This window comes from Gambusia affinis, linkage group LG06, assembly GCF_019740435.1.
Source record: "Gambusia affinis linkage group LG06, SWU_Gaff_1.0, whole genome shotgun sequence".
NCBI classification, from domain to species: domain Eukaryota; kingdom Metazoa; phylum Chordata; class Actinopteri; order Cyprinodontiformes; family Poeciliidae; genus Gambusia; species Gambusia affinis.
In genome coordinates this window covers 25081127-25369484 of record NC_057873.1, presented here as the reverse complement: position 1 = coordinate 25369484, position 288358 = coordinate 25081127, and the positions used below count along the sequence as shown (strand labels likewise).

The 288358-nt window shown below is 39.5% G+C and overlaps 9 protein-coding genes across 34 annotated transcripts in view; 4 read left to right on the top strand and 5 right to left on the bottom strand.

The window, feature by feature from the left end:
• The window catches only part of acad8 (acyl-CoA dehydrogenase family, member 8), a 7660-nt gene extending 126 nt beyond the window's left edge, over positions 1-7534 (top strand). Inside the window, exons 1-11 of the mRNA XM_044119169.1 lie at positions 1-244; positions 659-759; positions 1304-1473; positions 1639-1748; positions 1885-1961; positions 2578-2715; positions 2807-2942; positions 3804-3901; positions 4021-4173; positions 5224-5326; positions 5405-7534. The exon at positions 1-244 is cut by the window's left edge and continues 126 nt beyond it. Coding sequence (XP_043975104.1) covers positions 127-244; positions 659-759; positions 1304-1473; positions 1639-1748; positions 1885-1961; positions 2578-2715; positions 2807-2942; positions 3804-3901; positions 4021-4173; positions 5224-5326; positions 5405-5460 — 1260 coding nt within the window. The 5' untranslated portion in view covers positions 1-126 and the 3' untranslated portion in view covers positions 5461-7534. The remainder of the gene's footprint in view (positions 245-658; positions 760-1303; positions 1474-1638; positions 1749-1884; positions 1962-2577; positions 2716-2806; positions 2943-3803; positions 3902-4020; positions 4174-5223; positions 5327-5404) is intronic.
• Positions 7535-7638: 104 nt separating this feature from the next.
• On the bottom strand, positions 7639-68823 carry esamb (endothelial cell adhesion molecule b). 3 transcript variants are annotated; one of them, XM_044119166.1, is made up of 7 exons: positions 68432-68823; positions 19863-20008; positions 17714-17915; positions 17166-17321; positions 10265-10387; positions 10004-10133; positions 7639-9511 (listed from the first exon to the last, which is right to left on the bottom strand). In XM_044119166.1, the coding sequence occupies exons 1-7, from the start codon at positions 68484-68486 to the stop codon at positions 9034-9036; spliced, it is 1290 nt and encodes a 429-aa protein (XP_043975101.1). In that variant the 5' UTR covers positions 68487-68823; the 3' UTR covers positions 7639-9033. The 3 variants fall into 3 exon arrangements, with proteins under 3 accessions (XP_043975101.1, XP_043975102.1, XP_043975103.1); XM_044119167.1 differs by lacking the exon at positions 68432-68823 and adding an exon at positions 39577-39750; XM_044119168.1 differs by lacking the exon at positions 68432-68823 and adding an exon at positions 20696-20902.
• Positions 68824-72196: 3373 nt separating this feature from the next.
• On the bottom strand, positions 72197-92247 carry LOC122832380 (X-linked retinitis pigmentosa GTPase regulator-like). 4 transcript variants are annotated; one of them, XM_044119089.1, is made up of 16 exons: positions 92119-92247; positions 82937-83062; positions 82765-82857; positions 82624-82686; positions 82389-82547; positions 81492-81641; positions 81269-81427; positions 80566-80724; positions 80368-80492; positions 80127-80282; positions 79875-80049; positions 79051-79133; positions 78911-78970; positions 74758-74841; positions 73954-74163; positions 72197-73883 (listed from the first exon to the last, which is right to left on the bottom strand). In XM_044119089.1, exons 2-16 carry the CDS (start codon positions 83013-83015, stop codon positions 73803-73805), a joined length of 1836 nt encoding a protein of 611 aa, XP_043975024.1. In that variant the 5' UTR covers positions 83016-83062; positions 92119-92247; the 3' UTR covers positions 72197-73802. The 4 variants fall into 4 exon arrangements, with proteins under 4 accessions (XP_043975024.1, XP_043975021.1, XP_043975022.1 ...); XM_044119086.1 differs by lacking the exon at positions 92119-92247 and adding an exon at positions 83691-83821; XM_044119087.1 differs by lacking the exon at positions 92119-92247 and adding an exon at positions 83691-83821 and having other exon boundaries at positions 73954-74148.
• Positions 92248-111449: 19202 nt separating this feature from the next.
• zgc:77784 (uncharacterized protein LOC402947 homolog) lies at positions 111450-201957 on the top strand. Of its 5 annotated transcripts, none has more exons than XM_044119085.1 (27): positions 111450-112035; positions 127007-127333; positions 144792-144949; positions 146789-146909; positions 148123-148261; positions 149181-149308; positions 156138-156262; positions 160006-160177; positions 161249-161454; positions 166649-166730; positions 166878-167046; positions 174702-174868; positions 177022-177143; positions 177327-177543; positions 177681-177799; positions 180922-181093; positions 187229-187435; positions 188242-188284; positions 188380-188513; positions 188627-188914; positions 191952-192090; positions 194992-195094; positions 195185-195305; positions 195504-195623; positions 197107-197286; positions 197479-197603; positions 201241-201957. In XM_044119085.1, the coding sequence occupies exons 1-27, from the start codon at positions 111981-111983 to the stop codon at positions 201250-201252; spliced, it is 3951 nt and encodes a 1316-aa protein (XP_043975020.1). In that variant the 5' UTR covers positions 111450-111980; the 3' UTR covers positions 201253-201957. The 5 variants fall into 5 exon arrangements, with proteins under 5 accessions (XP_043975020.1, XP_043975019.1, XP_043975017.1 ...); XM_044119084.1 differs by having other exon boundaries at positions 195182-195305; XM_044119081.1 differs by having other exon boundaries at positions 111458-111806; positions 111897-112035; positions 194992-195305; positions 201241-201954.
• A 4077-nt stretch (positions 201958-206034) lies between these two features.
• lim2.3 (lens intrinsic membrane protein 2.3) lies at positions 206035-212741 on the top strand. Of its 3 annotated transcripts, XM_044119157.1 has the most exons (7): positions 206035-207886; positions 209553-209734; positions 210224-210412; positions 211987-212136; positions 212228-212362; positions 212452-212528; positions 212693-212741. In XM_044119157.1, exons 3-6 carry the CDS (start codon positions 210238-210240, stop codon positions 212511-212513), a joined length of 522 nt encoding a protein of 173 aa, XP_043975092.1. In that variant the 5' UTR covers positions 206035-207886; positions 209553-209734; positions 210224-210237; the 3' UTR covers positions 212514-212528; positions 212693-212741. The 3 variants fall into 3 exon arrangements, with proteins under 3 accessions (XP_043975092.1, XP_043975091.1, XP_043975093.1); XM_044119156.1 differs by lacking the exon at positions 212693-212741 and having other exon boundaries at positions 212452-212655; XM_044119158.1 differs by lacking the exons at positions 209553-209734; positions 212693-212741 and having other exon boundaries at positions 212452-212655.
• Positions 212742-213401: 660 nt separating this feature from the next.
• Positions 213402-221115, bottom strand: hspa8b (heat shock protein family A (Hsp70) member 8b). 2 transcript variants are annotated; one of them, XM_044119720.1, is made up of 10 exons: positions 220960-221107; positions 220060-220092; positions 219139-219348; positions 218825-219030; positions 218329-218481; positions 216646-217201; positions 216372-216574; positions 216090-216288; positions 215750-215982; positions 213402-213843 (listed from the first exon to the last, which is right to left on the bottom strand). In XM_044119720.1, the coding sequence occupies exons 3-10, from the start codon at positions 219341-219343 to the stop codon at positions 213685-213687; spliced, it is 1914 nt and encodes a 637-aa protein (XP_043975655.1). In that variant the 5' UTR covers positions 219344-219348; positions 220060-220092; positions 220960-221107; the 3' UTR covers positions 213402-213684. The 2 variants fall into 2 exon arrangements, with proteins under 2 accessions (XP_043975655.1, XP_043975654.1); XM_044119719.1 differs by lacking the exon at positions 220060-220092 and having other exon boundaries at positions 220960-221115.
• A 5269-nt stretch (positions 221116-226384) lies between these two features.
• Positions 226385-231146, top strand: si:dkey-4p15.5 (zona pellucida-like domain-containing protein 1). The gene is made up of 11 exons (XM_044119152.1): positions 226385-226517; positions 226679-226785; positions 226892-227118; positions 227374-227558; positions 228599-228671; positions 228884-228981; positions 229073-229153; positions 229257-229428; positions 229511-229610; positions 230580-230606; positions 230709-231146. Exons 1-11 carry the CDS (start codon positions 226462-226464, stop codon positions 230792-230794), a joined length of 1212 nt encoding a protein of 403 aa, XP_043975087.1. The 5' UTR covers positions 226385-226461; the 3' UTR covers positions 230795-231146.
• A 614-nt stretch (positions 231147-231760) lies between these two features.
• sytl2b (synaptotagmin-like 2b) lies at positions 231761-252292 on the bottom strand. Of its 6 annotated transcripts, XM_044118581.1 has the most exons (20): positions 252115-252250; positions 249934-250106; positions 247761-247924; positions 247517-247628; positions 246011-246059; positions 245793-245895; positions 245291-245702; positions 245017-245219; positions 240278-242683; positions 238778-238891; positions 238645-238695; positions 238476-238570; positions 238311-238388; positions 236322-236485; positions 235861-235963; positions 235590-235751; positions 235359-235443; positions 234488-234590; positions 234188-234393; positions 231761-232437 (listed from the first exon to the last, which is right to left on the bottom strand). In XM_044118581.1, exons 2-20 carry the CDS (start codon positions 250032-250034, stop codon positions 232289-232291), a joined length of 4860 nt encoding a protein of 1619 aa, XP_043974516.1. In that variant the 5' UTR covers positions 250035-250106; positions 252115-252250; the 3' UTR covers positions 231761-232288. The 6 variants fall into 6 exon arrangements, with proteins under 6 accessions (XP_043974516.1, XP_043974514.1, XP_043974512.1 ...); XM_044118579.1 differs by having other exon boundaries at positions 238311-238570; positions 252214-252292; XM_044118577.1 differs by having other exon boundaries at positions 238311-238570.
• A 1683-nt stretch (positions 252293-253975) lies between these two features.
• Positions 253976-282491, bottom strand: picalmb (phosphatidylinositol binding clathrin assembly protein b). Of its 9 annotated transcripts, XM_044118584.1 has the most exons (24): positions 281566-282353; positions 271324-271466; positions 271171-271246; positions 270954-271056; positions 269050-269143; positions 268791-268902; positions 268592-268698; positions 268456-268497; positions 266080-266091; positions 265406-265491; positions 265194-265317; positions 264974-265107; positions 264077-264177; positions 263709-263861; positions 261678-261761; positions 259921-260013; positions 259682-259792; positions 259428-259544; positions 259274-259304; positions 259083-259182; positions 258500-258559; positions 257523-257627; positions 257033-257138; positions 253976-255603 (listed from the first exon to the last, which is right to left on the bottom strand). In XM_044118584.1, the coding sequence occupies exons 1-23, from the start codon at positions 281693-281695 to the stop codon at positions 257046-257048; spliced, it is 2211 nt and encodes a 736-aa protein (XP_043974519.1). In that variant the 5' UTR covers positions 281696-282353; the 3' UTR covers positions 253976-255603; positions 257033-257045. The 9 variants fall into 9 exon arrangements, with proteins under 9 accessions (XP_043974519.1, XP_043974521.1, XP_043974522.1 ...); XM_044118586.1 differs by lacking the exon at positions 257033-257138 and having other exon boundaries at positions 281566-282352; XM_044118587.1 differs by lacking the exon at positions 261678-261761 and having other exon boundaries at positions 281566-282352.
• Positions 282492-288358: the final 5867 nt, after the last annotated feature.

Sequence of the window (288358 nt, the reverse complement as noted above, 5' to 3'; positions counted from 1 at the left end):
AGTTATAGAATAACGTTTTGACATCCATTTAAAAGGAAAACTCCCCCCTTGTTAACCGATAACCTCAGCTGATTCCCCGGCTGACTGTCAAGGAGCGCACCCAGTGTTGTAACTGTGGAGGTAAACATGGCCGCCCTCGGACCTCTGTCAAGAATAACCCGGTTTGGATGCAACCTCTGTCGGAACCACCGTTTGATGTTTAACAGAAACTCTCAGAAACGAGGAATAGCTTCGTGTATTGACCGTAAGTTTATAAATAATGGCAGCTGTGATAGTTTATTTATACTGTAGCTCTTGGGAAATAAAACCTGTAATACTAGTATGTTAGCTAACAAGCTAATGCCACTTCTTCCTAACATTTAAGCCAATGTTTAGTAACCAGTTTAACCAAAGAGAATGCATTTCGCACACTGTCATCTCTCAGCTGGCTGTCATTGGTTAGTTTAGTCTCTGTGGGCCTCCAGTGGCGAAGCAGAAGAGGCTACACGCCCCTCTTTAAAGCCGCTCCCCCTCTTGAGTACCATCAGATTTAAAACATCATTTGCAACAATTTGGCTTTTTGAGTTCAACAAACTCACGTGAAGTCAGGTTTTATTTACAAAGCTATAGAAAACCACAGTTCACCTTATTTCTGACCCCTGTGTCTCTCCGTGGACAGCTTCATATGGACTCACAGACGAGCAGAAAGAGTTTCAGAAAGTGGCCTTTGACTTTGCAGCCAATGAAATGGCTCCACACATGGCGGAGTGGGACCAAAAGGTACGTTGCAGTGTTTCCCTTGGTGTTCAGGTAGTTCACAACCTGGAAAACTACATGTTCTGTCTAGTGAAATCTATTATGTGTGCCAAAATGACTTCCGTTAAATGTTCAAGCCCATTTAAAATATAACAAAGGCAGACCCTGGGCTACATTTAAATTGTTAAGTTAGTAGTAAATAGTATTAGTACAAGTGGTGTGTTGTATAATCATTCCACTATGACAAAAAACAGTTCAAGCTTATTGCCAATTAAAACCATTTCAACTGTTACGAAGACAATTGTTTTATAAAAAAAGAAATGGCATACCATCTAAAATAAGCTGATTTTTATATTTCCACTATGGCATATGATACAGTTTCCTTTCAAATCTTGAGAATATGAACGTTTTTTGGATTTTAAATGTTTTTGCTTGGAACAATTAAATTAGTAATAAGTTACATTCCTGTATCTGTTTTCAGCTTTAGAAAAATATCACAGTATCTGCCTTCTGAAAATGTTTTCTGTTCTGTAAACTGATTATTTTTTATTTTTTTTTCTCCCCGCAGGAAGTCTTCCCAGTGGAGACGATGCGGAAAGCGGCCCAGTTAGGGTTCGGTGGGATCTACACTCGGCCGGAGGTCGGGGGGTCAGGCCTCTCTCGTCTGGACACGTCCATCATTTTTGAGGCCCTGTCCACAGGATGTGTTAGCACCACAGCTTACATTAGCATCCACAAGTATGGCCGTGTCAAATATCTGACATTATTGTTTTGTAACTAGTTAAATGTTCTATAGATTTAGATTTATATATGCATTCATATATATATATATATCTATAGATATAAAAGAAATGTAAAACTAAGTCGTTTGAACTGATATGGATGAACTTGCTTATCTTGCAGCATGTGTGCCTGGATGATTGACACCTTTGGGAATGACCAGCAGAGGGAGAGGTTCTGTCCTGACCTCTGCTCCATGGAAAAGTTTGCATCCTACTGTCTGACTGAACCAGGTCAGCCTCCACGCACCGCGTCGAGAATGACAAAGATGTTAGGGAAATTGTGTGGATAAAGTTTGTGAACGAACCCTGAATTGTTGCGTTGGACGTTCAGGGTCTTAGAGAATAAAAGTGAGACATGTTGTTTCAGGCAGTGGCAGTGACGCCGCTTCACTCCTCACATCCGCCCAGCGGAAAGGGGACCATTATGTCTTAAATGGCTCCAAGGTAAGTGACCTTTTCAGCATTTTGTCACATTGTACCCACAGACTTAAATACATTTTATTAGGATTTTATTTAATAGGCCGTCACAAAAAAGTAGTGAGTAACTTAGACGTGGAAGGAAAAGGATGAATAGGATAAAATATGATCCTTTATTGGTTTTATTTCCTTTTTATTTATTGTTTTTGATTGTTGTTGTGTTTCATTTTGGATATTTAAAATATCTTCCAGTTCCAGTGTTGAGTGTTCTGTTCAAAATTAAAGCTTATTGGTCTTTCAGAGGGCCAACTTGCATTATTATGCTGTTGATAACATATTGGTTGAAAATGGTCTCAAAACAACAATATTATCGTTTATCACAATAAGTCCTGGGACAATTTATAGTCCAGCAAATTTACTATTACAGGCTGACATATTCGCCACGTATCTTTAAACTTCATGATTATTTTCTCCTTTGTGTTCGTCTATCACATCAACTAACTGCTGGGATTTTAAGTTGTGGTTGTAAAGTGATAAAATTTCAGCATAAAAGCTCAAATCAGAGCAGCCTTGCAATGTAATTTTTGTCGTTTGTAAGGCTTTGGTGCGACTGAAACTCTTATTTTTTTTCTCTCTCTCTCAGGCGTTTATCAGTGGTGGAGGAGACACCGACGTGTATGTTGTGATGTGCAGAACGGGAGGCAAGGGGCCTAAAGGAATCTCATGTTTGGTGGTGGAGAAGGGAACACCAGGCCTCAGTTTTGGCAAGAAGGAGAAAAAGGTACCCTTGAAATGTACTGAATGTTGCAGTGCCCCAGTCAGCCGCTAGATGGCAGATTTGATCCGGCCGGTCTGATTGCGCTCCTCTCCAGGTGGGCTGGAACTCTCAGCCAACCAGGGCCGTGATATTCGAGGACTGTGCCGTCCCGGCGACCAACCGGCTGGGCGAGGAAGGACAGGGCTTCAACATCGCAATGAAGGGCCTGAATGGAGGCAGGATTAATATCGGTGAGGAGGAAGTCACACCAGTTTAGAATATCCAAATGTGTAGCTCAAAAAAGAAAAAATTGAATACTGAGCAAAATTCAATACAATAATCAGAGAGTAGAGTCAGAATTTCTTAGTGTGCATATACCTGCTGAAACAGAAAAAATAAAAGTAAATGCAACTATTTTATTCTGTTACTTTTTGTGCATTTAAAGGAAAACCCCTCATCACATTCAATTCAATTCAGTTTAGTCATGTAGCTTTAATTCACAACAACTGTCATTTGAAGGCACTTTACAGAAAATGACGCACCCCTAAACTTGTTGCAGTAAGCAATAAATTAATTGATAAATGAGAACCTGCATAATTTGCATAATTTGCTGTTTTTTCTCCCTTTTTTTTCTACCAAAATCTGGATGACAAAAGTATTACTTGAAAATGGTCTCAAAACAACATTGTTGTTTATCGCAATAAATTTTTGGGACAATTTATCATCCAGCAAAATGTGCTCATATGACAGGCTTACACATTAATGGCCTTTGGGTTTTATTTTTCTTTTGATTTACAAACAAAGTAACATTGTGACATTCTAAATGTATCTGCAGCTCTAAAGTTAGTATAGATAAAGAGTCTCCTCTTCAGCTCAGAAGGAGGATAATGCAGGCAGGTTTTTGCATCAATAATGTGCATATGGTAGTGAAGTCATGAGGTGGCGAAAGCATGAGTAATGGTTTGTTTTCTCCGGATTAGCATATACTTGATTTTGTAGATGTAAGAAAAGAAAAAGAAAAATTCAGGATTAGTGACAAAAAAATCTTTAGTCAGTGAAGCTGTTTTTCATTTAATTTAATTAATTTTTTACTCTGTGTTCTACATCTTCAGCTTCCTGTTCTCTGGGAGCAGCGCACGCCTCCGTGCTGCTTGCGAAGGATCACCTGTTGGTGCGGAAGCAGTTTGGCGAAACGCTTGCCAACAACCAAGTAAGCAGCTTCGGTTTTCGCACTCGCGTAGGAACCCCAAAAATAACAGTAAGATGCAACATTTATTTTTTTATTTATTTTTTTTTTTTCACATGTCCGTTTCTCCACCGCTCGTGTAGTTTCTGCAGTTCAAACTGGCAGAAATGGCCACCAAGCTGGTGGCGTCTCGCCTGCTGGTGCGCGAGGCCGCCACGGCGCTACAGGAGAACCGAGCCGACGCCGTTTCGCTCTGCTCCATGGCCAAGCTTTTCGTTACGGACGAGTGCTTCGACGTGAGTCGGAATGAAATAACTCCCACAGCATGGTGCTGCCACCACCATGTTGTAATGTTGGGATGGTGTCTTTAGGGTGATTTTCCATTTGTTCACAGAGCAGCTGTTTTTATATTGAGATCAGGTCGCACAAAGACCGACTGTTTGCTAGTTTTATTCACAGGGATCCAAGGTAAGGGGTTTGAATACAAGTCCATGGTGGAAAAAGTAATAAATGCCACGATGATAAATTTTGCTGGGTGATAAATTGTCCCTGCAATTATCACAATAAACGATAATATTGTCATCTTGAGACGATTTTCAAGTAAAAACATTGATTTTGGCATAATAATGCCTGTTTTCCCTCTCGAAGGCCTTTAAACTTTAACTTTGTACATAACACTTTATTTTGGATATTTAGACAAGACAACCAAAAACGATAAATAAAAACCACGCGGAATGGAAAGAATAAATAAAATGAATTATAGTATCTCTGTAAACAAAATTGCCCTTCAAAAAATATTTATTATTACGATGGAAATTAAGGAGCTCATTTGAATTTATAATTGGATTGATTAATTGCTTATTGTGAAATGTTTAATCATGTACAAGTTTTGTGTTTATCGACTAGAAATTAAAATCTCAGTAATAAAAAATAAAAATTGGTGGTAAAATAACTAAGTGCTAAGAGAAACTTTTGAGTGGAAACTCACTAGAAATTGGTAGTGCTGGGTTTTTTCTGGTGGTTAAACTACTTTTTTCATTATGGAAACCTTTCTACATCTGGGTCAGTAGGACCTTTTCTAAAAAAACAAAAAAAGTCCCCCCCCCACAACATACACAAACTCCTCTTATTTGAGTTAAACAGCTTATATTTTGTGGGACAACAGACAAAAAACAAATTTAATATCAGGAGTGGATTCTGAATCCCCTCCTGCTGTTGGTAAACCTCTTACTCCGAAACTCTCCCATCGACAGATGAAACGTCACTGATAGGCGATTATCCCACCGGTTTAGTTTTGTGAACGCACCCCAAAAAGCTTTCTCCAAACTATTCTTCTTATTCCGCAGGTCTGCAACCAGGCTCTCCAGATGCACGGTGGCTACGGCTACCTGAAGGATTACGCAGTGCAGCAGTTTGTGCGGGACATCCGAGTCCATCAGATTCTTGAGGGTGGGTTCCTGTTCTCCTTTTGGCCGCAGCAGATCTCCGTTTTATTTATGGGCTAACATCTTTCATTGTCTCCTGCAGGAACCAACGAGGTGATGAGGATGATTATTTCTCGAAACCTACTCACAGAGTCGTGATAAATCTGTTCCTCCCCACCTCCAGACGAACGGCGTAGTTGTGGTCTTGATTTATTGCGACGGCGTGGCCGGTCCTGATCACACTTCTTCCAGTTTTGACAGAAATTATCAGAGAGGTTGGTGTAAATGAGATCGTATTTTTGCGGTAAAGCATCAGATTATTTGCCGAGTTAGGAGCTGTGACAGGGCTCTTAAAGTGGAAATCAAGATTATCCTCTAGTGCAAAGTGCCGCACCTTATCAGTAGCTGCACAGTTTTTCATGTAAAAAGGTCTACAATCATAGCTCATTAAAACTAAAATATTGGCCACATAAATGTTTTTCTGATTTATCTGCCTAAGTAACAAAAAAACCAAAAACTGGTCTCCTGCTCAGATTTTGCAAAGCAACAGACAGATGTAGTGGTAGTTTAAGGTCAAGGTTTCACTTCCAGAACATTCCTCTTACACTGCAAAAACACAGTGTAAGTCCTACCAAGTAGTTTTGTCTTGGACATATCTTCGTACAATTAAAAATCCAAAACTAACTTACAAGTAACTTTTCTTTGAGATTTAAGAGCTTCTTCTAAGTCAACAATCCCTTAAAATGGATAAGAACAAGGGCTAGTTTCACTGGCAGATTATTTAATTTATAACAAGACAGAAGTAAAAAATCCACCAGTGGAACTGGTGGATTTTAAAAAAACCAAAGTTAATAAATTCTTCACTTAAAACAAGTTACAATAACTTGCAGAGAAGTTACTTGTAAGTTAGCTTTGTCTCACTTCAGGTGTGTTAAGATATTTGCACTTAAAAACTAAACAAAAGTACTTGGTAAGATTGTTTTAATTTTGCAGTGTAAGGGATTTTTTTGTTTTCTGCACTCAAATGCTAAAGTTACCATAATAGCTCCATTCTACACAAACAGCCCATCTTTACCTCTTGAAATGCTCAGTGGAAACATATTTAAGACCCGGAGAGAGAGAAACATGTTTAACGATAGTTTTGCAGGTGTACTACGTTTTCATCTTTTTATATCAGATGTAACAGTGCATACACTTCACAAAAACGTCCACTTCTGCCACATCACTTCATTGATGAGGCAGAAAAGTCTTGGGACCCAGTAAATCCACCTTTGTGACCTCCTGGATGAGTCGATTAACTTTGGCAGGCAGAGTAGTTTGGTTATGCTGGACGCTCCTCTGTTTCGTCCTCCATTTGCGGACGAGGCGGCTCACTGAAATTATATATATATATATATATATATATATATATATATATATATATATATATATATATATATATATATATATATATAATAGAACTTCTTTAGATTGAAGAATGCTTTTGAGTACTTTTTTATTTTTATTTTTTTTGTTGGCCTTGTTCATATCGGTTTCTGGCAGTACTCATGCCTGAGCGATGGAAATGAAATTGAACTCGGGTTTCCAAAACGCAGTGGACCTCTTTTGACGATTTAAAAATGAGGCAGAAATGACTTTAGCATGTAGGGCGTGGTCGGTTTGGAGGCGTTTGTCTCTGATTACATCATTGCTACATTTCTCTGATATTAAAATTAGTCTGATATGAAATATTTAACAAATACACCAAAACAAAAAAACTTTATGTCGGTAAATATTTCTTCACATGCTGAAAATCATGACTTAATGCTTATTTTATTATTATTTTTTTTTACAATGTGAAGCTGAGGTTTGGGCTGAGAAAAACAAACTCGAAACAGCCCAGATGGTAGATGGAAGTTTAAGGCTAATTAAAGTGAGGCATAAAGTTTTGAAGACAACATCACCGTCACAGTTTATGAGCTTAGAATGCAAAGTTACATTCATTAGTTACGGAGAAAATGTAAATTCTATGCCACTACAAATGACTTTATAAAATTAGATGTCTTTAAAATGTTAGTTTGTAAAGAGTCAAAAGTTGGTGTCAATAACACATTTTTGCTTCAAGTGGCCTTCCATGTCCCGTCTGTCATTGTAAGTGCATTTTGAGTTTGTTTTAATCCAGATTTCTAGTCGGGTCAGCGGAAAGGTTGTGTTTACACTCCATAATAAAACATCTATTCTTCCTCAAAACAAATATATCGTGCCTGATTCACACTTTGGTCTTTTTTTGTGTTTTGTTTTTTTGTATTGTTCAAAATATAAAACTCACATTAGTGGTCAAACAATCCAGAATATTTTATTTAAAAACAAAAAAATAAATGTGAGAAATGACAACTGCATTCAAAAATAACACGTGAAACCTTTTAAAGCTGCAGCAGGTAACTCTCTTTAAGAAACTGTTTTTACATATTTGTTAAAATTGTCACCGGGTCATGACAGTTTGGTCATAATTCTTCTTCAGAAGAATTATGATTAAGATAATTATGGGAAAAAAAATGCACCTCTTGGACTCCTCCCTGTGGTTTCACTGCTTGGTCAGAAACATCCAATCAGAGCCAGGAGGATGGCGTTAGCACTTAGCGCAGATGCTAACTGTAAATGCTAAGGGTAGTTAGCATAGCCACAGATGACGGTGAATAGATAGCTTTCCTGTAACTGTAAGTAGTTTCTGCACATTTGGCAGCAAGTACATCAGCATGATTGACAGGTTTCTAGTAACTGATTGATTGTTTCAGACCGGGATCGCTCGCATGAACTATTTCTTTTTGTTTTTACTTTTTTTTTTTTTGTTTTTTTTTTTTACAGATAAATGGTCATGTATAATACTGTTATGACAAGGTGACAGTTTTAACAAATATATAAAAACAACATACCTTTTAATAAATAAAAGTTACATATTGCAGCTTTCACAGCATCAGCCACATTATTTCCAGCATTTGCAAAAAAACCCAGAACCGACTGAACCCGCCGAGCTGTTTTCTTTGTTAAAACCCAAACGGCCTAAACGTCTGCGGTGGCTGATGAAAAATCAAGCACCGTAATTATAAACCATCAACGTTACACTCAACACTTAGTTTACACTCAAGCTACCGTAACAGGTAAAGTACTCTTTAAAAATGAACGCTCAGTACCACACCATGGAATCAGTCTGATATTTCTGCAACAGCTTAACACATTTTGATCAAACACAACGGGAGCAAGTAGAGGAAAGTAAAATACTTGCACCTGAACTTTTGAGTTTTTCTTTTCTCTTTGTTTTGCTCAGAACTAACACCTGGTAAACTGCAGACTAATCCCTACACAGGCAGGGAGAAAGGGACATAAAAATGTCCTTTATTATACAAAGCTTAGAAATGTAGTCAAAACATTGTAATTTCCCATTAGCTGCAAAACCCTTTAGGATACTTTTCAGTGTTTTTATATCGAGACAAAATGCTAACCAGCCTAAATCAACGGTTGGATTCTACTGTGAGGCGTGTAAAAATAAATATATATTTCTCTGTATTGAGTGTGAATGCCGCATCCGGAACAAATGCTGTAGAGAGACGAGGAACGCTGCACTGAGTTTGATTCCTCCAACAACCTGAAGGTAAAGTTTTTGCAAATAAAATCCCTCGTCGGACATTTGGTCCTCGGACGACGTGAGGAAACGTTCTGCACCCCGAGGCGTTCTCTCCATCTGTCCTCTGCCGGCTACACCAGGGAGCCCGCTTGGCTCTGGGCGGGCACCATGACGGCGACGGCCCCCATGCGCGTCAGAGTGGAGGAGCTGATGTGCGGCGACGCGGCGACCGGGCCGGGAACCTGAGGCTGAGGCCCCTCAGTTCTTTTTAGCGGGGTGCCAACCACGGGGCCCCTGGCGATCTGCGGGGGCCCTCCGTTTGCGCTGGGCGGCCTCTTGTATTTGCGCACCGGGGTCCCGCCTCCCATGTTGTACCCGGGGAGCCCCTGCAGGCTGCAGGCCGTCCCAGGTCGCAGCTGGTAGGCGTTGATCACCGAGCCCGTGTCCGACGCCGAAATGGGGGAGTACGGGTACGGGAATTTGGGCTGGTGGAGGTCCTGCGAGCGGGGGCTGGTGGCTATGGAGGACAGGGTGCCGTTTTTCGACACGATGTCTGAGCCGGTGTTGCTCTTGGCCCACGAAACTCGCTTCGGTGCCTGAGCGTCCTCTCTGTGTTAGAGAAAGACAGGAAGACATTCAAGAGGCGGAGGTTTTTATTGTTTTTTTTTTTTTTTTTGCGTTCCTGCAGTTCTCAACGGTTTCCAAGCCAGCAGGTCCTGCACCCACCTGCTCTCACACAGAGAGAGGAACCAGATTTTTTTTTTTTCACAGATTATCTGTCTCACATTATACTGTCAGGACTAACCCTAACTCAACTATATGGTCTTAAAAAATGCAAACATTTTAAAAAGTCTTAAAAAAAAAGAAGCAATTCTTAGCCTGGTGGGGGCACAAATAAAGCCTGGTGGCCCGCCTGGCTTATAATACACTGAGGGAAACCCTGATATTACTGTTTTGCTGCCTTGTATGAGAATAAATAAAAATACATCCAACATACAGTCTCCCTTTAGGCTATACCTTCGGTTTATGATTCTATTTAACAAATCTGCTGCAATTTTGATTCCCTAGTGGACAACAAAGCGATCACAGTCAAACCCTCACTTGATCTCGTTGGCCATCTCCTCCTCCGTGTCCTGCCTCCTCTTCAGTATGAATATGAGGATAAGCACCATGGCGACCAGCCCCACCACGGACCCCAGAGTCGCTGCAGCGATCATTCCACCATTGGAAGCTGTGGCAGGGGAATAAAAAAACAAAACAAAAAAACCCCACAAGCAGCATTTAGATTCAGCGTCACATCTGTGCTGTGTGATGGAGTACCAGCAGATTCTCTGAGGGGGGAGGAAGAGCGAGGGTACGTACAGGTGATGACCTCCAGGTTAATGGAGCAGCTGTCAGAGCCGGCCGTGTTGCTGGCTCGGCAGATGTACTTCCCCGACATGCCTTTGGTGAGGTTGCTCAGCCTGAGGGTGCCGTGTCTCTCATCTGCAACACAACCGCATGGTTAGAGACAGACACATATGCAGGAACATCACTGTGAACGTTAAGACAAGTCAGGGGACTTTGGAGGAGAGCAGTGAGTGAAAACCACACAAGCTAATTTGAGGCTGTAGCAAACAGTCAGCTTTTTATAAACAGTGTTTACTTTCAAGTCAAGTACAGCTTCTCTGTAAATCCACAGATGTTTGTGATGAGCCGATGTTATCTATTTTTCAGACACATAGGGCCATTTTATCGCACAATCAAGTAACTCTGTTACCTTTAGTTGTTATGGCTCTATATATGAAATAGAATTTTAAAAGAAATTCGACTGCGTAGTTTGAAACTTTGAGATTGGCTCTCTGTCTCTTTAAGAAGCTCCTGCTCTTTCCGACACTTCCTTCAGCACGTCATCACGATGTTTGTCATTATGCAGTTTCCAACCGCTCTTAGGAATGTTGGATCAAGAAGTAGTTTGCATTTTATGCCCAGAAGATACGCAGTTCAATTAGGTGTTTGCTAATTGCAGCTGCCACTAGTCTGGGGGAACCAGGGTTAGGATTTAATTTGTGAGAGCAATGGCTCCCGCGGGAGATTCAAGGATTCTTCAAACATGCATGAAAGAATCAAAGCAACACTCCAGGTGTGGTCTTGATGAGGGAATAACAGCGTAACATGATACAAAGCTCAAAGAAGTCAATTTCACATAACAATACATTTTTTAAGGAACATTTTATAAAAAAGAAGTCAACTCTGTAGGAGCTGCAGAGGTCGACAGTCGTACGCCGACACAAAGGAACATTTCAGGATTCTTTAACAAAAATCTTAAAAGTGTGGCATGCATTTGCATTCACCATCTCTTCTTGTTACCCTCCTGCATAAAATTGAGTCCATAAAACTGAGCATTGTAAATTGTTTCCCCTGTTGCTCATTAGGGACTTACACTTTGCATATTGTTAATATATATTCAGTAAATAAAAAGGACTCCAACTGTCCAATCCAATGCTCACAGTGGCTGTCTGTGTTTAGTGACTGATGAGTTGTGTTATGATGAAGACTGTAAAATTTAGGTAAATCATACTCAATATTCTCATAGCAAATTTCAGCGATATTACAAATGATTTCATTTTTCCCTGACATCGTGCAGCCCAGCCAATGACAGTAGCTGTCATTATTAAAGAATTTGTCCCGTTTGTTTCCTGCTGCCCTTGCTTGGTCAACACCACGTTTGCATTTACATCAGATCAGCGGCAGATCTGCAACTCCAGGCATTTTAATAATTTCTCACACAGAAGTCATGACATATGGCTGAGTATGTTTGCATCTGTTACACAATCTGTTCCCCTTTGCACATCTGGTTTTAAAATTGTAAGCTACAAACACGGGCTGCAGAAGAAAAAAAAAATCCAAACGAGCCTCACAAGGGACTTTCCACTTCAAATCCCCTGAAATCCAATCTTGCACGTCGTACTGCAGCATGTCTTCATCCAATGTGTTTTTTTTTTTTGTAGCAATATGAAAGAGATGACGTGTTATTGAGTAAAAATTGCCCCTGAAGGCCGTTCAGAGCTTCTTCTTTTACGTTCCCTCGCACTGAAGTTGCAAATGCACCCTTGTCTATATTGTATACGCAGTCACAGAAATGTTAATGCAAAACTGCACATATGTACACATTTAAAGCCACGTTTGTTGTTTATAGGTTCTTCAATTTTGGTAAAAAAAAAAAAGAAAACTGGCTAAAAATTGATCCGTCAGTTGCATGTCTGCGTTTGTTATGTTCTGTCAACTTTAAAAGTTATGTGAATGTAAAAACATGTAAAAACGCGTTTGTTTGTTTTTTTAACTTGAAATCACAAATTTCTTTTATGCTCACGTTTAAGCTGTGAAAGACACAACGCAGTTTTGCTGTGCGTTGAATGACACAGCAAAACGAGGAAAGAAAACTCCTATTGCCTTTCAGGTCTACACTCTTAACGTTAAACAAAACTAACAAATAAGAAACTGCGCTTGCAGCTTTTGATATCAGATTATAGTTCACCATAACAATCTTAAAATGACATAAAAGTGTTCTTCGTCTAAGCCAAAAGATCCGCCCTGTCAGTGTCTCATTCACGGAGCAAACGGATAATCTTTTCACCGTTTCCTGCCTCTCTTGTCAAGGACATGACAGAATCCAAGTGAATCCCAAATAGAAACAGCTGTGCTTGTGTCCCCTGCATCAGCCTCGGTCGGCTTATCTCATGCCTCCATCTTGAAAATCAGCTGCGAAGAAGCGAACCCGATGCTGCCAGATTAGCAAGACGACAGCTGACTCAGAGCCTGGAGCGAGTTCAAGACCATCGGATCCCCTCGCACACGCGGGGAGGGCGATCTGCTTCACATTGAGACCAGAATCCCCGCCATCACTGCGATTTCACGACGACGGCTAATGGCAGCGCGTGCGCTTACTGTGTAACTCTTGATATACCTGGAAACAACTGGAGCACACTAGTGGGGATTGCCCAGCACAACATGAAAACACAAGATGGATTTGCATGTTTGGTAATTTGCGGCTTAATCCTTTCCAGTGTTTGGGGATTGTGGGATTTTTCAACTCTGCAACTTATGGGAGAATCATAATTTTGGTGGCTTATATCAGGTGACAAAATCTAGATATCTTTTGAGAAGAGAGGAAGTTCTTTTAAACAGTGGCAAGCAGTTCAGGTCCGGCTGGAGAAAATCAGTCCCAAACAGTGGCCAGTCCGCCTCCATGCTGAACTGTATGGTTACGGCTCTTCTCCAGGAATGCTGCATTGCTCTTTTATTTTCATTTTCTTCCTAAGTGAACAATGGCTTTCTTCTGCACAATCTGATCAAATCTGCACAATTTAGGGATTTTGGAGACTTCTTTTATCGTCTTGAGGTCTGCTGTTGGGGGAGGTGTTGCCTGAACAACCAGACCGGGGCCCGTTGGCAGCTGTTTTGAATGGAGTTTCTCAAACCTGGGCCTTGATTAATTAGACATTGAAAATCCTGTTCCCCCTCCTCGCCTGCGGTGGCACTGCAACAGTAACTATGACACAAACACCTCTGAAGAAGACAAAAAGCGCAACTGGCTTCTTCATGAAATGTAAAAAAAAAAGAGAGAGAGAAAAAAAAGAAGTGCCGTCAGATTTTTGTGGTTGTAGGATTTCTCTTTTGCCTTCTGTAAAAGACAACTAACCATTTTTCCTGCTAGACTCTTGCGTTTTTGTTTAGGCTGTATACCCACCGTTACATTTTTAAATTCACTGGATAAAGCACTTATTCTCTACTTTCCCAAGCTTTACGGTCAAAAGCAGAACCTGACAAAAATGTCCCATCATACGTCCAACTTCAGATAATCAAAATACATCTGCATTACTTCTATTTATACATATAAAGACCATTTTAACCGAGAACACAGAAGACAGTAAAAGAGTACAAGAAACCACTCAAACACATATGTTCAGTAAATGCAACAACAACAAAAACAAAAGGTGTGCAGACAGTTTTAAGAGTTAACAGTGAACCTAAACTGGCCTGTCACGGCTCAAAAGCTAACATGTCAGGAAAACAATACAAGAGACAGACTCTGAGGCAACTTATTGGTGGCATTCTGTGTCAGATTGGGAAGAAATGGAGCTTGTAATGCAACTGGATCCATACAGAACTCTGACTGAAGAGTGAGGTGATGGTTACTAGAGCACATGCAGCTCAAATCAAACTGAGAATCTTTTGGATTCTGTCAGTATTTGAGTATTTTGTGTGAAAACACAAAATATAATATACACTCTACATGTAAATGTGCTCTACTTGAATAAATGACAGCAAAAGCAACAGAATCTCACAACACATGCATGGTGTAAAGATTTAAAGGACTATTGTCACCCTTTTTAAGCAAATAAGAAAAACTGCACATCTTCAAATTTGGATATTTTCAAGTCAATTGGGGAAAAAAATAAAAATAAATCAATGCCCTAATTTTTTGATTTTATGGGTTGTTCCTTCCCTTTAAATCTTTTTCTGACGTTCCAACAAATGGCAGGTACAGAATGGTGAGGATTATTTTTTTTTATTTATTTACTTTTTAGGTGGACGGTGGGAGGGAGAATGTATGATTGAAAAGCCTTACCCATGAACCCAAGGACAAGCATGGGCTGGGGGCAGGCTCTCCACTCTGGGATTTTATGCAAGAGGAGAGATGATAAACACAAAGAGAGAAAGAGCGAGCGTGAATGAGACGATGACGATGAGGAAGAAGTGGAGCAAAATGGTAGGAAGGAGGGAGGGAGCGATCAAGCAACCTATAGATCTCAGGAGGAAATCATGAATATGAGAGAATCAACAGACAGAGAAAGAGAGAGAGAATGCTGGGGGAAAAAAAAGAGCAGATACGGAAGAGCAATTTCAGACTCAGACAAGTTAGCATCAGCACAGATAAAGTTGAGCGTTGACAATGCGATGCGTCTGTGTGTGCAGCCTGCTAAAACCTGGGTTAATGGACAATCAGAGGGAGTAGTTTCCCTCTTACGAGTCTGGGGACTTTTCAGCAATAAAGAGATGAAGGCCAAGGGATCAAAGCGGTTAAGTCAATGCGCAATCAATCAGCCTGAGTCCCGTTGTTCGGAAACAGATGGCGTTTGTCTCTGCGGCATCGTCTGAAAACAAGCATCCGTAAAACCTGTGAAATAATGCACGTGGCATGCATTATTTCCGTGCACTTCCATCCTCAAAAAGAAAAAAAAAGAGGATTTCATGCCGCAGCGCACCGTGGAAAATCGAGAAAGTGTCCCTGAGGTATATTTTATCTCTACAGGAGTTGAGTCCTTTGTGTAAAACGTGAGATGATTTTTAGCATTTAAGCTCACGCTTTGATTAAGCATCAGTAAAACTTTAACAAACTGTTTTTAAGAAAGAGAAAGTGAGTTTTCGAGGTAAAGGAAAGGACTGTTTCCAAGGTAACTGGCTCAACAGAACAGCGCCCCTTTTGGTGTTTCTGTAATTTGATCAGACATCCAGTACAGAGAGAAGAAAAAGTAACATCCTGCTTCCATATGTCTGCTGGGAGAGACATGAGCTTTTAATTATTTTTGCAGCTGATTCTGTACATGATTTATGAAAAATAGCAATGCCTGACACAAATGGCACATTATTAATATTTCAGAGACCTCAGAGAATTTCTCCAATCATTTTCCCCCGGTCTGCTTACATCTTGTTAACTTGAGGCAACCTTCCTTCACTGAACTAAGACTGAAAAGACGTTGAAATAACTTCCATCGTGCCAAAAAAAAGGAACTGGTAATAGTAAGAATGTGACAAATTGGCAAAATACTATCTTTATTAGTCTGTATGTGCAGTGTGAAATTGTCTTTTGAACGTAATTATGTTAAAACTAACTCAGTTCCTTGTAAAAACGTAAGATATGTCAGTGAAAGACTGCACACAACAGCGTGGCTGTGAAATTACTTTTTCGGAATAGATACATTTTTTTAAACTGTGCAACATGCTGAGTAAAACCTAAATAGGAACCCAGTAATTTCAAATCAGCACAAACAAAAGCTCTCAAACAAAACCACTTGTGACCGGAATGTGCCAATGTTTAGGCTTAACTGGCCAGAAAAATCCAACGTTTTCCTGGGTCAGTGAACACCGCGTTACCTAAACGTTAACTTTTGGGGCCTATTCTATTTTTATCTAAGTGAAAAGCATAAAAATGATGTTTTGTTCCATGGTTTTCATTGTGTAATTTATTCTTCAGTGTTTATTTATTCTTTAAGACTTTCACAGAACAGCTTTATTTACACTGACTGGTGGTCTCTGTTTAAAAATGACTCAAAACTGGAGTTGATTTAGGAGTTTTGAAATAAAGCAGGTTGAATATGCATTCCACATTTTTCTTTGTCATATCAAATCCCACTGAAACACATTAATGTTTGTGGTTGTGTGAAACAAACAATATCTAAGGGGTATTACTACTACTTATAGAGAAACTGTATAGCACAAGTCGCTAGTTGAATTTGCAAAATGTACAAATTCCTCCAGGAGCTACTTATAATTAGAAATACAGTAACAGGCATTTTGCAACTAAAGAGGTCAGCTATGCTAGCTTGACTTTGACAACCTTAGAATGTACATGTGCTGCAGAATTCAGTGTGTTTTGGCTCAGTTTACTAAAAAAAAAAAAGAAAAAAAAGGCGACCCACACGCTCTCTGACAAATCATCAGTGGAGCAGGTGTTTAAATTAGCTAATCAACCTCTCACTTATTAATAAACATCAAGTCTGAAAACATAAAACTGTAACAGACTGAATGTTTTGTTCTTTGTGTGGGAAATGTCTGCGTGTTATTTTTCAGGTGTTGTCCAACCAATACACTGGTGGAGCTGTTGTCAGTCAGTTGCTATGGCTGCAGGTCCGTGTGTAGCATAGCTGACACGGAGAGCGAGAAACAGGAAAAACACGAGCAGTTTTGGGCTGTTCTTCAATTGTTTTTCTGTGTTACTTTCTCCTTGCTGCGGCACTAAATTAATAATAGCGACGTCTCCAGGTTTCATTTTGCTAACGGAGTTGTTGGACTGGATTTGGATGGAAAGTGCCCTCCAAAATTTCCTGATGTAAACACTAACATGCAGGGTGTCTACATGGCCTGGCCTGAGCTACAGAAAGTCGGAAAACTGGAGTCAACGGGATCCTTTTAAGAAAGACAATTTGTACACTTTAGTCCTGGTCATTTTACATGCAGGTGCACAGAGTGTTTGAGTAGACTTCCATTCAGACGTACTCACTTTGCATTGGAGAGAAGAAGACCTCGGATGTGGGCGCGGCCTTGGCCCACTTGTAGTGAGGGGCGGGTTTTCCCTGGCTGGACTTGCAGCTCAGAGTCACGTTGCCCTTCACCACTGGGTTCCCCGTCATGCTGCACAGGGGCGGCGAGGGCGGCACTGGACACAGACATATGCGCTTGTTACGGCATATTGACACATGTTAGATGAGAAAATACATCCGTGACCCTTTCCTGAACATGCACATTTGTTTTAATCCACTGCGGGTGATGTAGAGATTTCTTAGGGCAGTGGCCAGATTGCATAAAAATAAGTAGATATTAGATCCCCCCCCCTTCTCCCGCCTCCGTCTCTCGCTCTTGTTTCTATCTGCTTCTGGAGGATGACATAATTCTCTCAGAGCTTACCGAATCCCTTAACAGCAGATGAGTTTGGTTTCTTATGTTTTCCTTTAGCGGACTGCCTCAGTCCAAAATCCCTCCAAATGTGGCTACTTGACCTGAAGTTATAAAGATTCTACGTATTCCGAGCGTTGTCAAAGGTTTCGTTACCTTTGACGTTAAGCCGCAGCTCTCCGGAAATGCCGCGCCCTCCGGGGACGATGACGTGGCAGAAGTAGAGGCCCGAGTCGCTCTCCTGCGTGTTGTTGATGTAGATGGAGAGGTTGGCGGAGGGCATGGTCACGCTGAAGCCCACTCTCTTGGTGAACTCGTTTTGTCCATGTCCAACTTTACCTGAACTAAAGTTAATCACCTGCGCAGAGAGAGCAGATTGGTCTCGGGATGATAATCGTTGGAAAAAAGGAAACACTTGTTCACGTGGAAGAGCAGTCTTTTCCGCTTTTCGCAGCTGTTCTGCTCCAATCGTTTTCTGGATTTCAGCATCGGATTCACAAAGCAGATTGCACAATAGGCACGAAGGAGCAATGCTTCATCTCAAGTCCAACAGTGGGCAGCAATTTGCACCTGTTTTTGTATCTGGTTGCAGTAAATGCAGAAGTGACAAAAAAAAAAAAAAAAAACACGTCTCACAAAGTTACAAAGTTGTTTCTAAACAAATAAGTGACATTGCAGATCTTTTATGTTGGGAACAAAAGACTGAAGAAATCAATCCAATGCTAGAACATTGCATATTCTTTATACAAATATACAACAACGGTGATACATTTTGTGGAATCTCAGAAAAAGTGGGTTAATAAATCCAGCAGAGTGTTAGGTTTAATCATTTAGAACATGTTTACTGACCTAGCAGTGTAAATATTACATTACAATCTATACGTTCTTTAAAAGTGGTATTTATATATCTATTCTGAAGCTAAATGATTCTAAAGATGATTTAGACTATTTATTTGAACGTAGAAACTGGAGGATATGAAACAGCTCTAGTCTTAGTAAATGCCACGCAGCTTGCTCTGGATGTGATTTACACAGATATACATAAACAAGGCTGCCTATTTCCCTGAAAGTAGGAACAGACATGTACAAACTCAGGTTTGTAACAAAACAAAAAAAAGCAGTTAAATGTTTTGCTACAATTGCACAGTTTTGTAATACCTTACAAAATTATTCATGCTCTTTGAACTCTTCCACCTGATGCTGCCGTTTTGTGTTGCTCTATTATATAGAATCCTCAATAAATAAACTAAAAACTGGCAAAATTTCAAAGGACATGAACTTTATGTATTCCTGTAAAGCGCACCGCCGGCGGCAGCCTCGTAAAGCAGTGCAGATTAACAACAGGAGTGGACATCCTGACATGAAGATAATCCTGATGTCTGCAGATGGAGGATGTTGAAATTTAGGCTGATTTTCCGTCTGAGATAAGCTCACAGGCATCACACGCTGAAATTGTTTAGATTATGTTAATCGCGTGCGCAGCTATGCATCTGCAGGATGGAAGTGCACAGCAGAAAGAGAGTAGGTGTTGTTGTTGACATTTATCCAAAGTTCCTGCCGTTAACTGTGAATTATCGTTAGCTGTAAAGGTAGATATTATCCCGAGTTCTGCAGATCAGGGACAAAAGTGGCATCCTGCAACATACAAATAATCCATGTTTTGTTAGCCTTTGATTTAAAGGTGAGCGGACCTCAGGCGCTAAAAAAAATAGCACATTTCCATCTGATCCATGATGATAACTGTATCCTAACAAATCTATTAGGTTGTATTTTCATCCCGGGATTTTAAGTTCAATGAACTCTGCCATGGTACTCAAGAGGATCAGCCAGAAAAATGCATCAGTTTGTGGTAATTCTTTAATAGTGACTGTTCATTTTGTACCAATAAAGGTTTGACCAGGGTCATGGGACAGATGAGGGCGGCAGTTTTACAAATCCAGGACACACCCAGAGGGTAAAAGGCCACACTGGAATTTATTGATGCAAAAAACTCAGACGCTAACGTTGGAGATTAAACTCTACAGTTTACAAGGACTGATTTACATCTAAACAAGTTTGTTGTCAAAATCTTTTGGAATGCAAATTTGAAATAAAGTAAATGTTTCCACCCAAATATTTGACTTAAATTTCTGAGGAAATTTAAAATATTTTCCTCAAATTTGATCCTTTAAAGCCAAGTTTCAAATTCCAAGCACTAGATCTAAGTCAGCTACAACTGTGTACTTCTGAACAAAATGTGTTTTTTGTAGTTAAGGCATTTGATAACTAGTAGATGCTTCCACTTTCCCAGCATTATGCTTCTTACCTGCTTGGAATCATTCCCTGTAAAGTGCCAAATGACGGTGTTTTGGGAGATGTCGGAGCTGGGGCTGTACCAGGCCTGTAACACCACCATCTGGCCCTTCACCACCTCCATCTCTCTGCTGGGCATCTCCACCTTTCGGGTGTCACCTGGGTAAATAACACAGGATCGTACACGGGGTTAATAAGGTGCTAATTGTGCAGGTCTAAGAGACAAAAATGATCTTAACCACTGAGTTGTGCTCTGTAACGTCACAATAGTAAGTCTAATTCTTTTCTGCAATATTTGACATAGTTTTCCTGTGACTTGAAAGTAGAAATAAGTAAATAAATAAATGCCTGGTTTGGTTTTTCAAACACAAAACCTTTGAACATGAAGATAAATAATAATAAACTCCACTGGACAATTCTTTGTTTTTCTTTCCACATCTGCGAAGAGAAAACCAGTTCACGTTTTAGTATTTTTCTTTATTTTTAGTCTCATAGTTTTTAGAATTCTTATATTTCCATTAATTTCCTTCTTATTGATATTGTTTTGGAAACCTGTGATAACTGGCATGACTTACTCACAAGAAAACTGTTTGGATGATTTTAGAATCTACAACATTTATTCAGTAATTCAACATGATAGTAACTAAAGCATTTTAACAAAAACAACAACTTTGTACTACCTTCAGGAACATGAATACTCAGGTATCACAACTAAAGTAAGTCAATCAAGGAACACACTAATCATAGTAAATAAAACACACTGAAAATTGTATGTATTTTATGCTTAAACATAAGTAATTAGCGCTACCTAGCTGCAGCTAGCATTAAGTCACTATAACTGCTCACCCCCACTTGTTGCTATGCGCTGCTGGCAAGCTAGCTGAATGAAGGCCAGTTAACTTTTGCTTCACTGACAAAAAAACAGACAAATAAAGTTGTTTGGAATATAATAAAAACACCAAAATTCTGAATGTGAAAACTAAGAAGGCTCCACTTTCCCCTCGTATTAAGCTAAAGCTGTCAACAGACATTGACATGCTAACATTGACATGCTAGGAGCAGCACGTCTGTTGAGCCGCAGGCAGGCTACTTACAGATAATTAAACCTTTTAATCAACTAATATCAGCTTGTTCTTAAGCGCATTTAGGCTACTTGAAAACTGCTTTTAAACAGATAATCTATATACATATTTACACTCATGAAAAAAAGATAATTATGTAAAATTTAATAAAGGGAATCTGTACCAGTGTCTCCACAGCTTTGAATAGTATAGGCCGTAATAATTTATTGTGACTTCAACAAGTATTTATGATTTCACCTTAGTCTAGGTATTGACATGAAAATAACAATTATGCTATAACCATAGGTATTATACTTGTCATGTTATTTTAGTCGAAATGGGAGTAATTGTTGCATTTCTGCATTAATTAAAATCAATAAGATTCCCTCTATGTTCTTCCTCTTCATTTTTTATCATTTTATGTAATGATTGTAAAACTATGGTAAAGTCATAGATAAAGTTGCATCCAGACAAAATGTCATGAAATAATTTTACATAACATTGATGCGTATGTTGTCTTGTGTGTAAAATGAATCTTAAACCAACTTTATTTTTTGATTAGTATGGGTAAAAAGCGCATACAAACAATGGAAGAATAAAAGAAAAAGTTTGATTGAGGAAATGATTTAATTAGTGAATAAGTTTGTAAAATCTTCAACACGTGTAAAGTTTTACAAAACAGTACGTATATCTCAGATGAACAGATGTTTTAAAAAAGCTCATTTACTCAATTTAAATCTGAAAAAGACAATCTTACATGAAAAAGGAACCTGCTACCAAAAGTAGAAAACATGTGTCAATAAGTTTATGCGGCTGGCAAAACTGAGTGAAAACAAAACTGACAAAATAATGCTGAAAGTTTGAAAGATAAAAAGACGTGAGGAAACTTTCAGACTCACAAGGTGCCCAGTCACCAGAACCCGACAGCTGAAGCTGGATCAGCTGATCCCAGCAGCCGATTTCTATCTGTGTCTCCAGTTTGAAGCTTGAGTCAGAAACTACAACGAAAAAGTGAAAGCAGAGCTCCAGCTGCCCCTCAAAGTCCTCCGGCTGCCGAGAGGAAAACGGAGAAATGTGTGCCTCATGTGCTCAGACGGGATCATGGGCGAACAAGAGATGAAAAGAGAGCGAGCGGACCAGACCGCCTGCTGAGATGGACACATCTGGCCAGCTGGACACGCCTTCTTTCTTTTTCAGAATGAGAAGAGATGGGAGAACTGTGGGCATAGGCTTGCAGGTGGAAAATATAGATATTCTTTGGGTAACAAAACGTAAGAACAAAAAACCAGGTTGAACCATTTTCTAATATAGTTTTGCGGGAGTTTTCGTATTTTGCATCTCGCCTAACTCGTACCAAAACGAAAAGATTATTTCAGAAACTCAAAATAAACCACTGACATTGAAAGAGGGAAAGGGTCCACATATCAAAGACAGTTTGGTTGAAGAATGTTGAACTAAAAACAGGGGGGGGATTATGTTCGTCTCTCATAGGAAATCTGACAGAAATTCTTCAAAATTAAAGCCTCAATGTTTCATAGATAACATCACAACAAAATCGGCTTCAATATGCTAATGGAGCTTGATAAGGGGATTATTTTGGCCTTTCAAAATAAGGCTTATACTGCTTAGCAAAATAAAAGCCTACCTATTTCATTACTATATTATAAAAAAGTAGACTCAACATCACTAATGGGACTTGACCAGTCAGGAAAAAGGGATTAAAAATGCTGTTGCGAAATAAAGCTTAAAAAAGAAAAAGTCTCAAAATTTGATAGACAACATTATTGCAGATGGAGACACTGTATTGCTAATGGGATTTTAGAAACGGGTTTAAGGACAAAGGTTCAAAATAAATCTTTCCAAATATTTTTTTCATAGTTTAAATTACTTTGTAAGGTGTATTCGCATCATTAAGTTAACTAAAGAAAACAAAATTGAATTCTCTTCACATTGCAAAGTAAAAATAAAACCTACTCTTTAGCAAGCATTTAGGCACCCCTGGATGGTTGTCACGGGAGACTCAAGGATTTTGCAAACATTCATGACAGAATTAAGCAACACTACAGATATGTTTTTAATGAGGGACTAACATTATGACATGACATAAAGCTTAAAAAGTTGATTTTAGATAATACCAAGCAATCGTAAAATGAGGGTAATCTCAATTCTAATAATGCATCCTTTAGTTAACCGAGGAAACAACTTTATTAATTTTAAAACAACTTTTCCAAGAGTTCCTACAGGCCAAGCCAGCAGCATAAAACACACAACAAATCCAAAATATACGAACGGACACACACAGCACATAACCATGAGACATCACGTTCTAAAACATAAGGGCAGAGATGGAAGCCAAGTAAGCTGATGTCTCTTGTCCTTTAAAATTGATTTGAATTTCCACAAGGTAATAAGAGATGATAACTTTAAATCCTTTTGCGTATTACTGCAGGTGACAGGGGCAGAAAATTTGAAAGCCTTTTTACCCACTGCAGTTCTGACCTTTGGGACCTGCATCAAAATAAGAGCGCAGACTATAATGCGCTCTTATTCTGGTTCCACACAGAAGTGAGCAGAAATATGTAGGAAGATGAACAAGAATGCAATTAGAAATTTAGAAAAATACAGAATTGCGTGGGAAGCCAGACTAGTCTCTCCTCGAAACATCAATAACCACTCACTACATATCTGCACTATGTATGTGCTGTTTTCACTTAATACGCAATTTCTTTTGTGTCATCAGTATTTTGTATTGCAGTAATCTGTTTCACCTGCGTCTTTGTTACCTGATAAGTGTCTATGTTTCCATGTTGAAAATACTTTGAAATGAACTTTAAATTCAAATAACTTATCAAGTCAGTCTCACAGCTGACATGAAAAATACAGATCTTTCTTAAAGTTCTTATAAAAAGTTTTAAGAACTTTTTTTAGTCTTAAAAGTTCTTTTAAAAACTTTTAAGACGAAACAATTTTTGTCTTAAAAGTACTAAAAAACTTTTATATCCCTCTTCACCTTCCAACAAGACAACGACCTTCAACGAACAGCCAGAGCTACAAACAGTTTAGACTGACATCCATTCTGACTGAGCTTGAGCTATTTTGCAAAAAAAAAAAAAAGAAAAGAAAGAAAGGCCACAATATTTGGTGTCTAAATGTGTAAAACTGATAGAGAGAATTTGCAAAAGACCAAAACTTTTTATTCGACTTCCCAATGATGGGCTACTTTGGGTTAGTCTATCACGCTGTGTTTTGTAGTTGCAAGTATCAAGTGATACTGTTTTACATCTTTTCAAGGTGTTTGTTTTTTTTTTATTGCCAAGCAGCTCTTTGAAACTTAAATGGAACCCTATTGAAAACAAAGAAGGGCATTAACAATTGCCTGTGGCACTTTCATTATCAATCTAAACAGGGAGATCCAAATGCAAACATCTTCCCCTTGTCTGGTCTCAAGGCTTCATTTTCAGTTTGCTTTCAGTGTCGGAGCTGTCGAGAAATGAAGCCATCGACAAGTCATGTATGCACAAGATTAACATCTTTATCATGGCGCTGTTGTCAGCCTGATGTTGATTGATAATGTACAGCCGCCTGGGGTGCAGAGCAATCATCTATTTTCAGGGTTTTTTTCCCCGACACAAATCCTGACTGTGCTCTGATTTGTCTTTCCCCTCCGACTGACCTTCCCGCTGAACCAAAAACGCAAACTGACGGGCTGTCACGGCAACCCAGAGGAAGTCATCACATTTCGGATGCGACGCGTGGTGATCAATATGTATTTCGCAGGCGACGCTCAATCGTTGGGGGTCAGATTATTATCTTTGCGTCAATGTAGAAGGCGCGGCACGCGTACCTACAGCCGGAAACCAGCAGGATGCGCACACGTACACTCCTGATGAAGCAGGATAATGCCCTGCGGTGGCCTCGTTCCACACCGTTCTTGTGAATCTTTGAGGTTTATCCCCACAACTGTGTCACCCAATTGTTTATTAAATGAAGAAAAATCTTCACTAATCCGGAGCGCTCTCTTTCTCTCTCTCTCTCTTTCTCTTTTTCTCTCTATCTGGGTTGCAAATGTGAGGTGTGCTGAGTGTGTGTGCAGAAACTGGAGTTAAAGATGCGGATATGGAATTAAAGTGAACTTAAATCCTTCAAAGGTAAAATTGAAATAAAAAATTCAGACATGGTAATAGAGAGGATGATGATGATGTGATACTATGCAGCCTCGTTCAGCTCTGGCCTAATTATTCTTAGCTGCGGGCTGCAATTTAGTCTAGCCACGCTTTACATGTGCTAATAGGATTCCTTTCTTCAGAATAAACATTTTTTTTCTTACTTTTGCTGCAGGAGATTCTGTACTGCAGAAGTATTTTGGTCAACAGGGACAAAACTTGACAGAATAATCAAAAGTTAAGCGCGTTACGCATGTCAACTCACAAACCCAATGTGGATTTGCTGCAGTACCCCGTGTTACCTGCAGGGGGAGGCAGATTACCATGATAAGCGTTTCATCTGGTTATGGAATAGAAAGAAAAATAACATCAGCTAAAGAGTAAATGTCAGGAATTAAGAGTCACAAACGAATGGATGACATTTATGGGAGTCCTATAAAAAAAATTATAATAATTTCAAACGCAAAATTGTGTCTAGTTTCCAAAAGAAATCCACACAATTCACATCCAAGCTAAACGCTGCTGCACTGTTCTGATCAAATGAAGAAGAAGAATAATTAAAAAGAATAATAATAATTTAAAAAAAAGTCAGCCTCTCTCTCAAAGCCCTCAGGGAGTCATGTAGGCCTCAGTGAAGATAAACTGATCCTCTTTAACCAGCCGCACTCTATCTCCCACAGTAATCTCTGCTTCCACCCGTGTCTTTCCCTCATGTGAGTCGCTCTGTGAAGCTAAAGCTTTGGCTGAGGTTCAGACCGACTCTCTATTTGCACCCGTACTGGTCCGTTCTCCCATTGACACGAACAGCTGTCTCCCTGGATATGAACTGACAACACTAATTAAGAACGGCAATAAGAGACGCTGATTACTCATCGGTTTTCATACACCTACATCGCTTTCCAGGAATAATCAACCTGCATGCGTGATTTTGTTTTGAATGTTTTAGCGGCTGCCGTATTTGACTGTGGGTGAAGATATACAAAAAGCTAGAAAAATGTTCATAGTTCATTCACTCAGTTTCTTGTTGCAAGTTCCAATATATTTTTTGTTAGTTATGTATCACATTCTATTACCTTTAACTGTGTTTTCTTGTATTAACTGGATGAAACTTATTAATTTGGTTTCATTGTGTCTATTGATAAAACTGACTTTGAATGGATGAGTTGTACAACAGAACTGAAGGTGAAATGTGAGCAAAATCCCATTTCAGTTTTATTTCATAAGTAAATGACATTTTCCTTAGGTCAGGGTTTTGTTTAGAGGACCAGAGAGCTGAGAAGTGAAACTGAATCCACAAGCCTGAAAAGCTTGGCGAGCCATTGCCCATTTGAACCAAACCTACTCTCACAAGTTGTCACTTTTGCAGAAATTAAGTTTTAAAAGGCAAAAAAAAAAAAAATGCATAAAACTTAAGAGAAATTTGCTTCTATTTCCTCTTGGGTGTTTACCTAATTGGCTTTGTAAGGCAAGACATGTTTTGATATGAATGAAACCACTGCAGATTTTTTTCTTCTTCTTTTTTTTTCTTTTGAAAATGTGCATGCAAACCAGCCTGTTATGAAAGGATCACCCAAAAGCTTTGTTGAATTTAGAGTGAAAACAGCACTGTTGTGCCTCATGAATTGTGCATAAACTCTGTTATCTGCAGTCATGTTTTCTCAGCAGAGCAAACAGCTGTTCTGTTCATGGTGGGAATAATTTTACTGCTCATTGTTTGTTACCGCTGTGACTTTTATTTATTTATTTATTTTTTAGATTTTACAGAAATCTTTAATTAGTGATTCACAAACGTCTAAGTGCCTGTACTTTCCTCTCTGGACGGATTAAATCTCTGGTTGCCACCATTTTTTGTTGCACACAAAATAGTTGGGGATGTCTTGAATTGACATATTTGTTGTCCGTGATACCGATCGAATTCATGCAGGGACAGGCATTTTCTGGTTCCCCCGTCTGATGCCTTAATTAACATTAATACAAAGTGACACTAACACCATCATAAACAAAATTAAAGATTTTAATTTTTTTAAAACAATAAATTGCCTTGTTTTAGCTTATATTATAGGAGATGCTGCTAAGCAACTGGGATATTCACATAAAACGGCTAAGTCTAAAATGTATTACAGCTTTTAGAGTAAAGTAGTTGTTTTTCATGATACTATACTCCAAATTTACATTTTATCTAACAACTGAGGAAAAAAAGAGATGCGACTAGAAAAGGTTCTAGAAAGATGCCGGAGGAAGACACACGCAGATTTGGTACCTTCCTTCTCAGAGACACTCTGCACTGCATGCTCTTACCTTCTGCACATATTGCTTTGTATTCATCGCGGTTGATGTTTTACACAAGCTTTGCATTTTTCAATCCTTTATTTTGGAGTCTATTTTGTGCTGAGGTCAAGGACAAACTTAGAGAGTATTTCTCTGCAGGGCTCATGGATGGGAGCTTTGCATGTCACGTATCTTGTACCAAGCTGCTGAGTGTAGAGGACCCATATGTTGTCTTAGTCCTATTGTAGACTACAATTGATTGCTGACCTCCTTCTCTTCAGATTTCTTCTCAACAAGCTAATTCTTCCCAAGCCAAATCCCACACGCTCATGTTACGGAGCGCTGCCAAAACTGGTTCGCTCTTGTTCATTCTTCAAGCATCTAAAAAAAAACTTCACACAAACACACACAACTGTATGTAAAGCCTACCGTACCATTTTCAGGTCCATATTTTTTATATGGTCAGTGACACTAGTGAAATATATGTCCACTTGTTATTGTTAATTATTCAATCAATAAACTAAATCAGTTAAAAATGATCCCTGCAAATGGTTGTTACCTCCTTATGCAACTTTTTATTTTGGCTAATTGTGCTCACAACCAGTAAATGTTGTATTTAAATGCACCCCAAATGACGGCGCTAGTCACCCCATCTCAAGCTGTGAGTCCGGACACCGAGAACAGGAAACTCATTCCAGTCACTTGTATTTACAGTCGCAATCATTTCAGTCATTAAACATTTCTTATGACCACAGTTGAGAGTCAGCGTGGAAGAAATGGTGAAAGGAGAACTTCAGTTTTTGGCACAGCTTCTTCTTCTTCACCGCAACAGACCAGAGCATTACAGCAGACAAGGCCCAAACCATAACCCACAAAACAACACAACACTTCAACTCTTGAACTTGAGGCAAAGACAGATCTCCATAACCAGAAGGGAGGAGTCCACCTTCTTCAGTTGAGTCATGGGTTCAGAGAATAAAATGCTCACTCTCAACCTTGTCTCTTCACCCTCGGCTGCAAACCTTTCCCTCTGAAGGATTGTTCACGGAACCACATCCTCCACAAAAAACACAAAGATGAAATCCAGACATTCCAAAATTAGGCACATTTCTCCCCCTGACAACGCCTTTCAATCCTGTCGATGAACACCACAAACGGGATCTAACCTAAATAAAGACCTAAAAGAGCCCAACTTGCACTGGAAATGAGCTAAACTTTGGTATACGAGGACTGAATAGTTCTCACAAACGTAAGCCAGATCCACAAAACACATCTGGAATGAAGAACCAAACACCCACAGCCCCCTAAGTAATGCTACAAGGCTGAAGACCTGGTCAAGTGTTCCTGCACTTCCTAAATTCAAAGTTCAGTAATCAGTCAAAGCCTCCTTTCCAACAATATGCTTATTGCAATATAACAACATTTAAACTCTTGAGTTTGAGGCAAAGACATTCGGCTCGGCTGTGAGGGGGCATAATTTTGACACATAAACAGATCGATTGAAAAAAACTACATTTCGGAAATTAACCTGTCTTCGAAATTAATTTGGTCTTCAAAATTATTCACTCTGCATTTAAAAGAAACCATAGAAGTTTTATTTAGTCACATTCAAATGAAGCAAATACTACACCTTGTGTTGGTTATATTTCAATACATTTCTTTTCAAATCTAAGTGAGCAAAGAACAAAAGTAGGCAACAATACGTTACTTTTCAGTACGTCCTGTAAATATTCATGTTTCTCGGTATAATCAACATCTTATCACTTTGTGCAGCTTACGGATTTATACGATCTGTTTTCCTCCAACCCGATTCTGCATCACTGATTAGAAAGGAGATCATTTCTGCTGTGGATGAAAGTGTTCGTTTGTGCTCCACTCTGCATGTTTTATGTACACTGAGCTGGGATTTGTGTCAGAGTGGCGCTAACAAAGTCTTAAAATGACCCCATAAACGCCTCGGAAAGAAAGAAAGAACAACACAGTCATGAAATATTTAAGCATAAAAATCCTTTGGCTCATTAAATACTCTCATTAGTCAAACTGGTCTGGATTTCAGGATGACCTTCAGCAGACTTCAAAAAGGAATTTAAGTCAGAAAGTCCTTTTCCCAGATGTTAAACGAGGGTAAACATAAACAAGCCAGAAAGAAAATGGGTTATTTGTTGAGTTTCAGACAGGGCAGACAGAAATGTAGGGCGACAAAATTGCCTTGTTGGTGCAGAACTGCACATTGGACTGACCCGGCAGCCTTTAAACAGATGGTGCTTGAATAATAAATATTTGGGGAAGGCGCCTTTAAATTGGATTACATTAGTGTAATCTCTCCAGCTATTTTAAATCATTTGCGGAGCGTTATCTCATTACAGTTTTTAATCCCTTTAAACTTTTGATGGCTCTCTGATTATTTGCAAACTCTCAAACACCTTCTGGTGCTCACTGTAAAAATAACACAATGTTACCTTGAGCTTTACTGCAGTTGTACATTTACATTAAATACCAAATGGGAAATTATTTAAGATACGTATCTAGTAAAAGAAATGCCAAGGGCTCATTGTTTCTTTTTTTTTTTTCTTTTTTTTTTTTTACTAAAGCAGTTCTAGAGCTAGAACAGAGTGATACTGGAGTGGCTTCTTATCTTATTCTACAAGAAAAAACCAACCAAGAAAGACAGGTCATTTGATTTTAGCAGCTAGACAACATCTTTTTTTATATATAAATACATACTAAAATAATATAAAAACAAATAGGGATGAATAGAAGCAGGGGCACCACAGAAAACTCTGTAGTAGGTATTGTAGCATTCCCACAGAACAACATTAAATCTACCATTTCTATATGTGAAAGTCAGGGGCGTGGAGCTATATCATCATTTTATGAAAGATGTGGCTCACATGGACACACAGAAAAATTAAACCGGAGTTCAGAAATATTTCCACTTTGGAATCCAGTTTCAAAAATGGTCGTTTTTGAAATTGGATGCACAGCGTAGACAACCTGTGTGGACACACCTAGTCCTGTCTCTGTGTGGACGGGGCCTTGATGTTACGTCAACGCTTCACTTTTGGTGTCGCATCAATGTATTTGCCTCTCAAGGATTTGTCTTTTCATTTAGAGCTCAGCAAGTTTTTAAATTGATTACTGGGATCAGTTTGCCCACTGACACAGAAAGTGAATAGCATCCATAGAGGTTAGGATACATTTGGCAGCAGGTGAATAATTTGTCCTCAAAGTAAATATGGTACAAGCAGAAAAAAATGAGAGTTTTATGAGCGGAGCGAATCTGAAAAGAGGAAAACTGCGATGGTTACAATACTGGGTCACAATATTATCAAAACTGACGCTCCAGTGAGGTGTTCCTGGTCCGCACATGTCAGTAGATATAAAAAGTGAACATATTAATGCCCGATCGAAGTTTATTGATGTACTTGGTATCAAGGCTTTCCTATATAGCATCATCCGACCAAGTACTGATATGTAAACGATGGTTCTGAAAGGTGTCAGAATACACAATGCGTTGTACTTTGTTGTGTTTATGTTTTTTGCAGGCCGTGTATATTCCATCCTTCAACTGGGTTGATTAACACACCAGTTAGGCTGTGGTGTTGCCTTGTCCTCCACAGACCTCAGCTCCATCAGGCATTTGAACATACAAGTTTCATACCTTTATGCACCTCTTCATACCACGTCTTACCCGCAGGAGTCAACCAAAGTCCATACGTTGACGGATCACAGCCCGCACTATTACATTAGCCCTGATCATAATGTTATGATTTGATCAGTGTGCCCAATCACTGAATATTTGTATTACTGCTGTCATGATCATTTTACAAACTGTCTTTATTCTGTGCTAAAACTGTTTGGGTGAACATGTAAATCATATTTAGGGTTGTTCCACCGTTTGATTGCGGTGACGCCACTTTGATTACATTACTTTACTCTCATGGCTGTTCAGTAGTCTCCAAATGGAAATGTACAGCGGCCACTTGTCTACCTTGGATTCTTTCAATTATAATACTCAACAGTCTGCAGTCTAATGCTGCGTATCAATTTAATATCCTCCAAATCATCCCAAAGAATCGGTTTGATGCTGAAACTTGCCTGGCTAAAACCTTTTCTCCACCTTCACAGTATATCGGAGCATCATAGGCTTTGGAATTGGTTGCATGGCAACAAATAGGGTAGCATGCTGTAGTTTTTTCCAAGAAAATGTTAAAACATGCCTGAAAAGTCCACAGAGTGACCTTCTCAGATTTTCAGCGCTCAAATAAAGCTTCAGTACTATCCCTACTTAAAAACTGAGCCATCTAGTTGTTTCTAGTTGAAAGCTGAGCTCAGCTAATTACACATTTCTACCACCAACACACAGAAATTCACTGTAAACCCTTACCTTTCTTTAACCCTCTACAAAACCACTTGATAAATCCACACTCCAGTCACTTTTTTCCTGATTTGCCCTTGAGTCAAAGCTTTATTTTACAAAGCAAGAAAGATTCATTTGATTTTATTTACTATGACAGCCTGGCACTTGTCAAATTTGTTTTATAAAAGTGTGAATTAAATAAAATATTGTCCTTCTCAAGACAAGCACTTTGAAAAGCAAGGAAACCCTCACTTCCCGCTGACACTTCGGTTATGATAAAACTAGCTGTTTTCAGAGGGGTTGCGGACAAAAGTCTGTATCGTTGTTTCAGATGTTAATGCCTGAGGCAAACGATGCTCAATACATCCCAACAACCAAGCAAATACAAACATAAGAAGTTATCTAATTGCTCTCAGTCAGATCTGTTTATATCTTTAATTTCTAAATCAAATCGAATCAAACTTTATTTGTATAGCACATTTCAGCATCAAGCATTTCAAAGTGCTTTACATCAAATCAAACACAAAAACACAATGCAACATAGAATCAACAATAAAAACACGACATCAAGTCAGATTCCTTCAATAAGTTTGCAATTGATTACTTTTCAAATACAACTCTAAACAAGTGGGTTTTTAGTTGAGATTTAAAGGAAGTCAGTGTTTCAGCTGTTTTACAGTTTTCTGGAAGTTTGTTCCAGATTTTTGGTGCATAGATGCTAAATGCTGCTTCTTCTTGTTTGGTTCTGGTTCTGGGGATGCAGAGCAGAACCAGAACCAGAACCTGAGAGTTCTGGAAGTTTAATACAACAACAGCAGATCTTTAATGTATTGTGGTGCTAAACCATTCAGTGATTTATAAACTAACAACAGTATTTTAAAGTCTATTCTTTGAGCTACAGGGAGCCAATGGAGGGACTTTAAAACTGGCGTTATGTGCTCTATCTTCCTGGTTTTAGTGAGAACACGAGCAGCAGCATTCTGGATCAGCTGCAGCTGTTTGATTGATTTGTTGGACAGACCTGTGAAGACGCCGTTACAATAATCAATACGACTGAAGATAAACGCATGGATGAGTTTCTCTAGATCTGGCTGATACATTAGTCCTTTAATTTTAAATGATTTAATCACAAGGACTAGACATCTTGGGTCATGACCCCTGATCACTCTTTCCCTTTCTGTATAACATGGGCTTACAAGAGTTCTCAAACCTTTAAGCCTTTTTACATCCCATTTGGTTGGTGCTCTGTACTCTCCTTACAGTTTTTATTGTAAAGCGTGATTAAGCACTTAAACATGAAGGGTTGGTTGGCTTCTACGGCTTCCTGACATCTGATATGTTCAAACACAATGATCTCTGACGGAAACGCACCAAAGACTTTAACAGAACAGCGGAGAAAGGAGGATGCTATGGGAGGAGGATTTGACTCGATGCAGACAGACAAAAGAATTTGTCCTAATCTGTTGACTTGCAGTTTTGTCTGTGTTGTGAGTTATTTATTTTGTTTGTGTTAGTTCTTTGGTGCCAACTTATATTTCGTGATCTTCTGTTTTTCTGCCTACTCGACGTCCCTCCGTTGCCTCAGTTTATGTTCCCCACAGCAGCAGCAGCAGCAGCACATTCAGGTAATTGCACTTACCTGTTCCTCACTCTAATTGTTGTCCTGGTATTGAAGCTCTCTATTTTTAACCACATCTCTGGATTCTCCCTCTGTTATTGCCAGGCTCTTGTGTCCTCGGTCCTCCTAATGTCTTTCTCTTGTTCTGACTCATTGCTTATGGAAATTCTTTTCATAAGACTAGATTTTTATCTGTCACTTTGTTACTAGAATATAGCAAAATTGCAATATTCCCAGTGATAAATAATTAATATAAATATGTGCTATGACTGCAATCCGGAACATCCACCTTGTTGCCTTCAAACCATTTTCGAGTTATTGTCTTGCCGTAAAGAGCTGAAGTATTTATTTTAGTATTTAGTATTATTCAGTGTCTGCCTTTTTTTGAAGACTGTCTTCCAATAATACATAATTACCTGGTGATATTTTCCAGTCTCCTGTCAACTTTTAACAGTTCTTAAAGACAGAAACAGCATAGGCTGCTGGTGGACTGCCCAAGCACCTCTACCACTGGGCTTAGCAAGTTTTCTGGGGGAAACACTCTTGATTAATTATTTATATAAGCAGAGGCAACATTACACAGCATGCAAAACAGGAGGCCCTTCCTAGTCTGTCTTTAACATGCTATTTTAGCAACTTTACAACATTCAGAGGTGCTAATGTTAACTCAAAAAGACATTTCAATTATGTTCTGTTCTGTGACAGAGGTTGGAAGTTGAAGGATAAAACACAACACCTTGCGGAACTCCGTTCAGACTTCCTGTCATCTGCTGAACATCGAGCTCTTGCAGCCTGAATTAACACCAGGCACGTCTAGACATTTCATAGGAATTACATTTTTTTTTTTTTTATTTCTTCTTCAGATACTTCCAAAATCACCTTGTTGACACTGAAAAAGCAAACATTAATTCGCTCACTATCAACGTCCACACTAAACACTGTTGTCAGGGTGGCGCAATAGGACTTACAGAACGTTCCCTGACTCGTTAGCAGTTTTGAGGCTGTTCCAGCTGAAATGCTACAATTTCTTGCTGCATTTCTACAAAATAGGCCCTGATCTTAATAACCCGGCAATGGAAAAGGACATTCCAGCATATCTATCACCAAGGGAGTGGAGACACAAAATTACAGTAAACCAACAACAATTACTGGGAGCTGAAAAAAGTGGTCAACTAAGGTATTTAGATCTAAAAACGTAGCTGTAAGGAACTACGTCTGATTCTCTGGACTGAATCAGGGCATCTCCAGAACTAACACCGATGGAAACAATTGGAAATATTTTGTAATATTAACAAAAGTTGCGTTGTGCTGTAACACCAAGTGGAGAATACAAAAACAAAGTAAGGCTCAAATTATGCAACGGTATGTCCAGGCAGAGTTAGAAAGTGCCTGGGCATGACTGCAGTCGTGATTTCTTCTGGTAGTTTGATAAGTTGGCCCGTCTGAGTCAGACTAGTAATCCAGGAGCTGTCGGTCACAAGTCCCATCGAGACGTTTCCATCCGCTCTTCCAGCTGGCTCCGGGGTCGTAGCAGTTCAAAATGAAAAGCCAACTGAGGTCTTAAATGGGTCTGCCATGCTACACCACAACAGAGCCCAAAAGCACAGCGCATTCCTCCCATCATCTTGGCTCTTTGAAGGAGATATTTATCAGTGTGGCAGGCGGGATGGACACAGCTTTGTTATCTTCCGGATCTGTCTTGTGTTCCCAAAACGAGGCAAGCTGCGCTGACGAGAGTGACAGAGCGAGTGGTCAGAGCCCGTCCGGACACCGTCTTCTACTTCGGTGCCTTCTGGGACGCGGGGAGGGTTTAATGTAGAGACTGTAATTAAGAAGCTGAGTGATCTGATTTCAGACTACCACTGAGCCATCGCTGGAGAGGAATTACAGGTCGCAGCTAATGATCTGTAAACATCCACCGGCGCCTTCCGAGTTAATCGCGAGAGTCGCAGGATGAGAATGTAATTTGAATTCAGATTTTGATTTAAAAAGAGTCAAAGACTAATTAGGCATCATTTTACAACCCAATAGGCAGGTCCTGTTTTAATCATGTTAGTTTTATTTAATTTAGCTGATAATGTTATGCAAGAAAAAAAAATAGCTGAATTTACTGGTTTCCAAACAGATATTTTATTTGTATAGTTCATTAATTATGTCAAATGAAAATGCTGTAGGGATGACGGACTGATTTTAATAGCTTTGATAAAGTTACAATGTGTGTTTGTAGCAGAAGCAAAATTAAAGAATACACTCTAAATTTAGTAGTAGGTTCAAAAATGGACCTTAACTATGTTCTTCTTTTTATAGAGCAATAACAGCATCATGCTCATTAACGCACGTTCCATGTCATTGCATTTCATATCTTTAATATCTCTAGTTTGCCTGATCTCTGTGGCTGATGGTTGATGTATGGATATTTGACCTGATGCACGCTGTTGAGAAACTCTATAATATTTTTAGTCAGCTTGCAAAATAGTTTCCAAAACCAAATTTATGCAAGGCTGCAAAGAAGAATTCCCAGTTATTAACACCATCAAAAGCATCCTCTGCATTTAGATACGGTATCGCAGGTTCAACGCTTTTGCTGTAAGAATATTAAATTAAACAATCAGAGTGAATTTGTGGATGAATACCTCCCTTTTATAAAACCAGTTGTCTTCTTGCTTGTGCCCAAAAGCCTTCATTTGGCACCTTTTATTACTAGCCACCCTATGTTAATAGTATCTAGCCTACATATGTGGCACTCTTGTAATCTCTCTCTGCATTATTTTGTGCAGAAAAATAATGAGTAATACTCCTGAAATGTGCCGGTTTCGAAAAGAATAAAGCTTAAGAACTGCAGCATTTTAAAGAGCAACTGAGCAGTCATTCAATTGTTTTGAGAAAAGCTGTAATCAGTGAGCACCAAACTTTTTACTGTGTAAATAAATCTAAGATGTTGATAGTCCCCTTAGGTTAGACCTCAATGTTCAAATTCACCTTAAGCAGAGAAATGAGATGATAAATTATTAAAATCTCCAGGTGCACAAGCCATTACAGAATCAATATTTTAGAAAAGGTCTAATAATAGCTGGCCATGTTACCATGCGTTCAGCGCATGGCAGGTGCAAAACACTTCAAATGCACATAGGATAAGAATCGGAGCAAACTAGCAAAAAGAATAAAACTGTGTTGCGTGTGTAGAGGAATAAATTACCTTTGAAAAGCTGGCTGAGCGTCTCATGGAGGCAAGTTCTGAAAAACCTGGCTGCATCCGAGCTGCTGGACGTGGCAGCCTCAGATGATTAGTAGTGATGTTTCTGTTGGCCTTCATCCTACTATTCATTATCTCCAGCTGTCTGACAGATACAGATGAACCCCGCTGACCCCTGGGCCCACCCACCCACATGTCCACCTACAGCACAGCTGGCGGGACTGAGCCAAAGATGAAACGGAGGCAACTGAGTGCAACCTGAAGACAGTCTGAGATCCTCAGTAAGGAAATACATTTAGTAACAAATAATGTTACAGCAGTTTTTGTGCCCCCTCAAGAAAGGGTTTGGTTAAATAGGAGGAAACTTTTTCTGAAAGAGAAGCTTCTTGACTTTGGTTTTTACGACGGAGTATGAGGACCACACTGAGAAAAATGAGCAAATTACGAGAACAGTTATCGTAACGTCGCACGAGAATAAAGTCAAAATAACACAAATAAAGGCGTAAATATAAGAATCGTCAACATTTTGAGATTACAATGAAGTCGAGCCTGAATAAAATGCAAACAAAAACTAATCAATTATTCACACTGAATGTAAAGAAGACCCATCGCCTCCTATAATTTTCCCCAACCTTCAAAATAATCCACTGCTGTGTGTGGATATCGCACATAAAAACTCAGTCAAATGTGTTGCAGTGTGTAGACTTTGTGACAAAATGTGAAAAAGTTCAGAGTGCTAAAGTTTTTGCCAGGCACCGTAAGATTTTAGCTTCACTGCAGGAACACATTCATACATGGCTGCTGATACATCTTTAGAAACGGCTGATCCACCATGTTTCAGGCGCCGGGCTGTCAGGACTTTAAAGTAACTCCCTCAGGATATTTAACCCCGCGTTGGAGCAAACTTTGACGCTGACCTGCAGACACTTATTGGGTTAAATTGCTGTCAAAGAAGCCACAGCAGAGAAACTGATGAATGTCATTGTTATCTTGACACTCATGTAGATAAAGAAGCTTACCGCCATGTGTGTTATTTCACTGCATTTAGGCCGGTCACAATACACAATAAATCAATCGCTTGATGAATTAAAAGAAATTCAATAATTTTCATTTGCTTGATTTATCATTTTTCTCTTTTCTCTCTTTTCACCAAAAACTGACAAAAGTCTTCAGTCTGGTGCAACTGTCCTTTTCTTTTTTGAGAGAGGTAATTTTATTTACACAGATTTCATAATTCATTTCATTTGTTGTTTCTGTTGTTTATTTATTTTGGATATTTCAAATGTCTTCCAGCTCCAGTGTTTAGATGTTCATGTTTAAAGTTTACTGATCCTTGAAAATCCTTGCATTACGATGCCGTTATTACTATTATATTACTTGAAAATTGTCTCAAAACAATAATATTATTGGTTATTGCAATAAGTTCTGGGACAATTTATTGTCCAGCAAAATTTGTTATGGTGACAGGCTAACCTACATATATTCTACATTGATTCTGATGTAGAATAAGACTGGCTCTTTTCTTATAATAATAACAGTAATAAATCAATCAATTAAAGATGATTTCCATTCTGATGATGAGTGTGTTTTGAACTTTGTTTAGAGACTTCATCATCCATTTTATTTATGGTTTTGTGCAGTTTTTCTACCCTTTTGGCATTTTGATGTTTTATTTTGGGTCTTTAGAATATCTTCCATTTTTCGTGTGGAGTCTTCTGTACAAAGTTAAAGTTTATTCATCTTTGAGAGGGCAAACTTACATTGCTGTGCCATTATCAACGTATTGCTTGAAGGTGGTCTCAAAACAACAATATTGTTGTTTATTGCAATAATTACCGCGTCAATTTATCGTCCAGCAAAACATATCGTGACGAAATTCTGCTACAGTCAATCTTCTGAAGACATTCTTGATTTCGATTTGGCCCAGAATGATAATAAGTTTGACACTCACGGTAAACGAGATGAAAATCCTGGGGATATCCTTGTCAAGAGCCTCCAACATTCAGTCTACTTTTCAAGATTGATCAAGCTCATAAAACTCCTCATTAACACGTTTGAGTTGCAGCTGGACTACACAGTTTCGCTCCACAGCGAGCTGCAGCTCCGTACGTCAGCAGCTGCAGTCGGCAGTGATCACACCGAGAAGACCCGCCCGCAAATCACAGCGTGACTGATGCGGCGCGGTGATTTGCGGAGGTAATTTCTGTCTCGCTTCTCTCCCTCGCCCGTGCATTACTGTGCTAATGTGACACGTTATTGATCCCTGTGGGGAAATTTTCTCTTCACAGCCAGGTGTAAGTGCAGGGTCAGTAATAGGAGAGCAGCCCCGCAGCTAGTAAAGGTTCAATGTGGTGTTGAAGGATGTGTTGTGGACACGAGGTGTTCGGGCTCGTGGCCTTGGAGTTGAAGGACGACCGGTCAACTCATTGTGTTGCCGGAAGACTGTAGTTGCCTCCTGCTACATTTCCCAATTAGTTGAGACGGGAGACCTTCTAATTAGGCTGCTTTGTAATGAGACTTTTTAACCTTTACATCTACTGGGAAAACTGGCAAAAATATGTAATGGTTTTACTTTTTTTTTTTCTGTTACAACCTAGGGCAGATTTCCATAAGGTATACCTTTATTATTGCTTTTACAAATCATAATCAATAAAATATGAGGGTTTTTTTAAACAAAATAATTGAATAATTGTGAAAACCAATTTCTACAACATGACAAATAAAAAAAAAAACAAGGGTCATGTTTTTCAGGTTTTTCTATTATTTTCCTTTTCCTTATGCAGTGCAGTCTAAAAAAAAAGCCATAATTGAACTTGATTTGTATTGTATATTTTGTAAATTATAGTTGGTTTTTTTAAGTTACTTGCAGCACTTTCTAGCACTGTTAAATTCACTTTGTTTCTAGAGCGTCAATTTACAACAAATGTAATCTTATTACACCTGTCAGGTCCATCCACCCAATAATCACACATGCAGAAATACAGCGTTAATTAAAACCCATCATATTAAATTTCAGTGACACATGTTCCAATTCAGCCCTAGAAATAAATGTCTAGTTTCTTACGTCAATTGAGAAAAGGGTTGTTGTTTTTTAATCCAAGGAATCCCAGTCAACTGCTCTGACTCACTGGAGCAATCACTCGTCCAGGAAGAGCACGCGGTTACAGCGGGAAGCTGACTGCATGGAGTCGATGATTTTGCAGCAATCCATCACGCTGAGGATGCTTGTGGCAACAGCGGAGAGGGAAACTCCCCTATTAACAGAAAAAAAAAAAAGCTCAAGCAGTTATGAGTCGTGACCGTCTGATTTTCCGTAGCACAAATTTTCTCATGTTGGAATCGAAGCTGTTATAGATATGTGTTTGTTTTTTATTTACTTTACTTTTCAGCTTATTGTGAAGAACCTGATCATTTCCTAAGAGAACAAGCCTACCTTTGATAAAGAAAGAAAAGAACGAGGTACAGTTTGTACAATTACCAAAACATGAATACATTTTTTGTAAAATCTCACAACAAAAACAACGTATTAAAGTTCTGAATGTGTTTGCACTGTGGCAGCTGAAACCGTTCAGTTCCTTTAAGTTGACAACGCAGAGCAGCGCCCCACCGCTCCCGGCCGCTGGTCGCTTGTGAGAGCGAGACGAGGACTGATTGGGTGATTAAGAGGAAAGTGATGAAAAATGCCTTTTCCCCACCATCGCAGGACGACACGGAGTAAGAAATAGATCCGAAAACCCAACAGAGAGAAACTGCGACTCTCAACAAAGCCTGTAGGACAGCTTTTAACTCGCCGTTTCTAATCTTCAACAAGTGTGAGTATTACAGAAACAAATGGATTACACAACACAAATAGAACATTTCTGTCTCTGTTATGACACATACGAGGTGAGAGGACCGTAATCAACATGGATTATATCGACGTGTAAAAGGATTGGAAGGCCCCCACAAGCCCTGACAGGGCAGATTCAGGGTTGGGGAGAGGCTTATAAGACCTCTTGAGAGTCCACAAATTATGATCAAACTAAAATCTGTGGCTTTTTTTTTTCTTTCATACCTCAGTTCTGGGATTAGATGGAGAACAGTTGCTCCCTTGAGATTGGCTGTGTGATGGTAAGAGGCATATGAAAGAGATTTATGTGTAATCCTCTTTAGCCACTTCACCATTCTCTAATGCAAAGCTAAATGATAAAAAGCTTCTTCGCTAATAGGTAGCAGGTTTGCTAATTGCCTTCGATTTGTCTGAGTCCGGAGGAAAGGGGCGGAGCATGTTCGAAGTGATTCAGGTTGAACAATATGGTACATTTACAGTTATTTTGGCTGTGAATTTGCATAAGTTACACAATAATTGTTGCATATTGCAAAGAAATGAGCAAAAATACCAGAAAGATGAAATTATATTGATTGCAGAAACATGTGGACAAATAAGTGGCTGTTTTGCTTTAATTTAAAGTGACTTGCTTGACTCTGATACTCAATTTTGAAGTATCTCGCACCACAAAATACAAAAACACCACATACCGTTTATTGTTATATAATGTAATATGTAATATACATTTTTGTCAACTTTGGGACTGCCAATAAATATTAAGATATTCAGAGTAAAAAGAAAATGTCTATGTAGCTGGAAAGCTTTTTTTCCCTGGCATTTCTTAATCAGCACACGAATATGTTAGGAGGCGACTCACCAAAGAGTCATATCACAACAGAGAATATGTTAGTCTGGCACTTTATCAAAGTGAGTTTACTGAAGACTGTTGCAATATGTGTTAGGTCAGATATAATTTTAGAGAGAAACAGTAAACTAAGGCAGGTTTCTGGTTGTATATTGTCGGAAAATAATCCCACAATTAAAGATTTAATTAAACCATATACTCATTTTGCAGAACCATATTGAGTCAATCCTACGCAATCTAGACAAAATATGGGTGTTTCTGTCAAAAAAAATAAAATCAGAAACTCCAGGAAATTCCCCTCGATCAACTCTGTTCTTTAAATGCCACTATTTTCTGTTCATACCTTTCATTTTGCCACAAGTTTAGTAATAAAAAGGTTCTAAACAAACGTTCCAGGACAGATGAGGAAATGTTGGATTCAAAACTGACTTAATCAAGTGTCTTGATTAAGTGAGTAATCGTCAGTAGTTATCATGTTTAATTAATTAAAATAAATTCTACATGATTGAGTTCACAAGTGTTTTAGTCGCCAGAAAGGAAATTAGAAAAGCCAAAATTCTGAATTAAGGTCAAAAGCAGTCGATACTGAAGTCTGAACAGTCATGGTTAAGATTTCCTGAAAAGCTTTGTAGAGGTTACAGGTCACAAAAAGAACATATGGATACCAGAACCCTGAAATTGACTCCTTTCCTTTAAAAATCACAACAATTCACTAAATACCTGATTGACAGCGTCAATACCAAAATCCTGGTACAACAAATGTAAAACCTTATGCTTCACAATGAGTATTAAATCACCTCCTGTGGATTTTTGTGGACATTTGGCAGCAAAGTTAAGCCTTTAATTCTGCCACAGCTCAGAGCATTGATTAGTTCAGATGAATGAGGCCGCTAATGGAGGTGAAAGCCGCAGACGGTGTGACGAAGACGTAAACAAATCATTTGTTTCATGTGAAGGTTTTTTTCTGTGTCGTTTAGCTGGAAATGCTTGCGTGACGGGGCTTTGGTGAACTAATCCCACTCCCGTTGTAGTTTTTAGCTCTTAGATCCACAAACTGATTTGTTTAGATGCATTTCGTAGTGTGACTTGATTGGCTCCTCCTGCCCTCCGACCCCGGCGGCCTCACACCCGCTCTCCGCTCTCGGACCTCCTAACCGGTCGTGTCAATCTGCAACAGCTTTGCAGATAAATGATCACTGTTTCTTAGGCCAGGTCGCTAAGCTGCCTCTCCACGCTCCAAATCCTATTATCAGCCCAGGCTGGCTTTAGCAGGGAGGTAGAATAGGGGTGGACAAACGGCTTGCGTATGATGACATCATAATACGACCACTGTCATTCGAATCAAGAGACAATCGCATTACGGCGGCCAGACAGAGCGGACACTGAGAACCGAGACGATCTGCCGACGTGTTCCGATCCGGGGGCACCAACGTATCGATTATTATCAAGTTTGACACAGAGCACAACTAAATTCATGTTTATTTAAACAAAACATTAAAGAAATGCCAACTTGGAGATCCAGTCATCATGTAGGTGAAGGTCAATAAATGTTGAAATCTGAAACCATATCAATTCACTGAAAACAGCCGTATAACGCGAGCATTTATTCCTATAAACTTCTTTTTTCTACCTCTCCAGGGAGTCCTTTATTTTGTGGGCTCTAGTTGTCCCCTATATGAAAGTAGGCTGACAGGAAGGGGTGAGGGGAAGACACGCGGCAAACGCCGCCGGGTCCGGGAGTCGAGCCAGCACCGGCCGCGTCGAGGACCCAAGGCCTCCAAACACGGGTCACGCTGTCCCCTACGCCACCACGGCACGCCCCATTCCTACAAACGTTAAAGATCATAACCTGCAGCTAAGATTGAAATGATTAATTGGATCTATTGCGGTTAATCAAATCTTGAAATGATCGTAGATGAATTTAGTAATCAATTAATCGATAACTGGAATATGCAGACTTGTAAAAACTAGATTTTTTTGAGGAAAGCAAACATTCAGATCTATAATTAAATCAAAACAGTGCAAAATATGTATATACATTTAATTCCAGATAAAAACACCTTTGCCTGTTTTAGTCAAAATTCACCAAGTGGCATAGTTTTAGCTTCAGACTTATTAAAGAAATGCTATTTTATTTATCGGCGCCGCTTTTCTTCATTTTGGGAAATAGGTGATCGGCTGATATGTACATGGGAAGCCGATCATATCTACCTCAGCAAAAGTCTAAAAATCAACAACTGTCCTCTTTTGTTCTCCCGTGAAAGATGTTTGACTGATAGACCGGCCCACCAGGTCATTTCTGTACGTTTGCAGATAACAACAGACTCCACACTTTTACCAACTCAGCAACTTTCTTGCTGTTTATTGCAACATTTCAGACAAAAGAAATTGGTATCAGCCAAAATCAGAATCAGCAATCAGCCAGAAAACTACAATAGGTGCACACCTAGTTTATACATATATATATGTATATGTATATTTACCCAGAAATCTCGATTTTAAAACTTTATTTCCTCTCTCGCCAAAATGTTAAGTAGTTGTTTTTTTTTTGTTTTTTTTTAAAGAAATACTGAAGTTCCAGTGTTTTTTGTTGGCTAGCATGTCCACAAAAAGTACAAAAATATCTGCGTAACTTTCTATTTCTGCACCATACCAAGAAAACGCCTCTGGTTTTAGACTGGTACAAACTCTCAAGGTCAAAACCGGCTGTCCTGACCCTCACCCTAAACCAATTAGGTTCCGGACAATGGCTGTAAAACCCTCGACTCTGAATAGCCGACACAAAAGACGCAAAAATAGACTTGGAGCAAGAATAGAAGCAACTTGACGTAGAAATCCCGCCAGATTTCAATCCAATCGAGCATCCGTGTTTACAGCTGAACAATCCTCTTCCCAACACTCAAATGATCCGTAAAGTCCATTGTCATTGTCCTTGTGCCAAACGCCGCGGGACATGCAGCGAGAAGCCCTGCGTCTATGACTCAACAGGTCATTGCGGATTTGGAGGCACAAAAAGACCTCAGCACCATTGTAAACCTACCAACCCAGCAAGATTTCTCTGTTGATATCTCATACTTTGAATCATCCATCAGTCTCAGATGGCTTTGAACTAAAATGTGCACTGTAAACAAGAATGAAATGTAAATATTAAGGGAAAAAAAAAATCAAAAGAAACTAAATCTAACCTGGGAATTGCACAGTGTCTTGGCTCAGAAGAATTACAAGCAAACACTTACAGAAATATGAAGAAGTTTCAGCTGTCTGAGACTTAAGGTTAAAAATAATCTAATTATTCCGGACAACATCTTTATCTTGACTTACAGCCACGAGTCTCATAAAGAGCACTGTTGTGCCGTTGAGTGCTTTTCTCCTTGAGGCTTAATACAAATGAGTAAAATGTATAATGTCTCTGACTTCTTTATAAATTTGTTGAACTTTGTACAGATGTATATGCTTTTACTGAAACATTCTGCTCTGTTTTGTTGTAGTGTGAAATACCTTGTGTCTGATTTAGTTAAAATTATACATACAAGACTTGAATAAACATAAAACCCACCTGGCCCTATGTGAAAAAGGGACATTTATACAAATATGAGTGCAAGTTCACATTTGAACATTACAGGTAAAACTGATAATCAACAAACTATTAACTTATTGACTTTGTGATTTATTTTTAAAACGTTCATCAGTTGGGTAATAATTTAAGTCTATATTAGAGCATGAAATAATGCTTAAAATAAAGCTCTATGATTGAAAGATGTGTATTTATGAGATCCGAAAAGCTGTATTTGTTTTTGCGACACTGTTCTTTATTTGGTGTTAATTACATTAATTGCTGTGACATAATAGAGTTACAAGCTGGTAATTTTTTCGCTTTGCTGTAAGTCAACACTGTTACGCCAAATGGAGACAAAGGCTGTTTACATTTGTAATTGCTGGAAGCGAAGGAGCTAAAATAAAAAAAACACAAAGAAAATGATATACTTCTATCTTTAGTTAGCAAGCAAATTTTTATAAACCAACGGAGAAACAAAACCATGTCATCTATAAATACAGAGCAACATTTTCAACTGAAAATTAATCAAAACCTTAAAACACAAATATGTGTAACAAATGACACAAGTACTATGCTTTAGGAAGTAACACAATGTTGTTTTTACCATTTTAAGACAAAAATATGCTTAATATAATTTATAATTTAACATTTTTCTCATATTTCCTAATTTGCAGTCCTCTGTTTCTAGACTAAACTGTTTAGCCTGAGTGTGTATCCTGCTGGATGTTGTTCTAATCCATTTAAACTAAAACATGTTTATACTTTTTAAATAGAGTAGCACACATTTCTGTATGCACTGTATTTGACTTTGTATCAGATTTATATTTTTATTCTCATACAGGTATGTATCTGATGCATATTTGGTCTGTAGTCCTGCTGGTTTACCCTGAACAATGGTTAGGAGTCTCAGTGAGATCCAATCATTTGCTTTCTAAAGCTTTGCTAGGTTATAATACTCTGTCCACATGTCAACAAGTGAGAAACCACTCCTCCAATGTTAGCATAGCATTAGCATGACTTAGGATCATCTAATATGCCGTATTGACCACATTTGTGTGTATGACATTAGATTACCATTGCCACAGACTCCCATTCCTGTTTGAAATAACCTTAAAATCAACTAATGCTACATGTAGCTTATCTAATAAACTTTTTTGTTTAAAAAAAATAACAAAATAAAAACTAGAACGTGTGCATTTCCTGTGAAAATGCAAGTGTGAATGTTTAGTGTTTTTGTTGAAGATGCCAAAACGTTTGAAGTCAACTGCTGAAGACTTGCAGAAATGCAAGAAATAGGCAGACGCACCAGAACAAATTATAATCCTGCAAAGTGCCTGAATGGGATTATTATAACAGAAAAACTGGTGAAAAGGAGTAAAAGCTTTTGAATAATGGAAAAATTTCACCTAAACAGTATTAGAAATTGCTGGAGAACAGCGTTTCCTAACCTAAACCGTAGGGTCACCGCAGTTTCTAAGGTAAAATTATATAAAAGGCTAAAAGTAGCTAAAATGCTAATGGTTGCTTCTAGGCTTCCACTTGCATGTTGAGTTACAGTAATATATTCTATGCAATGTAAAACAAGCCAAACTCGTGTAAAACCTAACATTTGAAAAACGTTCCCTCTGATAAAACAGTGGGTGAATGAAATCCATACCTTTTATGGTTCCTGAGATGTCAACATCACAAAAAAAAAAAAAACAGTGTCAAAAGCTCAAATTATTCCCAGGTGTTAAACAGCAAAACCTGTTAAACTGTCCAACTTCAAAATGGCCACTTCCTTGTGTCCTCTATGACAGCTCCAAAACTGGATGGTTGATTGCCATTAATAGGCAGGACCTAAATCATCTACTGTGAAATTTGTTATTTTTTTTAGTTCTGTTTGACATCATTAGAAAGCCCAGAGTCCACCCTTCTAGAATCCGTAAATAACTCAAAACGCCCCCAGGGACATTTGTTCCTGGTTTTATCATGGCTGGTCACATAGACTCATCCACTGCTCTGCTGTCAAATCTCAACCACACGATTTTATTTTATTTTTTTTGTATTTCAAATGAAAACAAAGCATCATTTCCTACTTTCTGCTTTACTTATTTACATGGAAACATTCTGACTTCTGCTTTGATGACACGGATGAGTCAACTCAGATGACTCTGTTCGCTGTTTGCCCAAAGTAAATAACTGGAAAAGCATGTCAACCTGTCAAAATGTCTGAGGCAACAGGGGGAGGTGGGCTCGCCACATGTTTTCTCCTGAAGAAATAGTCGACGCAGCAGGGGGGCACAGAGTCACTCCGAAGAGAGCCAGACGTCTATTTATGGGGGGAAAACAGATATTTAAGCCGAAGACGTTCCATTAGTTTTTGAAGGTTTTCACCGGCAGGCATAAATCAAGTTGTTCTAAGTGATGTTGTTGTTTTGGGTCAAATGATCTAAGTGGGAAATGATCCAGGATGTGCAGCTTATAAGGGAAGTAAGTTTTCCCTTTTTGATCCAGCACAATAACGTGAGACGTGTCTAAAGGAACGACGCGTCAGGAAATTTAGATGCGAGTAAAACGTCGCCAAACATGTCGGTGAATGTCTCAATGCAGCCGGAGCCTCTGTCCATAGTGAAGTGCGCTTCTCCAGGCTGAATCCTTTCTCCTGCGTGTCGGAATAATTTCGCCATTTTTTTATTTTTTTATTTTTTTTCGGGGTCAGATTTGCTACCTGAGGAAGTTGTGTGACTTCTCGTGTGAAATGGAGCATATTTGATGTCTGAGCCTCGCAGGTGAAGGTGCCGGAGCTTATCGGGTCTGAGCAGGTCTCTTAGAAGCCGCTGTGCTCACCAGATCAATTTAAGGGACCGACCAGCCCCTCGGGCTTGAAATGGGAATGAGCAAATTCCCCCTAAAAAAATAAAAAATAAAAAGAGGGGAAAAGGAAATCATATAGGTGAGGTTCTATAGGTCGTAATATATGCAATTTCATGCTTGAATCCCTTTTGCTGCTTTGGTGTCAGAGATATGAGAGAGTGAGGACAGAACGGGTTACGTTCTTTTTAATTTCTTCAAGTAATATCAAAAACAAAGCACACTGTGAGTATAACTGTGAGTATAACTGTGAGTATAACTGTGAGTATAAGGGCTTTTCAGCACTGCTATTCTGTATGAATTTCTTCAAGCCAGGAGTTGGAAAACCGTTTTATGTATTTGTTAAAAAACAAACAAAAAACCCAGCAATAAGGTAGTTTTAGGATTCAGACCTTTGATGAAGGCTTTGTTTTTTTTAAATCTTGAAGATCAATAGCAATTCTCAAACATCCAGAATGCAAAATCTTTCTCCTATTAAAGTAAAAAAAAAAAAAAAGTAAAATTAACTTGGGTTGTGTCAGAATTCAAACCCACTATATTTGACCATCCATGTGTTATAGGCCTGTCACAATAAGCAATAAATTAATTAATCACACAGTAAATGAAAACAAACTCAACCATTTCCATTGGCATGATTTATCATTTGTCCCTTGTTTTCTCTCTTTCGTCCAAAAACTATTTGATAAAAGTCTTCAGTTTGCCGCTTTGGTCTCAACTAGACCTTCTTTTTGAAGGACAATTTGGTTTACAGAGAGTTCATAATTGATTTTATTTGTCGTTTTGTTTATTTAGTTGGGATATTTAAAATGTCTTCCAGTTCCAATGATAAATGTTCATTAGAATTTAAAGTTTGCTCATCTCTGAGGATGTGCTCTTGCATTATTATCTTTGAAAATGGCCTCAAAACAACAATATTATCGTTCATCACAATGTATCACCCAGTAAAACCCAGGTTTAGTGTTAGTTCACAGAACACAAAGCCAAGTTTAAACTTTTGAACGCAAACAAAAAGAGAAAGCAGAGTTTTACTGGAAAAAAACTTCTCTGTCTATATTCAAATTTGCGTCCCTGTCATAGTTATATCTAAAGCAAAGCATGAAATATGCCTAACTTAAAGGTTTAAAGACCTACGAGGTATTAATATTAAACCTTAAGCAGTTACTGAAAATAAAACTGTTCCTGCTGGCTCATATACATGATTGAAATGTGCACTGATATACAAAAAAACCCAAAAACTAGCAGCATTCTCATTATGGTTTCTTACAGGAAACAATTTGTAAATAAGCCAAAAATGATGGTTGTCCCAAAACAGGCCTGAAAGATAATTAATATCCTCAACTGAACAACAGAAGATAACTGACTCGGAAACTAATCCTGTGGCGCTCTGCGAAAGCTGACATTTAAAAAATTGGTTCAGTTAAAATATTCGTCGCCAGGGGAATGAACTCCGTCTCCACCAGCATAAATCCAGACACCAGCGCCGGCTGCAAGTGAACAAATATTGAGGCACAGTAACGTTTCAGAGTCGGAGTCAACTTTTCTCATCATATGAAGCAAACCGGAGAAAATTCATCTGATGAAAATCTATTTTCATTCAGTCTGAATGCGTCTTGTTTGAACTGCTATTTGACTCAATATGATTTGCATATTAATATTGTATATTCGGAGGGAAATGGTAAGGAGGAGGGGGAATGTCACACGGCTCTGCAAATAGCAGTGTTCTGAATTTGTTCATTTGCAGAGTGATCTCTTAACTTGTTCTGCAGTTGAAACCGCCATGCAGGGTCATAAGAAAACAGCACAGTCTCTGTCATTATGTCCACACAGTTTTCTTTTCAGTTGTCTTCAGGTTTGTAGTTTGCAGTGGAGAAAAGGTGAGCACAAAGCAGCTGTGAGAGCATGAAACCTTCAGGCATTTTGGACAATGTGGAACCTGTCCAACAGGCTAAACATGGACATACAGTGAACAAAGTGCAAGTTCAAAACAATTGGAGTATTGTAGCAAACAATTACTGCAGCTTCTGCAATAGGAACATTGCACACACTAATATATTAATAATATAATTGATGACTGCAACTAATAAATATTTTAGTAATTGATTACTCTGGCGATTAATCGGATAAACAGAATAGCACATTCTGCTGATTTTTTGTTTAACCACTTAAATCTATTTTATTTAATAATAGAAATAGACTAAAGGATGAAAACAACTCGATCCCCTTTTCAATAAGAAAACATTTTATTACCTAACATGCAATAACGTACCATTTCTTCAGTGGTTGATCACTTGAAGCAAAGGATGGACCTGCAGCTAAAACGTACTTATAACATAAACGGGAAAAGTTCAGCCCATTCTGCTTGACTTAACGTCCAGACAGCGTAGGACGAATATGTCGATTCATTTTTGGATCAATTGTTTAATAATTGGATGGCAAAAAGGTGCTTAAAACTATACGTTTTTATTTATTTATGTATTTATTTTACAGAATTTGAACCAGGTGAAGCTAAAAAAAAAAACGCCACTTGAGGAGTTCTGGGCAGATCATATTTATGTACTAATCAGATTTTTCACCTCAACCATCGAAATGTTTATAATCTTTTGTACAGGTTTTGCTTGATTTCCATTCTCGTTCTTTCACCAACTGGTCTTTTTTTCAGTTACAAATTAATCGATGACTAAATTGGTTTATTTCAATAATCGATTCATCACGATTAATCCGGTTAATCGTTTCAGTCCTGGTTTACCAAATCACGGTTGTGGGCGAGAAGGCAGGCGGCCTCGGTGTGTCGCCGATTAATCACACAGTCGCGACGCTCTTGTCGTCATCCGTATGCGTCTCTCTCATCCTGTTTTTAAGAAAGGAGTAGCACAAAGCACTTTAATGTTCGAAAAAGACTTAAAAAAAAATTTCACACTTGACTTTTTTTCATTCTAGACCAACAGCACAGGTGATCAGCCTCAGAGGTGACAATAATGTAATTATTCTGGCTGAGTTCAAGCCTCAGTCATTCCAAAGAGTCGGTCATTGCAGCCTCCACCGGCCCGCTGAGATTACAGTCAACATGCTCAACAATTTATTCTGCTTGGCATTGTTTCTATTTTTAGCCTCGCCAATATAAAGGGGTTATTTCCAATGGAAACGGACTCGGCAGCACTGGAAGAACCAATGAAAATTTGATCCGCAGACTAAGTTGATGTTACAGCTGCAGTGAACACCTGGGGGAGGGGGGGAGGGGGTAGGAAGAGAGCGACATCGAGGGGATTAAGGAAACGGCAAAGCTAGTTTCAGGAGGATTTGCTGTAATGGAGACAATAGAAAAACGGGGTAAAACAAAGAGAACAGTTTCTACCCAGTTAAATTGTTCTCTGAATGTTTTTGTTTGCATGAGTCCAGTCTGTATGGATTGTCCTATGCAAAGCATTTCAAGCCGGTTTAAAGTCACCTTTCGCAATACAATGACACATAAAACTGTGTTCTGTCTAGTCGTGACTATATTCTTGAAAATCACTCCCATTTGAAGCAGTCTCTTTCGAGACACCAGCTACTTTTTAAAAAGGTCTGATTTCTAGCAACTGCATTTAATCTTATTTTTGAATTTGCTGATATTTATTGAAGCTCTTGTGGAACAAACTTGGAGAAAACAGCAAAAATAACGTTTCTGACATTGTCAGTTTTGTTTCTCTATTTACTATCAGTGATTGAAAGTTATTGTGACAACAATAAATCACAATTCTCATAAGAAAGAATTATAAGAAGCCAGATGGATATTTTATTAAATGATCAACAATGTAACTGCCCTAAAAAAAAAAAGAAAAAAAAAGGTTTTTACCCTTTTAACTCCAAACGGCTAACAAGATTAAAACAATAAACTTAAGTCGTCGTGCCAATTCACTTCTAACTGGAGTCCAGCCGAGACAATCATGAGACGTTGCTGAAGGGTGAAATTACTGTCTTTTCAGGTTCAGACTCAGCTTCTTCCTCTCTTAAGAGTGAAAAGTTCATTAATCGGTAAGAGGCTCTGAGCAAACCCCGCTGGTGTTCTCCTGATAAGGACGTCTCCTGGAGCCCTTTTAGAGGTTAAACCGCCTGACCAGCTGAGGCCCCGCGGTCAACCGAGGTTTTGTTTGAGGGATTACTTCCTCCACCTGGCCTAGAAACGGCTCTCCATCCCTGGGAAGGAGCCGGTGGACGTCGCCAAAGGAATCCGAGGAATGTTTGTGTAAAAGAGTCTCAGCAACTACGATTTTAATGCAAAACGATGCTGCTAGTTGATACGAGCCAATAGTTTTTTTTTTTCATTGAGTTGTTCTATGGTTGTAAGTCTAAATCAGTCCATGTCAAAAGAAAAGCAACACGGTTTATGTAGTTGCTGCATGGAAGAACTACAGCGTACAACAAATCTACTCTTCATGCTCTTTCTCTGAATTTTGGCCTTCAGATATAAACTCTAGGAAACATCCACTACATCCATCGAGTTCATTCATGGCTACTAACAGGTGATGTTTATGTTTTCTTTGCAAAACATAAACATTTTTGTACATGTTCTACATGCACAAAGAAATACATTTTAGCCAACACCGCATGTACTTGCCAATCAAAAACAGTAACGAAGTGGAAAAAAATATTAAATAAGAAATATTTATTTCACAAAAAAGCCATTTGATACTTCAATCTGGAGACTCAAAGAAAAGTGAAATATAAAAAAAAGCAGTGTTCACTGGTGCCTCAATTTAAGTTTGACATTTTAAAAGTTCATGTAAAATGTTTCTTTTCCCATCTGTTTTCACACTTTAAAAAAAGATTTCATAGACTTCAAACTTGAGACTAAAAGTGATGTTTGAATTTTAGTTTTAAACAATAAAATGGTATTTTATGAAAAAAAAAGCTGAATTTGTTTTCAACTAGCGTTATTTTCAATTAATCATTAGAATAATCCACGGATCACTCAGTTACAACAAACACAGTAATAGTGATACACTAAATAAATTTTGATCACAAAAGATGTCACATTACCACAGCTGTCTTAAAAATAAAAGTAGAGCCAGATGGATAAATGTACTTTATACCTTTACTTTATTACTTTAGGTTTTGCAAATTCTGCATTTTCATCAATCTTTTTCCAAATGCAAACTTCAAAGAATCCGTCAAATAGCATTAACCCATTTTACTGGCTCTAGTTAAGTCGGTGGGACTGAACACTCAGTCTGTTGGACTAAAACGAAGTCAGTGACGTTCATTCAACGACCCGCTAAGACGTGACACACTGAACCACAAACCTCGCGCTGCCGAAGTCGCCTAAGCGTCTTTTATGTTTTCCGTGCAACGTTGCCCCGCAGTTTGAGCCAGGTGAGATACGGCGACTCGCAGCACAACGTAGTTTTAATCTAAGATTGAATGTCAGCGGTATTTGTGTCCAAGTTCCCAGTTCACGGCGGGATTGACCTGAGGCACCTTCTTTAGCCTCGCACAACAGCGCCTGAAGCCTGCAAGAGCTACACCTCGGCCAGATGACAGCATTAATCTGCCTATAATAACCCTCCCCTCCATCTGGCGAGACATTCAACCATCAGGAGAAAGGAGCAGGGACGGCTCTGACTCCTCAATGAATACTAATCTCTCCCCACCGCGCGGACGACAATCGCCCTGCTTCCTAGATGCATCATTTCCGTCTTTGCTCCTCCAGTTTTCCAAAGCTGTCATTCAACTTTTTTTCCTTTTTAAGAAAACCAACCTATCACAAATCCAAGAAAGCCCATCCAACAAAACAGGGAGGGAAAAAAAACCCCAACAGAACTGTAATCTTCAAGCGTCTTAGTGGGAAAACTCATCTGCTGCCACCAATTTCCTACTTGCACCACAACGTTGCAAGAATAAAACTATTTTATTCCCCCCTTTCATGAGGGAGCAGTTTTGTACTTTTTATTTTTTTGCCTTTTCACTACTGAAAACTAATCGTGCTCTTTGGATAAAAGCAAACATTTCAAAACGCTGATGAAACAACTGTAGGCAGTCGTCGAGAGAGAGAAAGAGAGAAGATCTAATTACGGTTTCCTCCGTTTGAAGAATTTCGACGCGTTGCAGAAACTGTGTGAAAGTTAATTTCGGTTATTCAGCTCCGATTTCCTTGAGCCACGAACGCCGGCATTAGTGGCGTCTGAAAGCGCCACGAACAGTAAAAGCCTGGAGGCAAATCAATTGTTTTAGTGGATGATAATTAGTGTGTGTGTGTTTGTGTGTGTTTGTACACCTGGTTCAGAAGCTGCTTTCCACCCAGAGGAAAAAGCTCCCATTTAAAGAGATAGAATGCGCCTCATTAGAGTGCACCTGTTCTAAACCGCGGTGACCCTCACCCACGGCCGGCGTGTTAATGACACACTCCTCTGAGACGAGTCATTTATCGGCTGCAGTCAGCAGGACACCGTCAACCGCTGCGCGTATGCAGCTTGCCACGTTAGGATTGTTTTATTTTCCCACCAGAGCACTGTGTTTTGCAAAGGTATCGCGTCCAAAGGAAGATGGAGGAGTGAAGATGTAATTGTTAAAATATGTCTGGAATGTGTAATGTCCCCCCCGATGGAGGAACCAGACTGTACGGCAGAGGCCACATCATTAGTCGACCCAGACACCGAGGTGATGGTAAAACACCACCTGTTCGGCTTCTCCACACACTCGTCAGTCTGTGCTTCTTTATGACTCACTGCACTGAAAATCTACTTTTTTTTTTTTTGCAGTTTCACGTTTCAACAAAGTCGGACCCAAAGAGTGCTTGATATTGACACGTGGCAGTGAGGCGTGGGAGTTAATGAGGTGAGACTCACTCACTGAGGAAAAGTAAAGTGTGGACATTGCTAGCCAAGCAAAGGGTTTCCTAATGAACCACACAGAAAAGATCTCTCTCTCTCTCTCGTTTTTTTTTTTTTTACCACTGATGTGTGGATGCCTTAATGATCTTTCAACATGTATAAGGAGGAGATCAGCAATTAGACAAAGGTCAGCAGGAGAGTCGCACAACAAAAAGGAAACATGTTCATACATTTGTTTAAATAGAAAAAGGAAATACTGTCTTTTATTTACATGTTATTAAAAAAATGCTTTTTAAATGTTATGTATAATCTTCTTAGTACGGACGTAAGTTTTCGATTAACGTTGACTGAATGACAGGCTATTGATGAGTGGCCATTTTCTTAAAAACTTGAATTTTCTCGTCTGAAGAGGGACGACCACCTCTCCCAAATTTAAATGGCCTTTTTTTTTTCAGAATATGCTGAAGTTTTTTAAAAAATCATTACATTTTAACATTTTGTATCGGCAAAATATCGTCCGAATAAACAGAAAATTGTAGTTTACTCACTTAGACTTTTATAAGACGTAACAAAACCGGAACCTGTTCTGTTGCTGAATAAAACAATAAAAGAATAAATTGCATGAAAAACTTAATTTCCCATGGACAGAGGTGCAGAAGTACAGTTTGCGGTTGAACTTGAAGGAACGTTAAAACGTTTCTTCGTGAAGTGCATTAACTTAAATTAAACCGTTTTTATTGCCATCATGTTTTTGTGCATTATGTTGCGATTTTTCTCTGTCATCTCCTCTGCTTTTCACTATTTGTAGCACACCAATAATTTCTGAATGAGAAATTCAATTTTGAGTGTTTATATTTCTAAACAAACTGCATAAAGACTTTGTTTGGACCATTTCTCTGTCCCGTTCTCGTACGGCCCTGCCATCTTTGTTTCTGTGTCAACTGGCTCCACTTATGGGTCTCTGGTAAGGAGCTCCATGGAAAAATGATCAATCAAATCCAATTTGAGGCTCTGAGTCACTTTAAAATATAAACATTACATCGGGTCAAAAGAAACATTTTGGTCAAATCAGAAGTTTTACTTTACACTCAAATCCGGCAGGAGTGTGAATTTTATTTAAGCTTAAATACTGTTTGTTGATCTATTTTGAGTTGGATAAAAATCAGATTCATTGAGATTTAGGCTACACAATGTATAAAACCTTTTAACACATTGATACAGCAATGAAGACTGGAATGTACTGTGAAGTTCTTTTAATGGGTTTTGGTGAAAAGGTGGAAATAACCTTGTTATTTTGGGGAATAAAAAGAATCTGCAGCCGATGTTTTTTCTCTCTTCTGAGTTAAGAACTTGGGGAGAAAAATTAAAGTGAGAATTTGCAGATCTGTCCTCAAAAATGAGCAGAAAGCAGCATTTACAGGAATAAACCTGCTCTAATTCCAACTCCAAAAACATCCATTCCTACTGCTCGTAAAATGATTTAACATATTGATTGTTACTTATTATTTTATCTACATAAATTACTTAAATTCTCATTCCAGTCCATAAAAATGAAGAGGACAGCTACTTTAACCTCCAGGTCTGTTCTTGCTGTCAGAAATATTTTCTTTAACAATGTTTTTATGTTTTTCTACAATAAACAGTTTTTATACCACCATCGTCTTAAACCCACTGAGGCGCACGAGGAACGAAAATCGAACTAAAATCCTGCATTCATTTATTTATACTTTATTTATCGTCTGCCCTCTTTTTGCTTCTTTGTTGCATTATTTCCCATGTTAAATTTAGAGTAAACTCTTCTTCCTGTATCAAAAAAGCTAATGTGCCAAAATGCCCTGAAGCGTCATTTAAATTTAAAGTCAGAAGTGTTTTCACTTGGCCCACAAAAATATGGAAACTGAGCTAAAGGAAAGCTGCAATATATCATTTAGAGTTTATATACCCAAGCCGAAATACAGAAGCAGCTAATTAAAAAATAAACCCTTCCTGCTTCTACAGGAATAAGTAGAAGAAAGAGACTGTCAATTCTGTTTACTTATTTAAAGGGTGATCAGTGAGTATCAACTATAGTATGTCACAAAAATAAGTACGATGTGCAATGCTGGACTGTTGGCTGGGCTATCCCACTGTCACAGCATTGCGCTAACAATGCTATGACAGTGCAACTTCAAGTGCTAACGTGTCGATTTCAATCCCACAAGGGGTCAAAAGTTAAAACATGGGCTACAAAGTAAGTAAAGCAGGATTGCTTTGTCATAAAAGTAAATATTGCTACGAGATTTTCAGATATTATAACTTGAACAAATCTATGTTTTTTTAAACAGCATAAGTTGAACAAAAACACTTTATGCGGATTCACCAGACAGACATGCTTGGTGTTCATTTCCAAGCAGTCTTTGGTTGTGAGAGCTGAACAACCACTTTAAGCTTACACTGACTTTAACTTTAGTCATTCAGACATCCACTTACGGTGTACACAACAAAACTACGTTTTGTTTTGACTCAAGGACGTAAGGAGACTTGAAGTGCTGAATTTACAGACTGAATTTAAAAATCTCCATAAATTAGCATTTAATAATCTACATAAATGTGCACAAACATCTGACAGAGTGAGCCTAACATATATATACAAAACATACACATGGTGGCAAAATGCGCAGATGTAAACAGACTATCTTCACCACTAGTGGTGGTTTTCTCTGGAATCTTTCCCTTGTATCTCAATAAACAGAAAATCGCTGCTGTTCTGAAACTGCAACTTTTTCATCCATCTCAGTCTTTCATAATTCAAACATCATTAACCTATATTATTTTAGGTGACTTTACACCTGACTTTGTATTTTCAGCTGACTGGCAGTGTGCAGCAACAGAAGTGAGATGGGAGTTTGGCCTTGTTCAGACATATTCCCTTGGATTTTAGGGAAAAGACGTCAAATTGTATCCAATTTACAGATGAAAGGTTTTCTGGGTATTCTTGGATTCTGTAAAGCGGCCGATGCACATTGGGAAGCCGCCTTTGCAATGTGCAAGGAAACATCTAATGCTGCTGGTAAAAGCACGTATTGTATAGCAGGGTCATGACTGCCTTCACATTTGGGCTGCATGACCTCAGGGAAACATTTAAAATTCATCTTTTGCTGAATGTTGGGTGAATATTGATTTTATTTTACCCACATTTCCCAGACTTGTTTATTTCTTTTCCTTCATCACATTGTCCACATTACTATTTGTGAGTGACATCACCGCAGTCCCTAAGGATATGCATCGACTGTAGGCATGGAGGACAGTGAAAGTCTACTGCAAAGGCCAAACATATCACTGGTATGCAGAATGCAGATGCTAGCCACAACATTAGGTTATTAATTTTCTAAATAACTGGCACTCAATAGTAAGGGTGGACAATATGGCTGAAAAACATATTATATATGCCTGTCATATTAGTCAATATATAGATAATTGTTGATTCATTTTCTTTTGTTTTAAATACCCAAAATACTGCCAAACTGGTGGCATTTCGTCTTTTAACCACAGTTTCTTCTTAAGTTGTTGTATTCATCTTCTCCCTTCATTCCACTCTGTTGTTTTGTTATGTTAAAGCAGTCATGAGGAACGTTGTTGGCGAAATGTGAAACCTCTCCTACGTACTGATGCGTACTGTGTGTATTCTGTGAATACTGTCAGTGGAAACGTCACAGTCGAGTGTACCGATTGTCTACATTTCATGTGATAAACTCTTTCATTTCCAGATCTGAATATCTGGATACTAGCTAGTTTGATGGTCTAGCTAGCTGCTAGCGCGGCACAGAGAGTAGCAGTCACGCTACATATCCTTGTGACCAGTTGCGCTGACTCCACGTTTTCAGCTCAGCGTTGCACACCAAACCGTTTCTTGTGCGAGTCAGTACGTCACTGGGTATGTGTCCGCCTGGAGTACGGGCAGACCAATGAGAAGTGATGTCTGCCTGAGTATGTCGGGGGCTACTGTTCAACAAGTTTCTAATCTACCAGGTGGTTGTTAGCTTAGCAACAACAACCTGAGCAAGTAAGTTTAGCTAATTAACTTTCTTCTGAATGCTGTGTGGTTCTGGATGAAAGTACAGTGAAATTATCAACATTCTATTGGATATAGTTTCTGTTGATATTAACCTCATGTCTATCACAACAGCTACAGTTATTGTGACATCATCTAACCCAACACAATAGAGTAAGTTGGTGACTTTTTCTTTTGTCCTATTTCGTTTTTAATGAACATGTAATCGGTTTTTAATAGTTTTCAGCTTTGGCGCTCGCGTGTTCTGACCTGAAGTTCAAAACGTTTTTCAGTTTTACAGCTGACCATATAGCAGAATGCTAAAGGATCTGTCAACGCTAACATATTTCCACACCCATCAGCAATCACCTGTCTCAAGTCACGTCAGCTCGGCGAGCCGGGACGCAAAGATCCAATCAACACCTGTCAGCTTCCTCCGCCGCAGCTGTCCTCACTGATAACTCCATGTTCGGATCCATCCACGTCAGGATGAATTCAAACAAGCAGCAGCTGCTGGAGCATGTGTCTGTTCTCCACTGTCATCTTTGCTGTGAGCATAAGCCAATTAATTTGCCCCAGTTTTACATGACAGAGCTCTTTGCGTAGCTCCGGCTCCGCTCTCTCTGCGCAGCTCCACAGGGGTCTTCACCGAGTTCACGACACACGGAGAAGACGGCGGTCAATTAGGCCCCGCCATCAGAACACACACACACACACACACACGCACAGCGAGGTGTGTGTTGGCATCACATACGCAACCATGCCTGAAACCAGTGGTGACTTAACCGTTTGCAACAGAAGTGTAGAAATTCAGCTGAACGACGGGATTCAGAAGAGGTGCAGCATCAGGGGAAGAGTGATAATAGGATGTTTTCAGCTTATTTCCCTGCAGGAGTGGAGAAAGCCAAAGCACTTTGTCAGGTAAACAGAACTTAAATAATGAATTTATCAGTAAAGTGAGTGCTTTCCCCTCCTCCCCCCCCCCAAATCGGAGTAAATCAGTTCATTTCTTGAAAGAAACATAGACCTAAAATACCAAATCATCATATCTTCCAGGCCTTTGAATGTATTTTTTTTCCCAGACGTGTTTATGCTGCTTCACAGAAAACAACCGGGTTTTTAAAAAAATGTTGGGAAATGTGGTAGTTGAAACCAAATAATGTATAAAATAATTTATAAAAAGACACATAACCTTATTTTTTCAACTGTCTCAAAATTAAATCACGTTTCCTGCTTTAGATCAGTTAAGATAACACAGATATACCAAGACTACGTTAGCTTTGAGCAATATGGGAAGATATTATTGGGACTACAGCAGAAAGTTGCACCAGTTTCTTAAAGATGTTCCTCCTTCATTCCAAAATACCAGCAAGCAATTCTGTTTTAAAAGGAAAGTAATACATAAGAGGAAAAAATATGTACCAGGTTGATGAAAATGAAGGAACTACAATGCTGTCCCCATTTTATGAATACAAGCATTGTCAGATTTGTTTAAATGTATACATTTGTATAAGCTAAGAATAAATGTCTTAGTTTTGATTCAGGTAATGTAGAAAAAAAAAATATTTTGACCAGCTTATTACAGCTTCACAGATGCATCTGTAACAGTGTGTGTATAGAAATTAAGTATTTATTCTTGTTTTAATACATTTTTCAACACTATGAGCTGAAATATCAACCATTAATTTTTCCTGACATTTTCAAAATGTTAGTAAAACAAAACAAAAATTGTGTTTTCTAAAAAAAAAAAAAAAAAAAAAAAAAAAACCTCTGTCAGAGAATGATCCCACTGGAAAAAAAGAAGAAGCCTGACCTCACATTAAAAGTTATCTGGTGATCGCTGAACACAGCGATCGTTCAAACTCCCTTTAAGGACGGTAATGGCGCACTGTGTTATTGTGCTATCCCCCAATTAAACATAAGTACCTTAAAGAGTCCCATGGGGTTAACACCTGATTTACAACCCCGCACGCTGCTGAGGCAGAGTGGCGTTGCTGATACGAGTTGACAGAAGAAAATCCTTACCATAAACAGACATTTTCTCCCATTTATGACTGATTACATTCAGAATTCTTATTGATGGGAACTTTAAAATACCCAAATATGAGAGAAAGCATCTCTACATGTAGCACACTCCTGTCACCCTTACACATTTGTCCATTACAAGTTATGAAGTGGAAGCTTAAGAGGTGGCGCCCAAGTTGTCACATTCCAGATACTACAAGTGAACAAATATGTATCTAATATTTCATATCATATCAAAGAATAATGCTTACTTTGTCTATCATAAATGACTAGAAGTAAAGTTTCACAACAACAAATAAGAAAAATGCCAACAAAGACCACACTGCTGTAGGCTTGAAGGTTGCACCTATTCGTCTGCTGTACAAACAGGTGAATTATGAAACGCACATATTATTCTTTCAATTTCCGTCTTGGTTTCAATAGACTTTCAGCTTATCATGCGTTTGAAAATTAGGAGGCAGCTGCCTAAATCCAACTCTCACTATATCCCCTGTATCTGAAACAGTTGTCCAATTCTCCACTTATCTGGAAATCCTAATCTGAACCGCAAGTATGCCTAATCCTATTAAATGGAAGAGAAAGAGGGTTTTTTGGGAGGGGGTTGTTGTTGTTTGTTTGTGTTTTTAATAAAGTTAGGATAATGGATTTGGTTGGTACAAATCAGTTTTAAGCTTATCCTTTTCCTTTATCATCATGATGTCCATAAAGTTCATGCGATGATTAGTGAATGCACCCTACTTGGGCAGTAACAGGCTGTGCTAACAGCACTCCGAATATGAAAGTTGCGCCAAAGTAAGCTAGCTTTTTCAGTAACCGTCAAATATTTTTTATTAAGTCAGAAGTAGACACAACTGTGTTAAACTGCAGAGCTCTGTAACACAACAACTTGACTCAACCTTTCATGACAGACAGACCCTTTTCAAAGATTCAAAATGTATCTGTTTATGTTATAGTTTCTTTCCATAACAACATTTCTTGTTTGCTGCCAACAAGAATACCAGTTGATAACTTGTATAATGATAGAAAACTATTAAAACAAATACAAATAACAATACCATAAGAATACCATAAAGAATACCATAAATTGAAGTAGTTGTCCAAACAGTGCAAATTGGGCTACCCAATGAGCGATGCTAATACATAGGAGTCCAAACGTGTGAGAACTGTTTCATAGGATAGAAGTGTATGATTATCAAATATAAAGCGACTGAGGAGTCTGAGGAACAAAAGGGTTCTCCAGCTTTGAGATCCTTCATGTCTGCACCTATAGTTTAAGGGTTGAAGTCTGAGGAGTCTCTGTTGGGGGAGAGTGGCACCATTCAGAATGGAGGCAGTTCTCCTAAAATCTCCATGGTAGCAGATGTTTGGCAGATAGGACAATAGAGTACTTATTGAGTGACGATAGTAGAAGTTCGTCATGCTCAGAGGACCCAGCGGCACCAGTGCAAGGCAACCTTGCTTCTGTCAGACTACCCCAGGGCAGTTGTGGCTACAATCCAGAAACCCATCATCGTCAGCGGGTGAATGTGTGCGTGAGCAGGTGAATGACTGAATGTAGTGTGAAACACTTTGGTGTCCCTTGGACTTGATAAAGCGTTGTACAAGTACTAGCCTTGTTTTATGCCATTTGCTTCATCCAGAGGGTCTGGACTCTTGGCTGTTGAGAAACGATCGCTTCCTGGAAGTGTGGACTCTGTTGAAGTTTTAAATTTTACCCAATCGCTGATGTTTGCCCGTGGCAATTTTGAAGCCTTCCCAAAATTGTCCGCGCTGTAAACAACCAGCCCACACTGCAAAGAGACAAGTGGCAAGCCAAGCAAAATGGCTGCTAATGTTAACTCCCTTGGAAGCGTGACTAGCACAGCTTTGTTTTGCTTCCTCTGCTGCCATTCCTAAAACTACAGACACACTACAATTCCAAAACAGTGCAGAAAATCGACATCTTCTCCCTTTGTTTGCTGATTTTGCTACCAGAGGAATCCATTTCAATGGGAAAAAGCCCAGACGGAGCTGTGGAGCAATGTTTCGATCAAGTGGAATTGCATAGGCAATGGCCAGGCTATTTCAGTACAGCCCATCAACCATTCTTACCATTTTTACAATCTTCCCCACAGTCTACATCGCTTTTTGGAGATATTTACAGTCTGCTACATTCTTGCTGCCATATCATCCGGTGATCCAATTAGAATGGGTGGATGGAAGGATGCATTCATAACTTATTGAAACTTTGGTAGAAACATAAAAACGCTGATGCTGATAACCCTTTCCTGTCTAAATGCTACACGAAAAGCAGTTGTAGGTGATGCATTTTAACTTGTCTAGAATTTATGGTTTCAGACTGAAGGAGTTAACAGGTGCCGGAGAGATAAAGCGTTAAAACCCAACACAGTCATAGCAATACTCTCTCTCTCATGCCTTCATTAGAGAGACAAGCCACTGAAATCTTGCCAATAAGGAAGATTTAGAAAGCACACAAACACTGTCTTCTGAACTCTGGCTGAGCTTTCACATTGCAATCTCATCACGGCAGTGGAGAGGAAGGACTATCTCCTCCTAGAATTGGTGTGTGGTTGGTATAAAAAGCAATTTAAGGGAGAAGGGATTTCATGATAGAAATCAGTTACGCCTTGTAAACTCCAAAATTGACATCATTGTGTTCAGTAAAGCGTAGGAGACTTTCAGATGCATGCAAGTTCAAGCCCAGAAAACTACACAGTAATGTCCAAGAATATTTTCTCCCCAAATATTGGAGCAGCATATTGAATGTATTAGTTTTTTTTCTGTCTATGCAAAATATAATAATAATAATAATAATAATCCCCACAAAGCAATATAAAGAGAAATGTACATCATCAAGTCTCTGCCAACAACTCAAACTGTTTAACCACAAATATCCTTTCACAGGTCAATGTCAACCAGAAACTGTTTATTTCCATGGGAGTAAAGAGATTTAGGGCTGAAATTCTGATTTCCGTCCTCTGGTAGTTGCTGAGGCCTGCCAAAGCCTTGCGCTGATAGTTAATTTTCATGCAGCAGCCTACAGGGAACGCCGTTTGTTCAACGTCTGGAGCATGACAGACTAATTTCTTGTTTAGCTAATCATAATCAGAATTACCCTAAGCTCTGAGAGTTACTCTCTGGAAGGGGGCGGGGGGATACAGCTGGCTCGCAAACATCAACTTACGCCACGGCCAAGTGGCTCATCACGAACCAGCACAATCAGCTGAGGACGGGGCGGTACTTTTAATAGCCGGGCCAAGCAAAACGTTATCTTTTCACCTTGTCAATGACCTCATGTCGCTCCAAGCCGTCAGGTGGGCGGCTGTCTTTCGGCATCAGCAAACGCTTCTGAATTTAACTGTTCTGCAGTTAATGGGAACATGAGCAGTCCTAATGAGCAACTCAAATTTATTTCACTTGGTGATTATATAACGTAAAGCCAACAGGTTGCCAGGTTTCATCGATACAAGCCGGGTTGCCTTTCCTCCGTTAGATCCTTTTTCAGACAGGCATGTTTCTGACAGGCTTGCACACGGCAAAAACAACAACATCCATCGTCCCAATTAAGAAGGCCATTTGATCATCAGAAACAGTTACTCTCCAGTGAGCTGCAAGCTGAGTTTATTCATTTCATTCCACTTAGCACAAATCAAAGCAAGTCAGATGTAATGCCACGCCACAGCAAGTTCAATGCAGACGCCCGCTATTAATAAAGCCACAACCTCCAACTATGGCTTTTCTAGCTTGAGGAAAAAGCTAAAATTTCTTAGAAGTTACGGAGTATTACAAAAGTATTGATACACCTAAAACCTTCCCACGTCATTTTTAATACAGTTGGCAACACAATCATTTCCCATCAGTAAGCTAAATAGTAGGGCAGGTTTGGAAATAGCTTCACTTTCCAGCAGGAAGAAAATGAGTTTTTACACAGTGAACTACTTTTTGCAAAAAAGAAAAGGTCAAAAGCTTTTGGCTCTAGATGTGCCTGTTCACAAGACGTGACGCTATAATTAACATGAAGTGTTTCTGTACGGCATAAACGTAGGGACAGCTGAATCCATACGCATACCACTCTTTTGAGACTGCGGATCATTTTTAAGCTACTTCACAATTACGTACTGCTTAGTGTTGTTGTCTGTCATGGAAAATATCAATATAATACATTGGAGTTTGTGGTTGTAAGGTGATAAAATATGAAAAAGATCCGTGGGCATAAAAAACCAAACATTTGCAGGGCGTTGTATGAAAGTGACCTGAAAAGGGTTTAAATGTTCTTCCTTTAAGCGTGTTCCGGTGCTGCTCTTTGGTTGGACGGTCACCGTGAACCAAGCAACTCCTGAAACAGTCAAGAAAAGAGTTTGATTTCTGCTCTGAGAGGAAGGCCACATCTGTTAGGAAACTGTGCAGCCGCACAGCTGACAGGAACAAGACTGTCCAAGTCAGAGGAGCTTTTAAGAGCAGAGCTTAGATGATTCTGGAAGCTTAAAAAAAAGAAAAAGAGAGAAGAGGGGGGTGGGGGGAACCTGTGGTTCTTATTGTCTGGTTATTCCCTAAGATTAGTCTTATTTTTTAAACTCATTGCTATTCATGCGCACAAGCCACAGTACTCATAAACCAATGCTTTATGCAGGATTTATGACCAATACCATTAAGTAAGCCTCCTTAATTTGACAGCTGGGACTTCCTATCCAGACGTTTTTAATGACTTCTTGCTCCTTAAGGACCACACTGCAGATTTTACGTTCTTTTTCACCCTCACAGGGGACATTAACCCTCAAAAGAGAGCACAAAAGCTAACAATGTTGGACTTCTTTGAAATTCAGTCGAGCATTCAACCGTGCAACAACATTATGCCCTCTTAAAATGAAGCACTCCGCTGCAAGCTTAAAAGGGAACCTCTGGTAAAACACACACAGAAACAAGCAGGCTGTGCCACAGTGGAATTCATAGCGATAAAAATTACATAGACCTTATTTCATGAATTGTCAGCCAGCTCGTTTCCCTGCATTTGACTTCAGATATGTTCCTAGAGGGAGCAGGAGAAAGGAAACAAACCACTAATAAAAGTCAGCTGTGAATCACTAAATTGAGTGCTAAAGTTATTTGCCACCCCACTCTGTAAAAACATTCAAACTCACTTTAGATGCATCTGGAATCATTATAGAACATAAAAATGTCTGTTTTTTTGTTGTTTTTTTCTATTTTTGTTACTCATTTTAAATTGTTTAATCAAGGGAAAATTTATGAAAATCAAGTTTCCAAACGCACATGAATCTGGTGAGAGGTGTGATCAACTTCTTCTTTCATTTCTGTACTCATGTACTCTAAATTACTGCAAAAAATAAATAAATAAATAAAAAATAAAAAATGCCTCAGATGTAAAAGCGCTGCATGAATTTATGGAAACTTTGGCAATTTTTTTTGAGTTGGACCCCTGGAGTTTGTAATTCAACCCAGAGGTTTTTTTTGTTTTGGCAGAGAACGCAAGCTTTTGATAACTTTTAATCTCCAAAGTCTTAAGAGTATATTGACCAAGTATGTAGTTGATGGCTCAAAATCCCCGAAGGAGTTTGTTATAGTTTGTCAACAACCCCCACAAAATGACCAATTGTGACCAAGAGATGTTTTTTTGTTTGTTTGTTTTCGTTTTGGAGGATTATAAGTACCAAATTTCAGCTTTGTACAGTTTACCAGTTGGCCTATCTCACATAAGGGGGCGCTGTAGAGCCATTTAGCCAAGACCATTTTTAATTTCAGTAAAGAAAAATAAAAAAGTCCTGCAATTTCACGGGGAGGGTAATTTTGGGTAAAAATTGGTGAGCTTTCATATATGTTTAGGCCTTCAAAAGGGTGCTTCTGTTTGGCAGAGAATTATAATAAACATTTCAATTACAATAGGCCTTTTGCTGGGGCTGCACAGTGGCGCAGTTGGTAGAGCTGTTGCCTTGCAGCAAGGAGGTCCTGGGTTCGATTCCCGGCCGGGGATCTTTCTGCATGGAGTTTGCATGTTCTCCCTGTGCATGCGTGGGTTCTCTCCGGGTTCTCCGGCTTCCTCCCACAGTCCAAAAACATGACTGTCAGGTTAATTGGGCTCTCTAAATTCTCCCTAGGTGTGAGTGTGTGTGTGTGAATGGTTGTGTGTCCTGTATGTCTCTGTGTTGCCCTGAAACAGACTGGCGACCTGTCCAGGGTGAACCACGCCTCTCGCCCGGGACGCAGCTGGAGATAGACACCAGCAACCCTCCTGACCCCATTAGGGAAGAAGGGTGTAAAGAAAATGGATGGATGGATGGATAGGCCTTTCGCTACTTGGGTCTAATTACATTTCTATTGCTTTGTTTTAGAGCAAAAATATTGATTCATTCCTGAATCAATTTTGTTTAGTTATTAAAAGTCAACAGTGGAATGGCTTCAAAGCTAGATATGGCTCTGCAAAAAATTAAAAATAAAAATAAAATAAAAAATGCCATTGCTCAGTAGTCAGAAAACGAAGATAAGCTGAAGGAGAGCGGGTTCAGACTGCATGCTGAGCAGCTGCACTCTCATAACTATGTAAAGTGATACAAACCCCCCCCCACCCCCCCCCCCCCCCCCCAATCAGATGGAGACATTTAAAAAGAGAGAAACGGAGAAACACTGTGTGAATGCTGTGAGGTGAGCGGATTAACTTGATTTAGATACCAGGGGTGAGGCGGAAATCCTGTCAGGATTTGACTGGAAGAATTTGGCACAAGCATTAAAAATTGGGTAGAATTTGACTGAAAATCAGCAGTAACAATACTCCAAACTGCTGCGTTAAACCTGGGCATGGAAGACTGTGAAGTTGATAAAGATCTACATGGGCAGAGTTTAAGAGTTATTTATATGTCACACTGTGTGAATAACAATTTTTTTTTCTACATAAGTTGCCGATTAAAGCTTTGGCAGTCTGCTTTTAACAGAATGGGAACGTGTAGGATCTCAGCGGAGCAGCAGAGTGGGTCGAGTCATCACCTTTGGATGGGGGAGGAGGGGAAGGCAACGATTTACCACTTTATAAACGACAAATTGTGATCCAACAAAAACAGCAAACGATGTCGAAACGATTAATCAAACGTGCCACCAATCAATCGTATTAAAAGAGTTCTTCTTCGAAAGGAAAAATAAGCCAAATATAATTTTTTACATCTACAGCTGAGACATCACGAGTCAGCGCGTTTGTCTGCTTAATTGTCGAAATAGCACAAGGCATCTAGAAGGCGTAAATAAATAAATAAATACAAAAACGATCACAAGAGTGTTAATGTTTCACACAAATAAACACATTTCAAACTCCGAAGGCAATCGCTAACACTGTCACCGCTTGATTAAACTTCAAGCCGTATCCTTCGTGGCTTAAGGGTCATCAGAGTCAAACTCTAACTCGAAGCCAAGGAGAGGCTGATAACCCCTTGCAGCTCATATGCAACACCAGTGCTTTAGAATCGATGTCAACATCCATCATAAGTCCCGATCGCCCACTGCGGTGCATGCTAATGCCAGCACTAGTGCCTCTTGTGACGTCATCGTCATAAATACAAATGAGGCAAAATGTGCCTTTTCTCTCTCCTCTGGAGTGCTTTATCAAAACGTAGTTTTTCGTCTCGCGGTTAAGCTCCACATTGTGTCACTCGGCTGTTACTGTCAACATGCGCGTGTCAGCTAAAATGACACATCGCCGTATGGTGCCTTTAAATCCGCCGAAAACTGTAGCGAGGAGTTCCGGTTGTGGAGGCGCATCTTAACTAACTTTAATCTTTTTACAAGTAAACATTAAAACTTATTTGTTGTGAGGGGTTAAAAGAATTTGAAAAAACAGCGTAGTTTTTTTCTATGAAGCTTTTCAAGAAGTTTTTTTTTTTTTTTTTTTTTTTTACTTTCTCACTTAAGTTATCTCACTTTCAAAAAATTTATAATAATACACGCTTCAGGGGAGCCAGATGAATTAATTGGCCTACCTGGGAAGATCCAGAGAAGCATCAGCATGGCTCGAAGTTTCCTCTTCATCTCCATGGTGCAACATCCACCAGCTGCTCCTGCGGCTTCTCTGAAAACTGACTCCAGAAAGCCGCCGCGCTGCCCCGAACTGCCGCTTATAGCTGCCTCCAGGTGACAATTAACTCTCCGTTGAGCGAACCAGCAGGGCGACGTCTGCAAGTAAAGCTCCGGCTCCTCCTGCCATCCCGCCTGCAGACAGCGGCTGGCATGGCAGAGTGCTCCGTTCGCCGCTTTTAACAAGGTGTGCGGTGTTTTTGAGTTGGCTCGTCCTCCCCCGCCGCTCCCGGCTCGGATCGAAACAGCTTTACTTCCAGGCTCTTTCCCTGGAGTGAGTCCGGCTCCTTCTTGTCCTGCTCCAACTGTAAACTGTGCGAGCTTATTCACTCCCCCCCGCCCCATTCCCTAAGCTGCTCAGTGTCGCCCCCTGGCAGCGGGAAATTTCCCCTCTGCCTGTTGGTTTTTAAAACTTACTTTTATTTCTTACCTTTTATTTTTTTAGGTTTAATGTTTTGAAAGAAGTAACCTCTCAAGGACAATTTGGACTTTACAAATGCCACCGATTTCTCCATTTTACGCAACAATATAACATAAAACGTCTTAAACTTTCTATGGAAATACTTTTCAGTTTGATACCTAAACATACTGAAGCACCTGAAAATGGTGTTTAGGCTGAAGTAAGCCACTTTCTTCCTTCTGAATATAATTAACTACGTAATGTTATTAATTTGAGTACACAAAGCTGCTCCTTCTATTAGAATTTTGCAATACTGCATATTATGGTATCGATCCGACACCATAATATGTAAATACTGGGCCAGTATCGCCACTGTGATACTTTTATTTAAGCTCCATATATCGTCACACTGACCTTTAGCTATTTTTATTTTTTCCCTTATTCTTTATTTTGTTCAAAACTAGAACCGTATTTAGACATTTTATACTTGTACTAAAATAAAAAAAGAATACTTTGAGAACATATTTACATGGTTTTTGTGCATTTTTCTTAAATTGGCAAAAAGCTAAACATTACCATTTTAGAGCAAAATAAGCACAAAGAAAATAATTTATTTTTATTCTTTTGGAGGCGTAGTTGAGAAACTACAATGCAAACATACAATTTCAAAATGGAATCTGAAACTGAAGTATCAACAGTATTATTATGCTGGTATCAATTCGATACTGATATCAACTTGGTATTGATGTTATTGATATTTTGGGTCACCTCTAGCTTCTCTATCAGAAAGTGTACACAGCTTGCTCCAAACGTGTCTCGAAGCACCGAACAGGACTATTGTTGTTGGAGGTTTGAACAAAGCAAACGAGAGCAAAACGACCTTTTGTCAAAATTACTTACCAAATGCTTGGATAATGGTTAGAAGAAAAAAAAAAAAAAAGCAAAATGCGAAGAAAACTGAAGTAAGGAATGCAATAACACATATAACGCTCTAACAATTTGGCATTAAAACAGAATAGCTGAAACATCTTCTGTAGACATGAATATTAAAAATTGCATTAAACTCATTAGAAATTGTTAGAAAGCATTTTCCTACCACCTGTAGTCACCTGTTTATAAATCTGAGCTCAAAATCGTGGTGACAATGATGGTCAATCACTAAATCAGGCAGTGCAACGTGCTTAACTGTATGCAGAGCAGGCAGGCGATTCTGTTTTGCTTCTTGAGGTAAAGTCTTCTTTGTCTGTGTGCAGATGCAAATCTCTTAAAAGTATTATTTTTTTCTCTGTTCTTTATTTTTTGCTACTCCTGTCATATTTCTACTTAATTGAAACCATAAAATGTTTTGTAGCTGATGCAGTGCCCTGAGCTCTACTAGCCTGGAATAAGGTGGTTCGAATGGCTCTCTGTGTTCAATACAGGCTGAGGACGTGGAATCAATGGTGTAAGAGCAAAGTCCCACATTAAACATAGGGGCTTCTGTTTTTAAGGTTTGTGATATTTCTAATTATTTAGAGAAAATAAAGTCTGTTTCCTGTTTTGTTTAGCCTTACAAATGCTAGCATGAAGAGCAAACCACTGGAAACAATTAGCTTCTTATTCATCTTCACTACTAACTCAATTCACAGATCCTCTCTACTTTTATCAATCTGCTTCTTATTTCATGTAAACCACATTTCATTTTTAAGGCCCTTATTTCCTGTAGTTGGGGCAGTTGTTGGCTCACAGCAAGAAGGTTCTAAGTTTGAATCCCAGATTAGACATTTTTGTGTGACGTTTGCATGTTCTCACTGTGTGGATTCTCACCAGGTACAACAACATTCTCCCATGTTCTCAAAATCCGGCATGGTGGGTTAATTACTGACAGACTGTCCTCAGTTGGGAGTGGCTCATTTTCCGTCTCCGTGTTGTACTGTGACGGGCTGCAGCGTACCCTGGATCTAGAGAAATTACACCTCCAGATGGGCATTAGCAACCCTCCGTCCCCTAAACCCCCTTCAAACCAGCAGGGTTAAAGCAGGTATAGAAACTGATGGATGGCTTTACATCAAAGTGATCCCTCATGCATTAAATATAACCTAAGTGCTACCTCAAAGTTTAATCTTGTTCAGAAGTGTCCGTGGATCAGTATGATGACTAATTAGGTCACCTTCTACATTCAGTTCAATACACTGGCTACAGACGCATGGATACATGGGAAACAGAAACACAAACCCATGCTCAGTGGCACAACAGCCCAGGCTGTGGGCTTAATAGCTGGACTAAACTCTCTAAAAGACAGCCCAATGATAAACGATGGGAGCACAGTTAGCCACACCGCCACTAACCTGAGCCCACATGTTGGTCTGGAAGATGTTCCTGAACTTACACACACTACAACAACACTGGCAGGCAGATATACAATAAAGATCAACCGTGAAGCAAAACCAGTGGTACGACCTGTGCGCCGACAACCAGTACCTCTCAGAGCAAAGTTATTAAATAAGCTCAATGCGATGGTAAATGATGGCTACATTACTAAAGTCAGCCAACCAACCGAGTTCTATGGTTGTTGTCTCAAAGACAAAGTCAGAATATGCATAACTAAAAAGCGATTAAAAAAAGATGATTGAATTCCCCCCCCCCCAAAAAAAAAGAATATTTATAGTTTTTAATGTATATACATTGATTGTTTAGAGCCACCTACTGGTATGATAACATACTGCATGTTTCCCCCACCAGAATACTGATGGATGCTGATGGAGACCCATTGTTTCCCCAAGGGTATTATAAGTCTGGCGGGTCACCAGGCTTTATTTGTGCCCCCACCAGGCTAAGCATTGCTAATTTATTTAAGTCTTTTTAAAATGTTTGCATTTTTTAAGTCTTTGTAGTTGGTGTTCAGGTATTAACCTTCCAATCTTTTAATAACACGTAATTATCAAGTGATATTTTCAAATTTCCTGTCATCTTTAAACATTACTCATTAACCAAAGGGACCTGAACCATGCCATCAAACGGGAACATTACCCAAGGCGCACAATTGAAGAAGTTGTACCCACTATACCCAATGCAAACGTGTTCCCTGTGTTTGACGTAAAGTCAGGCTTCCTGCAGATGGAGTTGGATGAATAATCGTCTTTCCTGTCAACATTCAACACCCCTATTGGGAGGTTCAGATGGCAACCCTTTGGCATGAAGCGTTCACCAGAAATACCCCCAACGCATCATGGAGCAGATAGGCAGGAAAGTATTGATGTTGTTCTGAGGAGTAAAAACAAACGCATTCAGCTTCATATCAAAACCTTTTACTGTCAATAAAACATCTGATTTATATATAAAAAAAATAGATTAAAACATGTCAGGGTATAAAACTGGGTCCAGAGAAAGTGCAAAATGTGCTTCAAGATTGGGTAATTAAATAATCACACACACAGCTGCTGAGAGGAGAGCATCACACATTTCAGTTGAACAGTGAAGGAAAGACCTGCTCCATCTGATTTCCAGGTTTAAAGGAATATTCCACATTTTACCCGGTTGATAGATGCTGATGCAGCGTTTAAAAATCATGTGAAGAAGCCTTGACATTCAGCTTAGCTAACCTAAAGCATATATGTTTCTTTATCTTGTATGACTCACTGGTCTCAGGCAAGCTCACAGTTTTAAAACCTGTTGACTCATGAGTTAGAGATTCATGACATCTAGACGATATCACTGTCATATTCTCCCCAAATATAATAAATCAGATATTTTATGCAAACATTTGTTCAGTTTATCAAATTCTTCATGACGATGCTGTAAGATAAACTAGAGTCGCTAAGGCGCCCCCTGGAGGTGAGTGCAGCTTCCCTAAACATACGACTGCTTTTAATACAATGCTTCCTCTTTTGTGCAACCAATTACTGGGATAGTTTGTGTAATAACAAGCTCCAGTTATAAAATGTTCGCATATATGATAAATATATTGCTGCTGTTAAATGAATTCATTATTAATGAGAGTACAGAAGTGTTGAACAGTCTGTTCTATAGTTTGGTTTGCTTGGTTTTAGTGAGATAGTGAATGAATAAAGACTTTATTTGTAATTAATAACTAAACTGGCTTTGCACCAAGTCATGATCTGTTAAATCATCCTGATTTAATCTCTCTGTCTCTGTACTAATAAATAAACAGGACATAATAAAATTACACATTATTTTGTTGTATTCTTGTCCGTATCCCCCCCCCTTATTTTTGCGTACTTGTGTTATTTTATTTTTCACTTGTTTTTGCCCATTTCCTTTTATTTTAATAAAGTTCCCCAGCATTTGGAACTATTTAGTAATAATTTGTTTTTGGGATTTTTCTCTTATTTTGTTTTGAACGTTATAATGTTTGACTCTGGTCAGGATGTTTTTCTGCTTTAGGGGGAACATTCCTTTAAACAGTGAGTTGAAGGCTGATTTAATCCTAATCTGAACAGTTATTAGAGGCTGAAACGATCCTGAGATTAGCAGAAACGTTTCCTACAGAGAGAGGAGCAGCAGGTCCGGTTCAACAGAACAGGGTCAGAGCCTTCCACAGAACAGAATCCTGTCAGAGTGTGGAACTAACTGTCAGAACATTGGTCCTGGGGGTTCTGTAAGGTTCTGGATGTTCTGTAAGGGTCTGGATGTTCTGTAAGGTTCTGGATGTTCTGTAAGGTTCTGGTTGTTCTGCAAGGGTCGGGATGTTCTGTAAGGTTCTGGTTGTTCTGTAAGGTTCTGGATGTTCTGTAAGGGTCTGGATGTTCTGTAAGGGTCTAGTGGTTCTTCAAGGTTCTGATGGTTCTGGAATGTCAGGAAGTCACCAAGCTGAGCTGCAGTTCTGCTCCTGTCCAGCAGGTGGCGCCGCTGACCTGGCCCAGATGTTTGATGGTTTCCTACAGCAGGCTGCAGGCTCCAGAACGCGTCGTGTCCACCTGCCTGGACCTGGACGAGGACAGCCGTCTGAAAACGGCCAGCTGGGGACAGGCACAGGGACAGTCAGTCCACCGCTCTGCAGGTCACAATGATGATGTCATACCATCTCACCTTCCTGCTGGAGCCTGATCGACTGTCGGAGAGGAGCTCCGCTTCCCCATTGGGTGCTTTGACTTCACTTCCTGACTGCTCTGCTGCGGGGCTGTGACCTCTGACCTCGGCTCCTCCAGGTAAAGGGCATTCAGGGGGCGTGGCTCCTCCAGGCTCGCTGCTGATTGGATGTGAAGCTGGCTCTGCGTTCAGCTTCTGGGACCACAGGAGCTATGGGTTAGAGGTCGGAATCGCTCGCTGGTCACACACTGACACACAGCGCCATATTCAGCTCAGTTCATACACATGCTCTTTTCTGATGAGGAAGACCCAACAAAGACTATTCTCCATCAGGAAACTAAAAAGGGCTGGACTCCCTGCTCAGCTGCTCAAGAACTTCTACAGAGCTGAGATTGAGAGCCTCCTCTGCTACAGTATGACTGTGTGGAGTAGCAACTGCATAGTCCAGGACACAGAAGACATGGCCGGAGTGGTGAAAACTGCCCAGTGGATTGTTGGGAGTGAGTTACCAAACCTGGAGTTAATATGTACTGGCAGACGGCAAAGGAAGGCCAGTTGTACTGCCACTGACCCAACCCATCCAGGGCACAAACTGCTTGTACCGCTGCCGTCTGGGAAACGTTACAGATACATGAAGAGCACAACCATCTGTCCATCTTCCATCCTCTCCCTGCAGACACTCTCACCCATTTGCTGCACTCTAAACACCGATTAAAACTTTATCTATTTCTGAGGGTACCACTCCAATTTCATTATGTTCTAGAAACATCATGACAAATAAAAACATTTATGTCTTATATTTACTGGACTCTCTGCTGACGAAGATGTCCCAGTCTGCTCTTCATCACCAGTTCTGTCGTCCTCTTCCTCGAGGGCCTCCACCGCATCCTGACAACCATAAAACACAAATTACACATTTGATTTAATTAGTTTTTTAAAAAGAGCTGCTGGGAATCGCTAGCGCTCTGCTGGCAGAGGGAATTAGGAAACTCAACCTACAGCTACACAAGCAGAGGAAACACACAGCTGGGGGTAAAGGTGGGGTAACCAGCACACAAACTGGGTCGCTGGAGGAAGAAAAGTGGTCCAACCTGATTGTGAATCCTCTCCTGTGGCAGAGAAAATATTAGGAGCTCTACAGCGCCTCCCTGTGGTGCTTCAACTCAATAATAATGGCTTTCTGATAGGGAAAACTCTGGCATCAGGAGAATATCTGGTGAAACTGGTTTGTTTCTGGGTTGATCCGACAGCCTGGAGTCTCTTTACGTCATCAGAACAAAGAGTCTGACTTTTCATAAACTTATCTAAAACTTGCATTTAATCAAAGCTTGAACTAATTGGTTTTAGTCTCGGTTCACCAGAAGGATCCCGTTCTGGCTCACTTGCTTCTTCAGTCAAAACCCCAAACCTTTTACACATCAGAAGGTTTTGTTTTGTAGCCTTCATGGGGCACCACAGGGAGACTGTTTAGAACCACTAATATTATCACTAAGTGAATTTACTGTGAGCCAAAAACAGAAACAAAGTGTGCATGATAACAGAAGTCATCCCTAATACTGTTAAAGCATTATCATATTACATGATGTAGGAACTTTTAATAAGCGATTCGTTTTTTCCCCTGGGGCATAAATATGACGTGACCCACATCCTGATTTTGTTCAGCCTCTAGAAAACTTTGTGTCCGTCTTAGTCAGCTGAACGCCTGATCCAATCAAGAGTGGTGCTGCAAGCACACCCGGTTTCCATGGCAACCACTAGCCATCAACATGCTAACCGGTTGCTACGGAGGCTTTTCTGTCCTGCCTTCACCATCATGAACATGAACGGAGCTGTCGATCAGTCCTGCTCACAGCTTTGATTTATTAATCATGAAAACATGTTAAAAACATGAGAACGCAGCAATTTAATCCAAACAAAAACAGAGAAGAACAAGAAGTCGGACATCATGATTCCAGATACAAGAAAAGTGTAAAGCAAAGCGGGAATAATAAAAGATAAAAAAAAAACAAACAAAAGAGCAAAGCAGCATGCCTTAAACGCTGAACTGAACAGAACGACATTATGAGAGAAACAGGAGCATGAAAGCAAAAGGCACAGCGAGTAAAGTCAAAGCTAATTATTAAAAAGCAGGAAACTCAATAAAAAAACAAGAGCATATGGAAGTCAAATAAGGTCACAAAAAAACACATAAAAAGAAAAGCAAAACAACTTATGTCCCAACTTAAACATCGAGTTGTGAAATATGACCTTAAAGATCAAAAACACAGAAATCACAGACATGTTTATGAAAAAGAATCCAGTTTTCTTTAACTGGTACACCATCGAGATGAAAACTTGAAATAAAGCTGCCTTGAATTTAAAAGCTACCAAAACAGGTGACTCACACCCAGAAAGTTCTAGAAAATATACTGAAGATTTTGTGAAATATCCTGAAGGACTTACAAAATATACTTAAAGTTTGGCCAAGCAATGTGTGTAACTTCTAGGAAGTAACTATAAAGTTCTAGAAATACGTATGTAATGTACAAAAGACCGTAAACTGAATTTAAGAGTAAAAATGATGGACCCATGTACGGAAAACAAAAATGTTTTTAAGAATCTTCCTAGGTTTTTAGCAAACAGAACTTTCCATTCAACCAGAGCTAAAATTCAAACACAAGCAGATAGATATTAAAAAACAAAAATCCTGCTGGTTTTAATAGTCGCAGGTTTTGGCTGCTTCTACCTGAATTTACCCTAAAAGGGACAATAGAGCCTGTTTCTACTCCCCTACTCTATCAGTCCTCTGTTATACCCTACTCAGGGTTGAACCTGAGAGGAAACGGGTTCTGACACCGCGGAGCTCCAGAGGAGGAGCAAACCCTCAGGTTTCCGTGGAGACCAGGTTCTGATTGATGTTATTGCAGGTAAAACTTCATCCCAGAACTCCTCTCGCTCGTCTTCCTCCAGATGCAGATTTGCTGCTTTGCTGCTTCCTCACTGAAGCTTTCCTCTTCTTCATGACATCCTCCTCTTCACTTTCATTCTCGTCTTCATCACCATCACTTTTCTCCTCCTCCTCACTTTCTTCCTGTTCCTCCTCCTCATTTTCCTCACTTTCTTCCTGTTCTTCCTCTTCATTTTCCTCACTTTCTTCCTCCTCATTTTCCTCACTTTCTTCCCGTTCTTCCTCCTCATTTTCCTCACTTTCTTCCTGTTCTTCCTCCTCATTTTCCTCACTTTCTTCCTGTTCTTCCTCCTCATTTTCCTCACTTTCTTCCTGTTCTTCCTCCTCATTTTCCTCACTTTCTTCCTGTTCTTCCTCCTCATTTTCCTCACTTTCTTCCTGTTCTTCCTCCTCATTTTCCTCACTTTCTTCCTGTTCTGCTCCTTCACTTTCTTCCTCATGATTCTCTTCAGTTTCTGTCTCTTCCTCTGTCTCCTCATCCTCATCACCTCTCTTATTTCTTGTATCCCCCTCTTCCTCACTCCCCCCTGTTTTCTGTGATGACTTCAAAGTGTCGCTGTCATCCTCCTCTTCCTCACTTTTTAAACTGCTTTGCTCCTCTTCATCAGTCACTGCTCCTTTGTCCTGAGTCTCCTGACTCGAGCCTTCCTCTTCCTGCTCCTCCATACCTCCTCCTTTGCTTCCTTTTTCTTCTGTCTCATTTTCACTCTCTGTGGCTCCACTGGTTTCCTCCTCTTCTTCCCCCTCCTCTTCCTCAGCAGCACTCTCATCTTCCTCAGTCTGATCTCCTGGTTGAGGAGTCTTACTGTCTGTATCCTCCTCCTCTTGTCCGGATGCAGCAGATCCAGTCTCCTCTTCCTCTTCTGAGCTGGTTCTCCACCTTTCCTCCTCCTGTTTCTCCTTCTCCTCGTCTTCCTCCTGCTGTGGACTTTCTGATGCAGGAATGACGTTGATGCTGACGGCCGACTTGCGGCTGACCCCAGCAGACCGAGATTCAGGCTCTTCCAGGTCACTTCCTGGTTTTGGAGCACTGCCCCGCCTCCTGGAGGCCAGCTGCTGGACTAGAACAGCGCCCCCTGCTGCCAGGGTGGCAGCACCAGCCAGCGCACCCCCACCTGAGCGCTTCCTCTGGGCTGTAGCTTCCTTCCTGTTTCGCTCGTTTTTGGATCTTTTGGATGAATCTGGGTTTTGTTTGGAGCGGGAAACATTTCTCTCGTCACTGATTGGCTGACAGCTCTCTATGGTCAGCCAACCAGCTTTGGACTCTGGTCTGGCTGAACCGGACTTCGAACCGTTCCTTCTGGGTTCTGGATGCTTGTCCCAGTCAGCAGCTGGTTTTGTCCCAGTCAGCTGGGTTTTGGACCCGGCCTGTCTGACTGCTTTGTTCTTATGAGCCAACCTGCTCTGATTCAGTGACAAGAGGTTCTGTTGGTTCTGACTGGTGTTCCCCTGGTCCTGTAACGCCTGGCTAACCAAGGACTTCCTGTCCTTTCTCTGCTCTCTGATTGGCTGAGCACGCTTACCCTTCCTCTGTCCAGCCCAGACAGCATGAAGATGGAAAGAGGTGAACGTTAGAGGAGAACATGCAGGAAACAGAACCAAACTGGGCTAGCATGGTCAAGGTTTGCCCCCAGAAAACTAGCTAAGCCCGGTGGTTGGGCGCTAGGGGAGCCATTCATCCAGCGGCCCGTTGTGTTTTTGAGTTAAAAAATGTTTAAAGGAATTTTGAAAATATCACTTAATAATTATGTGTTATTAAAAGATTGGAAGGTTAATACCTGAACACAAACTATAAAGTCCTAAAAAATGCAAACATTTTAAAAAGACTAAAACAACAATCAATGCTTAGCCTGGTGGGGGCACAAATAAAGCCTGGTGATCTGCCAGACTTATAACACATTGAGGGAAACCCTGATGATGGAAACCAGTCAAGCTAGCTTAGCTTTAGCAGCTAGCTTACTTTAGTCATCTCACTTTCTGAAGCAAATGTGTTTTCTGCAGCTAGCTTACCTTCAACAGTGGAGATAGGCTGAGTGTTTTGTCGCTGGGATCCATCTTCATCACATGAGTCTGACAGTAAAAACAGACATGAGGATGAGGATGATGAAGGTGACGTTGCTCCACATCTGGAGAATCCAGAGTTTTCTCACCAGGTTCAGGAAGTCAGTGGTTTCTCCCAGTCCTCTCACGCTGTCGCATTCTGTCAGGGTCTCCACATCGCCCCCTGTCTGCCCTGAGGAGCAGCACACCATCCAACACAATGAGCCTCATTTAATGTACATTACTACTGAAATAATTAAAATGAAAAACTAAAATAGAAAAAGATGATCTATAATTGAATAATATATAAATTATTAACATTGACTATTGTTTTTTAAAAATGTTTAGATACGCTAGAACTTTGTTTTTAGAAATTATAACTGTTAAGAGAAAAAAATTAAATGAATAACTTCACAGAGGTTCTAAATTCATTCAAATATATGCAAACTAGCTAAAATACTTCACTGAAAAACGGGAGATAAAAATAGAGAAATGTAATTTATATTTTAGGTGAATGACAAAAAATTTTAAAAAGAAAGACATCAAATTTAATTAAAAAAACTGAATAAAACATGTACAGTTACAAGAAACACAAAAGCATAAAAATTAAAAACATAAAAAAATTGATTGAAGAATACCAATGTGACTTTTATTTTAAACTTTGTGAAACACATTTAGAAAAATTTTTACTTTTATTTATTAAAATAAATGCAAAGAAAGTTAAAACACTGAAATGAGTTGGACAAAAATAAACCAAAAAAGGGGTAAAAAATGTAATTCTCTTTTTAAAGTTGGTGAGTCAGTTTGTTCATAAAACTAAAATTAAAAAGGATGAAATGGTTTTTAAAAAGAAAATCTGATTCCACTGAACCAATCACTAAATGTACCGATAAAGGATATTAATGATAATATATTGATTGACTGAAGTCGGTACCCTGATGGACGCCGTCTGGGCCGTAGTGCTGGGTCCCGTTAAGAACCGGCCCGTGGTTCTTGTCCAGTTGGTTCTGGTCCGGTTGGCCCAAGGCAGGAAGTGCCGTCTGTAGGACGCCCGAAGGTCTGGCAGGCAGAGAGTGGGCCGCGGGTCCAAACTGCTCCGGAGATTGCTCCTGCAGGACATGGGAAGGTTCCATCAGCCCACGCTAGTTCTGGAGCTGTTTGGACCTGCCCCAGCACCAGAACCGACCCTTTCCCTGCGGCGAACCCGGGCGGAGAGGCTGCGCTGCAGTGTGGCGGTCGGTTCCCCCAGGAAGTCGAATGCGCCGTCCTCCAACGTGATGGCGGAGCAGCCGGGTCCTCTGGGCCGGGCCAGAACCACCATATGGCAACCTCCGCATGCCGCCTGGACAGGAAGGAGCAGATGGGTCAGGGCTGACGGCCTGATGGCGGTCTGACAGCAGCCTAATGGCCTGAGGGCAGCGACTCACGGCCTGGACGGCGAGCGGCAGGAAGCGGGGAACCACGGCTGGATGGAACCGGTTGGTGAAGTTCTGGTCGCCCAGGCCCAGTTTCCCGTGCCGGCCGTCGCCAAACGAGTACAGCAGCCCCGTGTCTGGGGAGAGAGCCGTGGGGTCAGAGCGGGTTTGGAAACCCGACCCAGTCAGAGGTTGAAGGTCGGACGTCACCTGTGAGGACGGCAGTGTGGCTCTCCCCGCAGGTCACCCGGGTTGGCCGGCCCGCCTGAACTCGCTGGACGGGGCGCGGCAGCTGCGACTCGAACACAAACGTCCCGAGGCCCAGCTGGCCGAACTGACCTAGGCCAAACGAGTAGACGCTGCCGCTGTCTGGGGTCAAAGGTCACACACTCTGCTGGTTACTACACAGCAGTAAAACATGCTGAAAAGCTCCAACATAAAATAATACTCTGATTTTTAACTGAAAAGAAAAATAATTAAGATTGTAATAAAGTAAGGTTAAATATATATATATATATATATATATATATATATATATATATATATATATATATATATATATATATATATACCTTATATTTTATTAACAGATGATAAAATAAATAAATAGGTACTTTAATAAAAAAAATCTGTTAATCCATTTTCTAGTGGGTCTGGAGGTGCTGGTGTCTATCTCCAGCGAATGTTTCGGGCGAGATCCGGGGTCACCTTCGACAGGTCGCCAGGATACATTTTATATTAAACAATAGAATTTAAAGGTTATTAATAATAAAAACAAAATGCATTACTTAACAGAAAAGCTATACAATAAAATAAAATGATTATTTCTAGTTTTTGCTCATTTTCTTTGTGTTTTCGTGCAGGTGCGTCTCTAAAGCTCTTATTTTTCACCAGTCGGTGTGTGATGGCTAACCTGTTAGCGCCACCGTGTGGCTGCCGCCACAGGCCACCTGCAGCACCGACTCCGTGATGCTCTGCACCCGCTGCGGGACCCGGTGTCTGGCCAGCCGCTCCGGCCGCAGCCCCAGCTTCCCGCTGTCCCGCTCCCCGAAGGTGAACAGCGCTCCGTCCGCTGCCAAACACGCACACATTAGCCGGTCTCCCCCAGCTGAGACCAGTCACCAGGTGACTCTCACCTGTCACCAGAGCGGAGTGGTAGTACCCGCAGGACACCCAGCTGACCGGCCGGCCCACGCTGACCTCCATCGGCCGGGTCGCCTGGCTCCGCTTCCCCAGTCCAATCTGACCCTCAGAGTTCTCGCCCCACATGAACAGCTTCCCGCCCTCTGTAAACAACATCGGGGGGGGGGGGTCATGTCGTCACCATGGCGACGTCGCTATAGGACAGCCAATGAACAACCATCTTCACGCGGCAAACACGAGCTAGCTTAATTCATAGAGAAATTGTTCAAAAATAAGGAATTAATGAACATTTTGAATCATGAAATATTTACTCTAAGTGTAATAAAAAAGTAAATATTAACAAGATGAATGTTGAAAAGAAACTCAAAATTTTCCCACTAATTTTGAAAATGTTAATTTTGGTTAAATTGTGTTTCAATTATAAAAAAAAATAAATATATCATAAATATGTGAAACAAAATTATTAAAATATATATTTAAAAAAATTGTTCAAGGTATATTTTAAAATTTTTTTAAATCTACTGTTTCTAAATTTTATCACTAAAATTAGATTTAATGTTAAAATTTAGAAATGGGGCATTTAAAATATATTATTATTGTATTATCAAACTTTTTAAAAGAACAGGCTTCAGTTTTAAAGTTAATTTAAACCTTTTAAATATGCAATATCTCTTGATTAAAAATAAGAAATCCAACATACAGTCAAAAAAATTTTTCAATTTAATTTAAAAATACAATTTTTAAATATTGTAGGTGTTTTCTAATTAAAACATATCAGGAAATATGTGAGCTGAGTACATTTATAACAAACTTTAAAGAATTAGTAAAATGCTGACTATGGAAGATGAGGTACTGAGGAAACCCACCCATCACCTGTCATGTTGTCTCACCTGTCAGGGCGGCGGAGGTGTTGGACCCGGCAGCCAGCATCTTGATTGGTCCGTGCGCCTGGAAGAAGCCGATCTTCTGGAAGGCGGTCCGCTCCTCGCAGTCGCCGAGTCCCAGCTGGCCTTCGCCGTTCCCGCCGCAGGCAAACACGTGTCCCTGCTCTGCAGACACACACCCAAAGTGAAGAGTCTGAACTCTGACCCCAGATCAGGGATGTGGTTGGGGTCAGGAACCAACCGGTGCTGATCAACGTGTGGTTCCGTCCGCACGCCACCAGCTGGACCTTCTCACCCTTCAGAGCTGGAAAAAATTAGGAGAGAGCAGGTCATTTCCTGTCTCACTTCCTGTCAGAGGCCTTCCCCTGGAGACCCCGCCTACCTTTGACACAGGTGGGCTTCTGTACTGTCTGCTTGGAGCCCAGCCCCAGCTGGCCCCAGTTGTTGCTGCCGAACATGAAGAGCTTGCCGTTTCCTGAGAAGGAAGCAGCAGCAGCAGCAGCTCAGGATCAACCAGCAGCAATTCTACAAGAAGCAAAAAGAAAAGTGTCTACCTGTGACCAAGGCACTGTGCTCATCTCCACAGGCGATCCTCTCAGGAACGTCGTTCTTCAGCCAGAACACACTGGGCATGTCGTCAGCAAACTTACTCTTTCCAAACGTGAAAACTGCACCAGACTCTGCAGAAAACACAGAGACATGGAGAAAAAAAAAAAAAACCCAAACAACAGAAAACCAGATCAAATCAAGAAGAATGAAACAAGAAAAACTACCAGGAAGGAGATTCATCTGCTCTTCACACTTCATCTCGACAGATGGATGGATGGATGACATTTGAGTAAAATACAGAAACTCCCCAGTGTTTGCATTAGGGAAACTTTCCAGCTCTTGTTTTCAGCATTTAAACTGGTTACAAACTGGTGGAGTTTAACTAATAGCTTTTACATTAATTCCAAAATTCTTAAGAGTTCCAACAACATTCAATTTTCCTTTTAGAATCAGTAAATGATTTTGTATTTAAATTGATCTCCTAGCTCAGGACCATCACCAAGAACCCCAAGTTTTCATATTTTAAGACTGAGCTGTAAATGAACCGGATAAGAACAAAACCCGAAGCAGAAAAAGTTACTGACGGAGAAATTACGAACTTTAATGTCTGCCTTCTTTAGCCTATGGGCTAATATAGAAACTGGTGTGGGGTTTTAACACAGCTAATTACCCGGATGTTACCAGCTAACAGCGTGCTAGGCTAATATTCCAGAAACACGCCGTTCTGCCTCCGTAACTGCACTGCTTATATGCACTTACCGGGTATTTCGTCTTCTGCCTCCTCTGCCATCTCTGCAGGACTTTAATCCGCTTTGCTGGGTGTTCAGGGCGTTGGTGTTCTCCTCAGCGACAACCCGGAAGTAAACAAAACTTCTCCTAGGATACGAAGCGCTGGCTTTGATCTCTTAAAGGAGCAGCGCACATTTAAAAAAAGTTCTAAATTGCTGTCCAATTTGTTCCATTGGTACAAGTCAGTAAATCACAACATCATTTAATAGACCATATATTTTAGTAATCTGGTTTAAAAAGCAAAACGTGTAGATAATATAGATCCATTTCAATAATTTATTTTGGTTAATTCTGATAATTTTGGCTTGCGGTGTTTGAAAAACTGAAACTCTGTCACTTAGAAAATTTCTGCTGTTTATAAGAAATAGAAGTGTCTCGTTAATATATCCTGGTCATGTCATTACTTATTGGTTTGTGCACCCATTTTTACCATAATTCTCCTTTCCACTCAGCTTAAGTTACAAAAATCTGAATGAACAGAACACTCCTGCTGATAGACAGAAAAAGGAGGCTCCAGTTATCAAACCGTGTCCTGTTGAACATTTACATTCTTGACCTAAAAAAAAAAACAGAGTTTCTTTAAAAATGATCTTTTTTTAATAAAAAAATAAAATAAAATAAAAAAAAAGAAAGAAAACAAACAAATAAAAATGTTTAATTTGTGCCTCACAGGGAAGACACAGTAGATACCCCAGTGGTCGCTGCTGGTGAACAGGCCAGGCAATACCTGAGCTTCTCCAGGCCGATCAGCGCCATGCTGTAGGGCTCCAGCAAGGGGATGCCATCCTGGGCTGCCCGTCAGTGGGACACACTGTCGAAGCGGAACCGGGCCTTGAACGGTATGTTGAGAATTTGTCTTGGGTTTAACCAGGATTTATTATTTGGGATATTAGAATTTAATATAACTAACTATTTGAGTTGCAATTGTTATTTAATAGATTTAGTTACCAATTGTTTGTTAGTATCTGGTTCAAAAAGGATTATTTGTGGACCTTTAGCAGAATGGACTATGCATCCCATGATGCTTTAGAACTAGTAGAAGAAGAAACAGAAGTTAGACAAAGAAGAAAATTTCGAGTGTTTTACCCAGAAAGAGCTATGTTAGCTGAATTCCTACACTCTGTTGTATACCATATTATGTATGAATCGTTCATCCTTTTTATTCACTAAGGTTCATCTGAATAATCCATCTGAGTCCTTTTCGTCTTTGAATTAGTCGAATACATTACACGTCATTTTCTTGTTGGTGATTGCACCAGTATCCTCAGACTGGACGCGTCTCTGCAAATGCGTGTGAACGTTTCACGCTACTCTGATGCAACTTTTCCACATACACAAAACATAAGATATGTTTACGTGTGGAATACAAATCAAAATGTGTTTATGATTTTAACTGTTTTAAAATGCACTGGTTGATTACATAATTTGGATTTAACAGAAGTCCAAAAATGTATAATTATTTTAATTGTATTTTTTGTTGTCATTTTTAAGGCTAGGTGTGTTTCAGTATTGTCAACAATAAACATATAACTACCCAGGAATATTTTAAAATTTCCTGTCAAATCAGTTCAGAGTCATTATTAGACCGAGGGGAGCCAGACTAATTTATTTAGCTAAGTTGTTATATTTAGCTAAATACTATTGTTGAGGAGCACAAGCAGACCTCCTGACATACAGATAAAAACATTTTTAAAAAATGTAAGAAAAAAAAAAAAGCTCAAAAAAGAGCACTTGGGGCATCAAGGATAAAAGGGGCAGAGGCTCAAGCCCAGGATTATTGAGGGTGAATTAGTCATGACATCTTGCATAAATTATTCTGTGGATGGAATATGCCAGAATATCTAAATAAGAGACAGCATGTTCTCATGAAGAAATTAATGTTTAGTGAATCCAGTGTGCAAAAAAAATAATTGTACAGAGAGTATGACGGAAGACTTCTGGCACAAAAAAAGTGCAAGTGTTGAAAACTTTACCTTCTTTTCATGCGTGACTGTCAGCCTTAGATCAGTTTTTAAATGGGCCTTTTTTTCAAAGTTGTTTCCATTAGTTTTGAGATAATTTCTATTTCTAGTTAGATTTTTTTTTTTAATCTTTCATGTCATCTTTTTACTCACTTAGGGAATCATGCTATTGCAGTGCATTTTGAACTTAATACCAAACTCTTGATATGGTACAGAATAACATTCCATTTTCTCTGAGAACATTTTTTATGTGTTGTATACCAAATGCTAGATTATTGTAAAGCAACCTGAACACACTATCCACTAAATCCTCTGATTATTAAAAAAAATTAAAAAGTACATGTTTATGGTTGTAACGGGACAAAAAGTAAAAAGTCGACAGACTGTGAATACTTTTGCAATATGATGTGTAAGTTGTCGTCCTGGTGGGATTCCCAGAACAAGAGACGATTTAAGAAGAGTGATATGATGGCAGTAATGTTGGACTTTTGGTCAGAATGCTTTATGCTCATCTGTTTCTAAAAGTGACATTAATGCATATATATGTATAATTTTTGTAAACCTATGGAAAAGTCATGAATAAATGCGCGTTGCGGAATACACTTCGGAGCTGTATTTCAATAATTGATTACTTAAGTGTGAAGGAGGCGCACATATAAAAACTGCACAGCTTGCATGTGCAGCCATTCCATCTCAGTCCTGCCTGAGAAAAAGCTGGAGGTCTCCTCAGGTCAGGGACATTTCAGGAGTGAACGCAGCAGCAGATTGCTACAGTACGAGCTTTAACGCAGCGCTCACTTGCATAAAAAGATGCGAGATAAGACGCAGACATGACAGAATCTAATCTTAGCTGGCATTTAAAAATGTTTCATGTCTGGCAGACTCACTCAATATCTAACAGATGTGTGTCACTTTCAGGAGATATCTGAGCGAGCAGGATGTCTCCCCTAGGTTTTCCTGTATATATCCATTGTTAAAAGTCTGAACGGATGATTTTTTTTTCACCCCAAAGTCAGGTGGAGAAAGGTAGCTCTGCCTGGCCAGTAAAATCTTAGATAGTGGAACAATACCGCCTTGTTGCACCATTTCTGCACTCATGTTATTTTTTTATTTTTACTCAGAATAAACGGAACAGAATGATGGTTTGCTTTGTTCTTCTTTGCAAATATTTCTTGGTTCTTTTCTGCCACCTAGTGGCGAATGTATAAGATACGGTTTTTTTCCAAGCATGTTCCACTGTAGAGATTTATTTATTTCTTGAAAGGTTTGACAGGTCAACAGTCCCCTACAGGAAGGATTTTACAATCAGTCACAGTCATGATTTTACCCACAGGGAGGTTTAGGTTTTCTGGCCGGAGTAGAGAAAATAACATCTAGAGGAAATCTCTCAGTTGGAGCTTTCTCTCAGTCGTGGTGGGCAAGGAGAACATTTAACAGTGATGTTTTGAACAGGTAACATTCTTGCAGTTTTCATAGCAACTCAACTTTAGTTTCTCAGATTGCAAAGGATGTCGCTTGATGACACCGGACTGTTTCCATTGTTAGACTTATGTTGTCTAACAATGGAATCAATGGCGAGTTTAAACAGAAATTAGTTACCAGAAGTTGACCGTTTAACTGCAGAAAATGTCAAATTATCTGAAGATTTATAAGTACTAGCTTCAAAAATGAATGATTGGATGTAAAGTGTAAAATAATACTACACAATGTGATGCAACGCTTCAACAGCAATATTTAAACTAAAGTATTATGATTAACTACAAAATAAGATAAGAACAAGTGAATAAACGCAATCATAATGACTTTGTCACACATGGTTGTAGTTTAACAAAATAACAATAACAATAACAATAATAATAATAATAATAACAATAACAATAATAATAATAATAATAATAATAATAATAATAATAATAATAATAATAATAATAATAATAATAATGATAATAATGAACAATTCATGAGTTACGTAACAAAAAAAAAATATAAAAAAACTAAAATCAGACAATTTAGACATTTGGATACTTCGTAGTATCTCTGATCACTTTTATGCTGATGACAATCATCTTAACGCTCCTTCAAAGATTCTTAGTTCTTCAAACTCTGACTTACAAGGAAAAACTGGTTCAACAATAACTTCAGCTTGTACAACTGATGTCTGTGAAAACCATGTTTCATCTTTACCCCAGAGAGCGCTGTTTCTCTGATCAAGCAACAAATTGAACTTTTGAATTCGAAGCGTAGCCTCATTTAAAGAGGCTTGGTTTTGTTTTTGTCCAGAATTATTCTTTTTTTCTCCATAGACACTTGAATTCACTTTTCATGCGTCAACAAAAAACCTTCAGTTGATCTGGGGGAAGAAAAAAAGAGATCCAAAATGTATCTTTTATTTCAGATTTAACGTAATCATGTTTTATTATTGTGAAGGGTGCTATTTAAATATACTTTTCTTACTTTCTAACTTAACTAAAAAAGAATATTCCGAGCTCTTTTCACTCTTTACAATGTTCAACAATCACTGCATTTGAACGTGAAGGGAATCTTCCAGGACAAATGTGCTTCTTCACAGATAAGAGAGTGAGAAGCGTCGCTCCCTCAAGGACAGGAAGTGTGTGTCTGCTGTGTTTATAGCTTATCAAGTCTGTGGAGAGGCAGGCAGGCTCACTTGCACTGGTGTTTTACACGCGTGTTTGTGTGTGTGTGTACTCCTGTCTGCTGCGGCAACCCGAGCAAAAAGCACTTCTGACTTTATCATCAAAGCTCAAAACCTTAAACTTGAGTTATGCCTGCAACATCAACACACTGGACCTGTGCTCGGATCTAAAACCTGCCCCGAACGTTTTCAATATTTTTAGGTGATTTTAAACTGTAAGCATATGAAGTATGAAGGCAAGACCACGTGTAGGTATGAGGCTCTTCAAACTGGAGCTTGACATAAAGAATGAGAAACTTTAAAACACAGTCTTAAACTTGTTTTGCCATCAAAAGAATGTAAAAGAAAGGAAGGAATTTTGACCCGTTTTCAGTTTCAGTGTCTTTTCTTCTTGTTTGTTGTTTTGACAAATATGCTAAGTTATTTATTTTCAGCTTTCTAGAGACCAGAAGTGAGTCAAAACTCACCTTATTTAAATCTGTTCATAACTCCCAATTCTTAGCAGTAGCCTTAGTTCTATTGGAAAAAAAGTAACCCCAGAATATGATGCTGCAATGTTTCACTCTGGATGTGGTGTTCATTCAGTCAACATATGTACGCCAAACATCCTTTTGGGAATAGTTGCTTGAATCTTCAAATGTGGTTTAATCAGATCAGCACACATCCTCCCACTTTTTTGTGAGATTGTAGCAGGGCTTGGATGTTGTTTCAGGAAGAAAATAACTTTTATTCCCCCCACGACTTTATTCCTTAACCTGAACCCAAGGACAATACCGATCTCAGTCAGTGTTGGAAATTCCCGCTCCTACTTCAGGGTTGCCCTTGGCGATGTATCGGCTTTGCAATACTTTTTTGAGGCATATCCATTTTGACCATGTCTTGGTTGTCCCAAATTTTGCCCTCTTGTGGTGACTGTCTGCAGTCAATCTTTTCATACCCATCTCCTGATTGATACCTTCATATGTCAAAATGACTAAGCTCTCTGTAAACTACATCTTTAGCTAGAGGATATGAATGAATAAATATGAGAAAAATCTGTGTGCCACTTAGCTGTTTATCAAGTCAATATGTTTGTTTTTCTAGCCAATTGTATTCAACATCATATTAGTTTTAAAAAGAACAACAGATTTTTGCATCTTTTTCCTTACTCGTATTCCCCAAACATGTTTATTGTTCTATATGTTGAACTGTACAGTTGTCAGCGTATATATATGTGGAAAAAACAGTTTGAAATTATTTGAGAAAAGCCACGTTTTTTACACTTCAAAAACGTTTGCACTTTCCAAAGCCACAGACAATCAAATATTAATCGTTTTCCATGTCTATTGAGGTTCAGCACCAATCTGTCTTTTATGCATGATTTTTAAATCAAACTCCAGAATGATGCAACTTTAGTTCATTTTGACTGACTCATACTTATATAGCTCAGCCCCTACAGCATGCTGTGACTGAATCTATTACATTTCTGCCAATAAAGAAGTTGCTGTTCATTTCAGTCCCCTTGCTGTTTTATTTTCTAAAGCCAGTAATAATAACTGTTTGAGAAATGACATTCTGATGCATAAAAGGAAAATCTAAGTGCAAATGACCTTTAAAAAACCCCATACCTGTCTGCTAAAATACAGCAGCCTTTAAATACGGCAGCGACAAATTAAATCTGAGCAACTCTATCCCTGTAATAAACAATCAGACATGTGGCAGGGAAACTCTACTTTGCAATGTTATGAATCATATCCGAAGACTTGAATTGGAAAAAGTAATTTCCATAAACGACAAACAAATAAAGGGACTCGTTCTCCGCTTGAGTGAGTCTGAATTAAAATTTAATTTTACCTGCATATCTGCCTGCGGAGTGACTGGGTTCTTGTTCATTTAACCTGACTTCCTTCCACGTGTTGTGACGGGAGTTTGAGAAATTCTGTGAAATTGGAGACATTAGCTTGCTTTGGACGTCGGCTGCTTCCTTCCCTCCTGAATTTCTATTAAAAAAATTTAAAAGTCAAGCTGACACGTTCCTATTACGCAGCCTGGACACAGCGCAATGACAGCCTAAATTATAAGTGTGTGAGGTCGGATGTCACCCACACTGAGCGATGTGAGCACTGGGTAATGGGCCTGTGGTCATTTATCACTCTCATCTGTCATTACAGAGGATATTAGATTTGGTCCAGAATAAAGAATGTGCTGGTGACCTCATCTGAGCCAGAGACTATGGTTGTTTGATTTTGCGGGAGGAGATAAATCCAATCATTCATTTCCATCCTCTTAATGTATGTTCTAATTTGCTTCTTCTTTTTTTTTTGACAATGTACGTAGAATTTTGTGACTCAGAAAAGATTTTAGCCTTTTGTTGATGTTTCATTTTGGCAGACTTGTTGCTCATGCTTGACTGTAATTTATGACAATCCACTTTCTTTCATGCTTCCTAATTTCCCCATTTCTTTGGCAACAGGGTTTTTACATATCATTCCTCCTCAGTAATCAGACACAGCAAGAACTCTTCCAGCGTGCATAATATTTACTCTGTATTCCACGTTCTGATTTTTATCTTATTTGCCTTGTTTGAATCTCACCAGCAGTGCATTTGCTTTGTGTTCTCCACATGACGCTGAGCAGGAGTGCCATTCCAGCATAAGAGCATTCCTAAAATAAAACCTGAGCAACTGCATGAGAATTTGTGACTGAAACTAAGCAAGTTTGTACAAAAATTTCTCATGCTAATAAATAAAAAAAGTATATTCAGACATACAAGTGGCGAAAATACAATTTCACACAGATTTTGTTTGCTTTTGTAACTCTAATATGTTTCAAGACTTCAAGCTAATTCTGGTACTAAAGATAATAAATTATGGGAAGGTTCCTCACTATCACGTTTTCTCTGTTTATGAATAATGGCTTATGCTGTGGATCGCAGCATCCCAAAGATTTCAAAATGGATTTGTAGCCCTTACATAGGGTGATCAGACGTCCTCTTTTTCCCGGACATGTCCTACTTTTCAGACCTAAAAAAATGTCCGGGGGGAATTTAAAAATTGTCCGGGATTTTGGTCAACTGCCTCAAAACACATTACATAGTGTTACCTCCCCCCGTTGGCGCATGTTTGTCCGCCGATTCTACCCCCCAGCCAACAAATAAAGAAGTGTCCTCCTTGTCAGAAACCCAAATCTGGTCACCCTACCCTTACAGGACTGATAGATTTTCTCATCAGGGCTTGAATTTTTATTTTTTTTATTTATTTTTTTGCTTTTTGTGTTGATAGCCTGGCTCTTGTTATCAGACAGGTCCGGTTAAAGTGACTTCTTCCTACTACTGATCAGACAGTGTAATTAGGCCACCTTCTGACGGGTGAAGGTAAGCTAAAAACTGTTGGGGATTTTATTTTCACATAGCTAGGCAGGTCGTATTGGACCGTTCTCTTTCTTCTTTTTAAACTATTGTAAACAAAACCAAACAAAAAAAGCTCGATGAACTGTGTGGTTGGATCTTGGAAGTGAGCCCCAGAAGGGTTTCTGTACTCTGTTTAGCCGGCTAGCTAGCCGTCTAGCCGGCTAACTAGCCGTTATAAGTTGCTTTCAACTGATAATTTTAATTCACAAGAAAATAAAAGAACATTGTTTATAAGCACAAATGTAACTTTTCAACGTGACTTTGTGTATCTTGAAAAAGTTGACTGTACATTAGCTAGCATCAATAACTGGTATCATTAAATTATTTTCTCATTTATAATCAACATAATTAATCATGTGTTCTGTAAAAGCCCAGGAAGTGGTGCCTTGGACTCACCTTTCCTAATTCCAAACGTGATGACTCTCTGAGGCTTGAATTGTCCAACGCTGACACACAAATGGTGTCGTGCAAAAGTATTTACTAGCCTTGAACCTTCTCACAGTTTCTCGCATTAAAACTACAAGTTTCGATTTGTCTGAACACATTTAGAGGAGGAGATAATCTCACACAAAAGTTGCACAGTTATAATGTGGAAGAAGCAGTTTTGAATAGTTTTTTCCCAAAATAAGGATCTGAGAACTGAGATTTTCTCACTCAACACCCAGCACATCTGAGTGCCTTAAGAAGTCAACCCCAGGATGACTGTTTGTCACGATATCTATAAATTAAACCTGAGTAGCAATAACAGCAATGCTGTTGAGAGAAGCCATAAGAATTCCCATTTGCGGTTTTCTACAAAACATTAAAACCTGAAAATTTGTTGCTTATCAGTACTTTCCATCTAACCAGACTGATAATTACAAATGTGACAAATGATCAAAAATTTCCATTTCTAAATGCACAAAGCCAGCAGAAATATATCTTTATGAAAAGACAAAGCATTGTATTTATATAAAATGTTTGAATGTTTGAAGTTGGTAGAAACTTTCTTTGATTTACTCTTGCAACACATTTGGAGAATGTTCAACAATTTGCACTTAATTATTAGCATGTTCAGAGCCTGTAAAGGGAAGCACAATGAATTTCTTCCCCTTTGTAAATTGAGCCAAATACAGCGTCTTCCCTTTTCTTTAAATCTAATCCTGATTTGCCATGCAGTCCTCGTCTGCCTCTTCTGTTCTTCCCATTGCATTAAAATTCTCACCCAAAGTGTCAGCCACCTGCTAAGTCTGCTCATCCACCACCAGCCGTGTTTACACTCCAGGTGGGGTCTTTTTCATCTTCTTTGATCGTTTGCACCTTTTTTTTTTTTTTGATCCCCTGTGAGGATCTGATGGAGTTTCCGTTCCAACTATATTTCTTATATTAGTCTGTTGTGCTTTTCAAAAAAGATGGCAAACTTTTCCACTCGATTTTTCTCTCTGAGTTTAAATGGCTTCACTATCGTATTTGCGATCTCCTATTTCGTAGGATCTTCACAAATAGTTGGAATATATTAGCCATTTTTGTACCAAAGGTGAATATGTGCACCCTATATCTTAGTGAGATTTCCTTTGTTTTTTGTTTTTTCATCTTCAGATGTTTTGTATAAAAGCCATTTGTGATATGGTTGTAGATGAATTTATGCTTTTGTTTCTTTCCAAAGCATTTATTATACAGCACACTTTTGTGTGTTTTTTTGTTTGTTTTCTGCAGATAAGATCTGAAAGTTTGATTTACCTTTCAGAAAGCCGAGTTCCCTTTCAAACACTGTCTTCACCCCATTCCCATTTCTTAATGACACTTTAGATATGGAGCCCTTTGTTAGTTTGGAGGACTTTGATGGTTGTTTGTATCCCTCAGTGCTTTGTTGGTGTAAATTAGCTTCATTTTCAGATCCCCAGTTGGCTGCTGAGTGCTACAGTGAGCTTTGAAGAGCAAGAGTCTTTTTCAAGGTACGGAAATGTCATCACCAGACTGGTAATAACAATTCCTGCTGTTCCTGACGAGTTCCAGAAAGTTTTTTGAAGGTCCAAAGAAGTGCTAAAGAAATGAATTGGCTCTCATTCTTTGGCATGCCATCTTTTGTTGGCGGTTTGAACTTCATGACATTTACAGAATGGTTTACTCAGAAAAATATCAAATTTATTGAGAATTGCTCAAACTTTCCATAAAACCGCAGCTTACACAAAGGAATAATATTGGCATATGAAAGAAGAAGAAAGTAAGATCAATATGGCAAATTTGTAATCAGCCTCCATTACTCTGATATTCCTAAATAAATCCAGTGCCATCAGCAGACCGCTAATTATCAAATTCAATTCACTTGTGTAAAGTTTGCTCACCAGATCTTTGAACGCCCTACTTTAATACACAGGATGATGGATGTAGTCCAATCCTGGAAGAAAACCAGTTTGGAGCAAAGGTTCATCTTGAAGGACAACAACCCATCATGGTGAATTTGAGCTCTAACCATTTGGGAATAGAGTCTGAGACAGGCCAAATCAAGTAAAGTAAGTAAGTAAAGTCTATTTATAAAGTGCTTTTCACAGACATAAAGTCACAAAGCGATGTACAATAGAAATCAACCTTAAAACCAGACAAAACATAAAACCAACATTGTAGCACAATAAAATCGAGATAAAAGCCTGGGAAAATAAAAATGTTTCCAGCTGCTTTTTAAAAAGCTCCACAGAGTTAACAAAACGGAGCTGAAAGATCAAGCTGTGGGCCACCGACTGGAAAGCCCAGTCCCCTTTAGTTTTTAACCGTGTTCGTGGAACAACCAAACGATTCAGAGTCTGAGAACGAAGACCACAAGCAGCAGAATATTTAGTTAAAATCTGACAAAGATAATCAGGAGCCAGGCTTTAAAACAAAATGCTAAAATCAACTGGGAGCCAGTGTAGTGAATGACAGCTAGGACAGAATTCACTGGATTTGGTGAGAAGTCTGGCTGCTGCGTTCTGTATTGCCTGCAAATGTGAAATTGAGGATTTATCCAAGCAGTTATTACAGTTGTCCAGACGAGATGACCCAAAAGCATGAATGATTTCGTCTAGGTCAACTCTGGAGACCATTTGACTAATCTTAGAAATATTTCTTAATTGAAAGAAACAAGAACAAGAAACACCCTTAATGTGTGAGATGAAGCCTAATGATGAATCAAATGTGGCACCTAGACTTTCTACCTTTGATTTTACTAACGGGCAGAAGGATGCAATTGTCTGGCTGATATCTTGATGAAAGTGACTGGGAGCAATAGTCATAGTTTCTGTCTTACTGGTATTTAGAACCAGAAAGTTACTGGAGAGCCAATCACCGATATGGGACAAACATTGTACGAGGATGGTCAACCTGTCCAGTTGATGCGATCTAAACAAAAAATACAATTGAATGTCATCCGCGTAAATGTGATAGGTGATATCTGAAAAGGACTGAATAAAAAACCAGCAGCTGGAATAATATATGGAGAAAACAAAAGTGGACCCAAAGCTGAGCCTTGTGGCACCCCACAAGTTAAGGGGGCTTAGAGGAAAACCTGTTTGTCTTAATGCAGACCAACAGCTGAAAAAACTCCTATTAGCCAGACCATTATTTAGATACATTTCAAATGTAATTGAGAATTATTGTTCTTGTCATTTAGTCAGTTTTAATGATATTTTTTTACTGGTATTTCAAAGACATTTTTGATGTTGTGTGATTTTTTATTTTATTGATCTCAATTTCAAGGCTTGAGCCAATTCTGACCAAGAATTTAGCGCAGTATAAAGTGGAGTCCTGCTGTATTCACCAGTATACTGAAAAAAAAGACACTTTCATAAAAATTTGATACAGGTCAAATCTTAGTTTAAATATTTAAGATGTCTGTTTCCTCCCAAATTGTGGAGGAAAGCTACAACCTGTGACCTTGTTGAAAACTTTACAAGCTGCAACTTACACGAGTTGATTGAATAATAATAATAATAATTATTATTATTATTAATAATAATGATAATAATAATAATAATAATAATAATAATAATAATAATAATAATAATCTTGCATGTAACATTGACATTTTTACTAAATCTGCTGCTCAGCAGATCTATAGTGTAATGCTTGCTACAATCAGGTTACTTTAGTTCATTTGAAAGTATTAGATGTTTTATCTCAAATCAGTCTGAGATACATTTTATTGGAGTATTTGTGCAGTTTTTGGAACTTCTGATCTAACATCTTATGAACATTTCATTGTTTTGTGAGGTTTCTATTTCATCATGGCTTCGTTGAGAAATGTTTTGAGTGGCTGTCAAAAGCAAAAGTCTCAGCCAATGCTTTAATGTAATTGTTCAAATGTTGAAGGTTATAAGAGACTTTCAGGTCATTGGTTTATATAAGTATAATTTTAAGGACATAAAATTTGAGAGGGCAGTTTCGGGGTAAGGTGCAACCATGGTGGCCTAGTCAAAGTCTAGATATAAATAAAATTGGATAGTTGGGAAAAAAAACTTTAAAGAGGCTGTTCACGCCCAGAAGTACTTGAATAAAACATTTGTGCAAAGAACAGTGATATAGAAGAGGCATTGCCATTTTGTAAAAAAAAAATAAATAAATTATAGAAGAGATTGTGTCTAGTGGTTTATTACGCAATTATCATTTTAAAATCTCCTTTGTGTATCACTACATGTCTCTTATCGTGATAAAATACTTTTTTTTCAGATAAATAGAAAAAAACCCTGATTTATTCTTGAGACGTGTGCTACATCCACCTAAATCTGAAATAAGTCTGAATTTGTCCAACATGTGTACATATTTCTCTGTACAATATTGACCCAAGTGGAAGAGAAAATAGTTGGCAACTGTGACCTACTTGTAGTTTCGTGTCAATTTGAACAAAACCGCCTATGTTGAACGTTCGTTTGTGTTCACGTCAAACTGGCGTTTGGTTTGACGCCAGCAGAGGGCGCACGAGGGCTGCTGCCCTCAGCGCCGTGCTTTCCGTCCAATCCCACTTTTTTCTTCTTCTTCTTTATTTATCGGAGCAGACGTCACACCCTTTTGATCAACGGGCAGAACCTCCAGTTAAAGCTGCGCATAAATAAGCTGAATGGTGAAAAAAAAAAAAAAAAAAGGGCTCGGGGTGAAAAGAAACACAGCAAAAGAAAACAAGGACATGACATGGCCATGAATGAACAAGAGATGAGTTATTTAAGCAAGACTGAAATATTTTCACCAGAAAGAAGCAAATGCTCGAGGCTGGTGATGCAATGTGGCAGAACAGATAAATGGGCCTCTCAAGCATAAGTGGCAATTACATGAGATCTAGTTGTGCCGAGCAATCAGTGACTGAATACGTAGAATCTGTGCATATATCAGAATCAGTGGGTGATTTTTACTAAGAGGAGCTCATCTCATCTCAGACTAGGTATCTTAATCTGACAAAAATTAGCTTTATTATGCTTCCACAAATGTAATTCTGCTCCTCCAAAAAATTCACAGCACCAATTGAAAGACATGTACTTTTTAGAAGTTATACTTTCAGTGCATTTAGTTGAAGGTCTTTGCTACTTGAGGCTTGAAAACTCGTTACGTTTGGACTCGTTGCACAAAAGGGAAGTTGATTAAAAGCTCTTATCTCCCCACACTACTCAAAGTCAAAACATAAACTGCCATGAAATTCATTCACATCATGAGAAGAGCCTAACTATACGCAAAAGTATTCATTCCACTTGAACTTTTGTTTTTTGCTCCTTGTCATGTTACAGCCACAATCTTGAACATATTTCATTGGGATTTCATGTTATGGAGCCGAACATAGTTTGTAATTGTGAAGTAGAACAAACGAATACATGATTTCCAAAATGTTTTACGCGTGAAATCCAGAAAGTGTGGCATGTGCCATGTAGAGTTTACAGCAAACATCCTCATTTCCTCAGTGTAATGTCCAGCGCACACTACACCATCTTAGAGCTGTCCGTCGATTGTCAGTCCATTTTCAAAGCCTGAGAGATCACACATTAGCCAACAGAAATCCTAGGTATAACTGATCGATCGGGTTCGATGTGCCGTGTGGTGTCCAACAATGGACACAAAATAATGGCTACAAGTCCAGTTAACTGATTTTAAAACCAGGCATTAATCAATGCTTTACTACAATCTACCTGCAACGCAAGTGGCTCTAGTGTCAGCGTAACGTCCTGACTGAATGAAAATCATTAGAACCTATTTATGTCAAACAGCTGAAAAGTTACTGGGTTCATCACCTGCGTAGCAATTTTGCTCCAACTCCTCCTCTTGTCATTTCTATATTCTTTGTACGAAATGTTTTATAAACATTAATGTTGTTTCCACATATCATCTCCAATGTCCGCTGGACTTCGGGTTGCGCCGTTTCAGCTGTTTGGGATTCCCCTCTGTAATTTCCCCTCAGAAAACACGGAGAATCTGTGCTTTCTGATTCTCCGTGCCTGGCTCCACATTCAACAGGCTGCGTTAACGCTCCCAGTCGGGAAAACCCCTGATTTAGATCGACGAGGATCTACCGTAACACACCACACACTGCAGGATAATCGGTTAAAAAAAAACAAGCGACAATCTTAGAAAGATCAACGTTCTAAGATTGTCATAAGGGAAAAATGTAGGTGTGAACTACCTGATGATGTGCCCATCTTCTTTATTTAAATCTAATGATTACTGAAGGGCAACATAGTATACAGACTTCATAATCTGCACTCTTTTGGTCGAATCCCGTATTTATTTACACTTTGATGTTTTTAATCAAGCAGCCTACATTTTTGTTAATGTATACTGAGAATCCATTTTATTATTATTTTTGGTTGTTTTGTTTATTTTATCAGTTCCAGTGTTAAGTGTTCTTTTGAAAATAAAGTGCATCTATCTTTGCCAGGAAATCACATGCATTATGTCATTTCCATTAAATCAGTGTAAATAGGTCTTAAAACAATATTATCGTTTATCGCAATAATTTTTGAGACAATTAATCACTCAGCAAAATTTGCTATTGTGACAGGCCTAAACAGAAACTTTCCGTAAGTAGGAAAGAAATAAAAATACATCCTTATTTGGACTATTTCTGAGTTATTATCACGGGGTAATAAGTCATCTGACAGTTTTGATTGTGTCTCTGTTGTGTTTGTAGTCTGAATGGGTTAAAGCAGTGGTCCCCAACCACCGGGCCGCGGCCCGGTACCGGTCCGTGGACCAAGTGGTACCAGGCCGCGCAAGAAATAATTAAATATGGCCGTTCTATGTATTGAGTCTGGAGGAGCTTTTATTTTGAAAATCCTAAACCGGATGCTGTCGGTCTTGCGCTAACATGCAGCAGAATGAGTAAGAAACAACGGCATCGGTCTCGGTCCTTACAATGCGCGCACATAGATCGTGTTTATTATTATTAATAATAATAAAATTTAGAATTAATAATCAGCTATTTGCACCAAATTATTATTATTTAATTATTATTAATAAAATTTTTTTTATTAATAATAAAATTAATAATAATTAAATAATAATAATTTGGTGCAAAAAACTGATTGAAAATCAAATTATTAACTTCATGTTTATGTCTGTTAAGGTTGAGATGGAACCGAACATGAAAACGGCCCTTCAGACAAACAGCATAATAGAGACACAATAAAAACTGTCAGATGACTAATTACCCAGTGATAATCTCAGAAATAGTCTGAGTATAATTTCAAGGATTATTTATCCAAAGAAAAATAGTTTGAGTAATATATAAACAGTATTTCTAATACTGTTGTCAGCTTCTGGGTTTGAAGATTGAGAATAATACCCTTATTTAATCTTGAATTAGATGTAAAAAAAAAAAAAAGTCTTACATATGTATATCTGGTTTATTCTTCTTGAGTGAATAAGCTGTTTATTTTACTGACAGACATTCTAGTTTTGCTAAACAGACAACAATATTTTATTCTAAAGCGTCATTATGTGGTTGACTTTTAATTTAGAATTCATTTTAAAATCTTGATTAAAATTTTCAGGGTCCTGCATACTAGAGTGTTGGTTTATTATAAAGTTGGTAAATAAACATTAACCTATCTTGGCTAATGTGGTTTTAGCACATTAGACCGTCCTGACTCAGATGTTGTCCTGACTTGGCCCCAACTCGGAGGCCGGACCCGACTCGGAGGCTGGCCCAGAGTCAGAGGCCGGTCCCAAGTCAGAGGCCGGACCCGAGTCAGAGGCTGGACCCGAGTCAGGGGCCGGACCCAAGTCAGAGGCCGGTCCCGAGTCAGAGGCCGGTCCCGAGTCAGAGGCCGGACCCGACTCATGGGTCGGTTCCGACTCAGTGGCCGGTTCCGACTCAGGGGCTGGTTCTGACTCAGGGTCCGGTTCCGACTCAGGGGTCGGTTCTGACTCAGAGGCCAGTCCCGAGTCAGAGGCTGGTCCCGACTCAGGGGCTGGTTCTGACTCAGTGGCCGGTCCCGAGTCAGTGGCCGGTCTCGAGTCAGGGGCCGGTTCCGACTCAGTGGCCGGTCCTGAGTCAGTTGCCGGTCCTGAGTCAGTGCCCGGTCCCGAGTCAGTGCCCGGTCCCGAGTCAGTGCCCGGTCCCGAGTCAGTCGCCGGTCCTGAGTCAGTGCCCGGTCCCGAGTCAGTGCCCGGTCCCGAGTCAGTCGCCGGTCCTGAGTCAGTGGCTGGTCCCGACTCAGGGGCCGGTTCTGACTCAGTGGCCGGTCTCGAGTCAGGGGCCGGTTCCGACTCAGTGGCCGGTTCCGACTCAGTGTCCGGTTCCGACTCAGTGTCCGGTTCCGACTCAGTGGCCGGTCCCGAGTCAGTGGCCGGTCCCGAGTCAGTGGCCGGTCCCGAGTCAGTGGTCTGTCGTAACTTCTAATGCCTGTCGTCCTTTTCTTTTTTGGTGGCGACATGGTCTTGGAGACTCATAATAAATGTCAAACTCGGAAGGAGACGCGTTTACTTTCGTTGGACCAAGCTTCCGTTCCGCGTGTGGCCAGTTGGCCGCCGCCTGTTGCAGCTAATCAAAGAACGTAGATCCACGTTCTTTGAGCCAATAGCGGCATGGGTCGTCATAGTTCATAACAGCGAATTTTAAAATGAATGCTACCACTGCGTAATATATTGAAATATTAAACTAATCAATGTAGATTTTCGTTTATTTTGTTTTTGTTAAAAAATACATATGTTTTTTAATTAATTAATATGGCAAAAATTGGTCGGGACTATTTTATATCCCTTGAATATTGACCGTCCATACCCAAACCTACGCCCATGCTTTGCACAAAATGCTTTATAAACATTAATGTTGTTTCCACATATCATCTCCAATGTCCGCTGGACTTTGGGTTGCACCGTGTCAGCTGTTTGGGATTCCCCTCTGTAATTTCCCCTCAGAAAACGTGGAGAATCCACGCTTTCTGATTGGTTACCTGTCACATTCATCAGACTGCCTTAACGCTCCCAGTGGGGAAACCCCGGATTTAGATCCAGCGGCCACAACGATCTACTGTAACACACCACACGCTACAGGATGATCACAAGCGACAATCTTAGAACGATCAACGTTCTAAGATTGTCTTAAGGGGAAAATGTAGGTGTGAACTAACGTGTAGTGTGAACTATTGCATCAGGTATTCGGATGTGCCCATCTTCTCGATTGAAATCTAATTATTACTGAAGGGCAATATGGAATACATGCTTCATAATCTGCACTCTTTTGGTTAAATCCAGTATTTATTTACACTTTGGTGTTTTTATTCAAACAATACTATCGTCTATCGCAAAGGTTTTTTGAGACAATTAATCGCTCAGCAAAATTTGCTATCGTGACAGGCCTAGGTATAAATTAACTTTTGCATTTTCCGTTAATTTTCCCAACATTTCTGTCAACTCTTAAAATGGATTTTTACCGTAATTGAACAATTTGTCGTGGTAAATTACACTCACATTTCTGAACATACAAAACTGAAATCTTCAGAATTTTTTTTTCAGTATCCCACCAGTTGCGTTCACAAACATTTCTGTGAACTAACCACTACAATTCAAACCATGGTATCCAGAAAAAAAATGCTCTGATATATTTTACATGCCACAGATGTGACAACAAGGTTACTCAAATTCTTAAATCCAACCAAAGTCCAAACGGTAATCCAGTGTTCAGGTAGCTACTTGCAATATCGTCTGTACAGAAAAAAAAAAGAAGTTTTGTTACCTTTGAAAAGACTCTTTTTCCCAGGATGCAACGTGTGAAATAGAAAACACGGTAAAAACATCTGTTAAAAATCTTTCCGGAGATTTTATAGAACCTTTTACAGTGTTGGGCATTTTGTATTTACCAATATTACCAATCTGACCAGCAGAACTTTGACTTTGAGATTATATCCACCCAGATAATCATCATCATTATTTTGTAAACTGTTGAGAATATTGCCAATATTTTAAACATTTAGACCAAACAGTTACTTCTAAAAATACCTTTTTTTTTCTGGTTTCTTCTATGTGTTGCAAGAGAAGAAGTGAAGAGTGCAATAACCGTTATCTGCTTGAAAATCCCAGTGGTCCACTGGGAGTAAAACCCAGGAGCCAAGGATGATATCTGCTTTACAGATTTCCCAGTCTATATGGCAAAAGCTATTATTTAAACGTTCAGACAGTCAAGAGGCGTTTCTGATCAGAGACTTTTCTAATACCCATGGTGAATAGTCCTGATCCGCAGGCCTTCAGGCAAAGTTGCATTTCAAACATATCCAGCTGTCTTCTGATCCATGGGCTCATTTGGGGGGGTTTCGTCTGTTTTCTGGATTGATGTTATGTTTTGTTAACATATTTCTTAGTCTACATGTGGTCTCTACTTCTTCTGTTACTCATAGTTTGAATCTAGAACTATTGACAGTAGCTTCTGTTTTATTTTGGCACGTCTTCCTTACTTTCGTGCGATTATGGTCTAATTTTCATCCGTTCTGACTGCTTATGTAATTGTTTTCTTCGTGTCTGCTCTTGTAGCCGTCGCTCTTGAATATAAACGTTCAAAGCCGTGACTAAGTTCACATTTAATGGTCTAAACATTTAAATGTGAACACGAGCTGTGCTCTATGAGCATGCAACCTCTCACCCCAGGAAGCCTCTTCGAATGGAAAAATCCTTCGTAACCACCTCAGTGGGGAAATGTAGGTGTGTTAGCATGAAACATGTAGACTCACACAAGGACAATGAAAACCAACTTTTTTTTTTTTTTAGATAAAAAAAATGCAGCTGAGTGTGATAATTTGAAAAATGTACAAAACGTGTTTGTGCATAAAAAGATAAAAACAGGCTACAAGAAATGGGGGGAAAAGTGCGTATATATCAGCATGGTGGTTAACACTTTTTGAGTTTTTTTTTTTTTTTTGGGGGGGACCAGAATTATAAAATAGCTTGAAACCATCAGTTTCCATTGGTGTTTGATAATTGGCACATGGTTTATGTTGCAGATGATCTCTATTCTCCCTCTTAAATTTGGTTAAAAATCAACCAAAAGTACCAAAATATAAAATGGTGGGAAAAAAAAGATGGAACGACCAGCATCCACACAAGTTCTTTATGGACAAGAGGAGTAAAAAAAAAAAGAAAAAAAAGAAAGGATTTAGCTTTGTTGTTTTTTTGTGAGCTCTTTATCAGTCATGAACACATTTTTGCTTGGGAAAATAATGTTCTTTGCAGCTGGTGTGAAATCTTTTATTTTTATTTTTATTTTTTTACTAAGTTTGACTTTCGGTAGCTTTGCTAACAGACCCATTTGTTCATTCTTTTTTTTGTTGTTGTTATTGTCTGTTCAATAATTCATTCAAATTGCAATTTAAAGTTGTTGTTTGTCGCCCCAGTTTTCTCCCTTTGCTGTTTCTATGTATTGACTTAGATGGCCGTAGTAGCAGTTTGCTGAAAGTATTTTGTTTCTCTGACTTTCTGGCTCCCGTTTCCTGCGTTTGAGTCTCCACTCTGCCAGCTCTCACTACAGACTGTGCGGTGAGATCTGGCAGACGTACCAAAAATCACTGCATGGCTCCAGTAACACCTCTGATGACTATTATCATTGAACACACTTTGTTACTACAGACACACAAAAAATTTTATTTGAACTTTTTATGCGATAAAGATAATACGTGGAGGTTTTTGATATGGGTGGCTCGGCTCACTGCCCAGGGAGACGTCTTACTGGGGTGGCGAAAACGGCTTGCATTCCCGAACAATGTTTTCATTGCTTAGTTACATATTTACTTGTTGTGGAATGGGCTCTGTGTAGTAAAGGTGCTGGTTCTCTCTACAGAATGTTGAATATTGGCTTACATAGTTTTTATCTTACATGTGGATTGTGTGTAATGATGAAACATAAATCACCACATAGATCCTCTAGCTGCTGAGGTATTGGTTTGGTGCTGACCCTTGGCTGGTAGGTTTGGCTGGGGGTTGGGAGCACAAGCAATTAGCTCACCAATAGCTCACCATGGAAACCATTTAGGCTAGAACCGCCACTGTTGAGGAACACCATTGCATTCTGTGGACCCCTTTAGGGTGAATTGCACTGAAAAAAATAACTTCACTTAAATTTAGGTTCCGAAATGGAAAGTGTAAAAAAAAAAAGGCCATCAGACTTATAAAGATGTAGTAAAAAAGTCAACATGCTGGACTTGTAGACATGAAAAGGAGCAGCAATATATTCTGCCAGCAAAACATTTATTACAGTTGCTTGGCTCTGTTGCAAGAGGCAATGAGCTGAATGGATTTCCCTCCATTTGTAGAAGCCTGTAACTTCTACAAATGGCAACAAATACACGTTCAAAAAACATCAGATTCACTCACTTTTCACACAACACCGTAAAACACATCCTCATGTTAAAACGCTGCTGCTTCAATCACTTTACGTATCGGTACATATATTTCTAAGTACAACAACTCATTGTGCTTTGTTTTACTTTTTTCAGTGAAATAATTCCCAATCGTTTCGCATTTTGTTGCATTATGACCAGAAACAGAATGTGTTGTCCCCATTATCAACAAGCATCGTTAGATACCTTAAGATTGATTCCATACGTCATTTGGCTTAAAAGAGTAGATTCCAAACACATGCTTGAAAGTTCAGGGGTTTTAAAGTGTAGAAATACAGTACAACACATCTCATCAGCACATTTACTAATCAATCATGCTCAGGATGCTACCGTCTCTCCAATCAGTTTTTTCAGGCAGTTATTTTATTCCAGTCTGAGTGTAAGACAACGTCATCATTCTCCTTTATAGCTTTATCATCAGTTCCTAAAGATTTTTACTACTTGACACAAAAAGCTACAATCTTTTTTACAGGTCATGCTGATAGTGTTTTATTTGAAGAGCCATCCATCCATTGTCTTCCTCTTATCTGGGGTCAGGTTGAGGGCGCAGTGAGGCCCAGACTTCCCTCTCCCCAGCCACTTAGGTTGCCAGCTCCTCTGAGGGATCCCAGACCAGCCGAGAAACATAGCCCTTCCAACGTGTCCTGAGTCTTCCCTTGGGTCTCCTCCCACTGGGACGTGCCCAGAAAACCTCACCAGGTGGACGTCCAGGAGGCATCCGAGCCACTTCAACTGGCTACAGAAGAGCCTGTTGAGGTGGTGCAACTGGTTCTAGCAGCAGTTCTACCGTGTCCCTCTCAGATGACTGAGTTTCTCACCCTATCTCTAAAACAGAGTCCAGACACCTGGAGAAAAAATTAATTTCAACTACAATTTGCAATTTTGTTCTTCAGGTCACTACCTAAAGCTTGTGACCATATATGAGGTTAGAAACGTATATCGAGTGGTAAATCAAGAGCTTCCCCTTTTGACTCAGCTTGCTCTTCACCACGACAGACCGGTGCAGCTCCCGGTTTGCTGCAGACCCAGCACCAATCTGTCTGTCAATCTCTTGGTCCAATGTTTCCCTCATTATTGAACAAGACCTCAAGATACTGATACTCCTCCACTTGGGGCAGGACTTCCTCTACAACCTGGAGAAGGCACTCTACTCTTTTCAGGCTCAAGACCATTGTCTCAGATGTGGAAAGCACTGATCTGCATCCCAGCAGCTTCACACTCAACTGCGAACTGCTCCTGCCAAAGTTAGAGATCCCAATCTGATGAAGCCAATAGGACCACATCATCAGCAAAAAGCAGAGACGTGATCCTGATGTCACCAAAAATGGACCCCCTCAACACCTAGGCTGCATCCAGAAATTCTGTCCATAAAGATTATGAAAAGAACTGGTGGCAAAGAGAAACTTTGACAATTAAAGAACTATTTTCTTAAGCTAGACTTTCTAGGCTAATGCTGACAAGTCCAAGCTCTGTTTTGATATGACTTTTGATCATTTGGCTCTCAGCTTATTTCAACCCAGTTCCACGTAGTTGTGTGCAGACAGAACTTGCAGAATAGGTTTTTCCACTTGTGGCATGAACATTAGGCATGTGGTTTTAATTCAATTCATCCATGTAGTGATCAATAGAGGCCAGGTACACAGGTTGTCAACCTATCACAGAGGCAAACAACCATGCACAAACAATTAGAGGCAGATCAATTAACCTGACATGCAGTTCTCTGTGGGAGGAAGGTTGAGTTGACGAAGACAACATGGAAACCTCACACAAAAATCCATGCTGGAATTTGAACGCATCACCCTATTGTTGCGAAAAAGATCAATAAAATGTCAAAATGTTGAGTCTTTACTGACACTTCACCAATTGCTTCCAGATTTTGATTAATTCATAAATAGAGTTCACATCAAAAAAATCTATGACAAAATATGTCAAAATTTTCTGAACTCAAAAGTGTACTGTACACTTTGATGTGTTAGATGCTCCACTGGACGTAAAAACAAATTAACACGTCCTGTTGCAGCAGATCACAGAAAATTTCTTAGATGTCTAAAACTCACACAACATAAAACAAAGGAAAGGAAAAATAAATGAATAAGGGGGAAGATATTTAGACAAATATGAAGGTGGTTTTTTTTCTGCGGTTTCAGTTTATTTAAGAGAGAAACAACACCTCACAGTCCCATTATATCTGTTTACCGTATATGATCGGGTTCTTCTTAATAATACTCTGCCCAGCTGCTTAGAACTCCTCAGAATCTTTGGGAAAGCAAAGTGCAGGCAGACGATAAAAAAAGGGAGAGTTGTGTTTCCACGTGTCGTTCCCCCTGCTGAGCCTTAAAGCCAAATTTCGCAGCAATAGCAACTGCTTACCTTCACACTCTGACACATTGAATGTAAATGACTTTGGCCCCAATGCCGCTTTAACACTAAGCCTATAAATAAACTCCGGAGCACTTTCCGAGCACTTCCTCTCATACACACGCTGCCATGGGGGAATCAACATCCCTGCTCCTGCAACGAACAAAATCTGCTGACAAGATTTCTTGGGAGGTCAACTCCAAACACCTTCAATTACAGACAGGAGGGGGGGAAAAAAACAACTACAATACAGCAGAAGGAGTAGTTGTGAAGGAGAGAGAGGTGGTGTCAGGTGTCATTAGTTAAATGAGATATTTTTTTTATTGGGCGTGGGGGGGTGACGGTTCATGCGATGGTTAATTATTGTTGTGGCTGCGTTGTGGGAACGAAGCAGCACGGAGTTTGTCATAATGAGGCAGAGCCAGACGGCGATCAGAGGCACATAAGGTCAGAGTTAGGGGGGCAAAGGGGCCGACAGCTGAATATCCCATTCTTCACCAAAAGTCAGACTGCTGCCACGGCCGACCATCTGCACCTCCCTGGGTACTGTCAACACGCCCTCACTTTACAACCTACCTACAGCGCAGAGGGAAAGGCGAGCAGAGTGGGCCTTGAAATAGCAGCGCCCACCAGGGTGGAGTCCTCATAAATTCTGGAGAAATCAGGTGCAAGTGTATGGAGAAAGCCAGCAAGCTAGGACATTGACTCTTAAGTTGTCATGCAATTTTAAACTCTTGTACAGTGCATTGCAAAAGTATTGTTTCCCCTTTGATTTAGTTCAAAAGGGACAATACACATCACATAATATGCCAGAGTTAGCCATAAAGGCTTGTGTTCATCTGTAATTCCTCAAGACACAATCTATGTATATATTTACAAAATAGAAGTGCAATACAGACAAATTAACAAGCTCCTTCCAAAGAAAAAAGAATAAAAATAATGAGAAATGAAAAGCTCTAAAAAGAACATACCAAGTTACACATTTAAAAAGAATAAAAAGCCATATAACACAAATTCATACGCTCAGTTAAACTTTTCAGTTTGCTGTCTTTTTGCAACTACAAACCTTAATGTACTTTATTTGGATTTTATTTGGCAAAACACAGGAAAATGATAAGTGGTCGCAAGTTAAGTTTGTAGAACTTTAAATCTGTTAACCCTAAAAAAAATAAAATAAATAACCATAAAAAAATCAATACACCCAACTGCCTTCAGAATTGGGAGTCCAGATGTGGGGGACATGTCTATTTTTAGAGACCGTTCCTGAACAAACAACTCTATGAAGATTGAGGAATACAACCAAAAAGATAAAGTTGTTTAGGAGTTTACAGCACAGTTTGGTTATTAAACCATATTTCAAGCTCTGAATGTCTCACGGGCCACTGTTCAATCTATAATCTGAAATTGGAATGATTTGTGCATAACTATAAAACGTCCATGGCATGATGGACTCTCGATATTAACAGAAGGAGAGCATTAAATTCTGAGAGCTGCAGAGATAGAATAAAAGAGGGGAAAGAAGAAAGCCACTGTTAATTGAAAAGCATAAAAACTGAGAGTTGAACTTTTCTTGCATGCAAACAGCTGTGCGCATGTGTGCGTGTGCAGGGAATCTAAAACTGCACTTCATCCCGAACAAATCATGAAACATGGTGTTGGCAGCATCATGCTTTTCTTCAGCAAGAATGGGACAAAAGAAGAAAACATGTTGGAGGCAGACAAGTTTTTAAGACTTTTCCTCACGCAGGAAAACAGCCCTAAAAATACAGCCAGACAACAAAGGTACAAAACAATGTTGGGATGGCTTAGTTAAAGTTCAGTCCTAGTTTTCCGATTTGCATCATACCATACTAAAATTTCTCTGTCACTTTAAATCACTTTAAGTTAAAATACGACAGAGTGCATAAGGGTGTAAGAACTTTGTTTCTTGTACAAAGAATGACTTGAACTAAATAAAAGAAAAAAAAGTTAGTGGGAGTCTGTGGATGTGGATAAAAATGGTGCGAAAAAAGTCATAAAGGATTTAACCAACCAAAGCTAAACTTTACTGAGAAGACAATGTTTCCCAAGGATGACTTTTTTCAGGTTTGCAGATCAAAATAAGGCCGCCGCCGTTTCCATTTGACACCTTCACAACTCCATCCACTCTGTGGCTTGAAAGGACTCTATTTCATGGCTGTTTAGCCATTGTGGCCCTTAATAAGGTCATCACCTCCACTGAAAGGGAAATTGATGGCATTGTGAGCCTCTGTCTTTGTGTCACGCCACCCAACAACATCTGGACTCCACTTCTGTCGCCCAATTTTCACTCTTATTCAATGAGACAAAGGAGGGCAGGCATCTGACCATCCCAAAGTCACTCTCCATCACGCCGGACTCCGGCGGCCTGACGTGAGCACAATGACGGGGAGGCAGGAAGCCACTGCTGAGAGGAACCGGAGCGGTCAGTGTTTTAAGAGGGGCGTAGGGTGGAGAGAGAAACAACGCTTTACTTCCCCAGGGGAGCTGTTTATGTCCACAACTAGCTGGGAGAGAGAGAGGAAGCCCTCTCCAGGCAGAGTAAAGATGCCGTAGGGGCAGATTGTGGAAGAAGTGGGTGTGAATTGTGAAACAACAGTTGCGGGTTAAAGAAATCAACACAGAATTAGAGACTGAATACTAAACGGCAGGAGAGAGACCAAGCGGAGAACGGAAAAGAAGTTACCACACTGACTCTCTCCATTTGCATCGGTGGCAGCAGCAGCAGCAGCCGTGATAAAACAGAAAACGATTATAGCTGCTTAGGTGTTGCTGCTAATTAGGAATGAGTAATAATATCAGCTCTTGAGGTGCCACTTTGAATTATGTAACACAAACTCATGAGTAGGATTTCAGGGGGAAAAAAAGGAAAAACTGTAGTAGAAGACAAAAATGCGCAGCCTGCACAGAATAAAATCAGCTTTGATATTAAAACAAAACCCCTTGAGTCTCCCTTACCTTTTGATAAACTTTTGCAGCAACTCTCACAGTTCTGGCAGGATATTTGACCACTGTTCACATCGGAAAGAGTAAGGTTAATTTAAACCGGCAAGTTGTCTGGCGTAGACTGAGCCTCTAAACATGGTCTGTAAGTTTTCAATAGACACATTGAACATTTTTGGTATGATATTTTTCTGAAATTAATCAGACGGTGGGTCATGCTGTCAAATTTTGTTTTTTGTCAAGCTTACAGCATGCTGACGTGAGAAGAATGTTTACATGGTGCAACATGAGATTAAGTAATGTTATATTGGTCACCACGTGCTTTTCAATTAACCATAGAATTGTACAAATTTAATCAACGAAAAGAAATTTTAATTTTGAAGAAAATGATAAATATTGGGATAAATTGTTACCTTCAATTCTTAGGAACTTCAATTCAATTCTTACCTTCAATTGGGATAAAAAGTTTTTGTGCTAGGATGAGGAGGTTTTTCTCCCTTGTGGAAATAGATGTATTTCATAGCACACACTTTTTTCACATCATCACGGGATCAACAGCCGGATGCTACTATTGGTGAAAACGATGAAGACAGCAGAAAGTAGGGCATTGTGCAGCTGTCTCCACCAGAGGTAGGACAGGATGGCTGCATTGTTCATAAGATGTTTTGTGTCATTTCAACTTGTTGAATCCACAACGTTTTTATAAAATTGCCAGCTACAATTTCCTCAAGATGCCCACATGTTGCTCACAAGCCTAATGGGTTTGTCGCTCCGACGCAGTAATAATACTCAACGTTTCCTCTGGTGACTGATAAAAGGTGAGCGCTAGGGTCATGGCTAAATTATGAATATATCTCACGTGACTGTTTACAGCCATCGCTGTATTTTTTTTTTATGAGTTATCACGTGAATGACCTCATTTACATGTGATTTAATGTCGACATTATCAGAATATGGACAAGAATTTGCACACATTTGTAATAGAAATGCAGCTACAGTAGTATCAACTCTTTAGCTGTGATCTAAATGTATGGTATACACAACGTATTATGTATTATGTTGTGTCAAATGTGTGAAGGGCATTATTTTCAGTGCTTTTTGTTTCTCCTAGCATAAGGCCACAGTAGCATTAAGCCGTTATTCGTATATAAAGCAGAACATAGAGAGAAAGCGAGGTGCTCATTGTAGTTAGCATTAAAAATAATCACAAGTTAAAACATTCTGGTTTTCCAACTTGCAACCAGAATGCACCCAACATGAGAACGAAGACAATCCCAGGTCAGACTTCCATGTAAACCGGAAGTCGTGTCTCTTGTGACGTTATGGAGCCACAAGCAACATCCCAGGAGCTGTGATTTAACATCCTCAGGAGCAAAACAATTCTTTTTTTTTTTTTTTCATTCTTATAGCAATATGTTTTTTGTTTTTATGTAGGCCTACAACTCTTCTGCCTTTGAAATGAAGCGGTTCCCCAAACAGCATAAAAAGCGATAACCAAATCCACGGTTCTCCTGTGTCGCGAGGACCCCTGTCTTTGGGAGCTGCCTCGTTGTGTCTGTCTCTTTAAAGCGCTCCGTCCTGGAGGTTGGGGCGGATTTGTTGCGGATAGCTGGGAGTGCGCTGCTCCCCTCGGAGCGTGTTCGCTCAACCTGCAGCTGGCCGGAGCAGAGCGTATAAAGAGCGGGGTTTCGGGGGAGGACGAGGAGGAGGAGGAGGTCCTGTCTTCTCTTTTACAACCGGACCTCTATCAGAGATTAGTCTCAATGTTATTTTGGCTGTCGGAAGCGGCAGAGGAGGAGCATCCCTACAAGAAAGTCGGTGCTTGTGTGTGGCCATGCGGGAGCGGATAAGTGATGCTGCTGAGTTTAGTTATTAGGTTGCTCCTCTGGAGCGATGTTGCCTCTGCTGCTGCTGCTGCTGTTGACCCCGCAGCTGACTTAGATTGCTGTGAGTGATATCAAAGTTTTTCGGGTTTTTTTTTGTTGTTGTTTTTTTTTTTACTCGCTTGAAATATTCCAGCTGAGTCTCTGTCTGCAGATTTGTTCCTTTTCTCTTTTTAAACCTACTCGTTACTTCAATGACTGAAGACTCCCAGGGATCTGGATCCAGAAGAGTGTGGAGATGAACTTTGAAAATTTCCTGCTTGTGATTATTTCAATCGTCACCATCACTTCAGGTAAATATTTCATGCAGAAAATACTCTATTTTCTTTCTCTGTCTCCCTCTCTCATACACACGCACACACATACACAGGAGCAGTCACAGCCCATATGGCGTGACGCGCCTCATAGTACAGGCTGGGTGACATGTCTTATCGTGTTTTCTGTCTCTCCAGATGGATGTAAATGTTGTGTTTAGCAGCGTTTTTCCAACGCGCTCTCCTGACAGCTGCGGGAGCTGAGCGCATCCTCCCCACTCAAACGGATCAGAAAAAAGGGAAAATGTCACACATGAATGCATTTGTATAATGCAGAAATGCAGCGGGTGAATGCCAAGCAAATTAACATTTTGAACAGCGAAGTTGGCCCTTAAGAAGAAAAAGAAGAAAAGTGAAACAGTTTAGCTCTCCCCTCAGTGCAGATGTGCGTAAATTGTGTGTGGCACTGACCAAAAAAAAAAGAAAAAAAAAAAGGTAAAGAAATTCTCCCCCACCCTCTTGATAGTGTATGGAAATACACTATTAAAATGCATTTAAAAGCTCATTTCTGGTTGCCTTCCACTAGCAGATTAAACGTTTTAACCATTGCTTTAATACAAGCTTTAAAATCCAAGCCTTAATCCAAATGCAAAATGAAAAAAAAAAAAAAAAAACAATCCAAAAGACTGGAGTTGTTATGTTTGCGTGCGTGTGTGTGTGTGTGTGTGTGTGTGTCCTCAAATTATGCACAATACTGTGTTTTGGTTTCAATTGAAAAATGTATTTAAACCACTTTAACTGGATTAGTTGGTTTGTACAAAATTCCCAGTCGGAGCATTCCTACGTTTTTAAGCCGTTTTATAGAAATGCCGGCGAATGTGCTAGAGATCAGAGTTTTCAAAGGAGTCCTGCCACTTCACAAAATGTTGCTGCACACTGCTGGGCAGCTGGCAGAAAGAAGGCTTTGTTTAAAAAAAAACCCTTTAATTTACCTTCTAATACTAGCTTGTAATATTTGCGCTAAGTGGATATTATGAGCTTTATAACATGTAAACAATGTTATTTCTTTATCAGTGTTTTGATTCTGTCATACATGTTTGAGAAAATCCTTGAATCTCCCACAGCAACCATTCGGGGGGCAGAGTGGGAGGGACTTAAACGCTTTATACCATAAAGCCCCGCCTATTTTCATAAAGCTCCTCCTTGGAGCTCCAGTCTCACAGAGCACCTCTCCCTGTGCGACTTCCCCATTCAGTTCCTTCAGACTAGTGGCAGCAGTTAGCATGGTGAAACTTTGCAACTGTTGAGCTTTGCATACAAACTACGTCTCAGTCAAACCTTCATAAGAATGTTGTTGTAGGATAACAACATTCTTATGGAGTAAAACAGGATATCGGATAGGCACTGAAGGGAGAGTGTGGGAAAGAGCAGGAGCTTCTTAAAGAGACAGAGGTCAATTTCAAGACGTTAAAACCGCAAAGTAAAATTTTTGAAAGTCATATTTGATATGTATTGCACTTTTATAACAACGGAAGCCAACACGGTTACTTGATTGTGCTTTAAATTGACATGTGGCTGGAAAATACATAATGCTGCCCCGTTAAGGAGAAGATTGGACAAAATCTATAATAACCAGTTAAAATAAGCAACTATACATGCTGATTTACATGCTAAGCAGAAATAGAGGACTTGTTCAGGGTGCAACTAATATATAAGGGAGGTGTCTTTTTGGGTTTTTTTGTGGTACAGGACCCGCTCTGGTTGGTGAGTCAAACACTGCAGTTATCTGTTTATTCGTCATACAGATTTTTGACCTTTTACTAAAGTGAAAGTTTCTTTAAATCACTGGCATCTACGCCATATAGGATGTGCACAGGCTGGTTGGTATTGAGCCGTTTAAATATATCTAAGGATCAGGAAACACAGAACTATAAAACTAATGTTGTGTGTTTTTACTCCTGTTGGGTCACACTGTTTATGAAGCAGCTGAAAGCAGACTCTACCAGAGCAGATAGCCCAGCTAATTAAACAGCGCCTTAAAACATATTTTTGTCTTTATTTGAATCACATAGCTCTGACTACACCAGTCACATGACAGCAACTCAGTGCTTTTAAGGCACCTGGATGGTGTGAAAACAACTTGCTGAAAAACGATGCAGACAGGCAGCTCTGAGCATTTCAGAATCTGAAGGTCCAATGCTCAAGTGTCAATTGTATTTACAGAAACTGGTCCAAAGCAAGAGAATATATCCAGTAAAAATCTGATGTGTGGAAGAAAAAGAACAAGCAGGATGAAATGAGAAGATAGATAGAAGGACAACTACAGCTCAGTTAACCGCTTGTTACAACCAGGTTATGCAGAATATCCTCCCTGTAATCACAACATGGCGAGCAATTCTGCATCGTTTAAATGTGATCGGCTATGTTGTCCATGCTAGTGCTTAAAAATAAAATCAGACTTTTTTATACTAAATCCTATTTCTAATTTTAATATCTCATTTTTCTTTGTCTTTTTCCCCCTAAGAAGATACAAATACCCAAACATATGTTAAAAACCTGTCTCTTCGCCTGTGAGTTGACGTGAATCCAAAGTCGAAATAAAAACAAGTTGTAAAACACAGGATGGTAGATCTTGGGTGGGTTAATGTCGCTCTGGAAACCCAAGAAGTGCACCTGTGAAAATCCAGATTTAAAAAAAGAAGCTACCTTCAACAACAAGAAGATTCGATTGATTGATAAAATCGAGACATCACCCCGCCATACTTTATGGTGACCGACCACCATCTTCCATTGCCTACCTTGAGCAGGATAATGTCGTAAAGCTCAAATTATCTCAAAATCCCAAAGTGGGATGCTGTCATGGCCCAAACGTGGAGTTTTTTTATTTATTTATTTTTATTTCCCCAGCTAAAATCTAGACATTGTCAAATCTACATCATAAAGGATTAACGTGCTTCTAGCATCGGTGTACCTGATAACAATAAAGTGGCCGGTAATCCTCCGCCAGCCGAGCAGGTTCAGAGGTGTGTTGCTGTTGTCCATCACTCTCAGGGTTAAACCTGCTTTATCTCCTAACATTAAAGCCACTTTTAACACCCTTTGCCTTCTGCCTACATCCATTAATCTGGAGTGGCAATTACCTCTGTGGCTGCGCTCGTTCTCGTCCGTAATGTGTGTAATTTGCACGGAGCACTTGAACGGAGAGGATTCATGCCGACTTCGAGACCTCTGTCGGGAAGCAGAGGAGACGGTGGCAGATATTATCCGGCGTAACAAGACGAGACTTTGTTTATGTTTTAGCGTTCTGCCAGTCAGCCTGCTCTGCACGAGTCTCTAGATGTTTCACCCCAAAGAGTTTTCCAATAAAAAATAAAAAGGGCTTTGTGATTGTGGGGAAAACAACAAGCATTTATTGGGTGTAAATCAACACGGCAGCTCAGCTATTTTTTCCACAAATACCAAATCTCATTTAATTCTAATTGAAGTGTGATTTTGTTTGAGCTATTCAGATTCAGTGGATGAGGAACTAATCGAAGCTGGTGGTGACTTGCTGAATGCACAGCTCCGCTTTTTGAAAAACCTCAGACAATTCTGAGTAGTCGTCCAGTGTGCCTCATCGTTGAGTCACGTTACCCCGTATGTAGACGTAGGCTTAACTCCCAACCCCCCACTTTCTGGTACAGTGGGCCGATGATTTCATTTAGAAGATGAGATGATAGACGAGGAGGACGGCTACGTTTAAACAACTAGGGACTGATGCCAGAATGAATCAAACTTAGCTTTCTCCCTCCTTTTAAAAATGAAGTTTGCTGCTTCAAATTAATGCCCCTTTTCCTCTCTTCCCCGCGGAGATTACTTGGCAATGTCACGAGAAGTCTTTGAATATTTTTTTTTGGCCTTTTCAAATATGTAAATGAGCTGAAATTGAAAAAGACGTGGAGAAATCTCAGCAGACAGCCACCATCCCCACAGGCGCGCTGCCAGCCTTCTGCTCCTCGTTTCACTTGCGTGTAAAGTTGGACTTTGAGCTTTCTCTAAGTTGTTGTTGTTGTTGCTGGGTTTTTTTTCCCCCCTTTCAGATAAGAAGCTGAGCTCAGACGGGTCTATGTTCTTGTTTCTGGCTTACCCTGATCCTGGCAGTCGCTGAAAGGCGAAGAGATCTGAAACAAAACAACAACGAAAAAAAACTCTCTCTCTTCTCGCGGCTCTCATGTTTTCACGCATTAGCGTGACGGAGTGCGCTCCGACCCTCCAGGGAGGAGACGGGGGTTAATATTTGTAAATACTAATTAATGAAACGCTCCCACAATCCCTTGCTCCTGCCCCTCGTTATGTAATGCCTCAGCTAGGAGCCGGAGAATGGCCTGAATCAAAACGGGTCTGGAAGACGTGATCTCGATCTCCCTCGTAGCTCTTAGCCTACTTATGCTGAGTGTTCAATGAGGCAGACGCGAAGAGACGCCGCAAGCAAACATGTGGGCGTGTGTCAGAGTTTTGCAATTAGGACCAATGCGATAACTTGTCTATCAGTGTGTAGCGGAGACGCTAATGGGCTTTTATTCAGCTGAGATGCCACTTTTTCCCCGAAATTCTTCTTCTTTTTTTTTTCCCCCCTGAATAAATACGGGAATTCTTACAGATGAGATTCAATTATTACTGTCCGAGCATTTAATCATCACAACGGACGTAATGAGCTCAAAGTTAGCTATAAATACTTTTACTACAGATTCTTCCAACACAATTTGAAAGAGAAGGGAAGAACCTGCAAAGCTAGGCAAGCACATCTTTGGCACGAGAATGGTACATTTTAGTACACGTATCATTGTATTACAGTATTTATACAACTGTTTAAAAAGGACAAAGTATAGCAGCCTTGCTTTAGCTAGCTGTTACACAGTGCAAAGCAACAGGTGGGGGAGGGAATGGTGCTGTACACTGCAAACAAGCAGAGAAAACTCAAGTTACAGTCGTACTTCTTTGGCATTTCAACAAAAGCAAAACTAAGACAAAGGAGTGATATGATGAAACCTTTGAAGATCGTGGTATATTTTGACACCTGAAGCCTTTTAAAGTGTGCAGAAATCATCACTTTAAGCAAACAGTAGAAGACAGAACGATAATTTGGAGCGATGAACCGACAGGTAATTCAAGTGGCATGTTTTGATAAAAGTGTAAAAAATTTTAATTGTTAAATGCGGAGGTTTTTATTTGCTAATTCCTCCTTCCCGCCACTGGGACATCAAGAACTGCTTGTGCTGTCAGAGTTTCTGTATATTTTTTGAATCAATATTATTTCAAGATAATTTTTCACAAAGTTGTCTGTGAATAAAATACATCGCTCAAGCTTTAAATAATTAACCAACATAAACCACCGTCTGAAAGAAAGAAATAAAGAAAGAAAGAAGGACAGGACAGATGATAGGAAGGATTTGGGAGATCAAATATGAATAAATTACATTTACAACTAGATTTTGTAGATTGAAGAGCATGGATGGTTCAGTCTCTTTGCCATTCTGGTATCTGTTTCCATTTTTATTTAGACTTGAAAAATAAAATAAAAATTAAAACTTAGTTCAGTCAAACCGTGCAGGTCGCACAGTGAAGGTGGCATTTCGCTTGATTGTTTGCTAACTTATCTGGATTATACAAATTTTTGTTATTATTATTAAAAGCTGCTGTTATTAGCAAGACAATATCTTTCTGCACACACTCTAATGTTGTTCATGGGTGATCTGAACTTCTTCTTTATTGCTTTGTGTCAATGACATGTTCTAGATTGGATCCAGTGTTTGGGACATTGGATCCAATCCAATGTTGGCAGCCTCATCCTTTAAGAAATCTTTGGTCGTTTTCATATCTGTCTGGTAGAATCGTCACGATTGGGGAGTCGGTTTTATTGACATTCTACCTGTTCCAATTTGCTGTCACAATACAGTTTGTCAAACTAACCAGACCTTTTAAATCATGTATTCTTCTCCTTGGCTATGGTGGTGTTGAAGAATAGCCTCTAGTTCCTCATAACAAGTAAATTTTGTCCTTTTCGTGTTGTGGTCTACCACTTCTGCTAAGTTATCTTGTCTTTTCATAAATTGTTGGGCACTTTTCACTTTTGTGCAAAACTTTTTGTGAAGTTTCATCTGACCCTGTTTCTGTCAGAGCTTCTAACTCCTCCTGCCTCCCCATGTGACCATGCGTCTCTTGTCTCGCCAGTCTTGTTACATGCATGCTTCTTTGGTTTGATTCATCCATACATTGTTGTCCACTTCCAGCATTTGGTTCACCTAAACCAGAGGACGATAAATAAAAAAGGGAGTACTTCTAGATGCACAAGTCTCATCCACTGACTGGCCGGTGCAGAACGTTACTTTGATTCATGTCACGTACTCTTGTGTAGGTTGCATCTTAAGGTGTGTGGGTCTTTTATGTTTGAAAGAAAATGGACTTTCAAATGGATCAAAAGAGGAAAGAAGTCTAGAGAATGACGCTGTGATTACATGCTGTACCTCAGACCAACCGGCTTCTCCGGACAATGCAGAACCTGCAGACTCCTCCGCAGAGTCACCCATTGATGCTGCTCCATTTTGTAAGAGAAGAAAATCTCTGATCAATGTCCAAGACCCCATTATGTACCAATATCCTATGATTTTATTTCACAGATTGTGGGAATTTCTTGGATTTAATTTGACCTTCTTTTGGGGCGCATAGCAAAAAATATAGAGCATAAAATGCACAGCGGTTTTCTAGCTTCTGTTTTAGCAAATTTCAATTCGCAGGTTGTTTTACAACTTATTTTTGACTTTCCAATAATTTGCTGTTTAATCATTTGAATTTGCTTTTGCCTTGTTGTTGCGAGACTCTCAGAGTTGCCTTAAAAGAATGGGAAGAAAACTACACAATGTGCCAAATATTTGAGAATGAATATTGGTAGCTGGTGTTTTTATATTATTTAGAAGTGCACAAAAGAAAATTAAGTCAGTGGATTTTTTTTGTTTTGTTGGTTTTTTATTCCTCCCTGGAATGAAAATGACTGTAGAGCTTAGTGTATTTGTATTTTAGAAGCACTTCCCACTCCAACATGCTCGTTTTCTCTCCAGATGGCCTTGAGAGTGCGGAGAGTGGGGCGCATCCTCATTCATCAAACTCTTTTGGTCTGTTTGGCAGCTCAAGGTTTGCTGCCATTCACTCTTATGGCTCATCATGTCTCTGTTTTGCTCCTGGATGTTATCCTGTGTAAAAGCTCTTCATGGACTCGTCCTCGCTGACAGAACAGCGCAGAAACGAAGTGTCTTTTGTCTGCAGGAGCTTAACAAGGACTTCTGTACTTGAGAGTTTAATGCAAGGCCACGGTTTAATGGATGTCTTTTAACGGCGAAGCTCCCAGTTTAGTTAAAATAGTCACTCTTATGCTGAATCTTTTGAAATTCAGGAGAGTTCAGTGAAAATGTCCTAAATCATACCTTACAGTCATAAAGCTCACAAATGTTGCAAAATTTGAACAGAAATAAACAATAGTTAGTCTTTTTATTGTTTTTCGAAGGAGACAAGAAGCTTTAAAATACATTTTTTGACAATAGAAAAACTTTTAGAGCGATGTCTCTCTTAAAAACATAGAGGAAGTTACAATCAAAAGTATTCACACCCCTTCATTTAAAAAAAAAAAATGTCGCAGACTTACTCTAATATCAAATTTTAAAACTTCACTCATAGGAGCCACACATTGAGAAGGAAGACATGTTTTAGACATTTTTATAAGTTTATAAGAAATTTATACTCAAGTATTCACAACCTTTGCAATCACCTAAATTACAGCGCAAATGGATCCAACAACATGCTGCTGTCTGTACTATTAAAAATTGAAGAAGTTGGGAACCATTAGGACCCTCTTTAGGTCTGGCTAATCAATCAAACTGAGTTTGATGAAGGACCTTAATCAGAGAGATGGCCAAGAACACAGAGCTCCATTGTTCCTAGGTGAAGATGGCAGAACCATCCAGAAGGTTAGCTATTGATAACACACTCCATTTAAAAAGTTTTTATGTTAGAGCTGCCATACAGACCCCCCCCCCCCCAAAAGGCGCTTGGCAAGGTGCTAGAATATTGTCCAAAAACACCTTAGTCGTCAGAAGAAGCAAAAAACAAAATTATTTTTGTCTGATGTATATGAAATACATCTTTTTGTCCAAAACTCCAAGCATGATCTTAAAAACAAAAACCAATAAAATCAGGAACTGATCAGTCTTACAGAGTTTGAGTATAATGTCTAAGACGATGGTCTCATACATCAGCAAAACAGGCTGATTATGTGGAGAAATGTGAGGTTTGCACAACCTGTGGATTATCACAAATACATTTATTAGGACTCCAAACTATTAATCTCTGAAAACGTTTCTTCTCCTGACTTCCTAAGTCACTGTATATCTAATGAACTCAAATTCAAGCCGCAGACTTTGCAGCCATTACGTGGTTTTGGGTGGACGGTGTGTTGTTTATTTCTCCAAACTGAACTCTCTGACTCTCGGCTCACATATCTTCCCTCCTACATTTCGACATATTTATCACTTCTATTCATACAAATAAATATGAGAACAAAAAGCAAGAAAGCCTGACGGCAATTGGAAAAAGTTGTAAAATTTATAATGTATGCCCTTTAAGTGGCACTTTAGGAGTCGTATTCCATCAACGTCCTTCCCTGCCTGTTCATCTCTTGTAAACTTAAAAAAATAAAAAATAATCATTTCACAGCAGAATGCACAGATTAAATTTTGTATTTTTTGTCCCCCCAGACAAAACAAAGTCAAACTCCAAATTCCCATTTGCCCTCGGATATCTCCGAGGAGGGCCGGCGCGGGCTCTAATGGGCCGTGCTCATGATCCGACTAAACACACACCTTCGCGGAGATCTCCATCGCCGCCCGTGACACTTGCAGGGTGGACGGAGTTTCTTTTTTAGCTGAAAGGTGCTTTCAGGTGCAGCACCACAATCATCCTGTCATGAACCGAATATTACTGTGAAAATATTCCCTCTCACAAAGAAAATGTGTTTCTGCCGAGTGCAAAGTGGCGTGGACTGCTCACTGATTGCACACATTTCACAGGGAGCAGGTTGTTGATTGTCACTTTTGGTCAGCTTGAAGCTGTTTGCAATTCCTGTTTTTTTCTTCCTCCCCTCCTCCCCCCTTCTTCTTCTTCTTCTGCTCTCTTTACAATGCACCCCATTGCGCCTATAGTAATGATCGCTGCATTCGTAGTAAATGTCTATTGAGTCATTCATGATTACAGAGTAAGAAAAAAAGTTCTCTCTCATACATCAGACTGCTTTTGCATTTTCACAGCCGTTAAAGTAGCTTTTGATTTATTTATTTTTTCCACAGGATGCTTATGGTGTCCTTCAGCTCCTCAGAGATAATTGAATCAGAAAAATAAATTAGACATGGTAATATATCTGCTATTCAAGCTGACTGAAATCAACAAGGACTCCTCAGTGTTTGCCCACACACACACACCGCTGAATATTGCAGCAGAAACCTACCAAACTACACACAGAATCTCTGAAGAAGACATGTGCTCAACTTCCTCCTTCAGAAAATGTAAACAACAATGGAGTGGCATCAGATTTTAGCCGTTGTAGGATTTCTCTTTTGACTTTGGCAGCGTTACAGACTCATATTGCGTTTGTCTTGGTTGCATTTACCCAGAATACCCTTCATGATTGTTCACTTCCTGCTTTTGGAGCGGTCCTCTGTCCACTTGCATCCACATTTGCATTCGAAGTGTGCCAGAGTTCACTATAATCGAACCGAGCCGCAGGTTTTTAGACGGACCAGAGTCGGATTGCGCATTCACACTTCCCCAAACGAATCCGACTTTCTAGAAAAACGGACTAGAGTTTGACTAAAGTGGACTAAACAGGGCTGGTGTGAATGCACCCTGGGATTCAACACAGTAGCTATGGCATTCAGTAAAGCTGCGTCTTTCTCCTGCTGATGACGTTTCAATGGAAAGCAGTTTGTTGAGTTGAACTAATGTTTCAATGTTTCCTCTGTTTATATCCATTGCTGATCATTCAACTTTATGCATTTTTCAATGTGATTCCTTCTATTTATGTGTGGCCAAAACTTAGAAAAAGTTGCTTTGCCAAGCAGCTAAACTTAGATCTCTGCTATTAACATAACGTGATTTAATAACTAGAGTTTGTTTAGCTTTACTAGACACGATTTGTTTTTTGAGCAGACACCAAAGCAGGTCAAACCAACACTGACAACGAGTTCAAAGACCTTCTGTTTCACTGTGAGAGGCACAGGAGGAAAAACACCTTTCCTTTGATAAGCACTGTTAAAAATAATGCATACCAAAACTCTCTGCAAGCCTTTTCACATGAAAATTGGCAATGGTTTTTAAAAACCACCCACCAATATCTGATTGTCTAAACAATTACAATTTTTTTTTTTTTTTTTTAGGATTGCGTCTGTAGTCAGGGTCACTCTGTGTACTTGCTCATGTACCGCCTCTGTTCTTAGAATAACAGTGTTAACCACTTTGCATAAATGCCAGGCAACTGTCTCATTAAAATGTTTGCCGATCTAGAACATCTCCCTCAAGAGACGTACACAGGGAGGAACCGGAACGTTTTAACTCATTTTACTGGAAGAGATGTGCCACGTTTTGTCGTGACGGATATTTCCAGTCGCAGTGAGTTGGAAAAGAGCTGCAGCTCAGAAAGTGCTGCATGACTTTGGAGAATGTCGGTGGGAGGAAACGACCTCTCGGACTTGGCATAAAGATCTAAAATTTAAAACTGAGCCCTCGGGAGCATCCCTGAGCTGTGCTGTCATTGACTCCGACACGGCAGCCAAACTGTGTTCGCCTCATGATTCATAGTGACCCAAAATGCTTTTTTTTATTTTTTTAATCCCTCCTCCTCCAATCCTCCCCTAAATGTGCAGGAAGTACATTTTTCCGAGTGTCACCATATCTGTGAAATGACGCTTTGTATTGGCTGAAGTGACCCATTTGCTCCAGTTACATTGGGAAGGTCTAGAAAAGCGGTATGAATATTTCATCCTGTCCCGTTCCAGTGTGCTCTGTCGGCTGCAGTCGAGCACACAGGCTCCATTGAGTCAACATTACAAAAATTGGAGTGACATTCATGTGCCGCATGGAGGAAAAGGTTTGTGTGTGTGTGTTTGCACACTCTTGCTTCGTACCTTTTTCGAAATGACTGAGGTAACTTTTCAAAAACTGACAACCCATTTTAGAAAAAAGAAAAAAACCACCCAAAAAGTTCTTGTGTGGAAGGTTTAGACAACCAGGATGAATATTTCATTAATGTGTGCTCTGCTGCGTTCTAGTACTCCTCACGTCATGTAATCGACATTAGAAAAGCAAAAGTGCTTGCACAACTGAACATGCTAGCTTCGTACAGGTTGGGTGACATTGCATTTAGTACGTTAGAGGATGTGAACGTGTTGAAGGGAAGATGCTGCTTAGATAAGAACGTCTTAATAACAAGTCCTTGATTGCCTATCCACGTTTTTCATTGTAGCTATGGGTGTGTTTTGGTTGGTTGTTCCTGCTGATTGACTGAGGATTAAGTGTTTTGTGGCATCTACTGCATTTTTTATCATCAGAGAAATGTGTGGTGTAACTTTTCGATTGGTATTTCCTTTACTAAGAACTAGAGGTGAGTAAAAATATCGATTCATCAGTGCATTACAACATTGATTTGGAAGACCCTGTGAATCATTTGTGTCCTCTGGCCAATGGGCTCGCAGGATGGTGAGCAACACTTTCCAGAGCCAAGCCACATTTCCATGTGAAGCCATCGTTGTCGTCTTCTTCTTCTTGAGTTTATTGTCAGTTGGCAAACAGCTATTTTGTGTGCAATACCACCACCTACTGCATTATTGTTCAAATATGCTTAAGGATGATGTGAATTATCTCAGCTTTCACAAGAAAACCCATAATCATTGACGTTTACATACACTTTACTTCAATTTCAATGCGGTACTTTATGTTGAGCACAAGTGTTGGTGCACTACTGTTTTATTTTTAGATATTTTACTGCTTAAAATTGTGACTGTAATCTGATAATGTAATGTATACCCTCATCGTTGTTTCTATAGGCAGGACATTTTTTAAAATAAGTAATTCATGAAATTATTAATAAGTACTCTAATGAATTATTTGTAAACTACTTATTACTAAAACAATATCAAAGTGTTTAAAGCAACATTGAATCACATTTTGACCCAAAGAGTCAAAATGGAGTTGAATTGTGAGATTTCTTACAATGTCTATCTGATATATTTTGTTTTTCTGTTCATTAAGATGTAGCAGAAAAACCCTGACTTTTCTGTTTTTGTCTGTCTGAAGCACGTGAGTTAAATTTGCCATTTGAAAAGCTTTTGTTTTAGCGACATTTATGGAATGGGGATTTTGTAAAATCCTCTTTAGTACATTTTCTTGCTGTGCAATTTAATTTGTGTTAATGTTTTATAATGCTAGAGAGGCTCATTTGATGGCCATCTTGACATCCTTTTAGCTATATTTGATGCAGTCTACGTAAGCGGGGCTCCATACCATCCTGCAAATCTAAATCTATATATTCAGATGTGCCAAGTGCAGCAGCGTCACAGCCACGTATGCTAAAATCCCATAATGATATCTCTGAAGATAATCTCTCAGATTGCCGATTTAGACTCGTCATCTCCTGTTAAACATGGTGTGTTTTTTCACCAGGAGGCCCTGAAGGTGCTATAGAACATTTTAATGGCTCGATTAGTATTCATCCGCGGCCCGCGCTGCTGTTTCAAGCTGTCCTGCTTTGTGACCCAGGAGTGTCAGCTGCGAGCACTTAGATATCTCTTTAGATGTTTACCTCGGGTTTCTGCCTCGCTGGTGACTGCCGGTCTGCCTGGATCAAATCGCTCAATTTATTTATCTTTTTAAAAAAAGGCTTAGATCTGCTTTAAGCAAAAGTGCACATTTCTCCAGATTCCTCCGGTTTAAGTCTAATTTAATGGCAGCATGTGTATCATTAGGTTGCTCTCCACCGCTCCTTTTGCGATGATAATGGGGGGATTTTCATGCAGTCTGGATCATGCGCCGACTTTAATGCCACAGACAGAGCAGCTTAATAAATCACTGGTACAGTGACCATTTTGTTTCTTTTTTTTTTTTCCAAACAGAAAAAAAGTGACAGAGAGAGAAAGAGAGGCCATCTGCTCCTCAGAAGCGACCTAAAAGCAGCGGCGTTTTGAATTATTCATTTTTTTTCTGACTGTAACACAATGTTGGAGACATTTGGTCGTGCTCTAAGAGCTTACCTCAGGTCTCGTAGCAGAGCGCCTTTCGCCGAGAGCCAAGCAAAAATAGTAATGGATCTCCGGGGAGTTGGATACAGGACTTATCTATTTCCCTCTGCCTCTTTTGCTTCTTTTCAGCTCCTATTAAAATGCTAAGAATTTCCAGATAGCTGGTCTCCAGATATGAAGACCAGCTATCGTCTTCACATCTGCAGGAGTCCACACGCACAAAGTTTAGCCATTACCAAATCACATTGGATGCGCCATTTGCATTCTCGGGTTGTCTTTAACATTCTGGATAGCGGTGCATATTTTGCATAATGGGCCTTTCTGTGAGCAAAAATTGGAGGAGGAAGTAGAAATTGAATGTACAGTACCTTGAAAACATGTTCACACTAGAGTTTAGATTTATGGCCCAAGCCTGAATCCTGACCTGAAACGTGGGACTGGTCAGACCAGAATTATTGATGCTTTTGCTTCTACACGCTTAGTAAGCCAACAATGCTTTCCGCACAGAGAAAACCAAACAGAATGCACAATGTAGAGCTACGTTACTTTACTTATAGTTCAAACAGAGGAGTCAATAGTTTAAGTTGCCGAGGAAAGAAAGTAAGTTGCAGAAGTTCATTAGACTGTAACAATTGCAATAAATGCGCTCGCTGCCCCGCCATGCTGCGCTCCAATCAGTCTCAGGTCCCAGATGATTCGCTCTTGACTCACCCTGAGGTTACGGCGAGCGACACGATGGAGCTGGGAGTCGATAAACTGCAGCTACAAACAGGAGAATTTACACCGCTTACTCAACTGGTGGTCTGAAAACGAAAACGGTGAAATCATAATTACAATATGTCGAGTTCACTTCTGGCTCAGACCTAAAATTAATGTCAATTAGTCAGGAGGGTCGGGTCGGGTCTGATCTGACCTCTGTGCAATACCCGTTGCAGGTTCTTAAGTTACGGACAAAAAAACATTAGTGTATTTCAGAGATGTTTGAGATACGGTTACATAAAGTTGTGCATAATTTTTGTGGGGAAATTTTTTTTGTGGTTTTCAAAGCTTTTTACAAAAAAATAAACACTTTACAGGTAGTCGAGTACCTATCTAGAAACAGTTTTAAGTTTGATACGGAGCATATGATTTGGATTGAAGTCTTGACACTGATTGGATCGTTCTGCATTCTGATAAGAACGAATGTCTCACTTATGTTTTCAAAATAATGCATCATTTTCCCCTCTAAAATAATGAACTTTTGTTTGTCCAAAATCCCACAGAGAGGCAGATTTTCAGTGTGACAAATTGGCCTGTCATGATAACAAGTTTTGTTTTTGTTGTTTTGAGACCATTATCAAATGATAAATTGATATTAGTATTATATTGGAAATTCACCCTCTCAAAACCAATCATTTTTTGTAAAGAGCACTTAGCCGTCATACTCTCATATCCAAAATAAAACAACAACCAAAAACAATGGACAAAACGGAAACAAATAAGACACACAACCAAAACCGTAAATAAAATGGATTATGATGTCGCTATAAACAAAATTGCCCTTAAAGGAACCCATTTCAATGCATCGCAGTTGCTTCAATGCTTAATGTGACAACATATCTTAAAGAGAAAGCTCACATGTCGGTAAATCATTCTGCAGTAGCCGACACATTTTCAAATCTGGACGAGTCACATCAACCTTCTCCTTGTTCCCTCAGGGTCCCGAGCACGATTTGAAGACAGTGCTCCTCGGATAGTGGAGGACCCTTCCGACTTGATCGTCTCCAAGGGGGAGCCCGCCACCCTCAACTGCAAGGCGGAGGGCCGGCCCACGCCCGGCATAGAGTGGTACAAAGACGGCGAGCGCGTGGAGACCGACAGGGATGACCCGCGCTCCCACCGCATGCTCCTGCCCAGCGGCTCCCTCTTCTTTCTGCGCATCGTTCACGGACGCAGGAGCAGACCGGACGAGGGCGTTTACACCTGCGTGGCCCGCAACCCGCTGGGAGAGGCCATCAGTCGCAACGCATCACTGGAGGTCGCTGGTAAGGCTCTGTTTATGATAGTCAGCTTAAAGTAGGAGCTGTGTTTCACTGTTCTGTCAATTTGGGAGCTAATTATGCTGTTCATGGAGATAAATTGACTATATGCTACGTTCATTGAGAAGTAATAATGTATTTCTCAATGAACCACAACACAATGCATTGAGTTATAAAGGTGTTTTTCATTATACTATGCATTTTTTGTTGCTACAGATGCATGTAGGATACATGTTACTTGACCTCATTTGTGACAATAGAAGAGCTCACTTATAGCTAAAACTAGCACACATCCATCCAGCATTGTGTGGTATCACGGGTTTTCCAGGCACAAGGAGCCATTTTATAGAACAATCAAGTCATTACCTTCAGTTGTGCTGGATATATCGAACGTGACTTAAAGACATTTGACTTTGCAAAGTGACGCCTCAAAATTTGGCTTCTGTCTCTTTAAGAAGCTCCTGGTCTTTCCGACACTTTGCCTTCAGCACGTCATCACAGACTCTTTTACACCAGGTGTTTTGCTAATTGCTGCTGCTGCTGCTAGTCTGGAGGATCTGAGTGGAGAGATGCTCTGTGAGGCGGAGGCTCGACTGGAGACTGCAGCTTTAAGGAGGAGCTTTGTGGAAATAGGCGGGGCTTTTTGGGAGCAAGGGTTTAGACACCTCTAAATGGTTGCCATTAGAGATTGAAGGATTTCTCAATTAAAGCAACGCTCCAGGTATGTTTTTTGTAACGTAATAACATTAAAACATGATGTAAAGCTCAAAAAAAGTCCATTTTACATAATATCTCCCTTCTAAATAAAGTAAATGTTAGTTTTGGGGGGGTTTTTGCAAGTCATAACAGGGATTTTAAATGCATCTTTTAGGTTAGTTTGTTAGTTTTTTCTCTTGACTATATAGTGTAAGAGTGAAAATAGGAGTTATAAAAATGGAAATGTTTATTCTGAAAGGCTTCCCGGATGGAAGGGGGGGAGCGAACGTTTAGGGTAACGGCTGATGGAGTAGCGGAGAAGAAATTAAATGTTCGACTTTGAGAAAGAGCTCAATTGTTTCTGTGGATTATTCTACAAAGGAGAATCACAGTACCTGGACACCCACGAGTCTTACAATAGTTTTAGATATAAAGTACATTAAAAGCTCGGACAAAACCTGGACGTCTTGGTGATGTGAAGAGATAAGGAAATCTTCATGTTTCATCCAAACATGATTGAGCTGAAACCCAAACCTGTGATCTAGTTGTTTCTGGCTCATATCTGCTCGGCGACTTTTATTTATCCTGCCTGTGTTGATCGACTGTAATTTCCAAATACACACTCTGGTGTTCTGTTCACACTTCAGCTGCTCATTCTTAAGCCAAATGTGGTTACAAAAAATAAGTATGAACAATTTAAGCAGAGCCAGTAAAACTTTAAAATCACACAAAGATTACTTCTCATACATCTGTCTATGTGTGTTTGCTCATTTAAAGTTGCTAAACATGTTACAAGCAACTACCCATGAAAATATAAAAGTCGCAGTCATCATTTTGAGGCTAATTTTCCATCTCAGGCTTTTTTGCAAAGCTTTGACCTACTGATATTGATTTTATGATTATTATTCAAGTTTTCTTTTAAGATTTCTTATCTACAACAATCTTACTATTTTCTCAAGCATTCACACTCTTAGCAGTCATTAAATATTATGAAAACAGAGGCACAATCTCACTTTGCAGGTTGCTGTGAACAGGCTTTTGCTTTTCTTTCAAGTGAAGAAAATAATTTTGATGGTAACTTCATGTTCATGTGGAATCTTGTATGAGCATGTAGCATGGCTAGCTAAATGCAAACAAAACATCCAGCACATTTGGAGGAAATGTTCGTCTTAAAGTGAGACACCAGAGCAACTTTGCTGTGATGTATAATCTGCTAAAGTCTCAGTATTTCTTGGAAAGACATCACACTAACAAATTGTTGACTTTACCATAGAAAATAGTTCTTGTTTAAACATCTTGTTCTCAAAAATATATACATCATGTTAACCATGTGTTGACAAGCAGTCAAGCTAAAAACTGTCCTAAAAGGGACTTGACAGTTTTTTTTTTTTTTTTTTCTTTTTGTGCAAATGGATAAATGGGAATAAATTGTTTCCTCCTCTCAGGTTTTAGTTTTCAAGGGCAGCTACTTTACAGACTGGATGGAGGTTATAGAAACTGATAAGCTTACAAAAAGTTTCTCGGCTGAAATGTAGAGAACAGTCATAATTATTTCACTATAAAACAGATGAGTAGCAATTTTTCTTAGCCTTGCTAACATATTACAACATATTGATGATGCATATACTAATGTTACATTCGATACAATTCGTATTTATTTATTCTTATTCTGATTTTGATGTAAAAACACTCTAGTGAGTGTAGTTTTGTGCAAAACGTGTGAAGCTGTGAATGTGCCGTTGTTTTGCTGCTTGCTTGACTGCTTTGCTAATTGTGGTACAGTTTTAATCTCACCCTGTCAAAATTACAAGAAAACTGTACAAAATCTGAACAGTGTGATGGAAAACATAGATGTTTTGAAAGTCTTACTTTTTCAAAACGTAATTTGTGGTACCAAGAATTAGCCTGTTCTACTCAATCCGTCCGTTTAATTTATAGCACATTTCAGCAGCTTGGCAGTTCTAAGTGCTTTACATCGTGAACACGTAAACCATCACATTGTCAGCAGCTGCTAAAATCATCAATACACATAACAATGTTTCATTTGTTATGCGTCAAAATAAACTACACAGAACTTTCTCTACTTTAGCTTCTGATTTTGATGATTAAAGCTGAAATTAATCATTTATATCGAAGACTGACGGTCACCAGGACAGCTTCACGTCTCCGGACCTTCAAAAATCCGGGCTAAAGCTCCTGTATCTCAGCAGCTGCCGCTCCCATTGCGTCGGCCGCTGAGCTGCCTGGGGTGAGCTTCCTCATATGTCGGTGAAAGAGCCGGGGCACGTGCCATTGTCTCCCCTCTCCCGCTAATTGTGCCAGCGTGTCTCGGCCCCGGGCTGAACCGCGGCGCTCCTTGGCACGAGGGAATGGATTAGTCAGTGAGTTGATTAGGGGAAGGAGCAAAACAGATTAGCAAGGGCGAATAGTCCTCGTTAAAAAAACACAAAACAGCAATTCGAGCCCAGTCTTATCTCCCACCGTGCTGAGGTTTTCCTTGCCGGCACACAGTGAAGGCGTGTGGGTGTGTGTGTGTGTGTGTGTGTGTGTGTTTTATGGCTGGCTGACCTCATCAGCAGCTGTGTCCTAAAATAAAGACTCGCTCCGGAGATATAATATATATCAGGAACCACAAGCTCGTGCAGCTCTGGGAGCCCAACATCACTCGGATGCTGTCATACTGCCTCCTTTTTGAATTTGTTGATGATGAAATTGAGCTTTTTTATTTATTTTTTCTTCTACTGCTTCTTCTTCTTGCAGCACACTGAGATGGAAGAAGGGATGATTCACCTGCAGGCGCCGAGTGACTAACAGCATTAATAAGTGCCTGTTTTGTTCTAATCTCTGTGCCCGCAGTCATTCGGGGGCATATGCTAAGACGGCGCGCCGGTGGTCCTACTGTCCTCTTTCCCTTCGTGTGAGGTCTGACTGTGGGGTAAAATCTGACCCAATTAGCTGAGGCAGGGCAGAGGGAGGAAGAGGGGTGGGGGGTGAATGCGGGTGTTAAAGACCAGCCTTAAGCTGGTGGTCTGGCAGAAACGTGTGAGGCGAGGGTCTGAGAAACAACAGGTGGGAGGAGGAAGAGCTCCAAACTCCCACTGAGCGGTAATTAATACCAACGCATCTGTTCAGCTGTTCCAGCTCAGAGGAGGGATCAAGAGATTGCTAACCTGCTTTTAACAACACGAGTAATTCGTTCTTGCCTGCGGACGGTGCATAATGCATGAGGCTGCATGACTAAGACTTTCTACACTGCCTCACATTTCGCTGCTCCGTGCCTCCTTTCGTCTAATTACTGCAGAAACGGGACTTATTCCGCCGAACCGCGGGGCGTTGTTTTGCGATCGCAGATTGCAGAGGCTTCACGCCGAGAAGATTTCTCTGTTTTCCTTTAGGTTTCCGAGCGCACTCTTTTCTAATGCAAGGGCAGGCAGAAATGATATTCCGGCGCACCGCAGGGTAACAAAAACATTGTTGTTTAACTTGTCTTTGCTTTATCTGTTAAAGATAATAAATTGGAGGTCTGTCACAGTTGGAGAAAAGGAAGTGAAGAAGAGTTTAGCAGTAGCAGATGTAAAGTAAACCCAGTTTTCCCACATGTGGCGCCTTGCAAACGTACTCGGGAATTTATACCGCGTTTTAGTGCGATTTTGTGTGACTTGAACAAAGTAGAGCACAACTTTGGAGAGGAAATCTTTTTAGAAAACTGCGGTGTGGTTATCCAGCCCTTTTTATCCCACACTGCTGTGTTGAATCCAGTGAAACCAGTTGCTCTCAGATGTCCCATAATTCAGAAATCTGCAAGGTCTCTGAATTATCATGCGATATATCTGTTCTGTGAAAGTTTGTTGGAGAACATTGTAGAACAAAAAGTTATTATGAAGGCCAAGAAACAGGACAGAGCTGTATTGAGAACATCTCAATGAGAAATTGGCCGTTGCAAGTTACCAAATAACCAGTCTTTCTAGCTAGCTGTTGTGTCAAAGAGTCCATATTTATTGGTCTGTGTACGAAATGACCTAACAGCTAACATGACCTTCGTAGCATCGTTCCTGATTAGTGGTAGATTAGTTCACAAAGCTGTATAAAGTCCTAAAAGCCTATTTAATTCCATAAAACAAGATAATATAGACAGAGGAATGGGATATTATCAACTCACATCAAATGGCTGCTCTCTTGGCAGTAAAAACCCCCAAAAACAAAATAAAATAAAAATGTGTTATGCAGTGAGGAAGGTACTTTCCCCACCCAGCATCAGTTTAAGTGGCAGTAACTGAGGAAATGGCGGGTGTTTGCTCTTTGGGTAATGAATTTTTTAACTCGTGGAGGTCTCATAAATTTAAAACCACCCCTAGAGTTTTCAAAAGAGAGTTTCCTATTCATTACATCATCACAATGTGAAGTGTGCAGGATGAGGGGCAACCTGTGGGTGGGGACTGGAAGCACTTATGTGCTTTTTGGCTGCACATAAAAACAATCAAATTGGAAAGCTTTGTGGTTCAGGTTGGAAGAAAACTCGGTTCCCGTCAGCATCTTTCTTTTAAATTCATCTTTATTCTACCCAATTTATGGCACTTTTTAAAAAAAAAGTAATCTCCATTTTTCATCTGTGTGTTTATAAATGAGGGGCTGCAGAGAAACACAGTTGGCAGCACTGTTGCCTCCTGGGTTTTTAGCGGACTTGGCGAAGCTTTAACGTGTTTCTCAAACTTTTTCAGACCGAGCACCACTTGACCCATCTAACAAACACTTATGGACCACCTAACTCGAAATTACCCCCACAACAGCGCATCATCCTGATATGTACAGCCTGAAATGAAAACAATTGTCTCTTAATGCACTTATTAAGTGAGTTGTTCATCTTAATGGGAAACCCACGATCAAGTCTGCTCTACATGAGTTATTTACAGATTCTGAAAGTGTAGCTTCTAAGATTTCCAATGACCTCAAATACAAGGAAATTAAAAAAAAAAGTTCTTTACTATACTGAGTGTTGCTAATGACATTAGTAACATTTCAGGGCTAATTGTGATTTAGGAGCACAATTAAAGAAAAACAAACTTGAGATGTTTGGGCAGAAACTAAAATCCTCTTCTTGCACTATTAAATATAGAAATTCTCCACCCATTTCTATAAATTGTATTTATCTATTGTGTTGTTCTAAATCATTTTTAGTTAAATAAAAGTAACAATAGCTGTTGATGTGTGAGTAGAGCGTTGTAAGCTAGCAAAGTCGTAAAAACAAAAAGCAAAGAACAGTTCTCACCAACTTAGACTCGTTCACGACTTAAAGCCAATCAAAAGAATCAAATCGCTCATGAACGACTCATCAAACCACTCAGCTGGTACAACTTTGTTTCCTCTGATCATATAATATTCCTGGAGTGGTTTTCTTTTCTCTGTTATCTTGAACTTCTCTTTTGAGTGACCCGGTTTTAAGCCACTCACCCATTATTATTATAACCAATTATAACCTGATAATTGGTTATTATTTTCTGCATTTGTGAACAAATACAAAGACTAAACTCAGCATCAAATCGTAGCTATGGCAACACAGCAATTAAGCAAAGATTAACTTTTATAGATTTACAAAGTATACTTGCCATTTTCTTTGAGTTTTATCTGAAATGTTAAAATGTTTGAAGTCATTCTAATGTGTGAAACCAGTAAGCCAAATTTAATTGTATTCTCATTCTCAATAAACCAATGATAATTTTTTTTTTAGATATATGCTCTGTGTTTAACTTCAAGCATATATGTAAAGGTTTCTGGGGCCGGCTCATACCTTGGGCATACCTTAATTTTATACCTTGGGTTTATACCTTGGGCCGGCTTATACCTTAATGGCTCACCTTGGGCATACCAATGGGCTTATACCTTGGGCGGCTATGCTTGGGTCGCTCATACCTTGGGCCGGTTTCATACCTAATGGGCATACCTTGGGCCGGCTCATACCTTGGGCCGGCTTATACCTTGGGCCGGCTCATACCTTGGGCCGGCTTATACCTTGGGCCGGCTCTACCAGCTCCAGCCAGCCAGCATCTTCATGGTCTCATACTTTTGTTTTTGGGCCCATATGAAACCTGTTTAATAGTATTCTTATTCTCAATAAGTGAGAATATCCCTGTTTATCCCTGGCACACAGAAACCATTTCCTTTCTTGAGCGATATGATGGATACGATCATTTAAAACAGAATATTAAATATCACTGTGTGATCTGGAAAGTGTAGCACAGGACGAACCCGGCTTGTGGAAGTTCAAAATTCTCTTCCTGATCATTTTTGGTGATTTATTTAACTTTTCATGATGTCACACCAGGCCACAGCCGAGTGTCTGAAGTGTTGGATAAAAATTTGCACCCACAAGCAAGACTCTGTTTCTCCCAGATGCTGCGAATTAAGTTTTGCGAGTGCTTCAAAGACTCATGGCATCGTCATCTGGGGGTTGCTACATTTTTTATGACGTGGTAATATTGGCGTCGGACTTCGCAAAGAGAATAATCAGTGTCTTTTCTGTTCAAGGCATGAAAATTGGAGCAGGAACAAGATAAGACAATCCTTCAGTCCATTAACAACAATGGGACGTCTTGTGCTCATGTTTGTTTTAAAATCCCTTTTAACTTCCATCACAAGCAGGATAAACCACACATGGTTACAGTTTTGATCTCCTCCTCCAAACTATTGAGAAAGTAAACAAATCTGTAATGTTATGCCTTGTATCCCTGCTTTATGAAATTAAAAACTACTGAAATTTCCTGGGTTTTGTACAAACATGAACTCCCATTAAACAGCTATTTGTGTTTTATAAGAAAAAAATGTATTTGTTGTTTTGTTTTTTTTGCACAAATCCACCAGCTGTCTCCAAAAAAATAATCTCCGCTTTTCTCTGTCAATCCTTCAGCTCGTCCTTGTTTGTCTGGATAAATTATCCCTGAAAGAAGCTTTTCGAAAGGTGAAGTTAAATATTTTTAATACGACTGCATTGTAAAAAAAAAAAAAAAAAAAAAAATGAAACGGATGAACATAGTATTTTTTTGTGTGTGTGAATGCTGCGTGTGTTCGTCAGGTTTCTCTCATGTTTTCTCTGCGAACGCATTATTCCACCCACCTGTAATCATCTTCTCTGAAAGTTGTTCCGGGAGCTTCGGGGGAGAAACGAATGATGTTTGAACACGATCTTTCGTACCTTCATTGGATAAATCTCCTCGCAAACATCAAAACGATTTCATATTTTCAGATTATAACGAGCAACCTGAGGAGCTTACATTGTCCATTGCTTAATTTGATTCGTTTTGTTCTCGGAGTTGGACATGAAGTACTTGGAAAAAGCCGACATACGGAGGACAGGTCGTTTAGCTCCATGAACACACAGCTGGCGTGGTTTCTTTTAACAGTTTGTGTTGCAGTTCAGAATAGGATAAAAACTGTGCTTGTATTTGACTACTTTAAAACTTCTTCTTGTTTGGCCAAAAGAATAAAAACAGGAAATATGGATTATTTGCCAAAAATGTCAAATCTTGAGAAAGTTCAGCTGGAAGAAATTGTCTCTTTTACTCCTGAATTTCGAGTAAATCTACAAGAACTCAAGTCGCTGAATGGATTGGGTCTTTTTTTCTTGTTAAATTCAAAATTACAGTAAATTTAAAGGTTAAATGATTCTAATGCTTCAAAGAAGTTCTGCTTTTTGCAGCATTGGTTTCTCCATAGCATGCCATAGTAACGGGGTTTTGCATTGTCGAGAAATGCCAGGAGCAGTCGTCATTCTGGTTTTTTTCTTTCTTTTTTTGTCCTTGAATTTCAATGTAAGCCGCCAGTAACCGGCTGAGTTTCCTGACTTGTTGTGGAAGTGAATAATGAGGCAGCGGGAGCAGACTAGAGATCCATCGTTTTTCCAACTGGGAAGGAGAGAGAGGGGTGTAAAAAAAATAAAAATAAAAATAATAATGCTAAAAAAAAACTACGGTGTTGCCTGTTTCAGAATCCTGAATGTGAACTTCCCCGCCCGTGTAGCAGGCGGTCACATGGTGTCGAAGGATAAAAAAAATGAAGTAGGGCAAATGAAAAATAAAAGTTGCTTAAAAGGCTTTAGAGCCAGATGTTCCTCTTACTCCTGATGAGGGATTACGAAGGAGGCAAAGTTCTGTGTGGGGGATTTCCTGTCTTTCCCTGCATTGTGTTCTCCTCTCTGAAGAGAATCTGCAGGTTTACATCCTTCTCGTCGGATGGGATTGCACCTAAGCGACGCGGGGATTCATTTCTCACAAACCAATCCCTGCTGCCGTAGCTCATCTGAAACCAATCAGTGTTTGTTCACATTGCGCTGCTGCTGCTGCTGCCGTCAGCTTCTAATTAAAACATGATCCCGGTTTTAAAAACTGAGCTACTTATGACCGAGGCCGTCTATTGGAGGCAATTTCTTTCCCCCAGAGTAGTTTCACCTTCCCCATCAGCGCAATCAGACAATGGGTGGATTAAAGCAATCCCTCTCCTCTGCGGACGATGCCTCCATTAGCTACAACAGTCCTCAGCGTTATAACTATGGGATTAGGCCGACCGTCTAACCGTTTTACAACTCATAAATTAATGAACAATGGCAGCAAACGGTTTGCAGAATCTGCGACACCTGCACCGCAGCCGACCCTGCTGGGTGTTGTTCACAAACACAGTTCAGTTCAGCTCAAAGAGATCAAAACTGAAATAGTTCACATCTCTGTTTCACAACCTAAACATTCTGGACCAAATGCAGCTCCACTGTGAACTAGTTTATGTTTATTTACTTGTCATTTACAGGTGAAGTTGTCTGCAAAAATATCTGTTCCTCAGTTGGCTTGAATATCGCTTCATCATCAAAATCACATCACGAATTATTACAATGTGCCCACATGCGGTGGGTGATAAATAATCGCGCCTCAGCGGCCCTCCACCACCTCGCTTTATGTTTGGTGTTTGTGCTGGGATGGAGTTGTACAAATACTTTGGTGAACCAAGAAAGTCCAATCTTTATCAAAAGCTAGATTCTGATTTTGCAACATTTTTTTTTTTTTTAGAAAGACACAGGTTCTAAGATTACTAAAGAGTGCATTCACAACAATCCTGTTTAATCTGCGTTATTCTAACTCTAGTTCGTTGGTCTAACACGTCCGGCCTAATCGGGGAGGTGTGACTCAATCAAACTTTGATGTGGATCAAACCAGCCAACCCTGGTTTGCCTGAAAACGGTTGACGTGAACTCTGGCACTGTTCAAACACAGGTGGAACGGAGACCGCTCCAAAAGCAGCAAGGAAACTGCAGGGCAGTGCATTTTGGGAAAACACAGCCAAAATAAACACAAGAGTCTAACACTAGCAGGAGAAATGGGTTGTGCAATCCTACAACTGCTGAAATCTGATGCTACTCTATTTTTGTTTTTACTGTCTGAAAAAGGAAGTTGTGCTAATGTCTTCTTTGGTGGTTCTCGTGTTATTCACTTCAGTAATTCTTGGTGCAGCGCCACCACAGGCCAGAGGAGGAACAGGTTTTCAATTGGTTTGGATTATTTGACACAGCACAATGTGAAAGCAAACGGCTTCAGCTGAAAATGTAACGAGTGTTGCAATTTTAAATCTGCAGTGCCATCAGGTGTGAAAACACCCTAAATGTAATCTCAAATATATAAAAGACCAAACAACACCGTTGTGTTTTCATCCGGTTGGAGTTGGAACCTGGCAATGACCAGAGCATGTTTACAATTTCCTCACATGTAAAAGCTCAGCATTCAAAGGATGAGAACTTCCTCTGTACCAGGTTTGCATGGAAAGAAAAAGAAAAATGAGAAGGAATATCAATTTGCACAAGTGTTTGGGTGCAACAGTGTAGCTTCATGCAGTGTACTCAGTGGTCAACCAAATCCTAGCCGTGAATAAAGGAAACAAAGCAGTGAGAGACTGTTCAGCTTCCAGCAGCTGTTCACTCCATGCTTCAGCTTTGTGTAAGTCGCTTTCAGGAAGCTTAAAAAACATATTTACAGAAGGTTAAAACATTATTACATTTCTACTTCTCCAAAAACATATTTAAACGTCTGGTCGATAAATTGTCCTTGAAGTTAGTGCAATAAAAGATAATGTTATTGTTTTAAGGCCTTTTTCAAGTAATATAATAGTAATGGCATAATGATAAAAATACAAGAACACATTCTCAAATATCAATAGACTTTAAATTCAAATGAACCTTCAACACTGGAACTGAAAGACATCTAAAATATCCAAAATGGATACAGAAATACAGAAACAACCAGGAAAATGAATTATGAGGTCTCTGAAAGAAAAACTGTCCTTCAACATTAAGGGGCCAGTTGGGACCAAAACGAAAGACTGAAGACTGTTGACAACCAGTTCTTGTTAGAAAAAGAAAAATGACAAATCATGCAAATAAAAATAGTTGAGTTTGTTTTAATTCATCATGCGATTAATTGATTTATTGCTTATTGCGACAAGCCGCTGCACAAATTCATAGTTCAGCTTGTCTTTAGGGTTGAAGCTCTTTGATTTTATTTACATTTCCTAATTGTAAATAAATTAGGAACATTATGATAATTAATGTTTCAGTTATCATTTCCACTTAAAAGCTAAAAGTCGGGGCGCGCAGTGGTGGTGTAGGGGATAGCGCGACCCACATTTGGAGGCCTTCAGTCCTCGACGCGGCGGTTGCGGGTTCGATTCCCGGACCCGGCCGACGTTTGCTGCATGTCTTCCCCCTTCCTGTCAGCCTACGTTTGAATATGGGACACTAGAGCCAACAAAAAAAACCCTGGCGGGAAAAAAAAAGAAAAAAAAAGCTAAAAGTCGTGTTACAAACTCTCCCAAAGAACGTGCAATGACATTACCTTGTCCTTTCTGTGTGAATAATCGGTTTTCCTCTGTAATGCTCTTTTTTTTGAAACACCAACAGATGGCCCTTCTGCTGCGCTAAACACCAAATAATAGGAATAGATATCACTTAGAAATCAAGCGATGAATATTCTGAGGGAGATTAAATCTCCTAATCTGTATATCCATGAAATATTAAAGTCGCCACGGTGAACGGCCGCTCCCGGAACAGCAGAAATAAGGACGGGACTCATTTAGCTTTGTTTAAGCTCACAGGGAGTGTGAAGGTTTGCCTGCGCAGAGGCGGGTGGGGAGGGTTAGGCCTCGCTTGCCCTGAGGTAGCTGCGCTGTGTGTCTGAGCCCAGCGTGGATGGAGCAGAGCAAGAGGAGATTACTCCGCAAACCCAGTCGCATTATGTCTGTGAAGATACTGCAGACAGTAGCCCCTCGGGAAGCAGGGAAGAGGCGGGGGGGCTTATTTTCTCTACTGTTTCTGACGAGATGGATCGATTTGGCGGCGGAGTCATGATCACACACAAACATCCCTGGGAAGCTCTGACCGGGGTGGCAGGATTTAACGCCGCAGCAGGAGAGAGGATCACATTATCTTTAACTAGACTTCAAACACATTTTCGAGGTCCGTGATGTCAGGATTTCACTCCGTTCCTGAGCTTGTGTTTCAGCACTCGGATATCCCGCTTTACAGAGGGTTGGGTCTTACAGACTTGGGGGATCAAAAGCTGAGGTGGCTGCATGTAGAAATGCAGTTTGTTCATCTGGTTCCGTGAGTTCAGTGCCTTGGAAACGCAGTTGTACCTGTTGACCAGGGGTGTCCAAAGTGGGTCCTGGAGGGCCGGCGTCCTGCATGTTTTAGTTCTCTCCCTGTTTTAACGCACCTGGATCCAATGATGGCTCGTTAGACGGCCTAAGAAGAACATTGACATGCTGAAAAGGTTGTTACTACCACCAGTAAGAACGACTGATAGAAGCTGATGAACAGAAACAGGAACTAGCGGAAAAGAGCAGAGCAGCATGGAAGCTAAAGCTAATAAAACACGCTGAGCAACACAACATGTAGCAAACCTGCAAAGAATAAATAGAAATCCATTGAATGCCTCCACTGGTTTTAGTGCAGCCATATTTACCCTCTCATTTTTATCTTCTGTGAAGATTTCCAGACTGGCCTGTGGGATGAGGATAAGTTTTCAGCTTTCTTCTCTGTGGCAGATGTTTGCACATGACAACCTCTCAGATTGAACCACGGTCACATAATCACCTGCGCTTAGACAACTTATTTGACTATGAATAATAATTCACCCTCACTGCAGGCTAATGAGAAATTTAATGATGTCGAACAGGTTACAAATTTACATTTTGATGAGGCATGTCACTTTTGTTTATCAAATGTCACAGGTTTTTTTTTCTTTTTCTTCCAATTTTCCCTCTGAATAAAGAGGATCAGCTCCTAATGCTGTCAACAAAGTTCAGATAAATTAGGGTGGGACTGAAAAAAGGGGAGTCAATAAGGTAAATGCGTCGACTGATCTTCATTCCAGAGGAAAATTTCCTCCAGTTTTGGAATATTTATTGCTGATTACTGAGGAAGTTCTCAGATGCCGACCCCTTCTGACTGCATCCACAAAACGTCTGCAGCTCCTGCAATGATGTTTTAACAGAATAATTTCAGCACTGATATTGTGTGTGCACTAAAATAAATAATTTAAGTACGGTAGAGCTCTAAACTCTGAGATACTTTTGAAAAATTTCCCAGTTGAATTCATTTGGTCAAGGCATGCGACATTGAGAGCGTTCTCATTTTTTATCTGCTTTTAAAATGTTTCAGATTTTCGGTGGCATAAAAAGAATGGCTTTCCTGGTGTTCTGGCTGTGAATGTGTTTTAAAACAGGATCAAGCTTTCTTCTGCTGAAAGCTTTTCAAAGAGTCAAAATTCATGTTTTCAATATTTAACTGTACAAAACGTTGTTTATTGGTATGTGACTGTGAGGTTGTTTCCAAAAAACGTTCATGGCATTCGCAGAAAATGGCAAGATGAAAAGCCTGGGTCACATGAAGCGGCAGAGTTTATTTTAAAAAATTTTTTTACTGTTGATGGTAGCATAACAAAGTGGAAACAACTGAAACAGAGATTTGCCATGCAAGTTTCAGCTGAAGGCATGAAAATTCCCAGCTGAGCTTAAAGTCCACTCAAGTCAAATTTATTTCTTTTTTAGTCTGTGCAAGCAAATTAATTTCTATATTTTTTTTCTCTAGATTTGGACGTGATGGGAATTTAGTAGAAAACTAGCAGAAAATGAATAAATAACTTTAACTGAATCAGTACATGACTGTCTGACACTTTGTGCAAGACAGCAGCTGATCTGAGTAAAAAATATTTTAATTCTATTTTACAAATCTGTGTGCGTAAAAATAAATGAGTGTAAAAATAAATGTTTTTGGTGTAATTTTGTCATTAAGTCATACATGTAGCACTGCAAGCATTGTTATTTGTTCCATATTGATTCAATCCATATGTAGCAACATGTTATGTGTTGGGTCGCAAACCGGGATATTAAAGTATAATTTTTCTCTCTCCATTTAGTTTCATTGTCATTATTTTTCTTAGGAAACCATTTTTCTCTCAGTCCATCACTCAACAAAGTGGCCACGCATTTCTGGCAGCTCTGGACAGAACCTGTCCATAACGTCAACACAGCCACAGGCAGCACTTGTGTCAAAGTCTCCAGGCTTGCACTAAGAAAAAAAAAGAAAAGAAAAATAAATCAACTTGCGTTGAGGCCTTTTGGATTTCAAATCTCACCGAAATTGCCAGAATATCATGGTGCCGGGTTATGCTGCCGAGCATCCGGCAAGCACACCTCTTTGATAGTTCGGGATGACAGGACCTATCTACCACCTCCGGAGCTGTCATCGTAGGACGCAGAAGAAAAGGAAGCCGAACAGCGCGGTAGAGGAAGTGTGCTCGCTGTGGCAACGGGAGGCAGAAATATTGGCAAATAGTTGGATCCTGCGTCTGGCACCGTTTCATCGTTGTTGTGCAGTCGACATTTTCCTACAAAACGCGCTTTTCTGTTTTGAGTAAGATATCAAGTCGCTTCAAATCAAAGAGTTTGAGTCCAAGTCAAGTCATGAGTCTTCGGTGTGAAAGTCGAGTCTGAAGCCTGAAAATCTGAGTCCACGCCTCTGCCATAAAGCTTGTGTGCGCAAGTCCTCAACCAGATAAAAGACCTTTGGGACGAATGGTCAAATATTCCCTTCACCCGCTCCTAAACTTCCTGGAAGGCATTTCCAGTGCAGACAGGTCTGCTGTACCTGCAACTCCGTCACAAAGCCTAGATATAAACCAGAGGATGTGATTAGTTTAGTTGTTTGACTCACCGTTAGTGTTTCAGTTGCGTGTGGACGTTTGTCGATTACCAATCTGCCGAATCTGATTTTGGCCGGTACTGATTTTTATTTGTTCTAAAATATATTGAGAAATTCACTGAGTTAGCAACAGTGGGGTAACTTTTGTAGATTTGACCTGGTGGGCCGGTCTGACTGGCCCACACCTTTCTCACAGAACAGCTGAAGAGGACTGGTTGATTTTTAGAGCTTTAATATCGTCTTCACTTTGGCCCCAATTAAGGAAACTGGGCCAAATTTAAGCCAAATTTATTGGCTGACCAATTTGTCGGCACACCTCTAGTTTCAGTGATAATTTTGAATAGGTGCCATCTTTAGGGCTGAATAAGAGAAACTGCACTTCTGTGGTATTAAAGTTATACACACAAGGTTAAAATATCTGGAGCTTAAAAAGTGACCTCTTACAAAGAAAAGAGATTTGACATAAAAAAAAAATGCAGTAAAATCAAGCACTGAAAAGCAAAACGGTGCCATTGTAAAACCTACTACAATAGTCACAAAGTCAATAACTAGTCAGTTTATAAAGGTAATAATGAAGATAGTCATAAAATCAAAACCCTTTCAGGTGGTTGAGTGATACAACCAGCAGGTGGGACGAGTGGAAAACTGGAGGATCCATGAAGGAGCCTGGTGGTCCGTTGATGTGCCCTTCTAAAATTTCATTTTATATTTTTTTACAGTTTATAGTGCTTGGTAGAAATTTCTTAATTTAATAGTTTATTTTACCACTGCCCCCATTTTTGTCATTTTGCTTGAATTAAATCTCACATCAGTAGCTCTGTGCTGCACAAGGTGTCTGGTTTTTTTCCACTTGATCACCTGCAGCGGCGTTGAAAACTTGTCACAAACTAAAGCTGGAGAGTATCATCATAAGTTGTTCAATGGGTTTGTTTATTTATTTCAGTGACAAGGCTTTTATTTCCAATGTCTGATTTCTCAATGCCAAATCTTCCCTCCTCCCCAACAGCAGTGGAAGCTGTCACTGTTGTAGCTCCATAAAAATACAGCTAAAAAAGGATTTCAGTTTTTTCTCCCAAAATAATAACAGTAGTAAGAAATTATCTGGAGATGTGCGAAGCAGCTGGTAAAAAAAAAAAAAAAATCCCTGCCCCCGGCAGCGACTCATCTTGAAAACATGAAAGGCCAACTTTTCTCTCCTAATGCCACATTAGAGTGCCGGGAAGCGACGTTATAATTTAATTCATTCATTCATTTCCCATATCGCTCCTCGTGTCATTGTGCTTCGTGGAAAGCAAAATTGAAAGGGTTTCATTAAAAAGCCACGGAATAATTGGAATGTGACAGGACGGCGAACGGGGTCTTTTTCTTCCTAAAGGTTAAAGCTGAGAACTCGTCGCTTCATTTGTGCAGCCGGCAGCCAGCAGGAAGTTACTTTTCTTCCCTCGCATGCGATTCCACCTGTGCTGGGGGGAAAATCTCCCTTACAATCACTTAAGTCTTCAGACTGTTTTCAGAGCTGAATAAGTGAAACGTGTGACTCAGCTCGCCGCAGCAAATACTTTGATCAGCTGACTGAAAGGGCTGTAAAGGGATCAACATTTAGTGTTTTGACACAGTTTGCGCATTGGTGGAAAAGCACGAGCTCTTTTATCTCTGTATCAGCGAGAGATGACTAAATTATTAATGAGCGTGTAAAAGGAAACTGCATTGATTGATTAGGCTGAAATAAAACACTTTGTTTTGAAAAAAAAAAAGAAAAACAGAGAGAATAAAGAACCCTGCTGCGGTCCGACAGGACGAGGCAAACCCGCTGTCTGCCACTGTCTGCGTGTGTTTGAAAGTGTAAGGCTGTCAGCGCCTTAAAAATACGAGTTTCCATTTGTACAGGAGTCTCTCTCTTTCTCCCTCTTTTCCTCTCTTGAGAAGGCTCGGTTCACGGTTCAAGCCGAGGCTTTCATCTGTCAATCACAGGAAAAGATTAGAGGATATCAGAGGTCGCCGTGTCAAACCTCTCATCCTGTCCTCATCTGCAGGGTTGCTCCGATTCCGAGGGATCGGCTTTCTCGCTCACTGCTGACTCCAGCCGCCACAGAAGAGTGAATTAAATCTCTTCTTCAGCGCTGGAGCAGTTTTTTTTTTACTCTCTCACGTGTTGGCTAAATTATAAATGCGCCCTTATTATTTGTTTGCTTCATGTTGAACTGAAGGATGTGCATTATTCAGTCTGGCCTGACAGCAGAAGAAGAGGAAAACCAGGACGTGGGAGTGGGGAAACATGAAGGATGTTCAAGGGGGATTTGAGCAGTCATGCATGTGCAATAATGAACTTTCTCAATCCCAAACAGGAGGCTCGATCAAGCCTGAAAAGGAAAAAATGTGGCAGCTACTTCCAAGACAAACAAACCGATGATGTTTTGATGAAGCTGGTTGTATGTTTGACCTGCTGGCTCCCCGTCTGTGTGTTTTAATGCATCAGACCCCCCGCAGAGCCTTTCAAGCTAATCGAGTTTTGCCTCTGCGTGTCGTCTTCTCTTTCAGTCCTGAGAGATGATTTCCGGCAGGCCCCAAGCGACGTGGTGGTGGCCGCCGGAGAGCCCGCGGTGCTGGAGTGCGTGCCCCCACGGGGTCACCCCGAACCCTCCGTCTTCTGGAAACGCAACAACGCCCGCGTCAGCAGCAAAGACGGCCGCATCACGGTGAGCACAAACGCAGGAACACGAATTTAAACTCTCTCTTTTTGATGATAATATATCCATGAATACTTGATATATTATCAAGTATTATAACTCCCTAACAAGAGTTATAACTCTTGTTAGGGAGAAATGATTCTGTGTTTTTCTGTCTCTCTTGTAGCTGTTTGCATGCTCACACACACACACACACACACACACACACACACACACACACACACACGCAAATGCACATGTGAGGTTAAGGAGATGACTTCATAAAGGAACATGCTCTAGAAAAGGAACTGGAAATTGGTGCCATTTCATGTGTTTCCCTTATGGAAGCATGGTGATGGACCAGCGCTGTAGTTTGGCCTTAATAAATTGGACAGATGATTTCAACTTGCTGAATCTTCCTGAACTTCCTACATTACAAACAGGAGCTGGATAAGGAAAAACCTCCAACACGCTATTAGAGGACCAACAAAGAATTGGCTTCATTTTCCAAATTCATCCACAGAACGGCTACAGCATTTCCAGCTCCTGTGGTCTTTGTCGAGTAATAGAATATGTTATTCATTTCTAATCACTTTTTGTCAGTAAATCAGGCTGTTATGAATTGAAAAAAGTGCTATTCAGGATATTGTTAACTTAGTGCCTGAACTCACGTGTTGGCTAAATTATAAATGCTAACATTTATAATTGGCACTGATTACCCTTAGTAACATTGGTAACCAATGGTAACCAATGTTGCAACACATGGTAAAAGAGTTCATCTTTTACCATGTGTTCTTTTACTTCGACTTGTCAGCTACAGTAATGTTCTATCAAATAAAATCCAATAAAATGCCCTGAGTTTTGAGGTCATATCATGACTACGTGGTGAAAAGTTCCAGGGATGTGAACATTTTTGTTAGGGGCTGTAACTATTAGCAAATCCAAACCAGATTTGATCTTAGCTTGACTGTGGAGTTTATTTCAATTATTTTTTTCTCTAAATGAAATTGTTTTATTAAAAAACTAATATTGAGACAGGGATGTGCACTATTTTTGTACAAAAAATAATATAAAATTAGCTGTCGTAGTGATGCAGCAAAACCCAATGAACTATCTAAAGTTTGTAGTTTGAGTATCAGACCTGTACATTTCTGCACTTCCTGACTAGTAAAAGATAATCTAATTCTTTACAACCTATGATTTCTTCTGCATTTATTGTAGCAGAACAAAAAGCAGAAATGTATTTTAGCTGACTCATAGTAAGCTCAAAGCAATAGCTAATGTCACTTTGAACAAAACACAGAGAAAAGGATTTATCTAACTTTTCTCACCTTGACCCTCATGTATAATGTGGCATTCGAAGTCAAGGAGAGATGTTTTTTTACAAAAGGGAGAGATATTCATTTAGAATATCTCTAAATGATATTTTGAATATCATTTAGAATATGATTTCTAAATGAAAATCATATTATAACTATAATTGAAACCTGAATTATAGTTTCAAAAGACTATAATTCAGGGCAGACATGTTGTTATCCTGTAAAATGTTTGGATCCCTGTCGTCCTCTTCCCTCATGTGTAAAACCCGGAGATGACTGCGAGATTGCTGAAAGTATACTTTTGAAATACAGGCAGTGGCTGTCTAAGGGCAGGAGAAACTTTATTTTAACACACACATAGTTCACTGGGTCGCTTGTAGGAAAACCACAAGGATTCACGTGTTGTTTTGATATAAAATATTCATAATTTATTCCTGGAAAGCTTTCCTAATATGGATTTTTGCCATCAAAGGATGAAACGATCCAGGATACGTGAGACATCAGGAGACTCTGAGCTGAGCTGTCATTCTATGCTGATGTTCTCCTTTAGATGCGAGGGGGCAAGCTGATGATCTCCCCCACCAGGAAGAGCGACGCCGGCATGTATGTGTGTGTGGGAACCAACATGGTGGGAGAGAGGGACAGCGATCCTGCCGAGCTGGTCGTTTACGGTAAAAACTCCAACCGATTCCTTCAGTTTAAAACATAATTTTTTGGCGTGCTGCGGTGGCGTAGGGGACAGCGTGACCCACGTTTGGAGGCCTTGAGTTCTCGACGCGGCCGTCGCGGGTTCAATTCCCCCCACCGGTCTGCAGAAAATTTACAAAGGGTTTACCGGTCCGCTGTATTAAAAAGGTTGGGGACCACTGATATAAGGGATGCTAGAGCCCACAAATAAAAACCCCCGTAATTTTTCAAACCATTAAACAAATGTTAACATCAAACAAAAATGACCAGACTAAATAAATCATGATCTATAAAGGGCAAAACTCTGTCCCTATGTGGAAATTACATTTCCCCTAAAACAAAACCACTGTTTGCTATTATTCTAACTTTTATTAAGGGTTGTCAGTAACTGGGAATGAGTCTTTAAAGTCACTGTGGAGAAACTGTGACTTACTCTCTTTTGGAGAAGTATTTTTAAAGTCACAACATTTCAGTGATGATTTTTATTAGGCCACTCCAAAATCTGACTAGCTTTCTATCCATCCGTCTGTCTGTCTGTCTGTCTGTCTGTCTGTCTGTCTGTCTAGCTAGCTAGCTTCACCATTCCTTTTTTGGGAAAGGTTCATCACAGCAATGACTCTCACTATTTACTTGAGACTCAGAGCCTAAGAGACGACGTAGCCATAATTTCAAATAGCCAGCTAGCTTACTAACTTACCTAGATAGATAGCTTACATAGGCAGATAGCTAGCTAATGATGGTAGCTAGCTAGGGTGGTGCTAGTTTCACCTTTCCTTTGGGGAAAGGTTTGTCACAGTTATGGACAACGACGCTCAATGTTTACCTGAGACCCGCAGACTAAGAAATGACTGTGAATTCCTTCCAGACTGACGTCTATAACGTGTTGGAGCACAATGCGGTATTGTAGTGTACTTTATGTTGCCAGACAGGTTTGAGTTAAGCACTTATCGATCTTTTAGTGAGTTGTAGATAATCTAACAGTAAACAATTTGGTGAATTGTTGTGACTTAAAATGATGGAATTATATTTTTAAATAGGGACGTCTTTCAGATAAAATCATTTGAAAACTCGTTTTCATGTTTCCAAAGCTGAACCTAGAAATCTGTGAGGAGTTTTGCACTTTTACAGCATTCCAGCTTATTCTGCCCAATAATTGATATTGTGTGGACATGCATAATGCCGCCTCTGCACCTGCAGAACGTCCGGTGTTGGTACGGCGCCCGGTAAACCAGGTGGTCATGGAGGAAGAGACTGTGGACTTCCTGTGTGAGGTCCACGGCGATCCTGCTCCCACCGTGCGATGGCGGCGAGAGGAAGGGGAGCTTCCTCGTGGGAGGTGAGACCCAGAAGGGATGTGCACAAACCGCTGAAGAAACGTATGCTAGAAATAGATCTATCACACATTTGCAGCAGGTTTGATCTTTAATTATTTTCTTTCTGTTAGTTTAGCTTGTGGAAAAGTTCAAAGAGCATTCATTGGTGGAAACAACCCAGCATTGAACAGTTTCGTCATTTTTTTCTGTTACAATACATAGACAGGCTGAGGCTATCATGGTTTAGTTCTTAAAACATGTTTGTTTACACAAAATACCAGATAAAAAGCTCCTGACGTCATCATGGAAAGAGTTGTACCTTTATTCAGTTTATGTTGGGTAAATTTCATCAGCACAAACTCTGCACTCTTTTCTATTGCTAGTCTTTGGAGCTTTGCTTCAATATATTCCTGCCATTTATATCTGAGTTTTCTTGCATTTAGATGAGTTTTGTATAAAAATCCTCTAAAATATTCCAAGGAAAAGTAAAACCTATAGCATCTGTAGTTTTGTATGGGAATTACATCATATTATCTTCACTCTAATTTCATACTATTTGAACTCATTTCTTTAAATACGCTAAATGGACCTAGTTTACTCACTGCATGCTCTGTATTGACATTGATTGCCAGATGTTTAAATGTATATTTGAACACAATTGCAATTATTTTAATCATAAAGCCTGATTCAGTCTGGCTTTTTTTCTCGATTTATCACCTTTTCCAGGACATTTTATTTGTTTCCAGAAATTTCCTCCAAAAAAAAAAACAAAAAAAAAAAAATCATGGCTTCAGATTGAGTGACAGGGAGGAGGTGAATCTTATCTTGTCCTACCAGCAGATTGCTTTTTTCACTTTGTGCAGTTAGTATTTTATTTATGTTTTGTGTGAGTGTGTCCACCCTGTTAGCCTTTTCCGTATCTCCCTTTCGCTTCGTCCCCAGATTTGAAATCCGCAACGGCAACAACCTGCGTTTGTTCCGCGTGAAGGAGCAGGATGAAGGGACGTACACCTGCACATCTGAGAACAGCGTGGGCAAGACGGAAGCCTCGGCCATGCTGCAGGTCCACGGTGAGAACACGCGCTTCTCATACCGAGTAACGGCCGCACGCAGACGCGTACTTGAGTATGCACTAAAGGAGCTCCCAATCCAGGGCCTTCCATGCCTGTGAGGTCACGTGACGGCTCTATTAATATAAATCCTGCTGCCGTTTTTTTTTTTCCTTTTTCTTTTTTTTTGGTCCGATGATTGCTGTGTTTTCAGACGCGAGCATCTGTGTGGGTCCGACGGTGGTGCCAGCAGCTTATGTTAAACCGTATGGATTACGCTGTTTGACAGATGTTTGATGGATGTGTACTTTCACTCACTGCCAGAGAGCAGTCACAGTATTAATAAGACACGACTCCCCCTTTCTCTCTTGCTCTCTCTCTCTCTCTCCTCAAGTCTCTTTATCTCCCCTTTCTCTCCGCCTAACTCTCAGTGCCCTTTCTCTCCCCACACACTCGTCATGCGTCTTGGTTTGAATAGTCTGCGATGACTTCATTCACTAATGCCTTTATCACAGCGAATGAAATCCAAACAGTTTTCTATTCAACCTTCTTTCTTGCTCTCTTTCTTTCTTCTTTTTTTGTAAACACTTTTCCGTGTGTTTTATTTTCTGGCTCAGTGTTCCATCCATTTCATCAGTTTTCACCCATCACTTTTCAAGCCCTATTATCATTCCACTTCACTCAGTCCACAAGATCTAATTCTTATCTAAGAAAGAGAGAAAAAAAAGGACATTCGTGTGTCTCGGTAATTTAAGTTATTTTCTGTCTGTTATTCCTAATGGTTTTTAAAAGCAACAATCAGTGCCTAATGGTGTAAATAAGTCCCTCCATTAGGTGCTGACACATTGACAGCGTGTATGTTGCTGCAGTAAGGCATAAGGAAGCCCCAGACTGTGTAACACCAGATTAAGGACTCCTTCTACACACATCTGCCTTGTCCAAGGCAGTGTGTCAGGATAATGTGACACCATGCAAATCCTGCCTTGGGTTGCAGCTACAAGCAGCAGAAAGTGGAGCTGAAAAGTGTTTTAATCATAACTCAACCAATGTCTCAGAGTTAAATAATGACATAGCTTTACTTTGATGTGGTTATGCTTTAAACTATGATAGAGAAGCATGCGGGATTTAAAATATAAGCAACATGAGCTTCCCCTTAAGAGGAAATGAAAGCTTTTGGGTGACAGAAAGAATAAAGAAGCTTATAAATCAATTCTCAAAAAAAAAAAGAAATCTTTTAAAGTGCGGGGCAGAAGTAATTGTGTTCTGGAACGTTGTCAAATTTTTGCGTTACGGCCGCGACCTTAAACGCCTCATGACTTCTGTCGCCTCTAGCAGGTTTTCCCCTCCTCCCTGCTGCAGTATGTAACCTTTAACAAATATTATTATTTATTTTTTTAATTTGAAACAATTACCATGTTGTTATAGCTTAACATGAGACAGCCTTGATTTTTTTTACACAGATAATCTGTGAAAAAAATCAAGCTCCTTTGCCTCCTCCCTGCAGAAATACACCACTCAATCAAAACAACCAATCAGAGCCTGGAGGAGGATCTTAGCGCAGTCAATCAAGCTTGTATATGTGCTGCTGCCCCCAGCCGCCACTGTTGTGAATGCTCAGGCTAGCTAGCATAGATATCGATGACGGTGGATAAACAGTTTTTCTATAATGGCAATTTGCTACACAAGCATGATTGACGGCATTAAATCCCTCCTTCTGGCTCTGATTGGTTTATTTCTGCAGATGGCAGAAAGGAGAAGAGGCAGAGGACCTCATTATTTTTTTTTAAATGTTTATTTAGATTAGATTTTATTTAGACCTTCAACTACACAAATACAACAAGGCAACACAATTAATCTTTTTTCACATATCATTATTCTCTTATTGTCGTGACAAAGTGACCGTTTCAACAAATATGTAAAAAAATGTTCTTTATAAAAGTTACTGCAGCTTTAAGGCAGCTTTTGTTCAGCAAAGGCTTTCTTCTAGACAAATTTGTAAATTTGACAGTTGCCATGGTGACAGATTCTCCAACACTAGCTGTGGATCTCTGCAGCTCATCCAGAGTCACCATGCGTCTCTTGGTTGCTTCTCTGAATAATTCCCTCTTTGTCCAACCTGATCATGAACTGAATGTGTTTAAAGCTCCTTTACAACTTAATCTTGCTTTAAACTCCGGCACATCTTCATTCCTAACCTGTGTGATTTGTTCCTTTTCATTATGCTTCTTCTTCTTTTCTTTTTTTTTTTACTGATTCTCTCCAGCAGATGTCTGAGGGCTTCACTGAACAGCTGTGTTTAGAACGCTAATAATAAATTTCACTCAGGTAGACTCTATTGACTAGTAATGTTACCTCTGAAAGCAGTTTGTTGTCCTGGATTTGATCTCGGAGAACACAAACATTTTGTAAAGTCTTTTTCTTATTCAGGCTCCTGCTGACAGCCGGAGATAGGCGCCCACAACCCTGCATGCATTAACTTGGTGCAGAAAATGGAGGATGGATAGATGACTTCCTTTCTTCCCACTTTGCAAATTTGCAGTTATTTATATTGTCTAGTTCATGGATGTTTTTGATTGTAACATGACAAAACTTGAACAAAACAAACTAAAATCATGAGCAATGAGCTCTGCATAGATTGATTTTTGTGCCCCCTCGTCATCATTATGTAGGTTTCATTTTTCTGCTCTTCCAATAGTTTGTTGTTTTGAATTCTTTGCCTCGACTGCAGTCAGGGAAAAACCAGGTGACATCTCGGTGAACCCCTCAGATATACAGCTTAAAAAGAAAGTGATTTAATCCCCCTAGTCTGTCACAAAACTAAACAACACAATAGCTAGGCAGTATCCCAGAATGCCCTGCGACAATAAAGAGAAAAACACAATTTGAGTGAAGAAAATACAAATGAAAACGTGCAGAGGACTAAATTGAGAATCTTAAATGGTACAAAAATGTTCAACATGGCTGAGTGAAGCAAAAGGAGTAAGAACTACTGTTCCTCTAGCTGAACCTGTAGGATTTAAAGTTTATAACACGCATTTATTCAGTTATAAATTAACTAGAAAAGCCATTAATGGATCACCCAGTGGCTCTCCAATCAAATCTGGTGCGTCCCAGCAGGAATCATCATTCACTCGTCTGTGTGTATCTGTGTTGGTCCTGTGATGAGATGTTGATATTTGTTGTGTACATTGGGATTTTAATAATCATAATTCAAAATTTTAGGGCCTAAAGTGTTTCGATTGCTCTAAAAAAAAAAAAACTCGCCATCATTTGTAGTCTAATTTGTCTCCAAGACCTTTATGATAAGAAGAGCTATCAGAACATAATTCAGAATATTTTTTCTAACCAAATATTCATAGTTGACCTATTGGAGGCGCAGGTTTCTCAGCTGCTGTAAATCAGGTTTTACTCTTATTATACGAAGAGAAAATGTTTGCTCGAGTTCACAGCCTTTCGCTTGCTTTTGCTTTTAGCACATTTACCTCATCCAGCGTTACTCAAACATCAGCCTCTGCGCGTATATTTCCTACAGAATGCCGATATTTACCCTGACTCTGAGATTTTTAAAAATGCTACATGGTCCATTACTGAATGAGGTGGAAACAAATAAAAGAAATAAAACAGAGCGTTCAATGCGTTCAGCCTTACAGAAAATACAGTTTACCTTTTATTCTGCTCACACATACATCTCTGCTTTTTTTTTATTTTGTGGTAAATACCTCACTGACACTGAAAACAGCCGACTTTGAGTTGTATTACTTAAGCCCCCGTGACCTGATAGAACTTAAGTAATGCAGTTTGGTCGAGTCCAGTCACTGGCGAACTTCTGTAAGCAGTTTTTGTCCTTCTTGATTAATCATCGAGGGCAAGTTTCTGCCATCTGTGTCAATTTAATTGACAAAGTTTCAGGGCGTGGCGCATTGTTAAGTTTGTGAACGATCTTGATAAGTGTGAATTTACAGAACTTTGCATATTAGTGAAATAGGAGAAATCTAATTCTGTTGATGACAAATGTCACATTTTTTGACTGACATTGAAGCTTCTAAGGTAAATAAACTAAATATTATTCCTTTATTTACAGTTTGAATAAACTGTAAGATGGCTCATATGATGCAAACGACCCAGTTTTATTGGTTTTCGCGCCAGTGTTTTTAATATTTTGTGGATTTACCTCGTGTTTTGGGTTGTGAATCAACTTTTAGACTACGGTTATTTGTCTTAAAGCTACAGTAGAGAAGTATATATATATATATACTTTTTAACATATTTGTTAAAACTGCCATTATACATTACTATGTAGACAAAAATCAAGCTACTCTACCTTCTCTCTGCGATTCTACTGTCATCTGTAGAAATACTTTGGGTCTGAAACAACCAATCAGAGCCAGGAGAAGGGCCTTAGTGTTGTCAATCAGGCTTGTAGAGGTGCTGCTCACACCCTCCCCTCTTGCTCTCTGCTACAATGCAGCTTCTTCCTGATGGCAAGTATGTAAAAACCATATTTTTTTAAATAAAAGCTACATTCTGCAGCTTTAAGTCAGTATATAGTTTATTCCTTTAGTCAGGATGATGTTATTGGACCAGTGTTGCTTATATAATTCCAACAGAAACTAAAGTTACTCGATGCGTTTTTTTGCCCCCTCGGTCTTGCAGATGGGCAACTCTGCGTTTGTGCTCACATGCGTTATGCAGAGACACCGTAGAGCAGATGGATCCAGGCTGGAGAAGCTCCATGTTCTGTGGGAACTGTGAGCCAATCAATCCAGCTGGATGAAGTGGGCAGCGGTCAGTGTGAATCCTCGGCGGACGCGATGACGTCATGTATAATGCAGCGATCTGACCTCAGATGGAAAATGAGAGCTCTCTGAGACCTTTTCCAAAAATAAGCCAGAGAGAAAATGTCACACGAGGACGGTGGCAGTTTGTGTCGATGAGCTGCGTGTCAGGGTTTTATTTTTTCCTCCCGTTTGTTTTTCTTCAGTTCAGCTTGAGGTGATTTCTCTCATTAATGATCAGAGACGGATGAGAGAGTGGAGGTAGATCAAAACCGGCTCAGAAGGGTAAAGAGATCCTTCCATTCACCTTGTTAAGAGCTAATGAGGGTTTTATCGATTACCATCAGAGTAAACAGCTGTGATGGAGAGAGACTTAATACGTTTGCAGCCATTTTTAATCCTTTACGTTTATTTAAATCGGCTTTCAGACCCAACACTTTGAAATAAAACTAAAATCCCATCAAATAAACATTTATGATATAACGACAGTGAGGGGAACGCTTTAGGCCAACATCGGTGACTTGAATTAGTGGCAGCCAGTGAAGCTCAGCAAACAGAGGGGCGACGGACAGGGGCGGTTCTAGCTTGTTTGGGGCCCTGGGCCAATAAATTAATAAAATTAACATTTTATTTGAAAATAGGTGGGAGAAACAAGAATAATAAAATACAATAATCACACATAGCAAGGGACAAACATACCATATACAGTGCAGTTAAAAGTATACAATACTGTAGAAAATAAATGCAATTAAAGTAAATTGTACCATAAGTCAAACATTGATATAATTATGTGTTGCATTTTGATCAAGACACATTTCACTGCTCAACTGTCAATTTACATCTACCTTTATTTTTAGAAACACGTTTTACACCATTGCCCTTAAAAAAACCAAATTAATTTGCACAGCTGTTATAAAAAGTCCTACACTTTGTGAAATAGTTACTTTTCAAGCCAGAAATAGGCTACAGATTTAACTGAAAAACGGTTTACTATTATGGCCGCCCCAAAATAGAAACTGCCCTGGGCATCTGCCCACTTTGCCCATATCGGAAACCTCTACTGGCGACGTGTGGTTGATTGACGATTGGACGTGCCTCTTTGTTCTAGACCAGGTGAGATGAGATCTGAAGCTGGGCGTTCAGGAGATATCCCTCGTCACGTGCTTGAACCGCTTTAGTTGACTTTTTTGAGGCAAAGATGCAGCAGCAGCTAAGCTTTTCCACTGTGACAGGAATCCTTTCCAATCTCCCAGGCTGAGCCTTTGAAAAAAGCCAATTTCAGCCAATAGCATTTTGGATCAAGACTTTTCACTTGTGATCTCTATCTCCAGATAGAGTGCTAGCTCGAGTGCTCTGCCTTTTTGGCTCGGTTTTCTGTTTACCACTACAGACAGACAAAGCCCCCCGATCCATTTATCCATCTTGCAATCCATCCTACCATCAGTCATGAAGAAGACATCAAGATAATTGGACTCCTTCCCTTCTGGAGGGAGCAGTCTGTCTTTGCAAGGCAAAAAAAAAAAATCAGTGGATTATTGAAAGCAGTGTGTTACCATTTCACTTTATCAATACATAAGCCTGTCACAGTAATCACTAAGTCAATGAATTACACAATAAATTAAAATGAGCGCAGCAATTTCCATTTGGACAACAGCCGTTTAAGGCTTTTAACCTAGTTGAAAAGCCGCCATTTTGTGAAGTATTCTTTTAGAAATTGAAACTTTTTTCTTTTTTTGTGTGTTTGAGTGGGTGTAGTTGCATTAATACTATTACTATTATTTATTTTTATTAGTTGAACATGGTCTCTACATGACAATATTATCCCAGTAATTTTGGGGACAAATTATCCTCCATCAAAATGTGTTACCCTGACAGGCCAATCAATAAACACTAATGTACATTTCCATCCATCCATCCATCCATCCATCCATCCATCCATCCATCCATCCATCAATCCGATTCGCATTCACACATTTTGTGAGTGCTAATCCACCAGGATGCGATCGGAAAAGGCTGGGTATTTTCTCTCTGAATTAAGGCTCTTAATAATCCTTCCTGTATCCCTTTCCTTCCAGTGCCTCCTCAGATTACTGCAAAGCCCAGAGACCAGATTGCCGCCCAAGGGAGGAGCATAACCTTCCAATGTGGCACCACAGGAAACCCTCCACCTGCCATCTTCTGGCAGAAAGAGGGCAGCCAGGTAAGAGGCTGGAACAGAGAACAAGATGTTTGTGAGTGTAAAGTTTGAAGTTGTTGTTTTTTACATGTTGGAGTCAGCTGTCTTAACAGTTTTACAAGCTCTTTATTGTTTGTCATATCAATAAACGGAGTTTCACACCTCCCTTTGAAAGGCGAGAATGACTCACCCCAACATGTGCAGGTTTCTTTATTTTTCTTTATTTTTTTTTTCATTTCATCTTGACACCTTTTTTTCTGAGTTGCCCACACTCTTCAAAACACATTTTCAAGACAAATGTTGCGCACATTTTTACACATGCAGCTTACTGGCAGAGATAACCTTCTGGAAAATACATCTTACACAGTGGATATAAAAGGTTTTTCCAATTCAAGACGAAGATTTATCGTTGCAAACCTTTTTTTTTTTTGTCATCCATACTGTGGCATAATCTGTACAACTTGATGGAAACAAACTGAAATCTTTTTGGGAGGAACTAGAATAACCCGTTTATTTCAGGAACTTCATCACTAAGTGAAACACATAGATTAATTACGCACAAGTGGAAGTTAAAAAGCCTTTATTTCTTCTGATTAGGATGACTTTTCCATTTGGAGAAAATGAAAACTTGACACTTGGAGTTAAAATATTACATCAGACCAATAAAAAAAAAACATTTTATAATATATAAATGTGGGTTTAATGAAAAGTATGTTTAATACCTGCATAAAGGATGTAATTTTAAAAATGCACATTTAATCTGACAAACATCTAAACACATACTCCAATTTATTCTAATATGTAATAACTGTAGTTGCGTAAGTTTGTATGCCTTCTTATAATTGTGGATGTTGCTGTGTTATGAAAATGTGAAGTGAGTCAACAACTGATCCCCAAATGTAACTTATGTGTTATAAACAGGCTTTTCCTGACATGTCCTGGGATGCATTTAACTGCAAAAGTCACAACCTGGACAGAGCTTCAATCGCTCTTTGTCAAAAAGTACCAGTCAGAAGAAAAGTACCAAAAAATCTCCAAGTCAACAGGGTGAATTCACATCAGCCCTGTTTGGTCGACTTTAATTCCACTGCAGTTTGTTTGTCTAGGAAGTCGTTCGAATTTATGCGTGAATATCAAATGTACTGGAGACCACCGCAAAAGCAGGAAGTGGACGATGGGGCAGAGCATTCTGGGTAAACACAACCAAAATAAACATGAGTCTAACGCTAGAAGGAGAAATGGCTTGTGGTCAAATGAGAGATCCTACAACTACTGAACTCCATTTTTGTTTACATTTTGTGAGGAAGGAAGTTGAGCTCATGTTGTCTTCTGAGGTTTTCATGTCTGTTTTTCAATGGTTCCTTGTAGAGCTCCACCACGGGTGAGGAGGGGAAAAGGTTTTTCAAAGGTTTTAGTTCGTTTGACACAGTGCAGTGTGAAAGCGAACCGCACCAGCTCAAAGTATAGCAAATGTTGCTATTTTGGTCCCCAATCGATCCGAGTCTTCCAGACTATCAGGTGTGCAAACACATGGAACACGGAGAAGATGGCTGTTACCAAATAGAAGAAAACATAGCGACTTTATCAAGAACAGTGTAACTAACCCCTTAGAAAGGTTGAGAGTGCAAACTGGTCATGGAAGCTAAATAGTGGCCTATTTTATTATAAACAAAAACAACAGAACCTGACTAAGTTAACAAAGGCACATTTTTAAAATCTTTGAAAAGCATGTTTGAAAAATTGTTTCATCGTCTAATGAAACCAAGGTTTCACTTTTGGTCGCCCTTTCAAGATGCAGGTGTGGCTCACAAAACAATACAGCACATTACCTAAATAACAACATACCCAAAGTTAAGCCTGGTGGAGGTAGCATCATGCTCTGGGCCTAGAATGGGGATTGTAGTCGAGACGGAGGGGATTATTATCATTTCCATGCCGGTGTTGGCACTAAACCTGAGGCTCCTGCAGGAAAACTGAGGATTAAGAGAAACTTCATTTTTTCAGCATCATAGTCTCTCCTTCTCCCGCCCTGTGGGCAGGAATATGATCCGGATGCAGTTGGAGGAGTAAAGGAATGAAGGAGGGCTTAGCAGGTGCTGAAAGTGCTACTTCAAGGAAAACTGCTCTGCTTCCACATTATCCCGACTATAAATTCAGCTCTGCTCAATTAGCAGCTACCTGCACTGACATACAGCGCTTGTTTCTTGTTGGGGTTTTTTGTCCCCACGCAGTATTAGCGAATACACATGCCTGCTTCCGCTTACGGTTGTGCTTGGCTGTTTGTTTTTCTCACTCTATTTGGAGGATTATCTGTAACCTTATAACTTCGGTCCATCTATCGAGATCTAAGCCTCTTAGAGGAATAAAGTGGTCGGCTGAATGGATCCCTTCCCCCCTCGTTTTACATCCGGACAAACAGGATGACAAAACTACAAGACATCTGGGACATCGTCAACAAACACCTTGCATGCCGGTTATTCGCTCCGATTTAATTAGATTTATTTATCAGGGTTTTATGTGGGAATGCGTGTAGCCATGCAGGGTGTTGTGCACAATAGAAAGGAAGAGTTAATTGGGAGATTCAACTCATCTCTTCCACTTAAGTTTTAAACTAGTCAGGCTTTTTGAAGGCTAAAGGGAAAGAAAATTTATTTATTTTTGCACCAGGCACACAACACTCCACACACAACAGAACAAAAGACACTTTTCCCTGACAAAGCCCATTCTTACACCTTACCAGCAACAAAAAAGAGCTGAAGCTGCATTGATTTATTAGATTTTAGAGGAATAAAGCTTTAAATTCCTTTTTTTTTTTTTTTTTCTGTGATGGAAAAGTTTTGCTAATTAAAATTTTCACTGTAGAGAAACGTAGTTCAGGTTTTACTGATGCAAAAGCTGCAGTTATTATGCTGGGTTCAAACTATTGAGAAAAAAAAAAGAAATGATAAAAAAAGCTTTTTTTTGTGTGTGTTTTTAAATGTGGAATCTCAGAAATGTGGAAAGTTTTGTATTTGTATTTTGCTCACTTTACAGTAAGACCCTACAATAAAATCAAGTTTTACTTGCCTTCACAAGTAAAGCACAAGTAAAGTTCAATTAAAGCACCTATTTAGAAAATAGTTAATTTGTGTTTACTTTAGTTTTTACCATGAATCCAGCTGTTCTGTGCAGGTTTGTTGGAAAGCATGTGTGGACAAACAGGATAATGGAGACTAAAGAACATGATTTAAATCAGTCTGGAGCCTCAGATCAGGTGGCAGAATCTGCTGATGGGACAACCGGTGGTTTTTCAGTCCAATAGTCTGACCCTTATGGAAGAGAGAGCAAGAGGAGAGCCATCAGAGGTCGTATTTGCAGTTTGCTACTGGGCATGTAGGAGATGGAAATGTTTGGAAGTTCTGCCCCAAGTTTTGCTAAATTTAACATTGAAAACATTACAGGAGCCAGAAAACTATCTTGCATATCACCTTAAATTCACTATTTCCACAATGAAGCATGGTGTTGGTGGCATCATGCTTTGGGGATGTTATTTGTAAGCAGAATTGGGAACATTCGTGTTGTTTCCACCAAATCTGACTGAGCCTTGGCTCTCTGTGTTTTTTTTGTTGATCTATTATAATTAAATCCCAATTAAATACACTGAGGAAAAACAGGGAGCTTTTTTCTCAGACTCCTTTGGCTTTTTCATAAACTTCAGAACTCCTACGTCTTAAATGGACCAAATCTACATGGTCTTTCTCACTGGGCCTGTGCATCGATGTGTCTAGATGCTGCTGTTTCCCGGTCAGCCACCGTCGCAGTCCGGTCGGTACTCCGTTTCCATGAGCGGAGAGCTGATCATCGCGGACGTCCACCCCGAGGACTCGGGCTTCTACGTCTGCCAGGCCATCAGCGTGGCAGGAAGTGTGCTGACCAAGGCTCTGCTGGAGGTGGAAGGAGGTACGTCTTTGATCCACAGGGTCACATTGCCAGGTTTGCTCTTCACCACCAGCTAATAAGGTAAACACATTAATTACTTAGTAGGTGCACAACAACGGGGTCTGGTAGAGGGAGGGCACAGCTGGAGGCCCCATAAGGGATGAGCAATGAATTCTAGACCTAATGTTCTTTTTCAGGCAGCTTGTAAACAGCAGATTTATTCCTTCTCCTGTCCTCTTTATGCAGCCCGTTAAACTCTACCTGTTTGCATCTGAAGTGTTTTTTTTCCCCCTTTTGCATTTTACAGCCGGCAACTTTCTAATTACATTCCCTCAGTCTTCTAAATGTGTTTGTTCTTAATTTTCTGCTTTAAATGCCGCTGAAGAACGGAGATAGCGCCACTAAAATATAGTGCTGCGATAAACAGTTTGCTCCCAGATCTATGTTTTTTTTCTTCTTTTTGCGTTTTGTCACATCTAAATGTTGAGGTTCATCATCAAGCTATTTTAATGTTAACCCAAGCCAATGCAAGATTCCTGAAGGAAACGACTTCAGTTGGTGACCTTAAGCTACAGATAACCTGGGTTATGCAGCAGGAGAATAATCCAGGGAGAACAAGCAAGCTCGTCTCTAGCAGCTCAACAAAAAGATGTCTTTTGCAACTTAGTCAAGTCTGGGCTTACAGACAATTAAAATGATGTGACTTGACCTCAAGCAAACCGGCAATACTGTGAAACCGTCCAGTGTGGATTATGGAGTGGGACGAAATGCCTTCACACTGAGGTAGAGTGAGTGTCGCAGTCTCATTTGACGGCGGCTGTTACCTCCAAAGAGGGCAGAAGTAGATTTTAGTTTTAGGGGGCTTTTTTTTTTACTCGCATGAAACCATTTTGATTTGGGAAAACTTCTTCTCCTCTTCATTTGAAAACGGCATTTTGGTTTTGCTAACTATGTTTGATTCTGAAAGGAGTTGAGCATTTTCAACATCTAGCTGAGATATAAGAAAAGGAGTGCAAGCAGAATAAATTTGGCGGGGGGGCAAGTAGATTTTTTATCGTTTGTTTTTTTCATCCTCTCCGTTTAAACTGCCAGGGCCTTCGGGTCGTATCCCACCGATCATCCGGCAGGGCCCGGCCAACCAGACCGTGTCCCGGGGGGCCATGGCACAGCTGCACTGCCGCTTAGTTGGAGGCACCTCAGTCAAGATCTCATGGGAGAAAGATGGAGAGAGGCTGCAGGGAAATAAACCCCGAGTGACCTTGATGGAGAACGGCACGCTGCAAATTGCAGATCTAAAGGTGTGTATATCTGTGTGTGTGTGTGCGGTAGTCGCTTTCGTTCAAACGGAGGGAGGGGGGATTGAAAAGGATTCTTTTTAAGTCCGTCCCATCTTTGACAGAGAGGGAAACGGTGATAGAAGCTACAAAAAAAAGACTCTAAAGAATAATAGAGTGTCTCATCTCTGACCTGCTGTCACCTCTCCCTGCAGCCCACCCAGTGACAGAATTTTATCTCATTTCCATCAGAAACTCCATTTTCCAGCGCAAAATTAAGGTGAGGCAGGATTTCAAAGACCAGCCGTACCAAGGCGGCACATTATCTCTCCGGCACAATTATGTGCCAACGCGGTGTGTAATTGTGATGTTAATGAAGGCGCTTGTTTGTAAATGCTAATGGAAGAGGAGTCAGAAGCCCCCACCACGCCCCTCGTTTTTGTCTCGCTGGGAGTGTGCGCAAAAAAGAAAATAAACGGAATCGGTTTCATTAATCGATACCCGATTAATCATCGAAACCGGCTTTTAATTAGATCTCAAGGCTTATTCGGCTACCGCCCTGTTTCTCAGCTGTGGCGGGGAGCGAAGTTGGAGCATTAAGCCGTGGTCCAATGCACCGCTGAGGCTGGGGGAATGTGCCACGCCAATGTGCTCAATGGAACAGAAGAGATGCATTAGTGCGGTGTCGAGAGAGGATGGGGAGAAAAGAGAGGGGGGAACGGAGATGACGAGAGAGAGAGAGAGAAAGAGAGAGAGAGATCGCCTAAAAATATTCACCCTGCTCATGGCCCCTATGAGCGCATCAATATTTTAGTAGTACTTGGAGTCATCTAAAAAAGTTCACCTGCTGCCGCACGCTGAGCTGTCTGTCAGCCAGAGGTCAGCGCTGCGGAGGGTGATCTCATATGGTCCGACGGTGGTTCCAGCAGACTGGCTCCCGGCCAGTACACGGAGAAACGCCACCAGCGCCGCTCGAGTGTGAAGACACATACAGCTCATAATGTAAACAGGCAGGCTGGTTAGGGTTGGGGGCTCTGGAGTTGGGGAGGAACGGGATTTCATTTGTGATTTTTCACGATGAGAGTGGAGAATAAGTTAGGTTGAAAAGCCGTGGTCTATATATTGTAGATTGTTGTTGTTTTTTTAATGTGCAGCACACATGCACGTTTTGCACGTTCCAAAACAAATAAAAATAATTCCTCAAACACAGTTGCACATCTTGTAAATGGGACAGCACCTATTAGTAAACATACAGTGTTGCCAGAAATATACCAGACTTAGCAAAGTGCTAATTTCCATTTGAAGTCCCATAGAACAAACATAATATGTAAATAACACCAAATTAAGCTCCTTATTTCTCGTCTTTCCTTTTCAGCGCCTTTATTTCCTTTTATTCTGTAGAATATATGGTTGACTTCCTGTTTTCGATTTGATGCTATTGTTTTGATAAGAGAGCTTCCTCTGTTTATATTATAGAGCGACAGAAAAGGACGGAAGACAAATTGCAACAGCTTTATAAAAATGTGTCTTGTTATTAGCCCCCTCCTTGCCAGGTTTGTTTGATTTGTAAATAAGGATATTTCTAATGTCGATTGATTGAAATTGTGAATTTGTTTTGTTGTAGTCAAAAGGTAGGGTGTAGTTTTTGAATCAGAGTTGATATTTTTAGTGGTGAATGTTATTTTTAGTGTTTGTTTGTACATACAGCTGTTATGGTGAAACTCAGGCTTTACTTCCAATAAATCTCACTGTTCAGCAGTAAAGCCACAATCCCTCATTTGGGGACAGGGAGGTCTGCTACACAATATATATATAAAAAACATTAATGTAATTTCAACAACATAAAATACAGTAAAAATAAATAAAAACTGAATGTGGTCAGGAAAGCCTGTTTCAAAGAGCTGGTGTCTTTTAAAATGTTCATAAAACTACATCTGTCATAAACATAGTAACTGAAACATAAAGTTACAAATGTTGCTTGTATTTCTTTTTTAATACGGCTCTATCATTCAAAGTGTGTTATAAAACGAAAACACCTGTATGTATTCCTGTAGAACACGACCTCAAACCGTATGTAACTCCTCTTGCTCCCGTTTGCGAAACAGATGATTAATTATAAATCTCTGTCTGCCTTCCTCTGCACATACTTGGAATAATCACCCACCAAAAATAACTAGCTGTGCTTGGTAGGTGCAATAATAAACTTCAAGCAATTATGTGAACCCAGAAGATTCAACACTGCAAAACCACAATATCTTACCAGGTATTTTTTGTCTAGTTTCTAGTGTAAATATCTTACATTTTGAAATAAGACAAACTTAACTCATGAGTAGCTTTCCAGCAAGAAATAGGAGCTTGTTTTGAGTCAGTAATTTTTTAAATATTTACTAAAAAGTACTGGTGGATTATTTTCTCTTACCACATGTGAAAAATGTACTTTTTTTATTCATATTACAAAATTACTTATTTAAAACAGGCTTCTATTTCTTACTGAAAAGTTACTTAAAAGTTAGTTTTGTCTTACTTCAAACATACTGAGATATTTACAACTAGAAACTAGGCATAAAATATGTGGTAAGAGTTTTTGTTTCTGCAGTGAAATAAAAGACATCTTTACTGGGTCAATATCGGAAAAGCAGCATGAGTTTGAACCCAGACTGCAAAGTTATTTGAATTGATTTAATTTGTATTATAGGGCACAAAGAAGGGGCAATTTAAATGATATGAAATAAAAAATGATTTAAAGTAAACATACTCAGGTTATAGAGTGAAGGTGAACAGAGCAAAACCAAATATAATTGGATTTCCTGCTGTCTGTGAGAAATACTGGCTCGCGGAAGTAATCATAACTTCTTTTTTTTTACTTTTTCAAACATTTTGTCACATTACGGCAACACACATCCGTTGCTAACGGATAGATGTAAACACCTCGACGTTTTTGGTTGCCAGGTGACGACTGTGTGTGTTTGCAGAGCACCGTACACGAACTCGGGGAGGCTTCACCTCAAACCGCTGGGGTCCGCAGTGCTTCCCCCAGCAGCGGATCATTGGCCTGTGCATGCAGAGAGCGGCGCGTTGGCAGTCACATACCTATCCAGAGTTATCACCCCGTTGCCCTCAGCTCTGCTGGGCTTTCTGATGTGTTTCGGCCCCATTTCTGCTTTGTTTCCACAGGCTGCAGTGGTGCTGCTCTGATAGATTCTCACTGCTGTAGCTCACAGTGACCGGCTCAAAGCAAACAAATAAGCCAACAAAGGAACACAAGGAATTGTCTCTCTCTCTTTTTTTTTAACTTATGAAATAAGCATCTGTTTCAAGGAAAAGCTTGTTTTCTGATTCCAAAATAGGAACGAATGAAGTTTATTGTTGATTCTAGAAATGAGCATGATTGCTGTTTTTTAAGAGGAGAAGGTCCATTTGTTTCTCAAAGAAACACTGATTTCTGTGACGGGGCACACTGCTTCTAATTATGGACTAGAAAAGGTGATCCGCAAAATAAAACCCGGAGCAATTGTTTCAAGATAATACTTTTTTTTTGTGAGGGAAAAATTATGAAAACCTGATAAAAAAAATGCTTTCAACCATATTTTATTGTGACTTTTATAGCAGAATTAGAGGCTGATGTGCAGCGTTCTCTTTAAAAACATTATTTTTATTTTTAAAAAATTGTCCGTTCCTGTCAGAGGTCTGCTAAGGAAAAAAAAAAAAATCCACATCAATGTTTTTGAATTTCATGCTTTTAATTTTGCTGTACCATTATTTTATTTTTTGAGTGTGGTCTGATTATAAAGCTGCAATTATTTCTATATATTAAAAAAAAAAAATTTGGGTGCACAATCTTTGTATTTCTTGTAAATTCCGGTTCAAAACTGAACTAGTTTCGACAACATTTTGAAAAACTGTTATTCCAGGGTTAACTACATGCAAGCAAAAGATCTTATAAAGATGCTTGTTGAATCTGGTAGGAGAGTGTCACCATGAAAACACGAAGCCATTACTCTGAAATCAACATAAAGGTTTCAGTTTTCAATGCGCTCGGGGACAAAGACTTCATTTTGGGAGACGTGTCACGTGGGCTGACGTGTGTGAAATCGGGAGTATTTAAGCCAAAATAATTGTTACATTTGGAAGATAAAGTGGGAAGCCTGCAAGCCCCAGAACACCATCCCAACTGTGAAATACGAGGGTGGCAGCATCGTGTTGTGGGGGCGTTTTGCTGCAAGAGGGACGGCTGCACTTCACAATATAGATGGCAGCATGAAGGAAAAACATATGGACAACAGTAAAGGAACATCTCAAGCTACCAGACAGGAAGTGAAAGCTTCAGCACAAATGATCTCCCAAATAAACATTGCTATTTATATTAGCTGTTGTGTCAGTCGGGGGGGGAAAAAAACTATTGTTTTAGGAAATTCTACCACTTTTCTGAATCTAAAGGAAGCACAAAATATATTATATAATAAGGCTTATTCTGGCGTTTAACATACAACAATAAATTTGGTAATTCTCATTGAGAAAAAACAGAAAACGTTTAGTGAAATTACAGTATTTGTAAATATCTGTTTTTGTTGTATGCAAGTTGTTTGCTTTATAATCATTCCAGCTCAGGAAGAAAATGACAATGAATTATGAAAAGTGGGGCTGCGACTAACTACTATTTCAGTAGTCTAACCCTAACTCTATTCTATCAAGTATTCTGGTGATTAATTGATTAGTTGGATAAAATTGCCACATTTTATCCACTTAAGTCTCTTTTCATACAATGTTATAAATGCATTACAAGATGGAAATGAGCAAAAAAAGTGAGAAAATAAACATTTTGTTGATTAAACTGCAGGAACACAGCTTTCTTTTGGTGTATTTGAACCAGGTGAAGCTAAAACCATCCCACTGTGGGAGTTCTAGGTCAAACATATTCACAGACAAAGTTGTTTTTATCTTAAAAATCTCTATATAACTTCCACAGTTTTAACTTGATAAATGCTTTGATTGTGTTGTATTTTTCAGCATATGATCTTTTTAAGAGTCTCCATTCTCCATTTAATGATTAATCAGTTACTAAATCTGTTGACAAGTCTTTCAGTAATCGATTAATCACGATTAATTTGATTAATTGTTTTCACCTGAAGCGTCAAAAAATAAGCAAAACTCTAAAATGAGACGGTTATTAGACTAAACATGTTGGTCTCTCTGATGAACTTTAGCCTTTCTTTGACAGGACACCGACTCTGGGTTGTACACGTGCGTCGCGTCCAGTCCCACGGGGGAATCCAGCTGGAGCGGGATGTTGACTGTCAGAGGTACTTTTACCAAAACACTCTCTCACTCTTCACACACTTCATCTGCTGTCTTTCTGAGAGCCCCATCTGTTGACGTAACGCGAGAGAATCCGCGCCGGTTTCAGCCAAACCGATGATCCAAGTCACGGTCGCGGTTCTGTGTCGCAGAGGAAGGAGCCTCGTCAGGATCCAGAGCGTCTGAGTTCATCCAGCTTCCGGGACCGCCGCAGAAACCCGTGGTTACCGAGGTGACCAAAAGCACCGTCACCCTGACGTGGCAGTCCAATCCTCATGAAGGCGGAGATGCTGTCACCTCCTACGTCATCGAGGCCTTTAGGTAAGAGTTTTAAAGCAGAGACGGGACTTTTACCGCCGGAGGTTATTTCTGAACTCCAAGCTATCCTGCAGTTGTATTTGTTTTTAATCTGTTTTTTTTTTTCTTTCTAGATTTGAAAGTATTTAATTAAAATACCTCACTGCCACAATGTTTGAATAAGAATCAGTCAATAAGGTTTTGCCCTCTTATTATATAGTTTAATAAATAGAAGTGTCAAAATTTTAAAACAGCCAGAGTTGGATCTTATGTCAAGAGTTTTGACTCTTTCTTTATTCTCGGGTACAACGTGATTTCACACTGTAAACAAAATGTCAGATTCAGATTGTGAACACTCACGTGTTTATTTCTGACTTTTTGCTGTTACTTTTTGAGTCTGTAAAGTTGACGAATTTCTCGGCCATAAAAGTTGATCCGTTCAAGCACTTTAGTCTACTGACATTGGGACATCCTTATATTGGACGTCGCCATACCTTTCACCCTTCCACTGAAAAAATAACAACAGCAGAGACTTATTATTGGTGTAAAACACAAGCGTTGCTGCCCTGACATTGACAGTGCTGTCGGTCGATTCAGCTGTTGCAATTGTTCATTTGAAAGAAACCGTTGCGTGATCTTTGAGGGTAGCTTTAGGTTTGACAGAATAGCCAAGACTCCTTAGAAAACAATTTGCATCTCACATAACAACCTGCTATCATTTAATTTACCCTCACACTTTCCTTTGCGTGTGATTCATACTTTTCCTACTCTGGTTAGACTGAGAGAAGGCCCTCGTCTGCTAACAGGGTTATGGATGTTCAAGGCTTTTGTTGCTTTTATGCAGATTTTGAGGTGAGCTTTAATTGTGCACTCAGAGCTTTATGTTTATAATGAAATGCAGATAAAACAAGGGGACATTAATTATCCTGGTGAGTCTACTTGCATTGTAAAAACCGTGTAGAAAATGCAGTGTAAAGAGTGTTAAGTACAAGCAACAACAAAACAGTAAACAATTATTTTTTTGTCCTGTTGGGGTTTTTTTATTTTATGTCTCATCAAGTTGAGCCTTCGCCTTTTCTTCCGGCTCCGATTTTCTGACTTACTGCTCCGTGATAATGAAGCCTCCTTCATTTTGAGCCATTAAGAGTTTGGGAAATGACTCATCTCAGCCCAAGGGGGAAGCAGTTCTGTTAAGTTATGTTTGGGGGAAAGGAAGTGTGACACTTGCTGCCCCAGTGTTTAGCCACGGTGTCCTGGGGAAAGCCAAAGCAGCTCTAACAACCAACCGGGGGGCTGCAGGAAGGCAGAGAGGGAACGAAGGAGCAGACAATTACTGCGGAGGTCAGACTGGCAGCTCTGTCCTGTCCTGGGGCAATCCAGAGAGGGTATGCATGCCAAGCCAGGGAGTTCACTCATTACAGTGGCAAGACAGAGAATACAGAGCGCAGGCACACACACACCTACACACACACACACGCCTACATACATTTCTCCTGGCGTCGAAAAACGATTCAGTTAGTGATGGATGCATCCACTCCTGGACGGTTCAGCACAAAGAAACTGGTTTGTAAATGCTTGTTTTTCTGGGATGTCGCCTGTATTTTCTAGTGCAACATTCACAACCACAGGTTAGTTTCAAGGACTTTCCTCCATTTTTTTAAGGCTCATACTTCTTAAACAAACCCTTTGTGCCAGCTCCTAGTAATTATGCATCCTCAAAGGTAAACTTCAAAGGCTTGTGAGTAACAGCAGTGGAAAGATAGCATGTTGGTGTGAAAATTGTAGATAGATGGATGCATTTTCATTCTCATGGTGAAGATGAAATGTACCATTTTAGTAGATTTTCAAGGTGTTCAATAAAAGAGACTTTTGTATCGACAACCTTGCCGCTGGCTGAAGTGACAGAGGTTGAGGCTGGTGACTTTATGAATAGCTGTTGGCTTTCCACGTCTCTGATCTCATTTCGTTTGCTTTTTCCACCAATGACATCTGGAATAAAAAGGGAACCATTACTAATAAGTTCACAGAGCTTCTGAAAAAAACAAAAAAACAAGTTGCCTTTAGGTTTCAGTGTACCGCAGGGATGACCACTGGTTTCCCTTTAGTTCTTCACATAGTGCCATCATATAGGCCATCTCATTCTGAATATTTTCTACTCTAACATAAATGATAATCATTCCCTTAAAGCCTCCAGGCAACAGCATTTGTTATCTTATGTGAAATATAAATATGGCCCATCATTTTTTAATTTACATCCAACAAAAAGTCTGATGCCATGTTTTCGGCTGACATTTTTTACTCTTTATCATTTCAGTCTCGTTAGTTACTTAAGTAAAATCACACCACTTCCTAGTAATCTATCATTTAATTCACAAGTTAAAGCATCTGTTGCTTTTCCAACCTTCTCTGCACATAACATGTGTTTCAAAGCTGTTTTTCTACTAATCTATTAAACGCACCACATTATATTTTCTAGATCAGGGGTTTTCAAAGTATGAAAGGGTGAGCCCCCCTCCAAGGAGCCGCCTTCTCCTCCTCCGTGGAGGCTGAGGGGCGTGGAGTTGTAAAAACTCCACCTTCAGCCCCGCTCTGGCCAAAACCAGTGTTGGCATAGTTACTTTGAAAAAGTAACTTTAATCGGACTACTGATTACTCCTTGAAAAAGTAACTTAGTTATATTACTGACTACTTGACTTGGAAAGTAACTAAGTTACATTAAAAGTAACTTTTTAGTTACTTTCAGCAGCTGCTAACAACAACGCTCTGCCTCCTGTGAAAATCACATTGATCTTTGCTAATATAATTGTAAGCTATTTTATAATGGTAACATCAACAATGTGTCTCCACTGATAAGGTTGAACTGATGAGGAGATTGTACAAAATACAGTACAAAAATAAAAAACATGAGTAATTTGTGTGGTCCACTGTTGTCTGGAAAACTCTAAGAAGAATTTTAAAGCCCCCCTGCCCCCAGCCTCCAGATTCTGCGTTACGCCCCTGAGTTTGATGTCGCAGCACAGATCTCCTCCTGCAGCTCCACAGCTCAGATGGCTGCGACACTTACCGTAATATTAATAATTATAACGGTGCTAACTTGCCATTATAACTATTGCCAACTACGGACACGATTATTCGTGACTGTTTTCACGCTTATTGCGCTGTTCATATTGGTCTCGATGTTTGCAGTTTTCAACGCGAAGCTTGACGTCATTCAGAGGTAATATATTAACTTGACATTAACAAAGACACAGCGGGACGGATCATCCGGGAAATGATGAATAGGGAGAGACTGATTAAAACTACCTTAATGACGGACAAATTCTGGGATTTATTATGAGTCTCTGCTTATTCCCAACCCCAAATGAGTAACTTCACGTTCAAAAACGAGCCCAAAAAGGCGCAACCAGCAACTCGTTAAATCTGCAAGCGACTTTAAAAAAATGAAGCCCAAAGCCGCTTGTAATAATCGGACTTGGCGACAGAAACTGAAAATAGTTCCAGTTTTTCCACCAACAAAACGCGCATCTCCCTCCATTGTTTACATTTCTGTCTCGGTCACTCGACAACAGTAGGAAATACGATTAAATTACAAAGAAGATAGTAACGCATAACGCATAAATGATTTTGATAAGTAACTGTAGTCTGACTACTGGATTTGAAATAGCAACGTGTAGATTACGGAAAAAGTGGTCCGACATCAGTAACGTTACTGACATCACTGGCCAAAACATCCTCTAAGGTGGGAAACATTTCCACTGATCCCCACTCCACGCGCACCCACAGTACCAACTTTTTCCTAAATCCACAGAGTTGATCTGTCAGCTTTTCCGGTTTACTTCGCGCCTCCCTAAAGTGCATCTGGCGCCCCTGCACATAACATGTGTTTCAAAGCTGTTTTTCTACTACTGAAAACCGCCGTTCTAGATGACCGATTGGCATGAGACTGGCCCAAAACACTGCAGTGACTATGCCAGGCCTTCACGTGGCGCTATAATACTGCAGTGGAAATATTGAGTGTACTGCGCACACAAAGCTTTTATGGCAGGCGTCTGACATCGTTCTTTTCCAAAACGTTTAGTTTTGGTTGTCTATATAGCAAAGACAAAAGCAGGTAATGCAGGTAAAGATTTGGGTCAAAAAATGCTGTTGTTGTTTCCCTCTGGGCATCTCTTTGTTCACATGAAACTGTTAGAAATTTACTTTACAAATAAAATTTGATGGATTTCGTCAATGTGGATGCAAAAAGAAGCAAAAAGTTCCGTCGTATTGTTTAATATTAAAATTGTCTGGGTATTACTTTTGTTTCTTGACATTAAACAAGTAATGTCTGTTTTTATTAAATATTTCCTTAATATGGATGTTGGGCAACTATCTGTGTGGGTTTCTCTTTTTTTAAAACATGAAAGCCACCTCTGATAGTATGTTGGGGAGTTTTAAATGGTTAATTCATTAATACTGTCTTTTTAGAAAGAAAAAGCTAAAGAGATTTTCACAAATTTCACAAACAAGGAGTTCACAACCACAGCTTGAACTCTCCACCTTCCTGGTTCACAGTTGTTGTGGAACATCTATGCTACATTTTGGGAATTGTGGGCGTGTTGTGGTGGCGTAGGGGATAGCGCGACCCACATTTGGAGGCCTTGAGTCCTCGACGCGGCCGTCGTGGGTTCGATTCCTGGCGACATTTGCTGCATGTCTTCCCCCCTCTCCCTCCCTCTTTCCTGTCAGCCTACTGTCATATAAGGGACACTAGAGCCCACAAAAAGACCCCCTGGAGGGGAGAAGAAAAATAAAATATTAGTGAATTGTATTGTCTGCCAGTTTAGTTTTGTTCTTTGGGCAGTTAGAATATATTGAAGTTAGTCTAGAACCAAAATCTGTAACTAATTTTTATATGTGGAAGTGTTGAGATTACTTTAGTAATTGTTAGACCCTCGCATTAATTTGAGTAACTAAGAACACACCAGGTGCTCGGTGGAGGTCTGTTGTTTGCCAAATGTCTGGTGTGTTGACGGGAGGGTTTTTTTTTACCACTTTTTTGAACTTGAAACATCAAATTAAGATAACTTTTGTTTTCAATTAAGTTATAAGATATTTTTAGCAATTGTTTCGTCGCTATTTATTTTTTTTTTACAAGAAATAAAGAGTATATATTTTTTCAAAACAATCAAAACAGAAGAGCGTGCAAATCAAACTTCCTGTTACCCCCCTCGGCCTTTGTTGGAAATTATGGTTTTGTAACATAGAAGGCCGCGACAACAGTCACCTCTAAGCCGCAGCATCTGTATGCCTTTAGTGTAAAGAACAGGAAATGGTTGAGTTTTACAGGAAAACAACCACTGCTGCCACTTAAAAGCCAATTTTAGAGCTTCAGCTGGACACTTAAAATGGCAGACCTGCTCCTCCGGAGAACATTTGGTGAGAAAAAAAGCCCCCTGTTGACGAGGCGGGGAGAAAAAAGCGGTGACCTGCCTGTTGTAATTACCTCACTATTTTCCTCTCCACAGAGTTGAGAAAAATGTGAAACAGAGCCGCGCTGTTTGATAGCACCTGTATTTTTCCACGGCACCAAACTGCCGTTTCCTCGACTGACTCCTTCATGAGCCAACCTGCTGCAATAAAGGAGGGAATAAAACTTTGTCTGCAAGCTGAGACCTGCCGCCTGCTGTTGAGATGAAAAGAGTCTCAAAGATTCGAGAAGCCAGTGATGAACTCTTTAACTCATCCGCTTGCTCATTCTGTAGGAACGACTTAAGGAATGTGTGAAAATTAGACATATTTGCTCACTTTCTTGCTGAGAAATGGTGAGAAAGGCATCGCACTGAAGAAACAAACAAGTCAAGTTGTACCGTGTTGTTTGAGTTTTTAAGATGCCGATTCCTTCTGCCTGCTGGTTAAGGCAAATGGACAATTATTTTTGCTTCCCCTCAGGAAAATTTTGATTGAATAGGCAAAGAGAAAGCAACTATGCCTGTTGTCTTAGCAACCTAAAGGGTTGTTTTTGGTGGAATAATTATTAATCAACTTGGCTTCTATTTTTTTTCCTGGCTAAATTGGAAAAAGACCTTTAGGCTAAACAACTGGAGTTTTCAACATATTTATCTGAGCTGAATAAAGACAAGGGCTGGATATAACCTGGAAAGACTGTGCTGCTCATTTTAAAGGAACTAATTAAGTGTGAGGATCATTTGAAAGTTGTGAAGAACAAGAACATTTCTGGTACTTCTAGAAGCTGGTACACAAATTAGACTTTTTTTTTCTCCCAAGTGACACAAACAAGACTGCAAAATACCATTGCTGAAAATGGGATCCTTAAAGGTGGTTATTTCGGAAAGTTTCCGTTTTTTCAGCTTTATATCATCTTATAATGTTATTCCTTGATCAAAAATATATATACATATATACCTGGGGTGTTTCTTTCATTATTTCATGCATGAAAAAATCCTTGAATCTCCCATGGCAACCTTTCACAAAGCTTCGCCTCTTTCTGCAAAGCACCATCTGCCTCCCAGAACAGCCTCGCTCCGCCGTCACTCAGCTCCTCCAGACTAGCGGCAGCAGGAATTAGCAAACACCTGGTGGAACCGCTCATCTGCTGAGCTCATCATACAAACTACTGTTCAGTCCAAAGCTTGTAAGAATGTTTGTAAGTGGTGCAGTGAAAAGCATGGTGATGATGTACTGAAGGCGGAGTTTCTGAAAGAGCAGGAGCTTCTTAAAGGGACAGAGGCCAACTTTCAAGTTGTCCAATTACAGAGTCAAATTTAGTTTAAGTCATGTTTTCGGTTCAACTTCAACAATTAACTAAACACAACTATAAATTCAATAACACAACAAAATGGCAAACTGAGAAAACCCAAAGACATTAACTTACCACCAGTTAAAATTATTTTGCATGACGCAGGATTCTTTTCTATATCCTGTCCATTTTTAGTTATTATATTAGCCTTCTGTGTCATTACGCAGCTTCCCTACTGATTTTTTTTATAAGTCTTCCTGGAGGTGTATTACTTTGATTGTTGCCAACGTTGTGGTAGAAAAATGACAGCGACATAATAATGTTTCATTCACTGACGGATTCAAAGTCTTTATTCATTCTCAGCTTTTCAAGTGTCTCTTTCTAACGTATTTTATAATTTTCTAGTACAACAATCATTCCCTCCAATAGAGAAAGAAATTCTGTTAGACATTTCTAAAGCGAATCTTTACTCGAACTAATTCACCCCATCGCCTTGACTTATTGCTTGGAGCTCTCTCAGCCTCGTGAGATTTGAGTGTTTTCTTTTTTTCTTCCTTTTTTTACCGTGACTGAATTTTACAGGAGGTGAACTTCAGATCTCTCCTTCCGACACTGACTTTTCCAATTTTATCCGTCCGTGCTATCATCGGCGGCAATCACTGAACTAACCATTTTGCCCAAACCCATGTCAATCAAGATGAAACGATAAATTACAGAAGCTGAAAAACCCAGGATATTAGAGCCTGTTTGATTATCTGTGTTCTTTTTTTGGGGGTGGAAAACATCCTCCTGATTAGGATCAGAGAGATTCATATTAGTATTCCGGTCACATTCACAGTTTCTTTTTACCCGTAATCGAAAAGGCTAATGTTTTTTTTTTCGATTTAAAAAACAAGTTTTAATAATCCTGTTTTCCTTTGTGTTCTTTTCTCTCACGCAGCCAGTCGGTGGGCAGCACCTGGCAAACCGTTGCGGACCACGTGAAGCACGAGAGGCACACGGTTGTTGGACTTTTCCCAAACACGGTTTACCTGTTTATAGTCCGAGCCGTCAACTCCTACGGCCTCAGTGACCCCAGTCCGATCTCGGAGCCGGTCCGGACTCAGGGTGAGTTCTGTTCAGAGGCCCTCAGCGATCTGCACACACCTGATTAAATGCAGAGTTATTGCGATGTAAAATAACGGCAGTGTTGTAAATTATCTTCAGCTGGTTTTTTTGTTGTTGTTTTTTTGTTTTTTTTCCAATTTGTGTAGTTGTGTCCTGCACAACTCCAGTATAATAAAACACTGCATCACTGTAGCAGCATGAGTTTGTACTCCCATACTAACTCTATGCTGGTACACTTGCACTCTCCCTAAAATATCGATGAACTAATGAAGGACAAATAAAGTCCAGCTGTGATAGGATCTCATTTTCATTTGCTGAAAAACGTCTTTCAGTTCAAATGAAGAGCAAAGATCAAAAAGGAGCTTGCTGTGCAAAGGTATCAGTCAGAAGAAGGGCACAAAAATATACTGTATAATCATTGTAAACCTAAGTTATCAATACAATTTATGCTTAATCTGATATTTGTATTTTGCCAACATCTACTTGTGGCTGGACATCATCTTACAATTTGAAAGGGTTCTTTGAAGAAAATAAAATTAGGTTGATGATAAAATTAGGCCTTTCAGTGTTAAACAGTTTGGTCTCATCGTAGAAAATAATCAAAATATTAGTGGAAAAATGCAACATGCAGGCCAGCAACTACAGGAAGGGTTTGAGTACTATAATGCAATTTAAAACTTTCTACTGATTGAAAAAGATATGAATAACATTTGACATTGTCATTTGGTTAAAATGTGCAAAAACACAGATAAATTATTATCTTTGTTATTTTTAAAATAATACCCTTTGTGCCTGTTTCCTTCCGTATCAGAAACAAACTCCTTTGTTGAATTAAAATAATCAGCAGCACGAATAATTCGGGTGTTATTGATTGATATTAGCTGATATGACAATATCAGAATGAAACTGGAGAGGGAGGCTGCCAAGACAACAACAACAAAAGAGCTGAGATTTGTGGAAGTAGCAGCTGTGTGCTACTTTTGACAACAAACTCCTGTTTTCACCAAGGAGCCGGGTTGCTAGGCAGAAAGTCTTTTGTTCCACATAAAACATCGAGGTCAGACAACAGGTTCCAAAACTGGGTAGGTGAATGTGTTGTGCTCTGATGAAACCTGATTTAAATGACGGGCATAAAGAGCATGCTTAACGAAAAAAAACAAAAAAGTATATATACAACATCACCAAATGAACAGTGTTTCCCTCAGGGAAACATGGGGTGGATGTATGCTCTGTGAGCTGATGCTTTCTTCAGGATTGGGTATTGAATTCAGCAACATTCCTCAATATTCATCATTTTAAAATCAAAACTTCCAGATGGTGCTAGAAAACTAGAAAGGCTGTTTTATTTTTCTGCATCACCATCACTTCCTTCAAACGGTGGCGCCCCCTGAAGAATTTTCTAAGGGTGGCAAGAGCAGGCCAGTAAAAAAAAAAATAAAAAATAGGGTGGCATAAAGAAAAAAGAAACATTTATTTGACATTTATTCATCTAGCTATTGGGTTTGGGTTTACATCGGAGGCACCGCTGCCCTCAAATGTAAAAAAATAAAAAAAATAAATAAAAAATAGACACAACAGAAAAACGTACTGAGAGGAACGTTTTAGTTTCGGATTGGTCTATCCAAAGTCCAGAACTGAATCTGACAATAACTCTGTGGGACCTAACAAGATTTCTATCAATCCCAGATTAAATGCTGAAATTTAAGAATCTGCACATTTATTGTAAACATTGTCACAGCATTCCCACACATTCAGTTGAAATGTGTGGGAAAGATGTTGCATTGATCTCAAATAACCTGCATTTCCTGTAAAACAAGAGCGTTTGCACTTTCTTAGTAAATCCTTTGCTCTTTACACTTGTCCATTTCCCTCAGTGTACACTTCCATTTTTGCATATTTAAAGAAAAACAAAGATAGTGGATGTAGAGCAGAGATAATGTGCCGCGCTCTTTTAAGAAGTTGTTTTTCATGTCCAGTATCATAACTAATTGCTTTCTCAGCGTGGTGCTTTTCTGCCCTGAGCAATGTTTAATTTCAAGTTCATCTTTTTATTTTTTTCTTCATTTTTTGCTGAATGGCTGCTGCTCAGCTGTGCTTTGCTTTGATTTTTTTTTAATTTTTTCTGGCTTTATCTCATTTCTTTGTGGTGTCAGATGGGAGTCCAACAGAGCAGGGCGTGGACCACAGGCAAGTTCAGAGAGAGCTGGGGGAGGTTTCCATCTACCTGCAGAAGCCCGTGGTTCTTTCTCCCACCAGTGCCAGGATTTCTTGGACTGTGAGTTCACTTCGTGACTGGAGATGTTTTAATTATCGAAGTGGCAAAAGGCAACGCTAATCCTCATTCATTAGCTTTAGTAGCTCCCTCGCACAGTGCATGAAACAAACTGGATCTGTGGAAGCCCAAACACTGCTGGGAGGCGCTTGACGGGCTCGTTTGTTTCCTGCCAACTCTTTCCAGGTCGCCCGTCAGTCCCGGTACATCCAGGGTTACCGCGTGTTTTACCGGATTATCGGGGGCTCCTGGCTGGTCCGAGATGTGGAGGCGACATCCGACTGCAGCGTGGTGTTAGCAGATCTCCAGAGCAAGAAGGAGTATGAAGTCAAGATACGGCCCTACTTCAATGAGCTACAGGGCCACGACAGTCTCATGGTTCTGGTCCGGACCCCGGACGAGGGTATGAGATTACCAACGATGCAACAGATTACATCAGCTATTTCCAGAAATGTGTGCAGAAACATGGACTTGTAGATATACTGCTGTCATCTAACACTAGTTCACCCATTTCAGCTCAATATCTTCTCCTCTTTCTAGCCTTAAGTGGCCCTCCGCAGGCTGTTTCAGTGGTGCAGCTCACCAATAGCTCAAGTATCAGTGTCTCCTGGGAGCCACCGCCTCATAACGTTCAGACTGGCATCATCCTAGAGTACAAGGTGGGTCAAAGACCGGCCTTTTCTTTGAAAACCTTCAAGTTGCTATCTTGACATATAGAGCATTTCAAATTTAAACATACCCTTTCACTGTTACCAAAGCTCTGTCACATTACAACCACAAACTTCACTGGATGCTATTCAGATGCTATGCAACAGATCAACACCAAGTAGTACATTTCTGTGAAGTGGCGTTAAAAGGATACATGGTTTACAAAACCTTACAAGTTAGAGTAAGCAAACTCTGGTGGAGCTGCTAGAGTTAGCAGCTAACACTAACAAGACAAGACAAATATGCATTACACAGATGGGATCTATTCAGAAGAGCAACTAGAAGAAAACCCCTGAAGAGTCCTGTTAAAATGTTAGCTTGCTGCTCAAACCTTTAGCTCCCGTTGAAATATGTTAGCTAAATATTTAGCTTAGCTCCAAACTAAATATTTAGTTAGCAAGCTAAATATTTAGCTCCAATTTAGTGTTTAGCGCAAATCTAAGTATTTGGCTAGCAAGTTAAATATTTACTTTGTGGCTAAATATTTAGTTTAGAATAGAATAGAAGTACTTTATTCATCCCAGCAGGGAAATTACTTTATTTGTGGCTAAATACTAAATATTTGGCTTAGAGTTACATATTTAACTCCAAGCTAAATATTTAAATAGCGAGCTAAGTATTTCATTTGAGACTAAATATTTATTTAGCAAGCAAAATATGTAAGTGTACAAAGGTGAATAAGAAAAAGTATCAGATTTTCAAAGCTGGTCGAGATAATGTATCACATTTCATGAAATCTCAACTCTATGTATGTAAGTATGTGTATCGTTTATATTGTGCCCCATACACATATATTGTGTGCTTTGGGATGAACAGGGTTAACGTTACAATATGCCTATACAGAAATTCAGTGTTAGCTATAAATTTTTCCTCTGGCCATATCAGCGTCTTAAGTTCATCTGTGGCTCCGAAGTTTCTTGGCGTATTCAAAGGTCAACGAATTAATGAAGAAATAGAGCAACATCGTCCTGCTGTGACGGCCACCTCAACCTGTCAGCAGGTTGAAACTCTTCATCGATCCAGACAGAGCGTCTGCATACCGTAGCATGAATTACTATATCTAGTGTTCTCTGCAACATGTTTTTTAGATTCACTGTTCGAAAAGGTTTTGCCGTTGTACATATAATCAGCATGTTTGTATGTACTCTTTATTGTGCTGATTAGAGCACTAAACCCTTCCAAATGTCCACAAAATTAGCTTAGCTTAGCTTTAGGTCACATCACCTGTGTTACATTATCTGACATGTAGAATATGTTGGAGTGTTACTCATGCAAAGCTTCCAAAGAAGTGCAAGACACACATATGAGTGTGATGGCGGTATCAGACTAGCAGAACCAATCAAAACAGAACAAGCTGGTCTTTTTGCTCTTTGATGTTTGTGTGTTTTTTTCCCCGCAGGCTTTACTCAGAGGTGTACAGAGCTGTTGTTGAGATGGATGTGAAAAACACTGATTTGTAATTAACAATTAGTAATGACTCTTATGCTGCTCGTGTGCTGCCAGTTCTTGTTTTGTCATCAGTTTGTCTGCTAAACACTTACTGTTCCTGTCATCTGTTTGCTGAGCGGAGAAGGAGAGAAAAAAAAACAAAACTTGAGTCCTGATTGTCCGTCCATTAGCATCAGCACAACACTGATTACTAATCACCAGGCTGCTAATCCAGGAAAAAGTTCAACTCTATCGTTTTTGACGTATTCTTTCCATCTGTGAGTACACGTAGAAACAAACAGAAGGCAGCTCATTTCAGTGTTTAGCAGCAGAAGGCAAGGATCAAACCAAATCTCGTAAAGTTTCACATTTCCAAGGAACCATGTGCTGCATTTGTTAATCAAGGCCTTAAATATAAAAAAAGCGCTGCGCTCTAAACAGATAGCTTGGTGTTGCGGCACAGATGTTCATTATAACCTTCAGCGACTTCATCGCAGAACTTCACAAAAGGTTAATTAATGAAAGAGTCGCTTCCTGAATATCAATGTAGATAGATATGCAGATTATATATAGCAGGAGCTGGAAAGAATCCGAGTTATGGTTGCTATGTTACTGATAAAAATTTCCGTGACAAAATTAGGGCTTATTAATTTATAAAAGCGGGATGAAAAGCCTTTATATTCTTTCTATTTTTTGTTTTCTATCAGATAAGATATTTTTGCAGTCAGAATGAGTCCTTATCAGCTGTAGTTTGAAATGATATCATTCAGGAAGAGATCTTCTGTTTTGATTCTGGATTCTTCAAGCAAAGTTTTGCTTTCAATTTAAAGAGCTCGATTAGGATAAATATAAAAGAAAATTGGTTGAAATGTCTGCGACAGACTGGCGACCTGTCCAGGGTGACCCCGCCTCTCGCCCGGAACGCAGCTGGAGATACACCAGCAACCCTCCCGACCCCATTAGGGAGAAAGGGTGAACAGAAAATGGATGGATGGATGCTTGAAATGTACCCTTGCAAAAGTATACGCACCACTTTGGCTTTTTCATGTTTTCACTCTTAAAATCCCAATTAAATCCCAACGGATGTTTTTGGTTTATTTGATATATTAACACAAGGTAGCGCACAACTGCGATATGTCAGAAGAGCTATTTAAAGTTTTTTTTTATTTTTTATTTTTTATTATGTTTGTAATTTGGCATCGTGGGTCATAGCACATACACGAGATGATCGGCAGCGCTAAAACCCTCCTCTTGGCTCTGATTGGTTGTTTCTGATGAAGCGGTATGTTTCTGCAGATGGCAGCAGAATATCAGGAAAAAGGCATAGGAAATAGATTTATTTGCAAACAAACTGTTTTAAGAAATAAATAAGAAAACGTTTTGGTTTTTTTTTATAAAAGTTACATAATGCAGCTTTAATCTGGAAAGATTTAGCCATTTGTTGACCTAAAAGTTCCACATTTACAACATCAAAATTCCTCTACTCTGTCCATATATGAAAACACAAAAAGCTCAGAGTTAAACGTTGCATCTTTTTTTTCCTTTTTTTTTTTCTTCAAACCAGTCATGATCAGAGCCGCCTTGTCTCATGCTGAAGGAGCAAACATTAACTCATTAACTCCTGCTCATCTTCGTCTCTTCTCAGGTCTGGTGTTTGTCCGGCGACGCGGAGAGTCAGATAAACCGAACGGTGGACGGTTCCGTTCTGTCCATCCTGCTGACGGGTCCGCTCCCTGGCGTCCAGTACACGGTGGCGGTGGCTGCTGTCACCAGTCTGGGTGTGGGCGCTCCGAGTCCGCCTGTCAGCCTGCTCGTCGGTGAGTCACTCGAACCGTTGCAGCCGCCATGCTCTGCAGAATGTGGCAGGACGCTCTCCCAGCAGGCTGAGTTTACCCCGGGTGAAAGCCGTCCTCCGAGTGTCGGTGAGCGGGTTAAAAACAGGGCGCTGTGCGATTATCACTCTTCTCGGGGGCGTGAAAGATGTTAGTCGAGAATTCAAACTGAGAAAAAAAAAGATCTTTTTATATCTGAAGCAGTAGCCTCGTGTTTACTTGACGTTTTCCTTCAAATTCTTCCAAACACAACGTGTTGACAAATTAGGGAGATGAATATATATATCTATATATGTATATGTATATAAATGCGGAGCAGCTCTGGGTGTTTGTTTGCAGGCGCTGGAAACTGGAGTGACAAAATCTGACTGACAACTTCTGGCAGACTGCAAAATAACTGTAGTGACACATCCCTGGGCATGCCAATCAGAAACATTTTATAGAGTTATCATCGTGGAGACGTATTTCAATATTCCAGTTAGGAGTATTCTGTGGGGTTTATGTTGGCCTTCTAACATGTTTGTCATGTTGAAAAGGAGAATATGATACATTATTTAAAGACCTATTATGGTAATTTGCTTCCACTTTTATTTCATTCTTAAACTAAACAGAAACATTAACAATATTTACTCACTTTACTTTCCAAAAAAGTTCTTCAAATCATCAAAGAATGATTAAATAAGGTGGTATGAATAAAGACGTTTACTGCAAATGAGCACAAAGCCCGTTTGTTTTCTTCTTTTTAATATTAATTTCTGATTAAGAATGTAAGTCAGATTTAGCACATTTCAGCAATAAAGCAGTTCAAGGTTTTTTACATGATTAAAATATACAATAACCAACTACGAAACAAGCATTAAGCATTACATTTTGTCAAATGCCGACGTTAAATTCATCAAGAATAATAATCACCATAATCAACGCTCCAGCTGTTATGACTCAAAGCAACTCTAAACAGATTCATTTTTACCTTTGATTGTGTTTCGGCTGTTTTGCAGTTTTCCAGAAGTTTGTCAAAGATTTGTGGTTCATTCTCTTTTTGAAATCTATTTCTACGAAACAAACAAAAAAAACCTTAAATTTATGAAAAGTATTTTTTCTGTGAAACAGAAAACATAAAAACGTTGATGTTGTATTCTTTTGCTTCTAAACCTGAAAATGATTCATTCATGTTGCAGCCAGGAATCAGTCAGACCACCGCATGTGTCACGTTTTAATTCATCCTAATATTGTCTTCAAACTGTAAATCTTCTGACGGTCCTGAGAGATTTGAAGTTAAATTGCTTTCATTTGTCTTCTCAAGTTTTCCAGGAAGCTTAATATTTCAGGCAGTGTGTAAAACCTGCCACGAAGTGTACAGTGTAATTTTGGGAAGTCTAACCATTGCTTGGGATGGATGTGAGCAATTTGCATTCTGCTATGAAACCATATTTTTTGCTCCCTACCTTTCCATCCAGCTGTCACTGAGTTGACTAGCTGTCTGTCTGTCATGCGGTGTTTCCTCTGTCAGTGTGTTAGGAGAGAGTAGAGGTTGTGTGGAAGCATGCAGAGGTCTGAATGCGTGGCTTCGTAAGCGTGATAATAATGTTGAAATATTGGTTTTGTTAAACTTCTACTTCCCTCTATTGGCAAACCGAGTAAAGATGCGTAAACAGCTATATATTTTTTTTCTCTAGCAGCGGTGTAAACTCCCACACAAAAAAACAACAAAAAACAACAAAATAAAGTATCCATTTTGCAAGAAATAAAAACTCCCAGGAGGAAATAATTGTTATAGCCAAAACTACCAGTGCATAAACTTTTAAACCTGAAAGAATATTGCTGAAACATATGATCTTTGTTTTACTTTTGAGCTGTTCATAATCCATAAATTCTTGTTTCCTGGGATATAAATATTCATTACTTTGCATATTTTTTAGCCAAAGCGCTCTAGATTGGACATGTTTCTCCCCCCGTCACACACAGTGAGGACGGCGGTAAGGTAAATGAAAGACATTTGAGAAATGCAGGGAAAGGAGTGGCTCGCTGAGGTTACCATAGCAACCATTAGATGCTATCTACGTGCTAAGCAGATTTTTTTGGGAAGCATGAAAGGAAAGCAGGTAACACCAGTCAAAGCAGATAACAGACCCTCTGAGATCACAACTATTAATGCAAATTTGCAAATTTTAAGCAGAGTTTTTACAAAAAAAAGTCTGAAAAAGTCAAAAAGTTTCGACTTTTCAAACTCTGAAAATTTCCACAAGTTTGAAATTTTTTGACTTTTTCAAACTTTTTCCTGGAAAATTTCTGCTTCTTCCTGGCAAATGTTCAACTTACAAATGTCCTCGAAATTTCTAAGCTTGGAATTGTTTTTGTTTTTTCTAGAAAATCACTGAGCTAAATCAAAAAATGTTTTTCTGGGCTGAAATGTACTTTTCTTTGTTGTTTTTTGGGGGTTTTTTTATCTATAATGGCCCTGATATGCCTCCGTAAATACGTAAGCAGGAGTACATCTTAGATCAAATCTTAACAAAGTTTCTTAAGATGTTCACCATAGCAGTAGAATAAGTTCAGCCTTACTTCTGCCCAACTGTGATAATGAAGAGGAAATTCCCCACAAATCAACGCCACTTTCTATATTCTCCTGCCTCTCTTTAACAGTTTTAAAAATATATATATATTTTCATATTTAATTGAATGGCTTACCAAACTTAATAGAATACTGCTTTGCTACCATTTAGTTTTAGTATATGGAGTGGAAAAATGAACCAAACCTTTGAGAGAAATTACTTCATGGCATATAACCAGGCTCACCCTCAGCATTGAAAACATATTTCCATGATTGGTCTCTGATTTGGGGCTTCTCCTCAGTCTTTATTAGTTCTTAGAAACCCAGAGCTTCTTACCACCACAGGCTGGTGGAGTGTTACATCCATTCCCGCCTCCATGTTGATTAATTGGATTTCAGTAGACGGGCTGTGGGAAGGTGCAGAAATCATCATTCCAGTTAAAGTCCAGACACATTGTATTCTGCGGCTGTCGCCGTCCAGGGTAACAAGGCCGCTGCCGCTGCAAGGAGATGCGGTGGCTGAATTTTTGAAAAGCCATTACGTCTCAACTTATCAAATCTCACATGCAGGTGCATCTCGGCAAATTAGACAAACGCATTTTCTCTGCCATGAAATCGAAAAGCTGAACTTACATATTACAGATGTTCGTCACACACAGATTCGTGTGTTTCAAAGCGAAACCCGAAATTCGGTTTCTCGGAAAAATGAGAACAACAGTGATTTTTAGGACAGAGATGTTAGACTGCTGCGGCCCAGGAGACTCTTACTGACACAGTTTTCAACCAAGATGAGCCACAGAAGGTCGTTGATAGAGAATCTGGCTGTCACTGCATCCAAGCATATTTATGGAAAGTTAAGTGGAAGGAAGAGTCCAGCAGGAAAATGTGCTCTAGCAATAATAACAGCTGTAACTTAGAGAGGACTGTCAAGCAAAATCTGTTGAACCCAGCAGAACCACAGGCCCACTAACTCCATGCCACGCCGCATTGATGCAGTGATTTATGCAAAAGATCTTCTGTAAACATATCATGTATCTTTACAGAAATAAATATAAGAAGCCTGACATTTCTGTTTGAAACATTTATTTTTTTAAATTAATCTAACGTCAAATTAAAATTTTTTGAGACAATGGATTTTGGATTTTTTGTAATTTTTTTTATACAACAATTAGAAAGCTTGAAATCTCTCACTCCATGTGTACTGAATCTATGGAATATGTGAATTTCACTTTCTGAAGTGGATTGCAAGAAATATTGTCCTTTTTTACAATATTCAAATTTATTGATATGGACCAGGGTACTAGCAAGTAGGTCGGTAAAATCAATACAACAGCTCTGAAAATGAAGAGCCCACTGCACTGAACCCCATTGAAAACCTCCTGGTTATTCCACCAAATATTGATTTCTGAACCCTTCCTGAGTCAAAACATCAATATTTCTGTTTCTAATTGAATATGAACTGGGCTTTTTTTATTTATTTATTTATTTTGCTTTACTTGAGGTCTGAAAGCGTTGTATCTTTTTCAATATTTTGACCATTTCTCATTTTCTGCAAATAAATACTAAATTCTTGCTTGAGATTTCTGGGACATGTCGTCGTTTTGCTTCCTTGGCTAAAATAGAATAGCTGCATTAATGATGCTACTGCAAATGTTCTCTGTAGGCATATTCATCTGGAACACGACGTATTTTCTCTACAACAAACTTGCATTTAGATGTGCGGACAGGTTCTTTAAAGCTGGAGATGCTTGTGCTTCGTGGCACAAGAGGTGAATGAACTCAAAACAAACAGTGGACACATTCTGCACGTCGTGTTTTCAGCTCAAGGTCTGGTGTGAAAACCGATTTAGAGAGTTTTTCTGTGACTTTGTGCCGTTATATATTTCTTGCTGTTGTTTTTCTTTTATACCGATCTGACAGGAATCAGGAGGTAGATTAGAGGGTCCATTGTGATTCTGGCGCATTACATCAACGGCTGTCATCAAGACACGTCAGAGATGTTGCGTTCAGGTGTTTCGGCTTTCCGTTGTGCCTTCGTCACCTTCAACTTTGACATTTATTTTTGTTAGAGAGGTCAGATCATTCCTAGCTGCTAATGCTGCTATTTCCTTTCTCTCTTTTCTACAAAGACTGTTTTCCACTTAGTCCACGCAGTCTCTGCTCGCCACACATGTTCTGTCCACTGAGAGAAAACTTTATCCAAAGCCTTTAGTGCTTAAAAGCCTTTCTAACTTAAATAACACACTGTTAAGTTTTTCTCAAACTGTGGTCTCCAGACCAATGGTGACCCGCGAGTGCCTCCTAGTGGTCTGCAAAGTACTGCACGTAAACAGCCGTTTATTTGCGGTGAAGCGAGTTCATAGTGCGACGCTACAGTTAGCCTAAAGAAGCATTGTGTGACAACAATGAGACAATGAGACTGCGTCACTGAGAAGAAGACGGTGGAAAGTTTGTCAGGGTGAGTTGCAGAGCTTTGGTTTTTGAACACTGAACCCCATTGAAAACCTCCACCAAATATTCCTCAGAATATTGATTTCTGAACTTTTCCTGAGTTAAAACATCAATATTGCTGTTTCTAATTGAATATGGACTGGTTTTTGTTTTTTCCAAAGCAACTCAAGTCTATTTTTCTTTTATTATGCTTCTAAATTACAAACATTATTAGAGGACAACAACAGTTGTAGCAAAGTTGTTTTTGTTTGTTTGTTTGTTTCATGTAGACATTAAAATGTTGTGTTATTATGGGGCAATTTCAAATTAGGTGCTCCATGAGTGTTTGTTAAAAGGGGTTAGTGGTCCTCAGCCTGAAAAAGTTTGAGAAACACTGCTTTAATGCAATAAATGCAAAACTTCACTATTTAATTATTTCAGACTTTTAATGTAAAACCTGCATAATTTAAAACATACGGAAGTGGATGGATGGATGAAATTCAAGACAATCTGACATGTATTAAACTCAGGAAAAGTGAATATATGTCCACATTTAATATAATGCTGGAACCAGAACCAAACATGGAGAAGCAGCATTCAGCTTATACGCACCACAAATCTGGAGCGAACTTCCAGAAAACTGCAAAGATGCTGAAACATCAATCAAGGATCAAACCCCAGAGTTGTCTTTGATTAGTAGTAAGGGTGGGACATTGAACATATAGTCACGCTAACTAAAGTAGCGACCTAAGTCATTTTTTTGTCAAAAGTGATGTTTTTTTTTTTTCCCTAAATCATCTTTTGGCAAAAAATAACTGAACTCCATTGAGGATTTTATTTCATACAAAAGTAACGATATTTTCTTGAAGATTTTGATGATGGTATTTGACAAAATGTAACGTTTGGTGTTTCACAATCGGTTACCATCTTCTGTTCATATGGTGTGAAGCACTTTGAACTGTCCTGATGCTGATATGTGCTGCTCTTGTAAACTTGACTAAAGATCCTAAAACCAGATTCCAGACGGTGTAGGAAACCCAAAGCAAAACCCAAAGTCTAAACTACTGTAAACCTTTAATATTCAACAGTTTGACCTTGTGTGTGCGTGTTTTTTTGTTTTTCTTGTTGTTGTCTTTCAGCTCAACGACCGGTGGAGGTGAAGAAAAGTGGCGAGCTCAGCTTGGCGGAGCAAATCGCCAGCGTTATCCGCCAGCCGGCCTTCATTGCGGGGCTGGGCGTGGCCGCCTGGCTGGTTCTGATGGGCTCCGGCGGACTGCTGTACTGCCGGCACCGCAGGAGGAAGCAGCTGGGCCACTACACCACGTCCTTCGCGTACACGCCGGCAGGTGAGGCAGCCAGAACGGTACCTGTTCCGCTTCGGACAAGCAAAAATGGCTACCCGGTGTCATCAATCCACTCCTCAGAGTCGCCACATCCGACAAAACGGGACGAGACACGGAGAAAAAAACTGATTCAGCAGTTCACAGTTTGTTTTTTGCTCAACCCGGTGACAGTGACAAACTTCCTGACGCGCCTCTGGGGACCGGGGGGTGGGGGGGGCGTCTTGTATGGTGATGAATGCTTTCAATTTTGGTTGTGTGCTTTTGCAAAAAACAAATCCTGCACTTTAATCTCATCCACAGTTCATTTAAATGTATTTATTATCCGAGCTCGCTAGCTTGCGCGACTGAAGGCAGCGGAGGATAAAACCGCAGCGGTACAGATTTAGAACAAAGCCTTGGGGTGTATGAGTGAAAACACATCGTTTGTTCACTTCCTAATGCATTCAGAAGCACATGCAGTATGGTTTTATGTGTTATATTATTGTGATTTAGATTATCCTATGATTGTGTCAGTTTGCGTGGCCGCCTCCCTTTTGTTGCCGACGTGCTTTAACGTAAATCCATCCATTGTGTGTGTCTGAGTGTATTTAGGTCAGAAGTGTGTTTTCATAGAAATTAATTCCAACCTGCCTTTAGTTGAATGTACAGTAAAGTGTAATGATACAGGGCTAAACACACTTGTTCTCTTTGGAGACTTTGAAGGAAAGAAAAAAAAAAGAGAGATGTCTTAAGGCGAAATCTTTCTCTTCTCCGCTGTCAAACATGATTTATATTGTAGCTCTTTTTCCTTTTTCTTTTCCTTTTTGCAGTTGGCTTTGCTCACAGTGAAGGATCTGGAATCATCAATGGAGGGTAAACTCTTCTTTAAGGTTTGATTCACATGATAAGAGACACTCTGGGTTTAATAGAAACAGCGCTAATACGTTCTCACCTTTCACTCCCTCAAGGCCTGGCTTGTTGGGGTCAAATATGGGCAATTACCCCTGGCTGGCGGACTCCTGGCCCACTCCGAACCTCACTCACAGCAAAGACTTCGTCAACTGCTGCTCTGGAAAACTGGACTCAGAAAGATATTATAACTGTAAGAGCCCTCGGAAGCTGAATATGCAGGTGAAATGGCCTGTTAGGAGCACAGAGGGCTGGCGCCGAGAGTGTAACTCGTTTTGTTTGCTTGTTTTTTTCCCTCCGGTCCAGCCGTCGGTATCATCAACTACCCCAGTCAGACGGAGAAGCGCAGCACGGCGTCCAACGACAGTCCCATTTACAGCACCATCAACACGGCGGCCGAGGACGACCTGCTGGCTTACTACGACACCTACTCCAGCGTGCCCTTCAACCAGGGTCCAGACCCCTACAGCAGCAACCCAGTGCTGTCCAGTGCTGGGATTCTGGGTCTGGAGCAGGAACTGGACTGCTGGACCATTCAGTCTGGCCAGTCGGGGGCAGAATATGCCAAACTCCACTACACCAAGAAAAGCAACGGTCAGTAATTTCCCCTGTGCAAACTCCTTGTTTTGTTGCACTGAAAGTGGCTGTAGGTAACTTTGCTTGTGGACTGGAAATGTATCCACAGCAGAGCATCAATGTTATAAAATAAACAAAACTACCCTAGGAAATTTTCATGGTAACCTGTGTTGGTTTTCAACCAGAGTAAGGGGTCTTCTCATCTTGATACAGGTGTCTTTTCTTTTAATTCCCCACTTTTTATGTTATTTTGTTATAATTTATTAAATAAGGAAAGGTCCTGCTTGTTCCCCTCCTTCATGATTTATAATTAGTACGACTCTATATGCTCCTCCTAGACAACTCTACCCTGTCTCTGACCATCATTTTGAAAGGAATTAATGACACAGAATTTGGTACAATCCGATTTATTTCTGTTTTTAAAACCCGTCAATTTGTTGTGAAATCCACGAACTTTGTTACGACCTTGTGAAATGGTTTCGATCGATAGTTCACTGGGTCTTCTGCCAGTCGAACATTTTCCCTGAGATGCTGCTGCTCTTACCGCACATATTCTGTCTGATCTGTGAAACCGTGAGATGTCAGACAGGGAGCACGCTGGACAAAAACAACGGGCAGAGTGAGGTGAAGCTCTCACCACCCTTCAAAAAGAAAGGAAAAAAAAAAAGTCACCTGTTACAGGAAATGAGAGATGCATCCTCCCCCTGATCTGTTCACATTTTGAACTGACAGCTGTGGGAGTGACCTTGAATGTGGCAAAATAAACAGTTTCAAAATCGGCTTGTTCCAAGTTGTTTAATATCCATTTCTTTTTATCCAACCTTAAGTTAAGATGCCTTTCAAAAGCTCAAATGAGCCTAAGTCGTTTTTATTCATTATCTCCTCCCACTCACATCCACATGCAAACACTGAGTAATAACAGAAGTTACCTTCAGAAATTCCTGGAAAAGCTTTTAAAAGCTGTGCAGAATCTCCTTTAAAAAAAAAAATCAAAAAAATTGGCTGGCTTATGCGCTTCAAACAGCTGCCAGCTCAGTTTATGCAGCTTTTCATGCCGCCAATGAATCTAATTCTTGTAATTTTCGCTTATGGAAACTTTCATGTTGTTTTGAGGATAAAACGAAATGAGGTCAGCTAAAGAGGGAAACCATTAGAGAAGGACTGTTTTAAAATCCATATCTTGTTCATTTTTTTGTGTATTCATTTGTCAAACTGGACATAAAGATAATAGTTATAACAATGATTCTACTGTAAAAATATGATACTAAAGATACTAAATGATGGCTCAACCTAAAAAAAAAATAAAGAAAATTACAAATAATAAAGACACATGAGATTAGTTAGAGTTTTGAGGAAAGTAAATGTATTTATGAATAAGTTGTTAGTTCTTCCTACCCCATTTCAGACATGTTAAATTAAATTTATGTATATTGTGGAGGTAGATAGGTATGTATGTATGGATAGATGTGTTCACATATATACTAACTTTACAGGTTTATCAGTTAAAGTAAAGTTATTGATTGACATATGTTTATTTTCCAACATTTAGTTTTTTTAATATGTTCAAATGTGTAAACAATAAATCAATTAATAGTACAATAAATTAAAACTATCGACGTCATTTTAATTATCGCCTTTATCATCTCTTCCGGCCTTTTTCTCTTTCTGTTGATGATGCTAAATGAAAAAAGGTTCAACTCCGCTACTCTCCACTGACCCTCACGTCCTCATTTCCTCAGTGTAATGTCCAGCGCACACTACACCATCTTAGAGCTGTCGGTCGATTGTCGGTCCATTTTCAAAACCTGAGAGATCACACATTAGCCAACAGAAATCCTAGGTATAACGGTTCGATCGGGTTTGATCCTGCCGTGGTGTCCAACAATGGGCACAAAATAATGGCTACAAGTTCAGTTAACTAATTTTAAAACCAGGCATTAATCAATGCTTTACTACAATCTACCTGCAACGCATGTGGCTCTAGTGTCAGCGTAACGTCCTGACTGAATGAAAATCATTACAACCTATTTATGTCACGTTAACGAAGAACAGCTGAAAAGTTACCGGGTTCATCAACGTAGCGATTTTGCTCCAACTCCTCCCCTCGTCATTTCTATATTCTTTGTACAAAATGTTTTATAAACATTAATGTTGTTTCCACATATCATCTCCAATGTCCGCTGGACTTCGGGTTGCGCCGTATCAGCTGTTTGGGATTCCCTTCTGTAATTTCCCCTCAGAAAACACGGAGAATCCGTGCTTTCTGATTGGCTACCTGTCACATTCAACAGGCTGCGTTAACGCTCCCAGTCGGAAAACCCCGGATTTAGATCGACGAGGATCTACCGTAACACACCACACACTACAGGATGATTGGTTATAAAATCACAAGCGACAATCTTAGAACGATCAACGTTCTAAGATTGTCCTAAGGGGAAGATCGGGGAAAAAAATCGTGTAGTATAAACTATTGCATCAGGTAGTCGATGTGCCCATTTTCTCTATTTAAATCTAATGATTACTGAAGGGCAATATGGTAAACAGACTTCATAATCTGCACTCTTTTGGTTGAATACAATTTTTATTTCCACTTTGGCTTTATGTTGTTTAGTTTTTATTCAAGTAAATCTTTTGTTAATGGGGACTGAGAATCCATTTTATTTTTGGTTGTTTTGTTTATTTTATCAGTTCCAGTGTTGGGTGTTCTTTTGAAAATAAAGCGTATCTATCTTTGGCAGGAAATCACATGTATTATTACGTCATTTCCATTAAATCAGTGTAAAAAGGTCTTCAAACAATATTATTGTCTATCACAATAATTTTGAGACAATTAATCGCTCAGCAAAATGTGTTATCGTGACAGGCCTACATATATAAATATATATATATATATATATCCGTATATCTGTGTTATCCATATATATATGGATAACAGATTCATGCTAGTGTTAATGTGGATATACTCTGCACAATAGTTGCGACATGTCTGGAATGAATCAATAAATGAAATTGATGATATAATTATTGCTTTTATCATTTCTCTTGTTGTTATTAGACAAACTGGCTTCGCAGGCATCTGCTGGATCCCTGTCCAAGCCGACTCCTCTCACCTGGGTGGACGTTTTATCACTTCCTCTTCCGCCCAACAGGGGCAGAGATCATCCAAATCCAGACAAAGAAGAGGCGCAGCACAGGTAGCATTCATCACCACGTTCATTTTTCAGACTCCAGGAACACTCTGCTCCTCTTCGGCGCTTCTCTTAATTCAGTGGGGTTTTTTTTGTTTTTTATTTTATTATTATTAGCGAGAAGGCCACTGGCTCCGCTTCTCTGACAGATGGCGTTAAGGCAGCTGGTCATCAAAGCTGTCCTGCAATGCTGCCAAGGCAGTCAAGCAAAGCTTAAGTGAAGTTTGGTGGACTGAGGAGTTTGCAAATTAACACTTGTGTGTCTACCGGCGGCGCGGCGAGGCGCGGAGGGGAGCGTCCGCGCTAACCGCTTCTGACACTTTAGATTGCGGACATAACGGGGTGGGGATCGTAAAGGCTGTTCTGACTGCGCCGTGTCTTTTGTAATGACATTAGGCTCCGTCTGACAGGCTGAATTAGTGCTTTCCGTTTTCAATGACACGTCCGTCATTAAAATGGCCCCGACGGCGCTGACATGACAACAGGCGTCACGGAGGTGGAGCCCGTCTTCTCGTTCTTCTTTGCTGCTTCCATTTCATGAGAACTTTCAGCAACGTGTCTGATTTTTTTCCTTGAGCAACTTGTCTGATTTATTCCTGCTTTGCTCGTTTGTTGACCCCTCTGGTTGCTCTGAAGTGTTTACTGGTTGGTGTTGAGTTTTGTGGAAATATTCTGGCAATAATTTAGAAAGAAAAGTAAGGTGATACAACTGCAAAAACACAACATCCTTTTTGTGATTTTGGTTCCTAGGACAAATATCTTATTACACTTGAAATTGGGAGTTTAATAATATGGATATGATAATTTTATCATGACATTTTGTAGTACGATTGTGATAACTAATCACATGACTGCATATCGCCACAAGCATAAATACTGCTCTTGAAAAGCATTCCTTTGGAAATGAAGTTTTTTCATCATGCCACATAGTTAAGGAGGCATGATTTATGTCACTAAGTTACACATAGAGACTTTGTTGAATCATATTTTTGAGTCTACTGATGTTTTTCTGATGCTCCCATGGAACCAACACTGGAGGAAAATGTCAAAAAGAAAATTTTAGTCAATTATTTTTAAACATCAACAGAAATTTATTGTTATGTGACAATGATAAGTAAAGATTTTTTTATCATGACAAGAATTTTTTCACAATAAACAATACAATAAATGTCCACCCCTACCTGAAATATGACAAAACTAACTGGGAAGTAACTGTCCGGCAATAAATATGAGCTCGTTTTTAATCCATAATTCCTTAATGTTGATTAAAAAATATACAAGTTCCAGATTATTACACTTATTACAAGACATTTTCCCCATGCTTTAAGTGAAGTCGTCTCCCAGTGGAACTAGTACTTTTTTTAAATCAATATTAAGAAATATTGACCTCAAGCAAGCTTCTATATCTTGCTGAAAAGCTACTTATATCAAGTGTATCAAGTTTTTTGCACTAGAAACTATACCAAAAATATTTAATAGGATTTTGTGTTTTTTGCTGTGTGGCACAGTTTCATTTCGAATGCTGAACATGTGCATTGAAAACAAAAGAGTATTTCTTTATGAAACACAGGAAAATATCTCAAATAAAATCAGATCGTATGGGAAGAGGAGTCAGGATTCATCAGATCTCCTCTGCACCTACAGAATGCAGAAAAATGCCCAAGAAGGCAGCGGCGTGGGTTTTGAAGGTCGAGCCGCTTGCATACTTTGCTTGCGTGTGTTATTATTCTTTCCATGTCGGGTCAAACACAGCTTCTCCTCTACGGCTCAGCCTCAGGACACTATTTAAATTACATCTGCCCTGCTGACGCTTTCAAGGGACCCTGCCATCCATATGTACTGTGAAGACAGCAGGAAGCTGCTGCGTTAATCAAAAAATGTTCTACATTGGAAATGTTTGGTTAACTTTTGATGTCTTTTGCGCCTTCATTTCTGCTCAGAACACATTTATATTCTACCATCAGTTGCATTGAGTGTCACGTTAATTTAAAGGCATACTTCGTCATTCTTACAACCACCAACACCAGCTATGTGTTTTTACAGAATGGGAATCAGCTTTATGGGGCAAAATTGCGTAGCCAAGAAAAAATATTTACTTCAATTTCACTCACAGCGTGCAGACATTAAGTATATACAAACAAACCTTATAGGAAATAAAATAAACACGTTAACATCATCTGGAAGAAAACTTATCCATCTACTTTAATACAAAACATGTAGTCTGCTTTTTTTTTTTTCTTTTTTGTCGATATTTAGAAATTAAATGAGAACAAATATTCTTCATTTAGCTAGGCAGAAGCTTAAAATTAGGGCCGGACAATAAATCAATAACAATATGTACGGCAACAGACACAGGCTCAATATCATTTAATAATGCGCCTGATTGAATATTCAATATTCAATATATAGAATATTCACTGAACTCAGATCCAGAGCCACGTAGCATTCTGGGAGATGTAGGCAGAGGAAAGACTTTAGCCGCTCAACCTCGGCTCATGGCCAGCTAAGAAAGGTGAATGTCATCAACTCACTCACTCTGTGGTTACCTAGCAACAACTTGTTGAGTAACGTACGCAGCAGCAGTTTCATGTTTCACTACTGTACCTCATAACTGCTAAAAAATAATTTAAAAAATCCAATGGTGTTGAGTGGATAAAAGAGGAAAGGTAACGGCACCAGTTTGGCAGCATTTCAAATACTTAAAACAAAGCAAAACAAATCGATATTCATTCACATTAACCGATATGAGACGCTTGTATCGTGATGTTTTTTCAGCCATATTGTCCAGCCCTATATTATATTTAAAAATCTTACTGAAAACGAATCACACATTCAAAATCAGAAGCAAGACAGAGAGTTTCTCCAAAAGCCACTCCCTCACCTTCCGCCTTCTCTCCGTCCGTTTAGCTCCGAGGAGGAAGATGATGACTGGTGTCCTCCGCTGCCGGCCAGAACCTACCTGATGGACTCTTACAGGGAGGACGGGTCAGACCTGCCGTCCAGACCAGAGGTAGTAACGCCTTCCCCTCAGCATGACGCCCCGCAGCCCGGCGACAGCCCCCGCGTCCAGCACTTTGACCTGTTGGTGCGCCACCAGCAGAGCCAGGTGTCCCAGTCCGACCCCGATCTCTTCACCAACACCAAGGCGCTGGAAGCCAGTGATCTGTGCAACCACAGCAGCCAGTGGGCAGATAATTTCAGGGGAGAAAGCCTCGGCAAAGGTCAGTTTGAATTAATTCGAATGTTACGGCTGGACTCACGCGACCGCGCCGCGTCACGCAGGATTTACTTTCCGGTTGTTACTCAGCAGAAAGTAAATCGTGTTGCATTTATTCATAGGGGATTTTTTATTTTTTTATTTTTTTTGGGTTCTGTGTAAAGTTTCCCTAAAGGGTGACGTCAGCATGCTCTCTTGTCAGGACAATCTCTCGCTGCGGCCGCCGAGTCGAGCCTGACAGCTGCGGCGCAAAAACCCAGGAGTAAGAAGAGGGCGCCGAGGGACGGACAGAGCCGGAGAGAGAGGCACGGAGACGCGGCAGGTACTTCCTGAGCCACTCCAGTCAGTTCTGACCCAGTTAAGAGAACGCCGCTCATTCTCTAAATTATTTAGAGCAAATCTGCAAACATGGCTCCTTATTATTACCTCTTTAAATTAAACAGCAGCCATCAGCTTAGGTTTGTTTCATTTTTATTAGCAACAGTACTCATGCTCTTTGAACTCTTGAGCTTTTTTCAATACACTGTCTTGGAACGTTAGGAAGATTTACAAGTAAGCATTTTTATATATATATAGAAGCAAGAGAGGGAAACGATTTTTTTAAAAAGCCCGAATAGTGTGATTTGCTTTAATATTTGATCCTCTTTATTCTGACGCCCTTAAATAAAATCAGGCACAAACAGCAGCTTTCATAAGTCACAGGCTGTAATGCGTAATAGATGCCTGTGTTCTGTAATGGCACTTCTCTAGCTGGTCAAAGCTGCAGAGTGTAACTTTTATAAAGAATATGTCTTTAACATATTTGTTAAAAACATCACCATCTCGTGACAGTTTATGAGACAGATAATCTATGGAAAGATCAAGTTCGTCCATCTCCTCCCTGAGGTACTAAAAAGATATTTAAAAAAGTTAATTTATTAAAGTTTTAATCATAGATTTTCAATCATAGTTTTTTATAATCATAAAATGTGAAGTGTTTTTCAAAAATGTATCTCCAGTGGTAGAAGTAGAGCGACTTAAAAAACTAAATTTCGTCGACTTCATTGTCAGGATTCTGACTTTTGATCTCAGGAGAGTGAATTTTCAAAATTCTGTGAAAGCAAATTCTGAATTTTAATTTTTAGTGGCCCTCATCGTCTTCCATACCTCTTTCTGCTTGGCTGTCAGTCAAACTTATCAAGCTGCTTTGCTCCTCAAACTAGCATAACAAGCACAAAATGCCCAAGTTTCTGACATGAAAAAGACCAGCAGCGCTACTGCTGTTATAAACAGTATGAAGCAGCTAAACAAATGTAATAATGATTGAATAGTGAATAAAAGTGAGGAATAACATTCTGAAACTCAGTGTTTCCTTACATATTTTGTAACATTGTCTATTGGTTTGCAAAGAGAGCCCCCGCTCAGAAGCTGATGTTACTTGAGGAATGACAGGATGGAAAAGTTAGGGAGCCCCTCCTTTAGATATCTGACTTTGGCACATTTACCATCTGAGTAATCGCTGGTTTCCATGTCCAAACACTTTAAATGACAGTGGTCCAGAAAAAGGCTGTAGTCACTACAATAACATGATGCAGCATGGGTAACCAGGGAGCTCAGAGTCACTGGCTCCCCCTCTGCGTCCCGTTATTAAGCAAGTCGACCTCAAAAGTGATATCTGCTCATCTGACTCGCAGCGAGAACGTGAATAAGCAGATTTCCCGAAATGTCAAAGTATTCCTTTTAAGATAAAATTCTGTGTGTGTGTGTGTGTGTGTGTGTTGTTTTCTTGTTTGTTTTTTTAATCATCGCTGATGAATCACACACAGAGCTCCCCCCTCCGCCGGCCCCTCCCGCCGCAGACGGCTCCCTGCAGCTCTTTGTGGACGGTTCGAGTCGCAGACAGACAGACAGCGAAGCAAGAGAGGGAAGCGATTTGCCGGCTCTCCTGAAGCGAGGAGACGATTCCTCCCCCCAGAGGGAGGGACTTGCAAAGTGGTTATCACAAGGTAAAAAAAAAAAAAAAAGAAGAAAGAAAGAAAAATTCAAGAAAACAAAAGCAAAGCCTGACAAACTGGCTCTGGCAGCAACGTCACGCAGGTTTGATTTGATATTGTTGTGAAGCTTCCGGTAAATGATCTCGGTTTTCAGACATTCAGGGGTCAAAACGCTTTAAATTTGAGCGATCTGTTTTCCCTCAGCAGATGAGAATGTAATCCCATACGGACAGCCAAACGTCCTGTCCAAGGTCCAGACGTCGGGCTACGGGTCCCTGGGGGGACGGGCGTTTCCTCGGCCCGCCACCGCTGCTCAGAGGAGAGACGAGGTAAGTCTGAACAGAGCAGATACTGAACTGTTATCAACTCAACAAGAGACTCTGCAGGAAGCAGGCCCGTCTTCAATAGATGCTTATAAATAAATGCAGAAATAAATAAGTAAAGATGGGATCTAGAGTTTATTTCATTTCTCCAGTACAGCTCTCAGTCCACTGGCCAATTATCCAATAAACATATTTTCAATATGGATATCATAGATTGAAGTGTGACATTTAATTACAGTGGCTTTAAAAAAAATTAACATATTACTGTTAAAATGTCACATTTTTGTGGAGCAAGTAAAAATGAACAATTACAGTAAATTATTTCAATACTGTTCTATCTTTAACGTACTGAAATTCATACAAAATAACAACTTCAAGAACCTGGTTGTATAATTGTTCATTCCCCTAAACTTAAACTTTGCTGAAGAAACGTCTGTCTTCTCTTGGCAGTGGCGCCCCCAAGAGGGGGAGTAAAGGGCCCACTGGCCCTGACTTGAAAAACGCTTGCCTTCCCCACTGGGAATCAGGTCATAGAGAGGAAAACAAGAGTCAGCTTCTTCATTGAAGATATAAATACAAAAGTCACAACATGTATAAATTCAAAATAAAGAAAAGAAAAAATTTAATGATCACTATTCTTTATTTTATTTCATTTGTTGTGCCCCACTAGAACTTCCCAAAACTTCACTTTTCATCTCGTATTGGAAAAAAGAGAATGATTCTCCAACTTAAAAAAAAACCAAAATTATTAAGTGGCCACAAGTAGTTTAGTGACGTAAGTGAAACTTACTTTGGTCATGTTTGTTTAACTTGACAACTTAATGAATGTAATAAATTATCTTAATTTCCTTTGTTTTATGCACAGGTAAAGAAAACTAAAATTTTCATGTGTTTATATTTTTATCATCGATTAAAAAAGAAAAACAAAACAACTTTTCCCTTGGGGAAAAAAGGTAACCCCAAATCACAATGCTGCCACCACCATGTTTCACTGTGGAAGTGGTTTCTTAAAATAATGCTCAGTATTACTTTTGTGTCAACAAAATATCTAGGAATTGTGGCCCAAAGAGTTCAGCTCTGCTTTCATCAGATGAAGCTTTTAGAAGAGTTTCGTTTCCTTCGGCAGACACTGCGTCTGAGTTACAGCCTCAGGTGTGAGTCACCTGAACGGAGCAGGAGAGTTTTTGTCACATGTAGAACATAAATGCTCCCGACCAGAACCTGCTCTGCCCTCAGTGTTCCTGTCAGACTCATAACGACCTTCCTTCCTGACCGTTTGTCTCGTCTGCTCTTCCATTTCAGAGAAACTTGCAGTTTCGTAATGCCGCTTTTGCGACCTTGACACTTTTTCTGATATTTTTTTTTTTTTTTTTTTCTACCTCTGCTGTCCTTTGTTACACACACATGAATAGATGTGGAACTGTGGAGAGTTTTCTTCACTCTTCTTCTGAGTGATTTCAACATCTCTGCCAACTGTGACTGTAGCTAAAGGTTGCGAACCGCGTCAGGAGAATCGTACCAAGACATTTGTACTTCATTTCCAACTAATCTGATGTTATGTGTATAAATGTGTATTATGTGTATGTAGATTAATTTAAAGGCGCGTCAGTAAAGCATTGGCTAAAGAGTCCTTTTTCCTTCTTCTTTGCCGTTTTTGAATTGAACAACACTTACAGCTTATTACTCTACCAGAGGAAAATGTTTCGGGAGGATTTATTATTCTCATTTGTTTTGCGTCACACAATTGTGGGCCCTTAACTGGGTTATGCAGATTCACTCTAAATCTCATCTGCTGCTGCAGACTCTCTGCAAACTTTTAATAAACATATTAAAAATACATCAAGCACATTAATTACACCGGCAGTCGTTCCGAGTTTAACTTCAGAAGGACATTTCCGTTCTGCTGCCTTAAGATAAAAAATGTTGTTTGTGGTTTAAAAATATCCAGCAACAGATGTTCAGCTAAGAGAGGATGTGGCAATATTCCCTGATAGTGTGAGGTTTTTCTCCCCCATAGCTGCAGTATGTGAAACAGATTCATGAGCATGTTTTGATGCATATTAACTTTCTAAAGCTCATTTAAAGGTGTTCCGTACCTTTAAATGTTTTCCTCAGCTTTTTGGGCGCATTTGTTTCTTCTTCTTACAAATCCAAACATCGTCGGCCATGAATTTGTCTCAACTTTACAAGCAGCGAGCTTTGGAAAGTGCGCATGTATTAATGTGTTTAAACGATACACTGCAACACTTTCTGCATGCGTTTAGTCAAATATCTGTTTTTGTGGATTATCTGCTGTCATTTAAACTATTTTACTTTAAAACTTCATTCTCATTTTATCAGGAGATCTCTTTCATCTACAATAGAGCAGAAGAAGAAGCAAAACAAAGAGGCTATGTCAACTTTCAGCTAGGGCTGCAGCTAATGATTATTATGGTAATCAATTATTTTGTCAGTTATTCTGACGATTAATCGATTAATTGGATTTTTTTAAAATTGGCATTTGTCTGAGATTTTCCATTTTACCATATATGGTTATTTGATTCAGTATTAGACATAGTTTCTTTTTCAAGTAAGAATCTAAACATTTTATTGCCTAAAATGCCACAACACAACATTCATTAAGTGAAAGCTTAATCAGTTGTAGCAAAGGAGGAATCTGCAGCTAAAAATACATTTCTAATATCAGTCCATCCCTTTCTGTCTGACTGGCATCAACAGAGTGCAGCTCTAATCTGTTGAACCAGGTTAATCTGAAACTAACCACTTGAGGACTTCTGGATCAAACATATTTACAGACAATATTGTTTTCATCTCAAATGCAGCATCTGTATATTTTTGTACAGTTTTGGCTTAATTACTGCTCTCAACATGTTGTTACTTTCAGCAAATGGCGTCTTTTTAAGAACCTGTGTACTCCAGTTAACGATCAATCGATTGCTAAACAAGTTGACAATTATTTCAATAATCGATTAATCGCGAATAACACGATTAATTCCTTTCAGCGCTACTTTCAACATCTTTCTTTTCTCTACATTCTTTGTTTTTGCTCTGACCTCCGTAAATAAAATGGACCTGGATGTTGATGCTGAAAGGCTGTCTGGATGGCCAAGTCAAAGTCCAGACGCAAATCAAATTGAGAATTTGTGGTAAAACCGACTTTGAGATATTTTTGCAATGATAAACGGGCAGAAATTTTGATCTCAAGAGTGTGATTAGATTTCCAATACATGTTGCACCATGTACACATTTCAACAAAAAAAACACAACAACAAAAAAACATAAGATTTACTATTATGATTATATCCAAAATGATTTTCAGCACAAAAAGGAGAAAAAAAATCAATAAATTTGAGGGGTCTTTTTATTGGCAACATGAGCAACTGGAGACGAGAATGAAACAACATTGAAACGTTAGAAGTGATTCAAGTTACGTACAAGTGGATCTGATTCCTCGGCGAAGACGAATTTCTGATTTGAAACGAAATCTTAAAAATGGGAGACATGATATGTGAGCTTCATTATTTCCCCCACTTTAGGGATTTTCCCATGCCTTGATCTCCACAGCTGTTCTCCATGTAATCTGCATGCTAATGTCTCTGCTCGTCTAACCCCGCGCACTCTTTTCATTTGGCTTTCTCCGCAGAATCTCATATAGACAGCCGCCGATTACACCATGTGACATTCTCCTCTCTTTTCCTCCCCAACTTCCTGTCTCCGCGAACCATCAATGTGTTGCCATGGCATCCCGCGAAAAAGGTGAAGACAAAAGGAAAAGCGTCAAGGCTTGCCATCTGCCTTTTCACAAGCTGTTCGTATTCTCTTTTTATTTTACTTTAAGGATCTTCTTTTTTCTTTTTTGCGTGCGATTTCTCTCACCCCTCCCCTCTTTGTGTACAAAGACTTCCTCTGTAATTTTTTCAAAAGAAGAGGTGATCAGATATATTGCTAAGAAAAGAAACGTATGGTACTTTCAGGCTAAAGGGAATGAAATGGAAGTATTGCGTTGTTGTACAGCAGATTAATGAATGTATCTTTTGTTTACTCCTGACCGTCAAACTATGATGCTGCGTTTTGTTTTTTGTTTTTTTGTTTTTGATGAACGAGGGAGCGGGGAAGAGGGACATGAAGCTAAATCTCATGATGTCGGTGTGTGTGCGTGTGTGTGTCAGTGTTTTTAATTTCACCTTCCCGTGTGGCTGTGTAACCGTGTTAGATCACCAGTGTGTTCATTTTTGAATCTGAAATAAATAAATAAAAGGCTTTGTTACATAAAGGTTCCTCTTGCGTAGAGTGTGAAATCTACTAACTGTGACAGAAGAATAGCAGTTGTGTTGGTAGCGGTGGGACTCTGCGGATGACAACGCCAGCCTGGATTTTCCAGTCAGCTGGTGCGTCGCCAGTGAAACGCTTCTATGAAATTTGGAACAGAGCACGATTCAAAAGCTCTCTGAAAAGCTTGTGCTGCTAAAACTTTTTGAGCTTTAGAACAGATCTGACTGTTTATTATTATTATTATTATTATTATTATTATTGGAAAGATTTAAGGAAACATCTCTAAGGTGACTAGCATTCCTAACTACAGCTGTAGAAACCTGTGAGGCAGTTTTCTAATTGGTAGAAATGTATTTTGCATTTGTTGATTCAGCAGAAATCCACTGGTAAAAACGAGCCTATCTTCTGCCATCTTTAAGCTCCGAATCCTATTGGACAGGAAGGATCGGTCAAACCGACCAATCAGAAACGACCTGGAGTTCCGAGAAGAACAGAGTTTTATGTCATCTCTGATTTTTGAAAAGTTAATTTACGTTAATGATTTTGGTAAAAAAGGGAAACGATATATGTATATATGTATATTTTTTATACAAGCGGTGGAATGTTTATTGGTCATATCTGGTTATTTTAATGTAAATAGCTGTTATGGTTTGTTAGAAGATGTTAACATTACATATGACCATTAAAAGATTTTCATATAGGGATGTCATATCATGACCTGCACAATCAAGGGAAGATTCCAGATTGAACAGATGTTGAGCACAAGCTAGGTAAGCGACACAGAGATGAGGTGGTCACCTTTCTAAAATAATGAGCTAAGTCATTTTTTGCTAAAGGTTGTTTTTTGTTTGTTTTTGTTTTTTCATTTTTCCTCCCCAAAATCACTGTTGGCAAAAAACAACTTGGTCCGTTATTTCAGCAAGGGTGACGATAAGCAAACATTTTACGTGAAAGTTCAGTGGAAGGAAAAAGTGTGGTTGAAAATAGTGCACAAGCAGCAGAAGCAGAGTCCATTCGAGAGTCTTGTGGAGATTCAAAAACTGCAGCTTGAGTCAGAGCTTTGGATATTGAAGAGGGGCCGCCACAGGGGACTTGTGTTTTCTGATCCGTGTCCGTCTCAGGTCCTAGGGTCCGTGACTCCTCACACCCAACATCAAAAACCTACATGGAGAAACTCCACATACACACATAGACTAGTTCGCATTTGTACCCATATTAGGGCTTTCTGTTGACTTCCATTCATTTATGTAACTGTATTTATGACTAACCCAGACATTTTTCCTCGTCTTTGCTAGTCTATTTGTAACTCCAACCAAAACTTAATTCACACCACACTTCTAAACCTGACTAGTAGAGAACAGAAGAAACGCAAAAAACAAAACAAAAAGAAATCAGGACCAGGAGAAGATAAACATGGTGAAAGTGGTCCTGTGTATCTGGTATAGAAGTACACACGCACACACACAGGTGTTTGAATTCAGGTGTGTACACATACACTATATTGGGCGTCGGTTGCCTCTGAATACATCACGTATTATTAGCGTGGTGCTTTTCAGCCACGCTGTTATGAAAGCATGTTTCTCACTGTAATTTGTTTCTTTTTGCAGGTTTATAACTAAACTTCTAAGGTGCTCTCTTGTTCTCCCTTCATCCTTTTTTCTCCCCTCTATTCTTATTTTCATCATTCCCTTTTAGCTGTTTGCCACCTTTCTTCCTTTCATTCTTTCTCTTTTTCTTTAAAGCTGTTGGGCATCTCCATTAGCACTCAGACAAACATGCTACATTGTCAGACTAGAGACATTTAGAAAAGAAAGGGAAAAAAACAGAAGCAGCAGCCAGGAGGTCTGTGGTCACTTTCTAGGTGCTGAGAAAATCCAAACTTCAGGAGAGTGACTAATGTTGACAGGACAACTATTACATTTGCACTTTTCTTCTTAGAAAAAGAGGTAGGAAAGAAAGCCTCAAGAATTTGCAGTGTGAGGAAACAATCTGCCCTTATCGGATGAAAACATTTAAACTCTTGGCCTACATACAAAAGGCTGTGTGTGGCAGAAAACCGACACTGCTCCTCACCCTGAACACATCCTCCTCAATATGAAACAAAGGGTCGGTCGCATCATGCTGTGAGGCTATTTTCCTTGAGTACAAAAAAGGAAAGCTGGTCGTAGATGTTAGTAGGACGGAGCTGAATGCAGGACAGTCCTGGGAGAAAACCTGTCAACGACAAAAGCCCTGAGAAATGGCTGAGCTTCAACTTCCAACAACAACAAGAACCTTCAATAGGAAGACAGAACAACAATGGGTCAAAATACACAAAACAGAATGGCCTAATCAAAGTCCAGACCTAAGTTAACTTTAAAATCTGTGGCTGAAAATACAAATGACACATTTTATTTGGAAAATAACGTTGGAAAAAAACACGTCTGTACTTCAGATTCACAATTGTGCCACCATCTTGTGTTGCTCTATTCCATGAGCTGGTGGTTGAGAGGAAATTAGATTTTTTTTTTTTGTGTCATGTTATTTATGCATGAATACCTTTGAGGTTCAGACAATGTCATTTTTATATTTGTGCAATTTCTAAACAGCTGAACGTTCAGCATAGTGGGAATAGTTTTGCGAGTCACACTAGAATGTGACTTGTGTTTCACGCCTGAGTTTTAGCCGAATAGGATCTGTGGAATGTTTGGTGGAAGAATAAAATATAAGACACAAAAATAACAACGTTTTAAAAAGCACCAGCTGAACATCGGCAAATATGCAAAACAGAAACTGGGAGAAACTATTTGCATGTTATGTTATTGTTTTCGTCATTTATGATCAAACTTTGCTCAATTTGAGACTTAGACTGTGAAATTGAGTAACTCCGTCTCTTCTGAATGGGTAACTTATCCTGATTATTGATTGCATATTAGCATTCATGTAAGCAGTGACTGGTAAGCTTAAGAGCATTTGCTCAGGATCCTTAAGGGAAAACGTGTAACTGGCCAGAACAAAAAAAAATGTTTAAATAAAAGCTGTGATTGATGGCCTGGTTGCTGATGATGATCTGGTGTGTCGGTGTGATCCGTATAAATAAACCAATGAAGATCCGTTTTCATGTGACTGAGAATATTAATGTGGGGACGTGAGCAGACTGTCAGCAATAGCAGGATACACATGTTTCATAGCAGAGGTTACAATATATTGCCTAAACCTCATTACAAACATGGTTGCACATTGAAGAGTTTAATTATGCAGAAAGCAGAGGCACTGATATATGATGACGCTTTCATCTATGCAAGAGAAGAGGGAAGTATCACTGGAGGATTTAGTGTCTGTGAAAAACACCGAGGATCTTGGCGTCTTTTACCTTTGATCTGTAAGCAGAGATCTCTAGACCACTAACTCAACTTGGTGGACACGGAGAAGTTTCCACAAACGAACGGGACCGGAAGGCCGTGATCGCTCCAGGAAGTTTGGAAAACCTTCCTCGGAAAACAACTGCACCCGGTACCTGGTTTGGTACCAACTGGTTTTGTTCCACACCCTGATTTTATCGTCAGCTTTTTAATCCACCTCAATTCCTGGATATTCACAGAGCAAATACTTTTACTAAGGTTAAATAGTACACAGGTTGACTCTCTTGGCTTAGTAGATGAATTTTGGGCCAGGAGTCTGCAAGCTTTGCAATCCAAAGAGCTGCTGATGTCCCATGAAACAGGGCGAGTTTAGTCACTTTTGATTAACATCTACTACAGGAAATTTGAAAATTTTAGAGAACAACCATTTAACTTGTATTTTTAAGAGTTAAGATAAAGAAAAGAGAATAGATACATTGTGCTCCTACGAGATGTTGATATTTTACACAGTTTCCAGCCCAATACCAAGAGAACTAGATCAAAAATAAATATTACTGCTACATAACAGTGTCTTTGTGTTGTGAATATTTAATGGAAAATTTCAATGGAAAACCTTAAAAACAGCTAAAACCTTAAGTGTATCTATATTTAGAAAGTTTACCTGTGTGTATTTTTTTTTTTTATGTTTTCATTTTTAGCTAGTTATTAAGAGTCACTTCGAAGGTCCAAAGGAGCCACTTATGGCTCCGGAGCCACAGGTTGAAGACCACTGACAGCCGAATAAAAACACACATCACAGGTTGATGTTTTGTTTCTAATGTCGAAAGCCATCTTTGGTTTGCCTTCCACTTTCCAGTCATGTGTGTATTTGGTAGAGATGTGTCAAACTGACTCATTTTAATTTACTGAAGTCTGTGGTTTTAATTTGAGAATTTAAAAAATAAAAAAGCTAAAGTGATATAAACACTTCTGCGAGACCCAAACAAGTTTGCGTGGAACTGTTTGCTCCAAAATGAATGTCCGTCTCTTGTAACCATAGCAAACCTCTTCTGAGGTGCAGCAAAATAACTTTGTGTCTCTGACAAAAGTAAAAAGAAATGAGCTCAAGTTTTTCAACCGGAGCCAAATGACCCCGAAGACTGAATAAAACTCCTGGTACGTCGTATCATGTTCCGAGGAAGAAAAAAAAAAAATTTTAAAAACGCCTCATCTACGAGAAAGTGTGCACAAGTTGATGCCTGCCTTCCTCAGATTGCAGCATTGTGAGGCTGAACGTGGCTTAATGAGAGCGGGAAGCCTTCATCTGGGAGTACAGCCCCTGAAACGTGACAGCACTGGGAAATGAAAGGCTTCCTCCTCATCCCCCCCTCGTATGTCAGCTCTGTCATCCACCGGGTGAAACTTCCATGTGCAGATCTTATTAGCTGAAAAACCAGCTGCAGCATTGCAGCAGGGAGACATTCAGACAGCGTGGAAAACATGTTGGACTCCGTCGTCTTAAGCTAACACCATCTGGGTCCCACCAGGCCAGGAGGATGACGGTAATCCACTGCAATCTGAACAGGTCATATGATTCAGACTGGTGGCACAATCCTGTGCTTTTAGGCCTATGGAGGTTCTGTGGTTGGGTTATGATTTTAACATTAAATAGTCTTATACAGGAGAACTGATGCGCAGTGGCTTTAATATGACCTCTACCCAGGTAGTTCAATGCTGATACCTCCAAAAACTTTACTATAACTTCATATTGTAGTATTATTTTTATTCACAGAAATCCCAAAATGTTTATACGACTCACCTGATATTGGCCTAAGAGCTTCATATAAAAAGTACAATGTTTTCAAAACACACATTCATTAAAAGAAGAAAAAGAAAAATGAAAAGAAAAACTGGAAGCCCCTTGACATTGGGGCCCTGGGCTACTGCCCTTGTAAGGCCTTTCTTAAGACTGACTGTGATTAAAAACACATTTTCTGCCACTTGAATCTTATTTTTTCTTGCTCTACCAAAAAATAAGTTAGTCATAGAACCTGTCCGACAACAGGAAGTAGGTTAAAAGATTTCAAAGAGCAAAACATCCCACGCCGAGTGAAAAAACATTTTTAAACACACACACACACACACACACACGCGCGCGCGCGCGAGAAACAAAATCAATGACATCGATTGGTCAATTTAAGACTTTTGAAGCACAGTAAGAGCAGCAATACGGGAGAAATAGAGAAAACACCAACGGCCGCAAACCTTTCCTCATAAAATTACATCGAAGATTCATTTAGCAAAACTCAGAACAAAAGTGAAGCATTACAGGTCACGCTTGCCTCAGTGTTCATGACTCGTGAATTCAACTTGGTGGAAAAGAAGACAAGAAGTCTCACATTTACCCACTAACCGTCTCGACGACCCCCAGGACTCCAGGAGGAAAACATTCTCTCCCTGCAACGAGACAAAAGTAGAACTTTTCAGTCTCAGCATGATTTGTAAAAACTGAGAGATAAAATAAATCCACGACGCGTCATGAACCATGCATGCGTTTTGAGCTCCTTCTCCGGTTATACGCATGATTATCACAACACCATCCACGCTGCTCAATTACAGCCAAATCTCTCCAGAGCTGAACCCAAGCATGAAATTGAGCTCAATCGGATCCGATAGACGACCCGTCTTCATTATGCTGTACGGTAAACACACACACTGTGTTCTGACAATTAAATGTGTCGCGTTATTTTAGCATGAAAACCCTTGAAGTTCGAGCAGTGTCATTCTCATATTTGTGCAATCTCTAAGCAGGTGAACGTTCAGCGGAGTGTACAGCATCGAAAAGTAACTGGAAAGCGCCACCTAGTGGTGACGTGTGGACCTTTCTTTTATTTTGAAGGTGGTCTCTTTGTGTAGATGAAAAAAAAAACCTAAGAACTCGATTATTTGCTTCAAAGCTACTGCTTTACAGTGTTGCCCTGGCAACCGTAGTGAAATCAATGTAGTCCAAAGCTGCTGTGCCGAACTACAGAACCTCCATTATGATGCGTTCAATGCACCTAATAACAGCAATTTATTTCTCTCCCACAGCTTGTTTCATTCAGCCAGACCAAAAAATATTTTCTCTACTTTAACTTTAAAAAAAAAAAAACAACAGTAAAATGCACTTGCTCTATGTTTCATTTTAAAGAAAAACATGCGAAACTAGTGATATGTTTTAAAATTGTCCCTACTTTGTCAAGTCACGACCACAAGATTTGTGTTTTTCTGGTGTTTTTATGTCATATCAGCACAAATCGCAAGATAATTGTGAAGTAAAGAAAACATTGCATAGTTTTTAAATTTTGTGGGTTAAAAATTAAAAGTGCAGTCTCCAGTATAAAAAAAAGAGAGAAAAGAAAATAGTTCTGAATCCATAAGTAGAAAATAAATGTATAACTTATTGTACTTTTTGCTGATTCCAAGCCAAACAGGAGAGAAAACAAATATGTGGAAGTCTCTACATTGGTCAAATGTGACCCAAATTGTACTTTCATACATATGTGCAATAAAATATTTGTATTTGCACATGGAAAAAACAAATGTGAGAAAGTTTCAGAAATATGAACACAGATGTAAATCTGTGTACCAAATTTCTGCATCAGCGTGATTATTAATGCAGATGCTTAGACTATTGGAAAAATCTATAAAAATATTTTCAGCGGTTTTATTTATTTATTTATTATTGTACAACAAGAATAAATCTAAACAAAAATCCCCAAACCATCCTTTCGTTTCATTCACCACACTGTTCCGCCAAGTCATTCGCATTCAATGTTGGTCATAATTGTATATGTTTTTATAAATGTCTGAGCAATTTTTCATCTGCAATTAAACGCATTTCATTCCTCCGGGACGGCTGAGTGCCAATTAAAAGTCGGCTTTTCGAGAACACAGCACTTAACGCATAATAAATCAAAGATAGCAGCAATTTGTCTTACAGGTTTCATTAAGAGTCGCGGAGAAATGAACAGGAACACCGCGGCGAGTGCACTTCCTCTAATGTATTCACCATTTAAACCTTAATGTCCGAGGGAAGAAATTATGGATTGGAATTTATGCAAATTGCGCCGTTTCAATTAATAATAATCTGGACGGTACCCGGGTGGTCTGGCGAGAAGGGATTTGCAAACATTTTTTTTTAAAACAATAAAACCGACTGAACTCTGCTGTACTACCTCGGGTTTTGTCTTTGCACCGGCCCGGGCCTGTTGCAGGTCACGAGTTTACTGTGTGAGGTTTGAATGAAAAGCCACCCGTCATCAGTATTAACCGGGGCGCTTTAAGAGTTTTGTGTTTTCAGCAGATTCCCCCTTAAACACAGAACTCATCCGCTGTGATTGGTTGCGGCTCCGCAGCGGCCCATTGTCCCGCCGACCCGTTTGTTCGCTCGGTTTCCTGCGCGCAAACAAAACTTTCCTGCCATCCCGGGCTGCTTTGTGCGGTGACAACCTGGAATATTGGATTCCCCTCAACTATTTCCGAGGAAAGGAACAAAACGCAAAGGTATGCAGTCGAGTCCTTTCCAAATCTGCATTCGAAAGTTATTTTCTAATGTACGTTTTGAATTGAATTGTGATTTTTTTTTTTTTTTTGGATAAAAATGCTGCAAAGGTCCACTTTGCATAAAATATTCCAAGAAAATGTCATGTTTTTATGGATGCTCCACTGAATCTAAGCAAGAAGAATATTCTTTGGCTCATTTTGCCTGCTGTTTGGTATTCCTGGAAAGCCTCCTGATTTATTCAGTCAAACATGTTTAACATCACTCTGACGGTGTCAAAGGTCAACGAGGTATTAGATCAAACCGGCCTGCTTCTTCATGTGGAGTAAGGGCTGATACTTCTGGAATTATTTTCCACCTCCCCCCCAAGTTCCCTCATGCATCTTCTCCCGGTTTCTTCTGAGTTGCTCGCGGTAATCGGTGAAGCAGCTCCCTCTGGATCCGTCTCAAGCCCTGACCTGCCCTTTTGTTTTTTTCTTCTTCTCTCTCAGTATATTTTGGCAGGATGTACAGCTTCATGGGAGGCGGGTTGTTCTGTGCCGGAGTCGGGAACATACTCCTCATCGTTTCTACAGCAACCGACTACTGGATGCAGTACCGCCACTCCAGTAACTACATGCACCAGGGCCTGTGGCGGTACTGTGTGCCTGGGAAGTGCATGACGCACACTGACAGCATCGGTGAGGCTCGCTCCACGCTGGCTGGAGATCGCTGTGTGTTTAGTCTCTGACTGTGTGGCATCAGGTTTGTTTGCTTTCCAGCGAATAGTGAAAGCCCAAGGCGGGTTATGGATCAGATGGAAAAACTTTTTAAGAGTCTCTTTGTTTCAGAAAGATGTTCCAGTGAAGTCGGTGGGCCGAGCTTCTTCTGGTTAATTTCTACGTTACCTTGTTAAGCCGATAGAACCGAAAGTCGCCTGCATGTCCATAAGCTTACTGTGATATACGACGCCCTACTGTAGAACAATAAGTAGCAATAAAAGCAAAAGAAGGGAAAAGAAAATGTAGGTAAGCTACAGTCCATAAAACAGGAAACTCTGAATGATTATATTGTGAGATAAAGCTGGAAAAAATGTTAGGAAAAAGAAAAATCAGTAAAGATAAATTCAAGAATAATAATAATTAGGACTGTGACTGACGATTATTTCAGCAATAGATTAGTCAGATGGTCATTCGGACAGTTGATTGAGATTTTTAAAAAATGTTGCAGATTTTTTTTATGTAACCGCTTTTTTATACAATATTTGTGATGCATTTAAAATATTTAAATGAATGAATAATTCAGTTACTGTAAAAAAAAAAACCCACAACATTTTAAAATAAAAAATAAACTTCTTTTGGTTGAAATTCAATAATACAGCAGTCCTTTAGTTTGTGCACGCGTAATCATTTGTAGATTAATCGACTATTTTTTGGCTTAACTGATTAATAATTACATAGCAAAAGATACTTAAGGGATTTTTTTTGTTTTTTACAAAACTTGAACCAGGTGAAGATAGAACTATATTCTATGACACTTCAGGAGTTCTGTGTAGAACATGTTTACAAAGGTGTTTTTTTATCATCTTAAATTCAAAATGCATGCTTTTTATCCAGTTTTGGTTTAATTATTCCTGTGACTGTTATTCTTTTAGCAAATGGCCTGTTTTTGAGTCTCTATACTCCAGTTAACGATTAATCGATTACTTAATTAGTTGACGATTGTTTCAACAGTCGATCATTACTGATTAATCGCTTCAGCCCTAATAATGACATCAAAAGACTGAAAAAAAACCCCAGCTTTATGCCAATAGGTGTAAATACAATCATCACATTGTGAAACAAAGTTAATTAGGGAAAAAACAACAACTTTGGAAACAATAAAGACAAAAAACCCAAAAAACTTTCAAACAATAAGTCAAATGAAAAACAGGCACCAAAAGCACAGTGAAGACAGGACAATCCACAGATCAGCAGCTCACAGGCCATCATGGGTAACATTGTGAAATAAAACTTCAATGTTACAAGGGACAATAAAATAGAACCTTCAGTTCAAGGTGATGTAGCAGATGGAATGACCTCGATGAAAACTAAGCTTTTGATACAAGTCCGTTTTGCTTTGACTGAATAGACATTTTTCACCTACACCACTGGCCGCTTCCTCTCTCCCCACGGCGACCTTTTGACCCCGAGAAGCACGTAAAGCTTTCCCGTCATGTAGCCGAGAACATGAAACTCTGTCCACCCTCCCCAGAAAGATCTCTCTCATCCCACAGCGTACTGGGACGCCACTCGGGCCTTCATGATTCTCTCCCTGCTGGCTTGTTTCATCGGCATCGTGATCGGCATCATGGCCTTCATCCACTACTCTTCCTTCGACGGGTTTGACAAGACGTTTGCAGCCGGGATCCTCTTCTTCATCTCCTGCAAGTTGCTCAGCTAATAACCTCACGCTGCTCTCGCTCTCTCTGTTTGTGCCGAACTGAAACTGGTAACAGCTGAAAATCCGTCACGCAGGCTTCTTCGTGCTGCTGGCCATGGCCGTTTACACGGGGGTGACAGTCAACTACTACGGGAAGCGCTATGGCAGCTGGCGATTCTCCTGGTCCTACATTATGGGCTGGGTGGCGGTGGTGCTCACCTTTTTCTCAGGTGCAAACCTTAACATGTTTGTACACGCATGAATACGTTTCGCTCGTTTTTTTGTTTGTTCTTTTTTTTAATCGAAGCGTTCTTTTCAGGTATCTTCTACATGTGTGCGTACCGGATGCACGAATGCCCAAGGAACTCCAACTCGCGCTGAAGCGCTTCAGAATCTGTAAGCGATACCGCGGGGCTGAAACGAACCAGTGTCGATGTGAATCCACCCAACAACTTCCTGCAACTCGTCACATTCAACGATAAGCAAAAATAAAGGATTAAAAAGTGTTCGGTTTGTCTCGTTTTCTTAATGCCTGTTCCGATCATTTCTTTGCTTTCCAGATGGATCGCGGCTGCAGGATCTCTGGACCGGTACGGAAAGTGAATTGCAGTGCTAATTTCTCAACCACTGGAGTCTAATCAAATCAATTTGATTCACTGATTATACGTGACCATTAAAACTCCCATTTTTCTTTAAATTTTGCTTCATAAAATGTGTTTGATCAGGTTGGGATTTTTAGTTTCTTTCCTTCCGTTTGTCTGTACAATCTTTGTCAATTAAAACTGGGGGAACCATTTTCCTCTACAAAGCCTGGAACTGGTGGTGTTCCTCAAGGATTCACCTTGGAACCACTTACATTTGCACTACATAAGCTTCCTTTGGGTTGAATATTTGACCGTTAAATGTTTCTAACTGCCACTGAACACCAATGACTTTACAGTGGTTAAGATCTACTCTGAATTGCACTAAAAAGATGCATTTTTTTCAGTGCAATTTCTACTTAACTGTTGAAACTCATCGTGCCGTTCTATAGTTAAGTCATAATGATGTAGTCTCTTTGAAATTTGCATCACTTAGCACTATTGCGTCTTGAGTGTAAACTCTTGAGTTGTTTATGTTCCTTTTAACTTGTTTCAAAGGAAGCATAGTAGACCAACCTTTAAAGTAACAATGTCACAGAAATTCCACTTATACTAGTTATTGAAAATAGTAAAAGTTGTTCATTTTATAGAGACCGGAAGACTTGCAAGAAGTAAAAAGAGTCCAAAGTTAAGTTATTTATTTATTTATTTATTCTTCTTTTGGTGAAGAACTGTGCAACATACAACTCCATCTCAAAGTAAAATAACCAACCGAAATACTGTGAGGCAATATAAACATTAACCATTTTAACTTAGAAACTCACAGAGAGTTAAAAAAAAAAACAGGAAAAACAATGTCCAGAGGACAGAAATTATTTGTTTACTCTTCAGAACATGCATTGGAAATATAAATAAGGCCGTCTGTGACATCGAACATAAAGAAAGAACATCTGTTGAGGCTGCAGTGCAGGTTAGTCCACCTCCTCTATGGTGGGGCCCGTGGCCCCTCCTGTTCCGGTCGCACCAGCTCTAGGCATCTGTCCTTCACTCTGGTACAGCTTGGTCATAATCGGGTTGCACAACCTCTCAAGTTCCTTCTGCTGGTGCTCAAACTCCTCTTTCTCTGCAGTCTAAAAAAAAGAAAAGAAAAGAAAACATTTTCTGGATAAAAATAAAGCTGAGAATATGCCTGCATGTTTTCAATTAAGTAATTGTTAAATTAAACCTTTTGCTAAAATAACTTTTTTCTTCTACTGTGGGATATATGCAACATAAAATTCAACAAATGTGTGCATAAAACTGCAGAGAGAATTATTTTCACCCGTTTGAAACAATTTATTAATTTGTGTGCACAGCTGCATGGACGTTGCTATGTCGACGGACAGAGATAATGACCAACAAACTCAATCTCCATTGTTTTAGATTATTGAATAACAGAAAATGGGAACCATATTTGGATTGATTTTTTTTTTCTTTTTTACAATACAACGGTAATAGGTATAATCACCAGCAGAAAAACATATTGACATATACAGACAGATGAGAACGAGTCTGAGAACATGGAGGATCAGCGTTGGGCTGTTTTGCAACAAGGAACCGGAAGAGAATAATGCTGGTGATCAATACTGATTAAAAATAGACTTGAAAGTAAGATGGAGAAATATTCCAGTGGGGCTGTGACCGGAAAATGGTTTTTCACGTTGGTCTGTCGGCCAATTGGATATTAACCCAGTAAACACAGACTCCCACTGCCACTTTATGCCTCTTATTAGCAGACATCGATTTAGTTGAACACTTAAGGCTGTTACAATAACAAATTTCAATGGATGATAAACTGTCCCAGATATTACTGTGATAGACTATACTATTACCATGTTGAGACCATTTTCAACTACTATAGTTATAATAATGACATATTAATCCAAGAACATCCATTCAAATATTAAAAAAAGTAATTTCTGAAGAACACTTAATAATCACTCTGCTTAGACGGGGAAAACAGGTAAAAGTGGCAGATAGTGCAAACTCCCTACTTTGTAATGGGTGCTAAACGTTTACAGCGTTTCTCTAATTTCACTGTGAAAACAGAGTTCATGCCTCTTCAATGTATATGTGTAACAAAACTATTGAAACTCAGGGTTTCCCCCAGAAAACTTGCTAAGCCCGGTGGTTGGGGCACCGAGGCGGTCCACTGGCGCCCCACTGTGTTTTGTATTAAAAGATGTTAAGTTGACAGGAAAAGTGAAAATATTACTGGGTAATTATATGTTACGGGAAAACATCACCAATGAAACGATATATAAAGCCACAACTAGTCTTAAAAACAAGAAATCAAAAAACACAATAAATTAATAAATTATTTGAACTTTTGTGTAATCCAATTTAAGTCAGCAGCTTCATAAGATGCTGACTTATTGCTTTTTAGGTTGGCCAGTTAAACCAGTCACAGAAGCTGTTAGAGATGCTGATGTTTTTAGCAGCAAGAGGCGCCCCTAAGTAAAATTCTGCTCAAGGCCTCATGCAGCCTTGGACCGGCCCTGGACGATGAGTTAAATTCACTGCACTGCGCAAAGATGTGCAACAAACGGGAGATTTACTTCAATGCTGCTAATGTGGCTTTAGTAGCTCTTCCATTTCGTTTCTGTTGAGTTTTTAACAAGGGGAGAGAAACTATTTTGGTTGGTCCAGTTTATGGGACGAGTTTCTCAGATCTCCGCGTAGCCGCACACATTAACTCTGTCTGACTAAGAGGACAAAGCATCCGATATGGTTTGATGCTTCGTGTAATTGAAAAAATATAACTGAAAATAATACTAAAATAATATAACACCAGCATGAAGGGTGACTGCACGTTATTCCTGTGGTTCACGTAGAGCTGCACCACCAGAGCAAACGCAGTGGCTCCTACCTTGATCAAAAACTCTGGCAAGAAACATAAATCCTCACAGGGTGTTGATGTAAATATCCATACAGGTCACCCTGTGCTAGTAAAGCCCCACTGCCAGTTTCCTGAAACTACTTCTCTCAAACTCGAACCTGATTTTTGTCGAGCCAGCTGATGACCTCGCTGCATTTGTCCAGGATCTTCTTCTTGTCCAACTCGCTGATCTTGTCCTTCAGCTTCTCGTCCTCTATGGTGGACCTCATATTGAAGGTGTAGGACTCCAGGCTGTTCTTGGCCGCCACCTTTTCTCGCTGCAAGTCGTCTTCTTCCCTGTACGTCTCCGCTTCGTGAACCATGCGCTCGATATCCTCTTTGCTCAAGCGGCCTTGGAAAGTAAGGAAAGGAGAAACAAAATGGGTTATGATAAAAAGTTATGATTAAAAACTGAGGGCTGGGGTTAGCTTTTCAATAAATTTAAAAGAGTTTTGTTACCTTTGTCGTTTGTGATGGTGATTTTGTTCTCCTTCCCGGTGCTCTTGTCAATGGCGGAGACATTCATGATGCCGTTAGCATCGATATCGAACGTCACCTCAATCTGAGGGACCCCCCGAGGAGCTGGCGGTATTCCCGTCAGCTCACATTTCCCCAGCAGGTTGTTATCTTTGGTCATGGCCCTTTCACCCTCAAAAACCTATGAATACGACAGCTAAGGTCAACTCAACTGGCACCCGTTTCATCTTTCGGAAGATAAACGTAAACAGACGGCTGCCTCGCCTGAATGAGCACGCCAGGCTGGTTGTCGGAATAAGTTGTGAAGGTCTGGGTCTGCTTGGTGGGGATGGTGGTGTTCCTCTTGATCAACACGGTCATGACTCCACCTGCCGTCTCGATGCCCAGAGACAAGGGCGTGACGTCCAACAGCAGCAGGTCCTGAACATTCTCGGATTTGTCTCCGCACAAGATGGCCGCCTGGACAGCTGCAAAACAAACGTTTAGAGGGTTTGTCTTGAAATTACGGCGTCATTTAAAAGGTGTGTAGTAGACATACCTGCACCGTAAGCCACCGCCTCGTCGGGGTTAATGCTCTTGTTGAGTTCCTTCCCGTTAAAGAAGTCCTGCAGGAGCTTCTGGATCTTTGGGATGCGGGTCGAGCCACCCACCAAGACGATCTCGTGGATCTGAGCCTTGTCCATCTTGGCGTCTCGGAGAGACTTCTCCACGGGCTCCAGCGTTCCGCGGAATAGGTCCGCGTTCAGCTCCTCAAAGCGCGCCCTGGTGATGGAAGTGTAGAAGTCGATGCCCTCGTACAGGGAGTCGATCTCGATGCTGGCCTGCGTGCTGGAAGACAGCGTGCGCTTGGCCCGCTCGCAGGCTGTGCGCAGGCGACGCACCGCCCTCTTGTTGTCGCTGATGTCCTTCTTGTACTTGCGCTTGAACTCGGAGATGAAGTGGTTCACCATGCGGTTGTCAAAGTCCTCGCCGCCCAGGTGGGTGTCGCCCGCCGTGGCCTTCACCTCAAAGATGCCGTCCTCGATGGTCAGGATGGAGACGTCGAAAGTGCCGCCTCCCAGGTCGAAGATGAGGACGTTTTTCTCGCATCCGACCTTAAGTGAAAAGAGCCATTTTTATTTGTTATTTTAATCTCTGTAACACTTCATCAACCTTTGATACTGTTGGTAGTTTTGAATCCAGGAAAAAAAAAAGAAAAAAAGACGGAATTACGAGATCCTGTTGTATGTATCAAAGCATCTGTTGGAAACTTTTGACATTTACTAAACTCAGAAAGGTGCATAAGAGTTTTTTGATGCATTAAATGAAAATGAAAGAGAAATGTTAAAAAATGAATCAGAGAGCTTTAAAGCTGCAGCAGGGAGTCCTGAGAAAACCACGCACTTAACCTGAAATTTTTAACCATCACACTTTAGATGACCGTCCCCTTTCCACACAGCGGAACCTACGACAGTTTTCCTGTTACGTTTATCAGTCAATCAGTCAAGTTTATTTGTTTAGCACGTTTCAACAACAAGGCTGTTCAAAGTGCTTTTCATCATAAAAACACAAGAATATGAAGTCCTAAAAATAATATACAGTCAGCAATTGAGAAACCAGCGACAAACATTACATTTAACGGTTGAAACAAGCAGCTTTTTCAATAATTTTGCTGATGAATGAAGTTGGAGATCGGCCTGTAAATCTGCAGTGGTGATTTGTCCAGATTGTTATTTTTTATTAGTGGTTTGATAACTGCTGTTAGGTTGTTTCTCCACAATTACCACGGCTTAAGTAAAACAGCAAACTTGACATGCACTGTGTGGGAGACGGGGGTGAGCAGCACGCACATGAGCATGATTGACAGTGCCAAGACCTTTCCTACTCAGTTTGACTGGTTGCTGCTGACCAGGAGCAATATATTTCTACAGATGGTAATAGGACCACCGGGGGGAGCCAGAAAAGCTTGATCTTTCTCACAGATTATCTGTCTCATATTCTTCTGTCAGTACATAGTGGGCGTTAAGGCAAATAACCTTTTATTTTTTTTTTGTGTAAAAGTTATTTACCGCAGCTTTAAAACATAGGATGAACGACTATAATTGGGACTCAATTATGTCTAAATCCCTTAAGGAAAAAAAAATGTATGGAAAAAAATTCAAAAGTCAAAGAAAGAATTTGTCTGTGAATTGCAAAGAAGTGCTCAGAACTGGGGGTTTTTTTTTTTAGTTTTTTTTTTTACCTTTTTGTCCAAACCGTAAGCAATGGCAGCAGCCGTTGGCTCGTTAATGATGCGCAGAACATTGAGCCCAGAAATGGTCCCTGCATCTTTGGTGGCCTGACGCTGAGAGTCATTGAAGTAGGCAGGTACAGTTACCACGGCATTTGTTATAGTCTGAACCAACAAAAAAAGAAAAACAGAGAGAATACATTTTCACATTTTACCGACATATTTTGTAAATCAATTTGTTCTTTATTGCAGTTTTAAATTATCCTGTTTGTACAAATTCAAACAGGTGTATAAGTGCATTTATCAGGTAAAACTCTTAAGATGAATATTGCCGTTATGTTTTTACAGCGTCCTTTTTGTCTTGGAGATACTAAGGAAGAATTCTGACTCAAAACATGCAAGGTTCATCCCTTTGCAATATAAAAGGCAACTCAAACACTTCACAAATGATGAATATATGCCAAAAGTTGTACAGCAGCAAGCTAAAGGTTTGAGTAGACTTGTGTACCTTGCCAAGGTATGCCTCAGCAATCTCCTTCATCTTCAGCAGCACCATGGAGGAGATCTCCTCTGGGTAGAAGGTCTTCGTCTCCCCTCTGTACTCCACTTTCACTTTGGGCCTCGAGCTATCATTGATGATGGTGAAGGGCCAGTGTTTCATGTCTGATTGGACAACGCTATCGTCAAAACGACGCCCAATAAGCCGCTTTGCATCTGAGGAAACAGCAGAGAAACCATCAGTGAGCTTTGTTTCCATCTCCCCAATGAGGTCAGTACTCATACACAGCTCTCTCTCTCTTTAAAAAGGAGCAAAAGTTGTACCAAAAACGGTGTTGTTGGGGTTGAGGGCCACCTGGTTCTTGGCTGCATCTCCAATCAGCCTCTCTGTGTCAGTAAAGGCCACATAACTGGGAGTGGTCCTGTTTCCCTGGTCATTAGCAATGATTTCAACTTTCCCGTGCTGAAACACTCCCACACAAGAGTAGGTAGTGCCCAGGTCAATGCCTACAGCTGGTCCCTTGGACATGGTCTCTAAAAGAGGAAGAGTAGTTATTAATCATTAAACAGACAGTAAGAGCATATCACAGATGACCCCAGATCTGTTTAAGTCCCTGTGAAAAGTCGTGATGAAGTGTACGGAGCAACAAAGCTATTAACAGACTCTGAGCGCATCATGCATGAGGGAAAGGGAAAAATCCAGAGCACCTGTTAAAAGGCTATTAGTCAGACAGAAGCCTAACAACAGGCCTTTATTGTGACAACACAGTTCTCTTCCAGGAACAATGTTCACTACATCCTAACTGACAAAAGAAAAAAAAAAAAAGGTTTTCTACAGACTTTATGGATTTAAGTCAGACCCAGAAGACCAAGAATAATAGGATGAAAAGCAAGCTGTAACTTCACTACATGATCACTACAAATAACCAAGAATATTTTAAGTGTTTGGGTCATAGACTGAACACATATAAAGTTAGATATCAAATTGTTTCAAGAGCTGAGTGGAGTAGTCTCGCTCCTGATTTATTATAAGCTCATTTAATTTACAGAATGAAGGACCTTTCAGAACCTAAAATAGACCTAATGACCACTTGGTAGCAAAGCTCTAAACAGTTCGCTATAAATGGGAACATGAATTGTAAAATGTCAGGCTATGAATGAGCTACAAACCCTATTTTTTTCTACACCAGGCTGCAATGAGATTAACTGTATCTGTGCCATTTGTTTCAGTAGCTCTGCTGTTACCATGCTGCTTGTGTTCAGCTTGAGTTTTCTTGTCTGTAAAGAAAGAGCATTATTTGTTAAGGCATAGAAAGTTGCTCTTATACAAGTTAATGTTTCTTAGAAAATCTGAATCCTCAGTAAATGTCACTGTCAAAATCCTAAGCATCTTAAGATCAAAACACAAACAAGTGTAAACCCAATTTCATTTACTTTTAGGTAAATAAATCGAATTAAAAGTGATTTGATTATCACTACTTGCTTCAGACCTTTAAAATGTAAAGATTGAGCATCTCGTTTGCTTGAGCCGATACAAATTTGGAATAGATCATTTACACAAAGATTTTACCTGGCCAATCATCTGCCGTCATACTTCCCATCTTCTAATAATATGCTTCCAGCTTATTATTGTTATAATTCGGTCGACAGCAAGGGGTAGCCTAATGCTTCCTTATAAATCTGTATGCTTCTGCATCCCCATTTTATCCGAAGCAGGTTAAGTCAGAGCTGGAGGCGGTGTATCCTTAAAGAATGCTCGGAACTTTCTGGAACTTTCCCTTTACCTTATATACGACCTATACGTTAAAGAATATTAAAGACAAGCGTCTAGAAGTGGAGTTCAAAGACCCAAAACTGTTGGAGTTAACCGATGTGAATAACAATAAATACAGAAAAAATGCAACAGGAGCATTTCTGACATGTTGCTGGGGGACTTTAATTATGCCCAAAAAGTAATTTGGACGTTTGTAACGCAAGAAATGACAATATAAAAATGCGGAATAGTAAAACAGTCAAACTTGTAAAACAGTTTGAAACGTTGCTCGAACGTTAAAGCCTCAAAATCTATTTCACGTTTTTTTTTTCTTACTACTTAAAAAATATACAAATAAACATTAATAAGACTAGAAAAAAAACGTTAAATACCTTCGCTGAATCAGCACACTTGCTTCTTCTCCAATTACAGCGGTTGTAACCGATACTCTTAATGAACTTCTCCGTTCAGTAAATCTGGATGAGAACAGTTGTGATTCCTCCGGTTGTCTTGGTGATCTACTTCTCAGCGCGTGTGCTCGCTGCTGCTGCAGGGGCCGCGCCTCCTCCTAAACACTGGCACGCGGAATTCTCTGGAACACAGGGAGGAGTCAAGCTGGCCAATCATCTGCCGTCATACTTCCCATCTTCTAAAGAACGACCAATTAGAGAGGTTTACACACCAGATGCTACAAATGAGAAGTTTGTTTCGAATAATGGAGGTTTCTAGTAATGACTAGCCATATTGAAAAAGGAAAGATCCAGTAGCAGCCACAGACTTCTTGTTCATTCACCTACGTTTCAGAGTTTCATGTTTTCCTCGGTGTGTAACTTTTGTTTAATACAAAACCTGAACGCTTTTATATTCTACGGGTTTGCGTTCCCTCGCAATAATCTACTGGTCAGTTATGCGGCATAATTGAATACTGTAAGCCCTTCTTACGGTGGCCACCGCACTTTCTGCCTAAATACAAGGTTATGTAAGGTTTTTCCTTGTATGTTAATATCTGCTTGTGAAATATCTGACATTTTATATCTTTTTCTTTGGTATGAAAAGGCAGCCCTTACAAAAAAATCCCATGAAAATCACATGTGACTTTCACATGTGGTTCACAAATTTTTACATGTGAATGATGTGAATCACATGTGAAAGCACATGAATACGTGTGATTTTGGAACGTTTCGTGGTAAATTCACATGTGATTCACACATTTCCACATGTGATCACATGAAAATCACATGTGAAAACATGTGATTTTTTGTGGATTATGTGATCACATGTGATCACATAATTTGTAAGGGAGCACAAACCTATGATATAAACAGAAGCTTTCCGTAAGTAGGAAAGAAATACAAATACATCTTCAGGTGATAGCAGGTGTCTGCAGAAGAGCAATTGGAAGAAGAGTATTGAATCAGTAAACAAAAATTGTTTACTGTACATATGGCCTCCAGCTATCTGACCACATGAGGGCAGAAGAAGGTGATTTCAAAGGTCAAAGACATTCACTAAATTGGTAGATGATCATCCTGCTTGGGGATTTAGTTAAATAACAAACTGTTGAAAAATAGCAATCAGCAAACCTGTTGCAAGACAAAAAAAAAAAAAGGAAATGATTGAATAATAGGAAACAAAATTGGGAGCTTTAAATATAAATTACGAAATGATAGAAAATTGAAAAAAAGAGAAAGGATTGTATGATACAGTTGTGCTCATAAATATACAAACCTTGACACAATTTAGATTGTTTGTTTTGGCCATTTTTCCGAGAACATGAATGATAACACAAAAACTTTCTTCTACACATAGTTACTGGGTGACTCCATTTATTGTCTATAATCTGTGCTTACTCCTTTTAAAATCATGTTGACACCAGAAAATTTAAACCCTGATCAAAACTTCACATACCTTAATGTTGTGTATTGCCCCCCTGAATATCCGCTTGGAGTCCTTGGTGGTAGTTGTGGATGAGGCTCTTCATTTTCTCTGATGGTAAAGTTGTCCATTTTTCTTGGCAAAATGCCATCGGTTTCTGTAAATTCCTGAGTTGTCTTGAAGGACCTGCATGTTGGAGTTCTCTCCAGAGTGGCTCAGTGAGGTCAGAGACGTCCACTGCAGAACCCTCACTTTGTTCTGTTGTAGCCAATAACTTGGCCTTGTGTTTGGGAGTATGAGTAAGTATGTGCGGCTTCCAGGCTGATGAGCGCAGTTCCCCTTCCCCCGCTGAGTATTTTTCTGATAACATACCCCATTGTTGTGGTTGTGCCCAAGATGACTTTGTTCCAGAAATGTTTATGCTTGTCTCTGTGCTGTCTGGCACTGTAAGACACCAGACAGTACTGTAAGACGAATATTTTGCTACATTTTTTATAGTAATATCTTTCTTCTGGTGACTCGATCTTGCAGTCTATTTTTCTTCAAGTGCCTCCTTATTTGTGCGTCTTGAAACAGCAACACTACTCTATTTTCAGAGTCGGGTTTTTCAGGTGAAGTTATTCGTGGAGTTTTTCTTTGCGTGCCTAACAATTTTTCTGAACTTTTCGGTGGTTTATCTACCTCTGGTTTCAGCCTGTGAAGCCCCAAAGCAACCCCAAACTATCCCACTGCTACGACCATGAGAGTGTTTCTGTATAATGCTATGTTTCTAAAATGCTGAGTTATTTTTACTCCGTATGTAGCTGGATGCTCATCATACAAGAAGTTCCACATTAGTCTATGTTGACAAGTCCTGAGAATCATCAAGATGTTTTTGGTAAATGTGAGCCAGTAGGTCTTTGTGTTCTGGTTGGTCAGCAGTGGTTTTGGCTTAGAAACTTTCCAATGATTGCCATTTTTGCTCATTTGGTATCTTGGAATCATGAACACTTAGATTGACAGAGACAACTGAGCCTTGCAGCTGGAGTGGATCTTCTTCTGGGTTCTTTTGTTACCTTTCTGATGAGTTGCCAATTGGCTTTTGGAGTAATTTAGATAGGTTAACTACTCCCAAAAAGGTTTATCACATTATTGTGTTTAGTATATTATTTAGATAATGGTTTTATGTGTGAAAATGTTTGCGTAACCTTTTCCAGCCTGATATCAATGGCTTTGTTTTCTGTTTTCAATTTTCTGTTCATGGAACACTAAACTTTTGATTCAACAGGGGTGCAGTGACTTTTCTTTTTATGCCTCAGTTTTGGATATAATTTTTTAGAATTTATAAACAACAAAAATCCGCTAAGAAATGTAAAAAAAAAAACCAAACCCAAATGGAAGAGTAGTTTTAGCTTATTTGACGTTTGAAAATATGTCACAAAACATATTCACACCCTTCGAACGTTTCCACATTTGCCATGTTACAATCTCAAACTTTATTGGATTTTAGGAAGATTTTATGTGACAGTCCAAAGAAAAGTAGTGCATGTTAGTAAGTGGAATGAAAAACTTACATTAATTTTCACAAAACCGCCTCAAAACCAAGAACCACTTCTTTATGGAATTACAGCTGTAATTCCTTTGGGGTATGTCTCTCTACCAACCTTGGAGACTAAAACTATTCCCAATCATCTGTCCAAAATATTTCAAACTCAATCTGGTTAAATGGCGAACATTAATTTTTGAGTTTTTCACGTGGATTTCCAGTTGAATTTAGGTCTGGAGTGGACTATTTAAAATTCAGGTGGGTTCCTCTGTTCACCTTTAACGTTGGATTGATCATCTTGAAAAGAACTAGATGCGACGAGCCAAATAACACAATATTTGTTATTTTTATTATATGCACTGAAAGTAGACTACAAAAGCCTCAGAGACCTTTAGTTGCTGGAAACACACTCCCTCCCGATTCACATAAGAACAAATGCTGAGGTTGGGTAAAAAGGAAACATCGGGGTCACAGATGATCAAATTTTAGGCCTGCTCTCGGGATCGGCTTACCTTTACAATGCAGAACATGCATTGAAATTGAGAGCTTCTTCCATGTTACTGGTGCTACTTGAAGTGTTGGATAGATTTTCAGCTATGACTCACAGTACAGTGAGCTCCACCTACAGTCCATATTGTTTTTTCAAATGTAAAAAAATTCAAAACCTTTTGCTCAATGTGACTCTGTAAAAGGAAAGCAGAAACAAAGAGGAATACGATCTGTAACGATGCAAAAGTAAGACATGATACCCGAGCAAAATGTACTTCAATAAGACCTTTAGTCCTGTACATGGGGCGAAAAACATATAAAACTCTACCATTCATTGCTTTATTGACCATACAAGTTGTTCTTTTTTTTTTTATAACGAGGCGTCCAAACAGCAAAGCAATGTACTCTCAATTTCTGAGAAGCAACAAAGGCGTCATTGTCACATCATGACAGCATGTAATCTGTGTGCTGTAGCAAAATGTTGACATTTTTGAGTTATACTCCCCTGAGGCTCTCTGATGAATGTGACTTGAACTGACCGTTCCGTCACAGGAGTCCACATAACACAACCCTAAGCACCATTCTTGTTTCTTTGTCATCCTCTATACTTGTTCTTGTTGCCGGTGAACGTCTAATGTATCTCCTATTTCCATTCATGTTAAAAGGTCAGATTTATGGACACATGAGATGCGTTATTTTATTATGTAAATGGCCAAAAAAAACATGAGAAGGCATTTATGGGCGGTTCTAGGGCTCCGGAGCCCCAGGTTGTGTATTTAATAAGTTTGTTACAATTTGTGGTTAAGTGTTTTTTTTTAATGACATAAATAAAAACCCATTTATGGGCCGATTAGGATATAGCAGTGTCTTATCAAAAGCTTGGTTCTGCTGAGACCAATCATGGATTGTAGAGTTCTTGAAATACGTCCACCGACCTCTGGGCACAGGTCCTGACCCACATGGTGCACAGCCTGTTCTCCTTTATCGCTCTCTGTCTAAGGTGACTGCATTGAATGCTTTTGGCACCAAGTTCTGTGTCAGCGCTGACACAAATGGCATCGCTGCGAGACAAACGCTGTTTATCAATAATAACAGAGACACCAAATCCGGTATTTGACATCAGATACGCCCCGGGTAATCCATCGGGAGCCCTTATTCAGGCCGCGTCCTCGTGTCTGTATTATGGGGATGTTCTTCTGGGAACCTGTGATACCTTTTATTTGATTTTTTTTGTTTTTGGGTCAGGATGCTCCACAAAAGTGTTGGGATACCTTTTCAGATAGGTGTGTCGTTTTGTTCCCAGATTGCACAAAACAGCGGGGACATCTTTCTATTTAAGGTTCCAAGCCTGAGGCCACAACAAATAAATGAACAACTCGCTTTCTTAAAGTCAATGTCGAAACTTTTATCGTTTTTTTTTTTTTAAATGAAAAGATAAATACCTGATATCCGATCACTGACCCAGATATTTGATAGATCTTGGATTTAAAATTAGATTTGGAGCATGTAAGGGTGTCCTGGTGGAGAGTTGGTTGTTTTTACGATGTTAATGGATATCCTGGGGTCTCTTTGCTTTACGCCTGAGGTCCTTTAATAATTTGGTCAGAAGAGGATTTTGTGGTATGTTTCAGAGATGGTCCTCCATTACGACCACACACAGTAAAAACATCTTAATGTCACCTGCTTATATGTCAAAAATGATACGTTTCTTATAAAGTATAATAAATATCTTTCTGAAATATCTATGGCTTAATAAAGCGATTTAAAAAAATAAAATAAAATCAATGTCCAAAGTTTTTCTCTCAAAAAATTAAGTATACATAGAAACATTAATTATTCCTAGAATAATTCATTCCTGGAGTGAAATTAATCATGCTGTGATTATTCTGATGTTGGCCCCAGAATCAAAACCTTACGTCAGCTATTATGAAAAGTTAGATTGAAAGCCCGGTTCAGGTTACTCCATTGTGCTGGTGGTCACATGCGTGTGGAGCCAGCGCTATAAATGGAGGGATCCGTCCACGGAGGAGAGCAGACGCGACTCAAGATGAAGACTTACAGGTGAGTCTGGGAATTTTTCTTCTTAATTCAGTCTTCCTTTTCAGTGACTTAACATCCAGAAAAAGAAAAAGAAAAAAAAACACCTCTTAAAAAGGGTCTATTTAGACATCTATAACAGTTTTTGAAAAGTTTGTCTGATTGCTTTTGCTGCTTTCTCGCAGATCCACGCTGATGCTGGTCCTCCTCGTGTGGCAGCTCGGCCTGTTTCTGCAGGCCGACGCCCAGGTCCCAGACCAATGCATTCTCAGCAACACGTTCAGAAGTCCAGGTTAGACTTTTTTGGATTGCTGCTTTTAAAAAAAAAAAAGAAAAAAAAAAGGTTGTCGTTGCTTTAATTCGCGTCCCTCCTCTGTTTTTTTTTCTCTTTCTCTCAGAAAATGCCGACATAAACGTAACATGTGGCACCCAGTACATGGACCTCAGCATCTTGATTTGTCCTATTTATAGCTCTCAGTACAACGAGTCCCTGATGGTGCTCAACAATCAGTTCAACAAACCGGTGTGCTTCGGAAAAGCCGACTGGAATGTCACTCCGCCAGTTTTGAAATTTAGATTCCCCATAAATGAAACTTCCTTGTCAGACTGCGGCAACAACTTCCAGGTATTTAATTCCCTTCACCTACCTATATTGTTTGAATCCACAACTGTTTTAGTAAGTTAGAGTAGAGGAAAAGGATTCAACCCTCCTGTGTGGTTTCGGAAATTGACGGTCTGACAGGACTATCCCCCTTTTCCCAGCTGTCCCATCGTGACATTTGCCGCGCTCCTCCTGAGCCTCTGGGAGGGTTTTAATCGTAAAATATTTGCAAAATGTGTATATTCTGCTCTATTTATCATCGTTATTATTATTTAACAGATAACCAATCAGGTTGGAACTGGAGAATTTGCAGACTACTCCAAAGTGGAGTTTGTGAACATCTCAGGCAGGGTCATGTCTGTTGACCCGTCCTCTGGCATGATCACCTACCGACCGCAGATCCAATACATGTTCTCCTGCAAGTACCCAATGCAGTACCTGCTCAACAACACTCAGCTCAGCGTGTGAGTACAGCAAGGAGACAGCCGCCGTATCTGTAGAGCACACACAGGAGGCCCAGAATCATGGAGCATGATGTTAATCGCTTTAGTCTTCAAATAGAAAAATTAATTAATAAATTAATGATCATTGCTGCTGAAATATTATGACAATCCAATCAAATAAAATTTACCATGCAACAACAATTGCTCAAATTAATTATTTAAAAATGACACTGAAATAAATCCGGATACAGAATATAAAATGAATTAATAAACAAACGTGTAATTTTAAGATGCGTATGTAAGTTAGTTTTTTTTCTGTTTTTAAATTTTCAAAACGTGCCAGAATATAACAATATTCAAGGATCAGTTAAATGTTACAAATATGTAGATATCTGATTAAATATGTTTCTAGATAGAAATTATTTCAATATTTACTTATTTTTATGGTGACCTGCTGCAACACTTCATGAATTTTCAGTAAGCTTTATTTACTAAGACAGTGGACAAAACCTGAACTGCTCTTGCCAGCGTCATTGGCCGGACGTTTACTTGCTGTGCCGTAGAGCCAATCAGATGTTAGACAGCAACATAATGTACAGCAGGAACCATGTGATCATTTAAAAACTGGGATGAATACATAAGTTTTTAGATTTAATGGATGCAAACGTGAATGAATGATCTTCACATATAGATTTATGTGATTAATTACAAATAATGTGGAACAACGGTATAACTCAGAGAGCTTCAGCTGAATGCCAGGAGCTTATGTGTTCCAAAAAATGTTGAAATCATTCAAATAATTATGTATACGTTTTCAGTTTTAATGGAAATCAATAATTTATTTGTGTCTTACGTTGTGGCACATTTTGCTGCAACCAAAAGGGGGAGCAGAGTGCTACGTTAGTCATTGCCCAATGCTGCAAACAAAGTTCCCATCGCTCACACATTTTCAGGCGTCTCATGAAAATGACATCGAACCAAAGAAACATAAAACCAGACAATTTTCGCACAAATCACAACCTTAACTTTATTGAAAACCTCTGTATATTCTGTGCATGCAGATCGGGTGTCAACGTTGCCATACGAGACAACAACGGTAGCTTCATCAGTACCCTGAAAATGGAGCTCTACCAAGTAAGAGCTACACCCATTTGAATTCTTTTTTTGAAATAATATTTAATTTATTTTTTTGTACTCGATTCGATCTTTTATTATTATTATTATTATTATTATTATTATTATTATTATTATTATTATTATTATTATTATTATTATTATTATTATTATTATTATTATTATTATTATTATTATTATTATTATTATTATTTGTCTTTTCCCCTAAACAGGACGTAGGATACCAGAATCCACTTACCATTCCTCCAACAGGACTCAACCTGAAAACCAAGATCTACGTTTCAGTAAAAGCAACCAACCTGACAGAAAAGTACTCAAACTTTGATCATTTAAATCCAAACCGGCCACATCTGTGCTAAAGGAGAACAAACTACTGACAGTGTAACTCTGCTCCTCTAAAGGTTCAACTTGCTGCTGGACCGATGCTACACCACCACAGGCCCTTTTCCCATGCAGACCAATTATTACGACCTCTTTGTCGGGTGAGTTGGATGCCGGATACGTCTGGCCGCATCAAGAGACTTTCTTTTTACCTACATGACATTCAACCCTGCTGGGAACTCTTTTGTTCTTGATGCACCCCAGGTGTAATCGTGACCCGCAGACCAAAGTGGAGATAAACGGCGTTTCGCAGAGCGCTCGCTTCTCCTTTGAGGCCTTCAGATTTATAGAGCACAAGAATCTGACAGTTTCCACTTTCTACCTGCACTGCGTCACCAGGCTGTGTGAGAAAAGCACCTGCAGCTCCTTACTGCCTGTAAGCCAACTCATGTGCAGCCTTGCGGGAAGATTTTACTTTAAGTGGGTTTTGAGTTTTTCTCTTCTTTCTCTACGAACAGGTCTGTAGTGGTCAAAACCGTAGAAGGAGAGAAGCTACGGATGTGCCGACCAACGCTACGATCACCTCTCAGCAAATACGCGTCAGCCAACAGACCGCTGGTGCGTCTTTAACTAAAACACGTCACATGTCTGTTCCTCCAACACCATCAGAAACAAAGCCACAACAGGGGAGAATACACAGCTGTGAAATTTCAGAATAAAACTTTTAGGTAGCATCACATAACACAACAAGAAATAACTAACCAGGTACTTTCTTGAGAATTTCTGAGAACTTGCAAGGTACTTTTTAGGAATGCTAGTGGAGCCTTCCTAAACTTTAAGGTTACGCTTCACAAAACTGACTGGTGAGTAGTTCCAAGTACCTGGTGAGTTCTGGGGAAGTACTAGATAGTTCCACCTACATACTTTGTCTTTTGGAAAGTACTTTGGGAATTCACCTGGGAAGTTCTGCAAAGGTTCCAGTATTCACACTGCTGGCAAATATGAGCCAAATCAGATTTTTTCCTGAGTGGGCAGAGGCTCGTGGTGACAAGGTCAGACTTTTTAGAAGTGTAAACACTCAGGTCTGGCCTTCATCAGATGTTTTTGAGTCAGACGTGAGCCACGTCCTGAATCCGGCTCGGATCCACCCTTTTGGAATGCGGTTCCGGTGGGAACAACCGAAGCGGGTTTGATGCTCCTTTGCCGTTTTAAAACAAGTGTCCTATCATAAGAGCCGAGAGGAAGACATTGTTAAGTAAAAGTTGCCCTCGGCCTCCTGAGGTCGGGATTAACTTTCTGTGAAGTCAACATCTCTGTCTCACCCTTCCTTGCTGCAGTACCAGCATCCCAACAAACCTGCACCGAACCGGAAGCCAAAGCTCCGCAAAATACCAAAATCCAGAATTTCACTTCCTTTATTATTTGTGCCTTCTGACACATTAAGTGGTTCCCGTTGGACACGTCCTTTTCCAATCACATAATCCTCAGTGGTTTTCACAATGTGCTTATTTGAGTTACTTATGAAAGTATTTCTTAAAATACTGTTTTTCCTGTTATATATATTTTCCTCTGTTCTTTTTTTTTAAGATGATGGAGGTACGCTGGCTTCTCAAAGTAAGAACCTGCCATGTAACTTTCTGATATTCATGTTTACCGTTTTCCTCATTTCAAGGTAGCTCACGGTATTTTTTTTTCTCTCTATTTCTTCTCTATCAGCTTCATCGGCTGAAAGTATTGCATCCGCTTTCTCCTCGTTGCTGTTCTCGTTGCTGCTTGCCGTTTGCTCCACGAAATTCGACTAAAACGCCCCCGGGGTCAGGGGCAACGTCACCTGACGAAGAATGAAGCCAATCATAAATCACAGCACATCAGCTGCAAAGCAGGGTGGGACGGGATTTTACACTAGATCAGGTAGTCATGAGATTCAAACGCAGTTTTACAGCTAATACACAGTTGTACTAGTTGTTAAGAAGAAAATAAGGGCTCAGCTGGTGTATAATAACAGTGCATTGTAATTATATCTCGGTCATAATCATTATATTGGATTCATTTCCATGTATTTAATGAGAGTTGACAACTTTTATAATCAGGAATGTTGTAATTGTTTTGTTTCGTTTTGTTTTCTTGCTGGGAATAAAGAGAAAAGCGATTTAATCCTTTGTGAAATGTGAAATATTTTGGACTGAGCACATCTATTTTGACAAGTTGTTTGACAACTCATTTATTTCTCCCTGTTTTTAAGGTACGGATGTAAGTAGACTACAAAGAAAGATGAGCAAGCAAAACAGTTGCTTGCTTATTTTACTCTTTCAGTTTATTCAGTGAAAGTGTTCACAGCACATTCGACTGTAACTGAAAATCTTGGGACAAAACTGATCTGTGGTTGTTTTTCCCACAAATGACAAAAATCTGTGGAGACCAATTTCAAATTTGATCTTCAGATTCTTTCTTTTCAACCAGCAGACCGTCACAAAGTCACTTTTAGGTAGTTGAATACATTAAATCTCATTTTCGCTGCAGAAAGCCGTCAGCTGAAGTCAACTAAAAGTCTAATTCATCTCCACGTCTTTTAAAAAAGTTTAATCAGGCACTGTGTAGTAAAAAACCCCAAAAACTCCTCAATCTGGAGACAAGGAACGCGAGACTGGATCTGGACAACTTCAGTCAAAAGAAACGCTGATCTGAGGCGATCCATGTTTAGGAAAGTTTTAATAAAAGTCGTTTCTACTGGCTGCTTTACTTCAGGAAACACACAAAAAATACAAATGTAAGATAGAAAATGATGAATTTTATTGGTATCAAACAACAGGTTATGTTTTTATGGGGTGTAGGTTGCAGACTTTGGAAACATCAGCATATAAGACGACTATAAATGCAACTTTCCTAAATTTCATGACTCAAAGTGGAATATCTATAACATAATACTCAAAGTTAAGGAGTCCCATTGCAAGGGTTAAAAATAACTACATTCCCGACCCAGTGTATTTCAGGATTCTTGGCATAAAAATATGAGAACTTAATTTCACAGCCAAAGCTTTAAACTTCTGTGATAAAATTCAACAAAAAGCTCTTTTTACCTTTAATGTGAAGAAACGTTAGTGCCCATAACATTCATTTTACCAACAACATTTGTCTTACACCCTTACTATAGAAAGAGAGTTTGCTTTTTCTGCGTCATAAAGTCAAATTGTTCAAACTTAGATGTAAGGTTGCTGTTACCATTACAGCTTAACACAATAATTTAACCAGGAGTTGGTCAATGGAAATAAATACTTCCTGCAGCCGTCGGGTGTATTTCATTTTAGAGCTGTTCTGGCAGAACTTAACATTCTCAGCGGCAGCACATCCTCCACCCATTCATTGGGAGAAGCCATCATGCGGTCCCAGAGCGCCACCTCGTACGGGCCGGAGTCCATCCAGTCCACCAGAGCGCCGTAGCTTCTGCCTGCAAAGAGGAAGAGAAACATCCAGAAGACACTGGATTAACCTCTGGTAACGTCTGGATTCAGGCACTTTTACTTTTTTTTTTTTTAAACACCATTTACGCCAGGATTTCTTTGTTTAGAGCAGGGGTGTCAAACTCTTTTTTTGCTCTTTTTTTTTTTTTTTTTTTTTTTGGGCCAAATCAAGATTATAAATGCTCTTAAAGGGCCGGTTGTGCCAGAATGTACTGATAGAACCCGTTAAAGTGTTAGAAATATTAATGAGTTCTTTTCAGTCCATCCAGGATTTCGCAAATGTTTATGTGATTTTTTTATTTTTTTTGTTTTGCAATAAAATCAAAGTGTTTGCGGCACTAATTTAGAAATATTTGTGATTTTTTTTTTTATGACGGTAAATGCAAGTTTTTATTGCTCGCTGTATATATCGCGGTGTATAATCTGACATCTATTAAGGCTGAGGCAGCTGCTTAGTACAAGTAGGAAAGTTTTTGACAATTTTTGAGAAAAATCTGCAATAAACTCCCAATTATGTATGCAATAAAGTGCGGGGGATTTTTTTGATTTTGCGTGAATTTCCACAATAATTCACAAGAAACTGGATCGACTGACTGATATAATTTGGCAGTAAACAGAAAAAAACTGCATTGATTTGATTAACATAATATTTAAGCACACTTGGTGTTCAGTCTAGAATCTAAAAGGCCACATAAAGAGCAATGGCGGGCCGCATTCGGCCCACGGGCCTCGAGTTTAACACATGTGGTTTAGAGTTTCCTTTCTCTTACCTATTTGATCTCAAAATATAATTCAGATCTTAAATAGGTCAGAGCTTCTTCTTGGGTTCAGGTTTCTGACATCTTTTCTGAACTTTGATGCAGCAAAATTGTGGTTACGGTACTAAGCAGCGTTTTCGTTTCTGGCAGGGCCCAGCGTTTAGTTTATCTACGTGCACCTCATTCACCAGGAAGTGTAAAACTATCTGAATGTGTCAGAAAAACAATAAATGCAACCAAAACAATCACCAAGAAACAAAGTATATGAAACATTTGTTGAGAAAATGCAACATGAGAAAAACCAATTGTGACACAAGTTAACCATAAACTACACACAATGATAGAGATAGATTTAAGGTCATAATTTAACAAAAATTAAATGAATAAATAAATGAAACAGAGCAAAAATAAGCCAGAAGAGAAAGACAACCGAATGAAGTCACAAATCAGATTTCTGTTAATTCTGTTTGATTTTTTTTCGTCTTTTTTTTGTATCATTTGATTCGATCTTCTCATTTCTATTGCAAATATTTTAGTAAACTTGAAATAAGAAGGAAACTAACTGACAGGTAACTTTTCAGCAAAACAAAGGAGCTTGTTTTAAGTCAATAACTCCTTAATATTGATTTTAAAAAGTGGTAGCTACAAGCGAAATAACCTACCAGTGGAATAATAATAATTTTTTAAAATATATTATAAAGAGAAAGTGTCCTGTCATTGACCAAAAGCAAGCTTATTTCTTTCTGGAAAGTTACTTGTAAGTTAGTTTTATCTTGTTTCAAGTGTACTAACATATTTGTGTTTGGTAAGACTTTGATTTTATTTTTGTTGCAGCAAGAGCCTGAAACACTTCTTCTTCTAACTTTTTCCTACCAATTGACCTAATTTTTAAGTTTTAACGACCGCACGGGGGAAAAGAAAAAGCAGCCGATGTCCAAAGAAAACCTTTGGACACATTCACTGGTCAGGCTGTGGTTACCTGTTCCGACGCCGAGCCTCAGCCCCCCCAGCAGGTTGCTGGCGAGTCGGTCTCGGTCCCACACGGTGAGCTCCACGCAGGCCTCGGTCAGGTCGGCCTCGCCGATGCCGTCGTACACCATGGTGTGGTTGAACACCGGCTCCACGGTCCTCCGCAGGACGCGCGTCTTCTGACGGCTCTTCCTGCTCGTGTCCGGCAGCACGAAGCTGGAAGTAAGGGAGAACGGCAGGGAGCGCTTACTTTTCACACATCAGACGTGAAAAGCCTAACCTTGTTTGAGATGATTTATCCGCGGCCTACCATTTGACGTACGGGTCGATGGTGGCTCTGATTAAAGGGAGGTTCTTGCATTCCTTCACCCAAATGTGAATCTCTCCGCTGCCGGAAACATCTCTGGGTAAACCTTGCGAAAAAAAAAAAGAAAAAAGGAACGTTTGCTTGTATAGCTGAAAGAAAATGGTTTAAATTGTTTTGTAAAATCTGAAAAGTGTGGCGTGAGTTTATGTTTAGCCCCATGAGTCCAAGCTACGTAGAAGCGGCTTCGCTGCTGAAAGCTGAACAAAGAGTATTGTAATGGTTTAATAGATAGCTTTAGAAATACATTCTGCCACTGCCGGTCGTTTGAAGACATTCATAATCTTGCTGTGGCATGAAATAAAAATGAGCTAAATAATTTTAAAAATATATCACTCGTCGAGAGCTGCAAATAACTATTTTTCCAAATATATACTACAACGAATGTTTTACTTTGAAAGCTAACAAAGTGTAACTAAAATGTTTTTCTATTAGAAATAAAATAGAGACCAAATGCTAGTTACTTTTAAAAGCCTGTTGTAGATATTATATATAGATTTTGCATAAGAACTTAGGGGGGGGAAAAAAAATCATAGAAATACTAATTTCTTGTTTCGTCCACATTATAAAACATTTCCTTGTTGTTGAGCTACAGAACGAAACTGACAGAATATGATTTTCCTTACTTTCTGCGCTAAGTTTATTTAAGCGGCAAAAGAGGTGCAATAAGCTAAAAATAAAACAAAAAACAAGAAAGTTACTTTAAATCCTGGTCTCTGTCTTCATTTTTATGATTTTCACTGACTTTTTCCAAGCTTATGACTTACATCCCTAACCAAATAATTCCTAACGCAGAGGAGGGTGACTGTGAGCAGACCTTCGCTGTGGGTGACCTGCGGCAGGTAGCGGATTGCCAGTCTCATCTCTCCCCGCCCGTTTAGCGGCGCAATCGACGGCAGAGTCTGAAAAAGAGGCGAGGCGCGACATGAGCAGCCTGGCTAGCCCGGTGGGAATGAGTGTACAGGTTGGACAAATGGAGGCAAATCCTCTGTTATTCGGTGAGAAAAGAAGTAGCGCAGCTTTTGTACCGCTGTGTGTTTGTGTTTACCCTAGCTTTCAGCGCCAAGTAATTCATCTGGGTGTGGTCGAAGTCCCACTTGGAGAGCTCCACGTCCACCTCGCCCAGGAAGCTGTTCTTCCCAAAAGTGTCGTGATGCCAGACGGAGAGAATGAGCGTCTGTGTCCTGAGGTACTCCATGCGAACACGATACTGTACGGACAGGAGAGACGCTTTTGTTTGCCGTGGGTCGAGTGTTTGGCGTGTGAAAAAACAAACAAAACAAAAAACCTCACTGAGTCAACTGAGTGCGCGGCCGTACCCGGAGGATCTCGTTGAAAGTCGGATTCAGTGTCTTTTTCTTTACAGATGTTTTCCTCTTTCCTAGATTGGCTTTGTCAGGAACCAGATAACTTTTGACGTACCTTTAAAAAATAAAACCCAACAACATTATGACACTAATGACAATTAGCAGAAGTAGAACCACCACTTCTATTGAAAGACGTCAAGAAAATTGTGACTAGATATTACCAACCATCAGAAAACAATGTCAAAATTGCACTTTTGTTTTGATTAATACTATAAAAGGGTTTTTATTTCGTATTATGAAAGAAAACCCACAATTGTTAATTAGTGTGTTTGTAAGTCAGTTCTGTAATTCCCTAAGCGTTTGAGGCCTACGCCACATGTAGCCGGATATCTTTTACTTCTAATTGATTAATTTGCTGCACATTAGCACGGTCAAAAATAACACTGGTTGGAAAGAATACGTTTAGAACTGACGGGTCGGAGCGGTTCCTCTTTGGGTCGACTGCGGCCAGGTCGCGGCACTCCGCCACAAAGATGTGAAACTCCCGCAGTCTTTGGACGTAGTTGATGGAAAACTGGATGGTTCCCTGAACCTCAACAAAATCGCCGCTGTACATGGTCATCACACTCCCACTCAGCTGTGAACAGGTAGGAACAAAAAAATAAATAAATAAATAAATAATCAAGTTAGGTAAACCTTTACAAGAATCAGACCCAAAGTTGAGTGAACAAATTTTCTGGCAAAAAGGAAGAATACCTTTCCGCCCAGTGGCTAAGCTAGGTTTAGCATCTTAAGCTAAGCTAGCTTTAGCATCTTAAGGATCATACGCTGTTGTATCTCATAAAGGTATAGTTTGAAGTCACTTCGCCCTTAGACTATGTTTTTTTCCTTAGCTCGTAATTGCTTGTTGCTGCATTAAGAGAAGATAATGCTTTATTGAATTTTCAAACGAAACATTTATTCATTTAGGAATTTTAGCATATTTTTTGCGTTGCCTCACCACAAATGACCCTATTAAAATAACTTATCATATTACTTTACTCATTACATGTTTGTTTGTTGTTAAAAACATGCTTTCATTTCCTTGTTTATGTTTTAGAGCAAAAACAGTATGTTAAGCTGCCAAAGAAAGTGTGAACATAGGTCCTATCTGTGAACCCTGTTTTTGAAAAAAGTAAAAGAAACCCAAAATCAGAACTTATTGTGCCACAATGCCTTTCCAAACTTTAATAAATTTTATGAAAAAAAAAGAGTTTGATGGCAAGCTAAATTTTTTTTAAACTTTTCATTTTCTTGCAAACCAAATCCTGAAAATGTGACCTCCACTTCTATTCTTCCAACCCACAGGAGATCATGTGCAACCAACTGTTAAAGCAAGGCACTAAATCAGTAAATAAAGTCCATCTGCTTGTAATTTCACGTCATTATAAATCCAGCTGTACTGAGAAGGCCTCAGAGCGCCGTTGGAGAATATTAGCGAACAAACAGAGTCATAAAAGACAAAGAAACGCAGCAGGTGGACCCGTGACAAAGCTGTGAAGTTTAAAGCGGAGAGGTTATAAAACAACATCACAAGCACTGAACGTCTCAGTGAGCTCTGATCAATCCATCATCTGAAAATCGCACAACTTCAAAGCTAAAAAAAAATAAAATCATCTAATCTGTCAGGCTGGGCAAAGAGAACCTTCTAATCATCAAAGGGATCCAAGGTTACGCCGGAGGAGCTGCAGAGATCAACAGCTGAGACGGCCAAATCTGTCAGTAGGACAATTATTGCTCATCCACAACACAAATCTGGCCTTTATGGAAGAAGATTATTGTTGACAAAAATCATGAGACATTGTGTTTCCCTCAAGCCAAGAGGGGAACACACCGGAAATTGCTGTATAGACCAGCAATAATCAATTATTGGTCTCTGCATTGGCAGATTATTTAATTTACAGCAAGATATTTTTCCATGTTATAAGTGAAATAATCTGGCAATGCAACTAAAAGTTTTTCATCAATATAAAGAAATTACTGACTTGAAACAGGCTTCTACATCTTTCTGAAAAATTACTTGTGAGTTAGTACACTTCAAATAAGACAAAGTTATTTGCACTAGAAACTGAACCAAAAATACTCTGTAAGATTTAGTGTTTCTGCAGTGCACTTAGTTATTTGAAGTAAGTGACCCTCCGCAGGAGAGAGGCAGTTAGGTCAAAATACTTGCTCTGATTAATCTGCATTATGTCATATTAACATGTTAAGTCCTCGTTTTTAGCACACTGGTTTGAACAGCAGACGCTTTAGCAAAACATAAAACACCGATTGAACGTGGATGACCTGCAACAGGGACACAACGTCACACTTCAAACTGTGAGACAGTGGAAGTGATGTTTTAAACACAAAACCAACAGGTGACGAAAGCAGCGTTTACACAGGGAGGATGCTCATGCAGAAGCAGGAGTGTGTGAACGTACAGAAGACACAGACGTCATGCCAGGGGAGCTGCTCAGGATAGTCGCTGAGCTGCAGAAGTCGGTGTCAATGCCGCGCTCCTGAAACGCAGACGGACCGCAGGGGAGGAAAGCTTCGTGCGGCTGAACGCGGTGCAGGGTTTGTTCTTCAGTCGGGGAAAGCGTTACCTCCTTCTGTAAGAACGACGGGACGGATTTGCTCATCTTCTTTAAGTGGTCCGGATCCGAAAAAGAAGAGGAGGAAGGAGTGGAGACGGCTGAAACTGTGGAGCAGGATTTCAGAGAACCTTTAGTAAATTTGCGATACGCATTTCAAATGTTTGTGCGGTTTTTTTACCTTCACTGTTGCGCCTGAGGTCAGCCGCCGGGTCAGCCCTTCTTTCTTGTCCTTTGAAAACAGTGAGAAACAAACTCATCTTAAATGTCGTTACAGACGTAAAACATGAAAAAGCTGTAGAGGGCGCACTGACGTGGTGCTGCGGATGCGGTGATGTCCTCCATGCTTTTAGCCAGATTTTTAGGCCGTGCCTCCGCTCGCCGCAGCGCCTTTCTCACCGGATTTTGCTCGTCTTCCTCGATTCCTCCTGCGTAGCAGAAGAAAACGACACAAGTAGGGCAAGACGTTACATTTTCGCAAGAAGATTTGATTCTGACAGCTTATTGCTCACATTAGACCAAGAAGGCAGACTTAAAAAAAAAAAGCATAAATATCAATATAATAAAATGCATATTATTGAAATAATGTGAAAAGTGAGAGTTTCTTTAATGTTGTCCCAGCACAATGTTGCATTATCAAAATTCAGCCTAGAGCTAGTTGTGTTCCCATGAAAATGTTTAACTTATAAACAAAAACTGTACCACATAATCATTTCTTTTTAAATGGAAGATTGTTTTGTTTTTTTAGCTGAACTTGTTAGCTGTTCACATATTCACTAATCAAAATGCACATATGTGAAAATTCTGATGTTTAACATTTGCAGTGCGTAAAAGATAGAAAGCTTCTTCTAGTTAAAATTGGCTCTAATTTTTGTTTTTATAGGTTATTCATTTCTATTTATTTATGTTAAGAATTTTCTAAATTGTTCTTCTAAACGCCACTCTGTTCTCTCAAGGCTTCATAAGTTTTTTGTTTTTTTTTCTAAGAATATTTAAATGCAGATATAAAACAATGTTTTGCGACACAATTCTCTGTGGAGCTTGTTTGTGTTTAGCTTCGAAGCCAAACAAAATACAAAACAGATGTAATTTAGATCAATCTAACAGTGATTAAGACTTAGCCTTCACTTCCTCACATCGTCTTTCAACAACTTTTCTTCTGTTAGGGTGGCAGTTTTAAAAATATATGCTATTTTTATTTATTTTGCAATTTTATCTTTAAATGTCATTATTTTGGCATTTTTTAAGTGTAGTGTGTATATATAGATATATATATATATATATATATATATATATATATATATATATATATATATATATATATATAATTTTTTATTTTTTGCCAAAATAGACATTTAAATGACCTTAGTAGTAGCTACAAGGTGAATCTCTTTATTTTTTTTTTTTAAATCACAGCTAAAACATTTTAGTTACCTAGTGGCTGCTTTGCTAAACAGATTGTCTTCACTGACAGGTTGTTCAAATGCAACAGATTTAGGCTGATTGCTGCCTAATCAGCAACAATCTGTTGCTGATTAGGTCAGCAACAATGATTAGCTGAACTAATCATTGTTGTGTCGATTGCGTCACATAAACTCCTGAATGTTAGCCTTTTTCGAAGCAGTAGCAGGTTTTCTGCCACTGGATCTTTGATTGATGTTGTCTTGCAGCCAGAAAGCCTTTGTAGCAAATAAGTAAATTTACTAGGTAGGTGAACCTAACCTTAATATTTAACACCCCAACAATCAAGGTGACAGAACGGGTAATGCTATGTAGGGTGAATATTACTAAGAAAACATAAAGTTAGATCTTACCTTTTGAACTGTTCCTGATGTTGGACCATGTTTCTGACGTACTGCTGACAGACGACTCCGGTCCTGTGTCTGAGCTGCTGTAGTTCGCCCAAACGGGCCGCTGGCTGATCTTGGTCGTCTTCCTGCCATCACGCTCCTCTGAGCTCAACGGTGTGCTCGCGCTCAGTGGTTCACCCAGATCAAGGTCGTACCTGGACTTCACCTCTGCGGCCTCTTTGCTCAACGCAAGCGTGAGTGTGGTGCGGATGCTGTTCTTGTCCGTCATCCCCAGGTAGTGGCGGTAGTCTGTGGGGACGAAAGCCCGGGCTCGTGGAATCACAAACTCTGGCTCGAGCTGCCTGTGTTTCCTGCTCTGAGACCGGAGAGGACTGAGGTCTACTCTCAGGTGGGTGGGATCTTTTTCCTCATCTGCACTCAGAGCAAACATGCTCGTGGCGCGGCGCAGAGAACTTCCACGGCTGCTGGAGATGCAGAGGCTGTCCTTTCTGCTTTTTGGAGACCGAATGTCTTTGGTTACGCTGCTTTGTGGCTTTGTGGACTTCTCTTCTCGACTGAAGTCCTTTGCACTCCTTTTGAACTGTTTTTGCTGCCCTGTCTCAGCTTGCGTGTAACTGGGCAAGTTACTTTTGTTGTCACTTTGTAACTTTGATCCAGGTCCAACCTGTTTATCATGTGGAGACTTTGCCCGGCTCTGGGGAGAAGGAAACGACTTCATGGCAGCTCCTCTTGTTTTCTCAACAGCAGTACTTGCATGATAAATCTCCGCATCAACGGACTTTAAATCCTGGGATGAGAGCTGGGATCGGAGGGGCTCTTTCCTTTTGGGGCTTTTGGGTTTGTCAGAGGTTAAAGATGCCTTAGAATCAGCAGTAGCTTCGTCCCAGAACTCTCGCAGAAAGTTAAACTGGGCACGACTCGTTCCAAGACTCGGATTCATCTTGTCTAACCTTTGATTCAATGGTAGAACCGTAAAACTCTGGGGATTCTTGTTACCACCTTCCTCGTCGCTTCCCGAATCATTTCCAATTGATCTCAAGTCAAACTCGGACTTCGTAAATCTCTTAGTCAGTTTTGTTTGATTCTCACCACGGGTCACTTTGCCTTCTCCAGGACCTTTAGGTTTGCCGTTGTAGAACGTTGGCTTGTTAAGCTCCTGCTCCCAAAAGGACTTCAGCTGCTTTATCCTCTCCGCTGTGCTTTCTTGGTGTTGCGATGGTTGCTTGTTTGAGTATGAACCGCCGGCCCTGTCCTTGGTGGCTGGATCATCTTTTCTTTTGGGAGACGAGCCTGAGTGCAAGTTTTTGTCCTCACTGTCTCTCCTTCTCACATCTTCAACCGAATCTCTGTGAATTTTGGCTTTTTTGGTGAGTTGCCCTTCATTCTCATCCATGTATGAGCCATTTCTGGACAAACTGAAATTTTCAGACTCTAAGCCGACCTTTGTTGTGAGGTCTGGATCCAGCTGAGATCCAGGAGCGGTCTTGGATAGAAGGTCTTGCAAGAAAAATTCTTTAGATCCTGAAAAGCCATCTGGTTGTAGATTTGGTGTGGCTGCAGAATCACTCTCAAACTCTTGGTCTATGATTGTTCTCTCTGATGAGTTTGGTCTGTTTGCAAGTAAACCTTCTCCTTCCAACACTCTTCTGTTGGCAGTTTGTAGATTGGATATTGACTTCAAATGGGTAGAGTCATTATTGTACTTTTCAGGTGCTTCTGACTGAATAGAGTTCACCATTTGCATGTTTTGGTTGTTGAGGGGCTGCTGCCTGCTTTCAACACTTTGTTCTGGGGTGTACTTATCATAAAGCCCCTTTCCATTATACTTTCCAGAAACAAAGTGTACATCAGGTTCTTTGGCTGCAAAACCCTCAGCTGAGTTTACTCCTTTGTCAGCTGGAGTCCCGGACTTGCTGATAAGTATCTTTGGGCCCGTGTTGCTTTTCTCCCAGAACGATTTCAAATGAGAAATTTTCAACGGCTTGCTTTCATCGCAACTATCCCTAACGTCCTGTGAATGCAGATGTTGAGTATCGAGTGTCTCCTTGCTTCCCTTTCTGTTGAGCTCATTGTTGATCTTTTGTAAGTGGCTCCTATTCGTTTCAGATCTATCTAGCTTTCTTTCACTGGTCGCTCTGTCGAATGACTCTTCCTCCCTTGATTTGCTGACAGACGCGTGCTTGTCAAAGTCCTTGCAGGCCTTTGGAGTGTCTTCTGAGTTCAGCCAGTCGCTGCTGTCCGTGCTGCGGTTGAACCAATCCAGCACCTTTGCGATGGAGTCGTCCTCTTCACCGGTGGGGCTCGTTGTCTGAGAGGACAGTTTGAAAGCAGTCATCTGATTGGGCTTCTGAGCTTGCTGATTGGATTTGTCAATGAAGTGGAGATCATATGACATAGGAGGGATGGGATCTGGAAGTGGAGGAGGAAGCAAAGAAGATAAATACACATCTCACTAATGTGTGGTTTCCTTTAATTTATTGCATTGATCCATGTCAAAAGCGCAATATACCAGTCCATGTGGAAAGAAAAATACTTTGTGTTTACACCCTATAAACGTTTCTACGTTAATTTACAATAACACATTTTGATTAAGTTGCAGGCCAACACAAAGTAAGTGGTACTTTGTAGAACTACCTTTGTAAATCTTATGAAGTATGCAAGCAGTTTTACACATCTAGAGAATTAAATGTTTGACTGACTATTCGTCTTTGCAAAATAACACCCGCTCAGTCCAAATTGATTAAGGACAATATGTTGCCATCAACATTTGTGTCTTTAAGATTTTTTTAGGTCTGAACTTTTGTCTAGGTCATTCTCACATATGAAGACGCATTGGTCTAAACTACTACATTTTTTTTTACCTGGATGTGTCTTTGGGTTTGTTGTTCTGCCCTAGTCTCAAGTCGTTTGCAAACTTTAACAAACGTTCTTGTAGTTTTGCTCTGTAGTTGTTTTGCTCCATCTTTCTATCAACTCCTGCTGAAGAAAAGCAATCCCGACTCCAGCGGAGTGCACAACTAATCATCTTTTCAACAGATTCTCCAACCAGAACTCTGAATCCCTGCAGCTCCTTCAAAGTTCCTATGAACTCTTAGTTTTTTTTCTCTGATTAATCCTCTCCTTGCCTAGTCTGTAGTTTGCAAAAGTCCAGTGGGCTTGAGTACTTTTGCAAAGCACTGCGATATGTAAATTGTAAATTTGTATTCATAGAGTTCATTTAAATTGGTAATAAGCATTTATTTCTTGTTTTTATTTCTTTATTTTAATGAGAGCTTTAAAGCTTTCACCACTACACAATATGTCCAAATCTTTAAAAGACTTCTTCCTTCTAACATTTAAGCCGTGTAACGATACTGGGTCATCGTTTTCATATGAATCATTTCAGGACTGGAGGCTTGCCAGTCCGCTATCCTCTTCCTCTGCAGCCATGTCTTTGCCATGTGTGCTCAGTGGGGGGTTTGCATTGTCCTGTTGAAAAATGCATGCAAAATATGCTCTGAAGGCAGCATATGTTGCTCCAAAACATTTTCAGAATCTTTTCGACTCTAATGCTGCTATCACTAAGGTCTATATGATCTGATTAGTCCTTTTCATTTTTGATCCAGAGCACATGGTATCAATTTCTTCAAAATGAAATAATAACGAGGATAAATTTGGAACACAGACTTATCTGACGATAACAAATCCATTTATCGGGTAATAGTCTGCCCATAAATGCCTTTGATAGCAGAATAATGAATGTCATCCAAGGATAACAGGAGTCTGATTTGCCTTTAATACCTGATAACCATGAATTTAACCTGCTGACACCTTCCGCTTGAAAAAGCATCACGGTTTTCGCCGGTTTTAGCCAAGTTACAGCTTTTCTTTTAAAATGTGCAGGAGGAAAAGTATGAAGCGATGGATGTTCATGACTTAAATCAAAATGGTGCTAAAATTAAAGAAAAAACAAATTTTTGACCCCATTATTTATCTCTTAATGACCAGGTAAAGATATTAAGTCATAAAATACATGATCCAACCTGAGCTTGCTGATGTTCATTCAGTGGGGAAAATGTGGCATGTTTTAGAACTACATTTTTTCTTGGAGTCATTTTGGTAGGCTAGCTGTTCCTGGAAGAGTTTAGAAACGTTTCCTGTTTTGTTTTTTTAATTATTATTATTATTATTTGTAGATAATGGCTCTCACTGATGTGCTGGAGTTCAAAAAATCTGAGAAATGGCTTTGTAAGCTTTTCAAACATCGTAATAAACGATGCTGTGTTGCAAAAACACAAAGTATTATCAAGTATTTTTGGTTTAGTTTATATCTTAATACACTTGAAATAAGACTGAACTATCTTTTCAACAAGATACAGCAGCTTGTTTTCATCAAATGATTCCTTAATATTGATAAAGTGCGAGTCCAATGGCAGATTATTTCATTTATAGCAACTTGTAAGTGAAATAACTTAAAGTAACTTAAAATAACTCCACATTTGAAGGCCTTGCGTCCTCGACGCGGACGTCGCGGGTTCGATTCCCGGACCCGGCCGACCTTTGCCGCATGTCTTGCCCCCACTCTCTCCCCCTTTCCTGTCAGCCTACTGTCATATAAGGGACACTAGATCACAAAAAGACCCCCTGGTGGGAAAAAAAACTTGACTTGGGTCATTATTTTAGGAAGGTGATGATATTTCAGGTGATGATTGTGGGGGAGATACTCAAACAAAAGATGAACTCATAATTGAAAGAGAGCTCACCCAGTGTGTTTGGAGGTAAACTCATCTCCTCCTGCCGCCCTGCTGTTCCCACGCTGCTGCTCGTGTCTCTGTCCTGAACCTTGTTACTCGGTAGGTTGAAAATGTTCAAGGTCGCACGCTCTCTTTGATCGTCTCGGGCTTCGACCCTCTGCTGTGGTGTTTCTCTGTCAGCGCTCACATCAGTCCCAGAGTGAGCAGCCGGTCTGAAACATGGCAGAGCTTCAGAAACGCAGACGGCTTTGGATGAGCGCATCAAGTAAAGGTTTTTACTCACCGCTCTTTTGTTATTGATGCTGAATTCTTGTCTATCTCCAGACTGGAATTGGAGGAAACCTGAGATACAGCACTGAGTGGCTGCAGGGAACTTTTATCTGCCGCTGAGGACGTCGGCGCAGAACCTGTCACCGGGACATTAACACTTCCCTGAGGCGTTTCATCTGTAATCTTCAGACCAGACTGGTTAGAGCTCCCGCTGGATCCCAGCTGGCGGCTCCGTCGCGGGGCAGGAACAATGGCCGCGGGCCTCGCCGGGGCGTTTAACCCCTGCTGGCTGCCGCGTCGAGGCAGGAACGTCCTCTTCTTCGGTACGGGCCTGAAGCCCGTGGAGGAGCTTTCTGATGTGACGGAGCCCCCCGAGGTCTGACTGGACTCCCCCGCCGGGGCATTCTTCAGCCGGGAGATTGCCTCTGGGTGGAAAAAATAAAAAATAAAAGATAGTTACGGTTTTGCTGTGGCTTTTATCACAAACCTGTTTGCTCTAAATCTCAGCTCCCCACCTGCCTCCTGCGTCTCCTGGTCCAGACGGGGGGCCGTGCTTTGGTTATTTTCAGGCGGTTCAACAACAATGAGGGAAGCTCGATTAAAGGGGTTGTGTCTCGGCTGGGAGGGGAATGAAAAGGACAAACGATTTAGATTGCAGCAGCCGCTGTGCCACGGAAAAAACTACAGATGCACAACAGGAAGCTAACCTGTCGGTTCTGAAAACAATGCCTACCATTTTGGGGGAACGAACTGATGAGTATCGATTTTCCTTTTCAGCGTCACTGCAGGGGAAAAGATAAATAGCCGATATTCTCAGAAACTATCGCAAGATGAAAAGTAAAACATCAGCAGCAATGAGCGAACATTGACACATGACATAAGAGTTTCCATGCATACATCACTTTCAGGATTCCAGGCTCCAATTTTTTTAGCTTTTATTTCTCTGACTTTTTTTGTGACACTTTTTCATCAAGTTGGAGGTGTTGCAAATTTGTACCTTGAATGTCCCACACTCAGTTTGTGATCCATTCTCTGAGAAACGTCCTGTTACTTGGATCTATGCTTTGGCATCTAAACCCAAACTGCAAGTCGTGTTTATGATGCCGCAGGTCTAAAAATAATTCATAAACTGAAAGATGAGGTGAGATTGACTGAAAAGAGTTTCAGTACACTTGTGGGTCAGCTGATAAATAAAAGTTGCTCATTAATATGCATCCTTGGGTCGTAGTAATGCAGCTACTACGGTAGTTGTTTTTTTTTTTTGGTAGTAAATGGTCAAAAGTAACCTAGCTTAAATTTGCCATTTACTCTATCAACATTTCTATTTAAACTTACGGATTTTTATTTACACATGTTCCTGAGATCAAACCACATGGATCAGGATTACAAATATTAACATGATCTGGTAGACGGCTATTCTCTAAAATGTAAAATACCTGCACTGTTTTGATGACTGGATTTGTTTAAAGTATCTACAATACCTTCCAAAGGACTCACACCGTTAACTGGAATACAAAACATATTGAAGTTTGTAGATCCAACATGACAAAAACATAAAGATATAGGGGGAAGAAAACCTTGAAATGCACCATATGTAGAACATATTACTTTAATCAAATTAAATATTATGTGAAATACCATAACTATGAACATGAGGCAAACAGAGGATGGAAGAAAATGAGCCTAATTGAATTAATATGACTGCACTAAAAGCTCATGTGATGAGGTGACAAATTTAAAAAGTACACAGTAACTGTAGTCTTTGTCATTGTGTAAATACCTGACAAGGAATTGGAGTTTTTACAGCCTTTGAAAAAAGCTTTAAAAAGCTTAGCCAAAACAAATATTGACTTTTTCCTCTTGCTGACAGAGTCTAAGCTGTGACCGAAGTTATTAAATATGCCTTTCTGTTGTTATTACTTTTGAAAAGTCTCAGCAGCGCAGCAAGCTTATTTTCGAGAGCTTCAGTTCGTGTAAAAAGTTTGCATGTTGCTAAGCTATTGTTCTGTTAATTTTGCCGTGCACACTTCTAAGTGGGTTAGAAAACAGGCTGTTTCCAGGCAGCACCACCTATGTTTACATAAGCCGAGTCACAAGACTGTCTGCACACTGGCAGGACGGCGGCGTCTTTAAGGGCCGAGCAAAAGAATGTCTCTCAGATGTGTGTCTGAATCTCAAGCCGAATTTAAGACAAAATCAGAGGAGCTCGTTGGAAGAAAAGATCAAACTGATTGTGTACATCATCTCAGGTGGTTGTGATGGTTCGAAACACCTCGCAGGTTTTGTTGGAGGCGCTGCGTCTGAGCTACGGCGGCTGGGCGTTTTGCTTCTCTCCACTCGAACGGACCCGTCTGCAGGGGAGGGGGGAAGGAGAGTATATGTCTTAATATGTACTCTCAGATTCTGTCACCAAGACCTCAAAGTTTAAAATGTTGGTTTTTTTGCACAGTTGGAACGTTTGCAGCTTTAAAAATCAAGCAGACCTAAACTAGCCGGCTTCCCTTGCTTCATGGACGCCAGGATGATTTCTGATCCGTGGATTTTGTCGCTGTGTCTTTGGGACTTGGCCTCGTAGAACCATTCCCCCGACAGGTACTTCAGCTTCACATCTGACTGAGACCCGCTGTCCAGAACCTTCTCCAGTTTCCTGTCATGAAAAAAAAAAAATCTGAATTGCAACATTGACCAGAGGATTCTTTTTTTTTTTTTTTCCTGTATTGCAACTTCAAGTCGCTTATAAAGATGGAAAAAATATGAGCTAACATCAGCAAACAAAAAGGAGTTAGACGATATCCGTTTATGGTGAAAGGCACTTTCAATACAAAATCTCAACTTAAAGTCCTGGATAATATTGAAATAAAAAACAGAAACATATTACATTAATATTTAAAGAAAAACTGTGCAAAAATGTCATGAAGGGTTTTAACTTAAACCGATGGAACTGAGTTCCCCTGCCTGCCTTTATGCACATAAACTTGACCAAAATTCAATTTTTAATCCAAAGGGTTTAATATGACATTAGACATTTAACCTTTTGACTTTTTCTCTGGAGGAAAGACCCAAACTGATTGACATCAAGGACTTTTTTTATGTAATCTCTTCTTGAATTTTATTTGATCAGTACATCAGTCAGACAGGTTCCATTTGTAATTAATCACAGTTAATTTATTATTTGACAAAGAGGGGATTCACTTTCTTTTTTTTTTTTACATGGTCAAGTTGGGTTAGAATAACTTTTTTTTCTCCCTAAAGGGGCAGTATCGTATATTTTCCATGCACAAAGCACCATTTTATAGCATAATCAAGTCACTATGTTGCCTTTAGTTGTTATACAAAGACTGCATATATCAAACATCCATCCATCCATTTTCTAACACCTTTGTCCCAAGTAGGGTCAGGATGGGTGCTGGTGTCCATCTCCAGCTAACGTTTCGGGCGAGAGGCGGGGTCACCCCGACAGGTCACCAGTCTGTCGCAGGGCAATATCAAAGATGACTTCAAAAAATTGGTTTTGTAATTTGACTCCTTAAAATTGGGTCTCTATCTCTTCCCAACACTCTGCCCTCAGCACCTCATCACAACAGTGCTTCTCGTTATGCCGTTAACAGCCTCGCTGAGGAATGTTGGGCCTAAATGGAGGAGCTGAGTGGGGAAGGCACAATGGAGGGACGCTCAGCTGAAAACCACGGCTCCAAGGAGGAGCTTAGCTGAAAAAGGCGGGGCTTTGTGAGAGCAAGCGTTTAGGCGCCCTGAATGGTTGCCATGGGAGATTCAAGGATGTCTTTAGTGAGGAAATGACATTATATAAAGCTTAGAAAAAAAAAAAAAGCTTTCTGTCTTGGTTTTGTACTCTGATCTTTGGTTCTTTGTGCAACCGGATGAATCCATCACTTCCATTGCAATTTCCGTCAACAGGGTTATATAACTGCTTCACATGATCACTCTCAAGAGAGTAAATTGGAAAACATCTCAGTCGAGTTAAAATAAAGTTACAGAGGGATCAAAACAAATTCCACCACTCCGGCTCATCTTTCTGCTGGCTGGGGGGAATCACGGCCGTCATGTGAGGCGGCGGTAGCGCATTATTACAGGCTGCCGGCTTAATCCTCTTTAAATCAGACCATCATTCAGCCAACATTCAGGTAACGAAGTCAACTCTATTAAAACGCCCAATGAAGAGAGAGCTCTTTGTTTTACAGCAAATCTCACTTTTGAAAAAATTTTATTAAACACATTTCCAAATCAGGTGTATTTATCTGTACATTTACGGCTGAATTGGAATTTCAAAGATGGATCCTCAAAATCTCCTGACGGTCAGGAGACAAAAGCTTCAACTGTTTGCAGAAGACGGCGATTTGAGATTAAAGCTCATTTTGAAGGCTGTCACGGAACATTTCTGCAACCTAGCTGTAATCGAATTGCTCTGATCACATTTATGTCCCTCAGCGTCCAACCCCAGACAGGCTGTCATTGTGTCACGCATCAGGCAAAGACTCTCCTTCATGAGGTTTATGTTGGTGGGATAGTATAAAAAGACATCAACTTAAACTCAGTTTAGCTTTCATTTCAAGTCTGCTGGAACATTCAGGTTCGCGTAAGGAAATAACGGCATGGAGCCTTTCAAGGAAAAAGTAGACTGCGTGAATCTCTCTCCACCTGATTCTCTCCTCCTCGGCCCGCTTCAGCTCCTCGTCCCTCTTCAGCACCATCAGTATCACCTCCTGCTCCTCCTCCGTCAGGTGGCTCAGGTCGATCATGCTTTCCCCTCCTCCTCCTGTTGCTGCTTTCCCTCGGCGGACAGGTGTGAGAACGCCCAGCGCGCGCTGGCTCTGTTGAACAAATACCGCCGTTTACCTCCTGAGAAGGATGTATTTCCGCACAGCAAGATAAGATACAATACACGGAGGAAGAAAAAAAAAAAGAAGAGAGGACAGAAAAGTTGCTAAAGGAAGTTTCTCTCTCACATGGTGCTCACTTCATATAAAGAACTATTGAACATTAAGCCATTAAAGGTTATTTTGCGGACCCGTCGCTAACAACGAGCTTCTGATTATGATTCACCATCTATATTTAATTTACAAACAAGCAGAGGTTAAATGGGCCCTGAAGAGGAATTGAAATGAGGGCCCCAATAGCGATTTGAGTGGCCAATTGTCATTTATTTGTTCATTTGTTTTTAGTTGAGGCATCAAAATATATACAGTATATGTATTTTTTCCCACATGAAGGTTTCTCAAAATCCAATGTCTTAAAAAAGACAAAACAAAATTGCGGCTAATTCTGCTTTGTGTTTGTTTGGGTGTATTAAATTATAACAGGCACATTAATTAAGCTGCTCAGCTAACATTAAAAATTAAGGACAGACTATTAGTAAACGCCTCCAAAGGAAGAACAATATGAAAAGAACTTCTCAAAAATGACTGTTTAGTTGCCTTGTGCCTTTTGTGATGTCACCATAGGCCTGTTGAATTTTGTTTTTGTTGCATTTTACCTTTAATATTCAAAGTTTACAATAAAACAGATACAGACAAATAGAAAGAAATGGACCATGCTGTTTTATGGGTGTCAAAATATTTCATTTATGAGTTTTGATATTGCAGAAAAGATTGGCTGGAAGCTTGAAATTAATACTAAGGCAATATGTATTTTGCTTTGCATAATCACAGAACATTTTAGTGCTCTTTTTAAAATTGAAAATAATTTCAAATGTTAGATTTGAATAAATTTCAATTTAATCTATTCATAATCCTTAATTTAGGCAACTTTTTCCACACATAACTAAAAAAACAGAAGTTCTAAACTTTAAAGTTTTGGAGCATTCTTCTCCAGCTCGGTTCTCCTTTGCCACGAGTTGAATCTGCTGGCAAAACCTTTAAGACCGAAGGTGTTTTAGCTGTTTAATAACTGTAGTTCATTTTGACTGTCTTTGATTGTCTTCAACTGTATCACTTCCTCACCATTACATGTGACGAATTCAAAGACTTTCCATGTTAAGCTCAGTCACTTCAAACTCAACGTTTTGGGTGTGAAACAGCGTTACATAAAGTGAGATGTTTTGTACCGACCATGCATTAATTGTAATGCTTGGTCTGGACAAAACGTACCCACGTGGTTAATCTATTATTCAAAACAGTTTAATGTAATCCACTTTTGCGCTGAGGAATGTGGCTTTATGACAGTCAGTGAGCGCCATACCAGCACGAGGTCCCTTGGTGTTTTGATGAGGGGTCACACAACTCATGTTTAATAAGAGACAACTGTCCCTATAGAGGGATCAGAGCAATTAAAAAAAATAAAATAAAATAAAAATTAAAAAAATTCCGAGAATGATTACGTAATTCAATTAAAAATATACTTGAGATTTATTTATTTTTTTTTTTTTAAAGTCATTCATCGCCATAGTTTGGGATAATGCTGAACTACGCACAACATGACGAGATCACAATGGCAAGTTGAACCAGAACCATGACAACAGAACCACCCAAGTAGGGAACCCACCCTAACTTTGGGAAACAGTTTCCCTAATCGATTATTTTCCCTTTATATTTTCTGGATGTGTAAACTGCTTCCTGCTTCATAAATATTGCGAGTCTTCCTCTTGTTCTGGACAATCCAGAGGTTAAACTGGAGCTGGGGCCGTTTTTTTTAAGGAGTAGGTAGTTGACGCAACAGGTAAGACAATTTGTCGTATCCTGCCTCATTTCTTCGTCTAAAACTTGATCCTTTGAATATTTTTGAAAACTTTAGTAATTTAAGACAGAGTCATGAATTTACTGAAACACACTACGATGAAACCTCTGCTTACTGTAGGAAAACATATGAATAGCTTTCACCTACCTTTAAGGACAACTTTACGACTCAGAACCTCGTATTCAGATGGAAGGTGGGGGAAAAAAGCCAACAAAAATGATAAATGCATAAAGTTTTTAACTTCACCTCCGCAGGTCTGCTGCCACTGCTGGATGCGCTCGACGGGAGCGGAGGAGAGGGGGCGGACTCTCAGCGCAGGGATGGGGAGGATCTGACAAAGACGAGCAACGATAAGGAGCAGCCATTGTATTATATCACCGCCGTATCCGTCTACAGCATCATCCAGCGGCTTAATGTGTGTCCGGATGATTAATGTCGACTGATGGGTCTCCTTTCGAAACGGGCTGAAGAAACAAGTCGCGGATGGGCGTGTTAGACCGGCCCGGGCTGCAATGGCAGGCATTGTCCAGCAGGTGTCACCGGTGGAGATGCGGCCAGTGTTTGACAAAAGGGTGTGCGCATCTTCCAGACCGGCGGAGAGAACAGGACGGGCCGAGGTCAAACAGCAATTAAAGCTGCGCAACACGAAGCTGTTTCACCATCTGCGCTACGGTTTGGAGGAATAAAGCCCCCCACTGCGACTGCGAGGTGATTCTCTGACCTTCAACACACAATAATGGATGAGTCTCACACTTCCGGTGTGGTTTGTATGTGAAAGCAGGGGGAAATCATACAGCAAATAAACAGTTGCTGTACGGACATCCAAAAGTGCCACAATTCAAGAAGTAAATCATGACATTAAGGACGCCCTTCTAAAATAAAATAAAATAAAAATTGTAAATATCCATTTATCTATTAAACAATATTAATAGTTGTGAGCTGCAAAAAAAAAAAAAAAAAGTAAAAATAAATTTGCACCATTGGTAAGCCTCACTTAGGAGGACTACCACTACAGTAACTGGCTGTGCAGGTTATCTTAAATGTAAGGAGTTATTTAAACTACAAGGAGAGTTCAGATTGTTTATTTTCAATTTAAATTTAATTATATGATAAAAAAAAAAAAAATAGTTGTAGGTTGTAGTTTTGGCACTTTTTTTTTTTTTTTTTTTACATGTACGTTTTTGTGCCACTCTTGTAAGATTCTATGGAATATGCTAGCAATTTTGAATGACAGGCAGTTGCTTGTTTTACTCAAACCAGAAAAAAGAAGCTGTATGACAAAACAAATGGAAAAAAGACACCTTAGATACTAGAACAATGTTAATATTCTTTCAATTTTTTGAAAAAATATATTCAATCTTAGATAATTTTTAGCCTTCAATCACTTCACCAAATAGTGAGAATGGAATCTTTCAATAAAAAAAAACACGAGAAAGCGGGTAAACTGGATGCAAGCAGGAAAATTTGTCCGATCAGCTTCAGCTTTACTGAAAAATGTTTGTGTTGTTTTTTCACATAAATCCTAGAATAAAACATTGGAGTTAGGGGTTATGTGTCAAAATAGAAAAAGAAAGTCGCAAGGGCACTGAAGCTGACTAAGCGCTTCTCCTATGCAGGTACAAATTTTGAATAAAGTATTTTGTCACCCATTTCAGAAAGTGACACACATCGTGTACAGATTCTTTAATCTCATTGCACATGTGCACAGAGACAAATCCCAATTCACCAGAAGTAGTTAAAATACTACATGTAATCAAAAAGTGTATTATCTTGCAATAAAGGTATAATATTTTTAAAAGTTTTCCACCAAAAGAAGTCATGGTCAACTACAATCAGAAGGAATGAGGCAGCATTAATGCTGATTGACTAGTGAACATAAACACATTCTAAAAGTTGATGTTTCTTCACACATATTTTATTACATTATATTTACCAAAGAGGGTCAGAAGCCAAAGCTCTTTGGGAATCCCTGATCTACCGAACATTAAGAGCGAGAGAATCACACACCGACGTTTGTGGAAGCTGCTCTTTATTTGAAAAAGAAAGAAAGAAAGAAACAAACAAAAAAAAAGACATTGTCTGCTACACGATCTAATTACAGAAAGAAAATATCTGCGGAGACAAACGCAGAGAATATCCTGAATCAAACTTAGGTAGAGTCAAATTTGATTGAATTGCTTTCATATTTCATACATCTTTCACTTTGTGCGCTCAAAGAACAGTCGAGTGTTTATGTACAACGTGGCACCGATCAACAGTGCTGCTCCGCTCTACGACCCCGCTCCGCTCTCACTCCTTTGTACAGCTAATTTACACCAAACCCTTTTTTTTTATTATTATTTTTATCACTGTGACGACAATCTAATCATCCGGCCTGCCTACCCACTAACCCGACTCCCCCCCCCCTACATACTGACCCCACTCCATCTCTCTCTCTGAGAACCTGCAGCGTGGAAAGATGTGTGCAACATGAAGACAACTCGTTCACATTCAGAGTAAAGGCAGCCTTGATTACAGTCAGTGAGTCAACGGCATGCCAAGCTTAAAGCAAATGGAGCCCACCACCCCAGTGTCGCCCCTCAGATTTTGTGGATGAAGTGGTGCATTTTTATTTATTTATTTTTTTAGTTTTTTCCCCAGATCTGTTGTGAAACAATATATATATATATATAAAAAAAGACCCCTAGGCACGCTATATGCTGTTAACTGACTCGTACTCTAAGCCCCGCCCCCTGCCCCTCCCTGCGCTGTAAGTACAGTGGAGATCGTGAAATGTTTCATCTAGTAAAAAAAAAAAAAAGTCCTTAACACAAAACTCAAGAATATTTAGTGCTCTATCATTCCGCTTAATAGGTGTAATTTATATAATATCTATTTTTCGTCTCTACCTCTTAATGATAGTCTGAAATCCTTTGTTTTAATGCTGAAGCACTCCCACGTGTGTTCGTTTTACTGTAGATTTTACATTAACCCCCCCGCCCCTCTCAAAGGCCCTCCCCTCGCCCCGATCTTAAACCAATAATCATAAATAAATACAAACAACACACAAGGAATGTCTACTGTAAACACGGTAAAAAAAGACAAGAACTAAACAGGTGTAAACGTTGTTAGCATCACTACTTAGTGACGGTTAAATAACTGCAAGGGGGGGGGTTGGGGGTCTAGATGACTGATGATTGGATCGAGAAAGGGAAGAACGGCAATCATTTTTACCTTCCACCCCCGTTTCACCCACCGCTGTACATCATCAAAAGCCCTCGACGTCCGACCGACCGATCACGTTTCCGAGCAACCCAAGCTATCCTTAGAGAGGAGGAGGGGGGTGTGGGGTTAGAAAGCAGCACCACTCGGCGCGTCGGGCGAGTCGTTACAGAACGAAAAAAATAAAAATAACGTGGGGTTCGAGTTTCTGCCGGACGTCGTGCTGACGTGGTTACCATGGTTTCCGACAGTCGGTGCGCCGTCGGGTTCTTGACTTGTCTGTGTTTGGGTGGGTGGGTGAGGGGGTTCAGGGGGAAGATGGGGGGGGAGGGGGGTGATGCTTCTCCGAAGAGTTCGACTGCAACGAGGACAAAGTTTTGCAGCTAAGTGCTTCATCTTCTGAGAGACACTTCCTTCAAATTACATGAACTGCATCTGCAAGAAAAGCAGAGGGTCGTATCAGAATAATAAAAATGAAATGATAAAAACAGAAACGATCAGTTTAGCTGAAGTTCGCTAAGCTTTTCCCTCATTTTCATTTATTCATTTTTTTTTTTACCAAACTGAGGTTAACAAAAACGTTTAGCAGATTCTGGATTTACGGCCTTAAGGAAGCGAATATGTTTGACTAATGAGGTTGTGTTTGAGCGCCTTTTAGTTGTGAAGCAAAAGCAAAACCACAAGCACACGATGTTACCATGACACAAACGTGGAAACAAAGCTAGGCAAACACGCAACTGCAAATTTGGTTTCCAAGTTCATGTTAAAACAATTTGTCAGTAAAAACGTCAAAAAAAAAAAAAAAAAAAAATGTCAATTTGAATTCAGAAGCAAATTATTAATCACAATATTCTTTTTTTTTTTTTTAATAAATTTGCAAAATTTATTTGAAGAACAAGAAAACGACAAAATTGTCTGCAGATACACCTACTGCAGTCTTCTATTAAATGGGTAAACTGACCAGTTATTACAATAATCATAATAATAATAGTAAAAAAAGTGTTTTACGTCACCTGTGGCACATTCTGCAGTTTTCTTTTTTATATACAATATTGTATATTATATTTAAAAAATCCAAATGTATAAATACAAAAATATACATTTTATTGCCTAAAATGAATTAACATAACATTATTTTACTGCACATTTGATCATTTGTCCCAAAGCGAACATCTGTAGCTAGAAAAAATAAAACCTAACATCAAAACTCAAATTATGCTCCACTTAACACAGTGTAGAGCTGATCTGGTGAACATTTTAGAATTAACTGACTAATAATTAATAAGGAAAATGTGTTGTTTTTTTTCTCCTTTTTTACAGAATTTGAAGCAGATAAAGCTAAAGCTGCCACTTTTGGGTAAAACATATTTACAGACAAGCTTTTTCTTCATCTTCAATGCAAAATGTTTATATTTCTTGTAAAGTTAAACTACTCCTAGTATGTTGTTCTTTCAGCAAATTGACTTTTTGTTTTAGTACACTTAACAATTAATTAGTTACTAAATTGGGTGATTGTTTAAATAATTGTTTCAGCCCTCAGATTTACCTCAAAGGAGACAAAGCTTAGCAAACGACCAACAAGTTCAATTTAGCAACAGCTGCAAAGCAGAAAAAAAAAAAAAAAAAAAAAAAAAAAAAAAAAGGTCTGCGCAACGGTGAACGAAAACCAAAATGAGTTGGTCTGTATCTGATAACACAACCACGCAAAACAAAAACAAAAGAAAAGAAAAAAAGTTAAGACGTGGTGCGTGATCCACTGGAAAGGACATCAAGGGGCGTAAAAGTTAGCGACAAAAGCAAACATGCATCAGCGCCGGACAATCAACGCATGCAGGTGCCTGAGCAAGCAAACAGCATGATGTACCTAAAGAGATGCTCTACAAGAAATCCTTGAGAGAGAGGTGTGCAAACGGGTCCTGTCCAGGGGCTCGGAGAGGACTCTGGCTGGAAGGACTAGAGGCTGCAGAGGGCTAACAGAGGAAGTAGGAGGACCAGAGGACAAGTCAGAGTCAGTACAGAGACTGAAGTAGGGATGAGATTAGTTGGAGAGGCTGTGATGTGTGATTGATGGGTTAATAATAAATAAATAAAGGAGCTGTTTGGAAACAGGAAGTAGAAACAAGAGATGATGATTTACAGTTTTTTTTGTTGTTGCTTTCAGCTCCAGCGAGTGAAGGCTTTCCTTTTTTTGTTTGTTTGTTTTTGTTAAAACTGTCATCATCTTCAGCAGTATTCACACCGACAACGAAGCTTTCACAGTGACTAACCGTGGGACACAACAGCACACAATGGACACGCCCCTCTACCCCCCCAGGCCCTCCCCCCGCCCCCGTCCTGATGACGCGTGGACCCACCTGAGCGCTGGACACCGAGCCAAAGGGGTTGGGTGGCCTCATGACGGGCTGGGTGTACATCATGGTGGGCGGATTCATCATCCCCATGGAGCCCATTTGTGGAGGCTGTGGAGGGTTGCACACAAAGTCGGATCACTTAGTTTGCAAAAAAAAATATGAACAATTCTGAAAAACAAATAAATAAATAAATCTAAAAAATGTTTTGCGATCCCTACTCTGTCCCCCCTCCTATCGAGGGACGTTTCGTGTTCAGTAGGAATAAAACTAAAATACCAACAGGCAGAATTATTGCTGAGGTGCATCACAATAAATTAAAACATTATCAAAAAGTGAGTTTTATGTTTGGAAATGTCTCTCTCTCTCTCTCTCTGTACATCTGAGTGGTCAGAGAACAACACACTAAAATCCCCCAATTTCAATTTGTTTAATGTTCAAAATACAAGTAAAAAGATGAATAAGTGCTTGAGCTGTTAGGAATAATAAATATTCATAACACTGAAACAATCCAAACAAACTGTTTTAAGATTTAAAAACACACACATAAAAACAACAACAAAAAAACTGTTCTCATTAACTTCTCTGGCATTTAGCAAATAAAAATAATTTTAGTAATTATGAATGACTCGGTGTAAGAAAAGTTAAGTCTGATTTAACTTCAGACAGTGAGGAAAAAAAAAATCTGTCTTTTTATAATGTGTTTGAAAATATATGATTGTACCTGTAAATAAAGCTGTCCAAATTTAGGCTTACGAAATATTAATAATAATAATAATAATAATAATAATAATGTATTCTGTCATAATATCTCATACATTGTCTCATGGTCATCATCATCATAAACATCTGTAATTTTTAAAATCTGCCAAACCACTGCTTAACTGTAATAAAAAAAAAATTGTTGCATGAAAAGGAAAAATTATTTGTGGGACTTTTCTGTGATCTTCAGAGTGGAAGCAGCAGCTGAGTGCAGGACTCACCATGCTGTATCCCATCATGCTTGTGGGCGTGGTGGCGGGGAAGGCCATGACCGACGGCGGCTGACGGGAGAGAAACGGTTTGAGAAAAACTTTACAGCAAAACCTCCAGAGAGTTGCAGGACAAACGTTTTACATTGTTTATTTACTCCGTTTACATACTTGAGTTTGTATGTAAAAATGTGAACTTCTATGGATCAGAGAAAACCTACAATCAAACCTTCATCAGCTACAGATGAAGGCTTAAATCAAAGCACATTTGTTACGGCTGAAACAAACGGACTAATCCTGCTGAACCGGTTATTGAAATAATCGTCAATTAATTTAGTAATCAATCCATCATTAATTTGGGTATGCAGATTCAAACGAAAATACTGTTGACGGGGTGTGAATACTTTTGCACTGCTGGTCGTCTATGAAACAGTTTGTAAGTACAAATCTCAGCTTTTAAAATCCTGGAGGATTTTTTTTTTTTGAGCACTGAATAAGGGGTTGAATAAGGGTGAAATAAAAAAAAAAACATTCAGATTTGAAGGAAGAACTATAGCCGACATAAACGTAATTAAAACGTGCGCGTCTGTGTCACCATGGAGACAGGGTTCCAGGTCGTGGTGGGCGCAGCCTTGGGTTGCCAGTTGGTGCCGCCGGTCATCCTCTTCTCCCCCGGCTGGCTCCAGTGCATGTCACTGCGGATCAACAGAGCTGGCGTCAGCAGCAGCTGGCAGCACGGAGCTGAAAACGCCCCATCCACCAATCAGCCAATCAACCGCCACTTACTTCTTCATCGTTCCGTTTCCGATGCCCAGATCTGGAAAGCAACATTCGTCAAGCGGTGGTTAGCGGAACAATTTCGGTCATTTTTTTTGTGTGTGTGTGTCTTAATGAAGATGCATGTTCATTAGCGCAGATGAATATAAAGCGCTGCACTCACTGCCGACAAGGTTGGCCAGGGAAGAGTCAAGGTCGTCTGACACCAGCTTCTCGGGCTGCTGACTGGACGGCTGGTTGGAGCCGGCGAGAGTCGGCTTCAGGATGCCTCCGGCGAGATCTGACAGGGAAAATAAAACAATATAGTATTGCTTTATTTTTATTTTTTTTTTCAAAATTCATGTTTTGTTTTTTCAAACACAACGCACTACTGTGCTACATTAAGCAAGACTCAGTCCCATGAAATTAAATCGTCACCGTCAGAGTTGAGGCTCCCGCCGGCGGCGGCTTTGTTTCCAAAAACCGACTCAAAGTCCACCTGCAGGCCCACCGCTGGCGGTTGTGGAGGGGCTTGAGGCGTCGAGTATCCTTTGGAAAAGAGACGAGAAAGCTGACTGACAAAGTTACAGCATTTCCGAACCATATTCCCAAACAGCACAGTAGCAGGATTCCACAAGCAGAGCAGAAAATGAGAGGAGAGCGAGCCTGTACTCTACCTCTGAATAGACCTGCTACAGTAGAGGGCTCAGTGGGGAAGGGAGCCTGGTGTGAGAGGTGTTGAGCAACGGACACCGGGCCACAGAAGGAGTCTGACGGGCCGCGTGAAGCAGCCGGAAAAAAACGGCAAAGAAAACGGGAAGAAAAAGAAGAGGAAGAAAAGCATTCCAAGGACAAGTCAGAAACAGGTGAGGAATGACAGCAGCAATACAGAAAGCAAGACAAAAAAGTGCTTATATATTTATTTACACATATTTATTTTATTCAGACAAGTTTTTCATGTAATCTTTCAGTAGATCTGTTAAATAGGCATAAAAGTAAAACATTGCAGCATAAACATTTAGCAACCCACAAGGGGCTAAAGGGAAAGTTGGAACATTTTGGGAATTAATCTTTTTGAAACGTTGGATGAGAATTTAATATTTGGCAGCAATATTACAGATCATTCCAGACCAGCTCATCAGGCCCGCTACGTTTAAAAAAAAAAGAATTGAAAATCCTACTAAAAACACTATTCTAATTAGGGCTGAAATGATTGATCGATTGTTGAAATAGCCGTGAAATAATTTAGCAAACGATTAATCGTTAACCAGAGTATAGAGATTAAGGGGGGAAAAAGGTCATTTACTGAAAGAAGAACACAGTAAGAGCAGCAACTAAGTCAAAACTACGTTTTGCATTTAAGACCAAAACAAAATTCACCCCGTCTAAATTCTGTTTAAAAAAAACAAATAGTCCTGTTAAGCAGCGTTTGACATCTAATTATTAATCGATAAAATGAAAAATTAAACAAATCAGCCCTGCACCGTTTTGATGTTAATTCCATCAGAAATTTCTTAAATCAAAGCATATTTTTTACGGCTGAAACAATTAATCGGGTTAATCCTGATGAATCGGTTATTGAAATAATCGCCAATAAGATTAGAAGCATGCTTTTGTTGCAGGTGCATATTTTGCTACAAATGATTAATTGTACACTAATGAAATGTTGCATGTTGCTGATTTTTAGGCAATAAAATGTTTATTTTATTAAAAAAAAAAAAAAGGAATTGCATTATCAGTTTATTTGCATACTTGCATCCATTTCTGAAAAAAGCTTAAATGGTTAAATGGAAACTAAAAACAAAAGTGCCATTTTTAATTAATCGATTAGAATAAGATTGACAGAATAATTGATTACTAAAATAACAGAGGTACAGCCCTTATCTTAATGCTTCACACTGATTATGTTAAACTTGCCTTTTTAAACCCAATCATTTGTCTAAAATGTTTTTTTTTTTTAAATCAAGATTTCACACAGCTCTTAATATTGTAAACTTGATATCACTTATCAACTTTACAAATTTAAGGCTTTATTCTAGAAACTGCTGTAAGACAGTTTGTAAAATGTACAGATATGTTTATTAATGTTTAGCTAAAACATCTTCCCATTAAAAAGGCTCCATCGAAAGATGATTATGAGACATGAGGCTCGATGCAGTTAGGATTCCCCCCCCCCCCCTCCCCCCCCCCACCTCGCAAAGATATAGGCAAATAAAAAGCTGATGATCTGGTCTGGTGATGTGACCCTTTTGCACGTTTAGTAATAACAAAAGCACAAACTTAAAAAAAAAAAAAAAAAATCCCAAAATGTAAAACTCTTCCTTTAATTGTAATAAATCTGCTAGAGGTATTAAAATAATGGCTCTGGGGAGTTGTGGACAAGAGTCTATGTTTGCCAGGAAACATAGGTCAAGGCTTTGAGCCGTCGTAGTACCTGAGATGGAGTGCTCTATCCGCACTGTGCGTTTGTAATTGGTTGAAACGGATGAGTTTGTGTCAGTAAAGGGATTGTAACGATCTGGAGAATCAAACATAGTGTAAGAACAGGTTTCAACTTAAAAGCTCTACAGCATCTGAGCACTACAAAGCAACAGCAAACGGTTCAAGAGCAGGAGCTAAAAGCTAACTGGGAATCAACAGCAACACGTGGACCTAATCTGGATCAGAGACACACAAGATATGATGGCAGATTTTACAGTCAGCTGCACTTTGACACAACCGTTCCAAAAAGTCAAGTGTCAATCGCTCTGCTGTGTGGAAAAGGTATTTAAAAGATGGCGCGATTCAGATTTGAAAATGCTGTTAAGCAGTAGGACTAGAATCTAATTTAATACAAACATTAAGTTAGGTTTTTTTTTGCACATAATGACAATCACTTTATTTTGGCTTCATTTTGTAAAGTTTCCAATTCATGCGGTTGTTTCTTTCAAAGCCTGAGCCCACTCGCACTGTAAGGTTTTGTTTAGAAAAATCAAGTAAAGACGGCAGAAAGAGAAACGGGGGAGCAAAATGTCCGAGTGACAGAAAACAACTGATGCTCAACGAATTTTTGTGCAAAGAAAATTCTGGAGCCCCCAGTGGCAGAAATCAATCAAACAAAAAATTAGTTCATTCATAGAGGTGCCGCATTGTAGTTCTCACAATCTCATGTTTATATATATATTTTTTTGCCTTTCCAAAAGTGATCAGAATAGAGCAGAGACCTGGTTTGATTTAGGCAACAAATAAAGATTATTCAGCTACTATTAAAAAGTTTTCTTTGCACAGAATGCACAAAGACTCGTATGTGTAACAGAAGAGGGGCAGTGGAGAGAACCAACACCATCCAGCTAACCGGCAATAAATTTGTATTTACCCATGATGAATGATAAAGAAAGCTTACAAGGTAGTCAGCAAATCTACATTAGCAGCTAGTTACCGATATCCGCAACCACCTTGAGTCACAGAACGCAGTGAAGATGTCTGTGTTTGCCTGACAGAAAAGTCCGGTGAGAAAAAACAAATTCACAGGACTAAAAAGTCATACGAAGACAAAATCTAAAACCTGTGATTAGCACTTATTTGTTTTTTTTGTTTTTGTTTTTTGGTTGAAAATTTGAGACATCTTAAGGCCTTAATTTTAAATGTACAAATTTAAAATTTATTGCAAATGCGCTCACACCCTGTGATTTAAAAGACACCTCTATGTACGACTAGTACTTGAATGCACCATAGAACCTGCTCGTGTAAACCCTCAAAAAGCAAAACGTTCTGCCATGACGCCACCGGAGCGTAGCAGCACGTCTGCTACACAGACTCTGAGGACATTTGGGGCTGGTTAAATGTGACCGGCAGCTGGATTTGGACTTTAGCCTGTTGGTCTCTGCAGCATCGACGCTTCCGTTCAGCTGGTTGTCGTTTCGGGTTAGTAATTAAGCTTAGTGTGGAGTAAAACGCTGATGTAAAGCACTGGTGTGATCCAACTTTTTTCCTCTCTATGCTTAGGTTGCTAAATGAGAAACTGTAAAGTAGAGAACAGACAGTCCGGCACATTAACCCTCAGCGTGAATGCATGTTTTAAACATCATATTATGTGTGCTGAACTCAAAGGGCTACACAGAAAATTTTAGGATACATTCATGTAGCGCTGCACCTCTGACACCGATTATTTGAACTCAAAAGATTTACCTTTGAAACTTTTTTTTGTCCACTTCATCACCATTAAACGTTAGCTAAATACTGACAGGTTAAATAGAAAAAAGCTCTAGATTTTCTTTTTTTTTAATCGCATAACTTGCAAAACAAAAACAAAAAGATGGCCAATCTGAGTTTGGTAAGTATAGGAGAGAAAAAGATCTGCACAGACAAAATATTCAAACTACAGAAGCACATCAAACATGCAGGATAATCATGCGCTTAAGTATCTTACAGATATATGAACGAGAGACACAAGAGACTTTGGAAGAGAAACAAAATGAGTTGTTACCACCAAACATTTCATGACCGGATGTCCTAGAGGAAAAGCTAACACCGTCTGAAGACACGACAGGTAAGTGAGTGGCATCGACAACGAGTTTTGACAGGAAAGGGTTAAGATTTGGCATGGAATCATCTCCAGCTTCAGTAGAGGTGAAAGGATCTATGCAGGCAGAGGGAGAAAAAAAAAGAAGAGAGACAGGAGAGAAGAAGAAAAAAAATGACAGAGAAACAAGAGTGGAGAGGAGAGGAAGAGGTGGAGATCAGAGTCAGACAACAGCAACAAGAGAAGGATAGCATGCAGAGCCAAAGTCAGTAGCCACGGTGTTGGTTGGAGGATGACAAGAAGAAAGGGGGAAAAAGAAAGAAAAGGTTTACCTGCCCACGCCGTGGCCACTGGGAGGCCTGTGGAGGCCGACTGCATGGAGGGCTGGAAGCTCTGCTGCAGGTCAAAAAGGTCACTCTCCATCTTGACCGCACTGCGTCCAGAAAAACAACAACAACAAAAACATCACGTCAGAAGGTTTTATTAACCCACTATTGAACCATAACTGTCTGGGGGATAAGTAAGAAAACAAAAGCTTCTTTATCCAGCTCTATGTTCAATGATCATCATCACAGAATTGAAACCAGTCTCGGTAAAACCCGACTGATAGGACTTCAACTGTACACATGTACTAGATTTCTCTATATTTTTGCAGTTTTGGGAATATTCAGAGACTGGAGGAAAATGCCATGAACCGCTTTAATAGTGGTCACATCTGCAGGTTCCAAAAATATTTAAGCAAAACGCTTTCATTCCAGTTTTTGGCTCCCCCAGTTTACCCAGCATTGAAATGAGGCTACAGTCTCATTTAAAGGCTTTGAAATGTACCTTTTCGATTTCTGAGTCTAAATGTATTCAGGTGGTAATTTGAAAATAGTGATGCAGAAAAATGTTAAAAACAAAGAGTGAGGTGAATCAAAGCTCATGTTTGACATTTAAATTTAAGTCAACGTAAACATTTCCAACTATTAAGCAGCGTTAGATTTCAGTCCCTGTGAAGACTGGCGATAAAGAAATAAAAAAACTTGCATTGTTATGCCATTATCAATAAATGACTTGAAAATCATCTCAAAACAACAATATCACGTATTGCAATAATTTCTGAGACAATTTATCGTCCAGCAAAATTTATTGCGACAGGCCTATGAGTCTATTAAATCTGACACAAAAAAATAAAGTTTTAATCTAAATAAGCCAATAAATGACTATTGGCTATGTGAAAGAAGTACCCGTTTGAGCAGCTGGGTGTGGAGAAGAGGTCGATGGTTGGTGCTGTGCTGATGGTGCCCCCAGTGGTGGAGATTGGCGATGTATCGGTGGTGGGAAAAGATGGCCTCTTCGAGAGTTCTTTGAGCCTTTGCTCCTGGAGAAGAAAGAAAAAATAGCACAACTTAAGAAAGCAGTCAAATGAGACGCCTTCATGGAGAGGATCTCAACCTCTACACAAACCTTGAGAGCTTTAAGTCGGGCCTGTTCCTCCTCTAGAGCTGCCTGCTTCTCCCGCTCATCCACCTTAGTGAAAGACATCCCTGTGCTAGCCAATGATGACACTGCGTTTGATAGGGTGCTGGCCCTAAAAACAAACAAACAGAGCCAATGAGCAATCACTGTCGATCAAACGCAGAAAGAAAAGCAGCAACAACGGCGGTGAGTTAAAGTACCTGCTGGCTGCAGTGGAGTCTTTGACTTTCTTCCCTTCTAAAGAGGCCAAATGTTGCTCCAGAGCTTCCAGGAGGCTGCTGGGAGCCTGGTGTGACGAGGGGGGGAAAAAAAGAAAAGTGCAGAGTCAGCAACCGCTTGACACGTCGAAAAGCTTACGTGAACGGACATCAACACCATTACGGGCAGTGGTGGGCAACGACGATGGAGCAGGATAGCACGAAACCTCATGAAATGCCATCGGAAACAAATTAGTCGTCAGCCAATTTCAGAGAATTACACCTGCTCCGGGGTGGAAGTCACCAACCACTGATCGATGACCGCATTCCAGCCAAACAGCTACTCTGGGATGAGAGAGTAACATCTGTGTGGGATGACGGACTGCACCACAGCTCCTTCAACAACCCGGTTGTTGAATTGGCTATGTCTAAAACACGACAGGGTAGCCATTTTTTTCATTTTATTAAATTTTTATTTTTTTTTAAACAGGAGAACGAGCTACGCTGCCTCAACGACACGACCCGAGTAAAGCAGAATTTACCACAGCGAGGGTTTTTTCCTTCAACTGCGTTTCACCACGATGTGGGAGACACGAGTCAGAGCAGAGGCATGCAAAAAGACAACACCGAGGCAAGTCACGAACAGAGAAGAAGAAGAGTGAAAGAACAGTACTTACACAAACCGTGAACTAAAGTGGAAAGATAAAGGAGGGAGGAGAATACAGAATATAAAGGTGGTGACAGTCAGAGGGGGAAAAGCATTTCAACTCTACATCTTTGGGGTGATATATTGATGCAGCAGCATGTGCGGTTTTATTTATTGTTTTTTTTTTTTTATTTTACTTTAATTTGGAGATAAAGCTGTCAAAATGCAGTCGGTCTCGTTCTATAGGGTGGACTTTAAAAAAAAAACACAAAAAAACACCTTTATTTACTGAAGCAGACGCAGGTTGGAAGAGCAGAGGGAGGATCGGAAGCAAAAGGAGGGAAGGCGTCCCCTTCAGGAAAAACATGCGGCCAATAAAATAAATAAATGAATGAATAAATATCATGCAAAATTATTAGAGATGCACTGAGAAACTGACTAGTGAACGGACGAGAATAATTTCCATCTCAACTGCAAAACATTGACTTTACTATATTCTAACCAGAACCAAATCCAATTGGGACTGCTGGTGACCTGTAGTCTTGGAAAATGAAAAGACTTGTGGGATTGTCTGCTTTGGTCATTTTAAATCAGATTTCTGTTTTACAATCAGAGGTTGTGTTAACCGAATATTTTCCGTATTTGACCGCTTGTTTTTTTTAAACGACAAGAAAAATTTAAAGCCCGTCGGTCATTTTGACAGGTTATAATTAAAACCCTCGACTGAGGCACATGGGCAGACATTATAGAACAAAGAGTTCATCGCAGAGGCAACTAAAAATCAATCAATAAAAAATAAATCCTTTCTGAATATCATCTCATGGACACTGAGCTAAATGCGTCTTTCTGACCGGGAGCTGACATCCTGTTGAAGAGTTATGGACCGGACGCTTCGGAGCGTCTGGGTTAGGAAGCGCATTCAAAACCTTCGGTTGAAATGGTGCGTTTAATTCAAGTCTCCATTGCATACAGAATAGAGAAAACTAAAGAGTTTTCAGTGTTGTTAATCCTTCATAGTCTAAACAGAAAAGCCGGTGGTTTGTCTTGAGGAAATAAATGACAGTGCAGAAGTTAATTAGACCGTAACATGCGCTGCACAACCAATGCGGACTCCGCTGCCGCAAAGAAGGAAACTTAATTCATCTTTAACTCATTCAATGAAAGGAGCCATCTTTGTTCACATTACGCTCCCGCGCCCAGAAGGAGAGCGGCAGACGTAACTTCTGTCCGTTTCGGGGAAGGGAAACCAAGCAAAAAGACCAGCGTAAAAGCTCACGTCCCGGCCGCGCATAGGGTAAAAAAAACTCGCAGAGTTCAATTATCGGTTTGAATCAGACGGATCCAACCGACTGATGAACCAGCGCAGATTTGTCTGTAGATGCGACCAGGAGGAATTTGTGAGGCTGTTGAAGTGAAATTACGGTCACTTCAACACCAGCAGTTGAAGTGACCGTAATTTAAGTGGAGTCTTTAATTTGATTTATTATTAGTTATTGGGGCCACAGTCAGTGATTTTTGTCACTATGGAGAAAAAGTTAGATGCATTTATCTGCTTTACGTGTGATTGGATCTGGATTCACGATTCTACTAGGTGAAAATTAACCAAACCGCATAAAAACTCAAAACAGCCCATGTTAATGATTATAATTTGACGGGTAAAAACAGTACATGTCCAATTTTTTAAAATGCTGGTGGTCAAGATGACTGAGAACAAAAAGAAAGAAAAAAAAAATCTACCATGACCTCTGTTTACAATACCACTACATAGTGATTGGTATTACACCAATAAGATCAATTGCTTTGCTAGACAAAAGTTACTTACAGGAAGATACTAACAAGATCTCAGTTGTCAATATGGCATGTCACACTTCAGTGGATTTGACCCTCAAAGGCAACCATAGTTACTCATGTGACCTTATGGAAAATTTACCCAGCCCTGCTCTATGCAAAACATATGGAAATCACTGTTTTTGTCATGGCATTCATGCTAATGAAAGATGCTAAAGTCAGCCAAGATGTCAGCTCTAACCATTTGGTATATAATGTTCATAAGAGCCTGTTTTACATTTTACTTCGCACAATCATGACAACTAGAAGAAAGAAAGAAATACTTTGAATCTTGATGGGTTTTTTTCTTTGGTTTTTAGCTCTTACAGCCAAAATGGGCAGTGGCACATCCACACAACGACAACTCACAATTCTGATCGGTGCATCTCTAAAGTCACGTCTCGTTTAATTAACATCTCAGTGTATTCTACATCAGTGCTCTAGCCAGACCAAAAAAAAAAAAAAAAAAAAAACAACACAGGGACGAACTTAGCTGGAAATAAAGAAAGCAAAGCAAGGCATGGCTTTTTCTAAAAATAAATAAATAAATTAAAATAAAATAAAAAATGATGCTGCTCACCTGTGAGAGGTCTGGGATATCACCTCGATCAATTCCCACTTGCTGTTTAAAAATTGATAAATAAAAAAAAAACAAATAAACCAGTTGAACTCATTTATGGCATCAACTTTCGGAGTGAAAATGAAGCAGCATCTACCTCGGCTACTTTGAGGAACTCCGATATCCGGGTCATGCGAGTGAGGAACTTTTTGTAAATGTCCAGGCCTTCTTTACACTGAGTCTTCTTCATGTCAAAGTACTTCTCTGTTTGGGATGAAGAGGATGCGGTTTGTAACACTAGTGCAAACATTCACAAACTGACAGGGGGGCGGGGTGGGCAAAGCTTAAGGTCTCACCGAGCAGGTTGATGATGCCTTCGTTGTAAGCAGCAAAGAGCCTGATGGAGTCTTTGAAGAGGAGCATGAAGGCTGCATTGATGACTCCATTAGTCAGCTCGTTGGCATTGACCTAAGGAAAGGGCAGTCAGCCACGACTATTTCTATTATAAGACACTGCGCTGCCATTCGCTGAGGCACAAACCGTGTGAAATGTGAGTTTAGAAAACACAACGTGACCTGTAAACTTCAGCCGAACGAGGCTTTAGAGGAAACTCACGTTAAAGTCGAGGAGGGCGTCCATCTGGTTCTGAATAATGGGTATGGTCTTGAGCAGCTTCTCTGTGTTCATGGTCCTCATTACGCCGTCGACTCTGTTTGGACGTGTAGAGTCACGGTTACTTAATGAGGCAACAAATAGTCTAGAACGTCACACGAATTTAAAGAAAACATTGGAAATAATGTGTCTATTAGGTCAAACTAGCATATTTGAACATGCCGTTTCTCCAATGACAACACCAAAACCTCAAATGGGTTTTAGTTTTTCTAATTAGGAAATGGGCAAAGAGAGAGATGCAGCGTAGGCACAAAAATCTAGCGACATGGGCTTGTGGCATTTTATTTAGAAGTTTATTAAAATAAATACATAATTTTTCCTGCAAGAACCTACTGTGGTTTTGTTTTACTATTTGTGATTTTGGTAACAATTAAAAAAATAAAACATCATCACCTCTGTCTTTAGAAAAAAAGTATTTTAGGCAAAAAATAAATAAATCAAATTAAGGAAGATAACAATATTAATTTAAGTTAAAACAGATGATTCTACTTTTTTTGTGAATTTCACAGTCAGTAGAAGTTCCTAAATCTACATACAAATATATAACACTTTAAAAAATTGTGCACTTTCATAAGGAGACTATCATCTTTGAAGTGAATGGACCTGAAGATTCTCGTCAGTGCTTACTCTTGAAATGATAAGTCAGTGATTATTTTTTCAGAACAACTGGGGGAACACAGTCGATGTATGAAATAAGTTAGAAATAAAGACGTCCAAATCACACTTGAGTTGTTTCTGGAAATTGTTAAAGATGTATGAAAATTATTTCATGACAGATTGAGAGAAACATCGTATCATCCAAACAAATCGATATATCGTATTGTGATAAAGGTGTTGATTAACATCCCTAGTGTATATATATAATATAATATAAAATATATATTTGTGTTCATAAGACTTAATAAAGTGATTCCAGGGAAAAACATGGAATTTTTTAAAATAACTTTATCAATGTTGTTAAAACCAGATCTACAAACACGCAATAGCAAACAGTAAATTTAACATATTTTTTAAAATTTAACAAATGCTGGTAATATGGCTTTCTGATCTTCCTTAATTTTCTGTTTCAGTTTCTGATCACAGCCTCTCTGACTAGAGGCAGGCAAAGGACAAAATTTGCATATACGTGTGGTGCAGGCCTTTCCTGGTTCACTTTACGTAAGCAAGCACTGATAACAAGCTGAGGTACTTCCCCTTGATGATAAAATAAGACTAGAATTAACCAGGGCTGCACAGTGGTGCAGTTGGTAGAGCTGTTGCCTTGCAGCAAGAAGGTCCTGGGTTCGATTCCCGGCCCGGCGTCTTTCTACACGAAGTTTGCATGTTCTCCCTGTGCATGGGTGGGTTCTCTCCGGGTTCTCCGGCTTCCTCCCACAATTGGTTTCTCTAAATTCTCCCTATGGGTGAGTGTGTGCGTGTGTGAATGGTTGTGTGTCCTGTCTGTCTCTGTGTTGCCCTGCGACAGACTGGCGACCTGTCCAGTGTGAACCCGCCTCTCACCCAGAACGTTCACTGAAGATAGACACCAGCAACCCTCCTGACCCCATTAGGGACAAGGGTGTTAGAAGATGGATGGATGGATGGAATTAATCAATATTTGATTGCCACTTAAAATGTATAAAAAATAAGACTTGTGTTCTGATCTTCAAGTTACTAAATTGTCAGAGTCGACAAATTACTTGGAGGTGGATAATTGCGCAAACAAAAAAATGATAGAATTTTAAGAAATGGAAACAAAAGTTGGTTTAATAATTGGCCAGTGTATCGCTGCAACTATGAAGAACAAGACTGTATCAGGACAATACTGCAGTATACAGAGGAGAGAATCCCAGCTTGTTCAGCCTTACCCTCGTTTAACTTTTGTGAAGTCGAAGGCGACCTGTCTGTAGGAAACGGCTTTCTCGTTCAGGTACCGACTATACCTTCTGATGAACGTAGACATGTCGTAGCCTGCAACGTCACGCCGCAGAAACACCCCCCCCAAAAAAAAACAATAAAAACATTAGCTTTTATTCTTCTTTTTAAAAGAAAAATATATTCAACGCCTTTCATTCGAAGCATTACCTTGTAGGCCGCTTTTGTCCAAAAAATTGCTGAGGTTGAAAAGTGTATTCCTTGAAGCCAAGTACTGGATAAAACGCTGCGAGAGAAGAAGAGTGGTTAAAGTGGAAACTCTGGGGAACAGTGTGACGGTGATGATGCGAGTGAATATGTCACCTCGTTGCCATACACCATGAGGTGGTGTGTGGTGATGAGCGACTTGAACACCACCACCCAGCTGGTGTTGGTGGTCCTCTCGAATAAAGAGTCGGCCAGTTGGGGAATGTTCACGTTCATCTCGTTGGTGCAGTGGATCAAATCTGGAAACAATTCAAAATTGTAATTATTACTAAACACACGCAAACACCTGGAAACCCTGAAGGCTTCTTCCTCATATTCTCATGTATTTCTGTTTCTACAGAAATGGTCGACGATTTTGCAGATTTGTTTAAAAATTAGCTTCTTTTTTTTTTCTACCGTGTTCAATGGGACCCAAAAAAACCTGATTGATCATGTTATGGATGAAATTTTTTTAAGTCACAAAAACTGCATAAAACAACTTGGCTGTTGTCATATGAAGAAATCTTGAACCAAGCCTATTTGATAGGATTATTACCAGAGGATAATAATAATAATAATAGTATAATCTGCTGCCTCAAATGACACGTTTTCTATGTCGACAAGCCTTTAAACAAATTTATTGTGATCACAATTTCAATGATATTTGCTAATTATCCAGGTTCTCTTTGCCATTACGTAATGTGATAATTTATTGCCGCAGAAAATGTTTAATAAGGGTTTGAAATGTTCATGTAAAATTCTTAAAGAAACTCCAACTAGGTTGTTTTCTTGAGGATATACCCAGATGAAACGTTCCTTAAAATAATCACGGAAACAATATAAATTTGCTTAATCTTGTGCAGTCTTTACTGCAAAAAATATGTGACTTATAGATATGTAATCAGAGACGACTCAAGCAATTGCTTTACTTGACAACGACTGAAATTACTACTCCTTAGCTAAACTTTTTTTTTTTTAACCGGTATGATCAGATTTGTTAAATCCATCCGTTTAATTAGGAAGCTGGTTTAACCCCGATAGATTATGTTAAGGCACCTATATTTTTAATAAGAAATATTTTGAAATCTGTAAAATAATGTGGAAAACTGACCAATGGTACAAGTTAACTTTACACATGATTCACATGAACATATTTTTTTTGTTAATCAATCATTTCCATGATCAGTACAGATGAATTATCAGTCAACTTGATTACATTTCTGTTTTCTCTGGTTTCCATTAAATAAAATAAAACATTAACACATTAAATGTCAGTCTGCAAACCCTTATTTAATGCACAATATTTGTATTGTGGATAATGTGACCTTTAGATGATGGCATCAGCTATTCGCTTCTCTTTTTAAGTGGGTAGCGTTTACTTTTGACTTGTTGAAAATGCTGAGTGTAGATTGAGGCTCCACCCTTCCTATAAAACAAGAAAAGGGTGGATCCCGGGGCTGAGGCCAGGAATTTTATCTAATCAAGCCTCCAATGACTGTTTTACACCCATTTCAGGACGTTTCTATTTAAACCCAACAAAAACGCTGCTTACTTCTGACTCAGATGGAGACAAAGTTGGTGTCAAAAAAAATTAAGTCTTCTTCAAGACTGTCAAAAGCGCAAATCTAATTTGTGAGTTCAAGCCATCTTTTATATCTCTAAAGTTCGATATCATTCAACTGTTTATTGGAACATGAGCAAGAAAAAAAAAATATCTCTCATCAGAGAAACAGAAATCACTTTCAGTACTGTTAATATGCTTACAATGATGGAAAACTGACCTGAAAACTGGCATTTAATGACAAGAATTAAATGCAATTTGTTTGATTGACTCTAGTAAAAATATATGAAAAAAAAAGAAAAGAAATGGGGGGGGAAAACTGTTAAATGAGCACATTTTCTGCAGTAAAATGAAACGGAAAATCCTGTGTGAAAGCAGTCACGCAGCCCTGCATCTGAAGCCATTAATGCCCAGCCTGATTGTTAATGGTGAAGACGCACCGCTTGGCCAGGGCACCAGTGAGTGCACTGCATTAGGACATTAACCGCTCATGTTCTGCCCCACTTCCTTTGCTCGTACTTTGCTTTAATGATCATAGTTTGAACAGCCGGGCCCCAGCTGTGCAGATGACCCTGCCATTCACGGCAGCGATCAGACCGACCGAGTATATGGGCCTCCCTTTCTGTCCTATATTTGACTTTTTCAAAGGAGGAGGAGAGGGGGGGGGGGGGGGGGGGATACTACAAGTAGGACAGAATAACCTTCCAGAGAAGTAGCGGTAGCTGCGGTTAGCATGGCTGGCTGAAGCACCCAGAAGAAGAGGTTGACGAAGACGAGAAGAGCCGGGAGGAGGAATAATTTCAAAATGAATCAATCCACAAGACTCAAATGAATTCATGTAACAGTCATATGACACCACAACAAGGTGGAATATTTTGTACAAGTCAGACCCATTCAAGGAGTCACTCTGTTAAAAATGTCCACTCATAATGCAGAAGACAGTATTGTTATGTAAAGCTGCTGACCCAACCGTAGTGGATCTGTAAAACACACATGATGATGGTGTGATTAAGGTGTCAGAGTAACACTCAACTATAGTGAATTATACAACATCTTCGTAACGTTAACCTTTGACCTGGCAGCAGTAATCATGTGCAGGTCAGGTTATGGTGGCTTTGTCAGGAGACAGCAGCTGACATCATGTTCCTTTGCGTCTGATTCGCAGCCCGTTTGATTAATGATTTCCTCTGCCAGCTCCTCAGTTTAAATCAAACTTAGGCCACTGCTCAGCCTCTACCTGCTTCCGCAGAGTTTAAGAGTTCGCATGTTTTAGTTGGAAGAGGTTTTAAAAACTTTGTGACCATTTTGGCAAGATTAGAAATCCAGTTGTGTTACTGGTTTATCCATTTGGTGACCGTTTAATCTATGAGGGTTAACTTGCGCGTTCAATCTCTGCATATCTGGATTGTTAAGATATAACTTGATACGCTTTTACGGAAAACACAAACACTGATTTTATTTGCCCTACATAATGGAGTAACATGTTACTCAGCCCTTTGGAAACCATTTATTTATTAATATATTTATTAATAGATTGTGACTTATACAAAGTGACTGTATTTATTACGATACCTTGAGTAGGAAATCCAGCTCTTTAATTGGAGAGCTTTTTGTTCTTGTAAATCACTGACATGACACCTGTTTCTAGGACTAAACGCTACTGTGTGTAATAGGGCTGGATGATTTGGTATAATCCTTTTTATATAAGGTCCAATATTAAGTACATTTTTTTCCTCGCTTTCTTTTCTAAAAAAAGAAAGAAAGAAAGAAAGAAACTACACATGACAGAAAACATTTTTCAAAAAGTGGTTTTCATACTAATTATCCCTTCATCAAAATAAAGACGTAATTTTACCAGAAGAATGCCTTAAAATCATGAGAAAATAGGTTACTTTAGTAAGAAAAAGGCCTGGATATACGTACATATTTTTTTTACCTTTTGCAGTCTCATAAAGTTATTACTTCATCCTCTAATATTACAACATTATTCTTGTAATATTAAGACTTCATTCTCATTATTTCGACACTGTCATGAGAATTTATTCTCCTAATAATAATATTTAAAAAAACAATCTTACCCTTGCCCCAATTCTTTGTCATGGAGTTGAACTGAATTTGAAGTCTGAATTAACAGAAGCTATAAAACACGCCTGTCAAACAAAATGGCAGCATTGGCGAGCGCTGACATCACTCTGAACTACGGAAACTCGAGGAGATCGTTGGTGGGGGAAAAAATAATAATGATTAAAAAAAAAAAATAAAAAAGATTTCAGATTTTTCAAAAATTTAATCTTCAAATACCAAAAATTCAAATGATTGATAAAACTCAGTAAGTCATTTTCTCCAAATCTGTTTGTCTCCGTTGGCGTCGCGTTGCCTCTCTGTGGCCTTTACAGGTCACTAAATTAAAATACAAGTAGATGATGAGGTTTCCTCACAGTAAAGAGAATAACTGGATTTACAGAAAAAAAATAAGTAAAACGAACAACATGCTCCAAATACCTGTATCTAAAAGCAGATAGAAAGCCATTATCCATATCATGTTGAAGAACTGCAACATGATATGAATGTAGGTTCACTTGTCCTTGGTTGACACAATCGTCTTTGCTTTGCCTCACCATAATCATGGAGGCTGATATTACACTGATTTATCACACTTGTACAAGTTTACCCCCTTTTGCAGCAACTCTAGATGACCTTTAATAAAGTACATATTCAAGACTTTAAGTCTACATAGTTCCAAATTGTTTTTGTTATAACCTCAAACTATAACTTTACCATAATCTCAAAAGGTAAACAACAAAAACCACGAGGGTAAAGCACAAGGATGCTAAATGAAAAGATGACTGGTATGCAAATATCATCCCAAAATCACTGAGTGGAAATTTATCAAAACTATCAGCATTCATTTTTTTACACATCAGTTTATTAATAGCTGTAGAAGTGGCAAATATTTGGCATTTTATCAGAAAGTTTCTATGTGAAAAGGCCTTTTTTTTTCCAAGGTCTCAACAATTTTGTTTCAGCTCACCTGACACTAAAATAGAGTCTCAAAGAGTTTTTATTAGTGTAGGAAGATAAATGATAAAGTTATGATCATTTCTGAAACGCTGGAGCAACGCCCCATTTTTCCCATTAGAACTGGCTTGATTTCTTCTGCATGAAAGTTTTTTAGAAAGTGTGTCACAGCAAATCCAACTGAGACCTACGCAATTTATCGCACTTTAAACTATTATAAGCTTGATAATTTACATTCTGACGGTTAATATTTTTTCTTTGCATAGACATAATGCATTTTATTTGTGGTTTCGGTTTGTGTGTGGTTTTTATTTCCGTTTTATTTATTGGTTTTGGTTGTGTAGGTTTTATTTTGGATATTTAATATATCTTCCAGCTCCAAGTGTGAAGTGTTCTTTACAAAATTAACCATTCATTAGTATTTGAGGAGAAAAACTTGCATTATTATGCCATTATCAATGAATCACTTAAAACATGGTCTTAAAAACGACATTACTGTTTATTGCAGCAATTTCTGGGACAATTTATCGTCCAGTATAATTGGTTATTGTGACATCCAACAGTCTGATTTGTGGATACAGCAATGCATTTTTGTCTCATAATCCAACATAAATAGCAATTATAAGCTTTAGAAAAACAATGGAACGCAATTTAACAGCATTTCATTGCTAAATTGTAAAAACTAAAAACTAACTAGAAATTGACTCCACAAACAAAATATAATAATTACAGTAAGTAATTCAGTGAATATGAACCTTATGAAAAGCATACTTCATTAGACAACGCTATGTAAAAAGTAAAATAATGTATATGGTAAAATATTGGACACAATTGTTAAAAAAGAAAAATGCTATGTGGCTCTTAGTTTTTTTTATCCAAAGTTGTATAATTTTTTCCCCTCAAACAACTGAGTCTTCCTTTCTTGCAGACAAGACAAATATGCAAGAGTCTTCTTCCAAACTGAACTGCAGCGCTGCGTTACTCTACGCTCTGTAAATCTTTCTATAACCTCCATATACATATACATATACACCCCCACATGGTAACCAGCCAATGCTTTTATTCTAACCTTCAGCTCTACCAGGAAGTACTCAGAGCACATTATGAGCTGAAATAATATATTATTCCAAATATTCCAAAAGTGATGAATAACAAAGATTACAAACAGAGACTGCTGTTGCTGTTGTGGTTCAAATAATAATAATAAAAAAAAACTAAAGAAACTTTTTTTTAATCCAGTGTTCTTATTTCCAATTTAACCCATAACAATTGTCCTCAAAGAAATCGAGAACTCTGACCGGCTGCTGTTATATAACAAGTTAATATTCAAGTCAAGTGATAAGAAATTATGACTTTATATTTATATTATGACTTTGAAACCCATTTTAAAAAGGTGTGGTTTATCAATTTCTTATCTTTTGTGGGGGGGAAAAAAAATTAACAGTAAACCCCCAAAACTTTAGAATGTGAAGTCAAATATATTTAGAAACAGCTAAAAATTACAGCTTGCTTAATTTCCTTTCTGGTTTCTGCATTGGCAACACAAAATATCTGAAAGTTGTTTGAAGCTACCTTTGCTTTTTTTTAAATATATATATTACAAAACAGCTGCAGGTGTTTTTAACTCAAGTATTGACAGAAGAAAATTACACCCGTCAGGATAACACTGAGCGATAAATCTTCCCAAAAGTTATTGCGGTAAACGATAATATTGTTGTTTTGAGAACATTTTCCAGTAACATAATGATAACGGCATAACAATGCAAGAATACATTCTGACAAATCAATAAACTTGAAATGCTAATGAACATTTGACACAGGAACTGGAAGACATTTTAAATACACAAGATAAATGAAATGAATAATGAATTATCCAAAGAAAATTGTCCTTTAAAAACAAAAAAGGCTAGTTGAGATTGTTGCACCAGACTGAAGACTTTTGTCAACCAATTTTTGGTAGGAAGAGAGAGTTAAAAGACAAAAATGATAAATCATGGAAATTATTGAGTTTGTTTTAATTTATCATGCGATTCATTGATTTATTGTTTATTGCAAAGGCCTAGAAAATATAAAAACTTATGATAACGTACACCATTTTTTATGCTCTTCACAAGTAACTACATTTAAATACTTCTATTTGCACACCTATTAACAGCATGATGACATGCATTTCTTCCCTTATGTAACAGGAAGACGACTGGGTTTCCTTCTCAGACAAAAAAGAACCTTTTAAACTTTTCATAAGTTCCTCCTGTTTGCTGCCCCAAAACAACCAAAACAAATAATATGTTAACATAATTTAAAAAAACACAACAACAACAACAAAAAAACAAAACTAGCTGCTAGTTGCCTTCGAATAAGCCAACAGTCTGACAACATTCACTCATCTCACAATTGGGGAGCAACCTCAGCGACAACACACGCGCAAAACCTGCAACATGCAACACAATAACTTATTATAACCAGCTCAGGGAGCCACTTTCAGCCGTTTCAGTCCACAAAGCGCTGTGATGAGTTTGCAGTCTGACATAACACACAGGGTTCATTGTGACTGAACTTCAGCCATCACACTGGAGCGCCAACAAAAACCACCTTTATTGCCGCGATTGTGTTTGCAAGCAACCGTCGATATGCAGAAAATTGCACAATTGCTCTTGTGCCGAGCGGAGGCCGCCTCTTCCGTGATCCAACGTGAGAAAGGAAGCGCCTTCCGCAACCCTCGGCCACAATCTGTGTCCTTACAGTCACCTCCATCTTTCTGAAGCAGAAAACCCACAGCTTGTATCGCATTACCCACACAGCATCAGACACGCTTTCCAGGTCTGTGGATTTTTGTCCTGTTTTTATGTAAAAAGCCACTCAAAGTAATGGTTTGCTCCACAATTCCTATATTTTTTATTATTATTATTATTTTTGATGGTTTAGAAATCAAGCACAAATATCTAACAGTACCCTAGCTTGAAACGTTATAAAGATAAAAAGTGATTGTGCACAAAATGGAATAAAAAGTCTAGGTGAGGTATCAACATAACACGGGAAATCAGGTACTTAATTTAATGTTGCTTTGCATTTAAAGTCAACTTCTTTATTGTGTCAAAGTTGTCGTTAACATAACATCCTCGTATTTGAAAGGGGCAGTATTATGTATTCTCCAGCCATATTGTGCAATTTCATTGCACAAATTTACAATGTTACTTTAATGCTGTATATATTAATCATGACTTTATAGAAATTTGACTGTGCAATTTGACGCTATATAATTGAGCCTCTGTCTCTTTAAGAAGCTCTTGCTCTTTCTGACACTCCGCCTTCAGGAAGTCATCACAACAAAGTTCCTCCATTAAGCCTTTAACAACATTTTACCAGCATTGCAATTACTTAAGAAAGAACAATCATTCAATGCATAGTTAAAATTTTGTCCCAAACGGAAGGAAATAAATTTCTGTCATTGAACCAGTGTGGAACATTTCATTTACAAAAGGAAAATGTATGAAAGTTGACAATTAAAAAATTAATCTACAAAGAAAATAAAAACACCATGCTAAGAGATATGTACTCTATTAGCATTTCATAAAGTAGGGAAAATGTATGACAACCATAACCTATGCTCCCCATCAGGCCCCCAGATATATTCACCAAATTATACCCCCATCATCCTCCTAGAAGTGACTGGAAATGTCAGGTACAAAACAACCTAAACTAAACACAAATTGGCAAATGAGGGGAAATTACATTTATAACCAGTTACTCTAATATTATATTTTATGTATAAAAAAATTAAGATGGTGACATTTAATCATCAAAACATTCTCCTTTCACACATACTTCTGCTCCAATTAGTGTGTTTTACAAGAAATACAGAATAGTACTCAATTATATGCTGAGGCTGCATTTTACCTTTTTTTACCGACTTACTGATAAATGCTTATACGCTCATTGGAAAGTTGGATAACCGTTCAGTTTAACCCCCATATTATAATTTTCAAGCAGAGCATCAACTAACCAAAGGAATTCACCAAAATTAACATTTTGTGCACTTTCACTAATCCAATGTTAGCTTTAAAATTCATCAATCTGTATTTGGATCAATCTGTATTAGACTGAAACCTGTTTAAAATGATTCCGTTCTGACTTGACTTGTACAAAAACTGATCAAAGGTATTTCTTAAATCTAGTTAAATTTTTTTCTGACCATTGACAAAAACGGTTTCAATGTAAATTGACTGGGGTGGGGGGACAATGACGAATTTCAGAATTCCAAGCTCTCTTCATTTTTAACTTAGTCAAATTTGACATTCTTTAAAAGTAATAGTTTTCCAGAAACAATAATATGTTCATACATAGAGCTATTTTCAAAATTTTGCTAGCATACATATTGAAAGCAATTAAGCAAATAATATTTATCCAATTGGAAAAGGTATTGCTGAACGTTTTACAGTTGTATCCAAAACACCCAAATTATTCAAAGCATCTTGATACATCTTGAGTTTTATGCAAAGGGTGCCTACAGTTCAGAAAAACAAACACAAAAAATTTTTAAAGATCAGAAAAGGAAGCTCAGTGGAGCGATAAGAGCTGTTGGGAGACCAATATATTCTGCTCAATCTCACAAACAACCTTGGGAAACTCTTATTATTACAGTAAATTTAAAGAAATTCAACAAAAGTGCTGAAATTACAGCAGTACAAAATAATAATTAGTTGCTATAAACTATAACAATTACTCTACTTTAAAACTGAATTCATGCATAGCCAGGCCTATAATCCAGATATAAAAGACCCAAGCAATCCTAGGAAATTAGTTATTACTTCTTAATGTTTTCCATAAATAAGTACAATGTGGGCAAAATGTTTTATAGAACACAAACAAGAGCATAAGTTCTAAGAATAGCTCAAAAGATGACTAATGGTATAACTTTCAGACTATAAAATGTGGACAACCTGGACATTTTTACTAACTGTCTAAATTAAATTTCTCCTTAAGCCCCCCTAAAACGTGCTACAGGAGGTAATAATGTTAACTTATACCTTGAGCCGGCCCTGGTTTCAGATCGCAACTTTTAGATTCAGAGAAATGACCTCAGAATGTTGGACTTTAAAATGCTATACTTTTCATAATTTCTGACCTACACACACAATCTTTATATCACATTACATTATTTTGAATGAGCTTTTAAATGAAATAATTTACTTTGACAAACACCTGTCATAAAATAACTTGCATACATGGCTGCTTGAAAGCAGTGAAATACTCATTTACTCAAGTAACAATTTGTATGCCAACTCCATCTTAGGAGCTGTATCAATCACTCATTTTCAATTTTTAAAACATATAATGTACCCAAATCGGGAATTTTGATATTTTAAGACCCGTAGAAACAACGTAGTGCTTTGTAATGTACAAAGCACCACGACACAGCTTGACACACGTTCAAGCTATGTGTCAAGTATTGGAGACAGAACCAGGTAGCCTGATAAGCTAATATGACAACTAACGTAATGAAAAGAGTAGAAAACACTACTTAAGCGTTAATACAACATACTATAGGGTCAAGACAAATTAAACACCCATTATTAGAATATCAACAAAGCATGTGGTCGCCGTGAAAACATTATAATCCCCCTGTCATGAGCAGCATCTGCTAGCATGTAGCCTCCGGTGAGGCTTTGAGGCCTTCTCCTAGCTTCCACCATCGCCATAACTGAGCCCGGTTTCATTTGGGAACAGCTACGCCGTAGTTTTAACTTTCAACCAGGAGTGAACAGTGCAGATATACTCACAATCCAAATGTTTCTTCTTTGGGCCCATAATTTCGTGCGTGGTGGCCTTGCATACTGTTTTCGACACCGCGGATCCCGTTACACTGTGCTGGGCTGCCGTTATCCTGTCCGTAATGCTCTGTCCCGACATCTTCGCTTTACTCAATGAAACAAAAGACTCAAAAAATGTGAAGCCCGAACGGCTTTAGTCTCCGAAGTTAGATTCTCGTTTCCCCAGCTGTTTAAAAAATGAAATTTGATATCCACCTCCTCCTTAGCCTCTCAAGACCCCCCTTTTTCCCACCTCGCTCGGAGGAAAGAAAAATCAAAACTAGGCTATGGCAGACGAGGACCAGGGGAGGGCGGAATATAAAGGAAATCGAAATCTGACAACAATAAATATACATAAAAAATATATAGAACAGATATTTTTTCAGGCGGGGTCAGTCCCGATTCATTCGGATTTTAGAAATGCAAAGACAGAGAGGTTTCTTTCGCTGACTCATTCGACCCGGGTCTCTGTCTCGCTCTCATCCCGATGTAGCACACCGGATCCCTGCCTCCGCCGCTCCGCAAGTCGTCGTTGTCGCCGCCGCTCCTCCTCCTCTCCCTGTTCTCCCTCCTCCTACTGCCCGCTGCTGCTCAGCGTCAAAGCGCCGTGAAAGGAGGGGGGAAAAAAGGACCTCTGAGAACGGGAAATGGCGGGTCTGTTCTGCTTTGCTCTCATGAACACCACCCAGCAGCAGGCCTACAATCAGAATCTGCACGGCTCGATTCTGCAAAACACTCCGCGGAGATTGTGTGGCTGTGCACAGATCAGCTATGAGGGGGGGGGAAAAATAACCAAATTCTCAATCTGTCAAGCCTAGATGGATGAAGCCTGTGCTCAATCTGAGTAATGGATGTAGCTAAATGGGAACCAACACAACAGGCCTAAGTGAAGGAATGAACCAGAACATTCTGGTTCATTCTAAATAAACCTAAGTGTATTTTACATGGATTTTACGTTAAACAAACGGTTTCCAAAATATTGCCAAATAAATCCCCCCAAAAAATTTTTTATTCACCACTCCTTTTATTCCAATTCCCCTCAATGAAATCCAATCCATCTAACTACCTTTAAAAAATTAGCTAATTAGCATAGTCCACCTGTGTGTGATTTATTCTCTGGATAAATAAAGTTCTTTTGGAAAGGCTTGTAGGGACCAAATACAGCATAGGTCAATGTTAAAGTTGTCCATCCATCCATCCATTTTCTTTACACCCTTCTTCCCTAAATGGGGTCGGGAGGGTTGCTGGTGCCTATCTCCAGCTGCGTCCCGGGCGAGAGGCGGGGTACACCCTGGACAGGTCGCCAGTCTGTCGCAGGGCAAATGTTAAAGTTGTGTTGAGGTTCAAGTCTGGGTTAGGGTTGTAACTGCCAATTTATTGCACTGTTGTTGCACACCCATAAAAAGATTACACTACAAAACTATCTTTTCAATAACGTTGTTAGTAGTGTTTTAATTTGGCGGTTTCTCTGTAACTTTCAGTTTTCCAATGTGTTCTAAATGCCTAGACAGCTTTAATTCTCAGTTTTTGTGTTTTCTAAAAGTAAGAATAATGTTTTCGCCAATCTCTCTGTGTTTTAAAGAATCTATGCTCTGTGAAATTGATGCTGTTCAGGTTTGATGAGTCTGCACTGACTTGTTTGAGATGTTGAACTTTAGGTAATCAAATGCTGTCCAGAGTTCTTAAAAACTCAACACCAATATAGACTTTGTTGTTCTGCGTCATTAAAAACCATCAAATAAAACATATAAAAATGAGCAAGAAAAGTGAAACATAGAAGACTTGCTTGGATTGCGACTGATTGACTTTTTTCCCCAGGCACTTACACCACACCTCATTAGAATATTTAGTTGTGCTCTATACATTGTTTCCAATCCAACAGAATACATTGGAGTTTGTGTTTTCAATGTGACAAAATGTGAAAAGGGAATTAATACGTCTGCGGTGTACATACCTACTACTTCATAAGTTGCTTCTGCATTGCAGCGCGACATTCGTCTTTAAGCAAACTAAATGAACAACAGTTAGAGGGAAGCCCAGCACTGCGAGGTCGCAGGTGGCATCTCTTGCTGTGCTTCTGCATTGGCGGGGAGTGCAACTTCAGTGCCAGGGAAGCAAGCAGGATCAATACACTCATTCAGAAGGCTGGTATCATTTGTGGTTGGAAGCCAGAGACCTTTTGATTCAGTGAACAAACGGCTCTCCTTCACCGACAACCCATCCTGAGGCTCGTCGTGACTCGCACCACAGAAAAATAAAGGCCGCTTTAAGAAATCTCTCCTGCCTCCAGTAACCGTCTCTTCTTTGGCTTGTTGCATCTCTGCGACGGTGGCGATTTTTACACATAGGTCAACAATTTGTGTGACTGATGCTGGATGTTGGTGCATCAGGGTTAATGGGTCTGGAAACAAAATGGAAACCATGTTTTCTTCAGGTGTACGGTTACTTTTAGTAAGCTATTCAGTAAAATTCTATGTATATTATTTGGTCTTTCTTTCAAAAACAGCATTTTGAATTTCCATGTAACGTTCACAATGTTCTTTATTAGTACAGACCTTTCTCCCTCCAATGTGAAAGTTGGATAATATCGCTGCCACATGATGTACACATAGAGTCACATTTCTGGTAATTCAACTACTTTATTGCAAACTGCTTCTAAGAATCCATTGTGCAGTACTGAATGTCCACACAGTTTTGTTTATTATTATATTCTTGAGCAAATAAAATCCGACAGGCTTTGCATGCATTCGTATTCAACTCCCCTGAGTCAATAACCTGCATTTACAGCTAGAGTATTTCACATTTTCATTAGCTTTGGCAATTTTGCCAACTTTGAAAAACAGCTCAAGATCTGACGGTTTGAATGGAAATTGCCTGAGAAACAATTTTACACGTTTTGGTACAAATTCTTAATAGGCCTGTACTTTGACTGGGCCATTTTAACACATAGATATGCTTTAATCTAATAGCCCATTTTAGCTCTTCTTGTATTTTTAAGATTGGTGTGCATTATGCATTGCTTTCTCTTGGTCTGTCATAGAAAATTCCGATGAAATATATTATAAATTGTGTTTTGTAATGTGACGAGGGCTGCACAGTGGCGCAGTTGGTAGAGCTGTTGCCTTACAGCAAGAAGGTCCTGGGTTCGATTCCCGGCCGGGGATCTTTCTCCATGGAGTTTGCATGTTCTCCCTGTGCATGGTGGGTTCTCTCCGGGTTCTCCGGGTTCCTCCCACAGTCCAAAAACATGACTGTCAGGTTAATTGGTCTCTAAATTCTCCCTAGGTGTGAGTGTGTTGTTTGTCTTGTGTGTCTCTGTGTTGCCCTGCGACAGACTGGCGACCTGTCCAGGTTGTACCCCGCCTCTCGCCTGGAACGTTAGCTGGGGATAGACACCAGCAACCCTCCTGACCTCATTAGGGACAAGGGTGAACAGAAAATGGATGGATGGATGGATGTGATGAAAAATGGAAATGTTCAAGGGTTGTGAAGGTCATGACAGTTTAGTATCTCAGTGTATTGCAAGCGTGGCTCTTGTCCAATGTTATGTTATCTGTGCTGAAGGCCATGATACGACCACATAACTCCTCAGAGTCTGGTCTTTGGATTGGTTAAGTAATAATCTTTTTTATCCTTCTTTGTACCAAGCACTATTGACATTTTCAAAGCAAAGATCTGGAATACTGATTTGCCTGACCTCCATTTCGTTTTTGCTTTCTGCGACAATGACCTTTACCCAGATGCTTTTAAAACATCAGCTGCTGTAGCTGCATTGCTTTTTGATTGATACAATTAAAGTTTAGGTCAATGTGAGAATCAGTGTAATTTTTTCCTTTAGTATTATGTCAATAACTTTTTTTTTCTTTTCTGATTTCATCTAACAGTTGAGGTATTTCAAATTTCCTGTTGTTGTTCTGTAAGCAAGAAAGAAATTAGCTGAAAAAACGAACATTGTAAAACTATTGTAACCGCTCAAAAGTGGCAGATTATTTCAGGAATAATCTTCCATGTGTTGTCAGTCACTCACGCTTTCCATATATTTCTCTACAGGACTAGTTTTGATCATTTTGTAGAAGCAAAAAATGTTAATATCTAAATTATTTTGTACCAAAATGTAGCTTCTAACATTTTCATTTAGTCTTAAATGTCCCCACAAACCTGGATCAGGCCCACTTCACTTAAAGAGAAAAAAATCCTTCCCCACATGCTGCAGTCCCCACCTGGCTTCATCTACTCGGAGCGCAAGAACGCCTACACAGGAATTTTGTTTATTAGTTTCACTTGGGCATTTAGCTCAATCTTGCCAAAACAGGTTGTGGCAAAGCGGCTGCTGTTGGATTGGTTTCCACAAGCAGGTGAGTTTCTGACAGTACAACAGCAGCCTTTGTGCAACACATGAAAATAACTACTGCAAACAAAGGCCACAATTCACACATGACTAGTCAGCCAGTTTCTCCAGTGTCTGGAGAGAATTCACTGTGCTCCAAATTCTTTTCACATTTTATGTTGCAGCCTTATTCCAAATTGTATTAAATGAGTCTCTTTCCTCAAAATTGTACACACAAATACGCCGTTATGACAACTTGGGGAGGGGGGGGGGGGACAAATTACAATTTACATAAGTATTCACAACCTTTTACTAATGTATTTTCCAGGCACATGGTGCAATTTTGTAGCACAATCAAGTAACCATGTTATCTTCAATTGTAAAAGATATATACATCAAACATGGCTTTAAATAAAGTTGACTTCCTAATTTGACGCTTTGAAATTGGCCTCTGTCTCTTTAAGAAGCTCTGACTGCTTCCAACAGTGATTCTCATTTTGCCGTTTACAACCTTTGTTAGGGCTGAGAAGTAGTTTGAATGATGAGCTCAGCAAACCTGTGGTTTTGAGCTTCAGAGTGAAAGCTATGAATACCCACATAAATTTGATTTCTTGGTTTTCTACTTCATACATTTGAAAAGCACTTACAATTACTTATCCACGCTTGAGGTATTTGTGTGCAGAATGTTGAGGAAGGAGATCAATTTGATAACATTTGGAAGTGAGGTGCTGTAAGCTCATTAATGATCCCGCTGTCATTGGGCTCGTGACAAACAGTGAGGATGTTTCAGATTTCAGAATAAAAGTACATTCTGGTGCATAACACAGAATCCTTGTGTTATGCACCAGAATGTCAGTGTTGACTCTTTTTTTTTTTTTGCTCCATCTTCTTCCAGAATTTTCAGAAGAGTTATTGCCAGCGATTAGACCTTATCTTGTGGTAATTAGACTCTTTAATGCTTTTCTTTTACAACTAAGATCCTAATATAATCTTGATACCCATTTAAAGATCAGAATCTGCCATGTGTTGTCAATCACTCACTCTTTCCATATATTTGTCTCCAGGACTAGTTTTGACTGCCTGTAGTTGTGAAATTTCCTCTTGCAAAACATGTGCCTTTTTGTCCCTTTTTATGGCTGAATAAGCACCCAAGTGATTTCCTGCAATGTTTTGCAATGCACTTTTTTTTTCTTGTGCAAAGTCCACCATGTTAAAATGCAGTAAGCATCATTGAAAGCATGGCTTCAATTTGAACTTCTACATACCGCAGAATTGGACCGTTTTGCACATTTTTGCTTGTTAGTATATTATATGTTATACTCTAAAATCTAAGCATGCTTATTTTTGCTTGGTCGCCAAGGGACCTGTGCTTTTCTCCTTTAAAAAAATAATCAAATAAAATATGGTAATAAAAAATTGCTGTTCAAGTTCTCCAAAACTGATAAAAAAAAATTTAAGAATATGTTATGTTTGTAAGTGTTCTTCTCTGATTCTGTTTAAAGTACTTCTGTTTGAAATTTTACTTGATTGCTGCAAAGAGTATTTAGAAAAGTGCTATTCAAATAAAATGTATTACTGCACATAACTAATTGAAAGCATGTTAGGAAAAATAATGACTATATAAAATAGATGAAAAGTGATCGAATCTTGTTGATGTCCTCTCTGCGTGAAGCGTCATTAAGCTGGCTCACCTGCTCTGGTTCTGCCCTATATCTACAGAATTTCTGACTACAGTTTTTCAGTGCGTTTCTAAATCAAAATCATGGAAATCAAACCCAATCACAACCTGAAAACAACTGGATGCTTCTCGGCGTCACGTCGGCTTCTGCTCTGTGTTCACATGGCTGTGAGTCTTGGGATGGTGATGGCAGCGAAACAAATTGCATTCATTTAGAAATGTATTGAACTCAGTTCTGCACGCTGGCTAAATGAGATGTTGGTCGTACTATAAATGACCAAACATCCCCAGAAGCCAGGACAAGTTTGAGAGAATGTGAACACTCATTATATTGTTCCCCACTTGAAGGGAAAGCTTTAAACTTTAGTCTGAGTTTCATTTTGCATAGCTGTTTATTTTTAAGAGTTAAGCCTTTTTCATGACTAGATATACTTACCATAACTGCTTTTTGGTTAACACTGATTAACTTTGTTTGTGTTTTCAATACTGATATAGAGTTTATCTAAAAAGGGAACATTATGTCATGTTACAATGTTAATCCTTCATCAAAAACAATGAGTGTCGCTTTGATTCTTTCGTGCACGTTTGATAAATCCTTGAATCTCCCGTGGCAACCATACAGGGGAGCCTAAACACTTACTCATGCAAAGCTCCGCCCATTTCCACAAAGCTGCAGTCTTTTTTTATTTCCTTCAGTCGACAAAAATGTTTTCTCAGTTTCAGTTTTAGTTATCTCGTTAGCTTCAGTTAGCTATAGT

Excerpts from the sequence above, each read along its gene's own strand:
- esamb (XM_044119166.1), bottom strand. The coding sequence starts at position 68,486 with ATGGAGATGAAGAGGAAACTTCGAGCCATGCTGATGCTTCTCTGGATC. Across the intron at positions 10,388-17,165 it reads CTTCTTCTCTCCAATGCAAA|ATGAGAGACACGGCACCCTC; the intron begins GTGAGTACGTCT and ends GTTGTGTTGCAG. Across the intron at positions 9,512-10,003 it reads GAGATGGCCAACGAGATCAA|AGAGGACGCTCAGGCACCGA; the intron begins GTGAGGGTTTGA and ends TCTCTAACACAG.
- LOC122832380 (XM_044119086.1), bottom strand. The coding sequence starts at position 83,721 with ATGGCAGAGGAGGCAGAAGACGAAATACCCG. Across the intron at positions 80,493-80,565 it reads CCACACTGCCGTCCTCACAG|ACACGGGGCTGCTGTACTCG; the intron begins GTGACGTCCGAC and ends CTCTCTCCCCAG. Across the intron at positions 74,842-78,910 it reads GCCTATCTCCACTGTTGAAG|GATGCGGTGGAGGCCCTCGA; the intron begins GTAAGCTAGCTG and ends TATGGTTGTCAG.
- zgc:77784 (XM_044119080.1), top strand. The coding sequence starts at position 111,981 with ATGAACTTTGAAAATTTCCTGCTTGTGATTATTTCAATCGTCACCATC. Across the intron at positions 161,455-166,648 it reads TGCAAATTGCAGATCTAAAG|GACACCGACTCTGGGTTGTA; the intron begins GTGTGTATATCT and ends TTTCTTTGACAG. Across the intron at positions 181,094-187,228 it reads GCCTGTCAGCCTGCTCGTCG|CTCAACGACCGGTGGAGGTG; the intron begins GTGAGTCACTCG and ends GTTGTCTTTCAG.
- lim2.3 (XM_044119157.1), top strand. The coding sequence starts at position 210,238 with ATGTACAGCTTCATGGGAGGCGGGTTGTTCTGTGCCGGAGTCGGGAAC. Across the intron at positions 210,413-211,986 it reads GACGCACACTGACAGCATCG|CGTACTGGGACGCCACTCGG; the intron begins GTGAGGCTCGCT and ends CTCATCCCACAG. Across the intron at positions 212,137-212,227 it reads GATCCTCTTCTTCATCTCCT|GCTTCTTCGTGCTGCTGGCC; the intron begins GCAAGTTGCTCA and ends TCCGTCACGCAG.
- hspa8b (XM_044119719.1), bottom strand. The coding sequence starts at position 219,343 with ATGTCCAAGGGACCAGCTGTAGGCATTGACCTGGGCACTACCTACTCT. Across the intron at positions 217,202-218,328 it reads CTTACGGTTTGGACAAAAAG|GTCGGATGCGAGAAAAACGT; the intron begins GTAAAAAAAAAA and ends TTTTCACTTAAG. Across the intron at positions 216,289-216,371 it reads AGCCTGGCGTGCTCATTCAG|GTTTTTGAGGGTGAAAGGGC; the intron begins GCGAGGCAGCCG and ends TCGTATTCATAG.
- si:dkey-4p15.5 (XM_044119152.1), top strand. The coding sequence starts at position 226,462 with ATGGAGGGATCCGTCCACGGAGGAGAGCAGACGCGACTCAAGATGAAG. Across the intron at positions 227,559-228,598 it reads AACAACACTCAGCTCAGCGT|ATCGGGTGTCAACGTTGCCA; the intron begins GTGAGTACAGCA and ends CTGTGCATGCAG. Across the intron at positions 230,607-230,708 it reads AGGTACGCTGGCTTCTCAAA|CTTCATCGGCTGAAAGTATT; the intron begins GTAAGAACCTGC and ends CTTCTCTATCAG.
- sytl2b (XM_044118579.1), bottom strand. The coding sequence starts at position 250,034 with ATGATCGACCTGAGCCACCTGACGGAGGAGGAGCAGGAGGTGATACTG. Across the intron at positions 246,060-247,516 it reads TCACAACCACCTGAGATGAT|TGACGCTGAAAAGGAAAATC; the intron begins GTACACAATCAG and ends TTTCCCCTGCAG. Across the intron at positions 245,703-245,792 it reads CCAGGAGACGCAGGAGGCAG|AGGCAATCTCCCGGCTGAAG; the intron begins GTGGGGAGCTGA and ends TTTTCCACCCAG.
- picalmb (XM_044118584.1), bottom strand. The coding sequence starts at position 281,695 with ATGTCGGGACAGAGCATTACGGACAGGATAACGGCAGCCCAGCACAGT. Across the intron at positions 259,793-259,920 it reads TGTAGCAGGTCTATTCAGAG|GATACTCGACGCCTCAAGCC; the intron begins GTAGAGTACAGG and ends TCTTTTCCAAAG. Across the intron at positions 258,560-259,082 it reads CCTGGAACCCTGTCTCCATG|CCGCCGTCGGTCATGGCCTT; the intron begins GTGACACAGACG and ends CTCTCCCGTCAG.